Raw genomic sequence first — 288,358 nt, 5'->3', positions numbered from 1 at the left:
CGTCCCCTATGTCCTAAACAGCAATAAAGAACTCTGATGTCCCTTCATCTAGAGATGCTGTCTCCCAGAGAGCTCAGCTCACCTTCCCCAGCCCCTAAGCCATATGGAACCTGAATTTCAGCTTTTCAGTGGGTACTGGGGCCTCTCAGCCTTTGCTCCCCCACTGGAAGATGCCAGTCCCAGCACAGAAGGTGCCGGGCTGTCCACTAAGTCAACAGAGCTGTGGTAACAGGAAGCGTCTTTGGAGCATCATTGGGGTGCCGGTGTGATCAGCGTAGCATGTGCTCACACAAACCAAGGTCCGTCACTAGCTTATAGGACTTATAGCATTCACTGTTTGGAGTCTGATGTTGACAAAAGGCCACCACATAGCATGTGTGTGTGTGTTAAGTAAGCCTCGGGTAGATCAGCTATCACTGGCAAGCCTGACCCTTCAGGAGTGTTTAGTAATAGAAACTCGCCAGCCTGTCTCCACTATGGCCCTCAACCACATACCTGCTTTGCTGGGTCTGTAGGCCTATCTCCTCTCCACCTGGGTGGGCCTCAGTCCTATTTCATTGCACTAAAACATATTCTATTAGAGGTGGTGGTGGTGGTGGTATACACCTTTGATCTTAGCACTTGGGAGGCAGAGGCAGGCAGATCTCCAAGTTCAAGGCCAGCCTGGTCTAAAGGACAGCAAGGACTACACAGAAACCCTGTCTTGAAAACCAAACCAAACAAGCTGGCTAGAGAGCTGGCTTAGCATGTATTGCTCCTGCAGAAAACTGGGGGTGGGGGTGGGGTGGGGTGGGCAGCTCTCACCACTGCCGATAACTCCAGCTCCAGGGATCCACTGCCCTCTCTGCCCTTATCTGGCACCTGAACCCTTATGTCCAAATGTCTATTCAGACCATTAAAAACAAAAAGAACCTTAAAAAAATACACAGAAACCGGTTGGAGTTAAGTCAGTGGTAGCTTGTGTGAGGCCTTGGGAAAACCTTAGCCCTGCACAGCCACTGCATGCTCCAATCACCTGCTGGCCTTCCTCTGGGGTGGGGTGGGGTGGGGGTATCCAATTCCTGTCAGGGCTGTTGTCTCCCATTATGCTTCCAGCTACCGTCCTTTCTTACATGGTCTCAGGTCCTTGTCCCCTTTTTTGGGCTTCTCACCTGGTGCCCAGACGTGCCTCAGCAGGGTTGCATGTCACCCAGATAGGCTTTCTCTGCCTTCTGTGTTGCTCTCTCTCTGGAGCTCCCGAGCCCAGCAGCAGCCACCTGCTTCTTTACAGCTTTGACCGCACTTCTGACTGTTGATGCTACAGTAGGCTGATGAGGCCAACCTGGTCCCTCCACTCTGCACCTCTGTACTCCAGGCCCAGGGCTCAAATCACAGGCAGGCTCTTGCCAGAGTTACTCACCCTGGAGCTCGGGTTAGCAACTCAAGCTCTGGCCTCTCATTTCCAGTTCACAAGAGGCCAGCAGCAAGCCTTTAGCACACTGTTGCCTGCTAAGCTGCAGGAATGTAGGAGGGAACCAGGCAAATAGATGGTCTCCCTCTTCAGAGGGACACAAAGTAGGCTGAGCACACTGTCTTTGAATGGCTGGCAGCCTTACTGACTGCAGAGGGCAAACCAAACCCAACCAAAACCAGAGTTAGGAAGTGCTGGAAAGTGGGCCATGAGGCAAGGGCCGAGTCGGGCAGATGCCTGGGGCAAGAACATCTCAGGTAGAAGGGGGCCAAAGCCTTGAGGCAGCAGGCACCTTTCCTGCTTCCGGGTTTTGACCTAAGCTCAGGGAAAGGTAGAGCTGTCCTTGACAGTGACTGGGAAGGTGAGCACGGTAGGCTTAAGGGGAGGACAGAGCTGAGACTCAAAGAGTACAAGACAGACATTGAAGACAGAGGGGTACAGCCAGCAATCTCGGCACTCAGGAGCCTGAGGTAAGAGTTTTGAGACTAGCCTGTGCTACACAGCAAGATCCTGTCTCAAAAGGAAAATAAAACCCAGGCTGGGCTTGTTGGCTTACTCCTGTGATCTCAACACTCAGAGGTTGGCCAGCCTGTGCTACAGAGTGAAACCCTATCTTAAAAATTAAGGTGTCAGTGGAAGGGGGTGGTGGCTCCTGGGGGAGGAAAGGGGATGTGATTTCAGGAGGACACTCTGCAGACTTCTGGCCGTCAATGCACACGAGTGCTCACATACACATGTACCACTAATAAAGCCCTAAAATTCAGAAAACAAAAGTCAGCAATGTCATTTATAAGTTCAAGGTTAAGGCTCCCCTTGGAGATCAAGTGGACAGCACTGGTGTACACCACACAGTTGTGAGCTGCCTCCAGGGCAGAACAAAGGAGGCAGCAGCTTCAAGGCAGTCAAGGGAGCCGAGGAACAATCAGTGAGAGTGCGCAGGGAAGTGGAGGTGAGCAAGGTAGAGGTGGGGAATGACAGGTGGAGCTGGGGCTGGCTGGGAGCCTTGAGAGGAGCCCTTCAGTAACGGGGATTTTTATACTTAGGTTTTGAGACAGGATTGCTATCCATCCCAGGAACTCATGATGTTCCTGTGGGGGTGTTTCAAAACCATGGACAGGAGCCTGATGAGAGGTTCGGGAGCAGGATCCTTTCATTGTAGAGGGTGGATGGAGGATATAAAGGGGTGTGTGTGTGTGTGTGGGGGGGGGTTCACCTGGAATGGGGACTCCGCCAGGCTAGGGACAAGTCATTTGGAAGGAGTTTGGAGATGCATGGGTGTGGGAGCAGGAGCTACTCTTGCTTTCTCACAAGAGCTTGCCTAAGATGAAGAGGCAGTGAAGAACTATAGAAGCAACAATGTAGGCTATAGCATCCCTGAGCACCACTGGGCCTATGAGCTCTGTGCTCCCGAGGCCAAAGGGAAAGGACTGTGAGTTAGAGACTAGTCTGACTCAAAAATAAGAAGGGGGTCTGGAGTGAGGAAGCAACTTGGAGACCAGGTCAGCAGGGCCAGCTGAGTTTTACCAGGGTTTTGGATTAGCCAAGCAAGAGAGGCGGCCAGGGAGTGCTGTATTTTCAAAATGACTATGGGCAAAGCAGGGTGTCAGGTGGGTAAATGTTCTGCAGATTCAGTACTGACGGAGCCATCTTCTAGTCGACACTACAACCTTTTGGTAAGGCAAGTCATTTGTGTCTTTCCCCTGCTTACAAGTGGGGCTCTGTCCCTCCCTGGTACCAGCTTCATCAATCTCATATACACCCCTTTTAGCCTGTGCTTCTACACTCTTAAATTTGCTTCCCAGATCTTTTTGGACACGCTGCTTTGTCCAGGGGGCTCCCTGAAGACAGCGCCAGTGGCTCTCTGCTACCCTGGGGCATCCCAAGTGCCAAACTAGGACTTTGTCCAGAGCTGTCACTCTGATTTTCCTATACAGGAAGAATGAGAACCTTGCGAGTACACACAGGCCTTGGGTTCCTCCCCCAGCACCATCACACTAGACAGGACAAGGAGCATGATCGCTCCAGCCCCCCAACCTTGTATTATTGTACGTAACCAAATGCTAGTGACAATGTATGGAGATGCAAAGAACATGTCCTAGGCTCCGCGCTGTGCCCAGGACGAAGTGCACCGGGGCAGTCTCATCTTCCCGTTCTCTGCTGTCTCGTCCCAGCCTTTTGCTTTAGCCATCCCCGCACAGCCTCCACACTCAAGGAGGTCGCCCTCCCGACTCGACCCGGCCCTCCGCAAGCAGGCAGCTGAGTTCCGCGGGATCTGCGGTCGCGCCTGCGCACTGAGCTCACCTCGCTCCTTGCGCTCCGGAAAGCCGAGGTCCGGCGGGAAGCTGGGTATCTTCTCGGGGTCAGGCTCCACCGAGGCATCCCACAGATAGCGCCGGGTCAGGTGCGCCCCCATGGCTACTCTGCCTTACCCTTCTTTAGTAGCCGGGGTCACCTCGCTCCCACCTGGAAGCACTGCCCCTTCAGTGTCTTCCGGGTCATCTAGGCTGCGGCGGGGGTCATAGAGATGAACGATGGAACGCTTCCTGGCTCGCTGACACCCCCTGGCGGTGTGGAGGAGACAGAGCGGGTGCGGCGAACGCCAGTTGGCTAGAAGGCCAGGCTGGCCAGGGAGTTGCAGGGAGGAGTGCGGGTGTGGAAGCGGGGAGGTGGCAGGGTCCCCTGTGCTCTGCCCAGTGCTAGGATTATAAATGTGTGCCACCAAGCCTGCTGTATACATGTGTATACATGGGTACTGTGGACACCCTGGACCGAACCATCTTCCGCGTTCCTCTTCCTCCTCCTCTTTTTTTTTTTTTTCTTAAATTAATTTTTTTTTCTGGTTTTAGGATAGACCCCCAGGCCTAGCATATGGTAGATAAGTGCTTTCCCACAGATATACACTACCATTTCCAACACTCGAACTTCCAAACACTTTCCCTAGGTTTGTCGGTGTGAGTGCACATACGTAGGTGTGCTTATGAGTGCATTTGGTGGTCAGAGGTCAATTTCTGGGGTCATTACTCTGTCTCTGTCCAACTTGTTTGAGACACTGTCTCCCACTGGCTTTGAACCCTTCAAGTAGGTGAGGCTGGCTGTCTAGAAGGCCCGAGAGATTTAACCGGGCACCCTGTCTGTGGTTCTGGAATTTCAAGCGTGTGCCCCCACACCAGGAGTTTTCTTACATGGGGTTTGGGGACTGAATTGAGTTCTTTATGTTGGTAAAGCAATCACAGTAATGACTGAGCCCTCCTTCCAGTCGTTGTTCTTCTAAAATGAATACTTTGTGATCCTGGTCTAGAACATGGTAAATGAAGGCTTTACCACTGAAGCCTGTCCGTAGTGCCCAATCCTGACCAGAGAGGGCGCAGCCAACCTGATGGTCTTAAAAGCTCTTGGTCTAGAGCTTCTGAAGGAACCACTCTCTTCCTTGCTCCTAAGTGTCTGTCAGGGTGTGTCCTCTCTTGGCTTGCTCTCTCCTCTCATCCAGGACAGCTTATTTGACTCAGACTAAGCACACCTCTCTGTTCAGAGCTCCCCAAGGCGGGCTGGTCTGTAAGCCCCAGGGATCCTCTTGTCTTTGTCTCCTCTGGGCTGCCATGCCCAGCGTCTGTTTTACATGGTATTTTAGTTAGGGTTTCCATTGCTGTGATGAAATACCACCAGAAGCCATTTGGGGAGGTAAGTGTTTTACTTCCCGGTCTGGAATGCAGTATGTCCTGACGGGAATGTCCTGATGGGAAGTCAGGACAGGAACACAGACCCTGGAGGCAGGAACTGACACAGTGGCCACCCAGGAGTGCTGCTTACTGGCATTCTCAGGCTGCTTTCTTTTCTTTGTATAGGGTTTCTCTGTATAGCCCTGGCTGTCTTGGAACTCACTTTGTAGACCAGGCTGGCCTCGAACTCAGAAATCCGCCTGCCTCTGCCTCCCAAGTGCTGGGATTAAAGGCATGCGCCACCACCGCCTGGCTCAGGCTGCTTTCTTTTAGTACCCATGGCCACCACCTCAGGGGTTACACCACATGTCAACCACTAAATAAAATGTACAAAAAAAAAAAGGAAAAAAAAAAAAGAGAAGAAAAGAAAAAGAAAGAAAGAAAATGTACTCCAGACTTGCCTTTGGCCAATCTGGTGGGGTGTTTTCTCAGCTGAGGCTCTCTCTTCCACAGTGACTCTAACCTATGTCAAGTTGACATAAAAAGCAGGTAGCACAGTGTGGCTTCTTGAGATCAAACATAGGTCTTTGCCTTTGTGAGACAGTACTTTAAAACTGAGTGGCTTAGTTAGGGTTTTATCACTGTGAAGAAACAAAGAAAACATTTAATTGGGGCTGGTTTATGGTTTCAGAGGTTCAGTCTGTTATCATCATGGTGGGAAGCATGGCAGCATCCAGGCAGGCCTGGTGCTGGAGAAGGAGCTGAGCGTTCTGCACCTTGGTCTGAAGGCAGCCAGGAGGAGCCTCTCTTCTCCACTGGACAGAGCTTGAGCACATACATGTTGTCTTTCCCCCTCCCTGTCTCTCTTTCTTGTCTATGTCTCTGTGACGTGCAAACACTCTGTCTTTGTGTCAGACATATACTCTGTGTCTCTGTCTCCATGTACACACACACAATTCACGTGTCGGTCTCTCTGTGTCTGATACACAAACCTCTGTCTCTCTTGGCGTCTCTCATACATGCCCCATGTCTCGTTCTCCGTTCTCACCCCCGTGTCTTATTCTCTGTTTGTCTCTGTCACACATACTCTGTCTCTGTTTCACACATATTATCACATTCTGTGTCCTACACATACTCATTCACACTCTGTCTCTCTGAGCATGTCACACACACTCTTTCGTTCTGTCTTTGCTTATCTCTGTTATACACTTCCTGTCTCTGTCTGTCTGTCTGTCTATCCCCTCAGTCTCTGGATCTCAGTCTGTGTCACACACACACACACACACACACACACACACACACACACACACACACACACACACACAAACACACACACACACACACTGTCTTTTGTATTTCTATGTTCTCCCTTTCTTGTTAGTTTGTCCTCTCTCTCTCTCTCTCTCCCTCTCTCTCTCTCTTTCTCTCTCTCTCTCTTTCTCTCTCTCTCTCTCTCTCTCTCTCTCTCTCCTTTTTTGTATTTCTGAGACAGGATTTCCTCTGTGTAGCCATGGCTTTCCTGGAATTCCCTCTGCAGACCAGCCTGGCCTCAAACTCAGACATCTGCCTGCCTCTGCCTCCCAACTGCTGGGATTAAAGGGGTGCGATACCACACCCAGCTCTTTTGCATTTCTGAGCTTATAATCACATTTTCCCTTTCCCTCTAAACCCTCTCATATACCCTTCCATACTATCTTCCAAATTAATGGCCTCCTTTTCATTGTTATTGCATCCATATATGCATATACATATATGCTCCTAAATATAACCAGCTCAGTCTGTATAGTGTTACTCCTATGTCTGTTTTCAGGGCTACTGTTTGGCAATTACTTAGTTGGTGAGCTCTTCCCAGGGGAAGACCACCTCTGCTGCGCTCAGATTTCTTAGTTGCCTGTAGTTCTTTGTGTAGGGTTGAGGCCGTGTCGGCTTCTCCTTGTCCACTTTGTCATGTTCTGATTCTTCCACTCTCACCTGCTATTAATTGCCTGTAGTTCATCTAAGGATGAGGCCTTGTGAGATTTTCCTTTACCAGGTACCAACTAGTGTGGTTGTGCAGGTCTCACGTGGGCAGCTTCCCTGTCATGTGCAGAAGACACCCACACAGCAGATGTCCTGGTCCTCTGGCCCTTACAGTCTTTTGTGCATTTCTTCCACAACATTCCCCGAGCCTTACACATGTGTGCAGGTTGCATGGTAGATGTATCGGTTTAGATTGGGCATCCCGTGGTCAGGTGTTCTCTGCATACAGATGTCTGTAATGGTCTCTGTCTGATGCAAAGCAGGCATTGTTGAGGGGCAAGAGCTTACCTTAGTGTGTTAGGATAAGTATTTAGAATGCAGTTAGAATTATGCTAGTTTAGGGAAAGCTCGGTAGTTGGTTCTCCTCCATGGGTTGGGGGCTAGGTCTACAGTGCCAGATGTGGATTCCTTCCTAATGAGCATGCTGAAAGTCCAATTAGATTGCTGTTGGTCATCCCTGAGGTATAGCGTGATTCTTGTCGCCATAGTGTTGTGCCTCACAGGCTTCCCAGCTGGGCAGCAGCTCTTCACTGCTCCTCTTGGTTGTGAGCTTGCACGGCCTCTGCAGGGATGATGGGGGCTAGGCCTCAGGGAGGGTGCTGCAGGCCAGCTCCAGCTCCATTTCTCCAGGTTCTGTGTCTGAAGTGTGTGCTTTCAGAAGTAGGGTTGTCTCAGTCTCTGTGTCCTGCACACTATCTCTCTGTCACACGCACCTCCTTTGTATCTCCTTATCTCTGTCTTTTCCAATGTCTGACTCTCCGTGCCTCACACAAATATACACTATTTTCCCATCTCTCTGACTCTGTCTCTATATTACACATACTCTCTGTCTCTGTCCATGTTATTCTGTTTCTCAAATACCCACCACCTCTGTCTTTCTGTCTGTCTGCCTGTCTCACACATCGCTTCTCTCTCCATGTCTCATGCATACCCTCTCTGCCTCTATTTCTCTCTGTCACACACACTGTCTCTTTGTCTCTGTATCACGCACAAACACACTGTCTGTGTGACACACACACTTCTCTCACTGTCTGTTTTTGTCTCTCACATCTCTCTGTGTCTATATGTCTCACATAGATATACTGTCTTTTTGTTTTACCCACACAGGCGCGTGCGCATGCACATACACAAACACACACACACACTTTGCCTTTGTCACATTTAACACACTTATTTGTCATCTTCACACTTTACTCCTCTGTGTCACACACACTCTTTGACTCTCCCTGTGTTTTATGGACCCTTGAGCTTCCTATCTCTCCTTGTGTGTCTCTGCTTCTCTTTGTCACATGTACACTCTCTTGGTCACATATACACTTCTCTCTGTAACACACAAACACATTCACCTTGTCTTTGTATTACACTCTGTCTCTCTGTGTTCTTGTCTCTGTGTCACTATATAATCTCTGTCTCTCTGCCATGCACACTTGCTTTAACTCTTTCTGTGTCTCTCTCACACACACTTCCGCTCCCCTTTCTTTCTCTCTATCTCTCTGTCACACATGCAGTCTCTCTGTGCCTTTAATAGCCCATCTTAGTTGTCAGCTTCATTACATCGGGAATCAGCTAAAACCCATGAAGATGGGAACGTGAGGGATTTTTCTTGATTGATCATTTGAGGTATGAAGAGCTCCAAATCTGGATTATTTGAAGTAGGAAGACTCACTCCAAATCTGGGGACATCTTCTGGTGGCAGCCCATGTGAAAGGATGTGGAAGAAAGAAGCTTTTGGTTTTGTCTGCTTACACTTACTCAGGCTGGCAGGTTTATCCGCCCTGTTCCTGAGGTATCCCTTTGTTGGGATTACGATCTACACACCTTTACTCCCACTTCTGGAATATAGACACATCTTTAGTACATCCCTTTAATCCTAGACAATGACATCTAGACAATTGAAGGGCAGACAAAGTGTTGAATAAGAGAAAGATTGGACAGAATGAGTCAGTGACAGGATATACCCAATTTCTATGAGAGCAGACAGGAAAGAGCAGTGCAGAGAGAGAGAGAGAGACACACACACACACAGTTCAGTTTGGTGAAGAACAGTTGAGCTCAGTTAAGTTACTGTATTTCTGTTTGGTTCATGCAGTCAGTTCAGTTCAGTTCAGTTCAGTTCAGTTCAGTTCAGTTCAGTTCAGTTCAGTTCATGGAGTTCAGAGGCAGTTTTTCCACGCAAAGCAATTCAGTCAGAAGCCAACTTGAATCAGTCAGCTTGGAGAGGATTTAATCAGAACAGATGAGTTGAACTAGCCAGCCATAGTCTAGAAAGAGTTAGAAAGGGTGAGTTTATTCAGCAGTAAGCCTCTGAGACAACAATTACCTCTGGTGAGTGAAAGTTACTTTTACACCTGGTACCCAACATGGTTGGAGACGAAGAGGAAAGGCCACCAATGTTGTAGAAAGCAGAGGACATTTGGCAGAAACGTTGCGGAGGACGGGTGACATTTAACAGAAAACAGCAGAAGAAAAATTCACCAGAGGAAGCATCAGTTCTTCGAGTTTGATTGGATGCCCAGAGAGACTCTGGAGACTCCAAAGTAGTGGGAACTTTGAGCCCAGAGCGAGGAACTACACAAGAGCCCTTGAGACAGTGAATCATAGCAAGCCACTCCCAAATACAATTTTAATGATATAGATAGACTTTTCCTGTATTAAAAAATGGGAAACTCTATTTCAAATCCCTTAAGACCGAGGATAGGGATTGAGGGAATAGGAATGTTACTTGAAAAAGCCATTGCAACTGTGTCCATTGGAGTAAACCCCTCTCTACTTTCAACTGCAGTCTTTATATATTTTCTCTCAAAAAAGGTTGAAAAATAACTGTACAACAAGAAAAAATAGGTATGATAGTGCAAAGACTTGATCGACAAGAGACAAAAGAAGTAAGAGGACAGGAATTGCCTCGTTGTGAACCTATGGTACCTAATGAAAGTGAGACTCAAGATAGACAGCCCATGGTACCTACACTGCCACATCTTAATTAAACTGAGGAAAGGCAAACCATCTCCACTAGCTTTTTCAGTTACCCAGAAACAATGCCAGAAAAAGAATACAAGATCTTAAACATTTTCTGATCATATACCTGCTACAGAAGGGAGTGCAGCTTTGGATCTGGCCATATATATGCCTCTTACACTATTCCTAAAAGTTGAATGTTATAAATTAACCACTGGTGTTTATGGCCCTCTATCTTCAGGGACAGTGGGAATAATCTTGGGAAGAAGTGAAATAACTCCTCAAGGATTTATTGTGCATCCAGGTACAGTAGATAGGGGTAGCAAGGAAGAAATACAAATCATCGCATATTTGAAAAAGGAGGTACAAATCGATGTAGGGGATAGAATTGCTTGAATGTTGTTTCCTTACATTAAGGGCAAGGCTGCTCCAGTGTAGGTAGCCGACGCCTAAAAGATGGCGCTGGGGCTGGTGAGATGGCTCAGTGGGTAAGGGCACCCGACTGCTCTTCCTAAGGTCAGGAGTTCAAATCCCAGCAACCACATGGTGGCTCACAACCATCCATAATGAGATCTGACTCCCTCTTCTGGAGTGTCTGAGGACAGCTACAGTGTACTTACATATAATAAAATAAATAAATAAATCTTTTAAAAAAAAAAAAAAGATGGCGCTGGTCTCCGGTACACCGTCGCTGTAAATAATACTACTGCGCAGGCGCTAGCCCGAATCTGGCGCCAACCCCTCCCAAGCGGGTGCATGCAAATTAAGGTGCCGGCAGACTGACCAATCCCAGGAGGACACATAGCCTTCCCCAGTGCTGGGGTGTATATAAGCAGTCCTCCCTGGGTTCCCGGGTTCCTGTAGCATTGAGGTGTTCCTGCAATAAAGCTGTTGAGAAGAATCCAATCGTGTTGCGTTTTCCTTGCTGGACGAGGTGGGTGCGACACTCCAGTAGAAAGGACAGGGACTTATGGGAGTACAGGAAAACACACATTCTGGCAAACAGTGCTTAATGATCAGAGACCTAAATTAATGATACAAATGAATGGTGTTGAAATAGGTTTGGTGGATACAGGAGCTGACATTAGTACTATTTCTCCAAAGTCTTGGAATCCAGATTGGTAACTACAGAAGGCTTATACGCAGTTTATAGGAATTGGTAAATTACCATGAATAAGACAAAATGATCAGTGGATTAACTGTGTGGGCATAGAAGGGCAAACAGGGAAGTTGAGACCTTATGTGGCTGACATACCTATAAACTTAGGGGAAGGGATCTTTTACAACAATGGGTAATCAAATTACTATTCCTCAATTCCAGAGAGAGCAAATGTGGAAATAAGAGGTGTTATGGTAGATGCTCCTGGGGTACTAATACAGACGATAGAGCACAATCACAAGCTGTGCCTCTGGTCAGAAAACACGATGTCACAGGGATTGAGTTCCCAAATTTATAAAAGGGGCCAGTGCTGACATAATAACATCTTTGCCCCTAAAATGGTTATCAAACAGACCTGTGTGGTAAGAGCAGTGATCCATAACCAAAGAAAAATTATAGGCACTTGAACAACTGGTACAATAGCAGCTGGAGGTTCAACATACATAAGAGTCTACCAGCCCATGGCATTCCCCTGTGTTTGTTGTGAAAAGGAAACCAGGAAATTGGAGGATGATAACGGACTTAAGTTCAGTTAATAAAGTAATTCAACCAATGGGTCCTTTACAGCCTGGACTTCCCTTACCTTTTTGTTACCTACATCATGGCCTATAATAATAATAATAGACTTGATAGTTTGCCTTTTCACAATACTCTTGCATGAGCAGAACAGAGAAAGGTCTGCTTTCTCAGTACCCACTCTGAACAACAGTGGTCCAGTAACAAGATACCATTATGAAGTGGAAATGTAAGAGTTCTTTGGAAAGTCAGTTGTGTTGGATGGTATTTTGCTGGGGCAAACATGTGAAGGAATGTCTTCCTGAAGAAGACACAGGTGAAAGGATGTTTTGCTAAAGCAAGCATGTGAAAGGACATGTGATGAAGGATTCTTCGCTAATGACACACTTGCATTTGTCCACCATACATTGTATTATTGAGCTCCATTTGTTGGTTCTCCATAGAGAGAAACACACCAAAAAACTTCTGGTGGTATGAAGCAGAAAGAGTTAACTCTTGTAGAACAAAAGACAAGATGCATATGTGGATAGAATTGATCCTAACCTTGAGTGTATTCTGGTCATTTTACCCTCAACTCACTCTCCTACTGGGCTCATTATGCAAAGGGAAGATAGTTTTATGGAATGGATTTTCTTAGATCATAAAGTAAAAAATAGAAAAGAGTTCTGAATTAATTATAAAAGGTAGAATAAGATTGCACCGACTGTTAGGGACAGATCCAGCTGAAACTGTAGTACCTCATACTAATGCTGAGATTATTATGGTCAATGAATATTGGCAAGGAGCTTGTAGTAACTACTTGGGAGAAATTAATAACAAATATCTGAAAAGCAAGTGTGTATAGTTTATAAAAAGAACGAATTGGATTCTTCAACATATAGTAAAGAGAACACCAATTCCAGAGGCATCAATAGTCTACACAGTTGCAAACAAGATGGGGATGGCATGTTATAAGTCAGACAAAATAAGCAAGGTGATCAAAAGTCCATATACTTCAGTTTAAAACTTAGAGTTGTATGCAATCCTTATGGTATTATTGGGTTATCCTGAATCTCCTAGTATACTTACTAATTCTTTACATGCAGAAAGAATAGTTTTGCATATAAAGACTGCTGAATATGTATTGATAACTCAGAATTAACTTTGTCATTTGTACAGTTATACAGGTCATCAGAAATAGAAACTATCTATTATATATACTCATATTTGATCTCATACAGGTTTCCCAGGTCCATTAGTTCAAGGAGATGAGGGAATTTACCAATTACTAATAGGAAATGTATTAGAAGCCTCAGAGCTTTATGAGAAACATCCACAACAAGCCAAAGAAATAATAAAAAAAATGTTCTGGGCTGGTGAGATGGCTCAGTGGGTAAGAGCACCCGACTGCTCTTCCAAAGGTCCGGAGTTCAAATCCCAGCAACCACATGGTGGGTCACAACCATCCGTAACGAGATCTGACTCCCTCTTCTGGAGTGTCTGAGGACAGCTACAGTGTACTTATGTATAATAAACAAACAAACAAACAAACAAATAAATAAACAAATCTTTAAAAAAAAAAAGTTCTATGTGTTCTCTATATAACCAAACTCGGTTACCTGCTGGTAGTAACCCTAGGGTTACAAAAAAAAAAAAAAAAAGACATCTGGCAGATGGATGTTTTTCATTTTGCAGAATTTATAAAACAAAGGTATATATATCTGCTGGGGGTCATGTCCCAGTTATTCTCCTTTCTTCTTGGTTCTCTCTTGAAGATAAGAGTGCCAGCAGGGGTGAGATGTTTAGGGTTGCTGTTTAGTAATAAAACATTTACCTATTTTAAGTCTAAGTCGCTTTGCTACCTTAGCTGGCCTGCCTGAGTTCCTTTTGGGCCAGAAACTGTAGTCTTTGGCATCTAGTACCTCATTGTAAACCAGCAGGGGATTAAGTAAAGGATTAATTGCTAGAGCCTACTCCCTCTTGTCCAAATACCTGTTGCTTGTCAGGCTAAGGGGAGGGTTAGAGCAATAACTTCTATTGAACCAGGAGAAGAGAATCATATTCACAGAAGGAAAAACTTTTACACAAGCAAATATGGATTAAACTCATAAATTGATATACAGATTCATGCACACACATTTATAAATCTTCATTTGAGCAATCTGGGCCAAGTTTTCATGCTATCTCATAATTACACACATACACACATACATCCGTACTTACATATGTATATGGAGCAAAAGACCAAGTGCCAGCGCAGAAAGAATTCACTCATTCTGGATGAAAAATGAGCTCCAATCTTTATTGCATAGAGAAAGAAAAAGCCTCTACCTTTATTGCTAGATGAACTAAAACCACCATAAGAAGAATAAGACTAAGCCTGCCTTGCTACTAAGAAAATACTTGTTCTGTCTCATGGTAAGGAGAAGCCTGCCTGCTCCTTCTGCTCTCTCTGCAGCTTCTTCTTTTTTCCTCTTTCCCTCTGCATTCTTCACATTGCTCCATTAATATTTTAAGTTACCTTATAATTTCTAAATTATTCCATTCTGCATTCTCCTCCTAAACTTGCTCTCTCCTCCTGCTCGGATATAAAAATGCTCATGCTCTCAATGCCTTACTTACAATGCTTTCTCTCAAATGTTATATCCTTGAATCTTTCCTAGTCTTTTGTACCTTTTTCAGGAGAATAGATCATGTGGTTTTTCCAAGCCCCCCCATTTTTTTTTACAAAAATTCACTAGAAGCTCAAATATAAATTAAATAAGACGTTTACAACAGATAATGTTTATGTGCATATCCATTAAGAGTAATTATCTGAGTAAACATTCATTATTTGTCACCAGTTTCTACAGGTTCATGGAGAGTTAAAAACCATAACTTCTGTGACTAAGTTATTAGTAAAATTTTGTATAGATGAACCCTGTCAATATTTTATCTCTTGTCCTTATTCCTATAGTAAATCATTAGTTCTCTTTTTATGACCTTTGGTTAATGGTTTTACAACCTCTTGGCATGTGCTCTTAAGTTGCAGATGCCTGCTTGCTATCTCAGAAGCAATTAACTTGTGACACTTGAATACTTGCAGAGTTATCATTGCAGTTTTGATATCAGAAAGGACTTAATAACAGTCCTATTATAAAATACCCCAATTACAAATATAATTTTAGGAATTCTTAAAGGATCATCATTAAGAATTAAGAAGTCATCTATTTGTCTATATAGCATCCTATAATACAGTACACCTTTGTTGTTCTGCAGAGATCTGCTCAAAAGGTTGAGCTAGTGATTGTTATATATGTTTAATAATATCAGGAAAAGAATATTAATAGCAGGAATCTTTTCTAAAATGAAATTCTCCTTGGCCTCGCCTAAAGGAGCAAATCTGTCATTGATTTTAATCTGTGGTGAAACCATACCAGGAAGATCACCTGCTAGTTTTTAGCTTCTCCTAGATGGCTCCTAGCACATATCATACCATTGATACATACTTAGGGTTTCAATGGGCAACTGCCTTAAGTTTTAAAAGGCTGAATGTGTAATAACACAGTTATTGGAAATAATGGCAACTATGGGGAACCTGCACAAATTTAAACTGACACTCCTCCTGCATACGTATACAATAAGATGAAGCAATTCTTTGCATATTACAATATAAAACATATTACTGGTATATCACATAATCCCATAGGATAAGAAATTTTAGAAAGTGCCAATTGTTCCATAAACAAATGATAAACATATACATAAACATAAACAAATGCTTATTAAACATAAAGGGAGAATAAAAACCCCCAGGTTTTTACTAAACAATGCTTTGCTAACTCTAAATTTTCTTATTATTGGTGAAAAAGGAGCAACAGTAGTTGAGAGACACCAGGTTATTGAAACAATGGAAGAACTAGGCCAACCAATATACCATAGGATGTGTTGATATTAGACTGGAAACCTGCAATTGTTTTAAAGTGGGTATGTCATTATGCTTATGTATCTACAGGGAGTGAAAAAATATGGTTACCAACAAAACTTATAAAGATTAGATCTGAGATTATCAGCTGAGACATGAATGTCTTCACAAAGCAAATAGCTCAGGTGATTCACTCTCACAGACTGTCTCCGTCACTGATCTCGCCAAAAAAATGATCAAAAGGGGAAGCCCTAATGATCAACCACTTAGAGACTGAGCAACACAAAGACTACACAAGACAGAGATTAGACAGACAATGCAGAGTCTGGACAGAAAAAGATACAACTAGCTATCCTGGGATTTGGCCAATATCACAATTTTCATAGGGTACAAAAAAGATATTTTTGTCTCCAGACAAGTAAGAACATGACTCCTGTATTCCCAGAAGGTGGGATGGATTCTTTGGTTGTTTGATGTGTTATGGTTGTTACCATCCAAAGTGGTTGTTTGTTATTAGTTACGATCAGGGAGGAAACAAAATAAAGTTTAAATCAGGGATTTTTCTCCTCTATCTAAAAGATGGGAAAAGAGGCAAAAAGGGCCTAATAATAACAACAACAAATAAACAATAAAAAATAAAAGTACTAGTCTTAAAATATTTTACTTTGGCATAGATTAACTATATTATATCTTATATCTCATTTTATTATATCTTACATTATATCTATTAATATCTTGATAGAGATTTAAGGTTGTTTTGTTTGACTATTATTTGATATATTGTACAGCTTATTTAAAAATATGATGTAAAGTTTCAGTTTTATGGTTCACATAATTATTTTTATTTTGTGTAGATTGTTAATGTTAGAGAAAAGTTTTTTTTTTTTAACAGAAAGGGAGATATGAAGTGGAAATTTCTGGTTTCTTTAACAACTCAGTTGTGTCATGTGATGTTTTCTGGAAGCTATCTTGTGAGAGGGCACATGATGTTTGGAAAGAATATAAATAGAATACCACAAGAAGTGAGAGGATGCTTTTGCATTGTTATGCCCTGCAAGTGTAGCTTCTTCACTGGTCTTCACTGGTCTTACTTTTTCTGGTGTTTGCTGATCTTCGTTGGTCTTCACTTCATAGAGAGAAATGCGCCAAAGAACTTCTTGTGGTAATCCAGCTGATTCTGGCCACTTCTGCTTAGTTATGTAGATTCTGTGGAGCCTTGCTGTTTCTGTTGGATCAAGCCAGCAATACTGATCTGTGTTTGGTGTTTGCTATTGAACTGGACTGTTGGCATTCTGACAATGAAGAGTAAAATCACCCCAAAGAACTACTTTTAAATAGGTCTACAACATCCTTTTCCTATTAGCCCCTTTTCTCCCCTACTTCTGGTCAGTGGGCTAGAAGGGAGGTTGAAGCATTTAAGAACCCTAAATGAAGTAGGTTTTGAAAAATCTAAGCCTACAGGAGTCCTCTCTCTCATTTGGTTAGTTGGATCAAGGGTCTTTCAATTTCTTTTAACTTTTCTAAGAACAAGCTCTTAGATTAGCTGATTCTTGTATTGTTTCTATTCTGTTAATTTCTACTCTGCTTTTCATGATTTCTTGCCATCAACTAGATTTGATTTTGGATTGTTTTGTTTTTCTAAATTTTTGTATTGCATCATAAGGCAGTTATTTCTTGTACTTAGAGCTGTAAATCCCCTGCTAGGGTTGCTTTCCATGCATCACCGGGGTCCAATTGTGCTGTGTTTTCATTTTCATTTAGTTCCAGGAAGGTTTATTTATCTATTTTTTATTTTTTACTTTTCCTTTAACTCATTCATCATTCAGTAATGAGTTATTTAATCTCTGTGTGTTTGTGTATTTACTAGAGATTTGTTTGCTGTCAATGTTAAGTTTTATTGCACTGTGGACAGATAGGATACAGGAGTGATTTCAATCTTTTCTTTCTTTTTTTTTTACATTATGATGTTCAGATGTTTAATATTCAAGGATGATGATACAATTTTAATAATTTTCATCCAGTTTAGCAATACACAAAAGTCACATTACATTGACTACATGGATAAAACTGCTGCCAAAACCACTGCTTTATTATACACGAAGTCTTTCAAAAATCTACTTTAATCATCTACAAAGCTGTTATAATAATTTTTCAAAGTTACAGTGTTATGTATTATGTTCATTTAAATTGAAAACATGTCTTGTTTCTCTTCTTGTCATTTAAAAAAATAGTCCTGACCTTTGCTCAAAATAACTTTCCATACAAATGATATTAGCTATGAGAATATCATTACAATTCATGTCCATTGCCGAAAGAAGAGTTTTCAGAAAGTTCAGAACTAAAGAAGGCAAGTTGTAGCTTGAGCTGCCTTTTCTCCCCCAGCTGCTCACACAATTTGACATCAACATTGGCATCGCTGAATGAGTATCTTTTGGTTACCTCCACTGGACGCTGTGATCGTGATAACTTTGCTCTCTTCTGCATCGATTTCAATCTTTTCAAATTAGAAAAATTTTTAGATTTATTTATTTATTAGGTGCACAATGTTCTGCCTGCACAGCCAGAAAAGGGTGCCTGATCTCATTATAGATGGTTGTGAGCCACCATGTGGTTGCTGGGAATTGAACTCAGGACCTCCAAGCCATCTTAACCTCTGAGCCATCTCTTCCCGCCCATCTTTTCAATTTTTAAAGATTTGTTTTGTATTCCAGAATGTGGTCTACTTTAGAAAAGCTTCTTGCCAAGTAGAACGTGCATTTTTTGGTGTTTGGGTATAATACTCTGTAGATCTCCTTTGAATCCATTTGAACTTGAGTCCTCTTCAGCATTTCTATCTCCTTATTCAATTCTTCTCTCAAGGCTTAGCTTGTCTTTGTTGTGTCCATATGCCTCATGCTTGTGTTTCTGTGGGCATCACTCTGGTGTTTATTCTCCTTAATCTCTTTCTCTTTAATTTTACCCAGATTTTTTTTTGTCTTTTTAGAACAGTTTAAACTTTTAAATAATTGTTCATTTACATTTTGTGTCTTGGGGTTCTACTAGGAAATTCTCACTGTGAAACTTTTCTATAGGACTGGTGGATTTTTGAAGAAGATACTGACTTGATCTTTCATGTTGTTGATATTATATTATTGTGATGAGATCTGGGCATGGGGACTTTTTGTTATTACTCTGATATGGATGGAGCTGGTTGAGACAGAAATGAGGATGTGAAGGTGGGTTGGGCCTAATGGTTGGAATTAGCTTGGGTGGCATGAAGTCAGGTGGACAGAGGGGCCAGGACTCACATACAGGATGTGCCTCCTTGTCCAAGACCTGGCTATGAGTGGGCAGGTCAGATGTGTCCTGATGGTTTGGAGGGGGGGGGGTGTCTTGGCAAAAGGTAGGTTGCAGTTCACAAGAATGACAAGACAAGGCTGCAACACTGGATATGGGTCCCAGGCTAGATCTGGTGGGTTGGAGAGAAAGTGTGGATGGTAAGTCTCACAAGGCTAGATCCTTGAGAATACCATGGGATATCTGACTGGGTGGAGAGTTTGGTGTGCTCGTGGATAGTGGCAGGTAGCTAGTGATTGACTGGGTATCCAAACAAGGCTGGGGCATTTGGTGTGGGATCTGAGGTACATGTGGGTTTGGAAGAAGGGGTGGATACGGGAGGGTCAGGGAGACCAGGCTAGACTCTTAAGAAGAACATAGGAGATCTGGCCAGGTGAACAGATTGGATGTAGCACAGAAGGGGTCCTTCAGTATCTCTTAAAAATAAATTTCTTTTTCTTAGTATGACCTAAAGTGCTTCTTGTTATATGATAGGAGTCATATGTGGTCATATGGCAGTTCTATTTCCAGCTTTTGGGAAAACTCAAAGATTGATTTGCAAGGCGTCTACACAAGTGTATGTTTGAAGTGTGAAGCACTGCCATGTCCTCAGATCCACCCGAGTATGTTGACAATTGTATTCCCAATGATGAGCAGTCTGTTTAACTGAGATAAAATCTTAGTATAATTTTAGCTTGAGTTTTCCTGGTGGCTAAAGATGTTGAACACTTTAAAAAGAGGTTATTAGTCATTTGTCTTCCTTCTTTTGAGAACTTTATGTTCTTCTCCATAACTCATTTTCCTGGGTTGTTTATTGTCTTGATGTTTAAATTCTGTGAACGTTGTATATCTGGGATATCTAAATCTGTAATCACAGATCTGTAAATCTGTGTTACTGGACTTTGATGACTTGTAGTTGTTCCAGGATAAACTATTTTATTCCTCTGAAGTGAGATCTGTGTTTGTGTTGACCCAGCCCTGCTGCATCTCCCCAGAGGTATAGACTACCCTCACACCATTCTTCTGAGCAATTACGACCCATTCCTGACCCCACTGGGTACACCCCATTTATCATTTAATGAACTTGGTCAACTTCCAAGTTCTTTCCCCCTTGTGGGAATCTTCTAGTGCCAGGTCTCCAGAGTCGTTCCTTTAAACTATGAGTTTCTAACCATTGTTTCCACATTGCAAGTGTAAGCATTGCATGAGATCCCTTTAATATAAATACACAACTTTTTTTTTTTTTTTTGTTCTTCAAAGCCTGTGCATCCACACAACCATTTTCCAGAACTGGCTGTTTGTTTCAAGTAGCTGCCATCATGTGGCTTTCTTAGCTGAATTCCAACTATAACAGCCAACAACATACCAGAAAATAACACTACATAGACTCCTGAGTAAATATTTGAGAACTTCTTCCATTATATGAGACAGATAGAAGACTCACTCTAAGACAATGTGAGTGATAGACATAGAGATTTAGGGTTGAGAAAATACACTCAAGGCAGGCCAAGAGATCAGAGACTAATCGTCTATAAAGAAATAAAGAAATATGAAATAATATTTACAGGAGATGAATCATTTACACAATATAATATATTGTATGTTACTGTTGTAATTGTGCCTTGTTTTTATCCAATGGTCTCAAAATAAATATTCCTTTGGGGACACAAACATTGGGTTTATAGGGACCTGGCACCAGCTGAGCATCAGCTGTTCTCACAGCTTAAAGTAAGACTTGCTTCCTGATCAAAGCCCATGACACATTTGCTCTGGGTCTTAGCAGGGTCTCCCCCATGACAACTCCTGTAATCTGTGTGCTCAGTGTTAAACGGTGTCCTAACAATCTGCCCTAGGACCATAAGGCCTGCATGATAGGGCACATACTTTACTTGTAGGATTAACTTTGTGGCCAGTGTATCAGAAATGCCATAATTCTACCTCAATTTAGCCCTTTCTTTTTGTGTGTGATATACAAAAGTGATATATCCATAATAGAAAATAATGAATATCCAAAGAGGATGTCAGTGGTGACAGGCACAGAGCTCTATACCACACCTCCCAAGGAGTTCTTTTTAGTCCTTCAGCTAGGCAAACCCAAGTTCTGTAACTTCAACAAGTAAATGAACGACTTTCTGAACAAGCCAAATGAAAAACAAAGTTATATATCTGATGAAACAGGAGGTGCTAGTCTGCCCAAGGGAAGAGTACACTAATTGGTAACCCAACACCAAAGGGTCAGCACTGAAAATGACATACAAGCAACATTACCACGCTGAGCAGGCTCTATGTATATTTTTTTATGTGTGTATGTGTGTGTGTATGTGTATCATCCATTAAAGAAAAAGAGGTCTTGAATTTGAAAGGGAGTGGGATGTAAGTATTTGGGAAGGTTTGGAAGGAGGAGAAGGAAGGGGAAATGATGTAATTCCATTAAAATCCCAAAAAATAAAATTGGTTTTAAAAAGCCTCAGATTCTTTATTGACCTCCTACCCCAATGTAGTCCCTTTTTACTTTCCTTGTTTCTGCAGTTATTCTAGGAGATGTTCTCACATCTGAAGAAAAGTCTCAACTTTTCTAAGGGAGCCATGTGGAGCTAAGAGCTCACAAGATCATTATCTGAGGGAATTCTGGATGAAAATATATCATTAGTCAGGATATCAAAACATAACCAATAAATCATGCAACAAATTGTCATGCCCTGTCATAAAATTTGTTCTCCAAACATCAGGACTTTTCCCACCCGGAGTTCCCCAAGATCCATGAGTGTCACAGCAAGCAATTAAGGCATACATCACAATCTGATATAGATTTAATTTGAGTACTAAGTCTTGGAAGACTGAGCACACATGCCAGATATCAGGGATAATCATGACACTCTACCTCAAGGATGGTACAGGTTCTCTTTGTGTGGCTGTTCACATGTCATGTCTGAACTTCTATGACAGCTGTCCTTGACATTTCTCATCGACTGCAAAGAACATAATTATTGCACAGCAACATCATTTGGATGGAGATGTTATAGGGGAACCCTGAGCATAGTTCTAAGAGCAGCCATTCGTGGAGCTGAAGTCCCACCATCCCTTGGGAATTAGCCAGCTTCCTGCATGGTGTTTTCTTGTTTATCATTTACTTGTGTGGGTGATGCGGCATGACTGCAGATGCCCACAGGGACCAGAGGAGGATGTGACGGAGGAGGATGCTATGTTGCCTGGAGCTAGAGAACAGGTGGTGTCCTTATCAGTATGGGTGTTGGAAACTAAGCCCCGATCCACCCGATCCACCGAAAGAGTAGCAAGGACTCTGTCCACCCACCAAGTCATTTCTTTAGCACCTAGTAAACATCTTTATAAAATGAATTTGCTCTGTAATAAAAATCCAGAAAGCTACATCTAAAATACCATTACAGCATCTTTTTTTAAAAACAGACTTAATTTGCATTATTTTTCTTGTATAAAAACCCTTATGTGGCAGCCACAGCTGGAGCCTGGGTCCTCTGAACAGAGTCTCTGGTGTGGGTTTCCATAAGATGAGTGTGGGTTTTCACAAGATTGTCAGTGAATTCCTGGTAAGGAGACTTGGTGAACACTCTCTTTCCAGAGGTAGCTGCAGGTCCTGGAGATGACATCAAATGTGGCCTTGGCAAAGTTGCCAAGGATGGCAGTGCAGCCCCTGGCTGATGTGCAGCCATCATCAATACCATCAGTAGCTTCTTGGGCACAGGAGCAGAGACAATGTCAGTGCCTCTGGGGGCAGGGATAAGGCACACTAGCACTGAGCCACAGTGCCCTGTCAACCAACAGGGAAAAATGTGGGGCTTGACAATCTAGTTCTCCCAGTAGCCTGTCTGCATAGGGATGATGGAAAGTTTGGCCAAGATTATTGCTCCTCAGATGGCAGTGGCTACCTGCTTGGAGCATTTAACACCAAGACCAATGTGACCACTGTGGTCCCCCATATTGACAAAAGCCTTGAACCCAGTCTGCTGTCCAGCCCGAGTTTGCTTCTGCACAGGCAGGATCTTCAGAAACTCATCCTTTAGGGATGTGTCCAGGAGAAAACAAACAATCTCAGATTCCTTAATGGGCATGGAGAACAGGTTGATCTCCCCCAGAGGCTTGATCTTTGTATCCTTAAGCAGGTGGTCCAGGATAGTGACAGGGATCAATCACCTACCTTGTCTTCACACACTTATAATCACAAGCCATGAATCCACATTCCCTGTCTGAAGTGGAAACTTAAGGGTTCTTTGGAGAGTTGGTTGGATGGTGTTTTGCTGGTGCAAACATGTGAAGGAATGTTTCATTAATGTGGACACAGGTGTGAAAGACTAAGGCAGACTCATGAAGGAATGTCTTGCTGAAGCAGACACATGAGGAAGGATGTTCTGCTAAGGCAAGCACATGAAAGGACACGTGAGGAAGGATTCTTTGCTAGCAACATGCATGTATTGGTGCTCCTTACAATGCATAGAGTTGCATTTGTCAGGATGCCATAGAGAGAAGGAAGCACAGCAAAAAACTTCTGGTGGTATGCTGCAGTTTGTTGCTACTTCCAAGGACTTGGGCTGATTGGATGCATATGCTGAGGCAAGATCTGCACTGAGACAAGGCACATGGAGGACATGTGATGTTTGGAGGGTACAAATAGGACTCTATAGAGTATATGTGACAGATTCTGGCTTGCATGTACATCTATTTGTGCAATGATTATGAGTCTTGTGTCTTTGCTGATCTTTGTTTCCGAGAGAGGCACAGCTGATAACTTCTCCTGGTGTTCCCATTTGTCCCTCCTGCTGACTCGAGCCAGGGCTGAGGCCTGGCTGTCTCTGCTAGGTTGTGTTACTGCTGTTGCTAACACAGTTCTACTAAAGTGGACTGCTGGTGTATCTGTGAAGTGTTGAGAGTGGATCGAGCCGCTCTTGCCTGCTAACCTGCGAACTGAACTGCTGATTTCCAGGCAACACAGATGGGAGTTGCTCCAAAGAACCTTTCTAAACAGATCCACTTCTCCCATGTCCTTTCTTTTCCACTACCTCTGGTGGGTGGTGGGCTACAAAGGAGGTTAAAACATTTAAGAACCATCATTAAAAGCAAGGTTTGAAAAAGATTAAAGTTACACCTGTCTTTGCCTTTCTCTCTACCAGCCCTGTGGCTTCAACTATGGCCACAGCCTTGACATTGACTGAGGCTCCTAAGACTGCTGCCAAATTTTCAGCACAGGTTGCTGTGGTCTACTAATCCTGGTCCTTCTGGTCCTCCCAGTCCTCCTGCTGCAAACATCATCTGCCATTTTGTGTTATCCAGAAGAAGAAGCCCATTACATCTTAACAGTTTTGGAGGCATTGTTTATTCATTTATTACATGAATTTAAGTAGTGAATTAGATATTTAAGTTATTTTATTAGCAGACACTTGGAAACTGTCTTTTGTAAATGTAATTTTTATTTGCCTAATGTAATTGTCAACTCAGAGGTTTATTGCTGAATAAGCTTACCCTTTCTAGTTCTTTCTGAATTCTGGCTGTCTGTCACCACTCAGCTGTTCTGGCTTAAAACTCTGCTCCAAGCTGACTCATTAAAACTGGCTTCTCTTGGCCTCTGACCTGAATTGGTCTGTTTAGCTTCAAATTAACTCTGCCAATCTATTCTAATCTTTGAGTTCCATATGCTCTGGCTCGTTCTGTCTTCATCTGCTACCTGTCTCTGTAAAACAATCCTGGTAAAATTCTTGCCTCTTTCTCTCTGCACTGCCTAAGTCACCTCATTCCTGTCTGTTTTTGTGAGAGTTGGGTATATGTAGGAGTGGTTCTGATGCTAAGGTCCTGTTCCCCAGTTGGTTCTTGATCGGTCAGTAAAGAAGCCATGGGCCAATTGCTGGGCAGAAAGAATAGGCGGGACTTTAGGTTTGTGGGGGCAAGAGGAGAGATGCAGCAAGGAAGAGAGAGTTTGCTATGCTTCTGATGAAGAAAAGTTGACATGGAGTGGCCACACAGGCTGCTCCTACAGGCTTGTCAGAGATGTTTAGCAGGGACTAGATTCAACTGAGCAACTAAAATTAGGGCAGGTGGGAGGTGCAGAGATAAGAATATTGATGAAGGCATGCTTTTCCAGGTAGTAGATAGTAGCACCCAGTAATTGTGTCAGAAGGGAAGTTGAAAGTGAGCAACCTATATGTGTGTCTTTTATCCATGGAGTCAAGAGAATCTGGGTAGGGGCTGGTAGAATTAAGGTAGGGTAATGAAAGCTACATGCAACAGGTATATTCTATCTCTGACTCAGTCTGTCAAATCTTTTCCTGATTCATCACTTTGTCTGCTCCTCAATTAGATTTCTCTTTTAAACATGGCTGCTTGTTTCTATAAACTAACTTTACCTTCATTGCTTGGGTATCTACTAATGGTGTGTCTGTATTACCAACAGAAGGATTATAGGTGTGTGATTAGTTAGGGGTTTTATTGCTGTGATGAAACACCACGACTAAAAGGCAAGTTGGGGAGGATAGGGTTTATTTGACTTACATTTCCATATCACTGTTCATCACTGAAGGAAGTCAGCGCAGGAACTTAAACAGGGCAACAACCTGGTATCAGGAGCTGATGCAGAAGCCATGGATTGGTCCTGTTTACTGACTTGTTCCTTATGGTTTGCTCAGCCTGCTTTTTAATTGAACCCAGGACCAACTGCCCAGGGCTGTCACCACCTACCATATGCTGTGCCTTCATCAATCAATCAATCAATCAATCAATCAATCAATCAATCAATCAATCAGTAATTAATAAAATGCCTTTTAGGCCTGCCTACAGCATGTTCTTGTGGGGGCATCTTCTTAATAGAAGTTCTCTCCTCTCAAATGATTTTAACTTGTGTCAAAGTGACATAAAACTATTGAACATATTGCCTTAAAAACCAAACCAAACCAAACCAAACCAAATGCTAGGCATGAGAAACCCTGTTTTGAGTTGTTGGCCAGGGTTGCTCAAGAGACTCCTAAGACACACAGCCTATGGCTTTTGCCCTTGGTTGCCTTTCACAAGTGGAAGGATAGTCCTTACCGCTGAAGACACCATGTACTTCATAATCAGGTCCAAGGGCCCCTGAGCTGGAACTGACCTGAATATCTCTTCCCTGAGGAGAGCTTTCATGGTACAAAGGAGGGAAACAACCAATAATCCTCCCCAACTATGACCATGAAACACATCAATGACCAACAGGGCTCCATAACCCCACAGGTGCAGTAGTGGCACACATGCCTTAGTAGCAACCAACAGCTCTCCAATTGGACTTATGACCTGCTCAATGAGAGGGAAACCTGGCCTAGTGCTGGAATCCTAGCTCACTACTCAGTGCAATTAAGTAAAAAAAAATTAAAGTAGTACTTATATAAATTCATGCATCATTTTTGCCTTAAGTAAGCCTTTGGTATTCTTGATGCAGGTATCTCTTGGATGCATTATTATGTGACATCAGTTTAATTATTGTCTTTTCCAGGTTGTCTTTTAGGAAACATGTACTGTGTTGGTGGACCATTAGTCTGTTTTCCATGGAGTCTGTTGTCTTGACTTCTTCAGCAGTGAAAGTGTATCAGCTGTTGGGAGCAGAACTTCCTTCCTCCCTAGGCCTTTCCTCTCTGTGTCACCATAATACTACACATTATTACTATTAGTTGATCTTAGGCCTGAAACTCAAGGGCTGGTATCTCAGTAAACTCAGGGGAATTTATATCTAGGCAGAGGGCCTGCAGGATTTTGATCTCTTCAAAAGCAAACTTCAAATCTCAAAATTGAACCACTTTCCTTGAAGTCATATTTAGCATTTAGAGATAAAGTTATCAAGGTGCATGAGCATGTGTGTGTGTGTGTGTGTGTGTGTGTGTGTGTGTGTGTGTGTGACTGGAATGACCAAGAAGCTCAGTTTAAACTTGAGAGACAGAGGTATATTAACTCTTTAAGCCCTATCCCCATAGTGTCTCAAGCTTTAAAGCTATGGAAGAAATGAAGTGGGCTGGCATTCTTAGCGAACAGGCTTTACTCTGTAAAACAAATAGCTTTCAGGATGGGAGATCCCTCTTCTTTTTCTCTTATTTCAGTTCCTGGAAGATCTATGCTGTCAGTCTTCATCACTAAAGAAGTAATTTGTGGAAGAAAAGGAAAACAGGAAGAAAAAAAATGATTCCAGAAACTGTCATTCAGAGGCAGATCCTGGGAAGAACCACAAACAGGTGTCTGGATTACTGTGTTCTGTTTCCTAGCCTGTCATAAAGAGACAAACAAAACAGCTTTCTCTAGTTCTGGCTCTAAACACGTGTGGACTCCTGAGTCACATGAAGATCAGATGCTGGAGACTCTTTGCACAGAGTTTTCCACATAGTGAGTGTTGGATGAAATGTTAAGCTTAGATTTGTCCCAGTAAACAAGATAGTCATATTCATTAGATACACTGATATTATCAGCATACTTCAAATCTATCTGAATAAATACTTTAAAAATAATTAATTAAAAAAGAAACACCAAGGTAGATGTTTTTTTTTGACTTTTTCATGAAAGCATTAATTGGCTATATCATATACACCGAATTTTGTACTGGTAGTTGTTCAATTAGCTCATTACAATTGTAACTTAATTATATTGCAATAATAGGATTCAGACATTATTCAGAAAGAGCACAACCTTGAAAAAGAGGGCTTCCTAAGTGCATAGGACAGGGTTGGCTGTAAGAATGGAACCAGTAGTGCAGTAGTGTGACCTGCATGGTACGGGACTGCTTGGGTAGTCAGTAGTGGCTATTCACATGCTGCAGAGGCTGATTATAGATGTATAGATATACATTATAGATGCTCATTCCATGAAGCTGACTTCTCAGCACTCAAAAAGTCTGTGCCTGGAAGATTCCTGGAGATTCACTTGGCTTCTGTCCATGTTGGGATTCAAGGAAGCCATCAAAGGATGGTGGTGGTGTCCACAACAACAAACGCAACATTCGTAGATGCAGTATGGGAAGGCGGGCAACAAACACCACCTTTTGCCTCAGACCTCTTTACATCCAGACTACATGTTGAAAGGCTCTGTTCGTGCTGGGGGAAAATCTCCCTTTAGCTAATCTCTTCCGGAAATGCTTTCACGCACCTGCCTGAAGTATGTATCTTAGCTGATTCTAGATCCCATTAGAATTGACAGCTGAGATTAGTCACAACACTGGCTCCCTAGAACAGAGACAGGTTCATGTAATATTCTTTTTCTTAAAAAAGATTTAATTATTATTATAAATAAGCACAGTGTAGCTGTCTTCAGACACACCAGAAGAGGTCGTCAGATCTCATTATGGGTGGTTGTGAGCCACCATATGGTTGCTGGGATTTAAACTCAGGACCTGTGGAAGAGCAGTCAGTACTCTTACTTGCTGAGCCATCTCACCAGCCCTCATGTAATATTCTTTTGTGGACAATAATTCATGTCATGAAGGCAAGAAATTATGTGTTTCTGAATTTTATAATGGAAGTGAGCAAAACAAAACAAAACAAAACAAAAAAACCAAAACTCTATTTCTGACCATGGCACTCAATTGCTTAGTTATTTCCATGTTCAGAATTTCCCTCCGAGTCCGTTATTCTTAGTTATTTGAGATATAAAAAGTGTTCTACAGATCAGTGTTGTCTTAGGGTAACTGTTCTTCCTATTACCCTATGAAGAGCTGATTTGAAGTCTTTGTTTCTTAAGCTGTAGATGACTGGATTGAATAACGGAGTTAGGATAGTGTAGGATACTGATATCAGCGCATCCTGGCTGGAAGAGTAGCTGGACTTGGGCCTTAGGTAGATAAAAGAGGCACATCCATAGTGCACTATGACAACAATGAGGTGAGAGGCACAGGTGGAAAACGCTTTGTACCTGCCCAGCGTGGAAGGGAATTGGAGGATGGTAGAAATGATGTGAATATATGATACCAGGATCAAGAAGAGAGGGATAACCAAGACCAGCGCGCAAAGCAGGAAGATGGTGATCTGAGTGGAGTGAGGGTGGTGAGATGCCAACTGGAGAACAGGGGAGATGTCACAGAAAAAGTGGTGGAGTTGATTGGAAGAGCGGAAGGGTAGACGAAACACCAGGGATGTGATTACCTGTGCCACAGTGAAGCCACAGACACACGCAGCAGCTACTAGCCCCACGCATACCCTGTGCCCCATGAGCACCGTGTAGCGCAGAGGGTGGCAAATGGCCACGTATCGATCATAACCCATGGCTGCCAGCAGGAAGGAATGAGAACAGCCGAGGAAGAGGAAGGTGAACATTTGGATGGCGCAGCCGAGGAAAGAGATGCTCTTCTTCCGCGCCAGCAAGTCAACCAGCATCTTGGGCACAATGACGAAGGTGTAGCAGGTCTCAGAACAGGACAGGACAGAAAGGAAGAAGTACATGGGCGTATGAAGGGCTCTGTCTAGCACAATGGTGGAAACAATTACAGCGTTGGTGCTCAGAGTGAACAAATAGAGGGACAGGAAGATGGCAAAGAGTAGCAGCTGCAGCTCAGCCAGAGACGAGAAGCCAAGGAAGACAAATTCTCTGACCACAGTGTCATTTACACACTCCATGGAGGCTCTGTCATCAGAGATCAGCCCCAGATGGGGAGAGGGCACTGAGGAAATCCTTACACACTCGAGAAGCACAGGAGATTGACAGCCGTACAGCATGTGCTCCCAGACCCTCCTGCTAAACTTGCCATTTCTCCTCCTTCCTGTTTGTCCAAGAAACGAGAATTCCAGATCAAGCTGTCGTACATCAGACGTTGTCTCCGCAGTAGTTCTGGTAACACACAGCCCCAAAGTTCTTAAATTCCTGACTGAATTGTACTTAAAAAATTATTTATTTTACATATGAGTTCTCTATCTGCATGCACACCTGCATACCAGAAGAGAGCATTGGATCCCAATACAGATGGTTGTGAGCCACCCTGTGGCTGCTGAGAGTTGAAGTCAGGACCTCAGGCAGAGCAGACAGTGTGCTGAGCCATCTCTCTAGCCCCTGAGTTGCCACACTACCTCCAGTAGGATCTGTGTGACAAGTTCCACAGACTGAGGCAATTGACCTCAAAAGGGGGAGGCCTCCTGGAATGAGTTGTGGAACTCTTTGCTGGAGAAAAAATATTGAGCCGTAGTTTTCATGGCAATATATCTGTTTTGTTTTCTCTTATTCGTTTTCTTATTAACATGTTCCTGGTAGCCTAGGCCAAGATCTTAAGTGAGAATAATGGGTAAGAAACCATCCCTAGAGATGGGGCCACTAACATGACCTTATCCTCAGGGAAACCAACGCTTTACTTTTTAAATCATGTACAAAACTATTATGATAAAAACTTTCCCAACAATAAAATTTCATATGGCTACATGTGTGTCATCAGAGGTGGATTTTGGTATATGGTAAAGAAAGCCGTAATTAGAAAGAATTAAAATAGTTTAAATTTATACATTGAAGATTTATAAAAAATCAGGCACTAGATGTTAAATAATATTTGACCATGGGGCTGGAGAGTTAGTTCAGTGGTTAAGAGCACTGACCGCTAAAGATTTATTAACCTGCTCCTGGAAATATGCCACTAGCCTTGGACGACAGCCCCCCACTGAATACATTCTTTTAGAATTGTTATATTTTGATGACTTATAATGATGTTACCCGTTCTGTTTGTGATTCACTGAATACATAGTTTCAGAGTTGTAATGCTTGGATGGTTTTTGTGCTTTACTGTGCCAAATGACTTTTGTTGGTATTTGTGATTGTTTCACTGGATATAGTTTCTAAGAGATGTAATGTTTGGTTTTTTAATGTATTAAAATCCCCTGCTTGAGAGCTGCAGAATACACTCAGATTCAGACTGCCTCTGTGTTTGTTTCTGTTTGTCACTGCCGAATCCTTACCCACCTAGCTTCAAGGACCCTCATTCAGAGATCCCCATACCCGACTGGGGTGGTCCATGGCACTGAACTGCACTTTTATCTTCAGTCTGTTAATAAGGCTTGAGTTTGGATCCTGAGCACTGCAGCACTTGTCCATCAGCCTTACTTGAATCTACACTCTCTCAAGGAAATCTTCCCACAGCGACACAACAAGCCCCCAAATCACCCTACCTGTCTACAGTTCATGCGACGTGTGCTGGTTTTTCATTCTTTGCACATCTAAACTCCCAATTTTAGTTTTTCCATAACATGTACCTACATATTCTATTGCCTCATTGTTTTATAGGAGAAGCCACAAGTTCTATCATCTCATACCCTTATCATGGTGACCCTTCTGTATTTTTATTTTGCTCCAAAGACAAATTTTGGCACATCGTTTCCTTCTTATCCAAGACAGAATATTCTATCTACAACTCAGTACTTGTCTGAGAGTCTGTCCTCCCTCAGAGAGAAGCTCAGTCTTTCTAGAGGATTCTGGCCAACTTTTACCAGTTCCCTCAGCTCCCTCGAAGTCACCTTGTGATTGCCTTTCCTGTATACCTTCACCACATTGTCCCCTGATGGCAGATTAATCTTCTTACATATAAACCATACTATAACATTAATCCCCTCATACAATTTTATTCCTGGCTACTGCACAGTTCAAACTCTTTACATATTTCACAGTGTTTCATTTGAGAAGCCAAAGCTGCTCACCATGCTCTTCTGAAGTGTGTATCCCACAGGACAGGAAAGAGGACCGCTGTGCTTCCGTGTCTCTGCTTGTTTAAGTTAGCTTATGCATGTTTTTATTTATAGGTGTTTTGTAACTAGGCTTCATTCAAATCACACGCCTCACCAAACCTTTTGGTAATTCCCAGTAGAAGGAATTCTTTCTTCCTCAGAACTCACACAGGCACTGAATGAAAAACTTGATATATGACATTCTCTTAGTTTTGAGTTTAATTTGTATTGGATTATTCTGCTAGCTCTTTCCACTACATCTGTACCCTTGAGGGAAAGATGTGAATTTGATAAATGTTGATAAATACATGCAGTTTTCTTGTGTGTCTAAGATCACGCAAGGACTTAACAGCTTCTCAGCAAACCATTATTAACTATTCTGCAAGGCTAGGCTACTGTGTAGTCACCGGCCTCCGTCCTGCATGGACTCTTATGAGAACCCAGAGTCACAGTGTCCTTAGAGCTACTTCTTCTTGGGCATGAGGGTTGCTTAGCATCAATACATCTTAAGGATTTATGTGCCACATGACCTTGGTGTCGCCCATTCAAACTTTAAAGACAAATCTTAGTTTGGAAATTAGGAAGAAGAATGGAAGAGATTCTGGGTTTACAGTTGCATTGTTTAGAGTTATTCTCAAGTGCGAGTGCATTTGCTGTTCTTTAGTACACAGGAATTGAAGGAAGTGAGAAAGGCACAGTAAATATATCCATAAATGCATCATCACATTTAAAAACAATTAAAGTTATTCCCTTAACTACTATTAATAATAAAGAGTTCAACAATGTAGCCTACCTTAGGAGAGAGCTCAACAGAAGCTATCAAGTAGTAACAAGAAATACTAAGTGGTGTGATACAGTAATTTTCAAAAACTAGATCTGCAGTAATAATAAATATATAAACAGGTCCTGCTCCAAGGCTCCTGCTTGCTTATGGTTCAAAGGTAAGGCATACACAGAAGAAGAGATTATTGCTAAAATTATGATGCTTGAAACTTAGATACATATTTAGAAGCACTCGTGTACACTCTTGGAAAACAATGTTTTAAATGTATCTTCGATTCTTTTATCTGTTATATGACCAAAGCATTTTGGGTACAGCATTTATGAGACAAGCTCCCCAAAAGTGTCTCACACTGGACATTATTTAGCAGCTATAATTTTAATCCAAGCAGAAAAATAGTTCCAGTGTGCACAATGGCTTCTCATTTCTTCTGGAAGAGAGCTGTCTTATTTCTGATGTTTTCTGTTTTTATAATTGTTCTTAACAACCTTCAAACCTGTGAAAGGACAGCTAGCCTCTTCTTCTCCTACTTGCTCTTCTGGTTACTTGCCCAAAGCCTCACATAGAGCCATTTACTGACTAATAGTTTGGTAAATCTATTCTCCATTCTAACTCCCACTTTTAAAATTCTTGGTGTGCTAGTGAATTTCTGCATACCTTCATGCAAAGTTAGATAATGCAGGAGTAAGATGTACTTTGAGTCCTGACAGATGTAGCCTTTATTTCTGACGCTGACTTGTTCTGATGTAAATTCTGTAACTGATTTTTTTTAACTGTTCTGGTGAAATGAATAATTCATGCTTCCCAAGGCTAGCAGGGGTTAATAGAGATTTTATACATCTCTATTATTTTAAAATCATCTATAAACACATCTATATGATCTATACATCACACACACACACACACACACACACACACACACACACACACACACACACACACACACACACATTTTACCTTGAAAGTTAATGCATGCTGGAGAGCTGGGACTGGGGTCCAAACAAATTTTAGCAGCTGTCCTTTTCTATAAGTTCCTTCATCATGGACAATGAGAGGATGCTGCTTTCTTGTCTAACCAAATTTCAGCAGAGAGAGGGGAGGTGTGCATGAAGTACCACCCTGAGCTAAGGAGGTATTGGCAACTAATAGGTGCTGGGAGAAAGGATGTCAGTTTTCTTTGAGAGTGTGGCCTGTGGTGGGTTGCCCGTTCTCCAGTGAAGGTCACACATTCAAGAGTATTTGGGCAGCACCAATTGTGCCTGATCGATGGGTTAAAGAAAAGACAGATGTATGGGCTGGGAAGAGGAAACAGTTTGGGGAGTTGAGGTAAAGAGTTGAATATAATCAATGTGCATTGTATGACATTCTCAAAGAACTGATAAAAAACTGAGAAAGGGCAAGGTGGGATGGCTGGCAGTTCAGAGAGGAATATGCTCATTGCTTTTTTGCACTTTTATTGTTTAAGAACAACGTTGGTAGGACAAGCCCGATGACTGTTTTTCATGGCACTGGCTAATCCCCATCACTTACAAAAGGGGCGTTAGGAAGCCAGAGCTGTAAATGTTACAGCCATGGCCGATCCTAAGGAAGTTGAAGACAGTAAGGGCAGAAATCAGGATTAATCATGTTAGCACAGACTGCTCTGTTTGGGAGGCTGTTACTCCTCAGGGTGATGTTGACTCTTGGAGATCTCTCTCTTTGCACAGAAATTTCTTTTGTATTTTATAATCCATCTACCTCTTCTCCACGCATTTCTGCCTGTGTTCGTGCCTGTTTGTAGTCTGTGTTTCCAGAACATATGGTTTCCTTACGTTTTCCATTTACAGTTATTTGTACAGTAATTTATACTGAATTATCAATTCTGTGTTAAGTTGTGCAATTTTTCTAAATCTTACCTAGCACCTCTTTGCTTTGCAGAAAGTTTATTACTTAACTTCTCACAGTTAAAATGTTATTGAGTGACTTGCTGAATTAAATCAGAATTGAATGAAGAGGTCTATGTAAATTTAGGCAGAGTAACAGTAAGTTAATTTAGAATAGGTGTGGAATTTATAGGTCTAGTTTCATAGAAATCCACTTCAAAGTTAACTACTCCTGATCAGCGTTGTTTAGAACCTGCATCTTTAAATGTGGCTTTCCTTTTTTTGTTATTGTCTCCACTCTAGGTTAGACCTACCAGCCTTCTTTCTTGCTTACCTGAGATATGAAAACCTATGTGTTGTTGGAGGTAGATGCTTAATCTTATTCCCCAGTGTTAGTGGTGTCAGCTGAAGGAAGATGTCAGCTGTCCATGGACGAGCTCCTCTTCCTTCTTTTCTGTTCCTGAGAAAGCCCAGTGACACAGAGGCACCAGGACTGAAGTCACATAGACTGCTAGAAGAAGAGGAAGTACGAGGTGAGTTAAAGTTTGCTGCTGTCTACTCAGGGAGGTATGGAATCATAGTCTGGGGTCTGAGACCCAGACTGAAACAAATGTAACCAGCCTTTTTGTGCCCTTTTATATTAATTAGCCAAGCACCGCAGTCATGGCTAATAGTGACCATAAAGGAGTTGCTTCATTTTTGGTAGTACAAGGTCTTCAGTGGGTCTCCTGATGCCAAAGGCATTGCCATGGAGATGCTGCACTGGGTTTAATTAACAGCTTGGTTGGTTGTAGAAAATAGACACAAGTCACCAAACATTAAGTTGCTCAAAATTAGGCCCAGGCGTTAGGGCCCAGGGCCCAGAATTCTCTGAGCCACTCTCAGATGCAGCAACTTTAGAAAATTTGATCAGTCTTAATTTACTGTGTTTGTAAAGCTACAGAAGAGAATATTTATGCATGTAATGGAGCATTCTAATCTCTAAGTTAATATTGTGACTCTACTCCATCAGACAAAAACTAATAATGCAAACAGAAAACACCAAATGTGTACTGAGTGCTGGAAGATGAGTGATATAATAATCTTAATGACCTAGCCGTGCCTAGTCTGGGCCTCTCTGTGCTCTCTGGCTGAGGCCAATCCAGGGCTCTAATTCCAAGCCACAACTGCCTGTCCGCTCCAGTCCACCAGGCCCAGATTCAGGTGGGAGCCACATTTGCAAGCTTTCTTCATGAGTCTGACTCAGTTTTATCTGGACACACAGACCAGCTGCATGTCCAGTCCCAGTTAGGATTCAAGCCCAGGACCTTCACCCTGTGTCCTCCATCCACACCTCCCCTCCAGGCCCAGAAAGGAGTCATATCTGTGATCTCTCTTGCCCCAGGTCCAGCCTGTATCCAGATCTGTGTGCTTATTTGCTGAGTCTGACCAAGGTCCTTGGACTTGCCCTGCCCTCCATTTTTTCCTTATGATCGTTAACCTTTGGCTCTTACAGTCTGCCTCCTCTTCTATAGTGAGCTGAACCTTTGGAATAGGAATAGAGTATATATGTTCCAGTTAGGGCTGAACGTTCTACAGTCTCTTATTCTCTACACTTCTCCAGTTATAGGTCTCTGTGTTAATCACCATCTACTGCAAACCAAAGTCTTGAGCCTTATGAAGATGTGCCTTAATATATGGATGAAATGATAAATCATGGGGACTTGGTTTAAGACCAAGTCTTGGTTCATTTAGTAGAATAATGGTAATATATTCTCTCCTAGAGTCTATGATCTGTCTAGCCATAGGTTCTTGGACCAATAATGGTGCCAGGTTTCATTTTGTGTAGTGGATCTTAAACATGATCAAAGTGGGGTTAGTTACCTCCACAACATCTATGCCACTATTGTGCCAGTGAGCAAGTCTTGCCAAGCCAGTCATTACTGTCAGTCACAAGGTTCACATCTGTGTATGGTTGGTGATTACTTTTTCCTCTGGCAGCACACATAGCACCTTGCAGCACAATGAAAGCTAGCCAGTAAGATCAAGTTTCCATCACAGTACCAACTTGACTTCTCAAGATTCTATGTCTCAATATACGGTGTCTTCAGCAATATAGTCTTAACCATTAAGTTCTGAGCAGTAAGCAAGAACATCGGAAATCATCTATAATGTTTGGTGGTCTACTGGGTAATAACCACAAAAGAAACATCTCCTTCCCAGGACTGGGCTACTCATCAGCCTCTGTTGTTACATCACAGGATAACGGCATTTTATCCATTTTTATGTCCATGGATTGAGCTATTTTAAGGTGCTTGTATTGTAGTTCCCATATGACTTTTTTGTATGTGTGTTTTTCTGCCCTGTCCTCTCCTCCCACACACCAGTTTTTACCCCTTCCTGTTTCACAATTCATTTTAACCCTTTATACCAGTGTGTTCTCTCTCTCTCCTCTCTTGAAAGCCCCTTCCCATGTCCCCTTAGTGATTCCCTGACATCTATGGTATTTCAGATGAAATATCACAAAGAGTCAATGCTAACATCCACAAATGAGAGGAAGCACAAAGTATCTGTCTTTCTGGATCTCAGCCACCTCAATCAGAATGAATGTTTTTAGCTCCATCCATTTACCCATGAACTTCCATTTTCCTCAACAGCTAAGTAATATTCCATTCTGTAAATGACATTTTTATTATCCAGTCATCAGTTATTGGACATCTAGCCCATTTCAATTCCCTGAACAGAAGTTGAGCAGAGCAGCAATGAACATGGATGAGCAAATACCTCTAACATAGGCTATAGAGCCCCTTGAGTATGTGCCTGAGTGGTGTAGCTAGATCGTATGGCAGGCCTGTTTTCTGCTTTCTGAGGAACTTCCATAATGATTCCTAGAGTGGTGGCACCAGTTTGTATTCCTACCAACAATGACTAAGTGTTCCCCTTTCCCCACCCCTACACCCCCTCCCTCCTCCCCATACCCACTCCTCACACCCCTCCCTCCTTCCCACATTCCCGCCTCCCCATATCCTCTCCCCATACTCCCTCTCCACACCTTTCCCCATACTCCCTCTCCACACCCTTCCCCTCACCCCCTCCCTCCTCCTCACACCCCTTCCCTCCTCCTCACACCCCACCCTCCTCCCCACCCCCTCCCTCCTCCCCACACCCCTTTCCTCCTCCCCATACTCTCTCTCCACACCCCTTTCCCACATCTTTCCCCATACTCCCTCCCCACACCCCTCCCCACACTCCCAGCCTCCTTCCCACACCTCTCCCCACACTCCCAGCCTCCTTCCCACACCCCTCTTTCCTCCCCATACCCCCTCCCCACAGCCCCTCCACATACCCCTTTCCCACACCCCCCTCTAGGAACGTCATCATTTTTCTTTTAATCCTAGCCATTCTGACTGAGCGTTTGCCTGACCACTGAGGACAGTGAGCATCAGTTTAATCTCCCAGTCATTTGTGTTTCATCTTTTAAGAATTTGATGTTTATTCTCATGTCCTGTTTTTAGGCGGGTTGTTTCTTTTCATTTTTTTGTGGATTATTTTTCATTTTTTAAATTAAAAAATTCTTTTTTTCATGCATGATGAGTTGGGTCAGTGATTAAGAGCACTTGTTGCTCTAGCTGAGGACTGGAGTTCAATTCCCGACACTGTCGTGGTGGCTCACAACCATCTGAAACTCCAGTCCCAGAGGATCTGATGCCCTCTTCTGACCTCTACATATGGTGCACACACACATTCAGGCAAGCCACTCATACACACAAATACGAAAATAAATTATTTTTTAATGCAATATATTTTGACCATGTTTTCCTTCCCCCCAACTCCTCCCAAATACTATTCGCCTCTCTACCTACCCAATCTCATGTTCTTTTTCTCTCTCCCTGTCTCAAAAACAAACAAACAAACAAACAAACACCAACTCAAACAAAATAAAAATCAAAACAAGCAAGAAACCAACCCAACAAAAATGCCCAAAGAAAGCAAGACAAAACAAAAAACTTAAAAAAAGGCCCAGGGAGTTTGCTTTGTGTTGGCCATGCCCTGGATTGTGCTTGACAAAGCCAGGGACTTAGAGAAAACTGATTTCCAGTTCTGTCAGCAAATATCAATTGCGAATGGTTTCTCGGTCGGGATGGGGCTTTGCATTTACCTCCTTCTCAGTAGTGGGATTTTTTTTTATATATATCTAAAATATTTTAATGTGAAATGATTAAAGTAAAACATTTTCCCTAATAATTACAAAAATATGTTAAAGGCTCTTTTCTATTGGCCACTAAAACGTTAATGGTTCCAGAGGAATGTGTTATTACTGTTGTTGATTTATTTTGTGTAAGATTTTATTTGGGGTACATACAGAGATTGGGAACACTTCTGTCTTTCCATATATTTTTCTTTATTGTTATAGTATTTGAAGGTATGATGCACACAAATACATCTCTGGCATTGATGTTTGCTCGGAACATTACTGAACCTCAGATAAAATATGGCCCCAGAAAAAGATTTTATTTAGTCCATTGTGTGAAAGAAAAATTCTACTATCTTCAGATGAAAAGGAAAATTGCAAAGAGCTTTGAGCACCATCACCTCCACATTTCACTGGATTTTATCCTTCGGAGGTTACTGTGCCCCTCAGTGGAGGCAGGCAGGTCATGCTTTAGTTTTTATGGACTGACATGGAAGGTTCAACATTGCCGTGCTCACTCCTGCCGATGTTACTGTGAAAGGTAACTTCAGAGAAACTCAACCTAGTTCAACCAGAGCTATCTTTTTTTTCTTAATTTTTTTTATTATTTAAATGCATTTTATACATCAAACATCTTAATAATCTTGAGTATTTTGAGAATCAAATAATACATAAAATTTTGTTCAACTTTTATATTCATATCCTTTCATACCCTAAAAATATCATTAATGAATATTTAATACTATCCATATGAGGACCCTATATCTAATGTTGAATACTAAGTTGTTTCAAAACATACAAAATATTCTTTGGGAGTTAAGCATAGTAAAAGAGCATAAAATATTAAAAATGAATCATTAAGAAATATATTCAAAAGCCCCTATATAATACCACCAGATATAATGAGAGAGTATTTAAAACACACTATATATCTGTGTACATTGTCTAACAATCAGTTTACTTAAAAAAGATAATCAGTGTTTCTAGGAGAGAAATCATTTTATCAGTAAGTATATTTTAAAAATTTCAAAATAGCAAAAACTCTTTGAAGTTAAACATTAGGAAAATGTTAATTTCAAGCACAGTGAGAAAAACTATCAATAATATTTCCATGATGTTTGTAGAACATTTTAATATTTTCAACTGTTGATATTCAACAAACAGAATAGTTATTTTAAAATATATCTTGTTGTTATGCCCCCCTTTTCATTTCTAATTTTATTAATTTGAATACTGTCTCTGTGCCCTCTGGCTGGGGTTTATTTATCTTGTTGATTTTCTCAAAGAACCGGCTCCTGGTTTTGTTGATTCTTTGTATAGTTACTTTTGTTTCTATTTGGCTTGATTCTTTCCTACTGTCTACTCCTTTTGGGAGTATTTGCTTCATTTTGTTCTACAGCTTTCAGGTGTGCTGTCAAGCTGCTAGTGTAAGCTCTCTCCAGTTTCTTTTTGGAGGCTCTTAGAGCTTTTGAGTTTTCCTCTTACCACTGCTTTCATTGTGGCCCATAGGTTTAGGTATGATGTGTCTTTATTTCTTCCTTGACCAAGTTATCGTTGAGTAGAGTGTTGTTCAGCTTCCATGTGTATGTGTGTTTTCTATTGTTTTTGTTGGAATTTAATTAATTAAAAGCCTTAGTCCATGGTGATCTGATAGGGTGCATGGGATTATTTAAATCTTCTAGTATCTGTTGAGGCCTCTTTTGTGACCAATTATAAGGTTGACTTTGGAGAAGGTACCATGAGGTGCTGAGAAGAAGGTATATTCTTTTGATTTAGGATGAAATGTTCTATAAATATCTGTTAGATCCATTTGGGTCATAACTTCTGTTAGTTTTACTGTGTCTCTATTTAGTTTCTGTCTCCATGATCTGTCCATTGCTGAAAATGGGGTGTTGAAGTCTCCCACTATTATTGTTTGGGGTGTGATGTGTGCTTTGAGCTTTGGTAAAGTTTCTTTTATGAATGTGGATGCCCTTGCATTTGGAGCATAGATGTTCAGAGTTGAGAGTTCATCTTGGTTGATTTTTCCTTTGACCAGTATAAAGTGTTCTTCCTTATCTTTTTTTTTTTGATAACTTTTGGTTGAGAGTTGATTTTATTCAATATTACAATGGCTACTCCAGCTTGTTTCTCAGGACCATTTGCTTGGAAAATTGTTTTCCAACCTTTTACTCTGAGGTAGTGTCTGTCTTTGACACTGAATTGTGTTTTCTGTATGCAGCAAAATGCTGGGTTCTGTTTACATATCCAGTCTGTTAGTCTATGTCTTTTTTGGGAATTAAGTCTGTTGATGTTAAGAGATATTAAGAAATAGTGATTGTTACTTCCTGTTATTTTTGTTGTTAGAGGTAGAATTATGTTTGTGTGGCTATCTTCTTTTGGGTTTGTTGAAAGATTACTTTCTTGCTTTTTCTAGGGTGTAGTTTCCCTCCTGTGTTGGTGTTTTCTATTTGTTATCCTTTGTAGGACTGGATTTATGGAAAGATATTGTGTAAATTTGGTTTTGTCATGGAATATCTTGGTTTCTCTGTCTATGGTTATTGAGAGTTTTGTTGGGTATGGTAGCCTGGGCTAGCATTTGGGTTCTTTTAGGGTCTGTAAGACATCTACCCAGGATCTTCTAGTTTTCATAGTCTCTGGTGAGAAGTTTGGTGTAATTCTGATAAGTCTGCCTTTATATGTTACTTGACCTTTTTCCCTTACTGCTTTTAAATTCTTTCTTTGTTTAGTGCTTTTGGTGTTTTGATGATTATGTGCCAGGAGGAATTTCTTTTCTGGCCCAGTCTATTTGGAGTTCTGTAGACTTCCTGTATGCTCATGGGCATCTCTTTCTTTAGGTTGGGGAAGTTTTCTTCTATAATTTTGTTGAAGACATTTCCTGGCCCTTTAAGTCGGGAATCTTCATCTCTTCTATACCTATTGTGCTCTGGATTTCTTGGATGTTTTGGGTTAGGAGCTTTTTGCATTTTGCATTTTCTTTCACTGTTGTGTCAGTGTTTTCTATGGTATCTTCTGCACCTGAGATTCTCTCTCCTATCTCTTGTATTCCGTTGGTGATGCTTGCATCTATGCCTCCCAATCTCTTTCCTAAGTTTTCTATCTCCAGGGTTGTCTCCCTTTGTGATTGTTTCTATTTCCATTTTTAGATCTTGGATGGTTTTGTTCCTTTCCTTCACCTGTTTGCTTGTGTTTTCCTGTAATTCATGAGAAGTGATTTTAGATCTGAATTTTCCTTTTCCAGTGTGATGGTATATCCAGGACTTGCTATGGTGGGAGAATTGGGTTCTGATGATGCCAAGTAACCTTGGTTTCTGATGCTTATGTTCTAATGCTTGCCTCCTGTCATCTGATCATCTCTCACTATATCTGACTGGAACCTGTCCTTCCTGTGATCCTGGTTGTGTCAGAACTCCTCAGAGTTCAGCTGTGATCCTGAGATCCTAGGTGTGTCAGAGCTCCTGGGAGTCAAGTTGCCTCTGGGACCTTGAGATCCTGGTGTGACCAAGCTCCTGGGATCCTGTGATTCTGTAATCCTGGGCATGATAGAGGGCTTGGGAGTGGAACTTCCTTTGGGTGTTGTGGGACTGGTTGTGGAATTCATGCCCAAGGTCTGCTCTGGGCACCGTCTCAGACCAGAAGGAACCTGTGCCACTGTTTGGATGGAGTTCCTGGGTGCCTGGGCCCTGCTGGTACCAGTTTCTTCTGGTGTTGGGTCAGATGTTGTGTCCTCCTCACCTTTGATCCTATGATCTTGGGAATGTTAGAGTGCCTGAGAGTGGATCGTTCTCTGGGTGTTGTGGGACTGGCTGCAGAGTTCCGTGCCCAAGGTCTGCTCAGGGCATCGACCCAGACTCTGATCCTATGATCCTGGGAGTGTTTAGTGGTGGGACTTTTGTCTTGCTTAGCTCTACACAGGTCTTGGGCATGCTGTCTCTGTGAATTCTCTGTGCACCAGTCCTGTTGTGAATGGAGGACACTGTTTCTTTGGAGTCATCCATCACTCTGGGTCTTACAACCTTTTCACCTCCTCTTCCACATGGATTTCTGAGCCTTGAGAGGAGAGAAGATTTCCATGTTATATGGAAATCCCCTTTAGGTTGCTGCTCCAGAGTCTCTCAGTCTCTGCACATTGTCTAGTTGTGGATCTCTGTGTTAGTTTCTATCTACTGCAAGAATGAGTGTCTTTGGGGCTGATTAATGAGGGTTTTGTGTGTGTGTGTTTAATTTTTTTGAGTTCTTTATCTATTTTGAATATTAATCCTCTATCTGATGTATGGCAGATAAAGGTCCCCCCCCCTTTCTGTAGGCGTTTAGAATGCAGTTGTTATTTGCTATATAGGGAATTTTTAGTTTCACGAGGTCTCATTTATTACATGTTGGTCTTAATGTCTGTATTTTCAGGATCTTTAACAGAAAGTTTTCCCTGGGCCATTGAGTTCAAACATATTCTATACTTTTTCCTCTGTTCATTCAGGGTATCAAGTCTTGTGTCAAGGTTCTTGATTTGTTTGCAGTTGACTTTTGTGCTGGGTGGGAGATAGAGACAATTTCAATCTTCTTCATATAGCTATCCAATCTGACCAGAACCATTCTTTGAAGATGCTCTTTTCTCCAATGTGGATCATAGCTTCTTTGTTAGACATCAGGTGGCTGTATGAGTTTGGGTTTACATGTGGACCTCAGTGGCACTCTGTCACTGAGTTTCTTCTGATGTCAGTACCAGGCTGTTTTCATCTATGTAGTTCTGTAATATAGCTTGAAATCAGGGATAGAGCTACTTCTATCAGTACTATTGTTTTTCATAATTGTTTGGCATATCCTAGGTCTTTTGCATTTCCATGTGAAATAAAAATTGTTTTTCTATTAAAACAATTGTTTTTCTATTGATTATCAAAATAGAGCTTGAAGTTTTCCTCAAACCAGTGAAAGATACAATAGATTTGATATATTGAATTTTGTTTTAGAGTAGGTGACATAAAAGTGATGTTATTTAAGGGTTAAATGAACAGGGTTTAGACTTTGCATTTCAGTTAAAAAAAAACACTCCAGCAAAAAACATGATAAATCAAGTTTTCAGTATATCACATATATTCTTGGAGACACAGAATACATGCACATAAATTGTGTTAGCTCTACAAAAATGAGCTAGTTTTGAACAAACAGCTGATAGTTGTGATAGATAAAGTAAATAAGTAAAATTCAGATGGGGAAGGTGGTGAAGACTGGGGTAATAGACTTCCTATGTGAATGTCAGGGTAAAGTTGGAGCAGATTTATAAAACTCTGACTAGAATAAATTCTCGAGATATAAATATTGATATTAGATATTAAAATAATTTCCTAACTTTCAGACAAAATACATTTAAAAAGCAGCCACCATACCTCTGCTGTAATTTATTGATATGATGAAGGTTTTATTGTTTTCCCTGTGAGAAAACAATCACTATGGATCACCCTGCTGAACCTGTCAAAGACTCAGAAAGGGATGGGACTTACCTCATGTTGTGTCTTTTTTAATGTCAACAACTTTTGTGTTTTTTTTTCTGTAAACTTTATAATTATAAAGAAAAGACTAAACATATACTAATAAAATGATAATTATAAAAGTTAAAAAGATGGCGTTTCAGTTTCTCTGAAGACTGTATTGGAAACTTGAAGATTATATTGAATCTGCAGATTACTTTGGTAGGATGGATTTTTATAACATTAATGAATGTGGGAGGTCTTTCCATCTTCTGGTACATTCTTTAATTTATTTTTCTAATGGATTAAAGTTTTCACTGTTCAAGTCATTTGTATGGCATTTACACAATACCAATTTGACTTATAAGATTAATGAGTACTCAAAACTGGCAAGCTAGTTGAAATTCTTTTTAGATTACAATGTACTAGCATAATTAAAGTTTTAAAAGAAGTGGTCTTGGTTCTAGAAGCATTCTCAAACTTCAACTTAACACAATATGCTAATTAAAGAAACAATAATGACCATAAAATCTTTTTTATTTTGAACCAGGTAGACTAACTGCAGATCTTTTCTCCCTCTGATCACCCAAATCCAATCTCCTATGTCTTATTCCCATATTCTCAGCAGAAAATCTTCTGCAGTATCCATTTCCTTTACTACCCCATTCCAATGGATCATAAAGATCTTCTTATCCAAACTTTCTTTTCCTGACTCATCTGATTATCCTAGCCTCAAGCAAAGCAGGCATATCTTGGGAACACACCAGCTGAGCAGGTCAGGGAAATAGGTCCACAGAATATTTCCTACTTGGTAGCTCATAGCCACCACACTCTCCTAAAGTCCAGGGAGGAAGCAGAAACCAAAGAACAGAGTCAAATCCAGATATTATCATCTAGAACCATAATTATCCCAGACGCCTAGAAATCAGCACAAAAACAATATTGTTTAGGATCATATGTCTCCACTTGAGTCTAGCAATCCTACCATGGCAGGCACTGAATATTCTAACATAGCTGAAGACCCCCCAAAAAGACATTGAAATGGTGTGTATAAAAATGTCATGCAGACTCTAAGAGATCACAGATGCCAGCCCAGATTGCTATACTCAGAAAAAATTTCAATCACCATAGTTGGAGAAAATAAAACATTTCATGATAAAGCCAAATTTAACCAATATTTCTCTATAAATCCAGTCCTACAGATGATGCTAGAAGGAAAATTCCAACATAAAGAGGTTAACTACAACAATAAAACTCATGGGATAAATAATCCTAGATTACCAAAATCAAAGGAAGAGAAACACATGAGTGTGCATGCTCTCGTGCGTGCATGTGTGCATGTGCGTGCATGTACACATACACACACACACACACACACACACACACACACACACAGACTCTCAGACACACAGACACACATCATTGCTACCATAACCATTACTAACATCACCACCAAAATAACAGGAATCAACAATCATTGTTCATTAATATCTCTCAGTATCAATGGTCTTAATTACCCAATTAAAAGTCACAGACCCCATATACACTCACCAAACCCAGACACTACTGTGGATGCCAACAAGTGCTTGCTGACAGAAGCCTGTTATAGCTGTCTCCTGAGAAGCTCTGCCAGTGCCTGACAAATACAGAGATGGTTGCTCGAAGCCAACCAGGAAAGGGGATAACCCTGAGCACAGGGTCCCCAATGGAGGAGCTAGAGAAAGGACCCAAGGAGCTGAAGGGGTTTGTAGCCCCATAGGGGGAACAACAATATGAACTAACCAGTACCCCCAGAGCTCCCAGGGACTAAACCACCAACCAAAGAGTACACATGGCGTAACTCATGGCTCCAGCCACATATGTAGCAGAGGACAGCCTTGTCAGTCATCAATGGGAAGAGAAGCCCTTGGTCCTGTGAAAGCTCTATGCTCCAGTGAAGGGGAATGCCAGGGCCAGGAAGCAGGAGTGGGTGTGTTGTTGAGCCGGGGGCGGTGGGTTGGGTGGGTGAGTGGGGGGATGGGATAGGGGATTTCCGGAGGGGAAACCAGAAAAGGGGATAACATTTGAAATGTAAATAAAGAAAATACCTAATTAAAAAAAAAAGAAAAAAAAAGAAAGAAAAAATCTAAAAACAAAAATAAAATAAAATAAAATAAAACCAGGACCCATCTTTTTGCTGCATTCAAGAAACACACCTCGACATCAAAGATAGATATTACCTCAGGGTAAAGGGTTAGATATTCCAAACAAATTGATTGAGAAACTAGCTGATGTTGCCCCTTTTATATGTTAAAAAAAAAAGACCTCAAACCAAAACTAATTAGAAGAGAGAGGGGAGAACATGACACATATATCAGTGGAAAAATCCACCAAGATGAAATTTCAGTTCTTAACATTATGCTCCACACATAAGCGCACCCATGTCTGTGAAAGAAACACTATCACATATTGACCCTCAAGACTTTAATACCCCAGTCTCACCAATAGACTTGTCATTCAGATAAAACTAAACAGAAAATGCCAGAGCTAACAGACATTATAATCAAACAGGTCTAACAGATATTTATAGAACATTTTACCCAGACACAAAAGATTATACATTCTCTGCACCTTCTGGTACTTTCTTCAAAATTGACCACATCCTTGAACACAAAGCAAGTCTCATCAGATATAAGAAAACAGTTTTAGCACTTTGAATCCTATCTAACACCATTGGATAAAAGTTGGATATCAACAACAGAAAGCTTACAAACCCATGGAAACTTAACAATCATCACTGAATGGAAAATGAGTCAACAGAAACTAAAAAGTTTTAAGAATTAAATGAAAATGAAAACAATATGCTCAAACTTAAGGTATATGAAGGCAGTGCTAAGAGACAAGTTCATAGCACCAAGTCCCTATATAAAAAGTAGGAGAGATCTCATATTAGCAATTTAACAGCACACTTGAAAGCTCTAGAACAAAAAGCACTTAACATCTAAAAAGTAGATGCAAGAAATAGTAGAACTCAGGGCTGAAACCAATGAAATAGAAACTAAAAATACAAAGAATTAATGAAAAGAATTGTTTATTTGAAAAAAATCAGTATGATTGACAACCCTTAGACAAATTAATTAATAAAGAGACAGAGAGAAAAGATCCAAATTAATAAAATTGGAGGCAAAAATAGGGACATCAGAAGAGACACTGAGAAAATTCAGAGAATATTAAGGACATACTTTAAAAATCTGCATTCCACTAAACTGGAAAAATCTAAAAACCTAAATAAATTTCTTTATATGTATTACCTACAAAAGTTAAGTTCAAATCAGGTAAGCAAAGCTGGGTGTGATGCTACACAGCAGATCTCTGACTTCAAGGCTAGCCTGGTCTGCAGAGCAAGTACTAGGACAGCTAAGGCTACACAGAGAAACTTTGTCTCAAAAAAAAAAAGAAGCAATTTAAAAGAGACCCATAACCAGCAGTGAAATAGAAACAGTATTTAAAAGCTCCCCCCCCCCCCGCTAAAGCTCAGGGCAAAAATGAATTCACTGCAAAATTCTACCAGAGCATCAACGAATTAATGCCAATACTTCTCAAATTAGTCCATAAAATATAAACGAAAGAATATTGCCCGATTCTTTCTACAGCTCCACAACTATCCTGACACCAAAACCACACAAAGATCCAACAAAGAAAGAGAATTACAGATAAATTTTCCTTATGAACATATATTTAAAAAAAACTATAAAATACTTGCAAACCAAATCAATGAACACATCAAAAAATGATTCACCACCATCTATTAGGCTTGGATGGTTCCACAAACATAAATTGATAAATGTAATTCACAACATAAATACCACACCATCTAATTAGATTCAGAAAAGGCTAACAAATCCAACACCTCTTCATGGTAAATGCCCTGAAGAGAACGGGAATACAAGGACCTACCTCAGCATAATAAGGCAATTTACAGCAAGCCCACAGACAACATCAACCTAGACAGAGAGAAACTCAAAAACATTTCCACAAAAATCAGGAACAAGACAATAGTCCCACTCTCTATACTTAGTCAATAACTTGATACAAATAGAAAATTAGAAACTTAAGGTATCTTTATTTGCAGATGATATGGTTGTATATAAATGACTCTAATAACTCTACCAGGAAACTCCTACAGCTGATTACAGTAAAGTAGCAGGGTACAAAATTAATACCTGATAATCAGTAGTCTTCCTATATATCAATGGTAAAGGGACTGAGAAAGAAATCAAGGAAACAATACCTTCCACAATATACTCAAGAAAGGAAGAGAGAGAGAGAGAAACAAAGAAAGAAAGAAAGAAAGAAAGAAAGAAAGAAAGAAAGAAAGGAGGGAAGAAGGGAAGGAAAGGAAAGAAGGAAAGGAAAGAAGGAAAGGAAGGGAGGAAGGAAGGAAGGAAGGAAAGAAGGAAAGAAGGAAGGAAGGAAGGAAAGAAGGAAAGAAGGAAGGAAGGAAGGAAGGAAGGAAGGAAGGAAGGAAGGAAGGAAAAAAGACCTTGAGGATAATTCTAACCAAGGAAGTGAAAGATTTCTATTTATAAACTTGAAGACTTGAAGAAAGGAACTGAAGAAGAAGTTATCAGAGGGTGGAAAGGTCTCCCATACTCCTGGATCAGGAGTATGGCCATCCTATCAAAAGAAATATAGAAATTAATTGCAATCTTCTTCAAATTTCAGTGTAATTCTTTATAGAAATTGAAGGGATAATTTTCAACTTTATAAAGGAACACACACACACACACACACACACACACACACACACACACACACACACACACACACACACTGTTAGATATATTACCATACCAGATTTCAAGTTGTACTACAGAGTTATACTTATAGTAATAAAAAAAAAAACCCATCACGGTATTGGTACAAAAACAGACACATTAATCAATGGAATCAAAGTGAAGACCCAGACAAATGTCCACACACATATTAACATTTGATTTTTTGATGAACAAAAAAGTCAGAAATACACACTGAAAAAAGACAGCAGATTCAACTAATGATGCCGGCCAAACTGGTTGACAGCATGTAGAAGAATACAAATTCACCACCCTGCTCAAAATTCGACTTGAAATGAATTAAATGAGTTAATCCTATCAATAACCAATTGTGATAAATCTTCATTCATGCCATATGAAGGAGAGCACAAAGAATCTTCAGCTAAAATTACACAATACATCTTGTTGTTTATAGAATCCCTAAGATTACCCAACTCACCACTGCAGAAGTGAAGTCATTAAACCCTTTCCTTCTCAGCTTGTGTTTTGGTCATGGTGTTTCATTGCAGCCATAGCAACCCTAACTAAAACAGGTGGTCTTTGGCTTTGGAGGAAGCAATCAGCCAAGATGAAAAACTTAATTAAACTTTGTATGCATATTTATACAGAGAATTATGGCATTTCTGATATACTGGCCACAAAGTTAATCCTACAAGTAAAGTATGTGCCCTATCATGCAGGCCTTATGACCTAGGGCAGATTGTTAGGACGCCGTTTAACACTGAGCACACAGATTACAGGAGTTGTCATGGGGGAGACCCTGCTAAGACCCAGAGCAAATGTGGCATGGGCTTTGATCAGGAAGCAAGTCTTACTTTAAGCTGTGAGAACAGCTGATGCTCAGCTGGTGCCAGGTCCCTATAAACCCAATGTTTGTGTTTCCAAAGGAATATTTATTTAAAAACCATTTGGAAAGAATAAGCAGCAGTAAGCACATTAACACACAATATATTATATTGTGGAAATTATTCATCTCCTGTAAATATTATTTCACATATTGCTTTATTTCTTTATAGATGACGAGTCTCTGATCTCTTGGCCCACCATGAGTGTATTTTCTTAACCCTAAATCTCTATGTCTATCACTTACATTGTTTTAGAGTGAGTCTTCTATCTGTCTCATATAATGGAAGAAGTCTCAAATATTTACTCAAGAGTCTATGTAGTGTTATTTTCTGGTATGTTGTTGGCTGTTATAATCGGAACTCAGCTAAGAAAACCATGTGATGGCAGCTACTTGAAACAAACAGTCAGTTCTGGGAAATGGTTGTGTGGATGCACAGGCTTTGAGGAATAAGGGAGAGTTATGTGCTCACACGTGCAGTGTGGTTAGAAACTCATAGTTCAAAGCAACGACTCTGGAGACCCAGCACTAGAAGATTCCCACAAGGGGGAAAGAACTTGGAAGTTGACCAAGCTGATTAAGTGATAATGGGGTGTACCCAGTGGGGTCAGGAATGGGCCATAATTGCCCAGAATAATGGTGTGTGTGTGTGTTTGTGTGTTTGTGTGTGTGTATGTTTTACCTCTGAGGAGATGCAGCAGGGTTGTGTTGACACAAACAGAGATCTCACTTCAGAGGAACAAAGTAGTTTATCCTGAAGCACAGACTTTCTGTATCCATTCCTCTGTTGAGGGACATCTTGGTTGTTTCCAACTTCTAGCAATTATAAATATGGCTGCTATGAACATAGTGTAGCATGTGTCCTTATTACATGTTGGAGCATCTTCTGAGTATATTCCCAGGAGTGGTATAACTGGGTCTTCAGGTAGTACTATGTCCAATTTTCTGAGGAACTGCCAGACTGATTTCTAGAGTGGTTGTACCAGCTTGCAATCTCACCAGCAATGGAGTGTTCCTCTTTCTCCACATCCTCACCAGCATCTGCTGTCACCTGAATTTTTGATCTTAGCCATTCTGACTGGTATGAAGTGGAATCTCAGGGTTGTTTTGATTTACATTTCCCTGATTACTAAGGATGTTGAACATTTCTTTAGGTGCTTCTTGGTTTCCTTAGTTGAGAATTCTCTGTTTAGCTCTGTTCTCCATTTTAAAAATAGGGTTATTTGGCTCTCTGGCATCTAACTTCTTGAGTTCTTTTCATATATTACATATTATCCCTCTACTAGATGTAGGATTGGTAAAGATCTTTTCCCAATCTGTTGGTTGCCATTTTGTCCTATTGACAGCGTCCTTAGCCCTACAGAAGCTTTGTAGTTTTATGAGGTCCCATTTGTCGATTCTTGATCTTAGAGCATAAGCCATTGCTGTTCTGTTCAGGAAAATTTTTACCAATACCATGCAGTTTTTATCACTATTGCTCTGTAGTGCAGCTTGAGTTCAGGGATGGTGATTCCCCCACAAGTTCTTTTGTTGTTGAGAATAGTTTTTGCTATCCTGGGATTTTTGTTATTCCAAATGATTTTGAGAATTGCTCTTCCTAACTCTATGAAGAATTGAGTTGGAATTTTGATGGGAGTTGCATTGTACCTGTAGATTGCTTTTGGCAAGATGGCCATTTTTACTATATTAATCCTGCCAATCCATGAGCATGGGACTTCTTTTTCTTAATTTCTTTCTCAGCCTGTTTGTTTTTTCAGCCTGTATCCTTGAGTATAGGAAGGCTACTGATTTGTTTGAGTTAGTTTTATATCTAGCCACTTTGCAGAAGTTGTTTATCAGCTTTAGGAGTTCTCTAGTGGAATTTTTTGGGGTCACTTAAGTATACTATCATATCATCTGCAAATAATGAGTGATATTTTGTCTTCTTCCCTTTCAATTTGTATCCCTTTGACCTCCTTTTGTTGTCTAATTGCCCTAGCTAGAACTTTGAGTACTATGTTGAATAGATAAGAAAGTGGGCAGCCTTGTCTAGTCCCTGTTTTTGGGATTGCTTCAAGTTTCTCTCCATTTGGTTTGATGTTGGCTACCGTTATATATATATATATATCTTTTACTATGTTTAGTTATGGGCCTTGAATTCCTGATCTTTCCAAGACTTTTAACATGAACTGATGTTGAATTTTTCAATGCTTTTTCAGCATTTAATGAAATGATCATGTGGTTTTTTTTTTCTTTGAGTTTGTTTATGTAGTGGATACATTGATGGATTTGCATATATTGAACCATCCCTGCATCCCTGGAATGAAGCCTACTTGATAATGCTGAATGATTTTTTTGATGTGTTCTTAGATTTTGTTTCAAGAATTTTATTGAGTATTTTTGCATCAATATTCAGAAGGGAAATTGGTCTGAAGTTTTCTTTCTTTGTTGGGGTTTTGATATTAGCATAACTGTGGTTTCATAGAACGAATTGGGTAGTGTTCCTTCTGTTTCTATTTTGTGGAATAGATTGAAGAGTATTGGTATTAGGTCTTCTTTGAAGGTCTGATAGAATTCTTCATTAAATCCATCTGGCCCTGGGCTTTTTTTTTTGTTGTTGTTGTTGGGAGACTTTTAATGACTTTTCTATTTCTTTAGGGATTTTTATGGTTTATCTGATCATGATTTAACTTTGGTTTTTGGTATCTGTCTAGAAAATAATCTATTTCATCCAGATTTTCCCAGTTTGGTTGAATATAAGCTTTTGTTGTAGGATCTGAGGATTTTAAAAATTTCCTCAGTTTCTGTTTTTATGTCTTCCTTTTCATTTCTGATTTTGTTAATTTGGATACTGCCTCTGACCTCTGGTTAGTCTGGCTAAGGGTTTATCTATCATGTTGATTTTCTCAACGACTCTTTGTATAGTTCTTTTTGTTTCTACTTGGTTGATTTCAGCCCTGAGTTTGATTATTTCCTGCTCCTCTTGGGTGTATTTCCTTATTTTTGTTGTAGAGCTTTCAGGGGTGCTGTTAGGCTGGTAGTGTATGCTCTCTCCAGTTTCTTTTTAGAGGCACTCAGAGCTATGAGTTTCCCTCTTAGGACTGCTTTCATAGTGTCCCATAAGTTTGGGTATATTGTACCTTCATTTTCATTAAATTCTAAAGTCTTTAATTTCTTTCTTTATATCATCCTTGACCAAGTGATCATTGAGTAGGATGATGTTCAGCTTCCGTGTGTATGTGGGCTTTCTGTTGTTTTTGTTGCTATTGAAGACCGGTCTTAGTCAGTGGTGATCTGATAGGTTGCATGGGATTATTTCAATCTCCTTGTATCTGTTGAGGCATGTTTTGTAACCAGTTATATGGTTAATTTTGGAGAAGGTACCATGAGGTGCTGAGAAGAAGGTATATTCTTTTGTTTTAGGATGAAATGTTCTATAGACATCTGTTAGATCCATTTGTTTCATGACTTCTGTTAGTTTCACTGTGTCTCTATTTAGTTTCTGTTTTAATGATCTGTTTCCCTCCTTGTGTTGGTGTTTTCTGTCTATTATCCTTTGTAGGTTTGGATTTATGAAAGATAGTGTGTAAATTTGGTTTTGTCATGAAATACCTTGGTTTCTCCATCTACGGTAATTGAGAGTTTTGCTGGGTATAGTAGTTTGGGCTGGCATTTGTGTTCTCTTAGGGTTTGTATGACATCTGCCCAGGATCTTCTAGCTTTCATAGTCTCTGTTGAGAAGTTTGGTGTAATTCTGATAGGTTTGCTTTTATATGTTACCTGACCTTTTCCCCTTACTGGTTTTAATATTTTTTGTTTTGTGCATTTGGTGTTTTGACTTTTATGTGCTGGGAGGAATTTCTTTTCTGGCCCAGTCTATTTGGAGTTCTCTAGGCTTATTGTATGTTTATAGGCATCTCTTTCTTTAGGTTAGGAAAGTTTTCTTCTATAATTTTGTTGAAGATATTTCCTGGCCCTTTAAGTTGGGAATCTTCCTTCATGTCTATACCTCTTGTCCTTAGGTTTGGTCTTCTTATTGTGCCCTGGATTTCTTGGATGTTTTGTGTTAGGAGCTTTATGCATTTTCTTTCACTGTTGTTTCAATGTTTTCTATGGTATCTTCTGCACCTGAGATTCTCTCTTCTATCTCTTATATTCTGTTGGTGATGCTTGCATCTATAACTCCTGATCTCTTTCCTAAGTTTTTTATCTCCAGAGTTGTCTTCCTTTTTGATTTCTTTATTGTTTCTACTTCCATTTTTAGATCCTGGATGGTTTTGTTCAATTCCTTCACCTGCTTTGTTGTGTTTTCCTGCAATTCTTTAAGGGATTTTTTTTCGTTTCCTCTTTAAGGGCTTCAAGCTGTTTACCTGTGCTCTCCTGCATTTCTTTAAGGGAGTTATGTATGTCCTTCTTAAAGTCCTCTAACATCATCATGAGATGTGATTTTAAATCAGAGTCTTGCTTTTCTGGTGTGTTGAGGTATCCAGGGCTCACTGTTGTGGGAGAACTGGGCTCTGATGATGCCAAGTAGCCTTGGTTTCTGTTGCTTATATTCTTGCCCTTACCTCTCACTATCTGGTATCTCTAGTGGTAGCTGGTCTTGCTGTCTCTAATTGTGGCTTGTCTCTCCTGCAAACCTGTGTTTTAGAACTCCTGGCAGACCAGTTCTCTTTGGAAGGAATTTAGGTATGGAGAGCTGTGGCTCAGGGTCAGCTTTTTGCTGCAGAAGAAAACTGGAAATATCCTGTTCCCTGCTCTTCTTTGGTTACTTTGTTCTGATGGCTCAGGGTGGGTCCCTCTTGGGCCAGGAATTTGAGCAGAAGTGATGGTCTTACCTGTGCTCACAGCACTCCTGGGAGACCAGCTCTTTCCCAACGGTATTTGTGTATGGAGTGCTGTGGTACAGGATCAGCTCTGGGCACAGGCAGAAACTGGAAGGTTTTGGTTTTTTTGAGACTGCATATCCTTATGTAGCTCAGGCTGGCCTATATCTTGATTGTCCTTCCTCCACCTCTGTGGTCTTAGTGTTCAACATCTTTAGTCATCAAGGAAACTCAGGCTAAAATTATACTGATTTGATCTCAGTTAAACAGATTGCTTATCAGTGGGAATACATACTGGGCTAGATCTGAGGATATGGCAGTATTTCACACCACTGAGGAGAAAGTACACTAGTGTAGACACTTTGGAAATCAATTTTGCCTTCTTGGAGCCTATATCCTATGGTTCTAGTCTCTTTGGCATGGTAGAGTACTCTGCAGGCTGTAGAAATAGGAACTTGGACACAAACCTGGCCACAAAACTCTTGACCTATAATCTACCCTGCCTGCAAGATGTGTTGGGGAAATTGTGGTACAGAACTTGTAGAAATGGCCAACTAATGTCTGGTTTAATTTTAGGCTCATGCTATGAGAGGAAGCCCATGCCATATGTTACCTGGATGGTGGGAATTATAGTCTGGATATTCTAGAGATCTAGGGTAGAACCAAATACAACTGGCAAAAATCAATGAAATGATTCCTAATGACATTCTGTATGGTTATAGGCAGGTGTTTTGTCTAGTCATCATCAAATATGCTTTCACCAGCAGCAGTTGTAGGCAGATGTGTGCCACACTCACTCCAGTGGAGTCTGCATGACAAGTCCAAAAGCTTGGCTGCAGTCCTGAGGCACAAAGTTTCATGGAAACTGTTCTCGTGGAGAGTCTCTGGCGTCCCATAAATGGAAACGTTCCAGATTTGTTCTTATGATAGTTGGTGAAAAGTTCTGAGTGCTTTCCTTCAGTATTGCTTTATTATAGGTGCCCCAAGAAATGATTTGACAAATAGCTAAGTTAGATTGAACATTGCTTCCTGGCCTTCACTGGTATCTCATTATCCTAGGCAGTCATTGAGCTGACCCTTGGCTTGGAATTTCATAAGAATGTTACTTATTCAGACAAAAATGCCTCCAGAGAGATAGTGAAAAAAATCAGGCATTGCGGTTTACTGGGTAAGAGCTAGAAATCTCAGGGCTAGTTCAAGAAAGTAAACTTAGAATTCTCATTACAGTCATGTATAGAAGACTACATTACATAATAATAGAAAGAAGGCAGGTTGTGGTTTAAGGAGGAACTAGAGTATTGTAGTATTCATGAAAAGGTTAGAAGAATGGAACCTCCCTGGTGCATGTTTTTCACTAGGCCCAGAGGAATAGCTTAATTAGGTATTTACTAAGGGACCCCTGGTGGTGGGTTATACAATAGATTGGAATTGCACCTGAGCATATAGCCCTCTTACCTGGCTCCTAAGAATACCTGACTTTAGATAGGGCTGATTTTTTTATTAGGTATTTTCCTCATTTACATTTCCAATGCTATCCCAAAAGTCCCCCATACCCAGCCCCCCCCCACTCCCCTGCCCACCCACTCCCACTTCTTGGCCCTGGCGTTCCCCTGTACTGAGGACAGTTTGCAAGTCCAATGGGCCTCTCTTTGCAGTGATGGCCGACTAGGCCATCTTTTGATACATATGCAGCTAGAGACAAGAGCTCCGGGGTACTGGTTAGTTCATATTGTTGTTCCACCTATGGGTTGCAGTTCCCTTTAGCTCTTTTCTCTAGCTCCTCCATTGGGGCTCTGTGATCCATCCAATAGCTGACTGTGAGCATCCACTTCTGTGTTTGCTAGGCCCCGGCATAGTCTCTCACAAGAGACAGCTATATCTCGGTCCTTTCAGCAAAATCTTGCTAGTGTATGCAATGGTGTCAGCGTTTGGAAGCTGATTATGGGATGGACCCATGGATATGGCAATCACTAGATGGTCCATCCTTTCGTCATAGCTCCAAATTTTGTCTCTGTAACTCCTTCCATGGGTGTTTTGTTCCCATTTCTAAGAAGGGGCAAAGTGTCCACACTTTGGTCTTTGTTCTTTTTGAGTTTCATGCATTTAGCAAATTGTATCTTATATCGTGGGTATCCTAAGTTTCTGGGCTAATATCCACTTATCAGTGAGTACATATTGTGTGAGTTCCTTTGTGATTGGGTTACCTCACTCAGGATGATTCCCTTCGGGTCCATCCATTTGCCTAGGAATTTCATAAATTCATTCTTTTTAATAGCTCCATTGTGTAAATGTACCACATTTTTCTGTATCCATTCCTCTGTTGAGGGGCATCTGGGTTCTTTCCAGCTCCTGGCTATTATAAATAAGGCTGCTATGAACATAGTGGAGCATGTGTCCTTCTTACCGATTGGGACACCTTCTGGATATATGGATAGGGCTGATTTTATCTCAGTTGTAAACACTGCCTGGTTCCTGTTTACTTTTATGTAATGCATTTCTCTGTTTTGTGTAAAGAGTCATTATGCATCAAATAACCGCAATGTACCTTGACTGATGTGTCACCTAACTTCCTTGTATTCTTCTGTAATATAAGTCTGATGTTTGCCTTGATTAATTACATTCAGATCCAACACTCTCTTGTGTTCGTGTCTGTTTGTCACTCAACGACTCCTTGCCCACCTCAGTACCAGGACCCTGATTTCTCCCCTGGGTTGAGGGATTCCACCTGGGTCCAGCCCGTGGTAGGTGTGGACACCCACAGCTAGATATTATGCCAAGAGACGCTCTAAATTGGAGGTCTTCACTGGGTCCATTTCCTCAGTACTCAGAGATCTCCATGGAAGAAGAGGAGGAAATATTGTAGGAGTCAGAAGGGTTGGAGGACACCAGGAGAACATGGCTAAATGAATCAACTAAAGAGGGCTGTTAGCTTGGTGTTTTTGTGGGACTCCTAATAGTGGGGGCAGGTGTATCTCTGATTCTTTTGCCTGCTCTTGGGACTCTTTTTCCTGCTCATTGGGTTGTCTTGTCCAGCCTTGCTATGAGTCCCTTTGCCTTGTTTTATTTTATCTTATATTGTCTTCTCTGGCTGTTGTGTCTTGGAGGGCTGATCTTTTTTAAAGTGGAAACAAAAGAAGAGTGGATCTCAGCAAGAGAGGGTATGGGGAGAACCAGAAGGAGTGGAGGGAGGAGGAATGTGGGTTGATATGTATCTTATGAGAGAAGAATCTAATTTCAGTGGAAAAAAACCCAGTCAGTATCTTTTTTTTAAACCCACCAGTCCTGTAGAAAAGTTTGACAATGAGAATTTCTGAGTTGGATACCAATGTAACAGGACAATCATTAACACCACCAAGTAATACAAGGAGTTTAAAAACAACACACACACACAGACACACAGACACACAGACACACAGACACACACACACACACACACACACACACATACATACACACACACACACAAAGCTCAATGAAATTAAGGAGAAAGATCTTAAGAAGAGTGACTGCCTGAGTGATGCCTATGAAAACACAAACATGAGATTGATGGAAAGGACAAAGACAATCCAAGACTTGGAAAAGTGCATTTCAATAAGGAGATAGAAATGCTGAAGGGCACTCAAAATAAATTAAGATGTAATTAAAAACCCAGTAGCTCAACTCAAGAAATGAAGATGTAATTTAAAACCCAGTAGCTCAACTCTAGAACTCAAAGTAAAGCCTCATGAGTAGAACAAATCAAGCAGAAGACAGAATATCACGACTCAGATACAAAGACGAGTGAAGTGGAAACAAACCTAAGGATTCTTTGGAAAGTCAGTTGTGTTGGATGATGTTTTGCTGGGGCAAACATGTGCTGAATGTTTTCCTGAAGTGGATACAGGTCAGAGGATGTTTCACTACGGCAGATACATGAAGGGACATTTTGCTGAAGTAGACACAGGTAAAAGGATGTTTTGATAAAACAAGCACGTGAAAGGACACGTGATGAAGGATTCTTTTCTAATGGCATGCATGTATTGGTCTGCTTTATACTGTGTAGGTAAGCTCCTTTTTTTGGGACTCCATAAAAAGAAACACCCCCCCCAAAAAAAACCCCAAACAAACCAAAAACCAAAACCCAAAAAACCTTCTGGTGGTGTGTTGTGGCTTCTTGCCGCTTCCAGACTCCAGCCAATCGACAGGGTGATGTCAGCTGAAACAGACTCATGTGGAGTTTCACTAAGTCAGATTCATGTGCTGAGTACAACCCATGTTGTACTCGTGATGTTTGGAGGGAGTATAAAAAGGACTCAATGGACTGAGAGAGCTGAGCTTGGCTTGCTTGCAGAGCTAAACGCTTCTTGCTCTTGCATTTTTGCTAATCTTTGCTTAGTCAAGAGAGGAACAGCAGAGGACTGCTCCTGGAATTGCTGTTGGCCCTGGTCCCTCCTCCTGATTTGTGCCAATTCGGCTGAGGCCTGAATGTTCCTGCTATATTGTGCCTCTGCTCCTGCTCCTCTGACACTACTGAACTGGACTGCTGGTGTATCTGTGAAGTGATTGGGAGTGGATTGAGCTCTGATGCTGACCTGTGAACTGAACTTCTGAGTTCCTGACAGTGCAGATGGGATTTGCTCTAAAGAACCATTTCTAAACAGGTTCTCTTCCCCTGTATTCTTTCTTTTCTACTACCTCTTGTGGGTGGTGGACTAGGAGGGAGGTTAAGTGTTCAAGAACCATTATTAAAAGTAGGCATTGAAAAAAATTATAGTTACAGTAGAGCATCTAGACCAAACAAGCAAGGAATATATACAATCTGTGGGACATTGTGGGAAAGCCAGTCCTTCAAATTATTGGCCCAGATGACAGAGGAGAATCCCAAGTCAATGACACCAACCAGATCTTCAATACAATTATAGGAAAAATGTCCCCAAATTAACAAAAAACAGTAGAAGGAGCTTATTAAACACCAAACAGACAGAAACAGAACAAAAATCTTAAAGGTATATATTACTTTCAAACCACTAATTATACAGCACAAATAAAGTATATGGAAATATTCAAGACAAAAAATGCATATCACATAAAAGGAAAACGTGAGAAAAAGAGCTGACTTCTCAATAGAAACTTTGAAAGCCAGAGGAGTCTGGAGCAGTGAATCCCAAGTCTTGCACGAGCCCGACTAGCCAGCAAGAATGACGCTGCAACAGGATCTTTCCATACAAGTTTATTGGGAGAGCTTGATTGCAGAGGTGAAGTGACCCCAAGCCCCGAACTGGTGCTGCTTATATAGGCCTAGGAGAGGCGTGTCTCACACCCGGATTGGTTATGCATGGGTTATGCTTACCACCTCATTTGCATGCCTACATCTGATTGGTTAACTTCACTCTCATCTGATTGGTCAACTTCTCTCTCATCTGATTGGTTAACTTGTCTCTCATCTGATTGGTTAACTTGTCTCTCATCTGATTGGTTAACTTGTCTCTCATCTGATTGGTAAATTCTCAAAATCTCATCTTGGCAAAAAAACTTTACTGCCTATGTATGTGTGGTGGCCAGTGGTAGCCAGCGCCACCCTGCAATGGCACATGTGGCTTCCCACATCTCCCCCTTTTTGTTTTAATAAAATGAGGCTGGACTAGGCCTGTGCAATTATGTCCATCCGCCGTGGCTCCTGTTTTAGGTCGTTCCTCTAATGTCACAGCCTTACCCATCATAGGGTAACCCTATCGCCACCAGACCCCATGTCTTAGGTTGGTCTGTGCATGAGGAAAGTTGCCCGTCTCTGGATACCGCAGTGCTGTGTGACAGTAACTGCTAAATGACCTAGGGCAAACTCTACAAAAGAGGCCAGCCAAAAATGAATTAGTGGGGAAAACATGATCAACCTATCGCGTGCAATGAGGAAACCTCAGTGATGTGCAAGGGCTGATCAATGATCGTTGAGTCTCTCTCATCCCAGTACAATGGATTCATAAATCCGTGGGGTGTAAGAGCAGAGAACTCAGATGCCGACTAATTCTTGAGCATAGATAACTAAACTTCAGGGGAGGTGCCGTTTTCTTTTCTTTTTTTTTTCTTCCATTTTTTATTAGCTCATTTACATTTCCAATGCTATACCAAAAGTCCCCCATACCCACCCACCCCCACTCCCCTACCCACCCACTCCCCCTTTTTGGCCCTGGCGTTCCCCTGTACTGGGGCATATAAAGTTTGCAAGTCCAATGGGCCTCTCTTTGCAGTGATGGCCGACTAGGCCATCTTTTGATACATATGCAGCTAGAGACAAGAGCTCCGGGGTACTGCTTAGTTCATATTGTTGTTCCACCTATAGGGTTGCAGTTCCCTTTAGTTCCTTGGGTGCTTTCTCTAGTTCCTCCATTGGGGGCCCTGTGGTCCATTCAATAGCTAAACTTCAGGGGAGGCGCCGTTTTCAATAGCTAAAAGTGCCTGAGTTATAATCACCTTGTCACGTTTTTGTTGGGTTCTGAATTTGTATACCAACCAGAGCATGAACACCAGTCCACAGCATATGGCAGCACCAAACAAAATCACTCCCACCCATTCCTTAAAGTAAGAAAATGCAGAGGTAAGCCAAGAGGTAAAGTCTCCAAGGGTCACTGGTTCCACTCTGGTTCCATTAAGGTTCAGGATCTGTATCTGCAGCCTCATCTGCAACCTTTCCAGCTCCTGCGACCAGTTCCCCTTCAGATAATTTGATAGGTCTGTACTTCTAATAAAAGAATCATTAATATACCTAACGGGAATTAATGCACACATGCGGAGTGGATGCCACACAACTCATTTGTATGACATCCATCATCTGTTCCATGTTATCTTGTAAAATATCCATTCTCTGATTCACTAACATTAACCCTGAGGCGATATGAGAATCCACCCTTTGCAGGGTAAAGCAATGCCTCAGACATTTTTTTTTTCTTTTCTTTCTGCTATCTGACTTATAGTGTCAGCAGTATTAATTTGATCTGCCCAATTAGAGATAATCTTTTTCTTTAAAAAATATACAGGGTGTAAAAGGTTTATCCACATTATGCACAAAGCATAGTGTATAATTTAAATGAAAACTAGTACTCTAATACACCCGTGGCTCTTGAGGAGTTTGTCGTGCATAAGGCACATCCAAAAAACATTCCTTTGCAAAAAACAAAGGCTAGGTAAAAGAATTGGAATGTACCAGTAAAGGTACTGGCCATGATCTTACTATGGCTCACAAAGGTATACTTATCCCGGTCTCAATTATCAGGAGTAAGAATAGCAGGATCATCTTGGGATTCATCTTGATCTTTCACGGTCCTTGTCAGTCGCGTCGGAACCCAAAGTGGATTTTCTTCACCCTGCGGAAAAACACAAATAGCTCCCCGGGATCTGATTAATATAGGATCCAGGCCATACCATTTATTATCAAGGACATTTTTCCATTTGACCATTTCATTGGGCGATTGAGGCCATTGTCCGTGCCTTTTGGCTGGTGATCTTCCAGCATCATCCAATTTTTAAAAATTAAGAGTAAACATTGTAAGGGATAGAGCCATCTTTGGCGTCATAGCCTCTATCCCCCCTTTTTGTTTTTGCAAATATTGTTTCAAAGTATGATGGGCTCTCTCAATGATGTCTTGGCCCTGTGGATTATAGGGCAACCCAGTAATATGTTTCACTTCCATTTGTTTGCAAAATTGGCTAAATTTAAAAGTATACGCAGGACCATTATCTGTCTTTAGCACTAAGGGCTTGCCCCATGCAGCCCAAGCCTCCAAGCAGTGAGATATGACATGAACTGCTTTTTCCCCTGTCAATGGAGAGGCATGTAGGACACCAGAACTGGTATCGACGGACACATGTACATATTGTAATTTCCCAAAAGCTGGGATATGCGTGACGTCCATTTGCCAAACATCTAGAGGTCACAATCTGCGAGGATTAATGCCCACGGAAGGTGCATTAATAAATTCTACACATCTACCACACTGTAGGACAATATCTCGAGCTTCTGTTTGTGTGAGCTTAAACTTTTGTCATAATGTAGAAGCAGGGACATGATAAAGTTGATGAAAATTCTTAGCATTGTCTATAGATCTTTGTGGTAGGAAAACCATATCTCTGGTGGCTGAATCAGCAATTGCATTTCCCTTAACCATAGGTCCAGGTAATGATGTATGTGCTCTAATATGTTGAATATAAAAGGGGTGCTCACGCATCAAAATACAATCTTGTATTTTCATCAAAACTTCAGATACTGGACTAGACTGCTTAAAATTTCCGGCAGTCTCTAATGCTAGTACAGCATTAACCACTTAAACAGAATCAGAGATAATATTTATGGGCATAAGAAATCTTTTAAAGACTTCTAAAACCACCATTCTACTAATTGAGGGGCTCCTGGTGTAAATTGCAACCTTACAGCCTTTTCATTTATCACATAACTTCCAATTCCTGTTTTGGATCCATCGGTATAAATATCAACGGCTCCCTTTATAGGAGTATTAGCCATTACCTTTGGAAATATCACTGGATGCAATAGCATAAAATTTAATAAAGGATGTTTAGGATAATGATTATCAATTAAACCAGAATAACTGCATCTAAGAATGGCCCATTCATCTATAGTCTCACACAACATTTGCATTTGTGAGGCAGTATAGGGAACAATTATGCTATCAGGCATTTTTCCAAAGTGAGTAATTGAACTTTTTATACCTTTATGGGCCATATTTGCCACCATGGTGGGATAATGCTCTATAGTCTTATTAGGGGATATATGTGGATGTATCCATACTGAAGGACCATCTTGCCATAACACAGCAGTTGGCAGATTTATGGTTCTTAATATGCATAGGTACAAAGGTTCTTGCTCATTTATATGATTTAACTGTGCTTTTTGGATAGTTCTTTCCACCTTCCTAAGAACATCAGAAGCCTCAGGTGTTAATTGTCTCAATGAGGTAATATGTGATTCTCCTTCTAAAATTTGAAATAAAGGTTTTAATTCCGAAGTAGGGATCCTTAAATAAGGTCTAATCCAATTTATATCTCCTAATAACTTTTGAAAATCATTTAATGTCTTTAGATGATCTTTTCTTATACTAATCTTTTGTGTGGTGACACACCGTAGAGTAATAGTGGCTCCTAAGAAATGACGAACATTAGACTGCTGTACTTTTTCTGGTGCAATAATCAAGCCATTATTTTTTAAAGTTTCATTAAGCAAGCCATAAGCTTGCTGTATACTTTCTTCTTCAGGTCCACAAATCACAATATCGTCCATATAATGACAAATTTTTAAGGAGGGAAAACCATCTCTAACTGGTTGCAAAGCTTTTCCTACGTATAACTGACATATGGTAGGGCTATTTGCCATTCCTTGGGGCAATACCCGCCATTGATACCTTTTATCAGGCTCCATATGATTAATAGAAGGCAGGGTAAATGCAAATCTAGGTTGATCTTTCTTATTCAATGGAATGGAAAAGAAACAATCTTTAATATCTACTACTATAATTCTCCAATCCTTAGGTCGAGCTGAGAGTAGGGGGAGTCCTCTTTGTACAGGACCCATAACTTGCATTTGTGCATTAATGGCTCTTAGGTCATGTAACAATCTCCATTTACCTGACTTCTTCTTTACAACAAAAATAGGGGTACTCCAGGGTGATTGTGTGGGTTTCACATGTCCCAGGTCTAATTGTTCTTGTACTAATTCTTTAGCTGCTTTTAACTTCTCAGAGGGTAAAGGCCACTGAGGCACCCACACCGCGTCCTCCATACACCACGGAATGGGCAAAGGCTCCTCAGTGGCCCCTAGAAAAAACCCAGCCCTTTCTTATCTGCTTTTTCTGTGGCCTTAACTGGTGAAATTATACCTTGTAAGTTTTTTCCAAGACCTAGTCCAGGTATATATCCCATTCCTTTCATCATTTCCTTGCTTTTCTGAGAGTAATCATTAGTCAATATAAAGTTCATGGCTGACAACACATCTCTTCCCCATAAGTTTACAGGTAAAAGGAGTACATAAGGTTGAAAAAGCCCTGTCCTTCCTTCTCTATCTTTCCATTGTAAGGATTTTGCACTTATAGTTGGAGTAGCCTCATATCCTAATCCTTGTAAGCTATGTGACAATTGATTAACAGGCCAAGAAACAGGCCACCAATTACTGGATATAATGCTTTTATCTGCTCCTGTATCCATTATACCTTGAAAATTTTTTTCTTCTATTTGTAATTGTAAAGTGGGACGATTATCCAAATCTAAAGATATGTATGCCACATTAGTTCCTGTAGAACCAAGTCCCTTATCTCCTCGGGAATCCTGGCTACTAGGGAACATGTTATGCAAACTAGGAAGAATCAGCAATTGAGCAATGCGATCTCCAGGAGAAATGGCTACGATACCTTGGGGTGCAGAACACATAATCTTAACTTGTCCCTCATAATCTGAGTCTATAACTCCGGGATGTATCATTAATCCTTTCAAAGCAGAAGAGGACCTACCCAACAGTAGGCCCACTGTATCCTTTGGTAAGGGACCTCTAAAATCTGATGAAATAGGTTGGCACCCCATTTGAGGTGTAAGAATTACTCTGGAGGTGGCACAGATGTCCAATCCTACTGAACCCGGGGTGGCTCTCCTCGGTCTCTGGGTGGCCTCATGGACACTATGGTCTGAAATGCCCCATACATTTGGGGGCCCTGGGGATGGGGGCCCCTTACTCCGTTTTTTGGCTGTTGTACTTTAAACTGAGGTATTGGCCTTCCTTTTATATCTCTGACTGATCTACATTCATTTGCCCAATGTCTTCCTTTCCCACATTTTGGGCAAATACCTGGTACTGTCATTTCAAACCTACTCTTTCTACCCTTTGTACACTGCTTTTGCATATGACCTGTTTGTCCACAATTATAGCAGGTTATTTCTTTTGTTTGCACCATCAAAACTGTGGCAGCCAGCCCTGCAATTGAAAGGGGTCCTCCTATTTCTCTACAGGCTTTCATCCATGCTTGTAGTCCTTTCCCTTTCCATGGCGTGATTTCTGCATTCTTTGGTACATTGCTCGTAAACTAATTGTTCAATTAATGGCATTGCGGCCTCAGAATCACCAAATATGCGTCCTGCCACTTTCATCATGCGAGCCACAAATTCAGAGAACGACTCATTATTTCCCTGAATAATTTTTGTCAAGTTACCAGATACCTCTCCTCGATTAGGCAATGCTTTCCAAGCTTTCGCTGCTGCCTGATTGATTTGATCATAGACCTGCACTGGGTATGCTAATTGATTGTTTGTCCATATACCCTGACCTATAAGCATTTCAAAGCTCCATGCTGGTTGCCCTGCAGTAGCATTAGCACGGGCCTGACTCAAACACAGATCATGCCATATAGACTTCCAATCTAGATACTGTCCCATCATAAGACATGCCTTTACCACACTCATCCAATCAAAAGGAGTCATGGCATTGTGAGCCAGTCTATCAATTTGGGACTGAGTAAATGAGGCATTAACTCCATAGGTCCTTACTGACTCTGCTAACTCTTTCACCTGTTTATGCGATATTGGCTCATAATATCGCTGTTGAGCATGATCCTGAAAAACAGGAAAAGCCTGACATATTTTTCGCAACCCTCTAGGAGTGCAAAAAGAGTGACCATTGCCAATTGCTTTCTTATCTGCATAAGGCAGAGTAGGTGGGGAGCACCAAAAATCCTCCCTATTGGACCAGATCTTTCTCCCTCATACTCCGCAGCAGCCTCCTTCAAATCTTCCTCCTCCCCTGCTGATAATTCTGAAATCTCTGAGTTAGACAATTCTAACAACTCAGAGTCCTCAAGAGGAGGGTAAATTGACTTAATTTTCTGTTTTTTATTTTTTATACTATCTTTTGTATCTTTACATTTTGGGCTATGACAATTAATGAAATGGCATCAAATCAAGGCAGAAGATAGCAAGCAGCACAACTCCAGTGACAATTATCGGATCTATTTCGTAGGAGAGTATGCATCTCAGAGACTCACATTAATTTCTTTATACTTACTGGTACCACCGTTCCCCAGCTGAAGAGTTCTGAATCCATGCCGGATCCTTCTCAGCAGTCTGTCTTACAGGAACACTTTATTAACCGCTCCTTCCACGCGATGCAGTTCTGAATCCTCCCTGTAGCAGGGGGTCTTCGCTCGTGCCTGAAGATGTTTCTTTTCCCGGGTTTCGGCACCACTTCTTGCGTGTGCCCAACTAGCCAGCAAAAACAATGCTGCAACAGGATCCTTCCGCACACGTTTATTGGGAGAGCTAGATTGCAGAGGTGAAGTGACCCCAAGCCCCAAACTGGTGCTGCTTATATAGGCCTAGGAGAGGCGTGTCTCACACCCGGATTGGTTATGCATGGGTTATGCTTACCACCTCATTTGCATGCCTACATCTGATTGGTTAACTTCACTCTCATCTGATTGGTCAACTTCTCTCTCATCTGATTGGTTAACTTGTCTCTCATCTGATTGGTTAATTCTTTTTTTTAATTAGGTATTTTCCTCGTTTACATTTTCAATGCTATCCCAAAGGTCCCCCATACCCACCCCCCCAATCCCCTACCCACCCACTGCCCCTTTTTGGCCCTGGTGTTCCCCTGTACTGGGGCATATAAAGTTTGCAAGTCCAATGGGCCTCTCTTTCCAGTGATGGCCGACTAGGCCATCTTTTGATACATATGCAGCTAAAGACAAGAGCTCCGGGGTACTGGTTAGTTCATATTGTTGTTCCACCTATAGGGTTGCAGTTCCCTTTAGCTCCTTGGGTAATTTCTCTAGCTCCTCCATAAGGGGCCGTGTGACCCATCCAATAGCTGACTGTGATCATCCACTTCTGTGTTTGCTAGGCCCCGGCATAGTCTCACAAGAGAGAGCTATATCTGGGTCCTTTCAGCAAAATCTTGCTAGTGTATGCAATGGTGTCAGCATTTGGAAGCTGATTATGGGATGGATCCCTGCATATGGCAATCACTAGATGGTCCATCCTTTCGTCACAGCTCCAAATTTTGTCTCTGTAACTCCTTCTATGGGTGTTTTGTTCCCATTTCTAAGAAAGGGTAGAGTGTCCACACTTTGGTCTTCATTCTTCTTGAATTTCATGCGTTTGGCAAGTTGTATCTTATATCTTGGGTATCCTAATTTTCTGGGCTAATATCCACTTATCAGTGAGTACATATTGTGCGAGTTCCTTTGTGATTGGGTTACTTCACTCAGCATGATACCCTCCAGGTCCATCCATTTGCCTAGGAATTTCATAAATTCATTTTTTTAATAGCTGAGTAGTATTCCATTGTATAAATGTACCACATTTTCTGTATCCATTCCTCTGTTGAGGGGCATCTGGGTTCTTTCCAGCTTCTGGCTATTATAAATAAGGCTGCTATGAACATAGTGGAGCATGTGTCCTTCATACTGGTTGGGACATCTTCTGGATATATGCCCAGGAGAGGTATTGCGGGATCCTCCGGTAGTACTATGTCCAATTTTCTGAGGAACCGCCAGACTGATTACCAGAGTGGTTGTATAAGCTTGCAATCCCACCAACAATGGAGGAGTGTTCCCCTTTCTCCACATCCTCGCCAGCATCTGCTGTCACCTGAGTTTTTGATCTTAGCCATTCTGACTGGAGTGAAGTGGAATCTCAGGGTTGTTTTGATTTGCATTTCCCTGATGATTAAGGATGTTGAACATTTTTTCAGGTGCTTCTCTGCCATTCAGTATTCCTCAGGTGAGAATTCTTTGTTCAGCTCTGAGCCCCATTTTTTAATGGGGTTATTTGATTTTCTGGAGTCCACCTTCTTGAGTTCTTTATATATATTGGATATTAGTCCCCTATCTGATTTGGGATAGGTAAAGATCCTTTCCCAATCTGTTGGTGGCCTTTTTGTCTTATTGACAGTGTCTTTTGCTTTGCAGAAGCTTTGCAATTTTATGAGGTCCCATTTATCGATTCTTGATCTTACAGCACAAGCCATTGCTGTTCTATTCAGGAATTTTTCCCCTGTACCCGTATCTTCAAGGCTTTTCTCTACTTTCTCCTCTATAAGTTTCAGTGTCTCTGGTTTTATGTGGAGTTCCTTAATCCACTTAGATTTGACCTTAGTACAAGGAGATAGAAATGGATCAATTCGCATTCTTCTACATCTGATTGGTTAACTTCTCTCTCATCTGATTGGTCAACTTCTCTCTCATCTGATTGGTTAACTTGTCTCTCATCTGATTGGTTAATTCTTAAAACCTCATCTTGGCAAAAAAAAAAAAAACAAACTTTACTGCCTATGTATGCGTGTTGGCCAGTGGTAGCCAGCGCCACCCTGCAACGGCACATGTGGCTTCCCATACCCAAGTCCTAAAGGGCCACCCTAGAGCAATGTACCGAGGAAACCATCCACCATAACTGAAACAGAAAGGAGCACTTACAGCCTAAAATAATGATACCCAAAAATCTAAACCTGACTGCCTGGTCCTCACAGCTCTGAGTGTAGGAAGACACCCATACCCACCTTAGGTCTCATGGCCCAGGGCATTGGGCACCACTACGGTGAGAAAATATGTGATGGAGGGGTGTGAAAGATAGAAAAAACTGGAGTGGTCCATGCACCACGGAGAGTAACAGAGCTGGAGATGTGATGGCAGTGCCAGGCATGAGAGAGAGTGGGTGTGGGGGGAGGATATCAATATCATGTCATTGTTCAGTAGGGTCAGGTGGATGGTGTAGAGTAGACTGGAGCAGACTCAGCCCCCAAACCTGCTGCTGGACAGCAGGATCCCCCTGGCTCTGAGCAACATCTCTCTGAGATGACAAAAGTTTTGCTTTCTGTATTACTCTTCCTCAAAGGTCCACTGTGGTCTATGAAGCCACTGGAGGCCATGTTGGTATCTGGGGTCCATGTTGCTGCCTCAGATCATGATGAAGCCTGTAGACACATGAAATCTGTGCAGCTGCCTGATGCCTGGGTTATGTCCTTGGGCTTTGTGGCCTCAGGGGCCCTGTTGATGTGAGTGACACGTGTAGCCAGCCACCTGAGGCCACGTTGAGGCCTGGGATCCCCGCAGCTGCTCAGGGCCCTGGGTGGGTCAGTGGTATTGATAGGGTCAAGGACCTGTTGATATCTACCACCTGTGTTACCACCAAAGCCCATTTGGATGTCTGTGGCCACTCTGAATTCCTGAACTCACCAGACAAGGACTCCAGTAGGAGCACAGTAGAGAGACTGTGGAAAGAAATAGAAAGCCATAATTATTGAAACACAAAGGACCCCTGAGAACACAACACCAAAATCAATGGCACGATGACAATGATTAACACACATATTTCAATTATACATTAAATATCCTTAATTCTCCAATCAAAAGAAACAGATTGATTGAGTAGAGGAAGAAACAGAATCTATCGTCTACAAGAAACTTAAAGACAGGCACAGCCTATGGGTAAAAGTGCTCCAATCAAATAGGATCATGAAGCAAGCAGGCATCACTCTCCTAATACCTGACAAAATAGACTTCAAACTAAAATTAATCAGAAGAGATAAAAAGGACCATCTTATCAACAAATGATGCTGGTAAAACTGGTGGCTGCATGTAGAACTGTACAAATAGATCTATTCCTAACCACCTATGCAAAACTCAAGTCTAGAGGGAACAAAGACCTCAGCATAAGGCCAGATAACACTGAATCTGATCAAAGAGAGAGCAGCAAATAGTCTTGAACTCATTGGCATAGGAAAGGACTTTCTGAACAGAACACTGTTAACACAGGCCCTAAGATCGACAGTTAATAAATGAGACATCATGAAACAGAGAAGCTTCTGCATGGTGAAGGAGATCCTTATTCTGAAAAAGTGGCAGCCTAAAGAGTGAGGGAGATTTTTACCAACTATATGCCCAATAGAGACTAATAAACAAAGTATATAAAGATATAAAACATCTTGGACATTGTGATGGTTTGTATATTCTTGGGCCAGGGAGTGGCATCATTTGGAGGTGCGGCCTTGTTGGAATAGGTGTGACCTGGTTGGAGTAGGTGTGTCACTGTGGGATTGGGCTTAAGATCCTCACCCTAGTTGCCTGGAAGTCAGTCTTCCACTAGCAGCCTTTGGATGAAGAGGTAGAACTCTCAGCTCTGCCTGTGCCATGCCTGCCTGGATATTGCCATACTCTCATCTTGATGATAATGGGCTGAACCTCTGAATCTGTAAGCCAGTCAATTAAATGTTGTTTTTATAAGACTTGCCTTGGTCATGGTATCTGTTCACAGATACCTAACTAAGACAGACATCAAGAAAACAAATAATTGTGTTTCCTAATAATGTCAGAAGCTACACCTAAAAGGTGTCATCTCACCAACATGACTGTCTAAATATGAGCTGAACAGGAACAAATTCCTTCAATTAAAGGAACACAGATAGGGAAAAGAATAGTCCTATTTGTACATGGTGTGATGTTATACATTAAAGATCCTAAAAAGTTTACCAGGAAACATCTCTCTAGTAATGACAAATTCATTGATGTTGCAGAATACAAACAACTTGCACAAGTCATTAGATTTTCTATATACTTCCAACAAACATATAGAGGAGATCATACATACTTCCATTCATAATAGCCTCAAGAAAATAAAGCACCTAGGAGAAACTTAACCAAGTGACTAAAGGACTTTTTACAGTGAAAACTTTAAACCTCTGCAGCAAAAAACTGAAAACCTCACTAGAAAATGGAAAGATATCTCACATTCATGTTTTAGTAGAATTAATATTGTGAATAATGGCCATAGAACAAAAAACGAAGAACTTCATAGATCAGACTGAACAACAGAGAGAGAAATTTAAGACTTGGCAACTCAGCCTAGAGGAAACACTAGAAGTAAAGGCACAGGATTTTATAGGCCATGATAAGCAACAAAGAAAATGAAAGTTAGAGACGGAGCTGGAAAGATGATAGAAGAAAAGATGCAGAATTGCAGAATTGCAGAGATCAGGCTGAACAACAGAGAGAAAATGATGAGGGCTGGAAGCAAGGCTTGGAGGAGAATCTTTTAAAATTAATCAATCAACAAAAAGCAGGCATCAGAATATCAGAATTACAGTATAAAGAAAAGATTAAAATGTGGAAGCAGAACCTTGAGCAGAGGATACAGAAACTTAAGGAACAGGAGGAAAAACAAAAAGGAGAGATGTAAAACATGGACAAAGACCTTAAGGGAGGAACTTAAAATGTTAATTAAGGAAAATACTCAGGTAGAGACAGTAGATAAAATTAGAGAAAGCCAACCAAAGGTTGTCAGAAAACAAACTTTACTTTACCTGGTTAGTATACAACAAAGACCAGCAGACAATGATCATCCACAGAATTATCAGGAATTAAAATGGCAACCCATGGATGTGTTAGAACGGAGAAAATTTAAGGAAAGTGTCACTAAGTTTGGAAGTATTCGCCATTTGTAAAACAAATCCTGACTTCTTTATTCAAATAGTAAATATTTGACAATTCAAAAATAGTCAATATTTGACAATTCAGTTCTGTTATATATAGATAGATGGTCTTCAAAAGCATCAAAGATCCACAGAATATGGTATTTAATGTTATTTTATTATTAAAAGATCTTTTGACTATGTGACATACCTGATCTTGACAGTAACACCATTCCTCTTCAAGGAAGGAGATTAGCATCACTACCTCCAGGAAGAGTTGCTTCAATTTAATTTGCAGTCAGAATGCTGTCCAAAAAGGACAGACGGAGGCAGAATAATTGACTGCTAAACTCTTCCAAGACAGAGTAAGCTAGTCCTTCATAATTCTTAAGTCTGTCAGATTTTCTGGGCCAGAAGGCTGAAGACAGATGTTCCAGTGTTATAAGGAATATTGGAGACTGTCGAGGGAGTCAGCTGTCTCTGCCATTTGTATAAGTTCAGAAAACAGTGTCTTTGTGCATATTCAGGTAATATTTAATTACTTCTCAAATTTCCGACAGGGTTGAAGACTACATAACAGTCTCACATTTGAACTTACATTGTTTAACATTAAAGAAGATGTTCCAGATTTGAAATGATTATTTTCAGATGGTAATACAAGTTGATCTCAAACATGATTGAAGTATAGAATCATAAACTCACTAAGTCAGGATAGATGATAGAGTGCTTTTTCTAAATTGCCAAATATGATGGACTGGATGTTATAAGTGTTATAAGTTACATAATTGTTACATCTGAGAGAAAAGAACCTTTACTGGACTAAAAGGGGAACTGTTGAGAATTTGCCTTTTACTGTTTATTGTAATGCTAAGTGCTGGCCTTCAGGATTTGGAGTCTGCACATAGCCTGAGGGGCCCTGCCCCCAGTTAATTCTGATTGGTAAATAAAGATGCTAGCAGCCAATATCTGGAGAGAAGAGGCATAGGCAGAGTTTAGGTTTCCTGGGCTAGTGAGCATGAGGAAGAAGCAGAGAAGGGTGAAACCACTATGAAAGGATAAGAACGTGCAGGAGGGCCATGGGATAGAGAAGCAAGGAGAGCTGCCATGGGATAGGGGCCAAGAGAACATGGCCAGAGTGCTGCCTAATTGGTGCTAAGAGCAGGCCAGATTAAATATAGTAATAGGTTATAGATAGGCGGTAGATTCTAACAACATGGAGGATAAACAGTTGCCCAGCTGTTGTGCTACTTAAGGCATATTAAAATATAAAGACTGTGTGTGTGTCTTTCATCCTGGAACATAAATGGTTAAAGGCAGAAAGAAACCCTGCATCAGGATTTATTGAATATTTTATACATCATAGATCTAGTCTGACTACCATTTTATGTTCTGCTTGCTATCACTGATGGTGATTTTACAGGAGAAATTTAAGTTATGGCTCACTCTCCTCAAGGAATTTCTACAGTTTGGTCTAATCAGTCTCCAACTCAATTGCTTAAAGTCCCCTTGGTCAAAGAAAAATAATCATGTTCTTATTGGTCCCACAGGAGCAAAATGTTTTGGTTTCTCTGATCCTGCCTTTTGTGTATAACAGGTAATTAAAAATTGATATAAAAGTGTCCACTGTTGCTCATCAAATGTTCCAGCAAGGATATGACACACAGGAGTGGGGTGTGAGGGGATGGGGTGTGTGGGTAGCATCTTCTTTGGCTGAGGTATCCATTTCTTCTACCCTTTCTTCAATACTTGAGAGGTCTTTCATGTCTTGTAATGTGTCAGGGAGGCTTCCTCTGAGGTTTTTGTTTGACAACCTTATTTTTATTCCCAGTTTTATTTTAGTTTGGGTTTTCTTTAGTGATTCTATTTCTTTATTTAATTCTACGTTTATTTCATGAATGGTCTTCATTATTTCATTTCACTGTGTTTTTACAGACTTTATTAAGGGATTTATTCATATCCTTTCCAGGGTTCTTGAATATACTCAGAACAGCTCTTGTGAAATTCTTGTCTTGTGCCTCAGCTATATTACATCTTCAGGACTACTGTAGTAGGGTTATTGGGTTCTGGTGGAGACACATTGTCTTGGCTGTCACTGTTTGTGGTTCTGTGCTGTTGTCTAGGCATTTGGGCTTGGGATGACTGGGGTTATTCTAGGTGTTGATATCTGGCTTTGTCTTAGTTGGTGGATATTATATCCCATGTATTTTGTATCAATTTGACTGAAACATGGCATGTCCGATATTCGTTCATACATTATGCTATGTGTGTCTGGAAGGGTGTTTGGGGATAGGCTGAGCAAGGCTGAGTGCCTTCTTTGCATGGACCAGCCTTGTGAAACCTTTAATAGAAATGAAACAGGCAGAGAAAAAAGGTGCGCCTGCTGTCTGACAGCCTTTGAAAGGGACAGCAGACTTAAATGGAATCTTTCTTCTTCTTCTTCTTCTTCTTCTTCTTCTTCTTCTTCTTCTTCTTCTTCTTCTTCTTCTTCTTCTTCTTCTTCTTCTTCTTCTTCTTCTTCTTCTTCTTCTTCTTCTTCTTCTTCTTCTTCTTCTTCTTCTTCTTCTTCTTCTTCTTCTTCTTCTTCTTCTTCTTCTTCTTGAGACAGGGTTTCTCTGTATAGTCCTGACTGTCCTGAAACTCACTTTGTAGACCAGGCTGGCCTCGAACTCAGAAATCTGCCTGCCTCTGCCTCCTGAGTGCTGGGATTAAAGGCGTGTGCCACCACGCCTGGCTCCAAGATTTTTTTTCTTTTTTTTTATTACGTATTTTCCTCAATTACATTTCCAATGCTATCCCAAAAGTCCCCCACACCCTTCCCCCCACTTCCCTACCCACCCATTCCCATTTTTTTTGGCCCTGGTGTTCCCCTGTACTGGGGCATATAAAGATTTCTTTTCCTTCCTCTCTTCCTATTAGTCATATATTTCTTCTTTTCATGGTGTCCCAGATTTTCTGGATTTTTTTGTCTGAAAATTTTAGATTTAATACTTCTTTTACTAAGATATTTCTTTCTTCTATTCTTTTCTTCAATGTCTGGGTTTCTCTCTTCCATGTCTTGTATTTTCTTGGTGAGGTGTATCTCTGAGGATTTCATTTGATTTTTCCTACATTTTTCATTTCCAGTTTAACCTCAGTTTGGATTTTCCTTAGTGATTCTGTTCCTACTTTCATATCTTGAACTGTTTTCAACATTTTATTCCAGTGTTTGTGTTTTCACAGACTTCATTAAGGGATTTATTTATTTTCTCTTTTAGGTTCTTGAACATATTCATAATAGCTATTTTGAAATCTTTGTTTTGTACTTCAGCTACACTGCATTTGTCAGGGCCTACTCTAGTGGGATTTCTGGATGCAGGTGCAGGCATGTTGTCTTGGCTGTTATGGCTTATTTTTGCGCTGCTGTCTAGGTACAAAGGTTTAAGATGATTGTGATTCTAGATGTTTATAGATGGTCTTGTCTTTGTTGGGTGGGTGTTTCTTTCCTCATTTCGTCTTTATCTTTCAGGATCTTAGAAAAGTTTGATGGCTGTGGGTTGCCTGGTAGAGAGTGTTTCTGATTCCCTGAAAGATGTGGACACCAGGGTTCCTGGAAAGAATTTGTTTCTAGGTTTTGGTGGCTGGAACAAAGAATGGGGATGATCTTGAAGCAGGGGTTGAGGTGGGGTGGCTGAGACAGCCCACAGGAAGAAGGAAATGTTCTTCCACAATGTTCTCTGGAATCTCAAGGGAGTGGAGTCAGAAACAGGACATACTCAAGCAAATGGTATGCTACAGGGCTGGGATGAAACTAGGGAATATAAAATGGAAGACAGAAAGCAGAATGAAGATCACCTACCTGATTCTCATGCCTCAGTAGACAGCATGATTCCTGGTAGAGAATGTCTTCAGGTAGTGGTGGCTGACACAAAGGGAGGGGGTGAGGGAGGAAGGCTGTGTCCCCTAAGAGCATCTGGGGAGTTCCCAGGGAATGAAGGCAGAGAGGAGCAGGGCCCTACAAGTGGTGTCTGACAGGACTGGAGATGAGACTGTTTTTTCTTATGCTCATGTTCAAGATGTATTCATAAGCACACATTCACTTGCTCATGTGTGTTTTTTTATATGTGCATGTGTATTTTTATGTTTAGCTTCCATGTTTGTGTTTATATGTGCATATGCATGTTTATATATCAATGAATATATCTGTATTTGTATGCTTATGTATGTGTTCATATGAGCATGTCTATGTGCATGTGTGTTCATACAGGCATATATATGTTCTTGTGTGCATTTATATGCATATGTTTTGACTTGAAAGTGTAAGTGTGTGGGATCATATGTACATTTCTGTGTTTATATGTGTATATGTGTCATATGTGCTTGTATGTGTTCATATATAAAGTGAATGTGTTTGCGTTTATATACATATATTTCATATTTATATATACAAGTATATGTCTATATGTATAGGTGTGTGTTTATATGTACCTGTGAATTATTTGGTACATACCTGCCTGCATATGTGTGTGTGTTAATATGTACATATGTATATGTTTATCTGTACATAGGTATGGTGGTTTGAATGAGAGTGACTCTCATAGGCTGATATATTTGAATACTTGGTCACCAGTGAGTGGCACTATTTGAAAGAATTAGGTGTGGCCTTGTTGGAGGAAATGTATCACTGGAGGTGGGCTTTGAGGTTTCAAGAAGCTCATTCCAAGTTTACAGACTCTCTTCCTGCTGCCTGCAATTCTGGATGTAGAACTCTTAGCAACCTCTCTAGCCCTTTGTCTACTTGCAAGGCACCAACATGCCATGATTATAATGGACTAAACCCCTGAAACTGTAAGCCAGTACCAATGAAATGTTTGGTTTTTTTTTCAAGAAAAAAAAATACAAATTGCCATGTTTACGGTGTCTCTTCACAGCAATAGAACACTAAGACAATAAGTATATTGGTGTTCATATGTTCTTGTATATATTTAGAGATGCAGCATCTGTGTGTGTTCATATGCTCATTTATGTGCTTTTGATATGTGAAATGTTTCTGTGTGTACATGTGGGTATGTATGCTTTCATATGTGTTGAAAGCTGGACCTATCCAAGGCTTTCTTAGCAGTCCTGATGAAAGGACAAAAGGAACCTAGTTCTGTGTCCTTGCTCAGGAGCAGACATGGCAAGGCCAGTCTGGAATTGAAGGTGGATCCTCAAAGAAGTTAAAAAAGTTTTCCCTAGGAACTTGGCTTTTCCCCTTGAGAGACTGGAGCTATCAGTCCCAAGGCTGCTGTGTGCTCAGTCTGTAACGCTCTGGAGATACCCTGTGTTCCCGTGTGCAACATTGCTTGATTAGCCTCCTGCTGGTTTTGTCCCATTGTATGAGAGATTTTACTACTCTGTTCCATTTCATTCCTGGAAATACTATATAAGTTGCTCTCTCTCTCTCTCTCTCTCTCTCTCTCTCTCTCTCTCTCTCTCTCTCTCTCTCTCTCTCTCCCTCTCTCTCTCCCTCTCCCTCTCCCTCTCTCCCTCTCTCCCTCTCTCCCTTTCTTTCTTCCCAATATTTCATAAAATATTGAAATCTTTCATTATGAAATATTGTCACACAGGTGCTGGGAATTGAACCTAGGTCCTCTGGAAGAGCAACAAGTGCTCTTAACCACGGAACCATCTTTCCAGCCCAAGGTGTTATACTTCTTAATAAGTTTTGTTTGTTTGTTTTTGTGCAAGACCTCCCAATTGTAACTTTTATTTTTTTCAAAACCTACTTTTAATGGTGGTTCTTAAACGCTTTAACCTCTCTTGTAGCCCACTACCCACCAGAGGTATTGGAAAAGAAAGGATATGGGGAAAGTGGACCTGTTTAGAAAGGTTCTTTGGAGCAACTTTAATCTGTGTTGTCTGGAAATCAGCACTTCAGTTCGCAGGTCAGCAGCAGCAGCTCAATCCACTTGCAAACACTTCACATACACCAGCAGATACACCAGCAGTCGAGTTGGGTAGAGTTGGGATAGCAAATATGAAATCAGCACTGGTAGCACTACCTAGCAGAGACAGCCAGACTTTGGCCTCAGCACAAATCAGCAGGAGGGACCAGGGCCAATGGGGATGCCAGGAGAAGTTCTTGACTGTGCCTTTCTCAGCAAAGCAAAGATCAGCGAAGACCGAGACCAACAAGCATTGCACAGTTAGCTCTTTACATGAGCAAGCTTAGCCTCTGTCTCTGTCTGTTCAGTCCTTTTTATAGTCTCTCCAAACATCATGTGTCCTCCACAGGTCTTGCCTCAGCACATGCGTCTGTCTCAGCTGACATCATTCTGCCAATCAGCCCAAGTCTGCAGAAGAGTCAAGAAGCCATGGCACACCACCAGAAGTTTTTGAGTGTATTTCTCTCTATGGAGTCTTGACAAATGCAGCTCATCTATGCAATGTAAGGCAGACCAATACATGCATGTCATTAGCAAAGAATTCTTCATCACATGTCCTTTCACTTGCTGTAGTAGAACATACTTTCTCCTGTGTCTGCTTCAGTGCAATGCTCCTACATAAGTCTGCCTTAGTCCTCCACCTGTGTCCACTTTAGGAAAACACTCCTTCATGTCTTTGCCCCAGCAAAACACCATCCAACACAACTGACTCTCCAAAGAATCCCTAAGTTTCTACTTCTCTGGATCCCAAACTTTATCTTCTCTGACTCCTTATCTTCTGACCTTCTGGTCCTCTCTCTCAAACTCCTGTCACTGAAGGGTGATTTTTGGTTCAGGTCACATGTGTGCATATATACTGATGTATTCTCCTTTGCATGTATGTGTGTTTCACATGCACATCTGTGCATTCATATATGCATGTGCCTTTTTATATGCACATGTATATATCTGCATTCATCTGTTCATGTGTATTCTGATGCTGGCCTTGCTGTCTTCCTCAGTACCTGAATACCAAGCTGGACCTCAGCACTGATCCTCCATACTTCCCCACACACCTAGCTCCATGCCCTTCCTAACTTGAAAAAAAAAGAAAAAAAAAAAAGGAAAACAAATAGGCAAACAAATAAACCAGAATTTAAAATCACAAAGGAAAATCCACAAGGAAACATGTGTACACATGCAGAATAAACCACAAATTCAGAAAAATATATTAGCAAAGGCCGGTAAGATAAAAAAAATGCCCAAATATATTTCTATAAACAATAATTCTCTCCACAAGATCCCTGATAGAGGAGCATCTACTGTCTTACTAATGTTTGTTTCTGGACATAATTAAATGGCTAATCCTTTCCTTTATAATATATGATTTATACTGATATATATATGTGTGTATATATGTATCATATAACATATATGATATATATTCTACATGTGATATATAGGTTATAAGATATATATCTTATATTATATATTATGCTGTATGATATATGTAAACACACATATATTGTCTTAAAATTCAAAATGAAGATAAAAAATGCTCAAATTATTTCTATATACAATATTTCTTCCCACATGATCTCTGATAGAGGAGCATCCAATGTTTTATTAATATTTGTTTTTGGATATAGTTAAATGGTCAATTCTTTCCTCATAAAGTATATACTGTACTATATATAGCATATATTATGTACATGTTATCTATTATATGCTACATTATGTCTTATGATATTGTTTATATATGTATGTATCTATGAATATAAAATATAATTGTCCTAAAACCCCAAATTTCTTTTTTCCACTTATATTTTCACAGTCAGATATGAGCTCTATTAACTCAAATATATACTTGTTTCTCCAAGTGCCTCCCACTTTTTGCTCTTCCCTGGGGCTTCTGCCATAGGCTCTCCAGATCGCTGAGCACACAATGCTTGGATGAGCAGAGCATTGTTATGTAACAGCCTCTCTCCCTTTACTTAGCAGGGTTGTAAGCCTCTTGCCTCACTCTGCTCTCCTCATGCTCTGATGTCTTAGTCTTGTCTGTCACCCAGTGGACCAGATTTGGTTTGGTCCATAGCTCCCTTCCTCAGACCATCTACCTGGACTTCGGCCCTCCTGAGAGGTGCTCTCTGGCTCTCTGTGCTCTGGGCACTGTTGTCTCCTGCCTGCTGTTCCCGTAGCCCACCCAAATGGTGCTTCTCTACCTCTGAAATTGTCATCCCCAGGAAGGTTCCCCAGAGAATGGGCAAAAGTGATATGTCAGGGCACATCACCTATAGCATGCGCTTTAGGGGACAAAGACATGTGGTCCGCATGAAACTCAAGAAAAACATGATTCCTCAAAATTTTCCTGTATATACCTCTAATGACCAAGGAGCCCAGCAGACGGATTACCCATTTGTTCCTCGGGATTGTTACTTCTACAGCTACCTGGAAGGAGTCCCTGGGTCCCAAGCTACACTAGATACCTGCACTGGAGGTCTGAAAGGCATGATACAGGTGGATGACTTCACTTATGAAATCAAACCATTGGCATCTTCTTCCAAATTTGAGCATGTAATTTCTCTGCTTGTGGTGGATGAAAGATCACGTGAGTCAAAAAAGTGTAGAAATGATGAGATTATGGCAAAGGTAGGTGACCTCCCTGAAGAGACTAAGCTCGCTGGAAGTCCCAGAGCAGCCCCTGTATATCTGTGGCGTTACCATTCGAAAAATGTAGGAATACAATACACGGTGACTCATGAATTATTCACACAAACTGGGAGCAATTCAACTGGCTCACTTGAGTTAATATTGATTATGAACAACATTTCACATAGCATTTATAAAACAAGTGGATTGATTGTGTACGTGAGTGCTGTGTGTATTTGGAATGACAACGACCACTACTCAATTTCCTCACATTATAACAATGTTTGGAGACTTATGGAATTATTTGGCTATTGGAAATCTGGTTACTTTTGGCATATGGAGCATGCCACTACAGCTCTTCTCCTTGGAAGAAAACTTGAAATACAGATTATGCAGGCTTTCAGGATGGAATATGTAACCCCAACTGGGGAGTATTATATACATATGTAGGAACAAACCATTTTTTTCTGGCTGGATCTTTCCTGGCACATGCAGTGGGTCACCTTCTGAATGTGAGGCATGATATACCGGGTTGTGTTTGTTTCAGAAGGAGCAGTTGTCTCATGGATGAATTTCCTACTCTTCAGGATATGATTAGCAATTGTTCCCATGATGTGCTACATATGAGGATCCATGCTTGGGATCCTTGCATGAGTGAAGTGCGCAGAACATATAGACTACAAAACTATCACGTTCCTCGTTGTGGAAATAAGATAACAACAAGATAACAGGAATCAATAAACGTTGCACAATGATAATTCTTGTACTAATGGGATCAATTCCTCAATAAAAAAAAACCCATAGATTAATAGATTGGATTAAAAGAGAGGATCCATCTTTCTGGTGCATCCAAGAAACACACTTTACCTAATCAAAGCTAGACATCACCTCAAAATAAACGAATGGGAAAGATATTCCAAGCAAAGGTACCAAAGAAGAAAGCCACGTGGCCATCTTAAACTTTTGACAAAATAGAACTCAAAGCAAAACTAATCAGAAGAGATAGGGAAAGATACCAAATCAAAGAAAAAAAATCCACCAAGAAGATACTGAAATTCTAAACATGTATGCAGCAAACACGGGGCACCCAAGTTCATAAAAGCAATACTTCTAGAGTTAAAACCAATTAACCTCCATACACTGTGAGTGGGTTACTTTAATACTCCACTTTCAACAGACAGGTCACACAGGCCAAAAGTAAACCAAAAAATACTGGACTTACATGACATCATAAATCAGATGGATCTAGGAAAACAAAACAAAACAAAACAAAACAAAACAACATTGGCAGGCCATTTCATCCAAACACAAAAGATTATACCTTCTTCTCAGCACCTCCTGTAACTTTCTCCAAAATTGGCCACATACTCATACACAAAGTTAGTGTCAACAGATAAAAGAAAATGACATCTTACATTTTACCTGACCTCAATGGATGAAAGATGGATATCCACAACAACAGAAAGTATATAAACTCATGAAAACTGACCCAACCCATTTGAGAGCGTCAAACCCTGACACTCTCCACGATACTCTGCTATGCTTGCAGATAGGAGCCTAGCATAAATGTCTCCTGTGAAGTTTCATCCAACAGTAGATGGAGGCAGTTGCAGAGACACACAGCCAAACACATCAGGCAGAGCTTAGAGAATCTTCTAGAGAAGACTGGGAGATAGAAGTGACCAAGCCAGAGGGGACAAGAACAACACAACAAGACTTATAGAATCAAGTAACCTGGGACCATGGGAACTCATAGAGCCTGGGCTGCCAACCAGGGAGCATGCAGAGGCTAGACCTAGACCCCCCTACACATTTGTAGCAAATGTAGCTTGATCTTCATGTGAGTTCCCTAACAGGGTAAGTGGGGGTATGGAAAGTAGAGAGATGGGCTGTCTTAGTCTCTGTTCCCTGCCATTGGGCCTCCTTAACTCCTACCTGTACCACCTGGTTGGGCTTCAGTGGGAGAGGAGGTGCCTAGTCCTGCTGGGACCAGATATCATCCCAGGATGTAGTGGTACCCAAGGGTGGCTCCTCTTGTCTTCAGAGAAGGGGAGTGGACAATGGGGAGAGGGACTTGTAAGGGTGGGACTGGGAGAAGAGGGGGAATGAAGTAAAATCTGGATGTAAAGTGAATTTAAAAGTTAATTATTGGAAAAAATGGGACAAGAGAGAAATCAAGAATGCATTTTAAAACTTTTATTATTTAATGAAAATGAAAATATAGGGAGCTGGTGAGATGGCTCGGTGTGTAAGAGCACCTGACTGCTCTTCTGAAGGTCTGGAGTTCAAATCCCAGCAACCACATGGTGGCTCACAACCATCCGTAACGAGATCTGGCGCCCTCTTCTGGAGTGTCTGAAGACAGCTACAGTGTACTTACATATAATAAATAAATCTTAAAAAAAAAAGAAAAGAAAATGAAAATATAGCATACCTAAACTGTGGGACACAATAAAGGCAGTTCCAAAAGGCAAGTTCATAGTCAGAAGTGCCTACATTAAGAAAAAAACAAAAAACAAAAAAAGAAGTCTCATATTAGCCACTTCATGGCATACCTGAAAACTCTAGAACTAAAAAACTAAAAGAACTAACACCCCAAAGGATGAAAAAATTAAACTGAGAACTGAAATCAATTAAAATAGAAACCAAAAAACCAACAATACAAAGAATCAATTAAAAAAAGAGTTGGTTCTTTGAGAAAAATCAGTAAGATTAATAAGCCCTTAGTCAAACAAAAAAAATGGAAAGGAAAGATCCATATTAATAAAATTAGAGACAAAAGGGAAACATCACAACAGTCAGTGAGGAAGTGCAGAGAATCATATGGGCATACTTCAAAAATCTGCACAATATAGTCATGCTATAATGTTTTTGAATTGTCTTTTTCTTTTCAATCCTCACTCCCTCGCTTGAGACCCTGTTGTCTGACTGAGCTGGATTGGTCATCAAGCCAACTGATAAGCATAATAAACCACATAAACAAACAGAGACAAAAGCCACATGATGATCTCATTAGATGCAGAAAAGTCCTTTGACACAATCCAGCATCCCTTCATGATCAATCAGAGTCCTGGACAGATTAGACACACACGTGACACACTCAGCATAATAAAGGTAGCATCCAGCAAGCTCATAGCCAATACCAACCTAAACAGAGAAAAACACACAAGAGAGTGCAAAAATGTTCATTTTCTCCATACTATTCACAACAGTACTTGAAGTATTAGCTAGAGTTGTAAGACATGAGAAGAGGATCAAATAGGAAAAAAACAAGTCAAAGTATTTTTATTTGCAGATGATAGGATTGTATCCACAAGAGATACTAAATACTCTACTGGGAAATTTTACACTTGATAAGTGTTTTTAGGAAAGAAGAATGGTACAGAATTAACACCTAAAAATCAGTAGCCCTGTGTACACAAGTTACAAAGGCCTTGAGAGAAAAATATCAAAGAAACAACACCCTTCACAATAACCACAAAACCAAGAACAACAAGAAGCAGAAGAAAAGATATCAAACGATGTAAAGATTTTCTATGCTCATGGATTGTTAGGATTATATAGTGAAAATGGCCATCAAAGCAAAAGCAATCAAAAGTTTTATGCAATCTACATCAAAACTGCGACACAATCCTTCACAGAAATTGAAAGACCAATTTTCACCTTCATATGTAAATACAAACACACACACACACACACACACACACACACACACACACACACACACACACACACACACACAGCTAAAACAAGCCTGAATGATAGAACAGCTGGAGACATTGCCGTGTTCTATCTCAAGTTGTACTACACAGAGTTATAGCAAAAATTTTTAAAAAGCATGGTATTGGCTCAAAACCAAACATATTGATCAATAGAACTGAATTAAGAACTCAGACTTAAGTCCACCAACTACAGATACCTAATTTCTGATGAAAATTAAAAAACAAAACAATATTACACACTGTGGGGGAGCTTCTGTTTCCTGTCCCTTTATTGCAAATAGATTTTTTTTATCATCACAAAATATGTCCTGATTATGGTTTCCCTTCTTTCTACTCCTCTCAGTTCCTCCCCAAGTTCCCTCCCAGCCAGATCCACCATCCACTCCTTTTCTGTCTCTCATTATAAAATTCCAGGCATTGTGTTTCAGGAATACATGTACAATGCTAAATAGAGCTGCTTTGCATGTACATCACTAAATATTCCATGGTATTATTACTCCATAATGTTAATTTTCCAGTTATTTTCCTGTAGAGGCATTTTAGCTTTGTACTGTTTAAAATAAAGCTCATTAAAAAGCCAAATATTTTGATGTGTCCTAATGCATGACTACATCAATTGCCATATCTCCAATTCTTGAAGGGTTTCAGCTCCCTGTACTAATTTTCAATAAAAAAAACTTTGTCCTATAAAGAAGAAAAGAAAAGGCTGGGCAGTGGTTGCACCTGACCTTAATCCCAGCACTTGGGAGATAGAGGCAGGCAGATTGCTGAGATCAAGGCCAGCCTGGTCTACAGAGTGAGTTCCAGGACAGCCAGGGCTACAGAGAGAAACCCTGTCTCGAAAATAAATAAATAAATAAATAAATAAATAAATAAAGAAAGAAAGAAAGAAAGAAAGAAAGAAAGAAAGAAAGGAAAAGAAAGAAAGAGAGGAAGGAAGGAGGGAAGGAAGGAAGGAAAGAAGAGAAGAGAGAAAAGAAAAGAACAGAAAAGAAAAGAACAGGCTTCTAAATGATAATAATAATATATAACAAAATAAAATATACTAAGACAAAACAAAAACTATCACATTGGAGTTGAACAAGACAAACAAGGAAAAGAGCCAAAAGGAAGGCATAAAGAATCAGAAGCACACTCATTCATACACATTCAGAAACCCTACACAAACACTGAACTTGAAGTTATAATAGATATAAAAAGGCCTGATGCAGAGCTGTGCAGGCCCTGTTCATGCTGCCTCAGTCTCTGAGAGGTCATATGGACTTTCATCTTGTTGACTTAGAGGCCTTATTTCCTCCACGCCTTCTGGCTCATACACCCTCTCTTCCTCCTCCTCTGTGGGGTTCTCTGAGTCCTGGGGGGGAAGGATTTGATGAAGACTCCAATTTAGGGCCAAATGTTTCAAGGTCTCTTACTTTATGCATGTCTGGCTAGAGGCCTCAGTATTTGTTCCCATCTGCCATAGAAGGAAGCTTCTGTAATGATGATCTATGAGTATAGCAAAGTGCCATTAGAAGCCATTTTATCATTACAAGTTCAGTTTGGGTCAGTTTGATTTGGTGTTGTCTGTTTGTTAATTTTTTTAGACCAGTATTATTTGGTTTTACCTTGGGTCCTAGACTATCGAATGTCTGGTTCTTGTTCCACCTTGTGGAATGGGCCTTAAATGAAGGCAGATATTAGTTGGACATGTCCACAAGGTTTGTGCTACCATTGTGCCAACAATTTGTGCTCAAAAACTACCTATAGAAGAATGAAATTAAGATTCATAGCTTTCACCTTGTATAAATCCTATTCATAATGGATCAAAGAGGATAATTTAGAACCAAAAGCACTGGAACTTGTAGATGATAACATGAAGAATACTCCTTAGGACTTCTTGGCAGACAAGAAAATTCTATATAGAACAGCATTAACATAGGAACTAGCCCCAGGTATCAGCAAGATGAGACTCCTGAGAATGAAAAGGGGTTGCACACTAATAAAATAATAATCTAGGTATTATAAATAAGGCTGCTATGAACATAGTGGAGCATGTGTCCTTACCAGTTGGGACCTCTTCTGGATATATGCCCAGGAGAGGTATTGCGGGATCCTCCGGTAGTACTATGTCCAATTTTCTGAGGAACCGCCAGACTGATTTCCAGAGTGGTTGTACAAGTTTGCAATCCCACCAACAGTGGAGGAGTGTTCCTCTTTCTCTACATCCTCGCCAGCATCTGTTGTCACCTGAATTTTTGATCTTAGCCATTCTGACTGGTGTGAGATGGAATCTCAGGGTTGTTTTGATTTGCATTTCTCTGATGATTAAGGATGTTGAACATTTTTTCAGGTGTTTCTCAGCCTTCCGGTATTCCTCGGGTGAGAATTCTTTGTTCAGCTGTGAGCCCCATCTTTGAAGGGGGTTATTTGATTTTCTGGAGTCCACCCTCTTGAGTTCTTTATATATATTGGATATTAGTCCCCTATCTGATTTAGGATAGGTAAAGATCCTTTCCCAATCTGTTGGTGGTCTTTTTGTCTTTTGCCTTGCAGAAGCTTTGCAGTTTCATGAGGTCCCATTTGTCAATCCTCGATCTTACAGCACAAGCCATTGCTGTTCTATTCAGGAATTTTTTCCCTGTGCCCATATCTTCGAGACTTTTCCCTACTTTCTCCTCTATAAGTTTCAGTGTCTCTGGTTTTATGTGAAGTTCCTTGATCCACTTAGATTTGACCTTAGTACAAGGAGAGAGGAATGGGTTGATTTGCATTCTTCTACATGATAACAACCAGTTGTGCCAGCACCATTTGTTGAAAATGCTGTCTTTCTTCCACTGGATGGTTTTAGCTCCCTTGTCAAAGATCAAGTGACCATAGGTGTGTGGGTTCATTTCTGGGTCTTCAATTCTATTCCATTGGTCTACTTGTCTGTCACTATACCAGTACCATGCATTTTTTATAACAATTGCTCTGTAGTAAAGCTTTAGGTCAGGCATGGTGATTCCACCAGAGGTACTTTTATCCTTGAGAAGAGCTTTTGCTATCCTAGGTTTTTTGTTATTCCAGATGAATTTGCAGATTGCTCTTTCTAATTCGTTGAAGAATTGAGTTGGAATTTTGATGGGGATTACATTGAATCTGTAGAATCTTGCTTTTGGCAAGATAGCCATTTTCACAATGTTGATCCTGCCAATCCATGAGCATGGGAGATCTTTCCATCTTCTGAGATCTTCTTTAATTTCTTTCTTCAGGGATTTGACGTTTTTATCATACAGATCTTTCACTTCCTTAGTTAGAGTCACGCCAAGATATTTTATATTGTTTGTGACTATTGAGAAGGGTGTTGCTTCCCTAATTTCTTTCTCAGCCTGTTTATTCTTTGTGTAGAGAAAGGCCATTGACTTGTTTGAGTTAATTTTATATCCAGCTACTTCACCGAAGCTGTTTATCAGGTTTAGGAGTTCTCTGGTGGAATTTTTAGGGTCACTTATATATACTATCATATCATCTGTAAAAAGTGATATTTTGACTTCCTCTTTTCCAATTTGTATCCCCTTGGTCTCCTTTTGTTGTCGAATTGCTCTAGCTAGGACTTCAAGTACAATGTTGAATAGGTAGGGAGAAAGTGGGCAGCCTTGTCTGGTCCCTGATTTTAGTGGGATTGCTTCAAGCTTCTCACCATTTACTTTGATGTTGGCTACTGGTTTGCTGTAGATTGCTTTTATCATGTTTAGGTATGGACCTTGAATTCCTGACCTTTCCAAGACTTTTATCATGAATGGGTGTTGGATCTTGTCAAATGCTTTTTCCGCATCTAACGAGATGATCATGTGGTTTTTGTCTTTGAGTTTGTTTGTATAATGGATTACTTTGATGGATTTTCATATATTAAACCATCCCTGCATCCCTGGAATAAAACCTACTTGGTCAGGTTGGATGATTGCTTTAATGTGTTCTTGGATTCGGTTCGCGAGAATTTTATTGAGTATTTTTGCAACGATATTCATAAGGGAAATTGGTCTGAAGTTCTCTATCTTTGTTGGATCTTTCTGTGGTTTAGGTATCAGAGTAATTGTAGGTTCATAGAATGAGTTGGGTAGAGTTCCCTCTACTTCTATTTTGTGGAATAGTTTGTGCAGAACTGGGATTAGATCTTCTTTGAAGGTCTGATAGAACTCTGCACTAAACCCATCTGGTCCTGGGCTTTTTTTGGCTGGGAGACTATTAATGACTGCTTCTATTTCTTTAGGGGATATGGGACTGTTTAGATCATTAACTTGATCCTGATTTAACTTTGGTACCTGGTATCTGTCTAGAAATTTGTCCATTTCGTCCAGGTTTTCCAGTTTTGTTGAGTATAGCCTTTTGTAGAAGGATCTGATGGTGTTTTGGATTTCTTCAGGATCTGTTGTTATGTCTCCCTTTTCATTTCTGATTTTGTTAATTAGGATGTTGTCCCTGAGCCCTCTAGTGAGTCTAGGTAAAGGTTTATCTATCTTGTTGATTTTCTCAAAGAACCAACTCCTCATTTGGTTAATTCTTTGAATAGTTCTTCTTGTTTCCACTTGGTTGATTTCACCCCTGAGTTTGATTATTTCCTGCCGTCTACTCCTCTTGGGTGAATTTGCTTCCTTTTTTTTTCTAGAGCTTTTAGATGTGTTGTCAAGCTGCTAGTATGTGCTCTCTCCCGTTTCTTCTTGGAGGCACTCAGAGCTATGAGTTTCCCTCTTAGAAATGCTTTCATTGTGTCCCATAGGTTTGGGTATGTTGTGGCTTCATTTTCATTAAACTCTAAAAAGTCTTTAATTTCTTTCTTTATTCCTTCCTTGACCAAGGTATCATTGAGAAGAGTGTTGTTCAGTTTTCATGTGAATGTTGGCTTTCCATTATTTATGTTGTTATGCCTGGCGGGATGACCATTCTTGATTGTCTGCTTGACTACATCTGGAACTAAAACCCAAAATGAGGGGCACATCTGTGAGGGATTTCTTGCTTAATTTGAAGTAGGAAGATCCACTTTTAACCTGAATCTTTGAGTTACGAAGACAAGCCTTTAATCCGAATCTTGAGGGGAAAGTATACCTTTAGTCTGGTCCACACTTTCTGCTGGAAGCCTATATAAGGATATGGAAGAAGGAAGCCTTTGCTCTTTGCTTGCTTGCTTTTGCCTTGCTAGCAAGTCCATTTCTTCACTGGTATTAGAACTTACTTCCTCAGGACTCCAGTGCATACTGAAGACCAGCTGAGAAATCAGGTTTGTGGATTGAACAACTATTGGATTCTTGGAGTTTCTGTTCATAGTCAGCCTTTGTTATATTAGCTATTCCTCACTCTTTAAGATGTTTTAATGAATCCTGTATATATGTATGTATGTATGCATGTATATATGTATACTATAAGTCCTGTTACTCTAGAGAACTCTGACTCATAGAGATTACAAACCTAAGGTATAAAAGAGAAACAATTTCTTGGTTCCAAGTGTGTGTCAGATTTAATGTGTGGTTTTATCTTTGTTTTCTTTTCTTCTTCATCTTTTTTTTTCTTTCAAAAAAAGACAGGGCTTCTCTGTGTAGCCTTGGATGTCCTGGAACTTATTCTGTAGACCAGGCTCACAGAGATCCACCTGCCTCTGCCCCCAGAGTTCTAGGATTAAAGGCTTGCACCACCACCACCTAGCCAGTTATATCTTTCTCAACATCAAGTGTGATTTAATGTGAGGGGTAACTGACTTTGAGGGTGACAACATTAATACATGCCTAGTAAGAGAGTAGACACTGCCATGTAAGAATAGCTCCCCCTTACACAGGAACCCTGCCCAATCAGTGCCTCGGGTTCCTTCTGGTCTGTACCAGTCTAACTTGGGTGGGAACTCAGTGGCCAGTCCCCCAGTCCCCAGAAGAGGCTCCACTCCCAGGTGCTCTAGCATGCCCAGGATCTTAGGATCCCGGGATCCCAGGAGCTTGGTCACACCAGAATCTCAGAGTCTCAGAGGTAGCTTGACTCCCAGGAACTCTGACAAACACAGAATCTCAGGATCACAGAGACAGCTGGACTCTGAGGAGTTCTGATTCAACCAGGATTACAGAAAGAACAGGCTCCAATCAGACAGCAAGGACAGGAAGCACTAGAGATAATCAGCTGGTGGGAGGGAAGCATAAGAATAAAGGCAACAGAAACCAAGATTACTTGGCATCATCATAACCCAATTCTCCCACCATAACAAGTCCTGGAAACACCATCATACTGGGAAAGCAAGATATGGATCTAAAGTCACTTCCCATGACTATGATGGAGGATTTTTAAAATTAGGTATTTATTTCATTTACATTTCCAATGCTATCCCAAAAGTCCCCCACACCCTCCTCCACCCACTCTCCCACCCACCCACTCCCACTTCTTGGCCCCGGCATTCCCCTGTACTGAGGCATATAAAGTTGATGGAGGATTTTAAGAAGGACATAAATAACTCCCTTAAAGAAATACAGGAGAACACAGGTAACATGTAGAAGTTCTTAAAGAGGAAGCACAAAAATCCCTTAAAGAATTACAGGAAAATACAACCAAACAGGTGAAGGAATTGAACAAAACCATCCAAGATCTAAAAATGGAAAAGGAAACAATCAAGAAATTACAAAGAGCCCGGGAGGGCTGTCCCTCAGCATCTGTGGGAGCCATCTTGGTTCCGGGACTCTGGCGAAAGTAGTCTGCACAGGTGAGTGTGTGCACTACAGAAGCTAACAGCTTCTGGGACAGGCGGGAGCCACAGAGCTTCTGAGGCAGCACCCTTTTCGGGCTCCAGACATCCGGCCACCTTCCTGGCCAGAGGACAGGTGTCCGCCCGGCCCGGGAGGCTTTTGCCTCAGCATCTGTGTGAGCCATCTTGGTTCCGGGACTCTGCTGAAAGTAGTCTGCACAGGTGAGAGTGTGCACTACAGAAGCTAACAGCTTCTGGGACAGGCCAAAGCAAAACAGCCTCTGGGAAAGGTCCTGTTTTGGGCCTTCATCTTCGGCCAGGAGGAGGTCCAAACGCCAGATATCTGTGCACCTTCCCTGTAAGAGGAGAGCTTGCCTGCAGAGAGTGCTCTGACCACTGAAACTCAGAGGAGAGAGCTAGTCTCCCAGGTCTGCTGATAGAGGGTAACAAAATCACCAGAGGAACAATCTCTAAACAGAGACAACTATAACAACTAACTCCAGAGATTACCTGATGGCGAAAGGTAAATGTAAGAATCCTACTAACAGAAACCAAGACCACTCACCATCATCAGAACCCAGCACTCCCACTTCACCCAGTCCAGGGCACCCCAACACACCCGAAAAGCTAGACCCGATTTAAAAGTATATCTCATGATGATGGTAGAGGACATCAAGAAGGACTTTAATAACTCACTTAAAAAATACAGGAGAGGCTGTTCTGGCTGCCTTGAGTTTCTCAATGAGGAGCTATGGGAGGTCTGGAAAAGAAGAAGTATGAACGAGGCTCTGCCACCAATTATATCACCAGAAACAAGGCCAGGAAGAAGCTGCAGCTGAGCCTGCCTGACTTCAGGCAGCTGTGCATCCTGAAAAGTATTTATCCTCACGAACCCAAGCATAAGAAGAAAGCTAACAAGGGTTCCACAGCAGCCCGGACATTTTACCTTATCAAAGACATTAAATTCCTCCTCCATGAGCCCATCGTCAACAAGTTCCGACAGTACAAGGTGTTTGTTCAGAAGCTCCGCAAAGCCTATGGAAGGAGGGAATGGAATGCTGTGGAGAGCCTGAAGGACAATAAACCCTGCTACAAACTTGACCACATTGTCAAGGAGCGGTACCCCACATTTATCGATGCTCTGCTGGACCTCGAGGATGCCCTGTCAATGTGCTTCCTCTTCTCCACCTTCCCTTGGACTGGCAAGTGTCACATGCAGACCATTCAGTTGTGCCACCGGCTCACTGTGCAGTTCTTGCCCTACGTCATCACTGCCCAAGCCCTGCCCTGTCCAATAAAGGCATTTATTATCAGGCTGAAGTGCTGGGTCAGCTCATCGTATGGATTGCACCCTATGCTTTCTCCCATGATCATCCGACAGATGTGGACTACAGGGTCATGGCCACCTTCACTGAGTTCTATACCATGCTCCTGGGCTTCGTCAACTTCCATCTCTACCAGTCACTCAACCTTCACTACCCACCAAAGCTTGAAGGTCAAGCCCAAGCAGAGACAAAGATCAGCGAGGACACATATGCATTGGACTCTGAGAGCTCTATGGAGAAACTGGCTGCCCTCAGTGCCAGCCTGGCCCGAGTGGTGGTGCCTGCTCTAGAGGAGGCTGAGGCTGATGAATTCCCTACTGATAGGGAGGTGACAGCACAGGAGGAAGATCGGAGGAAAGAGCTGGAGGCACAGGAAAAGCACAAGAAACTCTTTGAAGGCCCGAAGTTCTTTCTGAACCGAGAGGTGCCCCGTGAAGCATTGGCCTTCATCATCAGGAGTTTTGGTGGGGATGTATCCTGGGACAAGTCTCTGTGTATTGGAGCCACCTATGACGTCACAGACTCATGCATCACCCACCAGTTTGTTGACCGGCCGGGGCAGCAAACCCCCATCATTGGCAGGTACTATGTACAGCCCCAGTGGGTCTTTGACTGTGTGAATGCCCGGCTCCTCCTCCCTATGGCAGAGTACTTCCCCAGGGTTGCAGCTGCCCCCACATCTTTCACCCTTCGTATCTGAGAAGGAAGGAGATTACATTCTCCCTGAGAAGCTGAAGCTCCTGGCTCTGCAGTGGGGAGAAGACCCAGGAAACTTGGAAAAGGAGGAGGAGGAGGATGAAGATGATGACAACGAACGTGATGTTGCATGGGAAAATGAGGAGGAGGAAGATATGGAAGTTGAATCGGAGGAAGAGGAGGAGGAGGTGCACCTGTTGGCCTTGGAGCAGCACAGGCTGGAAGAGAAGAAACCCCAGGTTATGGCCGGCACTGTGAAGCTGGAAGACAAGCAGCGGCTGGCCCAGGAGGAAGAGAGTGAGGCTAAGCGCTTGGCCATCATGATGAAGAAAAAGCGAGAGAAGTACCTTTACCAAAAGATCATGTTTGGCAAATGGCGCAAAATCCGAGAGGCCAACAAGCTGGCAGAGAAGAGGAAAGCCCATGATGATGCTGTGAGGTCTGAGAAAAAGGCCAAGAGGACAAGGCCCGTGTGAGCTCCAGTCCTCCCTCACTGAGATTTGGACTTGGCAGAAGCAAGCTAGTGAAACACACATACACACCAGCCAGCACTCTCATACTTTGGTGGTGTGTGGCTAGCCCCAGCCGCCTTTGTGGTTCATGTCAGTGCCTGGGCAAAGAGACCTCAACCCAATGCAGTTCTTAATCCAGGAGTCCCTCTGACATCCTCATTATCCTTGGCTTCCCACAGCCTCCTACATAGCTGTGCCCAGCCTGTGCTCAGGATGCTGTTGTGGAGTGAGGGTGGGGAGCTTTTATTATTAAATGGTTGGATCTTTACAGCCAAAAAAAAAAAAAAAAAAGAAAGAAATACAGGAGAACACTGCTAAACAGGTAGAAGACATTAAAGAGGAAGCACAAAAATCCCTTAAAGAATTGCAGGAAAACACAACCAAACAGGTGATGGAATTGAATAAAACCATCCAAGACCTAAAAAGGGAAGTAGACACAATAAAGAAAACCCAAAGTAAGGCAACGCTGGAGATAGAAACCCTAGGAAAGAAATCTGGAACCATGGATGTGAGCATCAGCAACAGAATACAAGAGATGGAAGAGAGAATCTCAGGTGCAGAAGATTCCATAGAGAACATCGGCACAACAATCAAAGAAAATGGAAAATGCAAAAAGATCCTAACTCAAAACATACAGGAAATCCAGGACACAATGAGAAAACCAAACCTACGAATAATAGGAGTAGATGAGAATGAAGATTTTCAACTCAAAGGACCGGCAAATATCTTCAACAAAATTATAGAAGAAAACTTCCCAAACCTAAAGAAAGAGATGCCCATGAACATACAAGAAGCCTACAGAACTCCAAATAGAGTGGATCAGAAAAGAAATAATCAGAACAACAAATGCACTAAATAAAGATAGAATATTAAAAGCAGTAAGAGAAAAAGGTCAAGTAACATAAAAAGGCAAGCCTACCAGAATTACACCAGACTTTTCAACAGAGACTATGAAAGCCAGAAGAGCCTGGACAGATGTTATACAGACACTAAGAGAACACAAATGCCAGCCCAGGCTACTATACCCAGCCAAACTCTCAATTACCATAGATGGAGAAACCAAAGTATTCCACGACAAAACTAAATTCACACATTATCTTTCCAGGAATCCAGCCCTTCAAAGGATAATAACAGAAAAAAACCAATACAAGGACAGAAACCATGTCCTAGAAAAAGCAAGAAAGCAATTCCTCAACAAACCTAAAAGAAGACAGCCACAAGAACAGAATGCCAACGTTAGCAACAAAAATAATAAGAAGCAACAATTACTTTTCCTTAATATCTCTTAATATCAATGGACTCAACTCCCCAATAAAAAGACATAGACTGGATCACAGGGCCCCCAATGGAGGAGCTAGAGAAAGTACCCAAGGAGCTAAAGGGATCTGCAACCCTATAGGTGGAACAACATTATGAACTAACCAGTACTATGGAGTTCTTGACTCTAGCTGCATATGTATCAAAAGATGGCCTAGTCGGCCATCACTGGAAAGAGAGTCCCATTGGACACACAGATTTTATATGCCCCAGTACAGGGGAACGCCAGGGACAAAAAGTGGGAGTGGGTGGGTAGGGGAGTGGGGGGGGAGGGTATGGGGGACTTTTGGGATAGGATTGGAAATGTAAATGAGGAAAATGCCTAATAAAAATATTTTAAAAAAAGACACAGACTAATAGACTGGCTACACAAACAGGACCCAACATTTTGCTGCTTACAGCAAACTCATCTCAGAGAAAAAGATAGACACTACCTCAGAATGAAAGGCTGGAAAACAATTTTCCAAGCAAATGGTATGAAGAAACAAGCTGGAGTAGCTATTCTAATACCTAATAAAATCGACTTCCAACCCAAAGTCATCAAAAAAGACAAAGAGGGGCACTTCATACTCATCAAGGTAAAATCCTCCAAGAGGAACTATCAATTCTGAATATCTATGCTCCAAATACAAGGGCAGCCACATTCATTAATAAACTAGTAAAGCTCAAAGCACACATTGCACCTCACACAATAATAGTGGGAGACTTCAACACACCACTTTCACCAATGGACAGATCATGGAAACAGAAACTAAGCAGGGACACAGTGAAACTAACAGAAGTTATGAAACAAATGGATCTAACAGATATCTACAGAACATTTTATCCTAAAACAAAAGGATATACCTTTTTCTCAGCACCTCATGGTACCTTCTCCAAAACTGACCACATAATTGGTCGCAAAACAAGCCTCAATATATACAAAAATATTGAAATTGTCCCATGCATCCTATCAGATCACCATGGACTAAGGCTGATCTTCAACAACAAAATAAATAATAGAAAGCCAAAATTCACGTAGAAACTGAACAACAATCTTCTCAATGATACCTTGGTCAAGGAAGGAATAAAGAAAGAAATTAAGGACTTTTTGGAGTTTAATGAAAATGAAGCCACAACATACCCAAACTTATGGGACACAATGAAAACATTTCTAAGAGGGAAACTCATAGCTCTGATTGCCTCCAAGAAGAAACTAGAGAGAGCACACATTAGCAGCTTGACAACACATGTAAAATCTCTAGAACAAAAGGAAGCAAATTCACCCAGATGAGTAGACGGCAGGAAATAATCAAACTCAGGGGCGAAATCAAGCAAGTGCAAACAAGAAGAACTATTCAAATAATCAACCAATCGAGGAGCTGGTTTTTTGAGAAAATCAACAAGATAGATAAAACCTTAGCCAGACTCACTAGAGGGCACAGGGAAAGCATCCTAATTAACAAAATCAGAAATGAAAAGGGAGACATAACAACAGATCCTGAAGAAATCCAAAACACCATCAGATCCTTCTACAAAAGTATATACTCAACAAAACTGGAGAACCTTGATGAAATGGACAAGTTTCTAGACAGATACCAGGTACCAAAGTTAAATCAAGATCAGGTTAATGATCTAAACAGTCCTATATCTCCTAAAGAAATAGAAGCAGTCAGTAATAGTCTCCAAACCAAAAGAAGCCCAGGACCAGATGGGTTTAGTGCAGAGTTCTATCAGACCTTCAAAGAAGATCTAATCCCAGTTCTGCACAAACTATTCCACAAAATAGAAGCAGAAGGTACTCTACCCAACTCATTCTATGAACCCACAATTACTCTGATACCTAAACAACAAAAAGACCCAACAAAGTTAGAGAACTTCAGACCAATTTCCCTTATGAATATCGTTGCAAAAATACTCAATAAAGTTCTTGCTAACTGAATCCAAGAACACATCAAAGCAATCATCCATCCTGACCAAGTAGGTTTCATCCCAGGGATGCAGGGAAGGTTCAATATACAGAAATCCATCAATGTAATCTGGTACATAAACAAACTCAAAGACAAAAACCACATGAGCGTCTCGTTAGATGCGGAGAAAGCATTTGATAAAATCCAACACCCATTCATGATAAAAGTCTTGGAAAGATTAGGAATTCAAGGCCCATACCTAAACATGAAAAAAGCAGTCTACAGCAAACCAGTAGCCAACATCAAAGTAAATGGTGAGAAGCTGGAAGCAATCCCACTAAAATCAGGGACCAGACAAGGCTGTTCACTCTCTCCCTACCTATTCAACATTGTACTTGAAGTCCTAGCCAGAGCTATTCGACAACAAAAGGAGATCAAGGGGATACAAATTGGAAAGGAAGAAGTCAAAATATCACTTTTTGCAGATGATATGATAGTATATATAAGTGACCCTATGATATGATAGTATATATAAGTATATATAAGTGATAATATATAAGAGAACTCCTAAACCTGATAAACAGCTTCTGTGAAGTAGCTGGATATAAAATTAACTCAAACAAGTCAATGGCCTTTCTCTACACAAAGGATAAACATCCTGAGAAAGAAATTAGGGAAACAACACCCTTCTCAATAGTCACAAATAATTTAAAATACCTTGGCGTGACTCTAAGGAAGTGAAAGATCTGTATGAGAAGAACTTCAAGTCTCTGAAGAAAGAAATTAAAGAAGATCTCAGAAGATGGAAAGATCTCCCATGCTCATGGATTGGCAGGATCAACAATGTAAAAATGGCTATCTTGCCAAAAGCAATCTACAGATTCAATGCAATCCCCATCAAAATTCCAACTCAATTCTTCAACGAATTAGAAAGGGCAATCTGCAAATTCATCTGGAATAACAAAAAACCTAGGATAGCAACAACTCTTCTCAAGGATAAAAGAACCTCTGGTGGAATCACCATGCCTGACCTAAAGCTTTACTACAGAGCAATTGTGATAAAAACTGCATGGTACTGGTATAGCGACAGACAAGTAGACCAATGGAACAGAATTGAAGACTCAGAGATGAACCCACACACCTATGGTCACTTGATCTTTGACAAGGGAGCTAAAACCATCCAGTTGAAAAAGCATTTTCAACAAATGGTGGTGGCACAACTGGCGGTTATCATGTAGAAGAATGCGAATTGATCCATTCCTATCTCCTTGTACTAAGGCCAAATCTAAGTGGATTAAAGAACTCCACATAAAACTAGAGACACTGAAACTTATAGAGGAGAAAGTAGGGAAAAGCCTCGAAGATATGGGTACAGGGGAAAAATTCCTGAATAGAACAGCAATGGCTTGTGCTGTAAGATAGAGAATTCATAAATGGGACCTCATAAAGTTGCAAATCTTCTGCAAGGGAAAAGACACCGTCAATAAGACAAAAAGACCACCAACAGATTGGGAAAGGATCCTAAATCAGATATGGGACTAATATCTAACATATATAAAGAACTCAAGAAAGTGGACTCCAGAAAATCAAATATCCCCATTAAAAAATGGGGCTCAGAGCTGAACAAAGAATTCTCACCTGAGGAATACCAAATTGCAGAGAAGCACCTGAAAAAATGTTCAACATCCTTAATCATCAGGGAAATGCAAATCAAAACAACCCTGAGATTCCATCTCACACCTGTCAGAATGGCTAAGATCAAAAATTCAGGTGACAGCAGATGCTGGCGAGGATGTGGAGAAAGAGGAACACTCTTCCATTGTTGGTGGGATTTCAAGCTTGTACAACCACTCTGGAAATCAGTCTGGCGGTTCCTCAGAAAATTGGACATAGTACTACCGGAGGATCCCGCAATATCTCTTCTAGGCATATATCCAGAAGATGTTCCAACCGGTAATAAGGACACATGCTCCACTATGTTCATAGCAGCCTTATTTATAATAGCCAGAATCTAGAAAGAACCCAGTTGCCCCTCAACAGAGGAATTGATACAGAAATTGTGGTACATTTACACAATTGAGTACTACTTAGCCATTAAAAAGAATGAATTTATGAAATTCCTAGGCAAATGATTGGACCTGGAGGGCATCATGCTGAGTGAGGTAACCCAATCACAAAGGAACTCACACAATATGTACTCATGGATAAGTAGATATTAGCCCAGAAACTTAGGATACCCAAGATATAAGATACAATTTGCTAAACTCATGAAATTGAAGAAGAATGAAAACCAAAGTGTGGACACTTTGCCCCTTCTTAGAATTGGGAACAAAACACCCATGGAAGGAGTTACAGAGACAAAGTTTGGAGCTGTGACGAAAGGATGGACCATCTAGAGACTGCCGCATCCAGGGATCCATCCCATAATCAGCTTCCAAACACTGACACCATTGCATACACTAGCAAGATTTTGCTGAAAGGACCCAGATATAGCTGTCTCTTGTGAGTCTATGCCGGGGCCTAGCAAACACAGAAGTGGATGCTTACAGTCAACTATTGGATGGATCACAGGGCCCCCAATGGAGGAGCTAGAGAAAGTACCCAAGGAGCTAAAGGGATCTGCAACCCTATAGGTGGAACAACATTATGAACTAACCAGTATCCCGGAGCTCTTGACTCTAGCTGCATAGGTATCAAAAGATGGCCTAGTCAGCTATAACAGAAAGAGAAGCCCATTGGACTTGTGAACTTTATATGCCCAAGTACAGGGTAACGCCAGGACCAAATAGTGGGAGTGGGGGGGGGTAGGGGAGTGGGGGGTGGAGGGTATGGGGGACTTTTGGGATATCATTGAAAATGTAAATGAGGAAAATACCTAATTAAAATATTAAAAAAAAAAGAAATTACAAAGAGAGACAACCCTGGAGTTAGAAACCCTAGGAAAGAGATCAGAAGTCATAGATGTAAGCATCACTGACAGAATACAAGAGATAGAAGAGTGAATCTCAGGGGCAGAAGATACCATAGAAAACATGGACACAACAGTGAACGAAAATGCAAAATGCAAAAAGCTCTTAACCCAAAACATCCAGGAAAACCAGGTCACAATGAGAAGACCAAATTAAGGATAATAGGTATAGAAGAGAGTGAAGATTCCCAACTTAAAGGGCCAGGAAATATCATCAACAAAATTATAGAAGTAACCTAAAGAAAGAGATGCCTATGAACATACAAGAAGCCTACAGAACTCCAAGTAGAGTGGACCAGAAACGGAACTCCTCCTGTCACATAATAATCAAAACACCAAATGCATTAAACAAGGGAAGAATATTAAAAGCAGTAAGGGAAAAAGGTCAAGTAACATATAAAGGCAGACCTTTCAGAATTATACCAGACTTCTCAACAGAGACTATGAAAGCTAGAAGATCCTGGGCAGATGTCATATAGACCCTAAGAGAACACAAATACCATCCCAAGCTACTATACCCAGCAAAACTCTCAATTACCATAGATGGAGAAACCAAGATATTCCATGACAAAACCAAATTTACACATTATATTTCCATAAATCCAGACCTACAAAGGATAATAGATGGAAAACATCAACACAAGGAGGGAAACTACACCCTAGAAAAAGCAGGAAAGTAATCTTTCAACAAACCTAAAAGAAGATAGCCACATGAACAGAATTCCAACTCTAACAACAAAAATAACAGGAAGTAATAATCACTATTCCTTAATATCTCTTAACATCAATGAACTCAATTCCCCAATAAAAAGACATAGACTAACAGACTAGATACATAAACAGGACCCAACGTTTTGTTGCATACAGGAAATGCCTCTCAGTGGCAAAGACAGACACTACCTCAGAGTAAAGTGCTGGAAAACAATTTTCCAAGCATATGGTCATAAGAAACAAGCTGGAGTAGCCATTCTAATATCGAATAAAACCAACTTTCAACCAAAAGTTATCAAAAAGGATAGGAAAGGACAGTTCATATTGGTCAAAGGAAAAATCTACTAAGATGAACTCTCAACTCTGAACATCTATGCTCCAAATGCAAGGGCATCCACATTCATAAAAGAAACTTTACTAAAGCTCAAAGCACATATCACACCCCAAACAATAATAGTGGGAGACTTCAACACCCATTCTCAGCAATGGATAGATCATGGAGAGAGAATCTAAATAGAGACACAGTAAAACTAACAGAAGTTATGACCCAAATGGATCTAACAGATATTTATAGAACATTTCATCCTAAGTCAAAAGAATACAGCTTCTTCTCAGCACCTCATGGTACCTTCTCCAAAGTCAACCTTATAATTGGTCACAAAAGAGGCCTCAACAGATACTAGAAGATTTAAATAATTCCATGCACCCTATCAGATCACCATGGACTAAGGCTGGTCTTAAATTCCAACAAAAACAATAGAAAACACACATACACATGGAAATTGAACAACACTCTACTCAACAATAACTTGGTCAAGGAAGAAATAAAGAAAGAAATTAAAAACTTTTTAGAATTTAAAGAAAATGAAGACACATCATACCAAAACCTATGGGCCACAATGAAAGCAGTGGTAAGAGGAAAACTCAAAGCTCTAAGAGCCTCCAAAAAGAAACTGGAGAGAGCTTACACTAGCAGCTTAACAGCACACCTGAAAGCTGAAGAACAAAAAGAAGCAAATACACCCAAGAGGAGTAGACACAGGAGACAATCAAACTGAGGGCTGAAATCAACCAAATAAAAACAAAAAGAATTATACAAAGAATCAACAAAACCAGGAGCTGGTTCTTTGAGAAAATCAATAAGATAGATAAACCCTTAGCCAGACTAACTAGAGGGCACAGAGACAGCATCCTAATTAATAAAATCAGAAATGAAAAGGGAGACATAACAATGGAAACTGTGGAAATTCAAAATACTCATCAGATCCTACTCCAAAATTTATATTCAACTAAACTGGAAAATCTGCATGAAATGAGCAATTTTCTAGACACACACAAGGTGCCAAAGTTAAAACAGGATCATATAAACCATCTAAACAGTCCCATAACCCCTAAAGAAATAGAAGCAGTCATTAATAGTCTCCCAACCAAAAAAAAAAAAAAAAAAAAAAGCCCAGGACCAGATGGGTTTAGTGGAGAATTCTATCAGACATTTAAAGAAGACCTAATATCAATACTCTTCAAACTATTCAACAAAGTAGAAACAGAAGGAACAAACCCATTTCGTTCTATGAAGCCACAATTACGCTGAAACCTAAACTACACAAAGCCCCAACAAAGAAAGAGAATTCCAGATCAATCTTCCTTATGAATATCAATGCAAAAATACTCAATAAAATTCTTACCAACCGAATCCAAGAGCACATCAAAATGATCTTTCACCACGATCAAGTAGGCTTCATCCCAGGGATGCAGGGATGGTTCAATATATAGAAATCCATCAATGTAATCCACTACATAAACAAACTCAAAGAAAAAGCCACATGGCCATTTCATTAGATGCTGAAAAAGCATTCAACAAAATTCAGTATCCTTTCATGTTAAAAGTCTTAGAAAGATCAGAAATTCAAGGCCCATACCTAAACATAGTAAAAGCAAACCAGTAGCCAACATCAAACTTGAAGCAATCCCACTAAAATCAAGGACTAGTCAAGGCTGCCCACTTTCTCCCTATTTATTCAACATAGTACTCAAAGTTCTAGCTAGGGCAATTAGACAACAAAAGGAGGTCAAAGGGATACAAATTGGAAAGGAAGAAGTCAAAATATCACTATTTGCAGATGATATGATAGTATACTTAAGTGACCCCAAAAATTCCACCAGAGAACTCCTACAGCTGATAAACAACTTCAGCAAAGTGGCTGGATATAAAATTAACTCAAACAAATTAGTAGCCTTCCTTTACTCAAAGGATAAACAGGCTGAGAAAGAAGTTAGGGAAATGACATCCTTCACAATAGTCACAAACAATATAAAATATCTTGCTGTGACTCTAATCAAACAAGTGAAAGATCTGTATAATAAGAACTTCAAGTCTCTGAAGAAAGAAATCAAAGAAGACCTCAGAAGATGGGAAGAAGTCCCATGCTCATGGATTGGCAGGATTAATATAGTAAAAATGGCTGGCCTGCTGAAAGCAATCTACAGATTCAATGAAATCCCCATCAAAATCCAACTAAATTCTTCATAGAGTTAGAAAGAGTAATTTGCAAATTTATTCGGAATAACAAAAAAACCCAGGATAGCAAAAACTATTCTCAACAATAAAATAACTTGTGTGGAAATCACCCTACCTGACCTCAGCTATAGAGCAATTGTGATAAAAACTTCATGGTACTGGTACAGTGACAGAAAGGTAGATCAATGGAATAGAATTGAAGACCCAGAAATGAACCCACACACCTATGGTCACTTGATCTTTGACAAAGGAGCTAAAACCATCCCATGGAAAAAAGAAAAAAAGCATTTTTAACAAATGGTGCTGGTTCAACTGGCAGTTAGCATGTAGAAGAATGCAAATTGATCCATTCTTATCTCCTTACACAAAGCTCAAGTCCAAGTGGATCAAGGACCTCCACATAAAACCAGAGACACTGAAACTTATAGAGGAGAAAGTCGGGAAGAGCCTCAAAAATATGGGCTCACAGGAAAGATTTCTAACTGAACCCCAATGGCTGTGCTGTAAGACCAAGAATCAACAAATGGGGCCTCATAAAATTGCAAAGCTTCTGTTAGGCAAAGGACACTGTCAGTAAGACAAAAAGGCAATCAACAGATTGGGAAAGGATCTTTACCAGTCTTACAATCGATAGAAGGCTAATATCCAATATATACAAAGAACTCATGAAGTTAGACTCTAGAGAACCAAACAACCCTATTAAAAATGGGGTACAGAGCTATACAAAATATTTCAACTGAGGAATAGTGAATAGCCGAGAAGCAACTAAAGAAATGTTCAACATCTTTAGTAATCAGGGAAATGCAAATCAAAACAACCCTGAGATTCCATCTCACACCAGTCAGAATGGCTAAAATAAAAAACTCAGCTTACAGCAGATGCTGGCAAGGATGTGGATAAAGAGGAACACTCCTCCATTGCTGGTGTGAATGCAGTCAGGAAATCAGTTTGGCAGTTCCTCAGAAAATTGTACATAGTATTACCTGACCCAGCTATACCACTCCTGAACGTATACCCAGAAGATGCTCCAACATGTAATAAGGACAAATGTTCCACTATGTTCATAGCAGCCTTATTTTTAATAGCCAGGAACTGGAAAAAACCTAGATGTCCTTCAACAGAGGAATGGATACAGAAAATGTGATACATTTACACAATGGAGTACTACTCAGCTATTAAAAATGATGAATTCATAAAATTCTTAGGTAGAAGGATAGAACTAGAAAATATCATCCTGAGTGAGGTAACCCAATCGCAAAAGAACATGCAAGGTATGCACTCACTGATTAGTGGATACTAATCTAAAAGCTCCAAATTACCAGGATAAGATTCACAGACCACATGAAGCTCAATAACAAGGAAGACCAAAGTGTGGGTGCTTTGGTCCTTCTTAGAAGGAGAACAAAATACTCACAGGAGCAAATATGGAGATAAAGTGTAGAGTAGAGACGGAAGGAAAGGCCATTCAGAGAACAACAATATCAACCAACTAGGACCCCCCCCCAGAACTCCCAGGGACTAAGCCATAAACAAAGGGGCACACATGGCTCCAGCTGCATATGAAGCAGAGGATGGCCTTGTCAGGCATCAATGGAAGGAGAGGTCCTTGGTCCTATGAAGGCTTGATAGATGCCCCAATGTATGGGAATTGAGGGCGGGGAGGTGGAAGTGGGTGGGTGGGTGTTTGAACACCATCATTGAGGCAGGGGGAGGGAGGATGCGATAGGATGTTTATGGGAGGGAGAGAAACCAGGAAAGGGGATAACACTTGAAACGTAAATAAAGAAAATATCCAATTTAAAAAAAAAAGAATAGCTCACTGTTGAAAAAACATTTTACAGCTTGTAAGGAATTTGCCATTGGAGACATGAGAGCAGGCAATGATTTATGGTTGAAGGTTTTGGTTTGTAAATACAGTTCACAGCCAGGGGAGATAAAAGCTATAGTTTGCATTGTATCCATGCATGTAGTACATTACTTCACGAGCCAGTCCTCCCTGATGTGTATATTCTGTAAGACTTAAATTCCCATTCCTCTTCATTTGCTTTGCCCCAAGTTAATTTCTTTTATAGAATTTCTTAGTGGTATATGGAGTGTTTTGGTATATGTCCATGAAATATATATACACATATATATTATATTATATATATAAATTATATTTATATTTGTATACACATGCATTTATTTGTACATGTCTACATGTTGGTTCATTCCCCACTAAGAAATCATCTTTATGATAGAAAAATATCTGCCTCATTCATGTCCCCAGTGAGCCTGAGCAATTGTTATCCTTTCCTAGACCAGTGCTTAACCTATAGATGCTTGATATTTGTTGATCAGATATGGAATGGTCCTGCCAATTGAACAGTAGGAGTGTCCTGTTTAATTGTTGATGTTGAAGAACCCAGACTGACATTTCAGGAGAGAATATCTCCTGGTGAAGTCAGGAATTTCTTTATTACCCTACTGCCAAAGCTATTTGTTTATGCAAAGATTCCAGCAGGAAGAAAGCTGTTATCAGGCCCAAGTATATTTGCTGAACTTGAAGGCAAGGTTTGAATGACTTGTGATTTAAAAACTTGTGAAAACCCAAATGAAAATTTCCTTAAAACAAAGTATAATTAACAAAGTTATTTTTTCAAAGGACACATTGATGGCTTAACTTTTTTCCTGTTATTTAGAGTTTTTGTGTGAGCACTTAACAGGATATCTACCCTTTTAACAACATTATAATTGTGCAGTGCATCCTCTTTCCTGGGGGCATGATCTAAGAATTAATCTTCTTGAAAACACAGAAGCTCTATACCCACAAATCCCCATGCTGCACTTGCTCTACCCCTCTACAGCCAGCACATTGCACTCCTATAGTAGTGGGCCTGTGTTCTATCCCTCTGTTAGGACCATGCAGTGTCTGGCACATAGGAGTGGGGGCCATTACTCACCCTTCTGGGCAAGAAACAAGTCCTACAAAATGTAACAACATGAACGAACCTTGATGACATACTGGGCAGAATAACACACACCTAAAACACTAAAATATGCAAGGCTTGGGGAGATAGCTAGACTGATAAATGCTTTCTTCAAAATCACGACTATTGAATTCCATCTCCAGAAACTGTGTACAAATGGTGGGCTTGGTGGTGCAAGTTTATAATCCCAGCACTGGGAAGTGAGAGGCAGGAGGATTCCTGGAACTCATTGGATGGCCAGCCTCACCTGATGGGCGAGCTCTAGGTCAATGAGAGAGCCTTACTCACAACCCAGGTGGAATGGCACCCAGGAAAAACACCCTAAGATGATGAGTCTTTACTTCCATGCTGGAGTGAATGAACACGCAGACATAAAAATGCAATGGCAACCTGCAGCAGCGTGTTCTTATGCCCCAGTGTGTGGATGAACTCAGACGCTCTGTGCTGGTTTTGAACTTGTTATACCTAGATCTGAATCCCAGATATGCTGTGGGTCTTAAGCCAAGCATTTTGCCTCTGTTTCTGTTTTCTCTTGGGTTGTTGTGAGGAGAAATGAGATGGACTAAGTAAAGTACTGAAAGTGTACCAGCAAAGAGGAATCATGAGACAAACATAAGCCATTAACCACACATGATGTGATCTAAGTGTCTCCACCAAAGCCTTCCACTGTTGCCAATGGGCTGAATTAATCCAACCGGCACGAACTTTTAAAGAATAATCAAATAGTTTCCCTTGAAATTACCTCTGAAGAAATGGGAACCATTCGAACTAAACAGGAGTGCTAAAAGTCTTCTTTAGAGACACTACCATCTCTACAGGAGTTTCCTAATGGCAATGCCCAGATGTCACAATTTGGTGCTCAGAGATACCAGATGAATTCCCTAGTATGTTGTTTAGACAAAGTACTGAAGGGGCCTGAGGTGATGGCTCTTTGGTAAAATGCACACATTGCAAGCTTGAAGACCTGAGTTAGATCCCCAGAATCTATAGAAAAAGCTGGACCTGGTAGCCCACACTTGTGATTCCCAGCTCAGCAGGCAGACAGAGGGAGGATTCCTGAGTTTGCTGGAGAACTAGTGCAGCATTCTCAGTGAAGCTCCAGGCTGGTGAGAGGCCCTGCTGGGAAAATAAGGTGGATGACTCCTGATGCATAACACCCCAGGCTGTCCTTTGGCTTCCACATGCATGAACAAACATGTACCTGCACATTATGAACACACACACACACACACACACACACACACACACACACGGTGTGTGGGGGGGAGAGACTGAATGAGAGAGAGAATGAGAGAGAAGAGAGAGGAAAACCAAAAAAATCTTGAAGAGTCTAGAGCAAGCAGGTAGACATTGGCCTCCTATAAGCTTTGTTATACATACATTTTGACATCATGACAAAGGGAATTTTAAAATGCCGATTACTTTATGAATGCCCCCAATTTTATGGTTTCTTCAGGTCATGTTACTTCCAGTACACACTAACATGAACACACACACACACACACACACACACACACACACACACACGTCATTGTACACTCTTCTTTTTAAACATTAGAGGAGAGAGCTTAGCCCTAAAGAGCACATACTACTCTGATAGAGCATCCAAGTTCTGAGCTGAGCACCCACATCAGGCAACAAAGTTATCATAATCTAAATGGTGTGGCACTGATGTCAACAGATGTAGGAACTAGTAGAAGAGAATAGATTCTAGAAATAAACCCAAAAGTCTGTTGTTATGAGTTGTTTTACACTACTGCCTTTGCTCCGGGATCAGCCACACTACCCGCCTCCTCCCAGCTTCCCTTGAATCCACAGGTAAAACACACACACACTGTTCCTTCTCAACTTGCCTTAGGACACAACTGCTGGGCATTACTATCTTCTGCCTGGAAAAGCATGTCCTCAATAATATTGTTATCTCTGCTCCTCCCACCTGGCCTAAGCTTCAGTGGCTAGATCCAACACACACACACTGTTCCTTCTCAACTTGCCTTAGGACACAACTGCTGGGCATTACTATCTTCTGCCTGGAAAAGCATGTCCTCAATAATATTGTTATCTCTGCTCCTCCCACCTGGCCTAAGCTTCAGTGGCTAGATCCACCTAGCCCCTGCCAAATATCCCTGACCACCTGCCTGCAGTAGTGGGCTCAGGCCCCAGCTCCTCCCGAGACCTCATGTGGCTGCTGGCTTCTTCTCCCTCTAAAGCATGGCAAAAACTCCCCTTCTCCTTCTTGCATCTGCCTTTTCCTTCTGGGACCTGGAAGTCCCGCCTGTACCTTCCACCCAGCAATTGGTCCCTGGCTTTCTTTACTGATAGATCAAGAACCAATTGGGGAACAGGACCTCAGCATCAGAACGGCCCCCTTCACCTCACCTTTTCTGTCCCATAACAACAACAACAACAACAACAACAACAACAACAACAACAAACTTTTCTCCCAGACATAAATTGAACAAAATCATAACAACCATGTAAATTACACAGTGTGATATACAAACGACATCCAATCCACCATATTTGTCAATTAGATAAAGTACTCTACCATCATTTCTGTGAGAATTATGACTGTAAGATTATGTTTAGATTTTAGCCTGTAATGCCACCTGAAAACCATGTCTTTCACTCTATAAACCCTCTCTCTCTCAATGTTAAACAACTTGAGTTTGAATATGACACCAAATATAGTCATCAACCCCATCAGAAATCTGAGAAAAACATTACCTGGGTTTTTGGGTAGCACCATACATAGCTTCTCAAAAACTATAGAGACAGCTAATTACTCAAAACTTCTGATCATCAGTCTTTGGCTTTCTGGCCCCAGATCATCTGACAGACAGAATTATTGCAAGGCAGAATTATTAAGGACTGTTTACCCTGTCTTGACAAAGCCAACAGTCAATTATTCTGCATAATGTGTCCTTTTCCTAGAAAGTATTTGTCTGCAGGTGAAGTAGGCAATTTCTACCCAGTGGCTGCCTTTGCCATGACAAGCAACCTCGCCGTGAGGTGAAGATGCTCAATATCATGTTTGAACCAAGAAGAGAGTGCTGTCAGGAGCAGATGTGTCTCACTGTCAAAAGATTAAATAAGATCAGATGTCACATTCTGTGGATTTCTGACATTTTTGAAGAATCTATCTATCTATCTATCTATCTATCTATCTATCTATCTATCTATCTATCTATCTATCTATCTATCAACTGTTAAACCTTAACTACTCAAAATCATTTCTAATTGAAATATCTCAGAAACAACCTTTTATAATTAAATCAGAATCCAACGTAACCATGAGTTTGCTATCTGACCCTTAACTTGCATTGCTCAATCATCTGAAAGCAGTTTGTAATAGCAGTGATTCTATCCTTGACTGATTCTGAACCTTGTATTATTCTTAAATGAGTTGCATAGGCACAATGCATATCAAAGAATAACAATATTAATTACAAATTTTGTATCAATATAAGAAATTCCTACCAATAAAAATCTTAAGTCTTTATCAAAATAAATTCTGTACTAATGTAAAAATTTATAACTTCAACTTTGCATCAATATAAAGATTTTTCCATTAAGATTATGGCTATACAATCATTTTTCACCTATTTCCTCCCTGTTCAAAATTATGACCATTCCTAAATTAGCCCTTAAAATGGTAACTTTTCTATAATTTGTAAAATAAACATTAACAGCCCCCCCCCAAAAAAAAACCCTGGGAATTGGGCTGACGATTCTCCATAACTTTTTCTGGCTGAATAGTGGCAATGAAAAAATTCTTTAAAGGGGAGGGGAAGAGTGGAGTAGGAATTTTAGAAAATGTGGTTAGACTTTAAGAAAGCCAACTTTAACATTTGTTATCCAGTCTCATATGCTTATAAGGTTCAGGGCTTGACTGAGGTTCTAGCTGGATTCATTTGGTTTAATGAGGCAAGACGACCTGGAATACATGACACAGGGAGTCCAAGCAGGTCAGTTTAGCATGTCTAAGGATGAATCTCGCCAAAGCTGTACATCAAGATATCTGCATGGATTATTCACGGTGCACCGATTAGTCAAAGATGATATTCTGTTCCTTATTTGATTCTCTTGAATTTATCTAGTTCTTCAGGGGTCTCTCTCTGTCATATCTGATCCATATCACTCTGGAAGACGTCCAGAGCCTATTCTTCTTTCCTGTCAACATAAATGCAGAGCCTTTCACCTAAAAAAGAATGTCCTTGGTCCAGTAACCAGAAAAACCTTAAGTGTGACCTCTTTCCCAGAGGAACCCCAATATAACCACCAAACTCAAAATCACACCCATTTTGATAATTAAAACACGTCAAAGCAAATAAAGCAGTCTAAACAAATATTATCTGTTAAGATTGTGCTCCTACTGTCCCCTGCCTGGACCTTCAAGAGATCAAGGCCTCAGTTACTTATCTAATGGCTCTGTCTAAGGTCCTGTTCCCCAATTGCTTTTCCAGGTGGGAGATAGTAATGCCCAGCAGTTGTGTCCTAAAGCAAATTGAGAAGGAACAGTGTGTGTGTGTGTGTGTGTGTGTGTGTGTGTGTGTGTGTGTGTGTGTGTGTGTGTGTGTTTCATCTGTGGATTCAAGGGAAGCTGGGAGGGAGCTGGTAGTGCTCTCACTTCATGGAGAAGTGAAGCCGGGTGGGGGCTGGTAGTGCTGTCCAATCCCAGTGCAAAGGTGGTAGTGTAAAACCAATCTACTGCCAGTTGATTTTCCAAAAAGACTCCAAGGCCTCCAGTGGGGAAAAGTGTTCCAACTAAGAAACAGTGTTGTGGGAACTGGGTCCCCTAATGTAAAAGAATGATGTTACCTTGCACTCTAAACACAAAGATAACGCAAACAGTTTGATGGACTATGCATAGGAGCTAAAATAATAAAAACCAGCAGAAGAAAGCACAGAGATAGATATTCTTTATGGATATTTTAAACAGATAGATAATGTTGTACCTTAGTTGAAACCGAGGCTCTTCTCCATCATGACTGCCCTGTGAATGTTGGGAGGTGTCTTAGGGTTCTATTGCTGTGAAAACACACAATGACCATGGCAACTCTTATTAAAAAATTGTGGCTGGCTTGCAGTTTCACAGGTTTGGCCCATTACTATGGCAGGAACCATGGTGCCACTCAGGCAGATATCATACCAGAAGAGCTGAAAGTTCTATACCTTAATCTGCAGGAAGCAGAAGAGGACTCTCTTCCACACTTGAATTTGAGTTTAGGAGACCTCAAACCCCGCCCCCAACAGTGACACACTTCCTCCAACAAGGCCACACTCACTGCAACAAGCCACAAATCCCCAAGGGTCAAAAATTAAACACGGGAGTCTACGGGGGCCATACCTATTCAGCTCAGCACAGGAGGGTAGCAATGCCAGCATGATAAACTCTTACTTTTTAAACTTCCAGGGGGTGTACTCCTTCATGGACTTATTAATAGCAACAAACAAACCTTTCTTTGAGCCCCCTTGTGTTTCCAGCTCATACAGAATAGGCAACTCAATATTTGGAAAATGTGATTGAAAAACTAGAGGGAATTCTATTCCTGTGAATTTAATTTTGTCAACTTATAATTTCCTACAGCTCCCACAACCATTTTACTGGATGTAGCAACAATGCACTGGAGTGAAAAAATTTTATGTATCAAAACATTCAGTGCGGAAGATGGCATGTAGCAACTCTATTTGAATTTCTGCTGAAAATACCTCATTAAATTTGGTTGGTTCCCCACCCCCTAGAGGAGGAGTGATGATTTGAAATTCTAAAATAGTTTTGGGTTTGTTTATGTGTACGTGTGTGGAGTAGTGGACCAGGAAAAACAGCTGTAAAGACTATTGCCTCCAGGGCTGAAGAGATGCCTCAGTGGATAAAGTGCTTGCTTTTTAAAGCACCCTAAAAGCTGGTTATGGAAGCTTGCAACTGGGCTAGGGTGAAGACAAACAGGTCCCAGCAGTTCACTGGTCAACCCTCTAACAAATTGGTGGGCTTCGGGTAAAAGACCCTGCCTCAACAATATAAGATGGAGACAGACTGAGAAAGACAGCTAGTGCTGATCTTTGGCCGGCACATGCAAGTTATGTACACAGGAATGCTCCAACCTACAATTCTGTGTATCAACACACATAATGCCATGTATAAACATACATAATGCCATGTATCAATTTCACACTATGTGTCACTCACTTTTAACCCAACCCTTACAATAGACTTAGCCTCGAATCACCTGTAGATTAAGTGATTTTCCCTTCAGGTCAGGCAAATTTCTTGATCAGGTCCCTGGGAGGTTTCTAACATGGATCCAAAAGATGTCTATCAAACAAACAATCTCTTCCCTTCAGTTTCAACCTAAAGCTTTCTGGATAATCTCTGTAACCAAACCACTATCCACCCCACAGGAACCACACTGTGGGACTGAAGCCTCGGCACCATTGTCTGCCAGGCTACGGTAGCAGTGCCCGGCAGCTTTGCACGAAGAAGCTCTGTAACTCTTTAACTTGGGTCTGGTTTCTGGTTGAGAATACAAAGCTCAAGTGGAAAGTGGAGAGAGGCTGAGAAAGGTGGAGGATCAGATAGCTCCTGCTGGGGTACTTATTAATGATTCAGCAAGGGCGAGCACAAGAGGCAGCTGCCACTCCTCAAGGGCGAGCACACGGGGCAGGCGCCAGTCCTCAAGGGTGAACACACGGGGCAGGCGCCAGTCCTCGCTGGCATTGCTCATGAGCAAGATGGACGGATTGAGCACAGGGGAGGAGGAAGACAGCACGTTCACCAGCATTTCTCTTGAAGATGACACAGGTAAAAACCGTGTGGATGGACGCTCAGACAGAAAGTTCTGGGACTACTAGGTGGTTAAAAATATAACCTCTATTGCCTTTATTACAGAAGCAAAACTTTGGAGAAGACTTGAAAAATATAGCTACCAAAGTCAGTCTTTACGAGCAGGTTTTCTTTTAAATGAACTGATAGCCACGGTTCCCATGGTTACATTCATCAGATGGACTTTTAAAAAATAAATAAGGACCTCCCCCCCACAAATATAAAGTGTTCATTTCCTAGTTCAGGAAACGCGACCTCAAAGTTGCTGTTAAGTCTATGATATTATTTTTACTTTTGTTCATTTTTTTCTCTACCTTTTCAAATATTTTTTTATTTCTGAAAAAAAAAAAAGCTCAAATATGCTCCAAGTAGCTTTAAGACCTGTGTTAGAAATGTTTAATGTTAAGCAAGGACAAAGTTTGCCAAATATAACATGGGAGGTGGAAACCCAGAACTGTTACTCACCCAACTTCTCAGAGAAAAAGAGATGCCGCTGAACTATGAGTTACTGGAGCTATCCAGAAATACAGCCTGATAATCATGCGTGCATGCGCATGTGTGTGAGACATGATGGTTTTCTGGGTCTCTCTAGCACAATCATGGCAGGAAAGCTGTGGCTTGCAGCTAAGTCACAGGAGTTACTGTGTTTAGCTTGGAGGAATTGCTTGAATACCTAACATCAATCGCACATCAATCGCTCTTTCATGCAGCCAAGCTTCTTCACTTTCATCCTAAATATTCTAATTCAGGAAGTATCTTTCTGAAGTGCAGCCAGACAATGAACACAAACCACCAGTCTGGCTGCCGGCTATAAACATGCTGGGCTCCTGGGGATTCAGAGTACTTTGTACCTTCCTATCGAGGGAAAGGTACAAGGTGTAAGTCTGGGGACAGAGTGGGAAAGCAGCAAAGGCAGAGAAGACGCTCACTTCCCGGCTTCCAGAGGGCTGGATGAACTGGTGCGTGCCAAGTCCCCGTACTGTGATCTGGGAGGCTCCTATGGAGAGCCTGGACAAAGCCAGGACACAGTCTCTGTGCCTTGTGAAGTGGGCTGAGCCTGAAAGAAGGAAGACTTCCTGAAACACTCCCCCTCTTTCTTCACCTCATGCACTCACACCCTAGTTATTATATACAAATAAAATTATTATATAAGTAGGTTAAGAATACAGCTACCTAGCTTGTTCTTATGATGAGAACATTTCAAACCCACCTTCTTAGTAGTTTGGAGTATAAAATGTGCTGCTACTACTTACCATCAGCACAATCTACACCAGATATTTTAAATTTATTTCTCCATTCCTTATACATTATTTTTTAATCTTTTACCCAGTATCTCCCCTCACCTTCCTGGCTCCCAACCTCAGTTGACCCACATTTCTATTCTCTGTTCCTGTAAGCTTGACATTCTTAGATTCCCTCTATAAGTAAGAGAATAGCATTTGCCCCTCTGTGTCTGACATTTTTTACTCCCCACGATAACCCCAAGCTCACATGTTAACACAGCTGGAGGGATTTCCTTCTCTTTTAAGGCTGAACACTATTTCACTGTAAGTTTATGCCACCTGTGGTGGTTCGAATATGTTTGGCCCACAGAGTAGCACTTTTAGGTGTGTCCTAGTTAAGTAGGTGTGTCCTTGTGGAAGGAAGTGTGTCACTGTGGGAGTGGGCTTTGAGACCCTCCTCCTAGCTTCCTGGAAGACAGTCAGTCTGCTCCTGTTTTCCTTTGGATAAAGATGTAGAACTCTCAACTCCTCCAAATATGCCTTCCTGGATGCTGCTGTGCTTCCTGTCATGATAATAATGGATTGAAACTCTGAAAGTATAAGCCATCCCAGAATAAATGTTGTCCTTTATAAGACTTGTCTTGGTCATGGTGTCTCTTTACAGCAATGGAAACCCTAACTAAGACAAAAGTTGGTACCAGGAACTGGGGTATTTCTATGATAGGCCTGACCATGTTTTGTTAGGGGAAATAGATTTAAGTGCTTTAAGTGGGACTTAATAGGCCACCCTATAGGAATATGAAAGACATTGGTGCTGAGGGTGATTTGAACTCTGGAAATTGTTCTTATGATATTTTGGTGAAGAATGTTGCTGCTTTTTGCCTTTGCCGAGTCTGCCTCAGGCTAAGGTGAAGAGACTCAGCTTAAGTGCATTGACAAAGTCTCAGGAACACCCAGCACAGACTTTGTCTTCTGGTTTACTCTCATGAAGATCACTTTAATCAAGCATAGCAAGCTTAGGGAAAAAATGCAAAATGTATGGTTCAAGTATGAAAGGGGCAGCAGGAAATGAAATGGACCTTGATCATGTGTTTAAGGAAAGGAACAGATTCAGGGAGTGATGCTCTCAGGGCAAGGTCCCACCCAGCTAAGCTTATTGTTTGTGTTTGCAGTTGAACAAGAAACAGTTATAGCATGTTAGGTATTATTACCAGGTTATTGTTTTCATTGAGCTTTTAATCTGGAATGAATTACAATCCAGTTATGGAAGGCACACTTGTGATCCAGATCTTGAGGTTGGAAGACATAGACTTTTGATCTGGATCTTGAGGAATAGTGACCATGAAAAGCTTTGGCCTAGACATGGTGGTACACACCTTTAATTCCAGGACACAAATGCAAGCAAATCTCTGAGTTTAAGGCCAACCTGGGGCAGAGCACGTTCTAGGTGAAGAAAAGCTTAAATCCAAGGGTGGTGGTACATACCTTTAATCCCAGCATTCAGGAGACAGAGTCACGCAGATCTCTGAGTTCAAGGTCAATCTGCAGAGCAAGTTCCAGGACAGCCAAGCTTAGGAAGTGAATGGAATCATTGAAAACAGTGGTGAAGCAGCTGAAGATGTAGTAGAACAAGGGATGTCATGTTCTAGCCTTAGCAAACAGTAGAACTTGGCAGCTTTGACAAAGTGGTTCTAGCTTTAGAGTCAAGAATATAAGGGGTTACAGGGACAATTGATATTGGTTACCTGGAGCTAAGAAATTAGTGGGGATTAAGAAGAGACCAGAATCACTGGGGTGAAATCTTCTAGGAAGTGTTTTCTGAGAGCACAAAGAAGCAGTGTTCTAGAGACAGCCAAGGTTGTACCTTGTGATTCAGCCAGACTTGGTTATATGTAAGAATCATCCAGGTGATACTGGTTTTGAAGGCATGAAGGGGTCATGCAAAGAATTTGAGGCTTGGCACCAATGAGGGAAGCCTTATGAGAGGCTATTGGTGAAGCCTTGTTGCAGCAGAAGACCCCCAGCACCAGTAAACCATGGGACGACCACTAAGAACAGCCCGACAGTGGAGTGGCGTCAACCTGAGCCTAGAGTGCTACAGAGGGCAGAGCTGGAGAAGTGACCCAAGTCCTTTGGAGGAGCCCAGAACATCATGTGTGGATCCCAGACATTGGAACAAGAAGTTTGAAGTTGAAGTTGCCTTGGAGATCCCAGGATGTTAGAGATGCTATGACAATGGGCTATCTGCTGAGGAAATCTACTAACAGAGAGTGGAACCAGCCAGAGAGAAAGAATTGAATTGCAGTCAACAAATCAGAAAGGAGTTGCAGATCTGAAGAGTGCTTTGACATCAGACATGGAGATGCTGAGTTTGGAGTTTGCCCATCTGTTTTTTGGTCTTGGTTTGGTCCAGTATTTCCTCATTATGACATTTTGGAATGGTAATGTGTATACTGTGATAATGAAGTCACATGACCTGCTTTTTTGATTTTGATTTTGTAGGGAATTACAGTTAAGTGATTGGATGAGACTTTGAACTTTGGACTTTTAACATTGTTGAGACTGCTATAGACTATGGGGACTTTTGAAGTTGGAATGATCACTGAATAATGCTGCTTACAAGGGCTGTAGCTGAGGTCCTTGGGATCGAATCCTGGTTCAGCTAGCTGTGGCAGCTAGCAATGGGAAGCTACTCCACTCCTCCATACCAGCCCCTCCTCCAGCTCACAACAACACTGCTGGAGCCTGTCAATCAGAGCCCCACACATGGCCTTTTCAGGACAAAGGTCTCTGGGAAGTCCTATTATTCTCAGTAATGAGTTTTCCTCAGAGCAAGTCACATTCCAAGGGAGGAAGCAATTCAAACCTGTTCAGATTCAAAGTGGGAAGGAACATGAGCAATAATTCTTGGGAGTATTCCAAACAATTCACTGTCCATTTATTCAGTCAGTTGGTCTTCTGGGCATGCAGAAAAGACTGTGAACAACCTTCCAAATTCAGAATACACTCAGCTGTTTCAAAGACCCCCCACTTTGAGGTCTCAGCTAGTGTGATGTCATGTGCAGGCCCCAGATGTGCAAGCCCTAGATGTGCAGGCCTTGGTGCAGATCCACAGGCACACACGGCCCCTCCTGTTCAGTTCTGAAGAATACCAGTTGGTCTACCAGAGGATGTGTGAGTTAGAGAAACAGATTTGGCTTCATTCACACATACAACTGTGCCACTGGGCAAGGATGGTGGCAATGTGCCTGCTCGGAGTAGAGGAGTAAATCAGGTCGTTTCTCTTACATCAACTGGAAAGAATGATTGGATCCTTAAGAGTTTCAGTCTCAAGGCTTTTCCCCACTTTCTCCTCTATAAGTTTCAGTGTCTCTGGTTTTATGTGAAGTTCCTTGATCCACTTAGATTTGACCTTAGTACAAGGAGATAAGTATGGATCGATTCGCATTCTTCTACACGATAACAACCAGTTGTGCCAGCACCAATTGTTGAAAATGCTGTCTTTCTTCCACTGGATGGTTTTAGCTCCCTTGTCGAAGATCAAGTGACCATAGGTGTGTGGGTTCATTTCTGGGTCTTCAATTCTATTCCATTGGTCTACTTGTCTGTCTCTATACCAGTACCATGCAGTTTTTATCACAATTGCTCTGTAGTAAAGCTTTAGGTCTGGCATGGTGATTCCGCCAGAAGTTCTTTTATCCTTGAGAAGACTTTTTGCTATCCTAGGTTTTTTGTTATTCCAGACAAGGCACAGGGGAAAAATTCCTGAACAGATCAGCAATGGCTTGTGCTGTAAGATCGAGAATTGACAAATGGGACCTAATGAAACTCCAAAGTTTCTGCAAGGCAAAAGACACTGTCAATAAGACAAAAGGACCACCAACAGATTGGGAAAGGATCTTTACCTATCCTAAATCAGATAGGGGACTAATATCCAACATATATAAAGAACTCAAGAAGGTGGACTTCAGAAAATCAAATAACCCCATTAAAAAATGGGGCTCAGAACTGAACAAAGAATTCTCACCTGAGGAATACCGAATGGCAGAGAAGCACCTGAAAAAATGTTCAACATCCTTAATCATCAGGGAAATGCAAATCAAAACAACCCTGAGATTCCACCTCACACCAGTCAGAATGGCTAAGATCAAAAATTCAGGTGACAGCAGATGCTGGCGTGGATGTGGAGAAAGAGGAACACTCCTCCATTGTTGGTGGGAGTGCAGGCTTGTACAACCACTCTGGAAATCAGTCTGGCGGTTCCTCAGAAAATTGGACATAGTACTACCGGAGGATCCAGCAATACCTCTCCTGGGCATATATCCAGAAGATGCCCCAACTGGTAAGAAGGACACATGCTCCACTATGATCATAGCAGCCTTATTTATAATAGCCAGAAGCTGGAAAGAACCTAGATGCCCCTCAACAGAGGAATGGATACAGAAAATGTGGTACATTTACACAATGGAGTACTACTCAGCTATTAAAAAGAATGAATTTATGAAATTCCTAGCCAAATGGATGGACCTGGAGGGCATCATCCTGAGTGAGGTAACACATTCACAAGGAAACTCACACAATATGTACTCACTGATAAGTGGATATTAGCCCCAAACCTAGGATACCCAAGATATAAGATATAATTTGCTAAACACATGAAACTCAAGAAGAATGAAGACTGAAGTGTGGACACTATGCCCCTCCTTAGATTTGGGAACAAAACACCCATGGAAGGAGTTACAGAGACAAAGTTTGGAGCTGAGATGAAAGGATGGACCATGTAGAGACTGCCATATCCAGGGATCCACCCCATAATCAGCATCCAAACGCTGACACCATTGCATACACTAGCAAGATTTTATTGAAAGGACCCAGATGTAGCTGTCTCTTGTGAGACTATGCCGGGGCCTAGCAAACACAGAAGTGGATGCTCACAGTCAGCTAATGGATGGATCATAGGGCTCCCAATGGAGGAGCTAGAGAAAGTAGCCAAGGAGCTAAAGGGATCTGCAACCCTATAGGTGGAACAACATTATGAACTAACCAGTACCCCGGAGCTCTTGACTCTAGCTGCATATATATCAAAAGATGGCCTAGTCGGCCATCACTGGAAAGAGAGGCCCATTGGACTTGCAAACTTTATATGCCCCAGTACAGGGGAACACCAGGGCCAAAAAGGGGGAGTGGGTGGGCAGGGGAGTGGGGGTGGGTGGATATGGGGGACTTTTGGTATAGCATTGGAAATGTAAATGAGCTAAATACCTAATAAAAAATGAAAAAAAATAGACAGTGTACTTTTTATATACCATTATTCTACAATGAAACCATAACTTCCATTTAACTGTGATTCTTGTCCAATGATACCATTTTCAAAATAAAAGGAAGAAAACAGTTTCATAGTTTCAAAAAAAAAAAAAAGAGTTTCAGTCTCAATCCTGCAGAGAGTCGGGGGGACTTTATTCTTCTGATCTCATTTTCTACACAGGATGGAAAACAACAACAAAAACCCCAAAACCTCTCAAATCTTTTTGACAACTCACCGGCTAAAATGTTCTATCAGAAATTTAAAAAAATCATGCCTTTTGAGTAGAGAAACACAAATCTCCCTGTGCCGACAAGGTCATTTAACAAGCAGAAAATGTCACATAACGTATGAATAAATTATGAAGCATAAAGTTCTGCGTATGAAGAAATGTTTTTGAATTAGTTTTACCACTAGAGGTCAGTAGTGTGCCATCCCCAACATGGAGACCTTAGGGCTCTTTCTTTTATTGAGGTTACTTCCCCCTAACCCCTAGCTGTCCTTGCATGCTCTATGAAGTTGGACAGCCACCACCTCTGGAGCTCTCTGCCCCTCTGCCAGGTGCAGTGAGAAGCAGTGGGATTTTTTTTTTTTTTTTTTGATAGAAAGCAGTTTGAACTCTCAGGGGAAAAGACAGTGTGGCAACCCAGTGCTGTCCCTTCATGCCAAGCACCCATGCTTCTCTCAACTCAGAAAAATGAAGACCCCAGGGCGGAATACCCATCCAGACAGAGTTTCAAGACTGCATTTAGGTGCTGGGCAGTGGAGCTCCATTTGTAGACAGAACACAGGAATATAAGAAATCAGATGCAGGGATTTCTGTTCAGCTCCAGTTGCTATGCATGCAGGCCAGAACACTTCCCTTCTGTTTATCCTGTTTTCCCTGAGGACATAAAAGGGAAAACCTGAATTCTGTTTCTGTAGTCTGAAGTGGCACAGCAAAGGTAAATGTGCTTTGTTTAAGACAGAGACTTGAGGTGCAGTCGGCCCATGTAGTCCAGGCTGGTCACGAATCTGTAGCTCTCCTGACACTGCCTCCCAAGTGCTGGGATTATAACATGTGTCTGCCTGAGCCTAGGGCTGTCATTTCCCTAATACAGCACTAAGGGGACATGATAGGCCTTTTACACCAAATCTAAAGGAGAACCACAAATATATTTGCATGAAATGTTAAACTGCTGATTGGACTGTGATCTATGAGAGCTGTTAGCAAATATCTAGTAACATTTATTTTGGCATAAAGCTCTTGGGATGGAAAAGACATTGTACCAATGATCCAGGCAGATGTCTCGTCTGTGGATGAGAGAGACGTGTACTATGTTCCCTCCCACTGAGAGCTGCTTGTTTGTGATCCACTCACACTGTCACAAGGAAAACCCAGGTTCATGACTCTTGTTGGGAATGAGTCTGAGGCATACTGGATTCTGTGCTCAACTTCAGGAATTCTTCCCCCCCCCTCCCCCCCCCCCCCATAGCTTAAGTTCTCTTAAGACTTAAACTTGTTCCTGCTGGATTTTAGACCAGCCTTGGCCCCCTAGTGGCAAGGCTTTTCAGAACTTTCTGCCTTTGCCAGGACAAGCAGAGGGTGGTTTGGGCCTATTTCCCTGTGGTTAGAAATGATCAGTTTAGCCAATTGTTTAAAACAAATCACATGTAGGTTTTTGTTCACACCCCCATATGTGCATGCGTTTCTGTGTTGGTGCACATATCCCTGTTCTAGTGTGCTTGTGGAGGCCACAGGGCAACCTTAAGGGGCCCACTCTATCTAGTGTTTGTGAGACAGTCTCTACCCAGCCTGGGTCTAACAATCTCTTCCCCAACAAGGGAATTAAAAGTGCTCACTACCACACATGGGGTTGTCTCCACAAGTCATAGGAACTGAACTCGAGTCCTCATGCTAGCTCGGTAAATTACCAACTGCCCTCACCCCAGCCAAGGCTCTTACTTGGAAGTGTGGAGAAGTTAGATTAAATGGTGTAAAAGAAAGGCCAGGAAGGAGTAAGCTACAAAAGGCCACCTGACTCATGCCACAGGCATTCCTAAAGTGCCATCACTCCTGCTGATGCGTGCCCAGCCTCTGGCTAGTGGACTTCTCCTTTTTAAACTTAAAGAACCCTCCCGGGCTGAGACATTTGGAGAAATTTCCCTAGGGCTATATAATGGAGGGGTGGGGACAGGAATTTGCCACAGAGCTGAAGTCAAGTCAGGTAGAAGGTTCCTGAGAGAGGTGCTACCATGGACTCTAGGGGCCATGGACCCTGGGGGTCACTGTATTTTTGTGGGCATATCAAGAGTATGAAGCCCTTTCTCAGACTTCAATGGACAGTGTTTCCAGAGTAACTGTTCAATGCCTGGGCCAGCCCTGGGCCAAGAAAAGCTTGCTACACTTTCTGGAGAAGCAATAGATCTCCAAGATCAAGGTTCTGGCCCTGTATCACAACACACTACATATGGAGGCCGGCTGCAGCCTCCCGACACCCAGAGACGTGGACGGGGAACCCAGAATGAAGTTCATGCAGGGGTGTAAGGAGGGTCGAGTCTCTCGCCCAGGCCTCTCAGCAGCCGTAAAACAAGATGCCCATCAGCTCACAAGTGGTTTAAGATCCCAGACTTTGACAGAAGCTGAGGGAACTCCAAAAACTGACCTCTTTTATCTCACAGGGTTACTGAGAGTCTATCTCAGCTCGTAGATTACAATGAGACTTAGGACAATTTGAAGAAAATCTTTTTAGCAACCCAGCATTTTAGAGCTTTGCTACCTAGTGGGACCATTTTGTTGTAAAATTATAACCCTGGTTTCTCTGTGCTCTTCAAAGCAACACTTCATACATATTCTGGCACACGGGTGTGCATGCAGATAGAGCACTCAGATACATAAAATAAATAGAATCTTTTTAAAAAGTTAAAAAAGATTTTCCAGTATAATTCTGATAAAGATTTCTCTATCTTCTAAAAACTGATAATCTAAGCTTTCATTTTAGACCATGTCCATTTGAATTAACATTGTGTTTGTGTGCGTGTGTGTGTATGTGTGTGTGTGTGTGTGTGTATGCTGTGAGGTACAAGTTCAGGCTTACCTCCCAATATTGATATCTAGTTGTTGAAGCATTATTGTTGAAGATAAGCCTCTCTCCATGAGATTGCTTTGATACCACTGTGAGAATCAGTTAGCTATATGAATCAATGCGTGCACTTCTTCCTGGCCCTATTCGGTTTTGTTTCTGTATGGACATCTTTATACCAACACCATTATTGATTTCATTAAATTAGGTTAAAAATAAGTGTTGAGATAATGTAGGGTGTGCCCTCTCTTCCTTTGAGGAACGATTCTGTCTACACTGGGTCCTTTGTACCTTATGGACTTGTAGAACTTACAGCTTTAGACCGTAAGTTTCCTTGCCATGGGTAGGAATCCCAGTGATTCAGTCTGTCTCGCTGCAGGATTTTCTGAGCATCTGTTAAGGCCTTTTGTGTCCACTCTGATCTTCCATGTTTACTCTTAGCTCAGTGGTTCTCATTCTTCCTAATGCTATGACCCTTTAACACAGCTCCTCATGTTGTGCTGACCCCCAACCATAAATTTATTTTTGTTGCTACTTCATAATTGTACCTTTGCTATTGTTGTGAATTGTAAATATCTATGTTTTTCTGTTGCGGAAAATATTTAAAAAATGGAACTGGCATGTTCCCACTTTTGTGCCTCTGCCCTGGCAGCCTGGCCAGCCTTGCACTGGCAGGCAATGGCTGACCTGTTTTTATTTCGTGGAGACTCTTGGTTCAGAGCTCCAAAATCTCTTTATCCAGCTTGCTAAGTTCCCACTGGTGGGTCACTACCACATCAACCCTGTGCTTCAAGTCCCTCATGGTCTTTGTGGTGCACATCTGGTAAACCCACACTTTGCCACCATACCTTTCTCTCTTGAACCCAGACAAGCTGCCGCCTGAAGGAAAACACAATACAAACTTAGTTCAGAAACGATGGTAACTCAATCGTTGGGCACAGCAACTAAAATCCTAATCTGGTAAACCTTATTAAATCTAAATCCTCCAGTGGCGAATCCTTACGGATCCATCATTGAAACTGGGAGACACTCGTAGCTACATCTTGTCCTCATGCTATCCTGTGAGGCACAAGAGCGGGAACAAGTTGGTTCTATTTTTAAAATATTTTCTGCAACAGGTGGCACCCAACGTGTTGGGCAAGAATCCACTAGAAATTTAAGATCATTAACTCAAGAGTTAGGGTTTTATTTCTTCTTCTTCTTCTTCTTCTTCTTCTTCTTCTTCTTCTTCTTCTTCTTCTTCTTCTTCTTCTTCTTCTTCTTCTTCTTTTTTAAAGTGAGTAGCTGGGTAGTGCTGAGATGAGTCACGTGGATTCAATCACAGCAGATTGAAACATAAAATGCAGGCTCTGAGGTCCCCTGTTGTGGGGACTGAAGGCTGCTCTGAGTCAGAGAGCTGTAGAATGGAAGTTGCCTATTTCTTGGGGCAGAGATTGATTTAACTATGAATTTATAAAATTGGGATTATTTGCTTTTAGGATAGACTTATATACAGACTTGTCCGAATCACCTGGGGGATTTTGCCTGCAGTTCAGAACCAGGATAGGGAAAACTAGCCACTGACTTCAAGTAGAGAGGGCAGTGAACAGGTATTAATAAAACAAATGTCTGTGGCTCCTGGCAGAGAGCCGATGGTATAACAAGTTGGCTGCTCTAGGCAGAGAGATGGTATAAAATTGCTTTATTTGCCTCGCAGGATACTCACATTCTGTCTAACGTTGGCTCCACAGGAATACTGGGTTTTATATCCTCTTGGCAACATAGGAAAGGCCTAAGTATAGACACATACAATATTTTAGTTTACTTAATTTGTTTTGGATTGTTTTAATTTGAACTAGGATATATTAGTCACTGACTCCAGAGTAGACTGTATAGTGATAATCATTGCCTGCTTTGAACAGGTATTAATTATCTATGTCTGTGGCTCCAGGTAGAGAGTTCAACAGGCAGATATTATACAGATATTAATAAAATATGTCTGTGGCTCTGGGTAGAGAGCCAAATGGAAAGATGGTATAGATTATTTAACTAGCCACAGGAAGCTCATATTCTGCTAACATGGGCTCCACTACAATTTTCAGTGTCTTTTCCTGCTTGGCAAGATAGGAAAGACCTTGTATAGGCACATGCAGTATCTTAGTTTACTTCATTTGTTTTAGTGTTTTGATTTTCAAAATGGGTGTGATTTTGAGTTTTGTGGTTATGTTATCCCTCTGGGAGAGAGGTGTAAATAAAGGGTTTTCTGATCACTGGCTCAAGGCTATGCTGATTTGAGAAAAAGGTTTTGTCTTTGTGTTTTTGGAAAAGGTGATTAAGGTATTTACACCTTCCAGAGTTATGTGGATCAGATTTGATAGAGGGAGACCCCCTGAAGAACTAGATTCCAGAGAATCAAACAAAAAGGTTATCTCGATGATACTAAAACATTGTCTTGAGATTTGTATATTACAGAACATAGAGCCTTGGCAAGTCTACTTGTCAGACATGCTGAACTCCTGATGTCTTGGACTTTCAGCTGGATCCAGTCAGGACACAGACATCAGAGACTAATACAATCATTGGTGTGGCCTTCTTAAGGTCAACCAACTCCTCCATTTTCCCTACCCTTCTGCCCCCACCTCAAAAATATCTCAAAGCCCATATTCAGCTTGAAGAAGTTATGAAGAGTTGTCATCCCAGTTCCCTGGGCTTTGGGGCTGGAGGGGGTTATTATAGGTTGTGTTTCTAGTGAATGTAGAAATGGCCATAATTGGAGCAGGGAGGAATAGCTAGAATTGATTGCATAGCCATAATCTCATTTGGTAGAAATCTTTTTAATTGTTACTAAGCTGAAGTCATAATTTCTTATTTTGGTACAGAATTTATTTTGATGCAAAGTCAAGGTTTTCATTGGTATAAATTTCTTCTATTGATACTAAAAATTTTAAAGTACAGGGCTTAGACCCAGCCCTTCTATTACTGTTATTATAAAACTGATCTGAGAGGACTAAACTTGTGAGTTAAGGGCCAAATAACAAATTCATGGCTCTGAGTTTATTGCTAGGGTGTTTTCAGTTATTTTAATTAGAAATGGCTGAGAGTAGTTAACGGAGAACAGTCCAGATTACTTTGTATAGATAGCCTGGTTTTCAGAAATGTCTATTGCCTATCAGTTCATGACCAGCCAGGCCACCGAGGCAGAGGCACAAACTCGGGAACATGCCGGTTCGTTGGTTTTTTTTTTTTTTTTTTTTTTTAATATTTCCCGCAGCATTTTTCAGTGCTCTTAGGGGATCCCTGTGAAATGGTTGTGAACCACTGTCTTAGCAGGAGGCTGGCTTTTTACATTGAGTTGGAGAATGGTCTCTCCTGTTGTGTTTCCTGGAAGACTTTGTACAGAGTTGAATTTTATTAAACATTTGGAAAATTTTACCACAGATCCTTCTGGATCTGGAATGTTCTTTGTGGGAACAGATCACTGACAGTTTAAAATAGAGATATGGGCTCTGGGTGTCACCTGTTCTTGTGAGCTTTGGTGGTGTTTTTTTCTTTCAAAGGATCACCAGTTTCCTCCAAGTTCTAGATCCTGCTCCAAGGCTGCTGTAGTAGCTTTATAGTCTTTGACATCTACAGGCTTTCATCACTGATATTGGTAATTTGTAATGTCTCCTTCTCTTTTTCTGGACGAATTTTCCTTGATTGTAAATTTTACCATTTAAAAAAACCCAAAAAACAAAACCCAACCCACTGTTTTAATTCAGTGTTAAAGCACATGCTTGGCTTGATGGGACTTCAATTTAGCATCAGAACACACACATATACAGAACTCACTCTGTAGACCAGGCTGGCCTCAAACTTAGAAATCCGCCTGCCTCTGCCTCCCAAGTGCTGAGATTAAAGGCGTGCGCCACCACACCTGGCCTTTTCCTAATTTCTTAAAGGGAACACTTAGATTTATTATTTGAAAGCTTCCTTGATTTCCCAAATAAGCCTGTAATAGTAAAAAAAAAAAGTTCCTAAGCATTCCTTCAGCTGCATCCACACATTTTGATGTTTACATTTAAACTTAATTAAATATGTTGGTATGTTCACATTAATTAAAATATTTTTGATATGTTCATATTTAAACCTAATTAAAATATTTTTCCACGACTGACCCCATGACTCACAGTTTGCTTGAAGTATGTATTTTAATTTCCAGTTATTCAGGAATTTCAAAATATCTCTTCTTGATTTCAAACTTAATTTCTAGGTAGGCAGAGAAAATAATTTGTATGATTCCAACTGTGTAAGCTATTCTAAATTTATTGATGTTTCTTTTCAGGCAACAGATCAGTTGGGGGGCTGGAGAGGTGATCAAGAACTGTTCCTATGTAGAGAACACAAGTTTGGGTCATAGCACCAATGCTGCATGGCTCACAAAAGTTTGTAACTCCAGCTCCAGAGAATCAGATAACACCCTGTTTGGGTTCAGAGGGCTCATCACTCATGTGCACACTGGCACACATGCACACACACATATACATACATATACACATACATATAATTAAAAAAAAAAGAAGGGGTTGGAGAGATAGTTCAGCAGTTAAGAGCACTGGCAGCTTTTCCAGAGGATCCAGGTTCAATTTCCAGCGCCTACATACATGGCAGCTCACAATGTCTGTAACTCCAGTTCCAGGAGATCCAACACTCTTTTCTGGCGTCCTCAGGCACCAGGTACCCAAGTGTTTCAGAGAAATAAATGCAAGTAAAATATACATACAATAAAAAATTAAAACCAAAAACAAATTTTCAGGCCCATTTCTATGACTGGCCCATGTGCATTTGAAAAGAAAGTGTGTTCTTCACTATCTTGGAAAATCCCATCCTTCTTTGAATGTTGCCCATATTCATTCTATTTTGTTGGCACTCCTCTTAGCGTTACCTGGGGTTTCCCTCTCTTCCCATATTCTCCTTCCTTCAAATCCTGAATTGTAGTCCAAGCCTAATACTTTCGTCTCAAACACTAAATGGTAGGTACTTTATTTATAAAGGATTACGGTCACGTGTTAGCAAATCCTGCTTGATTGGTTTAAGATACCCGGGAGTTGTAGAAATGGCTCAGAAGTTAACAGTACTTATTGCTCTTTCACGGGAAGCTGAGTTGAGTTCTCATCATCCTCACCAAATGGTTCACAGCCACCTGTAACCCCAATCCCAGGGGTCTGATTCCCTCTTCTGGCATCTGCAGGCACCTTGCACAGGCACAAGCAAGTACATACACACCGCTACATATTCATGCAATTAAAAATAGAACCTTATATAAGAAAGAAAAGCCAAGAAGAAAGTATTTGTAAGCTGGCCTCTACAGCTCAGAGGTTTTGATAAAGTCAAAGCAAGAATGCTTTGCAGGTAAGAATATACTGTGGTCACTGACCGCTAACAGCAAGATACTTGTTTCAAAGGTTAGGTTATAATGAAGTGTCACGAAAATCACCTAGCAACCCAAAGTCTGGCATTGTACATGTACACTTGAATAAGAAACACAATTTTAATTAAGCCTTGGGTTTTCTGAGACTGAGATCAGGAGACTGCTGATCTAAGGAATCATGACGTGGTCGGGTGAACGGAAGTTTAAAAATTGTCCTGAATATGGGGTACGAAGAGAAACATCCATTAATGGTATATGCTTTGTGCGTTATCTAATTTTAGAAGTGGGGAAAAAGGAAACCGTGCTTTTAGAATCGAGGGGGGAGGGCGCTGCACTGTTCTGCTCACTCTGTTCTTGAATGTGAACGAAATATCTCTCTCCTAGAGTCTGGTCACGGCAATTTCCAGAAATTCTGTCTCTGTTTCCCTCCCTCTCTCCCCGTCTCTCTTTTTTTAACCTAGAGTGACTTTCCACCCCACTTTCCAGGTTCCTGGCGAGACAAAAGATGCTCAGCGAGGACCGCTTTCTTAGGCGCATCTTCTCTTCTGCGCCGTGATTGGTCGCTGCTTTTTTAGGACACGCCCAAAAATCCTGATTGGTCGTCAATGCCCTTTTGTTAGGGCAAAGGTGGACCCCGGTGCTCTGCCACAGGCCTGTCGAGGCGTCCAGCAGCCAGTGCGCAGGCGTGCAATTTCCAGTTAGGATTGGTGGGAGGACGCCTCCTCGCTCGGCGCACGCTCCGTGGGCGGGAAGGGCGGGGCTGACGCTGTCAGTTGGTCGGAGAGCCGCGCGGCCTGAGGCTTCCTACCCATCCCGCCTCTTCCCGGCGCTTCAGACGCAAGGTGAGGCGGCTCGGGGCGGCGAGGGCTGGGCCTGGGAGACCGCCGAGGCCCTGTGGGGCGGGGCGGGATGGAACGGGAACCCGGGCGGCGGCCTGGGTGCTGGATTGCGGCGCCGCGAGGCCCGACATCCCGCCGAGCGCTGCGCAGCCACCTTCCCGGCCCCACGCCGCGGGCTCAGTGGGAAGAGCCCGGCGGTGCGGGACCGGGACGCCGTGGGGGTGCGATGGGACCGGGTAGTAGGAGAAGACGCTCTGCTGCCCGAGCTACCTTCCAGTTCGCCGCAATTCTTCTGCTTCAGCCTCTCGAGTGCTAGGATTGCTTTGCAGGCGTGGTGGCCCGTGCATGTCTGGGGTGGGACGTCTTTGCTAGAACCTGGGTTTGTTTCTTTGTCAGCTTTTCTCAGGCGTCCTGCGGAACAAATATTGAGGAGTAAGGTTTGGGAAGGAGAAATCATAGTTTCCCGAAAAGCCAAGGTTTCTGTTACACCACCAGAGACAGACGTCGCAATAGCCAGAAGGACAGAGGTCCCCAAACCGTTATCCGTTTCTGCGACTCAAAGCTGTGCGTAGGAATCCTAGTGTCTGTATGCTCCAATGATTAAACTGGATGCAGCTAGCTCCCCGGGGATCTAACTTAAGTTTGATCCTTATTGACGATGTAGTTCCTCGATTTCCATCGATTTTGAAAGCCCTAAAATGTCAAAGCAGAACATGAACAGATTAGAAACATCACACTGGAGTGGATGCAGATGAAATTTTATATTTGTTTTGTTTGTGGAAACGCCAAAGGAGTTGAGTTTTTCAAACTCAGTTTAGGACCTTAATAATATCTTGGCTATGAAACATGAGGCAAGGCCTCTAGCCTTTATAAGGCTTAGTATCCACATCTGTGAATTGCATTTTCTTTCTGTTGTGATAAAACTATATATGTAAAGTGTTCAGTGCATTCCTGTAGTGCATTGGACTTTTAAATTTAAAAAACTATTGCTGGTGAGTGGATGATGGATGGAAAACATTAATTGCAGGTTCAAGAGAAGTCTGGTGGTTGAGTTTGAAAGGATATTAGGGAAATGTCAAACTCATATCTGAGATGTTAAGGCCAGCCGAGGTGGAATGATGGGAAAAGCAGAGTGGACATTGACTATATCCTTGATTCTGGATGGACTACTGTGATGTGAATTAAGCCACTCTCAGATTAGGCCAGGAGTTCTAATATGAGGCCTTTGGCCACATGATTTTTCTAAAGTTTCTTCTGTGGTCAAAACAAGAGAGTAGAGATGAGAAGGTCTGTTAACATCTGTTGAATACTTACTAAGTACACAAACACATAGCTGGATGTATTAAATTCCCAGAACAAACCCATAAGATGCAGTTATTAGGCCCATTTTATGGATGAGGATGCTGAGGCTGAGATTTTTTTAATTATATATTTTCTTTTTTTATATTTCAAATGTTATCCCCTTTCCTAGTTTTCCCTCCGAAGATCTCCTCCCCCATCGCTCCCTAACCCACCTACTCCCATTCCTGGTCCTGGCATTCCCCTATACTGGGTCATAGAAACTTCACAGGACCAAGGGCCTCTCCTCCCATTGATGGCCGACTAGGCCATCCTTTGCTACGTATATAGCTAGAGCCACAAGTTCTACCCATGTGTTTTCTTTGGTGGTTTAGTTCCAAGGAACTTTGGGGTTACTGGTTAGTTCATATTGATGTTCCTCCTATGGGGCTTCAGTCTCCTTCAGTTCTCTGGGTATTTCTCTGGCTCCTTCATTGGGAACCTTGTGCTCAGTCCAAAGCATGACTATGAGCATCCACTTCTGTATTTGCCAGGCACTGGCAGAGCCTCACAGGAGACAGCCATATCAGGCTTCTGTCAGCAGGTTCTTGTTGGCAACTGCCTAGTGTCTGGGTTTGGTGATTGTTTATAGGATGGATCCCATAAACATGGGATGGGGCAGTCTCTGGATGGTCGTTCCTTCAGGTTCTGCTCTGAACTTTGTCTCTGTAACTCCTTCCTTGGGTATTTGGTTCCCCATTCTAAAAAGGAATGAAGTACCCACACTATGGTCTTCCTTCTTTGTGAGTTTCATGTGTTTTGCAAATTGTATCTTGGGTATTCTAAGTTTCTGGGCTAATATCCATTTATCAGTGTGTGAGATTAGATTACCTCACTCAGGATGATATCCTCCAGATCCATCCATTTACCTAAGAATTTCATAAATTCATTGTTTTTAATAACTGAGTAGTACTCCGTTGTGTAAATGTACCACATTTTCTGTATCCATTCTTCTGTTGAGGGACATCTGGGTTCTTTCCAGCTTCTGGCTATTATAAATAAGGCTGCTATGATCATAGTGGAGCATGTGTCCTTATTACCAGTTGGAACATCTTTTGGATATATGCCCAGGAGAGATATTGCTGGATCTTCCAGTAGTACTATGTCCAATTTTCTGAGGAACCACCAAACTGATTTCCAGAGTGGTTGTACCAGCTTGCAATCCCACCAGAAATGGAGGAGTGTTCCTCTTTCTTCACATCCTTGCCAGCATCTGCTATCACCTGAATTTTTGATCCTATCCATTCTGACTGGAGTGAAGTGGAATATCAGGGTTGTTTTGATTTGCATTTCCCTGATGATTAAGGATGTTGAACATTTTTTTCAGGTGCTTCTCAGCCATTCGGCATTCCTCAATTGAGAATTCTTTGTTTAGCTCTGTACCCCATTTTTAATAGGGCTATTTGATTTTTCAAGAGTCCAGCTTCTTGAGATCTTTGTATATATTGGATATTAGTCCCCTATCGGATTTAGGATTGGTAAAGATCCTTTCCCAATCAGTTTGGTGGTTCCTCAGAAAATTGGACATAGTACTACTGGAAGATCCAGCAATATCTCTCCTGGGCATATATCCAGAAGATGTTCCAACTGGTGACCTTTTTGACTTATTGACAGTGTCTTTTGAGGCTGAGATTTTTTAACTTGACCAAATTTCAGAGCCTAAATAAAGAGTGAGGATTTTTAATCACTGTGCTAAAGTAAACATTGTCTCGAGAAGAAGTCTTAGAAGATACAGTGTGAACATGCAAGGATAATTTAAATTAATCCTGGGCTGGCACTTGCTATATCCCTGAAGTCTTACTGTCTCTTCTCCCCTTTCTGCATTCTGGATTTAAATTATAAAAGGTTCTCACTAACAAGCTGGATACACACAGGCATTGAGATTCCTGTGATTTTTCAAAGAAAAGTCTTTTAAAGATCTCAGAGAATAATGTTCCTTTCAGAGCCAGGGCAGCTGGTAAGTTACAAAATAATTGTGTAAGGTTGTGTGTGTTTGTGTGTGTACACGTGTGCTGCATTCAGTGAACCAACAAATTCCAGGCTTGGCAGTGTGCATGTATTTGGGAGATGGAGGTAAGACCTCTGCAGCTTGCTCACAAACACTAATTGAACCAGTGAATTCCAGGTTCAAGGTCTTAAAAATAAAACAAAACAGTGGAAGAAGGATTGAGGGAAACAGCCAAAGTTGCCTTCTGGCCTCTACATATGCACAGACATGCACAGACACATAAACATGTACATGACATAAATGTACATGCAAAGCAACTTTACGTCAGTTTAAAAATTGAATGTTGTTTAAATGGAAAGGAATACTACTTTCAAAAAATGACCATGCAGTGTTTCATACATTTGATTGACTAGAAGAATTCTTCGTGATTTTCAAATACTATTAATAGGTTGAATAACTTTAAAAATAGAATTAAAACAAACAAATAAACAAAACCCTGGTAATTTACTTTCTCTGAAGGACAGAGACTGTAAACTGAGGTAGAAAGTGTGAGAGAGCAGGCTCCTGTGCACTGGGTAGTGTGTTTAACTTTACAGTTGTTCAGTAGTGCTATGTAAGGATGCTCAATAGCTTTCAGAGAGAGCTGCCTGAGAGTCCACTTTCATATTTGTACCCTGGGCATTCTTTCTCAGGAAGACTTTTATGTGTGTACCTTTGCTTCTCTTTGTAATTGTCCTTAAAAGATTTACAATGTTTCTGAATACTTCTTTAAAAGTATTATCCTAATTTCCCAAGATTGCAGTTAAGATGTTTCCTGTTTTGAGTATTTGCATTTCCATCTCCCTTTGCTAGCACATGCCACATGATATAAGTGCAGCATTTAACGTCAGAGTCTTGATTACTGAGCAGCTCAGCAGCATCTGTCCTTATGCTTCTCTCTGGAACTAGTTGTCCTTTGCTGATGTATGCATACACACTTAATACTTCCGAGCAGTAAAGCATGGAGAGTGGGCATTCAGAAGATGTTGTCTTCTGCAAAACAAGCGTGCATTTTACTGTTATGGTTCTTTTTCTTCTTACAGACCATTCTTTAAAGAGTTGGCGTTCGAGGGCTGAAAGTCTGCTACCCAAGATGATGAATGCTGACATGGACGGTGAGGTCTTCATCCTCTGGCTTTGTGGATGCTGTGGCTTGCTGGATAGTTATGCTTCATGAAGCCATGGAAAGAGCTGAGAATCAGTCTTTAGAGCTTAGGTCTTGGCTAACTTCTTCCCTTCACTTTAGGAAGCATCCAAGGTGGCTTCCATTCTGTAACTGTGTGGCAAGTTCATTTCTTATTTTCTGCTTAATGCTGTGAAGTAGAGGGTCTGTGTCAGTCAATTAAGGACTGTGTTAAGACAGTTAAGATAATGGTTATACAATGTTCTGCAGAATTTTAAGTGTTACATGCCACACCTCACACAATGTTTATTAATGGTAAATTTAACACTTTTTATTACAGCAGTTGATGCTGAAAATCAGGTGGAACTGGAAGAAAAGACTCGACTTATTAATCAGGTGTTGGAACTCCAACACACACTTGAAGGTTAGATTGCATTTAGTAGTTTTAATGAATGGCATCTAGTTAACTTCAAAGTCCATGTTAATATATATATTTTTTTATTTGTCAGTATGGTAGATGCACATAGCAGAGCACTGTTGTGGAAGTCAGAGGGTAACTTCCAGTGCTTCTGTCCCATGGATCTTGAACTTGATCTCAGGGCATGAGGTTTGGGTGGCAGTATCTTTACCCAGAGAGTCACATTGCTGCTCCAGTCATTCTTTTTCTCTCTTCCTGCTGTCTGCGGTTTGGCTGTGGTTTACAGGACACATGTGCCCCACTCAGACCAGTCAGTGTTCTCTTAAGGCCTTCAAATGTGCTGACTTGGTGTGAGAGCTTTTTTTAAATTCTGGCAATGTGTTACTAAGCTTGTTTCAAGAACTCTCTATTGAAATGAAAAGAAACACTACCTTTAGAGATTAAAATTGATCTTAGAGGTTTTTTTTTCTTCATTTTTTAACTTCCTTCCATAAAATTAATATTACCACTTACCTGGTTTTTGATGTTTAATGACATTAAGTATTGGGGTGGTTTTGTTTGTTTGTGGCACAAAGTGAGCAGTAGCCTTTCACTTGGCAGTAGCAGTCATACATCCCACTTCAGGTTATTTGGGAACACAGGGTGTTGCTGTTCTGAGTCTCTGTAATCACTTTAAATGCTGCTCTAAATCTCTTCCTTTAGTTACTATCTGTGTGGCCCGTTTCCTGAGTTCCTTCAGAACTCTGGTCAAATTACCTGCAGCAAAAGAGTTAACTCTAAAAAGTGCTTTCTAATCTGCTTTTATGACCCTTAGCCATTTTTGCTTTTTCTTTAGAAAAGTTGTGACTCTTGATACCTGGGCCCCATGTTACTGAGTCACAGGTGCCCACATACAACCATGTTTTTCTCTGTTGCTTCTAGAATGGTGTCTGCTTCTGTTGGTCAATATACATTTGTTAAATATGTGAATGGACATAATTTTTTATTTGTCCATTAGAATCTATATCTCTTGAATTTTTAACTAATATAAAACTATAAAAAGATCAGCTGCTTGGATCTTTTATCCAACTTAGGAATCCAGTTGTGTTAAGCTCTGCATCTTAAACATTTCCAGTAAAGACATGACCATTATGTGTGGGAGGACAGGCATACTTTAGAAATGCAATGTTTTCTTAACCACCTCAAGAGTTAAAAGAAATGCTCTCTACAGACTCCCGAGTCCCATGGCAAACACTGTTAACAATCACCGTCTTCTGATTTGTACTCAGTACAAGGTTTTTTTTTAACCTAAGCCTTTCCCCCAATAACCTGAATTAAAAAAAAAAAAAAAAACAGAAAACTTACAAATTGTGATATTTATTTGTTGTTAGTGCTACGAATCAGATTCAGGGTATCACACATGCTAGGCAAGGGCTGTAGCACTGAGTCACCCCACAGCCTGGTCTGCATTTGTAACATGGAGTCATTGCCATGATTTTTATTGGTAATTGTATTTTTATTTATTTATTTTGAATACAGATCTTTCTGCAAGAGTAGATGCAGTTAAGGAAGAAAATCTGAAGCTAAAGTCGGAAAATCAAGTTCTCGGACAATATATAGAAAACCTCATGTCTGCTTCTAGTGTTTTTCAAACAACTGATACAAAAAGCAAAAGGAAGTAAAGGGCTCACCTCCCTCTCTTCTATGGATTGCTGCTTTTTTTCTTCCCCCTTAAGGCTTGGATATGATCCAAAAGTTAGAGTATCTTTGTTCTTCCCTGAGTATTTATAAAGAGAATGTCACATCTAGGTAACACTAATGCTGAACAGGAGCATCTCTGAGTTAACGCTATATGTATACGTTAGTCTATGAAAATGTGCACATGTAGAGACTTTATATTAGAATTACAGATATTTATGAAACTTGAAGATGAATGTTTTGCCAATTTGCTTATATATATATAGGTTTAGCACTGTCTTTTATCATAAGCCTAACTAGTAAAATATACAAAAAAATAACCATGTTGTGAAAAGTGACCAAAACCATGTACTGAATGCACAGCTTCTGTACCTTGTGCACCGTCTTGTGCCTCTCCCATCTCCCTCCCTGACGGTAACTTCAGCAGTTTCTCCTACAAGAGTAACCTAAACTAGAATTGTTGACACTTAACCAAAATAAGACACTTTCTTATCTAAGGCTTGCCGTTTGTGATATTTAGTAATAAGATAGGATTGCTGGTTTCTCTTTAATCAATCGAAAGTAGATTGAAGCTATAGAAAATGAAGAGTTTTCTTTGAAATGTAAACTGCCACACTGAGAAGCTAAAAACTCCCTATTGCATAAAATAGTTCATTTGGTGTTGAAAAGATAGGAATGCTGGTCATATGTGTGTGAGAAATTAAAAAACAACAAACAAACAAAAAACTTGAGAAAAGATAGGAATAAGAAGGAAAACTGGATTAACAGAAATAACCAGCTCGCAGTGTTTTCCCTCTAAATGTGTATTACCTCTGGCCCACAGCTGCACTTTGGGGACATATATGAAAGTGGACTGAGTCTAATGTAAGTGGATTAAGAGAGACTAGTTAAGAGTTTGGTCTCAAAGTTTATTTGTACCCAGGAAATGAACTTTTGCAAAATTAATTGAGAGTATATTAATATCAGAATCATGAATATAAGAGTTTTGTATATGTGATAATTATTAACCTCGGTATTTTATCTCAGTTGTTTTCCCAGAATTTCTGTAAACTCAACTACTTAGTTTGCAGAATTTTAGTCATTCTTTTAACAAATTTTAAAAATTTAGTTTGTAGCTTCCATTTGATAAGGAGCTGATATCAGAAATAATAGTGAAGTCTTATAATAGGAAAGATCCACTAATGCAGCTGGTGGCTCTTAGGCTGGGCTGCTTTGACTTGTGGAATTATCTAATGTATTAATGTAAGCCTTGATGAGTGACGTTAGCTATATGGATGTGTAATCCTCACATTGCAGACATTTTGCAACCCTTTTGTGACCTTGTTACAGATATTTAAAATTGTGTTCAAGTTCTGCTTTGCTGTTTAATAAAAAGCTGTTTCAGAGGTTTTGTGTGTGTGTGTGTTTTGATACACTTGCTAAGTACATGTGCATTGGGTATCCAGGGTTTGCAGTATCACATTGTAATAGTGTATCTTATTTAAGCACCCAAGACTGCTACAGGGCAGTCTTTAGTAGCACAGTGTTGCAGAAGCTTACCCTTTATTGAAGTTCTAGGGAAGGGGGCTGGCTTAGGGTTAGGCTCCTTCCCCTCACTTGTTCCCAGGCTAGAGGGCTCTGCTGCATAGATTGTTCTGTCATGGCTTCTGCATCATCAGTTACACTATTCATTCTATTTACAGGAAAGAGTTTGTGAGTGCCCAGAATCTAGGTATGAAGAGTTCTGTCTTGAAATGGTCCAGGCCTCTTTACATCCAAAGCCTCGGATTGGCTGAGCAGTGTGATTTCTTCCATGTGGGAGGAAGTGAAGGACTTGTCCTAGCAGTCCTAGCCACAGCTTGATCTCTTGCTACAAAGTCTCTGGAACTATGTTTCCTCACAGAGAAAGCATTCCAGCACCCCACCTCCGTGCCCCAATCCAGCTAAGGATTGAGCTTAAAATCCAAGATCTCCCTTGAGGTCCCTCAGTTTATCTGTTCTCACTTTTTCCCTGGTCTAGAGTATTATGGGACAGGATAGCCAAGTAGAAAGCTCTCAGTGTGCGATGTGGAGTAGAGACACTTAGATCTGAGGCAGTGGTGGAATGGAACTTGGACACAAGTCCCTGGATATAGACCCTGACTCTGACCAAGGCTTTCCTTTCTCACTAGCTTTTGTGGCTTTCCCCTTCAAAGTTATTCCATACCCACCCCACCTCCACCCCTAAGGTTGAGAAAACCGTCCAGTTGTTGGCAAGAGCTTGGTGCCCCTTATTTTAAGTCAAGCTCAAGGGTTTTGTTTTGTTTTGTTTTGGCTAGTATAGCGTTCTCAAACAAAAAAACTGAAGCCTTTTACCTAGTTTACATCTCTTCCATCTGTTTGCTATATGCACTGAGGTTAGAGGACAGCCTACAAGAGTCTGTCCTATTTCCCACCATGTGAGTTCTGGGGACCAAGCTCATGTAGTTGGACTGTACCCTAGCTTGAGCCATCTTGCTTTGAAACCTTTTATCTTTGTACTCTCAGTCTGTGTGTCAGGGACAGTCAAACTTTCTTCTAGCCCTGACTCAAGCTTTTTTTCTCTAGGACTTGACTCTGTAACAGAGGCAACTACCTTAGGGCCCACTGAAATGCAGGTGGGAGAGCTGGCCCTGGGGTCTGCAGAGCTGGAGAGCTAGCCCTGCCCCTCACCAGTTGCAACACTTTGGTAGAGTGGGCTCTGCGCCTCACCTGGGCAGCATAATAAAGCTGTTCCTGCTGGAGTGGTTGTGGGTGAGCTGACCCCCAGGGGCATGAGAGCAGAAGAGCTGGCTCTGCCCCTTGCTGATTGGCATTGGGTAAGCCAGGGCAATGCTGGAGAACTTGCCTGGTAGTTTGGGTGCTGGAGAGCTGGAGGTCTGACCAGCTCAGCTACAACCCAGGCCCAAATCTAGAGCTTTAAGTTGGCCCACCCCAACATCCACATCATCTCTGGGCTTCTGGAGCTCTTTAAAGGACTGGTCCTGCAGACCCAAAGCTGTGGGATCTCAGTGACACAGGTAAAAAAGCAGATCTGAGAGGAGTCCTAGGATCCAGTATTGATAGTCCTGGCCTCAAACCAGACCAAGGACTCATTGCAATGAGCATTTGCAAGTAACGGAGTGTGAACAAAAGGGCATACTGTGGGACACAGTCTCACATACTATAGCTTCCATAACAATTTGGAGGGCAGGTATGAAGGGATGGGGAGATGAGTAGGATTGGGGTACAAAATGTGACATTCACAAAGAATAAAAAAGTTAAAAATATGAAAAAATAATGCAGAACCCTCAGCTCCTTCTCCAGTACCATGCCTGCCTGCATGCTGCCATGTTTCCTGCCTTGATGAAAATGGACTGAACTCTGAGACTGTCAGGCAGCCCCAGTAAACGTTTTCCTTTATAAGAGTTGCTGAGGTCATGGTGTCTTTTCATAGAACACCAAGACACATAGCTTCACCTTGGCCTCTAGAACTGTGGAAACAAATTTATTGTTTAGAAGTCACCTAGATTGTACTATTATGATAGCAGTCAGACAGATGGTGGCTCCTCCCCACTGGGTCCCAAAGAAGAGCGTCTTTCAACACAGACACTCATGTTCCTGCTGCTGACTACAGTTCTGCTGCACACCACAATCCCTTATTTGGAACTTAAAGGGCCAGATGCTCCAGAACTTGGCATTTTTCAGATTTTATAAAATGTTATGATTTATTGACAACTTGTTTTTGCATGAGAATCCATAGAAATTAATGGTAAGTGGGATGAAGTGAGCATACGATGCATATGAAAGTTGACCTTGGAGGTCAGGTTGGGCTGCTGAGTGAGTTTTAGTGTCAGGGTTGTGAACTTAATTGAACAGAGATAGATTTTCCTTTCTGGAACTATACAAAGCAATAAGCTTTGTATAAAAAGCCAGTTAAAAGCCACTTTGTAAAAAAAAAAAAAAAGCCACTTTGTACATCTACTTCCAGCTAGATCGTAATGCCTCCTGGCCAGTCCCTTCCCCTTTAGTATGTGGTCCTTTTTCCTAGGATAAAGGTGAGAGTAGAATTTTAGAACTTAAGATTAATTTTACAGTCAGAAGCTTTACTGCTTGATAATGCTTTCTTCAGCCTTGAGTTAATCCTCATTCCTGATTGTTGCTAGGACTTCTTCAATGCTGTCATAAGCAAGATGACCATCAGAGGTTGCTTTCATTCTTAAGATCGCTTGTCAAGCGAGACTGTCACATGGACAACTGTGAATGATTCTATTGCCTTTTAGCTACTTCTTCCAGAAAACTACAGTTGACTCCACTAAAACCAGAAATTAATGAAATCTAAATGACAGGTTCACTGTACCAAAGACTTCTGTTACTCCATCACAGTGTCTCTACGTAGCCCTGGAACTCACTGTGTAGACCAGGCTGGCTTTAAACACAGGGAGATCCACATGCCTCTACCTCCCAAGTGCTGGGATTAAAAGTGTGTACCACCATGCTCAGCTGAGAGCTGAAATCATGTGTGGTAATCAGTTATACAAAGTATTTATTAACCTTGTTTTAAGGTTTACAGAAGACTTATCAAATGTTTGTTACTAAAACTTGAAGATAACCATAAGATAACAAAGAATGCAGATTGCATTAATTTAACACCCTCCAAAATGTGGAAGATACAGTGGTGGTTGTGAAAAGATGGTTTTCTAGTTGTCCTGGGCCTATCTAAGACCTTCTTTACTGTTCTCTGCACTGGGGTCTTAGTGTCCTGGGCCTACCTAAGACCGTCCTTACTGTTCTCTGCACTGGGGTCTTAGTGTCCTGGGCCTACCTAAGACCGTCCTTACTGTTCTCTGCACTGGGGTCTTAGGAGACACTAAATCTTTCCAAAGGCAGAGAGAAGGCTCAGTGGCTAAGTCCATACCATTTTTGCAAAGTTCCCAGCACCTGAATGAGCAGCTTACAACTTCCTGTAAGCACAGCTCCAGGGGTACGTGCTACCCCATGCAGACATACACATAGCCAAAAAGTAAAACAAAGCAAAATCCCACCACCACCACAACAAAAAACCAATAAAACGTTTGAATGTTTCCAAGTTAATATTCTCTTCCATCGGCCTGCCTCATCTAACCTGTCATGAAAATGGCCCCCAGGGACTCATATATTGGAATCCTTGGTTCCCGGATGGCGGAGCTGTTGGGAAGGATTAGGAGGTGTCTCTTGTTGAAGGATGTGTCACTGAGGTGGGCCTTGATGTTCTACAAGATTTGTGCCATTCCCAGGGTACTCTTTGCCTCTTACTTGCAGATCAAGACATAAGTTCTCAGCTGTTCCTGCCGCTGTAAGGAAAACACGAACCCCATTTGTCTCCATTTGAGGACCAGGCCTGATTTCAAAAAAGGCCATACAGCACCAGCTCCAGGAACAGATCCTGAGTCCAGAAGACAGCAGCTCCAGGGACAGACCATGAAATCCAGAACAAGATCCTAAAAGCCCCTCCCAAAGAACAGCCTGGGGTAACCACAAAAGGGGAAATATCTCAGGATGGTAATATCTGCAATATCTGCACTGGGCAGTCATATTTCATCACATGGTTAAATGTTCATGACAGGAATGCAGACCACTGACCACCTGTGACCCCCTAGCACCCACCAATGAAATTTCATATTACCTAGTTCTTCTAGAGAGTTACCCTGGTTCCCTATAAGAAGGCCTGTGTGCCCTTGTCTGGGGTCACCATTTTGGAGAATGGTTGACCCTCAGCCATTGAGGTTGACCCTCAACGCTGGATGTTTCTGCAGAATAAACACTCTTTGTTTTTGCATACTATCTGAGTCTGGGGTCTTCCTTCAGCAATTTTTGGAGTCTTACACTGCCATACCTTTGCTCTGCCATTGTGGCTGAAACCTTAAACACAATTAAACACTTTCTTTTATAAGTACCTTGGTCATGGTGTCTTATCACAGTAGTAGAAAAAATTAAGAGCTTCATTTCCTAACCACCTCATAGGTAAATATAGTATCTATATGATTTGAGAATAAATGATTGAAGATTATTGTATGTATGTTTTCTGCAAATTATTTTATATAAAAGATTTAAGCAATTGTCTGAGTCACCCTATATTTCATCTTTACATCTTGCTAAAGGTAAAACATACAGTCAAAATCTAGACGAGAACTATATAGGTAAGTGTCTAGAGTTTAAGTTTCAGGTTGACTATTCTGAACAGTTTCTATTAAATACAAAATTAGTTTAAATGTGCATGCACACACACATATCTCTTCAGAGGAGAACTTTGGACCTCAGATCTCTCCTTATTCTTTACCCATTTGAAGAATTCTAGACATTGTGGTATACTGAATCCATCACAGTGGTTCACCTTGTACAAGCACTTCTGTTCAGGTTTTGTCTTTTACTGTCTATTGCAATGCTAAGTGTGGCCCAGGATCTGGAGTCTGCCCCCAAGTTAATCCTGATTGGTGAATAAGGATGCCAGCAGCCAATAGCTGGGCAGAAGAGAGATAGGTGGGGTTGAGTCTTGGAGGGTTTGTGTGAGAGGAGAGGAGGAGCCTCAGTGGAAGAAGAATTACCAGGAGGGAGGGAGAGCAAGCAGACATGAGGTAAAAGTAAAGGAAACGGCCATGTGGGCTGGCCAAGAGCAGCCCAGATGGAACACAGTAAAGAGTGGTGGTTTCCTGTTATCGGTGGGAGGCAGATTGTAACAGCATGGAGGGTAGGCAGCTGCCCCGTTATTGTGCAGATTAAGGCATATTAAAATAGGGCTGTGTGTGTCTTTCATCTGAGAACATAAATGGTCAAAGGCAGATAGAAACCCGCAGTGGGATTTTTAATAATTATTTACAACAACTTCCACCATGTATTCCTCCAAATGGAGACTAACCAACATTGATATTCTAGACAATGGTCAATGGACGTGAGAGTATTTTCAAGGATAGAAAGCAGAGGCTGAGGAGACAGCTCAGCCAATAAGAGCAAGGCTGCTCTTGCAGAGGAGCCAAGTTCAGTTCCCAGCACCCACATGGAAGGAAGCTCATGACCAATGCTCCCTTTGTCTCCATGGGTACCTGCATACCCGTGTATACACAAATCCAGGTACATGAACATACAAGTAAAATAAATCTTTAGAAAATCATGCTGGGCATTGGTGGTGCATGCCTTAAATCCCAGCACTTGGGAGGCAGAGGCAGGCGGATTTCTGAGTTTGAGGTCAACCTGGTCTACAGAGTGAGTTCCAGGACAGCCAGGGCTATACAAAGAAACCTTGTCTCAAAAAAAAAAAAACAAAAAAGAAAATTACTAAAATGCTGAAAAAGACCAAGAAAGCAAGACACACACATATACATATATATTTATCTTTTATTAGGGAAAATGATAAATTCAAGTAATTATAAAAAATAAAATCAGACTAGAATAAAGAAAAAAAACCACTTGGCCACTAAAACTCTTTTCAGTTGCATAGATGTCATGTGTCCCCCACAGGGTTTTAGTTTAGTGACCTGTCAGCCACGGCACATCCACAGCCAGGAGTTTGTAGTGATGTTTGCATGGCTCCTCACGCCTGCTGTCCCAGTACTGAGGGGTTGATAGAGGAGGATTGCATCAATCTAAGTGCAGCCTGGGCTATCTAGGAGTTCCAAGTCAGCTTGAGCTACAGAGTAAACCCTTGTATTGACAAACTATAAAAATAAAACTCGGTTGCTCAGACATTACCACTGCAAGCTCCTGAGTTTAGTCAAATGTCCATGCAGAGTCAATCTGCAGCCAAGAGTTAAAACAGCTTTAACACAAGTCCCAGGTCAAGCCTGATTTATACCAAGGTATAAATATCTGAAGCATAGTTTTTTATTTTGAGATACATTTTTATTTATAATTAGTTCAAGTGACTAATTCAAAGGAAAAAAATGAGCCCTTGAAAGCTATGTTAAGCCCTATTATTGCTAAGTACATTCTAGTTATGGTTAGCTGTGTTACAAGTTCACCAGGAGTCTATCAACGTCAGTGCATGGCCACAGGGCAAGCACTCCCTCCCCTTCTGCCAGTATGGAAGATGCAAACAACGCCATTAGCTCAGCTCAGCCCCCTTTAAGGAGGTGAAGCTAGGGTTTGTTTTCAGTGTGTGAGTTCTGAATGTACCTATGTGAGGGAGTCAGAAGGTGGGGTGTGCATCTTTACAAAACAAACCCCAACTCATAAGAAGTTCCATAGGGACTCAGTACTAAAGTCATCCTCTGGTCTTCAGGTGGACTTGAATGGCCTTTCAAAGGGTTGACACCTGGTACTTAAGAGTAGAAAGTTCTTCAATAAAGTATTTTAAATACAGCAATACTGCTGATAAGGTAGTTTGTTTGGGCTCCCACTTCAGATGCAGCTCTGAGGGTGACCTTGTCAGCAGGAAAGCATGGTAAAAAGACATAGTGGCAGAATTGGATACAACCGTTAGAATCCCACACCAATAAAAGAAACCTTTCCAATAATGAGCCATACGGAGGATATAATTTAGATGGGAAAAATATTTAAATTTCATTTCCAAGAGCAGTGAGTGTGCACCCAATTTGGTGAACGAGGTAAGCCACTGGGCATGAAGTGGCTACAAGAGCTTGAAAAAAAAAGTGTACGTTATTTAGTTTTGACAAGCCTATTATCTTGTAAACTATGCTTGCATATTTCCCGGTGATGGAGTGAGTGACTCTTAAACAGCCACTCAGTTGACACGCCTGCCAACACAGCACCTCTTCAGGGAATCTCTAAGCTAAGTGGACTGACTTAAGAAAAGTGTAACTCAAGCCAGGGAAGTGTGGCTCGCTCACACACTCTTTATAGTGCTGACAGCATTGAACGATCATTCACGGACTCTTATCACCTTCAGCCTGTACAACAGAGCAAACCTACAGCTCAGGATAAAACTAACCTGCTCCTTTCTGCAGATGAGAGCCCAGTAGCAGGTGTTCCAATACCAGGTGAACAAAAAGCACATTATTTTTTCTCCATAAAACCAAAACGACCTTCCTTCCAGCTGTTAAGCTGTAACTTCTAAGGAGACGAATCTCTTGGCTCTCATGTAATGTGCCACTTTTCTTTTATTCTAAATTCAAAGACCAGTTAACTTCAAAGTTACTTCCCCCCACCCCCCAAAAGAAAGATAGAAAGAAGTGTCTGAAAGAGTAACATTGCTAGATACTTAGAAAGAGTTTGTGCAGATGCGCAGTCACTGTCCTTCTGGACACCCTGACTCTAGATGCCCGATCTCTCTCTCTCTCTCTCTGGGATTTGCGACCCTTGACGCTTCAATCCTTCCGTACCCTCCTCTTCCGCAATGACTTCAGTGGGGCATCTCCAGATCCTGGGCTCTCATCAGCGTCCTTCATCTGGAAAACAATGAATGCTGGGAATGTTTCTTTTCATGTAATCTGTAACTGTTGACAACAGCAGGCTTATTCTGCATTCTTTCAAATGTGTGTGCTAACTGTCCAGTGCTGTGTGACACAGGCTCCTGTACTTCACAAAGATGCCTTGGGGTTTTAATTGTTTACACTGGCCTGATGTCTCTCCCCAAATAACCCTGCTTATCAAGTAAGCACGTGACAAAGAACACGAGTATTCGCCCCACAGCATTATTTATGACTCAGAACATGGTCTCAATCTCATAGGAAGTAGTTGTGTGATTTCCACTGATAGAGACTTCACCTCAGGGGCTCTGTGAGTAAAAAATCCTAAGCTGGTTTTACAGAGACCATTTCAGAACTTCTGGAATGAAAGTTTCCAACGAAATGAGGAGAGAGGTAAAAAGGAACGCGCGGACACTTCCCCCTCTCTACTTTCAGGATGTGTTTGTACCTCAAAGCAAACTTTAAGAGCAGAGTACATGCACGAAGACATTATGGAGCTACATCATTCACAATGCAACATTCAGACCAATTTCACAAAATGGTGCTACTGAAAAATAACTTAGCTTATTGACAAATATACACAAGAGAACAAAATGGCTAGAGGGTGGATGGGGGCAAGTCTGCCCGCAGCTCTGTGCTTTCCACAGGAGGACTGCATTTTATATACTCAGCCATCTCTGTCCATCTCTACAATAGAGCTACGGTCATTTTCACCAGTGCAGTCTACCTTTACATTGTGTGTGGTGGGCACAGGTGACCTGCTCCTCCATCAGGTGTCCAGGTAACAACATGTCAGCATTTTTCTGCCTTCACTTACAGGAGAATTGGAGACAGGGAGGCCGGGAGAAAGCTTGCTCCTGTCCTGTGAGGAGGGCTCACCTCATCCTCTGATCCAGATTTACTCAGCTTGCTCACTTCCTCTTGACCTTCTAGAGTTTCTCTGTCTTCCTTACTCTTCTCTTCCGGTTCACCAATTACTTCTGGAATACAGATTTCATTAAAGGCAGAGACATAACATAAAAGAGAACAAGTCCTTATAAAAAGTAAAAACTTACTTTGCCAAGAATTAGGTTTGAGGAAGCGGAAGTTTGAGGAAGTGGAAGCCAGCATGCGCTAGCTACCTCTGCTTTCCTCACGTTTGCACACGCGCAGTGCTGGACAGTGCAGAAGTGCAAAAGTGCCTTCTAAAACAAGGCCCCTTTGATATTTAAGTATTCCCAAATTAGTTATTTGTGAATGCTCTCTAAAGTAGGCAGAAGCATCAATATAATGCACTAGTAAGTTAAAAAGACTGAGAACTTACAACCTAAATTTACTTACACACACACACACACACACACACAGAGTTCTTCTTAAAGAACTTAGTCCTGTGCTTTGTCCTCTGACTTCTGCAGGTGTTCCATGACATATATGTGCACACATGCATGCTGCCTTTGAGTCACCCATGCACCGTAAGGAACCCACTGTTCATCAAGCTAGGCTTGGGTGGAACTGTGTGACTGCTGTGGGTGCCCCGTCGGGTGAGGGTATGCCTGGGCACACAACTGTGCACACACTGCAGCTCATCTGTGCTCTCAGAAGCACAAAAGCCTGTGCCCTAAGGACGAGCAGGGCAGACATGGTGACTGCTCAGAGGGCTGTCCCTCTCAGGGGATGGCTAATCACGCTCTTGATGTTCCTGTGCACATCAGACCCAGAGCAGGGCAGACAATTCTGTCAGCGCTGGCAGCAGTGCCGGGGCCGGGGCCCCAAGTCACAAGCACAGTCTTACCCTTTTCCACGGTGACGACCTCAGCTTCACCTGGCTTCTTTTCTTCTTGCACATCTTCTGGCTTCTCTGGGGCCTTCTCCTCCTCTGCCTCTTGTTCCAGAGCGGCCTTGCTTTGCAGTTTGCATAATTCAGTTTTTTTAGGTCCCGTGTCTTCATATTTTTTCTGTGGTAGTTTAACAAACGCTGGTTTTACTAAAAGCTAAGCATTAGTTTTATTTTATTTTATTTTATTTTATTTTAATTTTATTTTATCTTTCTTTCTTAGTGCACAGACACTAATTATTGAAATGGACAATGCGTGTCCTCTCCATTAAAGTGTTTATCTACCTGGGTTTTTTTTGTTTGTTTGTTTGTTTTGTTTTTTTGTTTGTTTTTGCACTAACTGATGAGGTGCATAATAAACTCGGTAAATCTTACAGGAACCTGACTGAAATCATTACGTTCGCATTGAATTCATTACACTGCTTGATCCACACAACTCTGGAACACAAGCAAATCTGAAAAAACAAAGTTGAAAACAAGGTGTTTTCTTTACCTTTACTTTCCTTGGCCAACAAAAGGAAGCAACTAATGCAACGGGCAAGCCGGCCATCACCAGGTACATGAGCCAGAGCCAGGGGCGCTCCTCTGCGGCTATCACCAGCTGTCGGAGTACACCAGGCTGCGGGAGACATCAGCATAGAGGTACAGACTTCCACAGATTATGTACATCTTTCACTCTCTCCCAGTGCACACACGCGCACACACACACACACACACACACACACACACACACACACACACACTGAAAAAGACACCTTTGATAATATGTTCTGTCAAAGAACTTCCTGATAAAGTCACTCAGGGATCATTGTGATTTCTTTTTCTTTTTCTTTTTCTATGAACAATTTCACAAGTGGCCCTTGGGTATGAATTTTATTTTATTAAAATAAAATCTGAGGCCACAACATATTTCACTTGTAACAGTCAAGTGTCTAAAGAAACCAACTGGTCGTGGGCAAATGGTTCAGTAGATTAAAGTGCTGACACCCTCATACTATGCCGGATGCAGTGGCCTGTGATCCCAGCGCCCCCAGGGTGAGGTGGCGTGTGGAGTCAGCAAGCTCACAGGCCAGCTAGCCCAGAGCACACAGCACAGCAGTGGAAACAAACACAGTAATGCTGACGTTAGGTAACTTGGCATTTCTCTAAGTAAAAATAGTTGGAATGGGTACAGATTCCTGTTACAGCTCTCAGCCTTGGCAGGCTGACTTGAAAGCGCAAAGACGGCTTTTTTAATGTTATAAACACAATTGGACTTTGAGTCTCATTAGGGCTATTATAATTTGAATTCACCATGAAGTCTATGCAGAAAACCTCGATATTCTGTCTATAAGATGTATTCAAGTCCCTTTCCTTGGCATTTAGTAGTTACTGCATCGGTATCACCCACAGCCAGGAGTGAGTCCCCTGAGGCCCACCCACAGTTGCATAACTTGTCTGCGGTCACTGTCGCACCTCATTAGCATTTGCCACCATTATCTTCAGTTCCCAGCCATCTGTAGCCCACTGATCGGCCACCTCCTTTTCTGAACAGATGATAAAATTATCAAAGTAGATGTCAGGAGTCATGGACCAAAGCTCTAAGCCCAGCGCACTGAAAGAAGTCAGGAGGAAGGGGTGGTCATCCTCAAAGTAATCTGGGTTGGGAATCTTCTGAGGACTCCAGAGTCCCTGGGAGAAGGAACAAAGGAAGACACTCTTAGAGAAAGTGATGCCATTACACAAATAAAAAGGAGCGGAAGAGGAAGCCTTTTTAAAAAATATTTTTTATTACTACGTATTTTCCTCAATTACATTTAGAATGCTATCCCAAAAGTCCCCCATACCCTGCCCCCCACTCCCCTACCCACCCACTTCCCCTTTTTGGCCCTGGCGTTCCCCTGTACTGGGGCATATAAAGTTTGTGTGTCCAATGGGCCTCTCTTTGCAGTGATGGCCAACTAGGCCATCTTTTGATACATATGCAGCTAGAGTCAAGAGCTCTGGGGTACTGGTTAGTTCATAATGTTGTTCCACCTATAGGGTTGCAGATCCCTTTAGCTCCTTGGGTACTTTCTCTAGCTCCTCCACTGGGGGCCCTGTGCTCCATCCAATAGCTGACTGTGAGCATCCACTTCTGTGTTTGGTAGGCCCCGGCATAGTCTCACAAGAGACAGCTATATCAGGGTCGTTTCAGCAAAATCTTGCTAGTGTATGCAATGGTGTCATCGTTTGGAGGCTAATTATGGGATGGATCTCTGGATATGGCAGTCTCTAGATGGTCCAGAGGAAGCCTTTTATAAGGGATGGGGAGATGGCTCCGGCGGTAACATGTGTGCCCCTGCGTGAAGGTACAGGAGCTGAGTTTAGTCTGTAGCACTGTTTAAAAAGTTGGTGCTGTCAGACAATGGCTGTAATCCCAGCCCTGAGGAGATGGAGGCAGGGGATCCCTGGGATTTGTTGGCCAGTCAGTCTACTCGAGTCAGAAAGATCCAGGTTTACTGAGAGACAGTGTCTCAAAAACAGTAAGATGAAGAACAATCACAGGCACTCGCACACGCGAGCACATACACACACACTCACACACACACACACACACATACACTCACACACATACTTTCTCTCTCTCTCTCACACACACACTCACACACACTCACACACACACTCACACACACACACACACATACACTCACACACATACCTTCTCTCTCTCTCACACACACTCACACACACACACACACTTTGTGATAAATGAATGCTATGAAGAAAGACAGTAGTGAAGAATTAGAATATACAACCACATTTGTGTGTGTAAACCATCATTCTATCTCTATATCCCTTCCTATCTGTCTGCTCTGTACGCCAGACTGGCCTTAAACTTACAGAGATCCTTCTAACTCTACCTCTCGAGTACTAGGATTAAAGGTGTGTGCTACCACGCCCAACAAAAGATGCTACATTCATTTTTTTTTTATTGATATGTTATCTTAAAAGACTGTTGCTGTTTGGTTTTACCCTAGGGGTCTGTGCTATTTATTTAGTCTCTGGTTCCAGGTCACACAAGCAATACTGGGCATGGGCTCCTTCTCATGGAGTGGGCCTTAAGTCAGATCAGACACTGGCTGGCCACTCCCACCAATTTCTGTGCCACAAATGCCCTAGCATATTTTGCAGGCAGGACAGACTGTAGGTCAAAGGTTTTGTGGCTGGGCTGGTGTCCATGTTTCTGTTTCTGTAGCTTACAGTGTACCTTCCTGCACCACAGACTAGAATGTAGGGTGGGGACTCCAGGTAGGCACCAGCGCAACCTCTCCATGTTCACAGGAAGTGTCTGGGTACAATTCTCTTGCCCCCATTCTCCCACCCCCACCCCCATCAGCTTTCAGACAGCAACGCTTTGCAACAGCCTGGCTTGTTTAGGGAGTTCCATGGGATCTTCTTAGCCAATGACTCAATTGAATGTGCCCTGCTCTCACCACTGGAAGCCTTGCCTGGCTACAGAGATGACTAGTTGGGACTCTGTATTCCCCATTACCAGGACCCCTCACTAGGATCACCTTCATAGATTCCAGGAAGTTTCCACTGCACTAGGTTCCTATCCCTCAAGTGGTCCCCCAATCCCAGCCATCTCTCCCTTCACTCTCTGTCTTTACCTCATCACTCCCCAATCTGATCCCCACCCACCCGCAGTCCACCCATAACATCTATTCTATCTTCCCCTCCTAGGGAGATCCATGTAGTCCCTCTTTCCTAAATTAGTTGGCTTTCTTTCTTTCTTTCTTTCTTTCTTTCTTTCTTTCTTTCTTTCTTTCTTTCTTTCTTTCTTTCTTTCTTTCTTTCTTTCTTTCTTTCTTTTTGGGTTTTTGTTGTTGTTGTTGTTGTTGTTGTTGTTTGAGACAGGGTTTCTCTGTGTAGCCCTGGCTGTCCTGGAACTCACTCTGTAGACCAGGCTGGCCTCGAACTCAGAAATCCGCCTGCCTCTGCCTCCCAAGTGCTGGGATTAAAGGCGTGCGCCACCACACCCAGCGGTTGACTTTCTTTAACTTCATAAAATTACAAATGAGACTTCTAAGAGCTGCAGACACTGGTGAGGATGAGATAAAACGATCCGACCTTACTGCAGAACGGGGACAGTGCTATCACCTGGTAGTTAGGATTATTGATCATTGGTGGTCTCCAGATTCCTTTGTATTTTGGGTTATCGATCATGGGAGGTTTCCATTCTCCACATCCAATCTGACAGGCTGGATTAGGAATATGTGGTGCCTCCCATTCTCCATCCATGTCGTCACTCCTGCAATGATCAGATATTAGCTCCCAGGCTTTTAGGAAGCAATGAGAAGTAGTAAATAATCAAGATACACTTGGCACCTCGTGAAACTAAGGAATGCTCACCAGTCCTCAGGTTTCTCAGCTTTAGGATTGGGGATAAACTTTGGTTCATCATCAAGCCAGCCATCAGGTTTAACAGCACTTGAGTCTTCTATTTGGGCAGGTTCATTTTCATCCCTGTAAATACATTGTTACAACAGTGAATTTACTCTTCTAAGAAGTTCTTAAATACACATGTCAAAATGTCCAGAAGGTACCATGGCAGTATGTCCTATCATTTGGCCTGTGAGCCTACTAAGGGCATTTTACAGGCCAACACACACACACACACCCCACACACACTGTTCCCTTGTTGTATGTGGTCTCCTGTTCCATGCACACACTGCACACACTTTTTTACATAAAGGATAACACTGCATACTCAGCAAGCTCAATTTTGCCTTTGCCACTCAAACTCAGTCAAAAGTTATGCCCTGGCTGCCTTGTGACACGGTTTGCGTTGTGTGATGGAGGCCTGGTTCCCGGTGAGGTGAGCTTAGAGGAGGGGTGCTGCATCATGAGGGTTTTGATTCACAAATTAATCTATTTTCAGATTCCTAGCTTAATGGATTTCAAGCAGGAGATCCTTCTCTGCTTGCTGATGTCACAACGTGGCCAGGGCTGTTTCACAACATGCTTCTTTCCAAGGTGTCCTGATGGCACAGCCAGCGACAGTGGAGCCGGCTACCTCTGGATAGAATGGCTGACACTGAACCCAGGTATTTCTTCCTCCTGTGTTGACTCCTGAGTGTTTTCTGTCGCAGTGAAGCAAATCTAACCCAGACATTTGCACCGAGGACTGTGCTCGTTTCCACAACCACCTCCTACCATGTGGCTCAGAAGCCTGTGGACCATGTCTGTGTGTGGGAATGGCTCGGGAACGTCTCAGTGCAGACTCAGTGTAGAAAGAGCTTGCAGGGCCAGAAGCAAGAGCTCAGTGGGCAATCCTGTCCAGAGCTCAGGCAAGACAGGCGATGCGGAGAGGAATGTCGATAGTGGGGCCTAGTCCAGATATCCAGGAGTAAGGACTCTCCATCCAAGCTAGGTACACACTTCAGAGCGAGTGCATAGCCAAGCCATTCATATCTCTCTAGGCAGCTTATTTAGTTTACATTATGAAATCAGCCCTTTGTTGACTATATACTGTAAAAATATAATCTTTCCTCTTTCTACTTTTCCAGGTTTTAAAAATATCACATTTAATTATTTCTCTGTATATGTCTGTGTGCGCGCACATGAGAGTGGACTCGTATGCCACAGCACACAGGAGGTCAGAGGTCAGGGGACAACTTGTAGAAGCTGGTTCTCTCTTCCAGGTGGGCTCCAAGGTGGAACTTTGCCCATCAGGCCCAGTGGCAGGCACCTTTACCTAATGAGTCATCTCACCAGCACGCATACGTTTAAAATAAAAGTTTCTGCTCTTCTCCCTCTCCACTTCCATCCCCTCCATCTCCCCCTTCTCTTCCCTTCTTTTCTCTTCCCTCCCCTCCCCTCCCCTCTCCTCCTCCCCTCCCCCTCCCCTCTCTTCTCCTCCCTTGCCCTTCTTTAGACAGGGTCTCATGTAACCCATGCTAGCCTGGAACTTTCTGTGTAGTCAAGAATAACTTTAATGTCCTGACCCACCTGCTCACACTTTTCAAGTGCTGAGCTACAAGTTTCTAACACGGTGCCTGGCCATGACTCTATTGTTCCTTTTGCCATACACAGACTGTATGTTTTCCAGAAGCTAAATTAATTAGCATTTTATGATTTTTCTAATTCATGTCATATTTTAAAAGATTCTTCATACTCTCCGATACCTCTAGCATTCTAATTTAGAAAGCAACACTGACTTAGGAAGAAAACTCTGAGGGGCACGAGCATGGTGAGTGTTAGGAGAATGACCATGACGTCACCGTAACATTACCGCTGCGGAGATGGGGACGCTGTGACCCCATCTGCTCACTCATGGCTGCAACACAGACTAAACCCAATCCTATTAGTGCACAGACTCAGCCTACCCGACCTCAGGGACATTCTCTGAACACTCACAAGCAACCAGACGCTGGCTTTTGACAAAGCCTTTCTTTTGGTATCTTCTAACAGAAATCTAAGGCATTTGCCAAGCATGAAGCTGTTATCTACAGCTTCTTCCTCTTTCTGGGTCTACAAGCCTGAAACAGTGTGGGTTCGCAGGGGACGCACCCCTGTACTCAGGACTCATCAAGAGATGCTGGGAAGTGGTTTGCTCCTCCTGCCCTTTGCAAAGCTTGTCTGAAGGGAAAGGCAACCCCACCACGGACAACATCTCTCTGGATCTGCAGTACTTGACATGTTTGGTTTTCCTAAGAACAAGACCCGTGTTCTGTGCAGGTGGTTGCATCAATGTTTGCAAACACATGACTGGAGGAAATGACTTTTCACATACAGACAAAGAAAACAAAATCAGGGATCCTAAGATCCTGGGTGTGTTAGAGCACCTGGAAGTGGTACCTCCTCTGGGGGCAGTGGGACTGTCTGCTGAGTTCACGCCCAAGGTGGCCGGGTGCTGGCACTGACCAGAAGGAACAATGGCAAACAATGAAACACACATGCATGGAGCTGCCGGGATACCCAGTAGAGTAGCAGCCAAATCTACACATCACACAAACTGCAGGCCTATGTTCTAAGAAGCTCAAAGAACAGGAAGACACCATGAGGAAAAAGACATTTATATCAGAACATAGCAAAAGCAAACATCTGAAAACTGGCAATGTGGGAGAATACCTTAGAATTGAAAATAAGTGACAAGCTGGGCAGAGATCATCCACCCACCATTACAAACTGTGAGCTTTCAGGAAAGGGGTGCCTCGTCAGAGGCCGCTGCTCAGCCATGCTTAGTAGTCAGTGAAAACTATCCTTAAAAAACTACACTGATAGAAACACATTTTCAGCATGTCACAGCAGGGAGAACTCATGGGAAGCAGGGAAGAAAGAATTGAATGTGTGTTGCCTGCAAGAAACCCACTTTAGGGCCAGCAAGATGGCTCAATGGATAAAGATGCCTGCTGCCAACCTGAATTCAATCCCCAGGACCTGCTTAATGGAAGGAGAGAACTGACTACCTCAGGTTATCCTCTGACTGTCACAAGGGCATTGTGGGGCACGCGCGCGCGCGCGCGCGTGCACACACACACACACACACACACACACAGTAATAAAAATATTTGACAAACTAAAAATGCTACTTCAGCAAAGAATTGATAGACACCGTAGTGAAGGACCAGATGCCGAGAGGTGCAAACCGTGAGGTAAGACAGTGACACTGCAAAGCTTTTACACTCAAACCAAAACTAAAACAAAAACTCGCAAACACAGAGATCTAAATGTAAAGCAGCTGAAACCCTCCCACAAGGCTGGAGGGACTGCACAGGAGCATAGCCTGAGACAGGCTGGCAACTTCGCATTGGTTCACACATGCGTTCTCAGAACAGTCCAGCAATTCCGTGCCTTGGCACCTACCCTCCAAAGTTCTGCCTGCAGATTTCTATTACAAATTTACTTGTAATTCCTCAAAACTGGGAAATCGGGGGTGGTGGGGGTGGGGGACTGGAGAGATGGCTAAGAGCACTGACTGCTTTTCCAAAAGTCCTGAGTTCAATTCCCAGCAACCACATGGTGGCACACAACTATCTGTAATGGGATCTGATGCCCTCTTCTGGTGTGGCTGAAGACAGCTACAGTGTACTCATATACATGGAATAAATAAATAAAGCTTTTAAAAAAAAATAAACTGGGAAATCATGGGGATTTCCATTAACTTGTGAATGGATGGAGCAATCATGACGTATGCCCAGTGCTGTGTGACTGCTGCAAACAGAGGCACCAACACCAGGCAGGCATGGGACCCAGACCAAGAAGCCAGACCCTGTAAGAGTCCATTTCTGCCAAGCTACAGGGATGGAAACCCCATCAGGGGTGCAGAATGCTGCTGGGTCCTGGGAAGACGAGGATGCCACAGACCCCTGTGTGTCCATCAGAACCCACAGAGCTGTGCATCACTAATGCGTTTAGCAGCATACAATTTATACTTAAATTGTAAGTAGTACCCAACAAAAGAAACCAAAAAGATAGTAACAGTGCTGAGCAGGTGGGTGTGAGTCAGCACCAGCCCCTCACTGTGACTGAGAAAGTACAGACAAGACAGGCATGTCAACAAGCATGTAAAAACCATGTTATGGTCTCACAGGAAGCTTTTTTAAAAACTCTCAGGATTTGTATTCACACCTTTGTGAAGTGTCCATCCAGCTAGGGGACAAAAGGGTGACAGAGTGCTAATTCTAGACTCAGCTATAAAACATGGCAGCCATTTTAGGGGTGCTGTCTCTCTTTCTTAGATCACTATTCTGATGTGTGATCTAAGATGCCATGAACATACACCTACAGGTGGGGCCAGGCGGGGAAGGACTGAAACCTGGGATCAGCCACTTAAGCAGCCTCTCAGCCAGGCCTCCTCTCATCCCAACTCAACCCACTGAGGTAGTCGTCAGCATGAGTTGTCCTGGCTGGGTCAATTTGAGGATATTTGTTATACAGCACAACCTAACACGGTGGTTAAATACAAAAAGAAATACAATCTATTTAGCACATCTTAATTAAGGGTTATGTAATAGGGAAAAAACTGTGGTTCTTAGGAATAAAAGTACGTGGTCTCATGCAGAAATCACAAAACATAAGTGAAGGACAAAGAGCGATTCACTGGCGTCCTTCACATCCAACCTCAGGCTGTGGGTGCGCATTAACCCAATGCACTCAGTTAAGGAACTCTTTCCCTAGGATGGAAACACCACCAATGGCTAGTGAGGGCAAGTAGTGCTTCTGCATGTTGGCGACAGTGAGTCCCATGGAGGTTTTATAGAAGACGTTGACAATGTGGCAACCTAAAGCCAAGTCATGGGGTTCCTTCTGGACGGCGCCAGTGCCCGGCCACCTTGGGCGCGAACTCAGCGGACAGTCCCATGGTCCCCAGAGGACTCTCCACTCCCTAGGCGCCCTAACACGCCCAGGATCTTAGGATTACTGGTGAGTGGAACACAACATCTGTTCCAACACAACCAGGAGTGCCGGGGGCCAGCAGGAGCAGGGACACAGGAACCCTGCCCAACCAGTGTCTTGGGTTCCTTCTGGTCAGCGCCAGCACCCGGCCACCTTGGGCATGAACTCAGCAGACAGTCCCACTGCCCCCAGAAGAGGTACCACTTCCAGGTGCTCTAACACACCCAGGATCTTAGGATCCCAGGATCCCAGGAGCTTGGTCAGATAAGGATCTCAGGGTCTCAGAGGAAGCTTGACTGTCAAGAATTATGACATACCCAGAATCTCAGGATCACAGGATCCTGAATCACAGGATCACAGAGAAAGCTGAACTCTGAGGAGTTTTGACTCAACTGGGATTACAGGAAGGACAGGCTCCAATCAGATATATCGAGGGCAGGGAGCACCTGAGATAATCAGATGGCAGGAGGCAAGTGTAAGAACAGAAGCAACAGAAACCAAGGTTACTTGGCATCATGAGAACACAACTTCCCACCATAGCAAGTCCTGGATACACCATCACACCAGAAAAGCAAGATATGGATCTAAAGTCACTTCTCATGATGATGAAGAACATAAATAACTCCCTTAAAGAGGAAAACCAAAAATCCCTTAAAGAATTACAGGAAAACACATCCAAACAGGTGAAAGAATTGAACAAAACCATCCAGGATCTAAAAGTGGAAGTAGAAACAATAAAGAAATCACAAAGGGAGACAACTCTGGAGATAGAAAACCTAGGAAAGAAGTCAGGAGCCAAGATGCAAACATCACCAACAGAATACAAGAGATAAAAGAGAGAATCTCAGGTGCAGAAGATACCATAGAAAACATTGGCACAACAATCAAAGAAAATGGGAAATGCAAAAAGATCCTAGCCCAAAACATCCAGGAAATCCAGGACACAATGAGAAGACCAAATCTAAGGGTAATAGGTATAGATGAAAAGGAAGATTTCCAACTTAAAGGGTCAGTAAATATCTTCAACAAAATTATAGAAGAAAACTTCCCCAACCTAAAGAAAGAGATGCCCATGAACATACAAGATGCCTACAGAACCCAAAATAGTTTAGACCAGAAAAGAAATTCCTCCCATCACATAATAATCAAAACAACAAATGCACTAAATAAAGATAGAATATTAAAAGCAGTAAGGAAAAAAGGTCAAGTAACATATAAAGACAGGCCTATTGGAATTACACCAGACTTCTCACCAGAGACTATGAAAGCCAGAAGATCCTGGGCAGATGTCATACAGACCCTAAGAGAATACAAATGCCAGCCCAGGCTACTATATCCAGCAAAACTCTCAATTACCATAGATGGAGAAACCAAGGTATTTCATGAAAAAACCAAATTTACACAGTATCTTTCCACAAATCCAAAGGATAATAAAGGGAAAACTCCAACACAAGGAAGGAAACTATGCTCTAGAAAAAGCAAGAAAGTAATCTTTCAACAAATGTAAAAGAAGATAGCCACATGAACAGAATTCCAATTCTAACAACAAAAATAACAGGAAGCAACAATTACTTTTCCTTAATATCTCCTAATATCAATGGACTCAATTCCAACACCATTCATGATAAAAGCCTTGGAAAGATCAGGAATTCAAGGCCCATACCTAAACACAGTAAAAGCAATATACAGCAAACCAGTAGCCAACATCAAACTAAATGGAGGGTAACTTGAAGCAACCCCACTAAAATCAGGGACTAGGCAAGGCTGCCCACTCTCTCCCTACCTATAGTGCTTGAAGCCCTAGCCAGAGCAATTAGACAACAAAAGGAGATCAAAGGGATACAAATTGGAAAGGAAGAAGTCAAAATATCACTTTTTGCAGATGATATGATAGTATACTTAAGTGATCCCAAAAATTCCACCAGGGAACTCCTAAACCTGATAAACAGCTTCAGCAAAGTGGCTGTATATAAAATTAATTCAAACAAATCAGTGGCCATCCTCTACACAAAGGATAAACAGGCTGAGAAAGAAATTAGGGAAACAACACCCTTCTCAATAGTCACAAATAATATAAAATATCTTGGTGTGACTCTAACTAAGGAAGTGAAAGATCTGTATGATAAGAACTTCAAGTTTCTGAAGAAAGAAATTGAAGATCTCAGAAGATGGAAAGATCTCCCATGCTCATGGATTGGCAGGATTAATATAGTAAAAATGGCCATCCTGCCAAAAGCAATCTACAGATTCAAAGCAATCCCCATCAAAATTTCAACTCAATTCTTCATAGGTTTAGAAAGAACAATTTCCAAATTCATCTGGAATAACAAAACAAAACAAAACAAAACAAAACAAAACAAAACAAAACAAAAAGACTAGGACAGCGAAAACTATTCTCAACAATAAAAGAACTTGTGGGAGAATCGCCATCCCTGACCTCAAGCTGTACTACAGAGCAATAGTGATAAAAACAAAACAAAACAAAAAACTGCATGGTACTGGTACAGCGATAGACAGGTTGATCAACAGAATAGTATTGAAGACCCAGAAATGAACCCACACACCTATGGTCACTTGATCTTTGACAAAGGAGCTAAAACCATCCAGTGGAAAAAAGACAGCATCTTAAACAAATGGTGCTGGCTCAACTGGCGGTTAACATGTAGAAGAAGGCAAATTGACCCATTTTTATCTCCTTGTACAAAGTTCAAGTCCGAATGGATCAAGGAACTTCACATAAAACCAGATACTCTGAAACTTATAGAAGAGAAAGTGGGAAGAGCCTTGAACATATGGGCATAGGTGAAAAAAAAATCCTGAACAGAACACCAATGACTTTTGATGTAAGATAGAGAAATGGGACCTCATAAAATTGCAAAGCTTCTGTAAGGCAAAGGACACTGTCAAGAAGACAAAAAGGCCATCAACAGATTGGGAAAAGATCTTCACCAATCCTACATCTAATATATACAAAGAACTCAAGAAGTTAAGACTCCAGAGAAACAAATTACCCTATTAAAAATGGGGTACAGAGCTAAACAAAGAATTCTCAACTGAATAATACCGAATGGCTGAGAAGTACCTAAAAAAATGTTCAGCATCCTTAGTCATCAGGAAAATGCATTTCAAAACAACCCTGAGATTTGACCTCACACCAGTCAGAATGGCTAAGATAAAAAATTCAGGTGACAGAAGATGCTGGCGAGGATGTGGAAAAAGAGGAACACTCCTCCATTGTTGGTGGGATTGCAAGCTTGTACAACCACTCTGGAAATCACTTTGGTGGTTCCTCAGAAAATTGGACATAGTACTACCTGAGGACCCAGCAATACCACTCCTGGGCATATACCCAGAAGATGCTCCAACATGTAATAAGGGCACATGTTCCACTATGTTCACAGCAGCCTTATTTATAATAGCCAGGAGCTGGAAAGAACCCAGATGTCCCTCAACAAAAGAATGGATACAAAAAATGTGGTACATTTACACAATGGAGTGTACTATGTAGCTATTAAAAACAATGAATTTATGAAATTTGTAGGCAAATGGATGAATCTGGAGGACATCATCCTAAATGAGGTAACCCAGTCACAAAAGAACACACATGATATGCACTCACTGATACATGAGTCCAGAAGCCCAGAAGCTCAGAATACCCAAGATACAATTCACAAGCCACATGAAACTCAAGAATAAGGAAGACCATAGTGTAGATACCCATCTTAGAAGGGGGGGAACAAAACACCCATGGAAGAAGTTACAGAGACAAAATGTCCAGTAGAGACTGAAGGAATGACCATCCAGTGACTGCCCCACCTGGGGATCCATCCCATTTACAATTGCCAAATCCAGACACTGTTGTGGATACCAACAAGTGCTTGCTGACAGGAGCCTGATATATCTGTCTCCTGAGAGGCTCTGTCAGAGCCACAAATAGAGGTGGATGCTCACAGCCACCCATTGGATTGAGCATAGGATCCCCAATGAAGGAGCTAGAGAAAGGACCCAAGGAGCTGAAGGGGTTCGTAGCCCCATAGGAGGAACAACAATATGAACTAGCCAGGACCCCCAGAGCTCCCAGGGACTAAACCACCAACCAAAGAGCACACGTGGTGGGACTCATGGCTCCAGCTGCATATATAGCAGAGGATGGCCTAGTCAGTTATCTATGGGAGGAGAGGCCATTTGTCCTATGAGGGCTCTATGCCCCAGTGTGGGCAAAAAATGCCAGGGCCAGGAAGAGGGAGTGGGTAGGTTGGTGAGCAGGGGGAGGGGGAAGGGTATAGGGAAAGGGTGTTTTTTGGAGGGGAAACCAGGAATGGGGATAATATTTGAAATAGAAATAAAGAAAATATCCAATAAAAAAGTATTAAAAAGCCAAGTGACACATTAAAAAAAAAAGCCAAGTCATTATTAACAAAATCCAAAAAAACCCAACCCATCAACCTAAAAAAGAAAGAAACCCACAAACAAACAAAACCCAAACCAATCTACACCTATAGAGAATACCACACGCAGAACAACAGGCCAGGAATTGAAATAAAAGACTTGGTGTTTGAAACTCATGGATCTTCCCACAGAACTGATATCATTAAAAAAAAAAAAAAAGCACATAACAAAAAAAAAGCAACAAAGTAAACATAATAAAGAAAAAGCGACATTAAAAGATAGGGCAATGCAACATCGATTTCTGAAAATTATTTCATAGCAAATCATTGAAGTCAGCAGTAGTCTCATTAGCTGCAATAGTCACTGAGCCTCTGTGGCTGCAGCTGAGTCCTTGGCTTACCAGTCCTCTGGCCTGACGGCGGTAGGGTCGGGGATCTTGGCTCTGTCATCCCACTCCTCTGGCTTTTTATCACTGGGGTCGTCAATTTCTCTGGGTGGGTTGATAGGCGGGACCACATCATCTAGCAAGGTCCCTTGGTTCACAACTTTCTGATCAATTAATACTTCAAATGTATCATCCGGATTCATCACTAAAGAACAATAATTTTAACACTTGACAGACAGAAAGATAATCTTCTAAATAATAAAATGACTTAAAAGTTTATGGATAAAACCAGAAAAAAAAAACCCATGTTTTGAATCAAAATTTGCTGAAATCACTAGCTACAATATTTTCTAAAATAAAGATAAAATTTGTTTTAAACTCATTTTTCAACAGTGAAAAATTCCATTATCTCCACAGGTAAAATTACCCAGCAGCTAGCTGACCCGGTGGGGACTTATGACCACAAAACATCCCTCTTTACAGGTACAGCCCAATCTTCTTCATACTAAGATAAACCTCTCCAACTTAAGAAGTTGCAAGTATATTACAAAGAACTTAAAACTGTTTCAGAACCACCTGAGAATTCCCAACCCAGTATACATCACTCTTAAGAATGGATTTTCTTACAAATGTACATTTTTGCACATAAACCCCACCCAGGGAACACTATCAGGAAAGATGCGTTGTTAAGTAACGTCCACTCTGGAACCTTCTCTTCTGACACCCCACCCTCAACACCCCACTTATTTGACACAACTTATCTTTCCTCAAAGATAAACTTCTTAAAGGTAGACACATTAATTTTCTCCTGAGAGCACAGGCCGTCAGCATCTCCATGGAAACGAGAACTTTTGACTGAATGAATGAAAGGCGTACCAAGGGTATAGAGGTGAGTCTTCCTGTCTGTAAAGAACTCCTTCAGATCGACATCTGGAGGCTTGGCATGCTTTTCTTCAAAAACTCCAGTTTTCGGATGTTTGTGTCGGAAGATTAAATGAAGTTTATAATCCTCTCCACATTTATCTGGTCCAAACATGATGGTATAGGATGTTTTATCATAAAAGTTTTCCTTCAAAGAAAGAGGATGGTTCCAATTAGTCCAGAGGTCATGGCGCACTCTTTGGCTTTCTCTATTCTGTCCAATGGGCAGAATTTACAGCCTATATTTAAGTGCCAACTTATCAAATAACACAAAGACCATAAGGGATATGGAAAAGTGAAAACTTTGGCTTCAGAGAAATGTGTTACTTTAGAAAAGAACACGCTATTTCCTTCCTGAGGATGCTTGGAAGAGCTCAGAAAAACTTCAACTAGATTTACGCTAACAGATGTTAGCAGTTTGTGGGGCCCTAGGCACCTGTGCGACCTTAGACCAAAATGATTGCTTGTTACCTGTTAGGGACTTTTAAGGAAATGACCCTTAGCCCCTCCCCCAAAAAAGTGCTCAAAGAGAGGCCCCCCAGATTTCATTCCCAGTGGGCTCTGTGCCTCCAGCACAACATCCCTCTCCTGGGTCTGCTGCGCTCCGCTCCCGCAGCTCCGACACTCCGCCATGCACGTGAAGGTGGTGAGCTTCTGGGCCCCCAGAACCCCGCGATGCCTCAAATGTGGAGATGACAGTCCCTACCTTAGAGGGGCTCTGAGAATTTGCTGGGTCCAATTAAGTTCTTAGAGGAACTCAAGCCTACTGTGTTCTTGCCTCTCTGCCACTAAGACCTACAAGACCTCAAACAAGAGCTTCCCTCCATCCTACAAACGGCCTCTCTTACTCGACCCTAAAGCCAGCAGTGCAGAAGCAGGTTCTGCTGTGCACCGTGGAGCTGGCCCACAGCAAAGCCATCTCAACCAGAACCCGGACCCTTACTTCTGTTCTAGTCAGACCCCTGGCGGAGCTCCCGCTGTGGAATGCTGTAAGGAATGTCCCCAAACTATCAGAGCTCCAAAGCTACTTTGGTCTTTTCTGGGTGTTGGCAACCCAGAAGAGGCAGCTTTTAATGTGGGCTCTGTGCTGTCATTTGACTTCTCCAAACAAACTCATGAGGAACACCAGGTCGCTGCTTCATAAGCATCTCTAAGCACCTGCCACTTCTACCCACAGGTAGAGCACAGTTATTTATGCCACTAAAGGGCACAGAATCGATGTCTTCATCGCTCAATGCAACTGCATATGAATCTTGACAGTGAACTGTAAAGGCCATGTAAACTCATGTTGAAACAAACAAAAAAAGACATTGAAAATAAATTTTCAGTTGTTGTCAACCAGTCCTTAATATACTTACTGACTTTAACAAGGTGTTCTTAGATATTAAAATGTCATACCAGAATCAAATCACCAGTGTCTGCTAGCAGTTTAATGTATGCACCTCCACAATCAATACCATCTTGAAAATTTACTTCATATCTAAATGGAGGGAAAAAGAACCACACTGCTGATAAGTAAACGTTACTCATTGCTTGTTAAAGTATAATGAATTACTCTCACCCTCCTTAAGCAGAATTACTTTACATTACCACCAAGCCCACTCACATGAAGAATATCGTGAGCAGAAATCTACAGCTCCGTTATGATGTTAAAATATTTAGAAATAATTACAACCAACTGGAGAAAAACCAACCATCTCATTTCATTTACATAATTTCTCAGCAAAAGTATTAACATGGGGATAAAGAGATTTTTAACTAAAATTTCAACAGGAAATCTCAAAATATGATGTGGTAAGTTCTCCCTACAGCCTCCTTAGCAGGGTGTCAAACCCAGGGCCTCATACAAGCTCGGCAAACACTCTACTACTGAGCCAATCCCTGGCCTCCATGTTCTGTATAAACAAACGTAGCTCCATCAGGATTCTCAGGGCCTAGTGATAACTCTGGAGATTCAGAACTCAACACTAATTTTTTTTTAACTCAACTCCACCTCAACTGTGCTCAATACTTTTAGTTTATTGAATTTCTCTAGCAAAGAGGTTTCAGATTTTCACTCAATAATTAGGTTTTCACACCAAAATGACCATGAGAAAGGGAAACCTCCACTGTCTAGTGTGTCAGCTATAAGTCTCTCGTAGATTTACAACATATGACACGTCTCCAGCAACTTTGTTCTGTTTTAGGTTGTCTTAAAAAGATTAACATTGCTAAGAGGACAAAGCAGAAGCTTAGGCGTCTGATGAATAAATGAGTCCCATAGGGAAACCCATAAAGTCGTTGCTAACTTGAAAAACGGAAAAAAGATGGTTTTGTTAAGTAACAAGAATAACAAAAATATAAAGTAAAGAAACCAGACACTATGCTGCTTAATTAACGAATGGCATACTTCTAAACGTTTCCCAAGCAACTTCAGGGACAAGATGAAAAATAGTAGCATATACAGCCTGCCAGCTTGATCCCAATTAGTATACACACTTGTATGGGGGGGGCGCGAGGGGAGGGGACAGGGAAGGGGGGTTAAGTATATAACTTTCAAGCTTGTGGGAGATCCCACCCGTGCTGTGCTGTATTTCCCAAGCTGTCCATACGAGGGTGCTCTAAGCACAATCCCTCAAGCAGCAAGACCCCCCTGCCCACTGACATCCTGTGTGAGGGGCCTTCTATTTGCCCACCTACATACGATGTGGGGCTTGGCCCTCACTTAAAGAACTTACGGCTTGAGTGATACAGAAATAAAGGTTGAAAAAATGTCACATTCTGTTATGGAAATTAGAAAACAAACAAACAAACAAATAAACAAACCTGTTTGTTTCCCCTAAAGCATTAAGTTTTACCTAAAACACAACTTGACAGTTTCTTCTTGGGGCTCATATCTTTGAGGAACAAAACACAAGAAATGATGCCTGGTGTGATTCAAAGGTTGTCATTTCAGGAATTTAAATATGGAAGGAGATTGCAAGGATCATCCAGTAAGTGTACATGCTAGAAGGAAGAACTCACCAACGGATCTATAGACAGACAGGGGCTCTGCTGTCCCGCCAGGCCAAGGCTCACTCATTTTGTTTCTCTCTCTCTCTCTCTCTCTCTCTCTCTCCCTCTCTCTCTCTCTCTCTCTCTCTCTCTCTCTCTCTCTCTCTCTCTCTCTCTCTTCCTCACTTTTTCTTTCTCTCTCTCTCTCTCCCCCTCACTTTTCCTTTCCTTTCCTTTTCTCTCTTTCCTTTCCTTTCCTTTCCTTTCCTTTCCTTTCCTTTCCTTTCCTTTCCTTTCCTTTCCTTTCCTTTCCTTTCCTTTCCTTTCCTTTCCTTTCCTTTCCTTTGCTGCTGCTTCTCCTCCTCCTCCTCCTCCTCCTCCTCCTCCTCCTCCTCCTCCTCCTCCTCCTCCTCCTCCTCTTCCTCCTCCTCCTTCTTCTTCTTTTGAGACAGGGTTTCTCTGTGTAGCCCTGGCTGTCCCGGAACTCAGTGTGTAGACCAGGCTGGCCTTGAACTCAGAAATCTGCCTGTCTCTGCCTCCTGAGTGCTGAGATTAAAGGCATGCGCCACCACTGCCCAGCTACTTTGATCATTTCTTATCCTGCAAACTTTCTGCTTCTGAACTTCAACCTTGCAGGGTCTGTCTGCAAAGGCTGTGAGCCCAGATCCTTCAGAGCCTGAGACAAGAGGATCCTGAAGTCACATAGAGCCCTGAAACTTGGCGAGACCTTGTCTCAAAATAAAAAGTGCAAATAGCTGGGGACCAGAGGCAGAGCACTTGCTCAGCACACAGCAAGTTCTGGTTTCAATCGCCAGCGCCATTAGAAACAAACCACAAACCCATAGGCATTAACTTGTGTATGAACCATACACGGTGGACTGGGGGGTCAGCAAAACGTCTCTCATCACATAAGGAGGCTGCTGATAACCACGGCACCTCTGAAAACCGAGGGCACACACAGCGCTGTGTTAATCCTGATTTCTCAGGAGTGTTGTTTACCAAACCTTTCTATGAAACAGTTGACAGAAGAAAACCAACTTACACGGTCAAGCAAGCCTGAGGGAAGAAAAGCTACAAATGGTTTTTACGTCCTGTTTTTACTTCCTCAGACCTTGCATGGGCTCGTAAGTTTTCTTCTTAAGCTAAACCATCTCTAATTTTCAAATCCTGTCTGATCACGTAGCAAACACAGGCAGGACGCTCCTTTGGGGACCCATGCTCTGGGGATACCTGCCTGTGTATCCCAATCTGAAACACTTCAAATCCAAAACACTCTGAGGATCACGAGGACAATCAAACTATTTCAAATTTCAGAGCAATAGCTAACTCAGGTGCTTTGAAAAGCTCAGTTTTTCTCTTTCAGACCCAACAACAGCATGCCTATGCCCCCAAACAAACAGCAAAAAACCAAATCAAAGCCCAAACCTACAATCGCTATGGAGGGAGAGCATGAATACTAAGGATACAACAGAGATGCACAATGGAGACCTGGGACCGCCTTGTTAAGAAGGATCAAGCACACAGCACCTAGCATCCCCTCTCTCCAGCCAAGACCAGCTTTGACTCCAAAGAGGCTTCACAAAGTGGATAATGGGCCAGTAGGAGACTCTGACAATGCCAACTGATGCTATGGGTGATGGCCTCTTTGCTCCAGAAGAAGCCCACACAAACATGGCTCAGCTTAGGAAACCCATACCACCGAATTACCCTACAGCCTGCCCAGCTCATACAGTGCCCGACACCACCCAGGTTTCTGATGAAAACCTCCATTCGAGAACCTGCCCAGCTGTGGTCCCACAAAGCAGGTGAGCCAACCTACCCATCTGCCCTCATCCTGAAAAGCACCAGGAAGCCTGCCCTGCACAGACTGGCTCGCCCAGGCTCCAAACAAGGAGCCAAGGCAACTCAATCCTCAGTTCCTAAAAACATCTGGAAGCATCTGGGCGTCCAGCTTGAGCGCCCACCTCAGTCTAACAGGGCCCGTCACTGGTGAGCATCCTACCCCAGAGCCAGGAACGGATCACCACAGCCTCTAAAGCCGCACTTCTCAACCTGTGGGTCGTCTCACCCCTTTGAGGTTCAAAAGACCTTCTCACAGGGGTCACATATCTGATATCCTGCATATCAGATATTTACATTGCAATTCATATTCCAAGCAAAATTACAGTTATGAGGTAGCAGTGAAAATAATTTTATGATTGGGGTCACCACAACATGAAGAAGTGTATTAAAGGAGTTTTGAGGGAGAGTGTAGCGCAAATAGGGCTACAGCAGAGATGCAAATGGAGATTCTGCAGCACTAGGAAAGTTGGGAATCCTTGCTCTGGAGACTCTGTATGACCCAAACGCGACCCTGCCCCTACTGGTGGGAATGCTACACCATGACAGCCCGAACCCACTGGAGCAACACCTCCCCCCCCCCCCCGAACCCACTGGAGCAACACCTCCCCCCCGAACCCTCCCCCCAAAAAAAAGAACACCGAAGGAAACCTGTGGAAATTGCCAACAAACGAGCTCCAGCTGAAGAGCTTCGTTCCCAGCTGACAGAGCAGCCCCACCACCCCTGCAAACCCACCTCGCGGGGACACCTGCAGTCACCCGGTTTACAGCTGAAGATGCTACATGACACCACACCATTATGTCCACGTAGCCTGCCAAGCCAGCACCCTACATCTCACTGTTTGCTGCACAAAACTGGTAGAGGCTACTGATCTTGGTAGACAAGCATCAGTGCGGTCAGATGCAGTGTAGACGCTAGGTTGTCGAACGGCACTCGGGACGCACGCTGCGACTGTTAAGATTCAGAGATGGGACAGGAAGCAGGGGGGTTGTCGAAGAGTACGGCTCTCCTCCTACTGCCTCCCAGGCAGTGAACAGACCCAAGCAAAGGGTCCCTGGATTTAAACTATTCCAGACCAACAGGTGGTTACAGCACATGTCCTCTAGAAGCTGCAGATACACATTCTACCTATCAGCATGCAGGCTTTCGCCACGAGAGACTACATGCTAGTCTAGTCTATAAAATAAGCCTCACAAATCAGAAATGATTGGCTAATATTCAGACTATATGGAACACTCAAGAGCAAAAAGAAAAAAAACAACTTTCAAAAATCCTATTAAAAATATGTGAAGGGGGCTGGCGAGATGGCTCAGCGGGTAAGAGTACTGACTGCTCTTCCACAGGTCCTGAGTTCAAATCCCAGGAACCACACGGTGGCTCACAACCATCCGTAATGAGATCTGACAACCTCTTCAGGTGTGTCTGAAGACAGCTCCAGTGCACTTATGTATAATAATAAATAAATCTTAAAAAATATATGTGCACACCACAGGGACAGACATAGGCTCTCTGCACATATTTAACAGTTGTGCAGCTGGGTCTTCATGTGAATCCCCTAACAACAGGAGCAAGGGCTGCCTCTGACTCTGTCGCCTGCCTTTAGATTCCCTTCCCCTAACTGGGCTGCCTTGTCTAAGCCTCAGTAGGAGAAGATGCACCTAGTCTCTTACTGCAACTTGCTATGCCAAGGCTGGTTGATGTCCATGGGAGGCCTCCCTCTCCTTTTCTGAGAAAGGGAGGAGGGTGTCGGGGGAGGGAAAATGAGCAGGAGGGATTGGGAGGAGAGAGGGAACTGAAGCAATGATCTGGATGTAAAGTAAATAAATAACTTAATTAATAAAAAATATATGCATGCTTCAGGAGGCAGAGGCAGGCTGATCTCTGAGTTTGAGGCCAGCATGGTCTACAGAGTGAGTTCCAGGGCAGTTAAGGCTACACAGAGAGACTCTGTCTCCAAAATAAAAATTGCAATAGACCTACACAGACATTTCTCAAAAGAAGATGCATATGAGTAAAGTATACTACAAAAAACATGTTCTACCATGAATCAGGAAAACACGAACAAAAACCTGACCTAGGTGGAGCAGCTTTAATGAAAAACAGAGAACAAACCCAAAAAACCAAAACCACTCAAAAATAAACCAACAAAAAACTGCTTATGATGATGTCAAAAAGGCAATTCTTATATATTGATGGTGGGACTATAGATTAATACAGCCACTATGAGAAGCAGCCCAGAACTGTGCTATGAGCCACTGTGAGCTCTCCCAGGACTGGGAAGGTAGCCACAGGGAGCAGGCACATCAGGCTATGATGCTGGCCCTTCCAACGCTCACTCGGCCTCTTCTCAATGACCTCATGCACAGTTTACAGTGGTGGCACTGACATGGGGCTAAGGAAGAGGCGTCCATATGGATGGCCAAAGGAAAACTGCTCTGCCACTTAAAAGCGTTCAGGAAACGTTTCTTCATGGCAGCAGGGCTGGCACCAGGGAGCACCACGTGAAGTAAAATAATTCCAGCAAAACCACCCAAGGCGTTTACCACCTGCCCTCATTCCTCTTTGGAAGGAAAATAGTGATTGAATAGAAGTGAAAAGGAGTTATTGGTGGTTTGGAATCAAAAGGGAGAGGAAGGAAAGAGGGACGAGAAAGACCAGGACCAAAATACACTCAGCAAGGAGAAGTTCTCCGGCCCCTGCAACAGTAGGTGACTGCAATAACTTACTGTCCTAGAAAGGGCCAGAAGACAAGGTCTCAACACAAAGACGTGACAAATGTTTAAAGAGACAGAAATGTCTGGTTGCATCCCACACTGCCTGTAACACATATATTAAATGATCAAAAACCACACAGTTGTGCATATGTAAAATTAAGGTTTAAAACAAATGTACAGAAAAAAGCAACACAAAACTGTTGTTATTTGAAGAAGCAATCAGAGATTAGAAAAATGTTCCAAATTTCAAAGCATTTCAGACTTCAGGTCAGGCATGCTCAAACATATGTTGACATTGACACAGAATGCTAAAAAAAGTGTTGACATGGACACGGAAAGGAAAGGGCACCAAAAATGTCGGCAAAAACCCTGTGCCACTAAAAGCCCCATGCCACTAAAAGCTCTGTGCTACTAAAAGCCCCGTGGCACTAAATGCCCCATGCCACTAAAAGCCCTGTGCCACTAAAAGCATTAACACAACACTTTAATCCATTTGACAGCTTTCAGTTCTTGAACCTCTTTACTTTTTCAAAATAATAATTTCACAGTTGTTTGAGAAATTTTTAGATGTATTTTCTTGTTTGCTTCTTATCTGGCAAGATATCACTTGTGTGTGTGTGTGAGTGTGTGTGTGACTCACATTGAAAGCATTACATTTATCTTAGCCCTGAGAACTTGAATTTTGTCTTGGCTTCCTTTACAGCCCCTTTCAAATGAATGGTGGGTGCATTCACAGAGTGACACTAGGAAGGCTACTTTCCAGTTCTCAAGGAAGGGCTGTGGGATGGCTCAGTAGTGAAAGTGCTCGACATCCTAGCATCAGGACCAGAGTTCAGACCCCCCCAGAGCCCATGTAAAACATGGTGGCTGGGTGAACATGGTGGCCAGCCTGTAACTCCAGCCTCAGCAGGCAGAGGCGGGGGACTCACAGAGCAAGCTGGCTACAGAGGCCAGCTATATTTCAGACAGAGAGACTGTGTCTGTGAATGAGGTAGATCAAGGATAATTCCCAGCATCAATCACCCTCAGACCTCCACATACACAGACACGCATATATATACACGCATATATATATACACAAACATATAACTGCACACACAAACACACAATTGTACACACACACCATGGGAGGGGAGGAAAAAGAAAAAATTATCAAGGAAAACAAAAATCAGACCAAATCTTAATAAATAATACCAATGTAGCTAATGTTAATTTAATTAGTTCATACAACCGCAAGCCCTCCTAGTCTTTACGTGGGATTGGATAGCTACGGAAATGGACTCACGCAGACTAAGCTGAAATGAGGCAACTTAACCCAGGAAGGAGCACTGACCGCTCGTGGCACCAGCAGAGCTGCAGAGTCTGCAGGCCTGTGGGGACCACCGCTGATCTGGGACAGTTTCCAATACAAGGCAACCTGTGATTAGCGCTGGCTCACGTCCTTTCCTCTGCCATAGGACAGGGAGGGGTTTTCAGAGCCTCACTTTGGCTCCAAACTCTGCAGGTGAGAGCAGGCTGGGAATTTCTACCTGACCTTGGAGCAGTGCACGTGCAGACCCCAGGGCTGCTGTCAGTGCAAGGGGAAGAGATTTCAGACAGAATGGGGCTTTGAAAAGAGCTCCATGCTCGAAGGACATTGGCCTGCAGACGCATTTCCCTGATGAAATCTATTTGCTGCCTTGAGCTCTGTTCTGAATATCTTGAGGTTTCTATCTTAACAGCATGGAACAAGAAAAGCTAAGACACGAGTGTTGACTTAATGTGTCATCCTTCACGGAGCCAGAATTGTGCCTGTGGGATATGTGATGTGAAAGTTTATCACTAACCCGTTTGCCCCCCAAAGCTCAGGGTGTGCTTACGCATACATACGTTTGTCTATGAACCTGGAAATGGAAAGGTGGGATTTATGTGTGTGTGTGTGTGTGTGTGTGTGTGTATGTGCAGCACCAAACCTAACATACATTCAGATGTCAAATTACAGCAGACTAATACAAATGAGAAAGTCTTAAAACTTACTGAACTATCAAAGGTTTATCGGCAAAAATAAAGGGTTTTTCGAGGACAGCGGCTATTGCGTGGTGCTTGGCTTTAGACTTCAGAACCAGCCCTCTGTCGCCAGGCACCTGGTTTTCCTTCAGTTCTTCTATTTCCCATCTTCCTGAAGGAGAAAGCAAAGGGAATGAGCTGTCACAGAAGACACACAACTTCACCTCTCAGCCGTTGTCACTTCTGATCCCTTCCCGTGAATACTGATTGTGGAGAAAATGAAACTGTATAATGCACCAGAAAATAATTCCTGAAATTTGTTATTTTCCCCTCTCCCTCCTCCCTGTCCTTTCTCTTCCTTTTTTTTCCTCTCTCTCTTCTCAGATCCTCTCTTTTCTTTTTCTTACCATTTATCAGAAACTGGCTTCTTTTCCTTAGTTAAAACTCAGAAGACGGACGGGGGCTGGCGAGACGCCTCAGCAGTCAAGAGCACTGACTGTTCTCCCAGAGGTCATGAGTTCAGTTCCCAGCAACCACATGGTGGCTCACAACCATCTGTAATGGGATCTGATGCCCTCTTCTGGTGTCTCTGAAGACAGCACCAGTACTCAAATATGTAAAATATTTTAAAAACCTCAATAGACTAATAAATAACATATCATGTACACTTCTAAGATGGATGAACACAATTAAGTTTTCTTGACCTACTTTCAATAAAACAATGGTGATAACAGTGTGTTTCCTCTCATGAGGTCTATGAGTGCTACCTCCGCACTTCTGTCTGTGTGTTACCCTGCTGAGAGCACCCTCTTTATCAAGAGCAAAGTTTACCTTATTCAGATACTTAAAATAAAATGAATAAAATAAATTTAAAAGTATGTATGAGACAAAGTACATTATTCAAAGCCCCAAAGCTGGGCTGGGCTATGGGCAGGGCTCTCAGTTTTTAGATCTGACTGTTTCTGCAGTCAGACCACGGGGCTACACAGGCTGTAAGCCAGGTTGGGCTAACCGTAGCCGCAGAGGTCTGTGCTGGACGTCTCCCTTTACTTGTTTTAGAATAGAAAAAAAAGGAAGAAAAAACCAAACAGTTTAATTTACATAAAATGCTATAGTTTCAAAAACTATATATGTCTGTCTGTTCTAACCAAACTCAATTCAACAAAAGATAGTTATTTTTCTATAATGTTTCAACTCACAATTATTTTTATGGGCATGTTTAAATCACTAATGCTTCTAGACTGCTTTTTCCCCCTAAAAAAAAAAGTACATCTACCACAAGTGTCATGATCAAAGCAGCCTGAGTTTTTGTTGTTTTGTATAATTATTGGGATTTTAAAAGTATTCTTAAGAAAGATTTTTCAGGAGGAAGCAACACATTATTGCCCATGCCTGTAATCACACCGTTACTCATAGCTGAGGCAGGAGGATTGCATGTTTGAAGGCAGCCTGGGCTACACAGCAAGGCCCATCTTAAAAATAATGACCCTTTGACTTGGCTTCTCTTAAAGACACAGATGCTTAAAGTCAGGCATTCTGGTGGACAGTAAGTAAGAAAGACTGTATTTATTTAGATTTATTTTGGGCAGCATGTCTCTTGGACTCCTTGTTTCTCTGAGGGGAAGAATTCTCTAAATGGCTTTAGATTGGTCTGTCAATGGGTTCATTTCAACTGTACACACATGTGGAGGCATTTGGAGTTTGCGGGGACGGAGAACAATTTGTACAGAGGCAGGCAGGCAGGCAGGCATGATCTTTGCCTTATACAATTATGGAAGTTATGAGAAGAAATTGGCCATGGTAGCCTAGCACATGCTGTGATGTAACCTCCTTGCAGTGTCAGAGCTCTCAGCTATGTGTTTCAGGGTGTGAGGACCTCCTAGACAGTGAACTCCCCTCCTGCTCAGCTGGAGCAGAGGGAGAACTTCCTTTTGGGCATAATGGTTGGGGAGGCTGCTTGTGGACCAGAAGGGAGACTCTCTTTTGTCATTCTCTGAGGTGGTCCTTCTAGGGAAGGAAATATGACCCTGAAAGGCACTTCTATAGCCCAGTCTGAAGATGGCAGCATCAGGGATCCTGTGGACAATGGGCAAGGCCTGAAGCTGTAGGCTGCCTGGTGACCACAATCTTACATTGCTCGTTATTAATACACCTCTACACTCGACCTAGGAGTGCCCAGGCTTGAGGCAAAAGGTCCAGCACAGCTCAGTGCAAGTGAGCTTACTGGGGTCAAAGTCCAACCATGGTCTAAGAGTCAGACAACTGGTTAGAGCAGGTCATCCCTGAAGCACCGTAGAGGGGCAAGTGAAAGGCAGAGTGGAACTTCCGGTCAACATAACATAACAAAAATATAATCTCAAAGGCTGTAAACATTGGTTGTGCTATCTAATATCTGAATAAGTAAGCATTTTACCATCATATATAGCAATTTCTGAATCCATATCATCCTTCTTTGCTTTTGATAAGACCCACCTGTAAATAAAAGTGAACAAAGATGTTTGCCATTAAATTAAGATTTGCAATTTATAGATAAAAATGCATGTAAAAATACAAGAGGTTGTTACCCAACACAATCAGTTTTTTTTTTTCATTCAAAATGAGCTAGTACTAAGAAGCTGATCAGTTAATGCAGTCTTTGAGCAATCCCATCCCAGAGGGCAGGAGTGAATTCAGTCTGCTCGGCTTTGCTGGTGTCTGCGGGAGTAAGTATGCACACCACAGCTGTGGTCTCAGTGGGAACTGGGATGGAGCACACATCTGGCTCCCAGCAGGGGAGTGGGGCACAGTAACCAGTAGTTATTATCCCTCACAGAGGTGCATACCATCTCTGTGGCTGCAACAGAAACTCAGAGCTGTCTAGTCAATTGCCCCTGTTAATCTCTACCTTAGAGAATAAGCAAATGCTGTGTGCATTCCAAATTTGTGTCTCTTTGTATAAATACATAGCTTTAAATTATCCCACAAGGCCACGGGAGCGCTAATTCTCATAGACCAATAGCTTCAGAAAACTCATCAAACCGAAGAAAATGTGGGAACACTCACCCAGCCAGATTTCCACTATCAAATGTTTCTGTAAAATATACTTCTCCTATAGGTTGAGGTGTCTTATACTTAAAAGTCTAGAAAAGAGAATTTTTAAAAGCTAAAGTTATTTATTTTTGCCAATATCTGACGTCGTTCTGCCGGTTCAGAACCTAGTACACAGTGCACACGGGCGACAGAGATAGGGAGAGGCATGGACTCTGGGTGCAAAGTTCATGTCTTAGTCATAGCACAGTGAAGCCTGCTGTGTCGTACAACTGATGTGCAGGAATGAATGGGTAAAGTTTGTCCCACTTGTCACCTCACCAAACATATGAGCAATCTTGTCAATGTTTTTAAAGTAGGAACTTGCAAGGATCCCTGTAGCAGGATATCTGCCCCAGCTGTTGGTACTTTAAGCATTGTGTTGCAAATCCCAGAACTGGCTTCAAAAGAACACCTTTGCAGAAATTGAAATTTAACAGGGGAAGCACAATATTCACTGCAAACAGACAATAACATTTATATTTGCATATTAAAATTCCAGTAAATATGAGATGAAGCAAAGGGATTTGTGAGAACTTCCTATGAATTCTCTGGGCCCTTTAAACAGAGGCCGGCACAACAGGATGGATGATTTCTAGTCTTCACAGTATTAGATGTGAATATACTCAATATGAAGGCACCAGAGACAAGGTTCTAGAGAGCCACGTGACCTGTGGGTCTCGACTCCTTGGGGTGGGGCCTGGGGTGGAATGACCCTTTCACAGAGGTCACCTAAGACCATGGGAAAATACAGATACTTCTGTTTCAATTCATAGCAGTAGCAACATTACAGTAACGAGGTAGCCAACAACGATAATTGTATGGTTGGGGTCACCACAACATGAGGAACTGCATTAAAGGGCTGCAGCATTAGGAAGGCAGAGCACTGCTCTAGGGAATGGTCAAGGTAGATACAGCAAAGTCTCTGTCAAGTTCCTTAGTCTCCCGTAAGTCATCTCCTCAGAACGTAAACCTACACAGCACAGAGGCAGAGCCCTGGCTCGGCTCAGCTCAGCTCAAGCCCATGTTGCCACCCTTCACTGCTCAAATCTGCCCACAGACAAATAAGCACTGAGAACCACACATTATGGCACCTTCCATTTTGTCTGGAGAAGGCTGGTATTATCAGAACTAAAACTTAAGGCCTTTGTCTTTGCTAAAGGCCTTTGTCTTTGCTAAAGGCCTTTGTCTTTGCTAAAGGCCTTGCCCTCTTTAACCAGAGAACTCCTGTCACGGCAGCAAACGCCTCCCCCGTGCTTACTGAGCACAACTGGATTAGGTGTCAACCACACAGTTTTGCTGTGTGTGGGCACTCTAAGGAACACAGCTGGAAAAAAGTGAGGTTTTCCTAGCCACTGAAAAGACAGAGGGTGTCAGGAGGGAAGGACAAGCATCATGAGCGATCTGTCACACCTACGACCACGGAAAGAATAGCTTAGAACTCACTTCTCAACCGTCTTACCCCCGAGGAAGGTTCATCTTTAATATTACTCTCGTCTGAATTTTCACTGAAGTCTTCCACCTCAACACCATCATCCATAAAGTCCGCATTGACCGTGATGAACAGGAGACCCAAACATAGTCCAACACCCTGGAAACGCATATCGACTCTCTGTGAAATTAAGAGCAGCCAGTGAAAAAACAGGTGGGGGGTGCTTTGTGGTAAGACCCAAAGGAAGAAATGACTTCTTTATTCTAGGATGCTTCACTTACTAACAACATTATTTAAAGAAAGCCTGGAACAAGTAAAACACCGACTTCTAACTTTCATTTCTAAGTCTTCTCCCAAAATCAAAGAGCTAATGTGTAAAGATATAAAGATGTCAGCAAGTGTCTATGAGATGCAAATATTGTAAAGATATCACGATCCCTAAATTTCCACTTACATTATTTCACATAATGTAGCTTAAGTATATACAAAATTGGACATTTGATAATGGTACAGCCAGAAGTGACTTACATCTAAACACTAAAAACTGAGGGATTTTTAATCATACGTTTAACGAAATAATGCTTTGCCAAGTCAAGTCCCATACTGGGGCAGGCTGTCTGCTGAGGACCAAGTTCTATCCAACTCATCCTTTTTAAACTCCCACAGTCATCACCTGGTTATCTGACCGGATGTCTCTTCAAATAACCAGAACTGCAGTGTTCGAGAGCAGCCAAGGCCGAATGCAGCATGTTGTCCTCTTAGCAGAAGTGCTTAGCTTGTGTAATTATGTTCTCATGGACTCTCATCAGCATATACTAATTCAAAATTTCTCCCCAGGTGCCAACAAACTTCCAAATGAGTACTGTTGGGCACTGAGATAGTTCCATGTCATTGATTCCAAAGGAGTCATACAATAACACATCCTCTCTCCTTCCTCTCCCTCCTCCTTCCCCTCCTCCTCCTCATGTATATGGGTCTACTTAAGAAGGGTGGGCCTGGCAGAGATGGCACTACAAGTACCAAAATGGCTGTTACAAACAATGATGACTGAAAACCACACAGACTGGAGGAACTGAAACCCTCACACACTGCTGAGGTACGGCAATGTACCATACCGACAGCAGTAGGAAATAATGAGGCAGGTTTCAACATGTCCAGTGATAGCACTCACGAACAGTCAAAATAAATAAAGCCTAAATCCTCACAAATACATAGATACAGGTCATAAGATACATTTCGTGTATCGATTCAAATGTGGGCCAACTCAAATATCCATCAACTCATGAGCATACAGACATAAGTTGAAGCCCTCAAACCCTGGGGAAACATCTAGCAACAGAAGGACAGGAATGCTGAAACACAAAACTATTATGCTTAGAGAAAAGCCAGTTATGAAATAAATCATAAATGTTGTACCATTTCACTTTAAAGAAGCCAGAAAACCTACAGAGCTGGAGAACAGATGAGAGACCAGCTAGTCAGGGCTCAGGGAGAGAGCTAGAGGCTTATCCTTTGAGGGCGATGAAATGTCCAATATTGGAATCTGGTAGTGGTTACCCAAATCTATAAATATAATTACACAGATTAAGCACTTGAACTTGATAATATACACATTACATATCATTAGAGCAGTTTATGATACAAATCACAAAAAGCATTATTCTCCTTAACTACTTCAATGGATACAATTTTTTCCTGAGATCAAAACTTTAGATGACTGTTCGAGCCAGATGACCCCTATTTCTTCTAAAGGTTGGTAGCTACCACCCTAATGTTTCCTTTGGAAATACACATTTTGAAAACCACTAAACAGAAATCTACCTTAATAGGAGCTTTCTATACTCAGGTACTGCCATTTTTATGGCCAGAGACAATACACACACACACACACCATAAATAAATGTAGAAAAAAAATCGATATCACTTTGAAACCATGTTTTCTCTTTCAAAATAGATTTTCAGTTTAAGTTCTGGAGAGTTCACATTGTCAACTTGACAAAATCTAGAATCACCTAGAGAAAAACTTCAGGGCAGGCCTGTTCATGGGGTGTCTAATTGTGTTAATTGAGGTATGAAGACTCATCTTAACGAGGATGACAGCATTCCGTGGGCTGAGGCCCTGAACTTAGGAAGAGGAGAGAGTGAGCTGAGGACCAGCTCTCTACTCCCTGACTGCAAACTCTGTGTGAGCAGCTGCCAGGCCTTTCCAGTCACAATCGACTGTGTCCCCTCAGACTGTAAGCCAGAATAAACAAACCCTTCCCTCCTTAAGTTCCTATATCCAGTATTTCTGTCTCAGCAACAAGAGAATGAACAAAGGAACAACTTTCCTGTCCACTTCACCATACGCTGATTCTGCTTTCAGTTTCTGAGGACCTTCACATACTTTCTGCACTGGCTGTACCCAGGGGACCAGGGCTGTCTGCCTCCCCAGCACGGGGCTTACAGGTGCATGTCACCACACTAGCTTTTCTTCTTCTTCTTTCTTCTTTCTTCTTTCTTCTTTCTTCTTTCTTCTTTCTTTTCTTTCTTCTTTCTTCTTTCTTCTTCTTCTTCTTCTTCTTCTTCTTCTTCTTCTTCTTCTTCTTCTTCTTCTTCTTCCTCCTCCTCCTCCTCCTCCTCCTGCTCCTCCTCCTCTTCTTCTTCTTCTTCTTTTTTTTTTTGTTTGTTTGTTTTCAAGACAGGGTTTTTCTCTGTGTAGCCCTGGTTGTCCTGGAACTCACTCTGTAGAGCAGGCTGGCCTTGAACTCAAAATCTGCTTGTCTCTGCCTCCCAAGTGCTGGGATTAAAGGTGTCAGCCACCAAGCCCAGCTCTTCTTATAAACTTGAGTTTTAAGCCCTGGACTAAAGTCTGAGGTGCCTTTTTAACATATCAAAGCAGACCTGGCCTCCAGGTTTTCCCAGCATCCCTCAGTCCCTACCCTATGCTCTACCCTGAACTTTCCAGCCCAGGGGCTGAGCTGCCCTTTCACCAGAGACTCTTCCCGTTGGCCTCCTGGCTGCTGGTCCTGGTTCCCCTCTCCTCTCTCCTTTTTCCCCTCCCTGCTCTCCTCACATGGCTCAGGGTCCTGAGGACTCTGGATTCTCTCAGTTGTCTCTGCCTCTGGCTAATCTCCCTCTTGTCTATGGGAATCTAGCTCCTGCAGCACACCTAGAAACAGTCATGTCCTTTCCTTTTCTCCTTATTTATTTATTTTCTTCATACACTGTATATACTTTTTGTTTCTCTCTATGAAAGCTATCTGAGGATTCCCGAACCTTACTCACAGTTCAGAGGTCACTCTTTAGCTTTGGGGACTTATTCGCCCTCAAAGACGACCCACCACCTTCCTTAATTTGAGCTTGCTCTTTCCCCAGGATTGAGAAATGCTTGTTATTGTGGCCATTGAGATGGCTCAGACATCTGAGCTTGCTGCTAAACCTGAGGACCCAAGTTTAATCCCCAGGACCTACATAGTGGGGGGGGGGGGGAAGAACTGATTCTTAAAGCTGTCCTCTGACCTCCACATGTGTGTCCCAGTACTCGACCACCCCACAAATAAATGAATAAATATATACATACATATAATTTTTATTTTGAGACAGGATTTCTCTGTGTATCCCTGGCTGTGTTGGAACTCACTATGTAGACCAGGCTGGCCCAGAAATCAAAGATCCGCCCGCCTCTGCCTCCCAAGTGTTGGGATTACTTTAGTAATCACATCTGGTTTAATAAATGTAATTTTAAAAATTGTAAACACGCTGTTCTGTGTCTTTAATTCCCTTTTCAATTGGCACCACATGTAGTCAACCAAATGGTTCCAAATGTATGAACTTGGGCTGGGAACAAGAACACAGCCAGAACGCTTGCCTGTATCCCCAAGGCCCTGGGCCCCCCAAAACGAAGCAAAATAGACAGAATATAGTCTCACTGGTCCCCTGGGGTGTGAATAGGAGGGCATTTGTGGAATGAACACATTTTGATCCCTCAGCCTTCATTAGGGACCTAGCCTTCCTGACAGATACTAGTAAGTTGTTGTTCAGTGTCATGTCCACTCCTGCTAACCTTTATAACCAACCCCTGCCATCTTGTAAGCCTGGTGTTTGTGAGAAAAAAAAAAACAATTCTTAAATTAGACTCTACTTTAAAAAATGTTTAGTAATTATGATCATATACTGCCCCTTCCATGACTCATTCTTTCATTCTGAATATTTGCTATATATCTACCCATCTATATCGATATCTATCTATACACACACATACACATATACTTTAATTACATGTATGTGTTTCTCTTTTGTGGTTATGTACACGTATGTGTGGGTGCCAGAGGAGGCCAGAAAAGGGCATTCGAAAGCTCCCTGCCCTTGATACCTTGTCACTAAGTGACTAACACTGTTGTTCAAAGGACAACTGAACTGGTTCCCTTCTCTGGGCCTCTTGTCACCCATGAGTTGAGAGAAAGTCCTATCAAAGCTGACAGTTCCTGTTTTCTAATTACATAATAAAGAAGGAAAGTTTAGTAGACACCAAACAAGCCCAGAGCCCTGAGCCCCCACCTGCTAGCTGCATATCCATCAGCACACGCCACCATTTACAGACAACAGACCAACAAGACCAATCAAAACAAGACAAAAAAGACTATCTTGAGTTTAAGGAACAGGATCAATGTGTCTGGATGACCAAACCAACAGACTGTAGACTAGAAAATGGTCAAAATTACAATTACCAAAAAAAGAGAGCTACCTAGGGAGATGTCAATTTTTCAGGGCAAGAAAAACAACCATGATTTACTATTCTGTTTCAACATAAATTAATCTTCGTCAGAGATATTGAACCATTGACCACCTAATTTTTAAATTTTTGTTTTGCCTAATTTGTTTATTTCTGTTTATACCTTCGGTCTCCAGCTCCCAACTTCCTAGCCTTTTGCTCTTTAACCCCAAACAAACCCCTGCATAGCTTCTTCCTCCTGGGTGGGGCAGATGCCACTTAAACTCAGCTAAAGTATCTGACTGATAGTAAACAGGCTTTAGATAATGAGACTCTAGTCATTAAGGTTTTCTGGATTCAACACAGGGCCGGTTACTCCCCAATGGCTCCTGTTAGGCTCCACCCAAGTGTCTAGGGAGTGGCCAGGATTCTCTGGCCACCTTAGCCAGGTTTGAGCGTGGGGGTGGGGGAGGTAGGGTTCTTTGGCTTCACAGAGAAGTGGGCTGCAAATGTGCCCAGGTTGGTTTTGTTGCATTTTCTAGAAAGATGCGAGAAGAACTCTCCAGGGATTGTGGTAGAGCTTCGTGGAACCGGGCCACACAGTGGCAACAGCAGCTGTGGCAACCGCTGGGATAACGGACTTGAGAGAGGCGCCAGGCTGGGCAGGGCAACCTGGCCTTCCCCAGTGTCAGGGAAGCAGAAGGAGGACCCAAGGGACTCAGGGTGGCGTCTCCCTCCATCCAGGGCTGATCTCTGTCCCCGAGGTTGGCAGAGCCCACCCAAGAGTCTAACTCCCACATTCATCCCTGAACTCATCCTCCAGCCTCACCTGGCCGCACCAAGCTAAGCCTTCTTCTAGTCTCAGAAGAGGATGCTGCGGGGCACCTGGATCCGATTTCTCACCCGGTCCCCAGAGAACAAGCCGCAGGAAGGCGGCCCGCGGTCTACACACCTGTCCTGCGGGCTTGTGTCCAGCAGCGGCAGCTCAGGTGTCCGACTGGCCGCTACTTGGTGCCCGGCGTCTCCCCAGAGCGATCCCGCCGGCAGCCGCCCAGCAGCGACTGCTAACTGCGCGTGCGCGAGCGGCCGCGCGGGAGGATGCAGGATGCAGAGGCAGCCCCAGTGCGCAAGCGGCCCGCTCAACCGCCGCTCGGGACCCAGCGGCCGCGCGCCTGGGGGGATGCGGTCCTTCCAACGTCAGTCCCTCTCTGGAGCTCAGGCTGCTGGCTCTGCAGACTGCTCAGTTCTTCGTGTCGCACCTTAATTGGTTCCCGGATGGATGATGAATAGATGGATGGTTTTGGGTTTTTTTGTTTTTCTTTCTCTTGTTTTGTTCTGATGACCTTAAACTTTTTGATCCTCCTTCCCTTCTTCCTGACTTTTGGATTTGCAACGCCACACTGTTATGCAGTAGTGATTGAAGCCCTCTTGGTGGGGTTATGCAAGCTCTGTATCAGTTGATCCACATCTTTTGTTTCCTCAATTTTATCTCAACGTTTTTAAAAGAGTGCCAGGGCAGGTGTGCCAAATTCATACGCTGAAATTTCCCTCTATATTTTTGTGTTTTAGTAGCTGATTGTTCATGGTTATCAACCGGGAAGCTTCCTATTTCACACATGCTCCTGGCTTGCTATTACATTATAAATGAAACTGTACATTTTCATTTTGTCAGTATTAATGTTAATAATTTGCCACAGACACATAATTGGTTTTTTATTAATCTTGAACACTCCTTGAAGGCATTACCTGCTTTTTTCTCTGTATGTTTACAATTCTGTATATTGTTTGTATCGTCTTAATTTGTGTGACCAAACTTTGAGTCTGTGTAAACGTTCTGTTTTCTGTTCATAAATGTTTGAAGTCTGCCCCTTGATTTAGGATCTGTCATTTTTTTGCTTGACTCAACTTTACTGTGGTTTCAATACAGTAATTTTAACTAACTGTCTTCATTCCTTATTAGGCACAAGCAACATTTTTAAAAACTTAACACACCTCCATCCAAGAGTCCATCCTATTTAGGCATAGAGTCTGTTTTATCCAGTCACTGTGTACAGTTACTGTGGTACCCAAATTGTCCTAGGTTTAACTGAAGGAGGTGTGAAGGGTTCTTTGGAAAGTCAGTTGGGTGGTGTTTTGCTGGGACAAACACTTGAAGGAGCATCTTGTTAAAGTGGACATAGGTGTGAAAGGCTACAGCAGACTCGTGAAGGAATGTTACACTGAAGCAGACACAGGAGAGAGGATGTTCTGCTAAAGCAAACATGTGAAAGGACACGTGATAAAGGATTCTTCGCTAATGACATATGTATTGGTGTGCCTTACATTGTGTAGTTGAGCTGTGTCTGTCGGGACTCCATAGAAACACATTAAAGAATTGTTGGTAGTGTGTTGTAGTTTTTGTTGCTTTTGCAGACTTGGGCTGATTGGCAGAGTGATGTCAGCTGAGACAGACGCACATGCTAAGGCAGGACCTGTGGAGGACACGTGATGTTTAGAGGGAGTATAAAAAGGACCCAACTAACAGTGACAGGGGTTGAGCTAGGCTTGCTTATCGAGCTAGCTGTGCAACATTTGTTAGTCACGAGTCTTTGTTGGTCTATGCTTGGTTGAGAGAGGCATAGTCAGAACTTTTCTTGGTGTTCCTCTTGGTCCCTCCTGCTGACTCAAGCCAAGGCTGAGGCCTGGCTGTCTCTGCTAGGTCATGCCACTGCTGTCGCTAACCTGACTCTACTAACCTGGACTGCTGGTGTATCTGTGAAGTGTTTGCGAGTGGATCGAGCTGCCGCTACTGACCTGTGACTTGAACTGTCCATTTCTAGACAGCACAGAAGTTGCTCCAAAGAACCTTTCTGGATAGGTTTATTGCTCCATATCTTTTTTTGTTTTGATTTGTTTTTTTTGTTTGTTTTTGTTTGTTTGTTTGCTTTTTTAAGACAGGGTTTCTCTGTGTAGCCCTGACTGTCCTGGAACTCACTTTGTAGACCAGGCTGGCCTCGAACTCAGAAATCCGTCTGCCTCTGCATCCCAAGTGCTGGGATTAAAGGCATGTGCCACCACACCCAGCTGCCAAAAGCTTTCTTGACCTCATCCCTAGCAATCATAGACTTGTGGAATGTGATTTTTAAAAAGGAGCTTAAATACTCCCCTACTCCTTTCAGCCTGAGGTTCATCCACGTCTGAATCCGAAACTTGCATTTGCTTATTGCTTTGTGGCTTTCCACTGTACTGATGTACAGCTGTTTATAATTCTACTTTTCAAATGGACATTTGTACAGTTTCCAGTTCAGGACTATTGCAAATAAGGATGCTGCAAGCATTTCGAGGACAGAGGTTCTCCCTCCTCTTCAGTAGCTATAAGCAGAATGGATGAGATGCCTGGGGTATCTGTGAAAGAAGATGCTATGTGTTACAATGTGGCTGTGTGATTTTAAGATCCCATCAGCAATATGCAAGAGTTCTTGTTGCTCCACCATTGTTAAGCATGGTTTATCTTTAATCTGAACCTTTTGGGTGGCTGATCAACAGTATCTCAGTTGTTTAAGCACTATGTAGCTGTCTCATACATTACTAAATGTATTTTGTCAGTTGAATTGTCTTGTTGTTGAGGTTTGGTCTTTTGCTGTGTTTTGTAATATTAAGTGCGGTCCCCAAGACCTGGTTGCCCCAGAGATGAGAGAACCTGCTGCATGTAGATGCAGGTAAAGCTCTGGGACCTTACCCCCGAGTTAGCTCTGACTATAAGTAAAGATGCTGACAGCAAATAACACTGGGCAGAGCAGACAGAGATGGGGTTTAGGACTCCCAAACCACGAGAGAGGTGAATGGACGGAGGAAGCATGACGCTGAGGGAGTCAAGAGCAGCCTAGAAGAAACGTAATAATAACAGGGTTATCATTCTCGATAGGAAATAGATTTTTAACAGCAGCCTTGGTGCTGATTAAGGCTTATTGTAAATAATAAAAGTTGTGTGTCTTTTATCCTGGAACAAAATGATCAAAGGTGGGGTAGAAAATCTAGATTGGGATTAAAAATTTCTACAGCATTTTATATTTTCACAAGCATTGTAGGAGAGGAAGTTGATGTCAAAGAAGTACCCATGCACTGCATTATCATCTTTTTTTTTTTCCTCTGCAGGATCATGGATTTCTATGAGGCGCTTCCCCTGAGCTCCATCTCCATCCTCTGTCATGTTTGCATGGAAGACATGCTGAATTTTTCCAAGTATCTTTCCAGCTTCTATAAAAATAACAAAATGCTTTCTGAAACCATTTTATTCAATGTAATAAGTTTCCTAAGAGGTCCATAGGGTTCATACATCCAGGAAATAAACACTGAGACATGATTTGCTGTGGTCTTGATGACGCTTGGACAGTTAATATTGCACCGAGGAATTTTGGATCAGTTAGCATTTGTTGCTCTACTGTGTGTGTGTGTGATCATTATCCAGATTATTATTCTTACAGAACAAAAGAATGTGGAAATGTGCTGTGATCTGAAACAATTTAGAAACAGTGCAGTATAACTGTTGGGGTTTTTTGAAGCTTTGCCTTTCTTGCAGAAATCCCTGGGTTCAATACTCAGTGCCAAGAAATATATGCTGAGGTGATGACCCCAGGTGACCTCAGGGGTTGGTGGGTGTTCTGTGCTCTTTACTTCCCATCAACCTTGTTGTTTTTGTTGTTTTGTTTTTTGTTATATGAAAACTGTCTGGCTTGAGCTAAGTGTTTGGCATTCATTTTGATGAACTATCTTCACACACACACACACACACACACACACACACACACACACACACACCATTTTATCTGGACTTGAGAGAAGTCCAACATCAGCCAAATGAAACTCAGTTCATATAAATGACGTCATCATTAGTGGCACAAGTGTCCACTATCAACAAAGCACCTAAAAATGAATGTCAGTGGCACTTTTAAAATATTTCAGGAGAAATAGCTGCCCAGATTTTAGTGTCAGTCTTTCTTCATTCTTGTCATAATTCAGCCACAGGGTGGAGGTGTTTAAGTTTAATAGAGGGTGTCTGTCCCCTCTATACAAGAATGAAGAGACACTAATTATCACTATTAATATTGATATGTAAATAATGCACATTGCTAGGTACTTCATAGACTCTGCTAAAGCTCAAATCTGGAATGTTCTTGTGAAGATCCACATGCTGCAGGTGTGTGAGGTGCTCCCTGCAGTTGTCAGACAGAGAAGCAAGCCACAGGAAGGGATGAGAAGGAAAACTCAGTGCAGACTGACTTTGTCAACCTGGCTCAGACTTTGGGAGGGGTTTAATTCTAGGCAAACTTATTGTAGGCATAATTAAACACAGTAAAATTTGGATCTGAGTCTTCAGGCAAAAATAATTCCTATAATCATTTCGATTCCAGGTGTACAGTACAATAGGCAAGCATAAGAGAATGATAAGACTAGCTACTAGGGCGAGGCAGTGATGGTACGTGCCTTTAATCCCAGCACTTGGGAGGCAGAGGCAGGCAGATTTCTGAGACCAGGCCAGTATGGTCTACAAAGTGAGTTCCAGGACAGTCAGGGCTACACAGAGAAACCCTGTCTTGAAAAAACAAAACAACAACAACAACAAAAAAACAAAAAACAAAAAAAGAATAGCTAGTAGCTTGTCAAGGAGAGGGGAAAGCCATCCTCAGCCCATCTCTTACTCTCTGCTAATATTTTTGCTGTGAGCAAAATGGATGTGACACGGCCCATCCCACATGAACCTCCATTGACAATTCTTAGCCAGGCAAACACCACCACGCTGTCTCCTGCCACAGCTCTGTCTTTTATGGCTCCTGACAAAAGGTTGTTGGATTCTGCGTTGACAAACATTAACATGCAGTACAGTCATTAGACAAACAGTATGATTTGGGGGTCAATCCTTGTTTCCCTAAAGTTTCCTCAGGTTATAATTCACTCTTCCTCTCAGGCTATCTCATCTTAGCTCTCTTACACTTGCCTACATTCATTGGGCTAGCCATGGAGGCAATGCATTCTGCCACAGCCTCCTATCACGGCCACTAGTTTTTCTTTAAAAACTTAGAAATGGGGAGATGCAGAGGTCATGAGAGTTCTGCACTCACCGAGAAGCACTAGGAGGGAAGAGTCTGGAATAATCCTTCTGGGGAATTGGTGTGAGGTCTGTCCCTACAGACCGCAGAAAGGTCACCAGGTCACAAACCTCTTCCAGCCTCAACTTTCTGGATGGAATGCAGGTATTTGGTTTTCTCTCCTCCATGAGGAGACCCCCCTGCATAATTAACATTCCTGGTTCTTTAGTGTTTCTCTGTGAGTGCAAGGCCCTTGTGTCCACTACAGGTGTGGGCCCAAGCTTGGTGTATGGAAGGTGGTGGATTGTGTTGAAAGGTGGGACCCAGTGGGAAGTCTTCAGATCACTGGGGACCTTCCTGTAGGAGAGACAGTGGGGACCCTTTGTTTTCTTTCTTCCTGGACCTAGTCTGACCAACTTTGCTCTGCCATACATATGCACAGTGGTGTGCTACCTTGCCACAGAGATCTCCTTCCTGCCCTAAAAAAATAGTGCTAGATAAGCATGAATTAGAAGCTCCACATAACCACATTGTAAGTAGATTGTCTCAGGTATTTGTGGCAGGGATGGAGACATGACTAATATGGTTTGTAGCAACAAGTGAAGTTGGTGGCGTTGCAATATCCATTCTTGAGAGAGGTATGGATGACAGAGAATGGTCCTCATCCTCCCACAGTCTGCAGAGCATAAGAAAGAATGTTCTTAAAACTAAAACACAGCAAATCTGGTTTCTACTAAACAGACCTGCTGCAATGCATCAATGTTAGTGCTAAAAAGCAAGAGTACAAGCCACCAATGAAATGAGATGAAGTTTTTTGTGGCCCAAATAGGCACCAAATTCTTTAAGGTATCTCTCCTCCTGATACACCTTGAGTCTGATCCTGAGTGGTTAGCCAGGTCCCTGACAAACCCCCACTGCATTTGTAACCAGCAGAGATGGATAAGAATGGACACTAAGGGCAGCCTTCCTCACTAGATCAGAAAAACGTTTCTAGAAATGCTGTGTGCCAACACCCCAAACTTCGTAAATATCTTTTTAAGAATGGGGTAATTTTTTGTTTGTTTTTGTCTTTTTTCTATTTCCTTCCTGTTTCCTTCCAGCTCCTGCACGTTCCCAGGATCCAGCCTTGGTCCAAGGCCCTTTCTGAGCACAGGAGCATTAGCCTCCAGCCTCACACTGGGACGTCAGTCTTCAGTGCCTACCCCAGAGTAAGATCTCATCTTCCAGCCATTCTGCTCTGGTCTTAGGTGGCCAGTTTACAAGTCCAAGTAAACACTGTTAGAGGTGTGTTGCATCCTGAGAAGAACTGTACCTGGATTGACCTCTGGCTTCTTGCATTTGCTTGGCAGAGGCATGGGAAGCCAATTTGGATCAAACATATGATGTACATTTATGAATAGTAAGTAAAATATTTAACTAAGACACTCCAAAAGATCAAATCTTAAATTTGAAATCTTTGGAAGATACCTGTGCCCTCTGCTCTTCTCAAAGGAGAGAAGGAAGTAGATGCAGCAGTTTATTTCTGCAGTCTTAGGATTGCCATGTGTTATGGGTCATACTCAGGTAGATGTGCACAGACTGGCAAAATGCCCAGTCAGTCACCTGGCCAAATTGATGAGCCCCAGATCCCAGTGAGAGACTTGTTCCAAAAGAACAGGGTGGATGGCTACTAAGGAATGTGACCCAAAGTTGACCTCCAGCTTCCAAACAAATGCCCCCCCCCCCCCCACACACACACGTCCTTCCCTCAGCCTTGAGTAGGCTGAATCAGAGTCTTCCAACCTAGGTGAAGTCTATTGTCCTGCCATATCTGCAGCTTCCTGCAAGAAGCCACTACCTGCTGAGCTGCTGAGCTTGTCTTCCTGACGAGATCCTGGTAAAATGGGGGATGGGTTTCCCCCTTTAAATTCAGACCTTAGAATTAAGCTTTGAGCCTTGATCAGAGAACTTTGTCTTGGTTTGTTATTTCTCTTGCCACCCTTCCCATCCATCCCCAGCTGTCCTTTCAGGAACCCAGTAACCTGTGACCACTGGGGGGGTTTGCCCCCTTTAAATTTCTAACCTTAGAAGTAAACATTGAGCCTTGGTCAGAGACTTTTTCTTGGCTCTTCATTTCTCATGTCATCCTTCCCTTCCATAGCCAGCTTTCCTTTCAGGAATCCAGTAACCTGTGGCCGCTGGCGGTTACACACAGACACACAATTAAGTCATAATATTTGGTTAAAGTATGAGAAATAAAAATTATCTTATTGTTCAAAATACATAAAGTAAATGGAATATTTGACCATTGAGTGATGCCTGTAAGAAACTGATGGCTTAGTCACTGAGAACTAAAAAGACTTCAACACAGAGAACTTTGCAGCAAACAAGTACAAACACTTTAAAAGGCATTTAAAACTCATGTGCTTATTGATGTTTTGCTTGCATGTACATCTGCGTGAGGGTGTTGATCCCCTGGAACTCGAATTACCATTATGAGCTGCCAAATAGGTGTTAGGAATTGAACCCAGGCCATCCTCTGGAAGAATACCAATACTCTTAACTGATGAGCCATCTCTCCAGCCCTTTTAAAGAGGCGTTTTTAATTTACAAAGACAACATCCATAAAAACAAGCAAATTCAACCATTGAAAAAGTGTGCCCAGGGGTCGGTCATGCATTCCACATGAGTTTACAGGAGTCCTCTGATACTATTACATAGAAAACTTATCTCAACAGCAATGCAGTCGGAAATCAGTGAGAAGAACACAGAAAGACAACGTGTTCCCAAAATAAACACTGCAAAACTATCCATAGGTCCATCTGTGATGTGTTTAAAAATGAATGACTATCAAAAATATGTCCCTCACCACAGTGTCTGATGATGGACTCACATAGAGCCCAGTGGTGGCTTTAGAGCTGAAACGTGTTCGTTAAAAGACAAAAAGGCGGGCGATGCAACCAGCCTTGGGCTGAACCAAGTCTCTGCTTCCTATTTCTTTGGATGTCTTTTCAAAAGGAATTATAACACACATACTAGTTACCATACAGCCTGCTCAAGATACTAGAATGCTTCTGAGCTTTAGTGTTTTCTGTGGGATGGCCTTTCTGTCTAAGTCAATAAGATATGGTTCTTAAATGTTAGAACGTCTCTAATTTTGCTGTTTTAAACTTTAACACTTTAGTCTAAAAATATCACTGACAAAAACTCTACTTTTGCCTTGCCATGAGAAGTTATTTGATGTATTCAAATGTTCATTGCTTTTTTTTTCTCTAGTTAATCTGTTTCCACTCTTCCAATTTCTGAAAGATACTGACATAGAAGCTGACATATCAGAAGACCAGGCATGACAAAGTTTCTTCTTGTATGTTTCTTATCTTCAGTATTCCTGAAATAAAATAAGAAGTCTGTAACATGTACAAAGAACCTTTTAATTATTAAGGATGTAATCATTTCTGCAGTGATTTCTTGATATCACTCAATAGTTGTATTCCAAACATGATCACAGCACCTCCTCACAGCAGAAAAGGGAACTGGGTACCGACAGAAACTATAACTCACCACAGGTGAATAATCAATGTGATTGTAGCTAGCACTAGGTTTTGAGTGAAGACTTCATCTGTAGGGCTCCTGGAAACCATTTATGTAAATGATCATTGCAGCCGGAAAAAAAAAAAAGGCTGTGGGCTGCCTGAGAGCAACTTGCATGTATGTCACTAAACTAGAAGGGAGACCATGAGGAGGGCAGGGGCCATTCTGAGCAGAGAGCAGGTGACAGCAAGAGCTGGGACAGGGGAAAAAGGGGAGGGAAGAATAGCAGGGTCAGGGCAGGGGCTGGGAGGAAGTGTGGAGGGGAGGGAGACCAAGAAAATCTGCATAAAATGTCCTAATAAACCCATCACTTAGTATGCTAACTAAAGCCCCTCAAAAGAAAAATAAGATAGGAAAACCACATTTTACTTTATTTTATTTTTATAAATTAAAAAGTAAATAATCTATAGAAGTGTCAGAGTAACAAAGAGTGAAAACATGCATGGATAATTCTTTTTTAATAAATTATGAAAGTCAGAGGTTAGATATAAAATTTAATGAAGCATAAAATTTTAGCTATAAGTATAAAATAATTTAGTTATTTCATTTCACATGAAAATAATTTTGAATTTTGTGTGTAATTGCAGGAAAAATAGGCCACAGTGGGAAAAGAATTTTGACCACTTTGGGGGGGGGGAGTTTTTTCCACCCCTACATTCTAAGGGAAAGTTACATGTCATTTTCCTTTGGAGATATATATTTGTATATGTATATACATACATGTATATATATATTTACATATAAAAGAAAAGAGAAAGATTAACTGGTAGTTTTGATGAAAAGACAAAAAATAATGTACACAGTTCTTTAATAAAGGCCAAGGACAGAACCTTAAGTAACTGCTCAGCTCACGCCTTCCATGGGAGATCCTTCCCTTCCTTCACATGCTGCTGGTCAGACGCCACAGCAGCCACTATAAAGTACACAGCACATATATTCAGAAGTTATGTTGGGCTGCAGACATGACTCAGCAGTAAAGAGTGAAGAGTGCTGTTCCAGGGAACCTGAGTGTAAGTCCCAGCACTCACATCTGAGGACTCGACTCAAAGCCACAGCCATGGGTGTGTCCTGCTCTGGAGGGTCCTCAGGCTTCAGTACTTGTGCACACACCCAGCCCACCCCCACCCGTTCACAGAGGAAAAATAACAAAAGTCAATAAAAAGCAAAATCATACTGATTGTCAGCAGCGTGAGATGATACCCACCTGCAATCCCAGCCCTCTGGACAATGAGACAGAGGGATTGGAGTTTGAAGCCTGCCTGTACTCTATGGTGAGTCCTTGTCTCAAACAACAATAAAATCATAGCTTCACTGAAATTCAAAGTCAATGAAACAGTCTGGCCGCATGCATGTGCAGCACACTGCATAAGAACTAGGACAACTTTCACACAAACACAACATTAGCAAATTATACAAAAGCACTCTGCTTGCCCACCAACTGAAAGGCAGTTACCTTTGGAGTATTTTGTAGCAATTCTAAAAAATTACCATTCTATCAACACAAAAAGGTTCTGTTTTAAATATACTATAAAGCATTTATTAAATTTTAAGGTCTAGTCAAATTTCAAACAATTTTAAAACTAAGGTTCATCTTAAAAGGATGTGTGTGTGTGTGTGTGTGTGTGTGTGTGTGTGTGTGTGCTATGAGCTAGGTGACCAGAGATGAAATTATTTTCTTAATAAAACTGTAGTGTAGCCCTGTCGTAAATGTAAAAGTCTTGTGCTAAGCATCACACTCAGTGAGATTTGGGAGCTTACTTCACATAAAAGTCTTGGAACTCTTAAGTAATAAGCATTAAGGGAACTCTAATAACAAATTTAAGCCCAAATAAGACACAAGATCTTTCTACAATGTGAGACTCAACACCCTCTGATAATAGTACAGACAGATCAAATTTGTATACTCACTTTATTATTGAAGGCTTAATTTAAAAAATAAATAATGTAGTCTCTTCTTTAGTATTAGTTGAGAAAATTTGATATTTGCTGTGCCTTTTTTCCAAAAATGAGTCTGGTAATTTTTAAAGAAGTTGTAAAATTTAAGAAATCCTAGTAATAATTATCCTGTTAGAAATGTAAAATAAAAAATTAATATAACCACACTTAGTAGAGGGTTAAACGTTTACTTATGTCTATTTTATGTTCTTTGAAACATAAGATAAAAATGCCAAAGTTATGATAGCTAATTATGAGATATTATATATCCATTCATTTTAATCAGTCATGAACTAACCAAGATTTGATTAAATATCTTACCAGGTCTTACTTAGGGTTTCATTGCTGTGAAGGGACATCATAACCAAGGCAGCTCTTACAAAGGACAACATCTAATTGTGGCTGGCTTAAAGGTTCAGAAGTTTAGTCCATTATCATCATGGCAGGAAGCATGGCAGCATCCAGGCAGGCGTGATGCTGGAGGAGCCAAGAGTTCTACATATTGATACAAAGGCAGCCAGGAGAAGACTGTCTTCCAGGCAGCTAGGAAGAGGGTCTCAAAAACCACTTTCATAATGACAAGCTTCCTCCAACAAGGCCACACCTCCGAACAGTGCCACTCCTTGGATCAAACATATTCAAAACACACATTCCACTCCCTGGCTTCCATAGGCGTATTCAAACACATGAGTCTATGGGAGACATACCTAAATATAGCATAATGAAAAATACATTTAGTACATATTTAAAGGTCCCCACAGTCTATAACAGTCTCAACAATGTTAATAGTCCAAAGTTCAAAGTCTCTTCTGAGTTTCACCCAATCACTTAATCATCCCCTATAAAATCAAAATCAAAAAGCACATCACATACTTCCAACATCACAGGATATACCTTGTCATTGAAAAATGTCATGGTGAGGAACTACTGGACCAAAGCAAGACCAAAAACCACCTGGGCAAACTCCAAACTCTGTGTCTTCATGGCTGATGTCAAAGCTCCCTCCAGATCTCCAACTCTTTCATCTTTGTTGACTGCAGCAAACTTCTTTCTCTTTGGCTGATTCTACTCCCTGATAGTGCTTTCCTTGGTAGGTATCACACTCCTATGGCATCTCTAACATCTTGGGGTCTCCAAGGCAACTTCAATGTTCCAGCTTCTTGTTTCAATGTCTAGGATCCACACATGATCTTCTGGCCTCTAAAGGACTTGGGTCACTTCTACAGCTCTGCCCTCTGTAGCACTCTAAACTCAGGTTGACTCCACTCCACTGTTGGGCTGTTCTTAGTGGTCATCCCATGGTATACTGGCATCTCCAATGTGCTGGGGGTTTTCTGCTTCAACTAGGCTTCACCAACAACCTCTCACAGGCTGGCTGTCTTCATGGTGCCAAGCCTCAACTTCTTTTCATGACCCCTTCAGTCTTGGATGTCAACTGCAACTGAGGCTGTACCTTCACCAATGGCCTTCCATGGCCTCTCACAGTGCCAAGGCTCAGGTGCTCTCCCTGACCCTTTCATGCCTTCAAATCTAGTACCACCTGGGTGATTTTTACACATAATCAACCCAGCTGCAGCACAAGGTACAACCTTGGATATCTCTGGAACACAGAGGCTGAAATATGGCCTTCTTGTTCAATTACATCTTCACCAAATTTTTGTTTTCGACGATTTCATTTGCTGCCTAAACTTGGCTGTCCTGGAACTTGCTCTGTCGACTGACTTTGAACTCAGAGATCTGCTTACCACTGTCCCCTGGAATTAAAGACATGTGCCACTTTTCCTGGGCCTAACCTTTTCATGGCCACTATTTCTCAAGATCCAGATTAAAAGCCTGTATCTTTCAGCCTCAAGATCTGCATCATAAATGTGCCCCAGATTCCTGGATTGTAGTTCATTTCAGACCAGGTAATAATAATGCCTCATACAATTGCAAATGCACAAGTTATCTGGAAGGGATCTTTCCCCAAGGTCACCACTTTCTTACCTTCATTTACTATCTTTGAACACAGTGGAGGGGCTAGCCCCAGCTGCTCTTTCTTGTTCTTGGTTCTTCCTGAGGCATCAGAGGGGGAAGAGCATAGGTGGGGGTAAGACTTGGTCTTACAAGATATCTAGGGTTGCTGTATAATAATAAAATGTTTACCTATTGTCTTAGTCAGGGTTTCTATTCCTGCACAAAACATCATGACCAAGAAGCATGTTAGGGAGGAAAGGGCTTATTCAGCTTACACTTCTACACTGTTGTTCATCACCAAGGAAGTCAGGACTGGAACTCAAGCAGGTTGGGAAGCAGGAGCTGATGCAGAAGCCATGGAGGGATGTTCCTTACTGGCTTGCTTCCCCTGGCTTGCTCAGCCTGCTCTCTTATAGAACCAAGACTACCATTCCAGAGATGGCACCACCCACAATCACTAATTGAGAAAATGCCTTGCAGCTGGATCTCATGGAGGCATTTCCTCAACTGAAGCTCCTTTCTCTGTGATAACTCCAGCTGTGTCAAGTTGACACAAAACTAGCCAGTACAATTGACCTCTTGTCAACTTGATACACAAACCCATCACTAGTAAGCCTCAACCCTTAGTTCTTATTCATCCCCAAGATCTAAATAACTTTAAAAGTCCCACAGTCTTTACATATTAAAAGTTCAATCCTTTTAAAATATCCAGTATCTTTTAAAATACAAAGTACTTTAAAATCCAAAGTCTCTTAACTATGGGCTTCACTAAAAAACTTCCTTCGAGAGGGAAAAATAGCAGGGCACAGTCACAATCAAAAGCAAAATTTAATCTCCAACTATCCAGTGTCTGGGATCCAACTCACGATCTTCTGGGTTCCTCCAGGGGCCTGGGTCACTTCTCCAGCCATGCCCTTTGTAGCATACATGTTGTCTTCTAGGCTCCAGCCGCCTGTACTCCACTGCTGCTGCTGTTCTTGGTAGTCATCTCACAGTACTGGCATCTCCAAAATGCTGCTGTCTTCCACTATAACTTGGCTTTAACAATAGCCTCTCATAGGCTCTCTTCATGGTGCTAAGCCTCAAATCCTTTGCATGACCCCTTCAGTCCCGGGCCATCAATTGCAACTGAGGCTGCACCTTCACCAATGTCCTTCCATGGCCTCTCATAGTGCCAAGCCTCAGCTGCTCTGCGTGACCCCTTCATGCCTTCAAAACCAGTACCACCTGGGTGACTCTTACACATTACCAAGTCCCACTGTAACATGAGGTACAACCTTGGTTATCTCTGGAACACAGCCTCTGTGCTCTCAAAAAACTCTTCCCAGAAGATGTCACCTCAATGATGCTGGTCTCTTCTTAATTACCGCTAATTTCTTAGCTCCAGCTAACCAGCATCAATAGTCCCAGTAATGCAAAGGTTTTGCTGTAGTAGTTCTGGTATCTTGTTAATCACAGCTGATTCTTCAGCCCCAGCTAACCAGAACCACAGGATCTTCACAATCCAAAATAGCAATGGCCCTGAAAAGAGCCTTTAATTTTTCCCTCTGAAATTTCACAAGCCAGCCCTCCATTTTCTGCATTGTTCTCAACATTATCTTCCACGCTCCTACACAACACTTCACAGAGCTCTTAACACCAAATGGATCTTCTGGCCCAAAGTTCCAAAGTCCTTCCACAGTCCTCCCCAAAACATGATCAGGCTGTCACAGGAATACCCCACTGTGCTGGTACCAATTTGTCTTAGTTCGGGTTTCTATTCCTACACAAACATCATGACCAAGAAGCAAGTTGGGGAGGAAAGGGTTTATTCAGCTTACACTTCCATACTGCTGTTCATCACCAAGGAAGTCAGGACTGGAACTCAAGCAGGTCAGGAAGCAGGAGCTGATGCAGAAGCCATGGAGGGATGTTCCTTACTGGTTTGCTTCCCCTGGCTTGCTCAGCCTGCTCTCTTATAGAACCAAGACTACCAGCCCAGAGATGGCACCACCCACAAGGGGCCTTTCCCCCTTGATCACTAATTGAGAAAACGAGCCAGTACACCTATCTAAGTCTAAGCCACTTTGCTACTGTAGCTGACCTGCCTGAGTCCCTTTGAGGCCAGAAACTCCAGTCTCTGTTATCTAGAACCTCATCTTAAAACATCAGGGGATTAAGTAAAGGATCAATTGCTAAAGCCTCCTCCCTCTTGTCCAGATGCCTCTCTCTTGTCAGGCTAGGGGTAAGTTTAAACCAGGAGAAGAGAATCACAACCACAGAAGGAAGAACTTTTACATAAGCAAAAATGGATTAAACTCACATAAATTCATATACAGATTCATGCTTATACATTCACAAATCTCCATTTGATCCAGTTGGGCCCAACTTTCATGCAATCTCATAATTATATACTTACACACACACAACCATACTTACATATGTATATGGAACAAAAGACCAAGTGCCAGTGCAGAAAGAACTCACTCATTCTGGATGAAAAATGAGCTCCAATCACTATTGCACAGAGAAAGAAAAGGCTTCTACCATTTTACTGCTAAATGAATTAAATCCAAGAATGTAAAAAGCTTTGTTCTCTTTAGTAAGACTAAGTCTACCTTGCTATTAAAAGATCTGTTCTGTCCCATGGTAAGGAGAAGCCTGCCTGCTCCTTCTGCTCTCTGCAGCTTCTTCTTTTGCCTCTTTCCCTCTGCATTCTGCAGATTACTCTTTTTAAGTTGCCTTATAGTTTCTAAGTTATTCCACTCTACATTCGCCTTCTAATCTTGCTCTCTCCTCCTGCTCTGATGTAACAACACTCTTGCTCCCAATGCTTTTACTTCAGTGAAAAGCTCTCCTTAGTTCTGTCTCCTTTCTTTGTCCTCAGCACTTACATATCTTTCAGAATATGTGATCACTTGGTAAAAAGTTCACCATAAGTTTACACATAAATTCAAATCATAAATTGAAGAAGTTTACAACAGAGAATGTTTACATGCATATCCATTAGGAACAATTATTGGGTTAAACATTCATCCCCTGTCACCAGCTCTGCAGGTTCATGGAGAGTTAAAAACCATAACTAACTTATTAGTGAAGTTTTGTTTAGATAAACTCAGTCAATATTTTATCTTCTCTTCTAGCACCTCTTGTTAGTTCCCTTTTATGACCTTTGGTTAATGGTTTTACAACCTCTTGGGATGTGCTCTGAGTAGTAGGTGCCTGCTTGCTATCTCAGAAGCAATCAACTCATGACACTAAAGACTGGCAGAGTTCTCATTGCAGTTTGACATCAGAAAGGATTTAATAACAATGTCATAAAAGAGCTTAATAATTACTATAATTTTATGAATTCTTATAGGATTAAGGAATCATCTATTTCTCTATACAGCATCACTACAGGACAGCACATCTTCATTGTTCTAGAGAGATCTAGCTCAAAAGGGTGGGCTAACACCTAGTGGTTGTTATATATAATAAAAGAAAAGGCATATAAATAGCAGGAATCTTTCCCAAAATGGATTTCTCCTGGGCCTTGCCTATTAGAGCAAATTGGTCATAGATTTTAATCCAAGGTGGACCCATCTCAGGAAGATCACCTGCTAATTTTTTTAGAATCTACTCTTTGGCTCATGACAATACAGGATTTAGGTCCATTCCTCTTCCTGGTGCCTCTTCACTCTTTGAACCATATATTTTGTATTTTTCCTTTCTAAGCTTGCTGTGCTTGATTAAAACGCTCTTCATGAGAGCAAACCAGAGGACAAAGTCTATGCTGGGCTTTTTTGAGACCTCCTTTGTCAATTCAATTAATATAAATCTCTTTATCTTAGCCTCAGTCAGACTCTCAAGACAAGGCCTGAAAGCAGGAACATTCTTCACCAAAACATAAGAACAGTCTCCAGAGTTCAAATCACTCTCATCACCAATGTCATCCATATTCCTACTAGAATGGCCCATTCAGTCCCACTTAAAGCATTTTATGGCTTTCCAAATCCTAAGTCCCCAAAAATCCACAAAAATATGGTCAGGCCTATTATGGCAATACTCTAGTCCCTGGTACCTACTTTTTTTCTTATTTAGGGTTTTACTGCTGTGAATAGACACCGTGACCAAGGTAACTCTTATAAAGGACAGCATTTAATTGGGGCTGGCTTACAAGTTCAGAGGTTCAGTCCATTATCATCAAGGTAGGAACATGACAGCATCCAGGCAGACATGGTGCTGGAGGAGCCAAGAGTTCTTCTTGACCCAAAGACATACAGGAGAAGACTGGCTTCCACGCAGTTAGGAAGAGTATCTTAAAGCCACCCCCACAGTGGTAAACTTCCTCCATCAAGGCCACACCTACTCCAACAAGGCCACACCTCCAAATGCTGCCACTCTCTGGACCAAACACATTCAAACCAACATGCCAGGCAAAATATGTAACATAGGGTGTGTGGGGGGGGGTGCCATTACCCCAGTGATGAGATTGCAGAGACAGATTTTTTTCTGTGCATCTGCTGCATTGTTTTATATATATGATGGTGCCGTTACAGTATGCATTCAGATTCCCAGCAGATAATTTTGGTTGTTTCAGGATATTCTTTGTCTGATCTTTTTCTTAGATTGTACCTTCCCTGACAGCTGGCACCCAACATTGACAGAGCCTACCACATCATCGCTGCCGTGGGGGAAGCACAGTTAAATGGGATGCAGTGCAAGAGAGAGAGAAGGGAAGGCTTGAAAAATGGCCAGATAGATGTGTGCACTTCCATTTTGGTTGACAAAAAAAAAATCCATCTAATCATTTTATTTTGTTTTTGTGTGATGATGACAATGATATTTCAGTGGTAGAAGCAGCCTTCTGGATGATTTAAATTCCTGATTTTATAGAAGTAAGCTAAGCTAAGAGGAGTGTGGGACTTCCCAGGGTCATATAACCACCCTGCAGTCACTGGGATAAAACCTGAACTGTTTCTTCTTCACCATGTCACTGTGGTTTGGGTAAGCATTCCCTATAGGCTTCTGCCACTGCTAGAGTGGTAAAGCATTTAAAAAACGGAACCCAAGGGGAGGAATTTGGGTTCCTGGGGGGGGGGTGCCCTTGTGACTCCACCCCTTTGTATGCTCAGACTCTCTGCCCTGTGTTTACATCATGATGCATTGCACTACCACAAACCCAAAGCAAGAGGGGTGAGCAAGGCCAGGCTGAGCCTTCTGGAACTGGGACCTGAAATACATCTTTCCTGCATGTTAAGTTGACTGTCTCAGGCATTCTGTCACAGAGACAATAACACTGTTTCCATAGATGATGTAAAATTTAAGAATGACTAAACACTAAATGATACTGATTTTTTTAACCTAACCAATAGTGACTTAAATAAAAATTCCAATTACATTTACAAGGACTTTCCAGTTCTGAAATGGTCTTCCAATAGTTTTGATTTTTAGACTAAAATAGTGACAGCTGCTGTATTTTCCTCCAAACACTTGCTAAGTCTGTTTGGACCACACAGCTAAAAAGAATAAATTTATCTACACCAAATTATTTTTACTGCGGTAGATGACAGGTTCTTAGACGGTGGTTGGTACATCTATAAACTCCATAACAGAGAAGGGTCACCGATGACAGGGTCATAGTGTGCCTCATGTTTCCTCCTCTTTTCTAAAGGTTTCTAAGTTCATTGAGGGTATGTCACCCAAGTTCCATTTCAGAATCTTACCTTGAGGTGCTGTTCTCGTCCTGGAAATGATGACTGAGTGCCCACATGCTGGAACAGAGATGGTCTGTACTGAATTCGAAATCCCTTCTTTCGCTGCAAACAGCTCCTCTGAGGAAAGGAAAGGAAAGTGGGCATCTTCACAGGGCCCCAGTACCACTTTCTACCACACTTACTGTTCTTAGGATCCTTTTAAATTCACCATTTTGTTTTTGCCATTTCGTTGGAGACTTTTTTATCTATGTTCATGAGGGATTTACCATTTTTATCTTGGTTCTCTACCATCACTGTGTGTGTGTGTCTGTGTGTGTGTCTCTGTGTGTGTATGTGTCTGTGTGTATGTGTGTGTCTTTGACTGTGTATCTCAGATTGATCTCATCCTCATTCTGTAGCCCAGATTGGCTCCAAGTCATGATCTTCCTGCCTTGACCCTCCAAGTGCTGGTATGCTCTGTTTCTTTCTGTATGTTCTTTGGGTTTCATGTCCAGCTCATGCTGGATGCAACTCCTCTTATCCAGTTCTCTAAAACTCTGGGGCTTGCTGGGCACAAGTGAGGCCTTGGTCTAGTACTCAACACATCACTCAAAAAATCCCAGGTGCTTTGGGAGCCATGAGTTAACTGTGCAGACATGGCCAAGTCCAAGAACCACACCACATACAACCAATCTCAAAAATGGCTCAGAAATAGTATCGAGAAACCCGGGTCACAAAGATAGCAATCTCTTAAGGGGTCCTGAGGAACATGAGGTTGGCAGACAATGCAAAGGCAGTGAGCCCATGCACAGAGTCTTTCATTAAGGCCCTGGTAAAGCCTAAGGCAACTGGGTAAGCCTGAAGTGCTAGAGGGCCCCAAGGCAAACTCCACCATCCGGCTTTTACCACTCATCACCAGCTTTGGAAGCAGAATTCAGGGTGCATGGCCAAGGGTTTCAGTCTCTGTCACCCAATGCCCAATGTTCAAACCAAGGCTGATAGTATAGCTCTGACTCAGGCTCCCAGAGGTGCCCAGGTCCCTGGGAAGGTCTCATAGTCCAGGTTTCTATCTGCCACTATGAAGACAGACAGACCAGAGTAGGACACCTACACGATAGTTGCAGGTGGTCGGTGCCCTATGCAGCTTTTACAAATAGACCCGAGGCAAGATCTGTTTTAAAAAAGTGGAAGAACATAAAACTCATCATATTGGTATTATTTATTCTCTAAATGTTTAGATAGAAATCACTTATGAAAACACCTGGACTTGCACATTTCTTTCTCAGAGGGCTTTTAGCTATTCACTGAATTTCTGTCAGCTTATTCGGGTTGTCCGCTGCATTGTGGATGAGGTTTGGCGTTGTGTGAGGCTTGATGAGAGGCCATTTTCTTTCTAAGGTGATGAGATTACATGCATGCGATTGTAGAATCCATTGTCCTATAAGGTCTGAGACCCCATATTTTCTCATTCTAAGGCTGGTACCTTTGATCTTCCTTTTCAATTTATCAGATTTGTAACTTATCAAGATATATCTCTCTTGAAACTGAAGTCTGGTAGACCCTGTGGAACCATCCAGGACACCTGACTATCTGTAGCAGTATCCCCAAACTGTTTTCTGTTGCTCTGGGGTCTGCTATAGAAACTGTGGGGGCGCTACCAACTATGCCTGGTATGCCTGGTTCCCATCTATGACTTTTAATCTGCACCCTACATTTTGGACAGAAAAGATGTAACATTTATTTTTTTAAAAAAAATCTATTCTGATCATCTGTTTCAGTGCATTTTGACAATTTCTGCTTAATGGAAATATTGAAATGTTTAGATTTATGTCTTACTATTTTTCTGTTTGTTTACCTCTATTCTTTTTGCTATTGTTTTAGGGGCTGAGTTTTTGTTTTGTTTTGTCTCTGTGTCCTGACTTTTCCCAGCATTATTTTGGATCCTCATTTCATTGAATATTATGAAATGTCAGCAAAATTTAGGACACAGAAGTTTAACATTCTGCTGTGTTCACCAGATCATTGATTTTTGGTAACATATTACAGTGATCGTGTGACAGATGTTTTCTCAGCCTGTCTGGTGTTTCTGTACAGGTACTGTGGCGGTCTGTGTAAACTTGGCCCAGGGAGTGGCACTATTAGGAGGTGTGGCTTTGTTGGAGTGGGCGTGTCACTATGGGTGTAGTCTTTAATACCCACATCCTAGCTGCCAAGACAGTCTTCTCCTGTTTGCCTTTGGAACAAAATGTAGAACTCTCAGCTCCTCCTATACCATGCCTGCCTGGGGGCTGCCATGCTCTTGCCTTGATGATAATGGACTGAACCTCTGAACCTGTAAGCCAGTCCCAATTAAATGTCCTTATAAGAGTTGCCTTGGAGGGAGGTAGTGGCGTATGCCTTTAATCCCAGCACTTGGGAGGCAGAGGCAGGTGGATTTCTGAGTTCGAGGACAGCCTGGTCTACAAAGTGAGTTCCAGGACAGTCAAGGCTATACAGAGAAACCCTGTCTTGAAAAGCCAAAAAAAAAAAAAAAAAAAAAAAAAAAGAGTTGCTTTGGTCATGGTGTCTGTTCCCAGCAGTAAAACCCTAACTAAGTCAAGCATCCACAACAGGCTCTCCCCATCTGTGCACCCCCACCAGGGACACTTACAACAGGCTCCCCTGAGATGCACACCCGGATCAGGAAAATGTCATCTAAAAGTATATCTATGGGCTTTGTCTCATAGAACATCAGGAAAAAATGCACAAAGTCAGTGAGGTCCTTCGATCGAAAGAGTTTCCCTGTGGAGGAAAGCAGACTCATGAGTGGACATACCGCATAAGTGTTGTCTGTCACATTCAGAGGAGCAGGCATTCTGAGAGCAGGGCTGTCCTCTCATTTAGCAGTGAAGTGTAACATCGTGAGAACTCAAATGTTACAGGAAATTAAGAGTAGCAACTTGGACATATTGGAGATCAGATACTCAAGTACCCTAGTCCTGAAATACTTTCCTTGAAACTCTAGTTCCCTGAGAGTCAGCTGGCTTTTTTAATTGGCCAGTTTGTTGGTTGAGGTATTGAGATTGAACTTGCAATCTGTGCTGGGCACACACTGTCCAACTCAGGCTGGACCCTGTCGCATCAGCATTCCTGTCCATGAAAGGGATACTACATCCTCGTGACGGAACAGGTGCATACTCATAGCGCCCAATTTTATGTTTGTATAATGTGTGTTAATTTGCTCATTTATGGTGTCTACTAGAAAAAAGTGATCAAAATATGATAACCCAGACAGACAGACAGACAGAGAGACAGACAGGAAAGCAAACCTTTACTCTAAGCGGAGGATGGTGGCATGCACCTATAATCCTAGTGTCTGGGAATGAGGCAGAAGGATTAATGTTTTGAGGTCCAGCCTGGACAAGAGTTTGTGGCCAACCTGAGCTACATAAAAAGAGCCTGTCTTAGTAAGAAAATAAATAAATACATAAATACATAAGTAAATAATGAAAGGGGAAAGGAGAGCTTGAGTCAGTGTGATCTCCATGATAGACTGTGGCTTACCTATAAATCCAAGGACTGAAAACTCAATAAAAAACCAATTTTTTGAAGTGAGACTATTTACAAAATCTTTCATTTTTGTAAAATACATCTTTTTTGCTACGATATCATCTTCTAGCTAGAGAAAAAAAGCCAAATTAAAAAAAGCATTAATACCTCCAAATGATACCATTAAATTTTATCTCAAAGACAAACAGTACTTTGGCTAGAATTCACTGAAAATGTCTTGGATGAGATGATAATCTTTAGTTTAATTCACTAAGGCTATTTACAGTTAGTCAAATTTCATTCTCTAGTTATGAGATTAATGAAACCCTCTCTTCTTTTTCTTCTAAGGGCTGACCTTCTACTCAAGTCTCTTTGAGACTCGTGTGAATCCATTTTAATTTTCATCAACATTTCAGCATCTAATTTGAGATTATCATAGTCCATTCTGGTTTTATAACAAGATTCCCAGACTGGCTTACACACAACAGTAAAGCTGATTGCTTCTAGTGGTTCTGGAATCTAGGGAGTCCCGGATGCATGTGTTAGTGGACTTGGGGTCTGATGATGCCCAGTCTTCATGGAGATGTTTACTGTGTTCTCTGACAGAGTGAAGAAGCCTTCTGTATGAAACCATTAATCTCAGTCCCTAGGACTCTGTCTTCAGGACTAAGATACACTCCAAAGTTCTTGATACCATACATCTAAGGACTAGGACATGGTAACTTAGAGCAGAAGCTCAAACATCAAGAGGTTGACAAATAAACTTGCTCTGTGCCCAAGATAATGCTGCAGTATTTCTGTCTGTGGCTACCATAAGATAATGCTGCAGTATTTCTGTCTGTAGCTACCATGAGATAATGCTGCAGTGTTTCTGTCTGTAGCTACCATGAGATAATGCTGCAGTATTTCTGTCTGTAGCTACCATGAGATAATGCTGCAGTATTTCTGTCTGTAGCTACCATAAGATGATAATGCTGCAGTGTTTCTGTCTGTAGTTACCATGAGATAATGCTGCAGTATTTCTGTCTGTAGCTACCATGAGATAATGCTGCAGTGTTTCTGTCTGTAGCTACCATGAGATAATGCTGCAGTATTTCTGTCTGTAGCTACCATGAGATAATGCTGCAGTATTTCTGTCTGTAGCTACCATAAGATGATAATGCTGCAGTGTTTCTGTCTGTAGTTACCATGAGATAATGCTGCAGTATTTCTGTCTGTAGCTACCATGAGATAATGCTGCAGTGTTTCTGTCTGTAGCTACCATGAGATAATGCTGCAGTATTTCTGTCTGTAGCTACCATGAGATAATGCTGCAGTATTTCTGTCTGTAGCTACCATGAGATAATGCTGCAGTGTTTCTGTCTGTAGCTACCATGAGATAATGCTGCAGTATTTCTGTCTGTAGCTACCATGAGATAATGCTGCAGTGTTTCTGTCTGTAGCTACCATGAGATAATGCTGCAGTGTTTCTGTCTGTAGCTACCATAAGATGATAATGCTGCAGTGTTTCTGTCTGTAGCTACCATGAGATAATGCTGCAGTGTTTCTGTCTGTAGCTACCATAAGATGATAATGCTGCAGTGTTTCTGTCTGTGGCTACCATGGTTCTTGGCTGAGATGAAGGAAGGAGCTCCATTCCCACTCACACTTCAGTGTTGAGAAGAATGAGGCTGGGATCCTTAAACGGAGGCTTCCCTAGGAAAGAGGGGAGCATGAGAGCTCTTTCTTGACTTTACACACACGACATGAGATCCTTAAACTCAGCAGTGTCCTGCATCAGGAGGGCACAAAACAGAACTGTTGCTCTGGAACGGAAGGAACTCGGGCTGCACCTGGTGTTCCTTTACTGCACCACTGACTATGGAGGAAAAGGATTTGTTTTTCTTGCAGTCTTAGGGAAGAGCTGGCTTTTGGCCTTTCTCTAGCTTTTTCCTGGCCCTCCACTGGTAATTCTGAAAGCATCACAAGTGCAAACATTTCTTTGTAGTGAGGCACATGCTTATTATGGGACCCGAGTCATTGTTGTTTGACAATTGGAAGTGACGGGAAGGAGATGCATACCCAGGATGGACTCATTTCTGCACTGTACAAAGGCAGCATGGAACTGTGCCACTCACAAAGTGAGAGGAAGGGTGTGGTCGACATCTGGGTAGCTCCACAGCAAGACCTGTAATAAGGGCTTCTGTTTGTGAGCCTGTGGGTTCAGGCATGAACACAGGGGGATTTCTAATTCCTCTCAGTAGCTCTAATTTTCTTTACAGCTTGTGCCCATTAACTTTAATATCCTCTGTTACAGTAAACACAGCAAGAAGACAAATATATACTCCATCTTAAGCTTCCTTTGGGCATATTGATTTTATAAATATGTTCTATTTGCTTGGCTACAGACTAAGGCAGAGCAACTCAGGATGAAAGCAAACAAAGAAGGGGCAGAAAGAGGGGTTACTTCTGTTTAAAGCACAGCGCACCAAGTTTTCACCTGTAAATAATACGTGGCCTTGGGCTGGGCATACAGCATCAGAATACAGAAGTCCAATACTTGTTTTATTTGCCAACTAAAAGTAAACAAGACAATCGGTTAATGTTCATTATAGCAGATTAACTTACCAGCATATTTCAGTAATTAAATAGCTTACATTTTCTGATAAAACAATACAAAAAGTAAATAAAAGTAAATATATCTATATTAAAATTATACTAAAGAGCCTCTCATCTTCATTGAGTGGGCAGTACCTGCCTCTGCTACACTAGAACAAGCACAGAGTATGTATTTTGCATTTTAGCTAAATTTTTACTTAGGTAATAAAGTTACTATCTTCCAGGGGCCAGCCCCTGGCAGTTCATAGGGTCCCCATAGAGGAGATAAGTAGATAAGCTCTGACAAACTAGCAATCTGGTTGCTTCTTTCTTTATACAGGATCCACAGAACAAAGACACACTAGTGATTATCCAAGAAGTACAGATTACATCATTTTGTCTCCGGACATGTGTTTGATTTTTCATTACATGTGCAGGCTTATAAGTTCAGTCACAATTAGAAAGTACAAATAGAACAGATTTAATTTTTATTATCAGCCCTATAACTCCAGTTTAGAGAATCTAAAGAATGTCTCTGCCAATGCAAATATGACAGCCTACTTTTAAGCTGGCAGTATTTGCAGTTTTAAAGTGCTCCAGACAAATAAAAAATATCTGAACCAGTCTTTTATGAAAAGCAAATACTAATACCTAACTCCTTTTTTTATGTCATTTCATTATCTACGCTATTCAGTAGGAAAGGTCATTTTATTCAATCTATTTTATGAACTGAGTCCTATGTCTCCAGGGCTGTAGCCTTTGATATACTCTATCTTTAAACTACATTTTAAGAGAGCTCTGGGCATATTGTGAAAAGAGGCCTTGACTCAACAATTCTCCTGGCCAGTTGGAGCTTGTCAACTATCTCCAAGTTTACCCTGTTCTAATTATACTGTCTAAGTTTGCTTAGGACTGAAGGATACCCCAGGAAGATTCCTGGAGTCATGACCTCATTTAGAAGTTCCTAGCTTTGCACCTATCTGTGCTTATCACTATCTCCAGGGTGTAAATAAGACTTCCAAATCTGGCCTGATAAAGTTATTTCCCTAGAGACAGAAGGGACAGTAAATTTGGGACATTCCTAAAAAGATTCAGGCATAATTTTCTCAGGAAAGACAAAATGAATCATGATACAGAAACTTCCCAAGAATGTGACACACAGAGACAAAAACCTAAAAGTGAGAGACAGAAAGACAGTGAATACAGCACTCAGCTCGGCTGTGCGGAAGCTGTGTCAAACAGCTGTGCTGACTTCATGACTTTCTGCCATTTCTAGTGGATATAAGTTGTACCAACTATTTATGCTGGTCTGCTTATTGTCAACTTGACAAAAACTGAACTTGCTTAGAAAGAGAGACTCTCAGCTGAGATCATCTCCATCAGATTGGCCCATAGGCAATAGTAGGTGCATTTTCTTGATTAATGATTGGTGTTGGAGAGCCCAGTCCACTGTGGGCAGTGCCATCCCCGGGCCAGTGGTTCTAGGCTGTATAAGGAAAGTAGCTGAGCAAGACTTGGAGATGAAGTCATTGGTTACTGCTTCAAACTCCTGCTTTGAGATCCTTCAGTGATGGTCTGTGGTGTGGAACTTTATGCTAAATAATCCTTTCCTCCCCTAAGCTGCTTTTGGTCAATGTTTTACCACAACAACAAACAGCAAATTAAATATCCTTTCTTGGTCACATGAAAGTATACAGAAACCTTATTGGGATTGGTCAGCAAACAGGACACTAGGCTAGGTTCTGGAGAACAGAACAGGACACAAGCCAGCTATTGCCCTGGGGGTCTCACAGGCTATTAGGAAAATACAAACAGAATTGGGAAAGTTAGAGCAGTTAGATCAAGTGTTGGGTAAAGATGTTGACAATGAGGATCATTGTACAAGATGGAAAGAGCAGAGCAGAAAGGGCCCGAGTGCCACTTGTAGCTGAAAGACAGCGCCCAGACCTGCAGTGTGTGTGTGTGTGGGGGGGGGCTAGTCACCTCAGCTGTCTTGGCCTACAGTGTGGGGGAACTAGCCACCTCAGCTGCCCAGGCCTGCAGTGTGGGGGAGCTTGCCACCTCAGCTGCCCAGGCTTGCAGTGTGGGGGAGCTTGCCACCTCAGCTACAGAGCAGGGAGGGCTGGGCCAGGGGTCAGGGGCCAGGGGTGCTGGAGACCAACTACAGTAGGAAGGGTGTCCCGTGACATTTGGAAAGCTTTGGCCTTGGTCTCATGTGAAGTACAGAATCTTCTGAGCACGGAGTATTGGACTAAGAGAAAACAGACTGAGCAGAAATCCGAACCAGAGCAGGCCTGGGCCAACCATGACCATGGGAAGGGCCTGGGAACTATGGTGTAGAATTTCAAGGCAGAGGACTGAGAAAGAAAAGCTGCAGAAAAGCAAAGGTCTCGGAAACTTCCAGAGCACAGAGTGAGACACTTGCTTAGGGACAAACAAAACCCTGATGTAGCTTGAGATTTAAACACACTGCACACGATATGAGCATATAAAAGGTTCTCAGGGGAGACATTTCTGGCAAGCCTTACTCTTTATTATTATTTACTTTTGAGAAATCAACTGAATACATCCCCAAAATATCACACTTATTACCAGAAATATATAAACATTTGCCTGCATATAAAGGTTTCAACTTTTTAACAGTCTTCCATAAATACTGTCAGGTTTTATTCTCGAAGCTTCCAAACGGCCTGGTTTGTCTACTAAGCATATGCATTTACAACATTTCACTGACTGTATTGGCAAAGTTGAGGAAATTAAGGGGAAAAGGCCAATTTACTCGTCTAAAATGACTAATATGTAGAAAAGCTGGGAGTAACTTCTAGGAGCAATGAATTCAAATCCCAGGCTTCCCTACCACCTCCACTGTGTTTCTGCTCATTGTTGTCTATGATCAGGAGCAAAACACCGTTAGCAGTGTGCTGGCAGGTGTTTACGCGCTAATTCAGAATGGGGAGGGAGAATGGGGATCTAGCTTCTGCTTACTTTCATGGGATGATACCATGGCTAATTTCATGCTACCAACTAAATGTCATTGAACTGGACTCAGATCGGGATGCACAGACAACCCTTGCAGGCCACCACGACCTGGCTCCCCACGTCCCCATGCTGAAGTTTGATCATCTCTCAGATGCCTGTTCCAGGACATCCTTGGGATATTCTCTTTTTCAAATCCCGTTCTTTGACTTACCTTTCTGAGTCCGTCTTCGTTTTCTTGTCCAGTAATGTTTGAGGATAAAAAAGGGTGGGTATTGAAATGACCTCCAAGACGCCGGACTGCACTTGCTTTCTGAATCTATAAAGTAAAGGAAGTAAAGGAAGGTTGAATACCAATAGAGTTAACTTACCAAACTAATGCCAATACTTAAAATATCTTCTTTATGCATGTCATATAACATATTGATTTGGGCTACCTCACAGGTTGCGATCATATAACATTTAAGTACTGTTTGCTAACCCAAGTATTTATAAACTAATGAAAGACATATTAAAAGACTAAAATATCGCCGGGCGGTGGTAGTACATGCCTTTAATCCCAGCATTTGGGAGGCAGAGGCAGGTGGATTTCTGAGTTCGAGGCTAGCCTGGTCTACAAAGTGAGTTCTAAGACAACCAGGGCTACATAGAGAAACCCTGTCTCGAAAAACAAAACAAAACAAACAAACAAACAAAAAACTAAAATATATGGGCCAGCAAGATGGCTCAGTGGGTAAAGACCCTTGTCCCAAAAGCCCAGTGACCCAAGTTCCATCTCTGGAACCCACACTGATGTGGAAGAGAGAACCAGTTACCACAGAGTTGTCCACTGACCTGCATACACAAACTGTGGCATGCATGAACACAGGAAAATAAATAATAAAAAATGAAAAAATCAGGATACAAAATATCAAGCAAATTTCACACAGGGTTATAGATACTATGAGTTTTCTTAAGGTCACAACCAGAGGCATCCTTTGACAGCCAGGAGAAGAGAACGAACAGTTACAGTAAGGACGTAGCTACAAGAAAACTGCTGCATCAAATTACGTTCTTAGTGGATATTTACAAAGAGCCCCACTCAACAACAGCACAATTTCTGCAGGCAACTAAATGGCTAGCTAGACGTGGCCTGGCTTGCCTCTACAGCCCCCTGGACTATGGCTGGTACTCCTGCCTCTGTCCCTAAAGTACTAGGATTATATGGTCTGCTGCTACACCCATCTTCTGGTATAAAACTCAAAAGAAATAAATCTAATATTTCCTCAGAAAGTAAAACTACTTGTACAAGAGAAAAGAATAGGGGGTTAAGTTTAACAAGGACTAAAAATAAGTAACAGAGTATCTAATTTTAAAATGAAATTATATAACTTAAAGGCATATATAGGAACTAAGTAGAGGCAAATAAAAGTCACATGGAATTTCAGTATCCACTCTCATAGACAAGCTTGGACTGCAGAGGGTACTATGAAGTTTAAACTGCAGACAACATCTCCCCAATCCAAAGGTACAAAAGGCCAAAAAATTTTCTCTTACTGATGGAGAGAGATTTAGTTTATTGCAATCCTGCGTGGTAACATTTTTCTACGATCTTTTCTTATAGTTTTGGTTATGAGCCTTGCCTTAACAGCTGAGCTGTCTCTCCAGCCCTCGCATACTTTCCTTCGTCTTCATTTTCAGCCACAAAATATAGCAATTTCTGAAGCCACTGATTTTTATGTGTATATATACGTATCTATTCATGTTCCTATGTTGTGTGTAGAGGTCAGGGATTGAGTTTAGGTGTCATCTTTGGTCTCTCTCTACCTTATTATTGAGGGCGATCTCCCATGTAATCTTAGAGAGCTCACCAACTCAGCTAGTCTGGCCAGTCAGCTTGCTCAGGGATTCCATCTCTGCCTCCCATACACTGGATTACAGATGGGCTGCCCGGCCAATGGCTTTGTTTTTTTGTTTTGTTTTGTTTTGTTTTGTTTTATTGTGGGATTTGAACTCTGGTCATCAGGTTTACAAGACACTTAAGTGTTTTGTTTTGCTTTCACCAGCTGAACCATCTTTGTAGCTCCCAGTTACTTTATCTCTGCAACTATATAGCAAATCCCGAGTGTTCTTCTACATCAGATACTTTCTTTTTTCTAACTTGTGAAGGCCTTTTGTCCTTATCCACTTCAACTACTAAGTAGGGTAAACCAAAACACAATACATAGTTGCTGGATACACTCCTGTTAGCTAGACTCAGCTCAGTGCTGAAGCTTCTGGCCCTGGTCAAAAGGAAACTGCAAATTTTACCTCCTTACTTAACCTCAGATGTCTATGCTCCAAATACACTTAAAGTTCCAAAAGTCTTGCATGCTGCCCTTTGGACCTCTGTGCCTTCCCAGTGGATTCTATGGCAGGCATGAGCTTTCTGATCTCATCTGCCCCAGCACATCTACTTTTACCTTTAGATCAGCTCATCTCTGCCTTCTCCCTATCTGCAGATGGAGTCAGATACAGCAAGAAAATATAAATTCTAATAAGCAGTCTGCAAACTTTCGGTGCTGTACTTTATCACAGATTAGAAAAGGTCACAGGCTCATCTCCATGCCCCAGATTCACTAAAGAGAATATGATAAGTAGATAATAATACATTTGGACAGGAAAAAAGCAGAAGGTAAGACTCGAGCGTGGCTAATGTTAAAATTTATCAGAAAGTACTTACTTGGTTTTAACCATGCGAACAACAGATTTTAAATAACTTTCATCAGTCTAAAAAGAAGAAGAGACATTACTGAAACTCAGGGTGCCTCATGGCTTTATTAGCGTAACACTTTTGCTCCAGGGAATTTAAGTGTGAAATGCCACCATGGCTTAATACACATTTATTTTAAAAACTTAAAAACTTAGAAAATACGACATAGTTTCCATATGTCCAAGTATGAACGTTACTACATCAACCACACTTAAATTATATCCCCAACTACACACATCTAAAATGAAACCCCTCAGAGTGATTATGTGCCCGGCACTTGTTCTGAGCCAAGCATCGCTCTGAGCACGGCCGTGGGAAGCACATTAGCGTCTATTGGCCTCAAATGTCCTGCGGTGTACAGAACAGGATCACCCAATCTTATAGATGGAGTGGGGCCCAGCCCAGCTCCTGGGCCGGTTATTTGGAGGGTAACCACATGGGTACGGTGTGTGCTCTTTGCTAACTCATGTGGTCCCACATTGCCACTGTGTTCAGACTTAAGAGACACTAAGGACAAGTTCCCAGAAATCGAATTTTGAAATGTGATACATGTTGTCCACTTCCCTGCCTCCAAGTCTATGGCACTAAGGCGCAATTCTTTATAGTTTTACTCAAATTTTCAAAAGGGGAGAGTGGGTTGGAGATAGGGCTGGCCCAGGTCTATACCAGGTATATATGTAATGTTTCTAGGGGGTCCTGAGTGTGTGATCACGTGGGCCTATGACTCTTGAGCCTTCTTTGGAGCTTTTTTCCTTCTCTTGGTTTGTCTTGTCCAAATTTGATATGATACGCTTTGTCCTATCTTATCTATCTATCTATCTATCTATCTATCTATCTATCTATCTATCTATCTATCTATCTATCTATGGATGGATGTAAACCTAGCCACTACGGTAAAGGTCAACAACTGAACTGTCACTTATACCTGCTGGCAGAGAGAAACTCAATTTTCTCCAATTGAGTGACACTGGGTACATCAACCACTCCAGGACAGTCCACATATTCACAAGGAGTAGTTGACCAATGTATAATAGACTACACAGGTTGTGTGTGTGTGTGTGGGGGGGAGGGTGGTGGTGGTGGTGTTTAATTTATTTTTTCAGTTCTGGGGGGATTGTTGTATTGAGTTTTTATAGAAAAAACTTAAAGTAGGCTAGGTAGGGGAGGGGAGAGGATCTGGAAGGACTTGGTGGAGGGAAAGAATTTGGTCAAAATATATTTAAATTTAAAATTTGTTTTAAATAACAAATAAAAAGGAGGCAGGTACTTTAAAAATACATAAAATCAGGATAGTGAGACATGCTTCGCAGAGATATTGTGCAGATTACACATACTGTCTGGAGGAAGTCTCTGTCGCCCCGCAGGACTAGGAGCCTTCAGTTGGTGGTATTTACTGGTTCTTAATGATTCACACAGCAACCTTTAGTTGAGCTTGGCAGATTTTATCAGTAATGGCTTTAATGGTCTATTTAAAATGTATTGTTACAACTAAGTTAATTGGTTTTATAATTTAATTTTATAATTTTTTATCTTACCAAATGCAAGCATTGTATGCTAAATACAGTTCAGTTTTAACAATCTGATGGCTCTCCTATAAGATTCATGTTCACATATACAGTTCTTGGAACAGCAAGTACTAAATATTTTAACCTAGACTCTTTTAAAGGTATATGTGGGTTGTTTCCTTTAAGTGAAGAACTATTCCTAATGGAATAGCTGCTGCTCCTGAGCGGATTTAGGAGGTTAGAGAAAGATGAGGAAGCATTCTTTTCATACATACATCAGCGACAGAGACGATCACCACAGAGTCCTCCTCTTCTTCGGGAGTCATTCTGGAGAGAACAGAGGTCAGCGTTTGCTTCAGGTAGGTGTGGTTCCCTCTGTTAATGGTGGAGATTCCCAGTGCAAAGGAAACTGCAGACAGGGGCACAGATGTGGAACAAGCCATCGGTAAACAAGTGTTTACCGTGGGCTCACACTTACCCCTGTGAGTGAGTTGGTCTCTTCCCTGTCAAGAAGAGCACTCTGAGCCATACTACAGACTATACTGCACAGTGTTATTTCTGTCTGGTTTCCGTTTCCTGCCATTTGCAGTGGGTTGTGAATAAGTGCACTAACTAAAGAGTTCTTATGTTTTGTTGTAGAGAAAATAAAATGAAACATTTTCCATGTGTTAATACAGTGTCTACCTATCTAACTCAGTACACATTGCCCCACAAGGGCTGGCTCTCCTGTCAATTTTTTCTGAAGAGGTACTGGAGCCCAAGCAGAAAAGATACCTTGAAATATTGTCTTTGTGGAAATCATGAATGAAGTCACTTCCGGCTCCAAGTGATCTAGAGAGGAACTAAGCCTTCGTGGGCAGTCTTGGTTGCTCCGGTGTCTGAGTGCCACACCAGCTTTCTAAGCTCTGGTTTCTCCACTGTTGATATCTGTTTATACTTAGTTTAGGCTATCTCTATTCTATAGCCTAGTATCTTATAGTTTCTATGTATTTTTTCCTGTGGTCTTTCAACTTCTCCTGTAAACTATAGTTTTCATACACACACACACACACACACACACACACACACACACACACACATGCACACGCATGCGCGAATGCACACACGCATGCACGTGCGCATACACCGCATTCAGAATGTTCTGAGGGGGATACTGATAGAGATATTTACAATGTGAGCTCTAAAGATCCCTTTGTTCTCTCTCAGACTGTTTCATGGGTGGGATAAGTCAGGGTAGATAGTAATTACCTCGCTGCCCTGGGTTCTGGGGACTAAGCAGAACAATGAAAACAAGAGTTTAGGTTGGGGAACACAGTAGGAATTTAGTAGATGTCAAACGGAGACCCATGGCCCCACCGTCTCGCACTGTGGGCCTGGGAATACATGCTTATCCAGGGACTGGCAAACCTCTTCTGTCAGACAGTACAGACTTTTAGCTGTTGTGCTGTGCTGTTTCTGTCACGGCTACACCCCTCTCTGCCACTGTAGTGAAAGGACAGGTACACATGAGCATGGACCTGTTCCAGCAAAGCCCTATGTAGGATCAGGCAGCCCAGGAGTCTGACCATGGGCTGCCCACTCACTGGACAAACAAGCTTTGGGGAAAGTCATTTATTCTGAGGACTGGCTCAATGCCTCTGCTTCTAACTGCAGTGCCTGATTTGGGCAATTATGAGAAGCCTGAACTCACACTTCAAGGCTTAGCTCAAAAGCCCCCTCTTCTACATGGAGTAGTGAGTGATACATGGCTATAACCCCAGCGCTCAGGGGAAGAAGCAAAAACATTATGAGTTCAAGGTCAGCCTGGGTTACATAGTGAGACCCTGTCTAAAAAAGAGAAGACCAAAATTATCAATCAATCAATAAATAAATAACCCTAACCCTCCTCTCTACCAAAAAATTGCTGATATTGGTCATGAGAATGTGGGAAAACCAGAAAGATTACCAGGTAGCATCAGGTTTATCCAAGCAACAGAAAACGATTTTCCACACACTTAGCAGATGCTCCGTGTGTACTGGACATATGTCAGCTAATTTTCCAAGCATCTGTAATGAAAAGGAACTCGAATTCGAGTCACTAAATGGATTATTTTCTCCAAAATTTACACCTGATGCCTGGAAGTCTGCATAGCAGCACCTTACAACTTCAAACTTAAAAACTAGACCATGAAACCTTTCTTGGAGGAAGTGAAAGGTGGGAGCCAGTGAGAAGTGGGGTGGATGGGGTGGGTAGTGAGAGGACATATGACCAGAGAGAGATGACAAACACAGCATGTACACACAATGACACACACGTTGACACACATGCATACACATGCACACACATACACAGGCATGCACAATGACACACATACATGATGACACATATACATACACACACACAACAATGCACACAAGATTGTATATATGCATACAATGATTGTGTATATGCATACAATGACATATACACAATGACATAAACAATGACACACATACATGATAACACACACAATGACACAGACACATACGTCTTACAATGAAACCCATCATTATGTATGCTAACTGAAAATTTAGGCCATAGATTCCCCCGAAGGTCAAAACACTTGAAGTCAGTTTTGCAGTTCTGATTGTGCTTACCGCCTGCTCTCCCTTTGCTAGTGGCTATAGCTGGGTAAAGTTTCCCTGCTGTCCTTAGATGAGGAAGGAAGTACTTTAAGACTTCAAATTGGTTAGGAAGTGTTTCATGCTGACTCAATATGCTCCCCTTCTTCTCAACTGCAAAAGACAGAAAGAGGATCCGAGGGTTCACAGCAATGCTTTTTTCTCTGGCAAAGATGCAATCTTTGATTTAAAACAATGTTATTTGTAAGCCGACAGAGGACCCTGTGGTGGGGGTGCTCGCCCTAGCATGCACATGTGTGCAAGGACCTGCAAGGGCCTCAAGAGGGCACAAGGTCCCCTGCCGAAGTCACAGCTCCTGAGGTGGATGTTGGAAACAGAACTCTGGCTCTCTGGGAGGATAAGAGGCTCTCTGAACTACTGAGCCATCTCTCCAGGCTCTAATACAACTTTTTTTTTTTTAAGTATGGGATAGTAAATCTATCCATAGACCTACTGTTCAAGGAAATGTATGCAAATTATGGTTATAATTCTTTGTGGTATAGCTCAACAGTTTTGCAAAATGTAAACACAGTGGGGCCCCATACTAAAGGTCCCAGTGCCGAGGGGACAGTGATGGAGAGGATGGATGGCCCTCAGATGCATGGAACATGATTGACAGGAGGTCTGCGAGGGGAAGGGTGTGAGATGATGCCAGGGCTTCTGGCTGCTTCTGTTGAATTGATCATGCATGGGGGGTAGAATTGGAGAAAGGATGGGAAAATCAGTATCATGATAGAGACGGGGAAAGCATATCTTCCATGTGGCTTGCCTGAGTTCTACATGTCTCAAAATGAAACAGTCAGTGTTAGTCAGGTTGTTTACTGGGGGAAAGTGACCTAGAGTCAGATGCACTAAGTCTAACCCTCCAAGTTTATGTAACATGGATGAGCATTCACAGAGACAAGAGCAGCACGCACGGAAGTTCCCTGATGATCTTGTTGTGTGGGCAGCTTTACGCTTCATTTGATACAAGACTTGCATTAGGTCTTGGTGATGATTTTCACTTTTGTTTTTTAAACGGAGCATAATTTCTTTAAACTCCAAAACGTGGTTTCTGCAGTTAATTAGTTGATTATCTGCAAAGGAAACAGAAATATATAGTTTATGCATGTAGCAGGTAAATGAAGGTTTTGGACAGCAAACGTGCTGTATATAGCACTACATGTGGGGTTTACGTATATGACACTGTGTATGGCGTTGTATATATTCACCATTATATACAGGGTTGTACACATATGGCACTTTTTTTCAATTATAGACTAAAACCCAAAACTGAAGTAGAGCCTGTCCTCCTCTAAGTTGCTTTTGCCTGGAGTGCTTTATCACAGCAACAGCAATCAAACTAGGTCAATACCTGGAAGCTGAAGCATCCGTATAATGGTTTCTTTCCTCTGATCATTCTAATCATCAGGTACAGATTCGTGTCATCAGGGTGGAGATTCAACATGAGCAGGCATGAGCTTTGTCTAGACCCTGCACTTAAAGACATGGGTCAGACCAAGAATCTCCAGAGCTCTTTGTACCTGTCCCTCTAGGGTATTGTAAATGTGGGTGACACACTCTGGGTCATCAACTGAAGACAGTGTCTTAGAGTAAGAGAGGATCAGTTTGAAAGGCATTCAGAGTCACCAGTAAAGGCTAGAGAAGAGTGTCTCATGGAAATCCATTTTTTTCCACACTGTTAATTAGCCTTTTTATTGGTTTGTTTGTTTTTTTAATTGAAGGTTCTTCACTGGTCCTGCTTCCATGAGTGGCTAAGATCAAGGGAAAGGGGGAGATCAGCCAGCCGGTGCAGGGACGGTCATTTCCACATTTCATTAACACACAGAACTAAACAGACAAGCACAGAGTCACTACTGTGGTTAGAAGTTGGTAGAATGGGTTGAGGAGGAGTGAGGAGTAGAGGTGGAGTTAACAAAACACCCATGGAAGGAGTTACAGAGACAAAGGCTGGAGCTGAGATGAAAGGATGGACCATCCAGAGACTGCCATACCTGGGGATCCATCCCATAATCAGCCTCCAAACGCTGACACCATTGCATACACTAGCAAGATTTTGCTGAAAGGACCCAGATATAGCTGTCTCTTATGAGACTGTGCCGGGACCTAGCAAACACAGAAGTGGATGCTCACAGTCAGCTATTGGATGGATCACAGGGCCCCCAATGGAGGAGCTAGAGAAAGTACCCAAGGATCTGAAGGGGTCTGCAACCCTCTAGGTGGAACAACAATATGAACTAACCAGTACCCCAGAGCTCTTGATTCTAGCTGCATATGTATCAGAAGATGGCCTAGTCGGCCATCATTGGAAAGAGATGCCCATTAGACTTGCAAACTTTATATGCCTCAGTACAGGCGAGGGCCAAGAAGTGGGAGTGGGTGGGTAGCGGAGTGGGGGGGGGAGGGTATGGGGGACTTTTGGGATAGCATTGGAAATGTAAATGAAGAAAATACCTAATTAAAAAAAAAGAATACAGGCTCCCTCCAGACTGGGTGCCTGGAACCGGACTTGGTCTGCTTCAACCCAAGAGGAATCAGAAGATCAAAAGCAGTTTGGGAAGGCCAGGACTGTCAGGGATGGAGGGAGAAGTCCTGTCCAGGGGTCCAGAGGGATGTTTGACAACTGGGGTGAAAGGATTGCCCTCCCCCTGCTGGGATCCCCCCAGCCCCTCCAGTCTGACTGGAAAGGGGCAGCCTTCACTACCCAATCTGGAGCTGCTAGATGCTTCAAGCAGGGGCTGAAGGTGGCTCACACAGGCTTGTCCTTCAGGGAAATGACTGTGCTGCCACCAACTTCTCTGCCAGGGTGCAGGGGTCCTTGAACTCCTAGTAGCAGTTAGCTTGTAATTCATGCTTGATTCCTGTCAGCTTCTTCTTGATGGCATCCTTGGAGCTGGCATTGATCATTTTGCTCTTAAGGGGCCCAGAAGATGAACAGCAAGTCCTCCTTCTTGCTTCCTTGGTCTCATAGGTTGCATCATAGAGCACATAGCGGCAGTCTTTGTCTGGTAACATCTAGACAAAAGTGGTGCTGGGATCATCCACAGTCTGTCCCACATTTCCTTCCAGAATCTCCTTCCCCTTCTCCAGGAAGATGTTCTTATCCTCGCCCCGGCAAAGGAGCAGTGTGTCTTCTTGTGTTTCTTCACTTCTTCTGGTGTTGAAGACTTTTGAACTTTCATGTCATTGAACACTTTGATGACACCATCAGAGACAGCCATGTTTCCAGAGGCGAACGAGAAACAGAGAGAGCTGCAGAAGAACTGAGCGACCAGGATCCAACTTGGGAACCCGGTATCACATGTAAGCCTCCATTCTATACAGATCTCAACACTGACACATCAGTATTTGGCTTCTAAGTAGTTAAAGGATCCAGGATGTGTCCGGGTGAATGAGAGACCAGCCATCTTCTAACTATTGCCTCCTTTCAAAATCTCTAGGTGACCTACTAGGAAACGATACACAGATGAAAATTTCGTACAGGCACACAAAAGGGCAAATATTAACTGTAATTCTACTTATAAAAACTATTCATTTTCACCGGGCAAGGCATGCTGTGCACCCCTTTGAACCTAGCACTCTGGAGGTAGAGGCAGGGGGGTCTTTGTGAGGTGAGTCCAAGTCAGCCTGGCCTTCACGACGAGGTCTGGGTCAGTCAGGGCTACTTGCTGAGGCTCTGTCTTCAACAACCATCACTGCTTAATCCTTCCAGTAGATGATCTAGTTGTGTGATTACAGTTCGTGATTGCCTACTTCTGTTTCCTTATCTTAGCACTAAGTACCAGGAAGATAATCCAGTGAGTGGCTTGTTCTGTGGATTTCAATGATAAAGAAAACAATCCCTCCTTTTCTATGGCTCAGCAAGTAGGTAAAGTCCTTTAGACTGTAAGTGTAAGAACAAGACATCTGGGGTTCGAGCTTACTGAATTCCTTATGTCTGAAACAGTGACTTCCCTTATACAGATGGATGAACGGGTCAAATAGATTAATTAGTGTTAAAAACTGATCTTAGCACTTCTGGGGGGAATTTGACAGATTTTTTTTCATTTATTTATTTACTTATTTATTCATTCATCCACTAATTCATTCATTTTACATCCTGATCACAGAGTCCCTCCCCCTTTCATGAGGGTCAGTTGTGATTTATTAAAAAGAACTAGACTACCCAGATAAATCTCCAGTGTTCATTTCATGGCTGTAGTCTGAAGTGTGGCCACTGTGTACACCATATGTGATTAGGGTTTCCTGGATAACTGTCTGTGCAAAAATGAATCTTGTGTTGGAGTTGCTACATCTTAGGTGACGCAACCCACCCAGTAGAGTCCCCGATGGACCAATCTGGCACACATGAAGGAGAGTTTTCTCATGAGAGAGCTCTATTTACAGAGACATAATTGAGACACAGGCCTTAGTGCATGGCCTCTGTGAAGTGTCATGGTATCCCTACTATGTTTAAAGTGCTCCTGTTGCTGTGCATTTACTCAGGCAGTGATGGACAATGTGAGATAAAATCAATGTGAGTAGAAGCTTTCATCTCCTGAGCATCACTGTGCCTCTGAGAAAACAAAACCCAGCATACACATAGAGTGGACCAAACTGCCTTTTGCTTTTCTTGTTTTTGGTTTTGGTTTTTTTTTTTGGGGGGGGGGGAGGCAGGATTGACATAGGCCCTGTCTAAGTAGCCCTGGTTGTCCCAGAACTCTGTAGACCAGGCTAGCCTTGAGAACCTCTGACTCACAGAAATCTGCCTGCCTTTTCCTTCTGAGTACTCCAGGCATCCACCACTATGCCTGGCTAGTGATGTCTATTAAAAACAAACAAATAATAATTAAAAAAAAACCATTACAAGGTCCAATACAACGAAGCCACAGCCTGATGCTACGTGACGCCATTCATCTATGGAATAATGAATGGAACTGGATAAACCATCGGTACCGATGATGCAATGGCACAGCATGCCGGGTGGCCCTGGGGGAACCAGAGTGGCACTGCTAAGATGAGCAAGATGCTTGTGCTTCAGAACTGAAGAGACTGGAGAGTTCTTCAAGAGAAGCTTGTATAAATTAATAAATTCCAAGTCCTCATTAAATGTCCAATTTCCTAAGTAAAAATCAACGTGGTGGGGATGGAGAGATGACACACTGTAGAAAAGCCTTTGCTGCTCTTCCAATGACTAGATTTTGATTCTCAGCACCCACGTCAAACAGCTTATGAGCGCCTGTAACTCCAGCTCCATGGATCTGAGATCTTTTTTCTGGCCTTCCTGGAAACCTGTGACCCACCTGTACTCAGACCCTGGAATAAATAATAAATCCTCAAGAAGTCAAAGGCTGTGCAGTGGAAACAGTTGCTTGGTCTCCGGAGTGGTCACGTTTGTTAAACATTTCTGTTAGGGTTTCCTGTGCTAATGTTAACACAGCTTCCCGGGTTCCCCTTGCCTTGGCTTTGTGGGTGTGTATTCTTCTACAGTGTGTATTCTTCTACAGTGTGTATTCTTCTACAGTGTGTATTCTTCTTCTACAGTGTGTATTCTTCTACAGTTCTAGCATTTTTGCCCTCTAAAGGTGCTTCTTGTGAACATCATAAAAATGTTTTACACCCAATCAAAACGTACGTCAGCATTCAGAGCATTTACTATATAGTTGCTGATCCAGTTTCATGTGTCTGCCATACTCCCAAGGGCCCAGACCTTGCTGGGATTTAATATACTCCTGCATTTGATCCTCCAAAGAGAGTGCAGAGAAGATAAAAATATGATACTCTTCTCCCCCAGTACAGGCTGAGGCGTGTTTCTCTGAAAATTGAAAACCACTGAGCCTACAAGTCGTCCTGTTGCCAGTTGAAGAGGATCAGGGATGCGAAGAACCAGCTAAATCAAGATGGGATATCTGTGACACCGCTTGCCAGGCAGGCAGCTTGAAGTGGTATAGATCTTCAGGTCGCTGTGGCCCAAATCAGTATTGCAGGGTCACGGAAAGTGTCTACCTCCTTGATGACACAGCCCTAGTCACAAGGGCTGTGATAGAGCAGCTCTAATGGGAGACTTATACGCCACATCAAGGAAAGAATGGCCAGCTGGGGGACCCCAGCAAGACCCCCAAAGTAGCCACAAACAGATGCATCTCCCAGAGAAACCCAAACCACCAGGAGACCCTTACCCCACGCTTATCTATAGGAAAGTACCACAAAGGTGCAGAGAATATTTGCCAAAGGCGGCACAGTGGTGCCTCTCCATCGGAGGTATTCTGTCGTGTGATCTCGATCTCCAAGCACCACCAAGTGGCTTCAGCTTCTCCTCTTCTTGGACTATGGGCTACCCTGTGTCACCTCCACAAGTTCCCAGTGTATTGTCCTTTTCTGTTGCCACCAATATTGGAGTTCATGCTGCAGTCCTAAGCTTTAGCAATATTTGTTTTTTACCCCCACAAGCATTGTGGAAACTCCATGGAAAGGCAGATTTTCTCTCACTGTCCTCATTGATCAGTTACTTACAGCAAGACAGCTATTGTTTCATTCACTCATTTACCTGATTGGTTTTTATTAATTGGCATTTTTTTTCTATGCCAAACAATGTTGTTAGTTGGTTTTTGTTTTTGTTTTTGTTTTTGTTTTTCTTCCTGGACACTAGGTTCACATCAGGGAACAAAACAGACAAGAACAGAGATGCCTCCTCCTCCTCCTCCTCATTTAAATATTCTCATACAAGTAAATTATTAATCCCACAAACTTACAGAAAAAAAAAAGGCTATCTACCCAGAAAATTCGTCGTCCGCTCTCTGGCTGGCCTGGAACTCGTAAAGACTGCCTGCTTTTGCCTCCTGAGTGCCGAAATCAAACACCAGCTAATTTGTAAAGAGAGGAAAGACAACCTGGCTGTCTTTCTGTAAGTGCTCCTAAATTCTCTGAAAATATTTAAAGTTACTGAGAAAGGAGGAAGAAAGTCCTGGAGCTCTTGCGATATATTGAAGAGATCTGGAGGAAGGATGAGCAGGAGAGGCGAGGGGCAGTTTTGGGGGGACCTGCTAGCACGAGGCCGATCCATCAGCACGCGTCCCGTGCCCCACGGTGTCTGCGAGGGCTGGTTACAGCCCAACCGCCCCTGGTGATGGGGCATCCCGAGAGGCAGGATGGAGAGCGCCCCCCATCTCCCTCATATCCCACTATCAACCCCACCCCACTCCACCACCCCCGCCCCCCCCACCCCCGCTTACTGGTTTGGTTCATCCTGGAGATGCAGAAACACGAGAAACCAAAGAGCAGGACGGCAACGAAGGCGAAGAGCAAGTTAACGTTCTTGGCCTTCATCGTGGCAGCGTCACTGCCAACACCAGGCTGCACAGGCACTGAGCCTGCGTCCTTGACCCCGCGTGCTTGCTCGCCCTCCCAAGGGGCCGTTGCTACGGTCCTCAGGTCCCCAACACTTTCTCCCAGGCACATCGTGGTCCCCTCTTGACCACACTTTACAATCCTTTGGCAAGGCTGTGAAAAACTGTGGGTCAGCCCTGCGCTGCCTGGCCATGACCAGACATTATCATCTTAGGGTAATTTCCTGCGAGAATTCATCAGATTTCGATTCAAAGGTGTGAAACACATGACACAGCCCTTCATGTTTCCCATTTGGTCTTTACACTCTGATCTCTCTTGGAGACTTGCAGGCAGTGTTTGGGTGATGCACAATCTCTTTTCTGCAAGAGCACCCAGTTTCTGGCCCCTTTGAAAGCTTTAAAAGATTTGGACACCCACCTGCTTGAGAATGTTGCGCTGAATAGTAATGGCCGGGAGTTGTGAGTAGTGAGATCCTAGAAGAGGGAGGCAAAGACAGCTGATAGCTACTTCACTTTTCTGCTCCTCCAGCCCCTCTTCCGCCCCATTTCCCAGGCGTTTGCTGAGCTCTCTTGGAGGCCACAAGGCAAGCAAACCCTGCTAGGACAGACACATAAACCCACTTGCTAGTCTCTGAAGCGATGGAGAAAGTCCTTACTATAGAGAAGGAAGGTATCAAGGAAAATATCGTCAGAAGGACATCAGCTTCTCTGTGTTGATTGGAGCACCAACTAACTGGTTTTCAGCCTTTTTCTTGCATGTCTCACCCCAGTAAGTCTAAGCCTCTCCTTCAAGCTCTTTATCGCCAAAGCCCCTCAGTTTTATCAAGGGCATCAGGTCCTTCTGACTGCTATTACACTCATCATCTATAAAATGTTTACAGTCCTTCTTAGGGACATGTTTCTAGATCCCCACTTCTGCCCTGACACCCACGTTGTTATGGTGACATTCAAACTGGCGCCACCCTAGGCTGTCCACAATTCATCCAATAAGATGATTTTCCTAGTGCACTACTATCTGCCTGTCACTACGGCTTAGCAGTTCCTGTCTTCCTCACCAGGTGATAAAGTCCCAGGAAGGGTCTTCACTTAGAAAACGAGCATTGTTGTAAATTACAACACAGAGCAATACCAAACTGTTAGTGTCTGACATGAACTCAAGCCTCCAAGTCATGGCTTACCGCAGGTTACTCAACGTTCAGGAGAAAGTGCTGCAGGAGCTAAGGTCAAGTGGAGTGCAGCTATGTTCCAACCACACACACGGAGTCCAGGAAGGAGTAGGTTACAGTCAATCTCATGATAGGAAGTCATATGTGTTACTGGTTCCCTAACACACACACACACACACACACACACACACACACACACACACACACACACAGAATTTTCAATGGGCTGGTGGATTGGTCAGCAATTTTCTGGGTCCCCCCAAATGAATTATCAATTTGAAAAAGTTTGTAGGGTGGGAAAGAGAGAATTTGATCAGAACACCATTGCCTGCTTTACCCTGACCCCTAGCATCCCCAAATACTTGGGAAAATGTTTTCCACTTACCAGCCCTAAAGTGTGGGCAAAGCATGCATTCACATAACCGAACCAGCATCTCCCTCAATATGATACTCTGTTTTCAGTGTGGTGTTCTGTCATCAGTTTGACAGCTCATCTCCTGGGTACACATCTTGCTGGGATTCTCTTGTTTTGGGAGAAGGTAAATAAATGGCTTTGCACAGGCCCTGAGAATACACCGCAGTGAGGTATATAATAGAGAACCAGGCTGTTACACAAAACATTATTCAAAGATCTCCATGGTGCTCTAAGCTCTGGCTTTATTTAGCCCAAGATAAACTAAGGGTCAAACTTCCTAGAATCCTCTGGGGACTACATAGTAATTCTATACATTCATGGAAACTTAGATTTAAACCTGTGTGCACAGGAGATCTTCACAGGACTTGAATTCAGCAGGTTCTTACTATACTAAGCTAGCAGCTTGGGTAAGGGTCCAATATATCTACTAATAGTAGCTACCTGGGCAGCTGCGTTAAGAGGTTTCCAGGTAATCCATTTGTAATGTCGTTTACCTTTCAAAAGAATCTTGTTTTCACTGTTGTCATCCATGTGAGCTCCCTCTGTATCCCTCCCTCGGGAACCCCACCTGGTCTCCCATGAGCACACCCCTAGCATTGTGGTACTCAGAACACTCGTTCATCAAGACTTACATTTTCTTGCCCACATGGAATATTCATTACTGCCCATGACTCTGTAAATGTTTAAATGTTGCCCAGGACAAAGAAGTAAGAAGCCCTTCCACTCTCTATGGGTTCAGCCCATTATATACAACTGGATCTTTAATTGCCCACCAGGCAAGGGTAGCGGGTTTTTAATGCTTAGATTACTATGACACAGGGACTCTTATGGATAAACCAAGAGGCTTGTTCTGTCGTGGTGGAAAGTGGGTTGTTTAGGTCCAGGTTTCATGATCACTGAGCAGCAGAAGCTGGCTGAGAATTCATCGTCAAAAAGAGATGGTATACCTGTTCAGGTTATCTGTCACAGTTCTGCAGAGGTACCTCTAATGAAATGAATTATGAAGATTTTGTGGTACAGCTTTCTATTTATAGCATTTTTTGATGTTTCTAATGACATAACAGGCTATTCCTATCTTAATAAAAATTTTCTACTCTTAAGATAGAGGGGCATCAATAAAAAGATATAGACTAACAGACTGGCTACACAAACAGGACCCAACATTCAGCTGCTTACAGGAAACCCATCTCAGGGAAAAAGACAGACACTACCTCAGAGTGAAAGGCTAGAAAACAATTTTCCAAGCAAATGGTCTGAAGAAACAAGCTGGAGTAGCCATTCTAATATCGAATAAAATCGACTTCCAACCCAAAGTTATCAAAAAAGACAAGGAGGGACACTTCATACTCATGAAAGGTAAAATCCTCCAAGAGGAACTCTCAATTCTGAATATCTATGCTCCAAATGCAAGGGCACCCACATTCATTAAAGACACTTTAGTAAAGCTCAAAGCACACATTGCACCTCACACAATAAGAGTGGGAGACTTCAACACACCACTTTCATCAATGGACAAATCGTGGAAACAGAAACTGAACAGGGACACAGTGAAACTAACAGAAGTTATGAAACAAATGGATCTGACAGATATCTACAGAACATTTTATCCTAAAACATAAGAATATACCTTCTTCTCAGCACCTCATGGGACCTTCTCCAAAATTGACCATATAATTGGTCACAAAACAGGCCTCAACAGATACAAAAATATTGAAATTGTCCCATGCACCCTATCAGACCACCATGGACTAAGGCTGATCTTCAATAACAACATAAATAATGGAAAGCCAACATTCACGTGGAAACTGAACAACACTCTTCTCAATGATACCTTGATCAAGGAAGGAATAAAGAAAGAAATTAAAGACTTTTTAGAGTTTAATGAAAATGAAGCCACAACATACCCAAACCTATGGGACACAATGAAAGCATTTCTAAGAGGGAAACTCATAGCTCTGAGTGCCTCCAAAAAGAAACTAGAGAGAGCACACACTATCAACTTGACAACACACCTAAAAGCTCTGGAACAAAAGGAAGAAAATTCACCCAAGAGGAGTGGATGGCAGGAAATAATCAAACTCAGGGGCGAAATCAACCAAGTGGAAACAAGAAGAACTATTCAAAGAATCAACCAAACAAGGAACTGGTTCTTTGAGAAAACAAGATAGATAAACCCTTAGCTAGACTCACTAGAGGGCACAGGGAAAGCATCCTAATTAACAAAATCAGAAATGAAAAGGGAGACATAACAACAGATCCTGAAGAAATCCAAAACACCATCAGATCCTTCTACAGAAGGCTATACTCAACAAAACTGGAAAACCTGGATAGAATGGACAAATTTCTAGACAGATACCACATACCAAAGTTAAATCAGGATCAAGTTAACGATCTAAACAGTCTCATATCCCCTAAAGAAATAGAAGCAATCATTAATAGTCTCCCAGCCAAAAAAAGCCCAGGACCAAAAGGGATTTAGTGCAGAGTTCTATCAGACCTTCAAAGAAGATCTAATTCCAGTTCTGCACAAACTATTCTGCAAAATAGAAGTAGAAGGTACTCTACCCAACTCATTCTATGAAGCCACAACTACTCTGATACCTAAACCACAGAAAGACCCAACAAAGATAGAGAACTTCAGACCAATTTCCCTTATGAATATCAATGCAAAAATACTCAATAAAATTCTCGCTAACCGAATCCAAGAACACATTAAAACAATCATCCATCCTGACCAAGTAGGTTTTATTCCAGGGATGCAGGGATGGTTTAATATATGGGAATCCATCAACGTAATCCATTATATAAACAAACTCAAAGACAAAAACCACATGATCATCTCGTTAGATGAGGAAAAAGCATTTGACAAAATCCAACACCCATTCATGATAAAAGTCTTGGAAAGATCAGGAATTCAAGGCCCATACCTAAACATGATAAAAGCAATCTACAGCAAACCAGTAGCCAACATCAAAGTAAATGGTGAGAAGCTGGAAGTAATCCCACTACAATCAGGACTAGACAAGGCTGCCCACTTTCTCCCTACCTATTCAACATTGTACTTGAAGTCCTAGCCAGAGCAATTCGACAACAAAAGGAGATCAAGGGGATACAATTTGGAAAGGAAGAAGTCAAAATATCACTTTTTGCAGATGATATGATAGTATATATAAGTGACCCTAAAAATTCCACCAGACAACTCCTAAACCTGATAAACAGCTTCAGTGAAGTAGCTGGATATATAATTAACTCAAACAAGTCAATGGCCTTTCTCTACACAAAGAATAAACAAGCTGAGAAAGAAATTAGGGAACAAAATACCCATGGAAGAAGTTACAGAGACAAAGTTTGGAGCTGTGACGAAAGGATGGACCATCTAGAGACTGCCATATCTGGGGATCCATCCCATAATCAGCTTCCAAAGGCTGACACCATTGCATATACCAGCAATGAAAGGACCAGATATAGCTGTCTCTTGTGAGACTATGCCGAGGCCTAGCAAACACAGAAGTGGATGCTCACAGTCAGGTATTCGATGGATCACAGGGCCCCCAATGGAGGAGCTAGAGAAAGTACCCAAGGAGCTAAAGGGATCTGCAACCCTATAGGTGGAACAACATTATGAACTAACCAGTACCCTGGAGCCCTTGACTCTAGCTGCATATGTATCAAAAGATGGCCTAGTCGGCCATCACTGGAAGAGAGGCCCATTGGTCGTGCAAACTTTATATGCCCCAGTACAGGCGAACACCAGGGCCAAAAAGTGGGAGTGGGTGGGTAGGGGAGTGGGGGGTGTTATGGGGGACTTTTGGGATAGCATTGGAAATATAAATGATGAAAATACTAATAAAAATATTAAAAAAAAAAAGATAGGGTGGCATGTTCTCCTGAGAGCTCAGTAGCAAGCAAGCTAATGTTTTCTGTCAGGAACTTTTAAAGCACACATTCACTAATGACTGCCACAAGGTGGCAGTATTATGTTTCAACCAAAACATTTGAATGAGCCCAGAAAAATTCTAAAATCTTTTGAATGTGCTGGAATCCTAGGGTCCTATAGCACATTTGACTCACTGACCATACACATTTGCATAGCTTGTCAAACAGACTCTTTAAAAATTTTTTTTAATTGATTGTGAGTTTCACATCATATACCCAGTCCCACTCATTTCCTGGTCCCCTTATATCTACCCTCCATCTGTACAATCTCCCCTTAAAATAAAAAAGAAACTAAACAGAGCATAGGGAACATCTCATCATGGAAGCTGTAGTATGTCACAGTGTGTCCTTCTGTCTACACATCTTCACTTGCAAATGTTCCTCCAATGAGTCTGGTTTGAGATCTCTGGCTTCTGTGACACCATCAATAATGAATCCTCATCAGGACTCCATCCAGTTATCCTGTTGTTGCCCTGTGTCATAGAGATCCTGCCCCTTTGGATCAGTGGGACTGGCCCTTTCACATACTCCAACAATTCAAAGATGATGTGCATCGTGGGATGGGCCAACTTAAAGCCGTGGGCCTGGGTAGTGGCTGAGCTGGTCAGCACACTGGCTCTCCCTCATCTGCACCACCAAGGTGAACTCTCCATTACTGTTCAGCTAGGCCATCCAATATGGCAGGAACGGGGTCAGCTCTCCTCTCCTGCCCTTGGGCCTGCTCCCCTGTACCCATGCCACTAGAGTCAGCTCCACTGTGGTGCCCAATTGAGGCACAGGGCCCACTCTCCCAAATGTTGCAACCTGTGAGGGGCTGAGCCAGCTCTCCCACCCTCAGGGCTGGCTCACCCATGCCTTTTCCATCAGGGCCAGCTCCACTGTGTTGCCCAGGACAAACGCAGGGCCCACTATCCAACCACCACAGGTGGTGAACGGGGAGATGGGGGAGGGGCTCCCCCCACACCTACTCCCCCTCATGGCAGATGAGTGGTGGGGCGAGCTCTCTGCATTCACACCCTCAGTCAGATTTACTGTGCTGCCTAAGTGTGAATTGACACCATGACCAAGACAACTCTTATAAGGGAAAGCATTTAATTAAGGTTGGCTTACAGTTTCAGAGGTTCAGTTCATTATCCTTATGGTGGGAAGCATGGCAGCCTGCAGGCAGACATGGTGCTGGAGGAGCCCTGAGTTCTACATCTTGATCTGCAGGCATCTTGATTCTTCAGTAGGTGGAGCTTGAGCACTAGGAGGCCTGCCCCACAGTGACACACTTCCTCCAACAAGGCCACACCTCCCAACAGAGACACTCTCTATGGGCTAAGCATTCAAACACAGGAGTCTAAGGGGACCAGACCTATTCAAACTATCACACCAGGTGAGGTACAGGGCCCTTCACAACCCACAGGCAGGTGACCACAGGCAGGTGGCAAGGGGTTGGAGGGAGAGCACCGATCAGACCACACCACCTCATGGATCCAGCACTTGTGCTGCCTTGGCAAGGCACGGCCTGCTCTCCAGAGCTCTACCACTGGTGAGAGGTAGGGCCACCTCTCCAAAGCATAGCAGCCCATGAGGAGCAAGGTTAGTTCTACACAGCCCCTGGATATCCACATGGTCCCACGTGGCTGCCCAAATCAAGGATGTCCCCCTGGTCTCTATGGTAGTATGCCACAAACATAGACATTGACCCCTGCAGCTATATGGGGTTAACAGAGAATACAAGTGTAGATTAGGGTTTCTGCTTTCACTGATTCACAAGGTAACATGAGATTTCCTGTGTTCTTCAGGAACTCAGCACAACCTGGCATTCATTAGGAAGGAGCGCTGGAGCAAGTCTTGGGTTTTCATTCTTCCTGTCTTGTTGAAACTACATGAAGTTTCATAAATCTCAGAGACATTTGACTTGAGTATGGCAATGACCGTGTCCATTCTAGTTTTGTAAATTCAAGAGCTACATTTTTTTCTTATTTCTTCTTCTGCATTGTGACAGTGATTTGGCACTATGTAGTGTACCTTTTTCATAGCCTAAGCTTCCATCTCTGTGCCTTGATGTTTCCCTTGTCTGTTCTGCTGGGCTTTGAGTACACTTCCTACCATCGTTATGGTCCGTACAATAATTGAAAAACTCTTCCTCTTATCCTCTCTGGCTCAGCGTTGACTAGTCCCACACATGACATTTTCTTCTGTCTTAATTACTTTACAGTACACATTACAGTACCAGAACACTTGACCAGATGAAAATTAAAGGAGAAAGTCTTGTTCTGGCTTACAGTTCTAAGGGGAGACAGACCATCTTAGTGGAGAAGGCATAGTTTGCAGTATAGTGGTTTGGTCATAGAGAGTGGCACTATTAGGAGGTGTGGCTTTATTGGAGGAGGTGTGGCCTTGTTGGAGGAAGTGTGTCACCATGTAGGTGGGCTTTGAGACCTCCTATGCTTAGGCTACCCCCCCCCCAAGTGGAAGAAAGCCTTCCCCTGGTTGCCTGTGGAAAAGTCTTCTCCTGGCTATCTTTGGATCAAGATGTAGAACTCTGGGCTCCTCCAGCACCATGTCTGCCTGGATGCTGCCATGCTTCCTGCCATGATAATGGACTGAACCTCTGAAACTGTAAGCCAGTTTAAACTATTTAAATGTCCTTTATAAGAGTTGCTTTGGTCATGGTGTCTCTTCACAATAGAAACCCTATCCAAGACAAGGAGTAGTAGCCTGGTTGATTACATTACATGGGCAGTCAGGAAGCAAGAGCAGGAGGTAGGGTTGTGATAAAATCCCAAGACGTGCCCAGGGGTCATACTTTCTCCAGCCAGGCTCCAACCCCACCAATGGTTATACAACCTGCCCAAGTATGGCCATCAGCAGGAGACCAAGTATGCAAATCCCTGAGCCTGTGAAGGACATTTCACATTCACACCACAACATTCCTCCAAGTGCATTTACTTATAAGAGATGAATTAAAATTACTGGAACTGAAGAAATGGCTTGTAAGTTAAGAACAACGACTGCTTTTGCAGGAGACCTGTGTTTGAGTCCCTGCAACCACATATTGCCTCACAACTGTAACTCCAGGTCCAGGGGATCTGATGCTTTCTTCTGACTTCTATAGGTACCAGGCATGCTTATGGTTCACAGACAGAAATGCAGACAGAGTAACAATACACATTAAAATGAATAATTTAAAGTAAGTTTTAAAATCCTCACCTGTGCTAAATAGCAGGCCCTTTCTGCTCTGAATTTGGCATGTGCAGCTTCAGACAAGTGTGGATAGAAAACATTTGGGAAGATGACTTTTGTTGTATGGCTAAAACAACAAGGTATAAAAATGTACATAGTGTTTGCATTCGTCTAAGAATGATGAGATCTGTAGGTCACTTACAGTACAGTATTAAGCTGCAGGTGGCAGATGTATGTACATCACACTATTTTACATCAAAGACTTGAGTGACTGCGGACTTTGGTTCTAGGGCTAATGCCTGATAAATACCCAGAGATGATATTTTGGTCTCGGGACCATCCTGAATTTATGCTCAAGGACATAGTGCTATTTATTTGGGTCTCCTGAGGATCAACTGCTTGAGCCACCACAGGTAGATGGTAAGTGGCCAGGTCAAGCAGTTCTCACCTTTCAGCAGTCTCTCCAGTCCAGTCTTATGGTTTTTTTTTAGTCTTAAGAAATAGAGATACAGCAGAGTGACTAAAAATTATAATCAAAGGCTGGGAAGGTGGCTCACCATGTCAGCAGGGCTACCTGAGGCCAGACACCCAGCAACTGTGTAAAAATACCAGTGCATCAGCCAAGCACTTTACAGCCCCACAGCTTGGGTTGGGGTGAAGACGTGAAGATCCCTACAGCATGCTGGCTCGCCAGCCTATCTAAACCAGGAGCCCCACATTTGGTTAGAGACCTCATCTCAAGAAATAAGATGAAAGAGCAACTGAAAAAGATACACACACACACACACCCCACTTTAACCAGACTTATATGCAGCCTTTGGTTTGCTTTTACATAACTGATAAGGTCTGAAAGGGCACGTGGTTTAATGGAGAGCCCTAGAGAGCAGATAATGAAGGCCCATTTTCTCCTGGGAGGCAGAATCTCATCTTAGTACTTCACTACTTCTTAGGTGGCTCCATAGAAGAAGAAATCCAAAGGGCATGTGATGAGCATCTTCTCCTAGGAATAGGGAAGATTTAATAAATAAATATATACATATTAATATATTAATATATTCTACTGATTTTATATATTACTATACTCTACTGATTATATATGTGTGTATATGTATGTGTATATATATATATATATCTGCAAAAGGAAACAAAAATCCATCTGAGCAAAATTCCTTAGTAGAAGGAAGCTGGCAGCCATTGCCTCTGCAGGGAAGCAGCTGGCCTGCAGAGATCCAGGGAGCAACCAGAACCAGAAAGAGATTTGTTTTTATTTAAACTATTTTTTATTAGATATTTTCTTCATTTACAATTCAAATGCTATCCTGAAAGTCCCTTATACCCTCCCCCAGCCCTGCTCCCCAACCCACCCACTCCCACTTCCTGGCCCTGTCATTTCCCCCGTATTGGGACATATAATCTTTGCAAGACCAAGGGCTTCTCCTCCCAATGATGGCCGACTAGGCCATCTTCTGCTACATACGCAGCTAGAGACACGAGTTCAGGGGGTACCGGTTAATTTATATTGTTGCTCCTCCTATAGGGTTACAGACCCCTTCAGTTCTTTGGGTACTTTATCTCCTTCATTGGGGGCCCTGTGTTGCATCCAATAGAAGACTGTGAGCATCCACTTCTGTGTTTGCCAGGCACTGGCATAGCCTCACAAGAGACAGCTATATCAGAGTCCTGTCAGCAAAATCTTGCTGGCATATGCAATAGGGTCTGCGTTTGATGGTTTGATGGGTATGGATTCCCAGATGGGGCAGTATCTGCATGGTCCTTCCTTCTGTCATAGATCCAAACGTTGTCTCTGTATTTCCTTTTTTTCCTTTTTGTTGAGGCAGGGTTTCTCTGTGTAGCCGTGGCTGTCCTGGAACTCACTCTGTAGACGAGGCTGGCCTCTAACTCAGAAATTCGCCTGCCTCTGCCTCCCAAGTGTGGGGATTAAACGCATGCACCACCACGCCTGGCTGAAACTCTTTACATGGGTATTTTGTTCCACATTCTAAGGAGGTACAAAGTATCCACACTTTGGTCTTCCTTCTTCTTGAGTTTCATGTGTTTTGCAAATTGTATCTTGGGTATTCTAAGTTTCTAGGCTAATATCCACTTATCAGTGAGTGCATATCATGTAAGTTCTTTTGTGATTGGGTTACCTCACTCAGGATGATACCCTCCAGGTCCATCCATTTGTCTAGAAATTTCATAAATTCATTCTTTTTAATAGCTGAGTAGTACTCCATTGTGTAAATGTACCACATTTTCTGTATCCATTCCTCTGTTGAGGGGCATCTGGGTTCTTTCCAGCTTCTGGCTATTATAAATAAGGCTGCTATGAACATAGTGGAGCATGTGTCCTTCTTACCGGTTGGGACATCTTCTGGATAAATGCCCAGGAGAGGTATTGCGGGATCCTCCAGTAGTACTATGTCCAATTTTCTGAGGAATGGCCAGACTGATTTCCAGAGAGGTTGTACAAGCTTGCAATCCCACCAACAATGGAGGAGTGTTCCTCTTTCTCCACATCCTCGCCAGCATTTGCTGTCACCTGAATTTTTGATCTTAGCCATTCTGACTGGTGTGAGATGGAATCTCAGGGTTGTTTTGAAATGCATTTCCCTGATGATTAAGGATGCTGAACATTTTTTCAGGTGCTATTCAGCCATTCGGTATTCCTCAGGTGAGAATTCTTTGTTTAGCTCTGAGCCCCATTTATAATGGGGTTATTTGATTTTCTGAAGTCCACCTTCTTGAGTTCTTTATATATGTTGAATATTAGTCCCCTATCTGATGTAGGATAGGTAAAGATCCTTTCCCAATCTGTTGGTGGCCTTTTTGTCTTATTGATGGTGTCTTTTGCCTTACAGAAGCTTTGCAGTTTCATGAGGTCCCATTTGTCAATTCTCGATCTTACAGAACAAGCCATTGCTGTTCTATTCAGGAATTTTTTCCCTGTGCCCATATCTTCCAGGCTTTTCCCCACTTTCTCCTCTATAAGTTTCAGTGTCTCTGGTTTTATGGGGAGTTCCTTGATCCACTTAGATTTGACCTTAGTACAAGGAGATAGGAATGGATCGATTCACATTCTTCTACATGATAACCACCAGTTGTGCCAGCACCAATTGTTGAAAATGCTGTCTTTCTTCTACTGGATGGTTTTAGCTCCCTTGTCGAAGATCAAGTGACCATAGGTGTGTGGGATCATTTCTGGGTCTTCAATTCTATTCCATTGGTCTACTTGTCTGTCATTATACCACTAACATGCAGTTTTTATCACAATTGCTCTGTAGTACATACAGCTTTAGGTCAGGCATGGTGATTCCTCCAGAAGTTCATTTATCCTTGAGAAGAGTTTTTGTTATCCTAGGTTTTTTGTTATTCCAGGTGAATTTGCAGATTCGTTGAAGAATTGAGTTGGAATTTTGATGGGGATTGCATTGAATCTGTAGATTTTTGGCAAGATAGCCATTTTTACAATGTTGGTCCTGCCAATCCATGAGCATGGGAGATCTTTCCATCTTCTGAGATCTTCTTTAATTTCTTTCTTCAGAGATTTGAAGTTCTTATCATACAGATCTTTCACTGCCTTAGTTAGAGTGACACCAAGATATTTTATATTACTTGTGACTATTGAGAAGGGTGTTGTTTCCCTAATTTCTTTCTCAGCCTGTTTATTCTTTGTGTAGAGAAAGGCCATTGACTTGTTTGAGTTAATTTTATATCCAGCTACTTCACCGAAGCTGGAGTTCTCTGGTGGAATTTTTAGGGTCACTTATATATACTATCATATCATCTGCAAAAAGTGATATTTTGACTTCCTCTTTTCCAATTTGTATCCCCTTGATCTCCTTTTGTTGTCGAATTGCTCTGGCTAATACTTCAAGTACTATGTTGAATAGGTAGGGAGAAAGTGGGCAGCCTTGTCTAGTCCCTGATTTTAGTGGGATTGCTTCCAGCTTCTCACCATTTACTTTGATGTTGGCTACTGGATTGCTTTTATCAATTTTAGGTATGGGCCTTGAATTCCTGATCTTTCCAAGACTTTTATCATGAATGGGTGTTGGATCTTGTCAAATGTGTCCATGTTTTCTATGGAGTCTTCTGCACCTGAGATTCTCTCTTCCATCTCTTGTATTCTGTTACTGATGCTTGCATCTATGTTTCTTGATTTCTTTCCCAGGATTTCTATCTCCAGAGTTGTTTCCCTTTGGGTTTTCTTTATTGTTTCTACTTCCATTTTTAGATCTTGGATGGTTTTGTTCAATTCCATTACCTGTTTGGTTGTGTTTTCCTGTAATTCTTTAAGGGATTTTTGTTTTTCCTCTTTAAGGACTTCTACCTGTTTAGCAGTGTTTTCCTATAATTCTTTAAGGACTTCTACTTGTTTAGCAGTGTTCTCCTGTATTTAAGTGAGTGTTTAATGCCTTTCTTAAAATCCTCTACCAGCATCATGAGATATGATTTTAAATCCGAGTCTTGCTTTTCGGGTGTGTTAGGGTATTGAGGACTCGCTGTTGTGGGTGTTCTGGGTTCTGATGATGTTGTGGATGTTCTGGTTCTGGAGCTTGTTCCTCCTGTGATTCTGTTAGCCTCTGTCAGCACTCCTGGGAGCCCAACTCTCACCTGAATCCCAGTGGTCAGAGCACTCTCTGCAGGCAAGCTCTCCTCTTCCAGGGAAGGTGTTCAGAAGTCTGGAGCTCTGATCCACCTCCTGTGTCCTGGGGTTAGAGCCCTCCCTGGAGGCGGGACTCTCCTCTGGCAAGGAAGGTGCCCAGGGGTCTGGGTCTCAACTCTGCCTCCAGTGATCCCAAAGTCCCAGGTGTAGAGTCCTCTGGGGACCTTGGCACCCTGTACTGGGTTCACGCTGAAGATGGTGCGCAGCTGGCTCTGACAGGAAAGAATTCCATCCTCTGGTAGGGCAGGGTTCCTTTGTCCCTGTTCCTGCTGGCACAAGACCCTCCAGGATTCTTTGAAATTGATTTTGCATTCTACTCACTAGTGATCCTGAGGCCCTTGGTGTGCTAGGGGGCCTGCATCGTGGAGAGTCCTCTAGGGACCTTGGGACCCTCTGCTGGGTTCGCGCCAAAGATGGTGTGTGGCTGGCCAAGAGATTTCTTTTACATTTTCCTACTCTAACAGAGAGCTGTGTACTTGACTGAGAACTTTTGCTGGTCTCTGGGTTTACCCCTACCCCATTAGATTTGATAACTCTTCCTTGATTGATCCTAAATTCTAATTCTTCCACTTTCAGGACATACCCATTTTCAAGATTTGCCAATCAGGGCCTGCTTGGTAACCTATAAATTTGGATACTCAAAGCTATAGAAACAGAACAGCTTACTGCAGGAGCATATAGAAGAAAGGCTGCCTCCAACACTCCCGGGGGATGGATTTGACTGGAGGCTCCCTGGTCCTTCTACTCTGGGCAGGGAGCTCACCTGAGGCTGCTCCAGGATATGGCCAGCAGCTGAGGCAGAGGGTTCATTTCTCCAAGAGTTTGCAGTCTGGCTAAGAAGGGAATTGTCTCTGCAGCTGCTTCCTGACTCCAAGACCCACTGCTGTGATACCTACTCTGATGTAGACTTCCAGACTTGCAGCTTCAGAGCCTTGAGTCCCAGCTTGGCCACCATGCTGGTCCAGTGACCTGCTAGAGCTGTATGCTTTCAGGAACTGAGAGTTCAAATGGCTCTGAATAGTAAAATCCTACATGGCAATCTGTTTAAACTAGTTTTTATCTTGTAAAGGCTGTTAATCCCAGAGTGTCAATAACACGTCTTTGTTGTCTGACCACTCCATTCTTAGAGGAGGGCGGGACAAGAACTTGACTGGAGACAGGGAGAGAGATGGTCTCCACGAAATATTTCACTCCCATGGGGCAAAGGTGGTGGCTTGTCTGCCCTTCATAGGTTTATGCTCTACAAGAAGAATCTACCTTTAAAATGGAAAGGCATGCCGGGCGTGGTGGTGCATGCCTTTAATCCCAGCACTCAGGAGGCAGAGTCAGGTGGATTTCTGAGTTCGAGGCCAGCCTGGTCTACAAAGTGACAGGACAGCCAGGGCTACACAGAGAAACCCTGTCTTGAAAAAAAGAAAAATTGGAAAGGCATGTACTGCGCACTTAATCAGACCTAACACGGAGATGGATGGGGCATAGACAAGACACTGGCTTGAATATTTTTGGAAGTATAAGGAACTAATAGTGGTTGGTCCTGACAAGGGGACCAAGGAGCCAGGAATCTTGTTTGGGTAGGAGGCTAAACTGTCTGTCTGTCTGTCTATCTATCTATCTATCTATCTATCTATCTATCTATCTATCTATCTATCTATCTACTTTTTTAGGCAGATCCTTAAGTAGCCTTGAACTGCAGATCTCCCTGCCCACATCACCCTCCAGCTGGCATGTAATTACAGGCATGCATGAGCGTGCCCAATTCAGGAATTTCTTTTGTTTCATTTTTAACTTCTTTTATATTTAGCCTTCTCTCCACTTGGCTCTTTCTTATCCAACCCACCAACCCCATTATTGTGCCATCAGCCTTTTGTAATACATTCCTAACCCAGGACTTCTACATTTACTGTCCTGTGGATCAGTCTTCCTCCTGAAGCTGGCCCAGCACACTCCCTCATCTCCTCTAGTAACGCTTATCCTTACTTTGCTGATTCCGCTGTATGTAATGATCCCTTCCCCTACTCCCTAATCCCCTTAATAACTTTGTTAGGCAGCTTCACCTGATACTATGCTTTTGCTGGTTGGTTTGGCGTGCGAGTCCCTTGTAGAAGACCACCTAGCACATAAAAACCATACTTTTGAGGTTTAAAAAAAAGGCACAGATTATTCCTCCAGTAGAAACGATGTTAAGAAATGAACGTTTGATGAATTAAGTGTTCCATGTTTGTTTTCAGAGGAAAAACTCGCAACTTCTCATTGCACACACTTAGTCACGCAAGTTCTTTTGCGTCATCCATAAAGTGCCTTCGACCCAAGTTTCCTTTGTGCCTCATAAAGATGGGAAATAATCACTTCGCAGATTAGGAAATGTAAGTGAAAGTGCTGTGGTCACGCCCGCGGTGGAAGAGTCCCGGAAAGCCCAGAGCAAAGTTCCCAGGCCGAGTCCACAGGGAACTCGTTGGCGCTGGGCTGGGAGTGCGGCCGCCGCCGTTGCCATGGGAACCGTCCAGCGTCTGGCGCGCCTGCCCGCGGGCCCCTCCTTCCGCGCCGGCGATAGGCTGAGAGCGAGCCAATCGGAAGAAGACGAAGAGGCGGGGCGCGGAGCCAAGAGACACCCCGCCCCCGCAGCCTCCGTGCGGACTTCCGGGTCGCGGTGTTCGCAGGGAGCGCTCCACGTAGAGCGTCGTTTCCGTTGCCGGTGTTTGCAGCTGGGGAAACCGAGGCAGTGCCAGCTTCCCCCTAGTTCTTCCGCTCCTGTGAGGTGGCTGCTGTTTTATTTTTCTCTCACTCTGAGTTGCTGGCGTGCGGCTGCGCAAGCCTCGCTGGCGTCCCGCGGATAACCCGCAGGGTGCGGGGGCCGTCGGGGCTTTGTGCAGCGTTCCCGCGCGCGAGAGGGGCGGGACGGCGCGGTGCCCACGGGGCTCGCACTCGGTTTCCCGAGGCCCTGGGGCTCGGCGGGACGGCCTGCCTGCGCCTGGCACTTCTGCCCGCTTCGTCCCGACAAGCGCCGACGGGATGACTCATTTTAAAGATCCTGATCCGCGTGTCTGGCACCGACACCTGGTGCCTTGCCTTGCGGGGATTTCGAATTTGACAGCTCCTCGGGCCCGGGCGCAGAGAGGGTGTGTCTGCGAATCCCAGGGCTGGAGTTCCCGGTATCCCTCCTCCCCTTCGTTTAGCACCCGAAAAGAGTTTTATTGCAAGATCAGTTATATCAAGTGTATAGATTTTGTGGGGTTTTTTGTTTTTTAACCTCTTGGTGTCTCTGCCCTTCACCTACTGACTAGAACAATGATGAATTCGTCAGGATGCCATCTGCTCGGTTTCCCAACCTGTATGCTTCAGTTTGTAAGCCACTTGTAGTGTTTTCATTTGTCGGAGTCAGCTGACAGGGACAGCTGGGCGCGCTCTCAACCAAGGCTGAGAAGAGCTCATTTTTTGGGAAGCCACATCTGATGTGTGGTAGATTTGAAATTGTTGCTCGGTTGGTCCTTTTATTCTTGAACTTCTTTGTTCCAAGTTTCAAGGGATGAAAAACGGAAGTATGAATCCAAAATATTAAATATAATATTTGGCAAAAATGAAATGTGGTTATTCTTTTTAGCGATTAAATAATTTGGCCAGTTATTTGGCTACTTTTTACATTTTTTTTTCAAGTGACCATTTGGCAAATCATTATTTAAGCTGTTGTATGTTATTTCCTTGCCTGATGAATTAAACACTCACAAAATAGACACAATGGAATAATATATTTCATTATCATTTGGGGAGTTGGATCAACTTAATTTCTTTTTCAGTTTTATAATTCCAGTTTGAGACCGTTAAGCTTGTGTGTTTATATCCTCTTTCCAGGGAAACATGTTCGTGTCTCTGTGGGAGTTTTTCTATGGACACTTTTTCCGATTTTGGATGAAATGGCTCTTACGGCAGATGACTGGGAAATGTGAATTGCAGCGAATTTTTGACACCTATGGAGGGGCACAGAGGACCTACAGAATAGGTAATACCTTCAAAATAAAGAAAATTCAACATTAATTATAACCTAACTGAATTCTTCTGCTCACCCCATGGGAGTTTGATTTGAGCGAGTCACTGCAGCTGAGTTTCTTAAGCTTTGTGGTCTTTAAGTTCTTTTCATTCTACTACTGACTATTGAATTGAGCACTGAATATATAAAAAGAAACTTCCTAAAACATCCCATATGTATCCAAAAAACGAGCCTTTTGGGTGTCTTAAAAATGTATCAGTTATTATTCAGATTATATTTTCAATTGTTTACTAGAAAATTATTCTCTCTTCCATTTGAAATTTTTACACAAATGTATGAGGTAAAGATTGAAGAGTACCCCCTGGAGCTCGTGTCTCTAGCTGCATATGAATCAGAAGATGGCCTAGTCGACCATCAGTGGAAAGAGAGGCCCATTGGTCGTGCAAACTTTATATGCCTCAGTACAGGGGAACGTCAGGGCCAAGAAGTGTGGGGGGGGGGTGAGGGGGGAGGGCATGGGGGACTTTTGGGATAGTACTGGAAATGTAAATGAAGAAAATACCTAATTAAAAAAAAGATTGAAGAGTCAGTTATCTGTTTTCCTACTTTGAGGCCTCAATAATCAGTCTTCTCACTTTTGACTCTTATTTCTGAATGGACAGATTACTCATTGGTCCTAGGAAAGACTTTTAGAACCTACTTGGTCCAGGCTCACAGTGATGGCCACATGGTTCTGAGCACTTGAAGTCTGCATGATGTTAATTGAGTTGTGCTTTACCTGTAAGATACCCACTGGATTTCAAAGACTTATATGAAAAAATGTGTAAAGATGTATGATAATTGTATTTGTAATACAGTCAAGTGATAATATAAGTTGTTAGAGCAATAAAAATTGCATGTATTTTGTTTTAATATAGCTGTGGAAATGTCTATGGTATACATGGGGCTCAATTTGGCTTGTGTTATATTTCTGTCAAATGACAGTTTTTCAGTGTTTAATTGAAAATGTTGTTCTGACTTCAAACTCAGATGGCTGAGAAATGTGGTTTGAAGTTACTGTAGAAATGGTAAGAGAGACCTGGGCGGAGCCACAGCTCATGATGCTGTGTTAAGTAGAAAGTCAAGAATTAACCAGCTCCTATTTTGTGTTGATCAAAAATGCCTTGAATAAGGAATTGATGCTCTTTACGTCCAAGGGAGTGAGGTGTGGACAGCAGACCCTGTACCCAGGATGACAAGGAAGAATGGCAGAGTGTCTTGTGGCTGAATGAGGCATAAAGCACAATTCTGCACACACACACACACACACACACACACACCCCTGCACACACACTTGCTCAGAAGAACCAAGTGCCTCTTAACACAGACCTCTGCAGTCTGTACTGGTTGGCACTTTACAGTGTGGGGAAAGAGCATATTCAAAGGTTTACTTTGAGGCAAAAAGCATCTTTCTTACAATTCTCAAAAGGAGAGTGTTCTTAATAAATTCTTAAACTTTTTTTTAACAGACCAATACAAATGTTGCCATTCTTAGAAGAGAAACCAGGAATGCAGAGGCTATTCGCTCTTTGCCTAGTGAGAGGAGAGCTGGCAGACAGTCTGCTCCTTTGTTCTTGTACTGCTGAGTTGCGGGCCGCTTGCTCAGACTGACAGAGAAGAGGGTGTAGTGGGGGATATAGTCTTCAGATGAATTTCTGAGATCTTAGCAGTGGGCAAACACCCCCACTCTGGCGGTCTGCACAGAAACACACAGTTCTGGGAAAATTAGATTGTCACCAGCTTGGTACTGCATTTGGGGGATGATGGTTCCACCTTTTTCTCTATCCTGTAAGATTTTGAGATGATTGTTGTGTTGTTCATGTGGGAATTGTACCTTAAACTGCAGAAGTGATTTATCGTTGCTGTTATAGTTTTACTATTTGATTTTGGGTAATTCAGAAAATGTGTTCAAGTGGTAACTTTTTTTTTTTTTTTAATTTCAGAAAATTCCTTGACATATTCCAAGAATAAGGTAAGAGCACATTAAAATGCTAATTCTAGAAAACTTAACCTAAGTGTAGTTTTTTCTTTGAAAAGAACATTTTGATTTCAGGATTATGTTTACTGCCTTTGCTATGAGAAACTGTGAGTTAAGTGTTCTCATTTTAGAAATTGTAATCCTGTTTACAAAATACTTTCTCCATGTGTTTTGATGGACAGAAGAGGATTTCAACTCTGTGTCCTGTTCTGAGGTCCTACCTGTTGATTTTGTAGCAGCTTTGGTAGCTTTGGGGACCAGCATGTTAGGAAAGCCTTTCCCAAGACTGTGTCCTCAGGGTAGGTTGTGTGAGAGAAGAGCCAGGCAAATTTTGATCCAAAGTGAGTCCCAGCATACGATCCCTAGCAGTCAGCTTTTGCTGTATAAGAAACAAGCACAAGTCTGCGGAGCCTAAAGCAGTGTCATTGAGTGCTCATGCCCATGTGGCTCAGCTGCAAAGGCCTTTATCTTGTCGGTCTCATGTTCCCATGTCTGTTTCACTTGTCTTACTGTAGGTCACAGGTGCGGGTTCAGTGGGCAGTGAGGGAATGGTCTCACAGTAAGTCACTGGAGGCCCGCAGACTGCATCATCTCCATTTGCATCTGTGGGTTTAAATGAGTGGTTAAGTGCAAGACAAAAGATGCATTCTGAACAGCCCAAAGCTGTGGCAGGCGAGTGGTTGCATGGGAACTGGCTTGCATGGGAAGGAAAACCTGTCTGCCACATGTCAGCTGCAGCTCTTGATGTGTTACGTGGGAAACCAAGAATTAACCAGTTAGAATTTACTGTAAGATCACAGTGTTGTCTGTAAAAGAATTACTGGTATATATTATTTTGTGACATTTTTAGTTTAGCCATCTGTGTGCACATCTCTATTTTAGATATCCATATACATGTTTGCACTGGTCATAATGTAAAATATGAATCATAATAAAAAAACGTGGACATGATTCGGTCTGCTAGTGTTGGTAAGAGTTGCTGACTCACACTGGAATCGGAAGAGTTGGGTTCTGCAAGCTGACACACTTCGTTCTGGAGAGTAACTTCTAAAGTGGGTGCTTGTTATCTTAGGTACAGTCTTTCATTTATGAGTTATCTGTGTGAGAGTAACTCGCATCCACATCAGTGGACACTGGGCAGGGTATAGAGTTGCCTTTGTTCAGAATCCTAAACTGTGATTTGTTTTTTTTTCATGAGAATATGGCATCTGGAACTTTGAAAGTTTCTGCCCTAATTCTTGTTTAATTGCACACACACATGTGGTACCTGTTACTGTAATATAGCAGGCAGATCCCCACAGCAGCCTTTGATTGTAGGTACCTGCTTGGACACATTTTATTTCAGAGCTGTTACGGCAGGTCTCAAACTTAGTAGCCCCAGCATCCTGTGGTAGCCTGTTGGGAGTGAAGACACTGGGTTCCACCCCAGATGTCCTGATTCTGTTTCTGACTTGTTGGTTCCCCAGTGATGCTTGTTTCCTGCCGGTCAGGGCCCTGCTTGGAGGGATAGCCCTGTGTTCTGACTGTTCCTGCTCTCTCTGTAAGAAGCCATGTTTTCTCCACACAGACTGACTGATGCAGATCAAGTTGTGTTTCTTTGTGTCCTAAATCTTGGAATATTTGAGAATGAATTGTCCTCTGACAGGTGCTTTCCAGTGCCCTGAAAACTACTGTAAAAGTGTTACAGTTCCTTGTGCCGCACCCACACACCCAGCACTTATATCCTCTTTAATGCTTTGAGACCTTCCTGCACACCATCAGTGCTGCCCCAGTGCACCCCACTTGCTCCCCCTAGCGCATCCCCTTAGTTTCCCTTGTTGCTCACTGTTGCATCTAGCACTGCTCTTGCCCTGTGCTTCTGCTCCAAACCAGCGTACCATCTGTCATCAGCCTGTGTAGGCCTTGTGCCACTAGGGCCAAAGTGTTGGTTCTCCCTGTTAAAAGTTTACCTCACATCAGCTCCAGTTTCATTCAGTTCTCACCTCATGAGCACACTGAGCCTTCTCTACTTGGAATCATAAGTCCCACCCCCTGTCCTTTTTCCTCCTCCTTCTTCTTCTTCTTTTTTTTTTTTCAGTATCTTACTTCTTTATTTCTTCATTCTCTCCTGCTGCAAAGAAACAGCATGAAGCATAGTGTCTGTTGCTTACGGCCGTATCCCCAGCGCCTGCACTGACTCCCAGCAAGCAGCAGTGCTTTGAGGGTTAAGAAAACATAGACAGAGTGGGCAGTGCTGGCCCTTTTCCACATGAGCGTGTGGTTCTTGCTTCCTTTGCTTGTTCTGGTGGAGAAGGATCAGAAACTGAACTCAGCACCCACATATCAGCAGACCGAGGATAGGCTGGAGCAGCATCTGGGCTCTCAGAATTTATCAGTGGGATTATATAAATATATATATATATGTGTGTGTGTGTGTGTGTGTGTGTGGTAAATTAAGCTAAATGTAAGTAGGACAGGGGATCAGATATTGGCAAAATTTCAGCAAGGATTGGGTGACTACCATATGTTCAGATTCTGCCAGGGTTTCAATATTTGTAGGAGTAGTAAAATTGATGATGGACAATTATCAATAGGCAACAAAGAGCAATACAGAGCAGGAAGGACTGGACATGGCTTAGAGCAGTGGCTGCAACCTTCCCAAGTCTGCGTACAGCTCCTCATGTGGTGACTCCAACCATAAAATTATTTCATTGCTACTTCACAACTGTAATTTCACTACTATTATGAATTTTAATGTAAATATCTGATATGCAGGATATCTGATAATGCCATCCCTGTAAAAATGTCATTTGACTTCTAATGAGTCATGATTCACAAGTGAGATCCACTGGCTTAGAGTATTTTGGGACTCAACATGAGTGGATTAAATTAACAGGAAATAATATGCTAAGTTTTCAATTATTTAGTAGCTATTTAAAAATCTCACCTGAAATGTAAATGTTAAAGTTGTATTCTTATGATGTCACCATCAAAAAATAGAATATTGCTGTGTTTTTATTCTGTAAAGAGAATAACTAGCAATGCTACTGCTGTGTTTTTTATTCTGTAAAGAGAATAACTAGCAATGCCTAAGATTAACTCAAATCATAGCTGCTTTCTCTTCTTGAAGCCTCGAACTGAAGTTGTTTTGTCAATACATAGAAATGGGCTTGTCAGTTTAAACATGCAATTTGTATATTTCTTCAAGAGAATAATATTATTCTGATGTTGTGGATTTCCATTGACTATCTCAGTATTTTACTACATGAAAAGAAGTCTGGAAATTGTTTTGATTTTATTACTTTCTATTTTATTTATTGCTTGTCCCCTCATCAATACCTGTATCACCATTTTAGAAAGGCAACATAAGAGAGTGCATGTTGATAATATTGATGATAATGTAATTAAGCCAGTGAACACTATAAGAATATGAGAGAAAGCATCCGTGATACCCTTGTACATATTTAAATACTTTGCATTTCTAATGGTGAGTATGCATGCTTATCTCTGACAGCAATCTCAATATATGGTTCTGTTGGGTTGTAGACTGTTGGACAGTTGAACCGCCTTCTTTGTTGGTTAAACATCTTACTCCCTCAGTTACAGACTTGGACCTATTTATAGCTCTGTCCAATGGCTGCTAAACTGTGAAAATTTGTGGTATCTGGACTATAAATACTGTAGTAGTCCCATGGGTCAAAGAAAAATTTGGTGGGAAATAGACAAAATTGAACTGGAAACACAACATATCTACATTTGCTTAGCTCACCAAAGCAAACTTTAAAAGCCTAAACCAGTACAATCTGTTTGTACCTTTAGAAACCTGAAAAGTAAGCTGAAGAAGTTACAAGGCAGAAAAATCAATGAATTAGTAAAATAGACAAACGTGGGCATTGCCAACAAGCTCAGAAGCCAATCCGTTAAAAAGATTAGTAGCGTCAGTCACCTCTAGCCACTGATGAATTCTGCGAGAAAGCCAAGATTCCCAGTCTTAGGAAAGGTAGAACATAAGGCCCCAGAGCCTGGGTCACAGGTTCTGTGAGCAGCTTCATCCTGGGAAACCCTGTAGTTTCTGTGAAGTGGGAAAAGTTTGTGGAAAGCAGTTTGTCAACTAATATGAAAATAAAAGAATCTAGGTTGCCATATATTCAAGAAAAGAAATAAAATCTCCAATTTAAAATATTGTAAAACTCTGTAGCATTGGCCTATTTAGTTCTCTTTTAATAGATGTTTGGGCCCTTGTGCTTTTGAGTGTTTGCCTGTATGCACTGTGTCTGTGCTGTGTACATACCTGCTGCCCACAGAGGTAAGAAGAGGGCATCAGATTCTCTGGAGCTGGATTGTCAGGTGGTTGTGAGCCATCAGGTAGGTCCTGGAAACCAAACCCAGTCCTCTGCAGAAGTAGTGTTCTTTGCCATTGAGCCTCTCTCTAGCCTTGCTTAATTCTTACCAAACATTTATGGAAGAAGAAACAGTGCCACTGTTAACAGAAAGTCCTGGGAAATGGAGGGAAGACCCCCCCCCTTTTGAGTGCACACTAAAACCAAAGACCTATAAATAAAAAATACAACTCGGTGTCCTTTATGAACGTGATGCAAGAGTTCTTACAGAACATGAGCTGAGTGATCATAGAAACACATAAAAGGACACTGTTAGGATTAAAGTTTAAGTTCAGGGACTTCATCTATTACCACGGTAACAGAGTCGACAGGTACTGAAAAATCGGCTCATGATTAAAATCTATCCCACAATCCATTAAAGGTCGCCAGCGGACAATCTAGCTGACATCACAGAAGACATTAAACTTTGAAGGTTTAGTCACTTGTAGTTGGAAGCATGACAGATATGATTAGTTTCTCTGCTTCTATTCAGCATTTTACTGAAATCTTGGGGACCACAGTCAGCAAGGAAAAACAAAACAAAAACAAAACCTGAGACATAGTTGGCCAGAAAGAGCTACATGTATTAACAGAGATGTAGTCTGAGGATGTAGACAGTGCTGGGTCCCTGGAGGCCACTGCTATGTATTAATAAGTGGACTGAAATATTTGGCAGCAGGTTGCTCACTTCTGTCTGTATTAGCAGTGCACTTTTGGATCATCAAAGTGGAGTGCCAGCTACCGCAGCAGACAGATGCAAACCATCCAGAGAGTTCTAGTGAGACAGTTTTCAGTTCTAAACCTGTGGAGAAAGTTTTGAAAAGAAAAAAAAGCCTGATATTTATCAATTAAAAGACTCAGTGTTTCTAAATATGAATTCGAAAATTGATCTATGAATTTGTGAAGTTTTAGTGAAAATCTCATTGAATATATTGGAAAACTGTACTGGCTAGTTTTGTGTCAACTTGACACAGCTGGAGTTATCACAGAGAAAGGAGCTTCAGTTGAGGAAATGCCTCCATGAGATCCAACTGTAAGGCATTTTCTCAATTAGTGATCAAGGGGGAAAGGCCCCTTGTGGGTGGTGCCATCTCTGGGCTGGTAGTCTTGGTTCTATAAGAGAGCCGGCTGAGCAAGCCAGGGAAAGCAAGCCAGTAAAGAACATCCCTCCATGGCCTCTGCATCAGCTCCTGCTTTCTGACCTGCTTGAGTTCCAGTCCTGGCTTCCTTTGGTGATGAACAGCAGTATGGAAGTGTAAGCTGAATAAACCCTTTCCTCCCCAACTTGCTTCTTGGTCATGATGTTTGTGCAGGAATAGAAACCCTGACTAAGACAAAGGCATTGACAAGCTCAGTCTGCAAACTTATACAGAAATAGAAGAGTGGCCTGAGATAGCTCAAAATGATCATCTAAGACGGGTGTACTCAACAAGGTTTCCTACAGATAGAGGGTGTTATCAGACAGACCAGAGCAGACCTCAAAAAAAGAGCACCTTAATGTGCTGGCACGCACACTGCAGGAAGAAAAGCAGCCAGCAGTGGGTGCTAGGGAGCTGGAAGTGGCAGGGGTAGAAGGGTGGGCTTGGGAGGTGAGCAGGTGGTGCACAGAGAGACAGCTCCTAGAGACTGTTGCTACTCTTTTTAAAATTAATTTTAAGATTGTAACATCTTTTTTTGACAATTTCACAGATCTGTAGTGTTTCCCAGAATACTCTCCCTCTTACCCACTCTATCTCCTGGGTATGTGGGCCTCCTTGCCACCCCTCCCCCTCTTTTCTGACATCATCATTTGTTGTTTAATTATGATCACTTTTACGAGTGTGGGTAGGAGGCTTTTAGAAATCCACAAAGACTTAGATGACTCCAGCTTTGGGGAGGTCTGAAGTCAGTAGGATTTCTTTTTGCATTTTAAAGTTGTAAAGTTGCAAATACAGACTTCTCTATCAGCTCTTGGAGACTTCTCTCATGTATCTCCATCACTAGGTCCTACAGAATGCAACACGAGTTGCCCAGAGTGAACTGGACAGGTGTATAGCGAACATCATGAAGGAAAAGAACATCTGCTCCGAGAAGGACACAAGGTATGCTGACTCCCTCTGTGACTGATGTCGCCTGCTCTGCAGAGCCCTGCACAGTTGGACTGTGGTGCGGAAGGCTAGTGGGTGAGACAGCCCAGCTCTGTTATCCCCTGAGCATTGAGGCCCAGAATGCTGATATCTGCACAGGCTGCAGCCGCAAAGCTGGGCCCTCCCACTCCATCCCTGAGGTCAAATAATTAGCTGGCAGCTGTCCTTCCTGCCCTTCAGGTTTTGGTGTCTCTTTGCTGTTCAGGTCAGGCCCTCCCATAGCCCTCTTGTGTGTGTCACATGTTCTGCTGAGTCCTTACACTGTCCTCTGTCCTTCATGCACAGGCTGCACTGCCCATCTGTAGGCTGGGGACTCTTGTTCTGTAAGAGTCACCAAGTAGCTGGCCAAACAGATGCTAGGCACCCTGATGAGCAACGGTACACTGAAGGCTAGATGTCTTCTGTGTTATAATAAATGACATTAGTTGATACATAAGTAAGGGAGGTGAAGGGTGGCTTTGGGGATGTGACAGCAGTTAGGAAATGAACCCTTGGGGTAAGAGGCCACAACCCCAGCAGGGAGTTGGTGCTGTGCAGACTGGTCTGAAGGTCATTTCATAGACAGGGTGAGGCTTGAAGGTCTTCCAAACTGTTGATGGATTAGAATTTGAAGTGCTCTAGCTGAGAACTAAAGGTTAGTGTGCTGTTACTATAGTACAGTCACTGTAAAAAGCATGTAGCTCCAGGGAAAGCAAGCTACTGTACTCGGGGAAACTGAGAGAACTTGTCATGGGTTGTTTTGAATACACTTTAAATTATTAGAGATGTTGCAAAGTGACAATAAAGATTTGGGCTGTGTGGACATTTCAGAGAAAATATGTTGAGTGGTGTCTTGTGATGGAGTCAGTCACACGGTGCATGCTGTCTAGGCCTTGTTTTATCACAGCCCCGAGTGATGCTCTGCACAGCCTTGGGTGCTTAAGGAGGCTCTTCGGTGCACCTTGAGTTAAGTCAGAAGCGGAAACCCACTTCCTAAATAGATGTGTGACGCCCCCCCCCCCCAGGCTTTGCTTTATTGTGATAGACATTCTGATTTAAACAATGGTTTTACCCTTTCAGTTTTCAGATCTGCATGCGGACGTGCTTACTGCAGATAACTGGCTATAAACAGCTCTACCACGATGTAGAAAATGTGAGGAAAAAGCCCTATGACTCTGCCAATGCACAGCACGAGAAGATGCTCCTCAAGGTGAGCCTGGCGCAGGGCGCAGGGTGCAGGGCGGGAGCTGGGTGCACTCTCCAGCCTCGCTTGCCTTCCTGCTTGTTTGCCTATTGAAGCATTTGTTAGAGTTCATAAATAGGGAAAGATTGTTGGTCACCAGCTTAGTTGATAAGCATCTTTAAAAACATATTCACAGGAAGAAAAGGAGAGAGCACCTTCCTGTCTCCTGCTTCTGCTGTGCAAGTGTGTGAGGCTGTAGTCGCACCCATATCTAATGTAGCAAACCGGCCTGCGGCTTATATGAACCGGGGTTCTCCAGGGAGGCAGGCTGGGGCTGAAAAGAGAGAAACTAGATGGTCGAGAGAAATAATAGAGCCAAGACAAAGGTTCTGATCAAGGCCCAAGAGTTTATTAAGAGACCATGCTTATAAGGGGGAAGACCCCCCCCCCCATGCCAGGCTTCTTGACTAACCAGGCTGGCCGCTTATTCAGGAATCTCAGGAAAACAGGTTCAGCCTCTAGGCAGGTGGCAGAAGAGCAGGGCAGTTGTCACTTTACAAAGGAGCCAGCCAAGTAGGAAGGCTGCACTGCTGGTGGCCCCACCTCAGTGGTGGCCTGGTCTATACCAGCCCGCTTCAGGCATCTAAAGGCTGAGGCTAGAGAAAGAGCTGTGCAGTGTGACCCTTCACTGGAGGAAAAGACTGCAAGGCCTGGGGGCTGGGCTGACTTGCTGTGCGTGCTGACTCTCTGGAGCCAGGACAGCTCTGCCTCCTGCCTGCCTGTTTCCGCACAGTTCACACTGTGCAGGAGGATTAAAGCTGTGGTTTTAACTGTTTTCTTTCATTCTTTTACACTTTTACTCTCTCTTTCCATTCTGTCCCTCTCTCCCTCCTGCCTCAGTCCTCTCCAGTCTCCTCCCTCCTCACCATGTTCATGAAGCAGGGGTTTCCTGATGACATTTCATACAGCTTTAACGTAGACTCCCTATGTGTCCCTCTGTACTGGCTGGTTTTGTGTGTCAACTTGACACAGCTGGAGTTATCACAGAGAAAGGAGCTTCAGTTGAGGAAATGCCTCCATGAGATCCAGCTGTGGGGTATTTTCTCAATTAGTGATCAAGGGGGAAAGGCCCCTTGTGGGTGGGGCCATCTCTGGGCTGGTTGTCTTGGTTCTATAAGAAAGCAGGCTGAGCAAGCCAGTAAAGAACATCCCTCCATGACCTCTGCATCGGCTCCTGCTTCCTGACCTGCTTGAGTTCCAGTGCTGACTTCCTTGGTGATGAACAGCAGTGTGGAAGTGTAAGCCGAATAAACCCTTTCCTCCCCAACTTGCTTCTTGGTCATGATGTTTGTGCAGGAATAGAAACCCTGACTAAGACAAGTGGTAAAGATTTTATTTATTTAAAACTAAATTATTTTTTCTTTCAAAAATTAAAATTTTATGAAATAGTTACACACACCTATCTCTTGAGTTATATTAATATTATTCCATGATCCCCTCTCTCAGAATTAATTTTCCTTTATTCCTTTCCTTTCCTCCCTCCCCGCTCTCTCTTTTTATTAAAAAGTAACCACCCAGCATTACAGCATAGCCTATTCAAGCCTAATATGGGTCTGTTTATTCAAGACTGCTCTTCCCAAACAATTTAATGTTAGTATACATTTATTGGTTATTAGACACAGGTCATTGCTCTAGATTACTGTGGTATTTGCTTTTAAAAAATGATTCTTCACAACAGTCATTCTAGATACACTGTGTTTTAAATACAGTCCTTGTCGGTCTTAGAATCTGCATATAAAGGTTGTTGAACTTCAGGTATTCAATTATGAATTAGATAAACTAAGGTAAGGAAAATGTCCCAGTAAACCAAGAATATTACTATTATTTGTAACAAAAAAGCATGTTTGTGCAGCTTTGGAGTCTTCTGATGCCAACGAAAAAGTTGACGGCCCGGATCTCCAAGCAGTGGGCAGACATTGGTTTCCAAGGTGACGATCCCAAAACAGACTTCAGAGGCATGGGCATACTCGGACTGATCAATCTCGTGTAAGTCAAAATAAAGTTTCTTATTTCTTGGCTGAACAAAATTCTGCAGTTGCTTCATATTAACTCTTAAGTTTTCATAGGTATAATGCGCATGTTTGCTAGTGTGTTGACAACATTCAAAGACATTGTGTGTGTTTGTGTGTGTGCACGTGTGCATATGCACGTACGTGTGCCGAGTTTGTCTCTTGTGTGCATGTCTGTGTGTGTGTGCACAACTGTCTGTGTGTGTGCGCATGTCTGTGTGTGTGTGTGCATGTTTGTGTGTGTATGTGTGCATGTTTGTGTGTGTATGTATACTTCCAGTGCCTTCCCCTTCCTGTGTCTTTCTGCCTCACTTTTGACATCTGCTTAACAGTCATGACCACCCCTTTCTGGTTTTGTCGTCTTGTTTCCACTGTGTGGACTCTGATTCCATTTGGGGCAACACCCAGGTTAGGTGACATGCTCCTCACTACCTCTGGCCCTGACCTGAACCCTGAGTCCAGGCTATAACAACCTGCCTGTTCCCTCAGCATTTAGGCTACATGCATGCAATCCCAGATATGCAATATAAATCACAACTGATAGTCAGCACTCTTCCAGTAAGCAAGAGGAAGATCAAGTTCTTATACCAGTGGTTCTCTACTTGTGGACTGTGACCCCTTTGGGGGCAGCATATCAGATATTTACATTATGATTTATAACAATAGTAAAATTACAGTTCTGAAGTAGCAATGAAACACTTTTATGGTTGGAGCCACTCTGCTAGATAGCTATACAGGTGTATACACCATCGTGTTTGAGTTTATCTGTGATCGTGACTTACAAATTGTAACTGATGTTGAGAATGGGAAGCCAGTAGGTTTTTTTTTTTTTGGATAATTTTTAATGTGAAAAAAATCTGAATTGAACTAAACTAATGCTGAGAAAATTGTTTAGGTCAATGTGGGTAAAGCTGTTGGGGAAAGGATATGCCATAATGAGATTTCAAGATCTATGCTATTTTAAATTATAAAAGCATGCATGTTTTGGCAATGCCTAAAGCTTAATAGTTCTATGTAGTTCTGCTTCCTAAAGATAAATCACACAGTAAGTGACTTCCCTGCCTCCACTGGAAGAGACTCCTACTGAGCCTGGGGTAACGTGACAGAGTCTGACTCTAGACTGTGCGGAGGGGTCTTGGTGTACCTCTGATGACCTGCAGTTTCTTCACTGTATTTAGAGCATAGGCTGATGTGAAGATGGCCAGCATCCACGTCCATTAGTGATGATCTGCTTGTCAGCAGTGTGTTACAAGCGCGCACTCTAGCGTGGCAGAGAGGACAGACAGTGAGGAGAGTGGCCCGGCAGCTGCACTTTCGTATTGGACAGGATGAGAGTTGGCAGATTTCAGAACTGTTCTTTTGTAAGCAAATAGGACATCCCTTTGTAGGTGATTTCTCTGCTGAAATGGTCTTGCCAAGAGCCAGTCTGTCTGTGGTCCTTATTTAATCAGGTGCCATCAGGTGCCTTGAGGTGGAGATGGTGGAGCTGTGGCAGCGAGGGCACGGTCTGACAGTGCACGTGCCTGCTCTGAAGTATTTACCCTGCTTTTGGTGGGACATCTCGCTTCATCATTTCCCTTGACTTGTTTAGGTATTTCAGTGAAAACTACACCAGCGAAGCGCATCAGATTCTCTCCCGCTCAAATCACCCCAAATTAGGGTAAGCTGGGCAAACAAAAAAACTAGACTCTTGAAGTGAAAATGACTGTATATTTCAAAATGTATCCTAAAATGATGTTATTTTAATGATTGAAACTGCAGAAAGGATAATATAAACTATTTTAAGGAAAAATGATCATAAGTGTTCTATGTATTCCAAAATAAATTTTATCACATGATGTAGTTTATAAAACAAAGATAAGGGCTCATTTTTTTTTTTCAAGGACTATTTCAAAGTAGAAGGAGAAACTTAGGAAAATCTGAGTTAGCTTTGAAAATAGTAAAGAAAATGCAAATTGAGCCCTTGTTATTAGCTTTATATTGCTTTGTATATAATAACTAGAACAATAAAGCATGGTGTATATGGGTGTCCCTCATTGTATTTAAATGTTGCAGTCAGAACTTTTATTTTTACTTCTTAGCTTCTATTCAGAAAACAACAGTCTTCAAAAAAACAAGCACTTTGCGGGGCGGTGGTGGCGCACGCCTTTAATCCCAGCACTTGGGAGGCAGAGGCAGGCAGATTTGTGAGTTCAAGGCCAGCCTGGTCTACAGAGTAAGTTCCAGGACAGCCAGGGCTACTGAGAAACCCTGTCTTGAAAACAAACAAACAAACAAAACAAAACAACAAGCACTTTGATCTTTCTCACTGTCTGAGTTCAGAGAGGTTACTGCAAAGTAGGCCCTGTGTCAGGAGTGCAGTAGAGACAGTTTGGAGTGGACTAATGAGCTCTTTACATGCTGTAAGCTGTTACGAGCGTCAGCTAGCTGTGTAACTGGCAATGTTTCTGACGTAGGTATTCTTATGCAATAGTTGGAATCAACCTTACAGAGATGGCTTATAGCTTACTGAAGAGCGAGGCCCTGAAGCTTCACCTCTACAACTTTGTCCCTGGGGTACCAACGATGGAGCACTTCCACCAGTTTTACTGTGAGTATCGGGGTCAGAACCAGACCTGACCAAGAGCAATTCTAACACTCAGCGAGGCAGAATATAGAGCTTTTAACCTAATGCCTCTGAATACAGAGTTTATGCTTATCATTTTATTGTTTAAGATCTTTGCTATCCAAGAGAATAATGGAAGATGATCTCTAAGTGCACTTTAAACATTACTGTCTATATTTGAACTCAGATTGTCTGGCTGGTGTGACAAGCAGCCTTATTCACCAAGCTGTCTCCCTGACCCAAGATGCGTATATACTTTCTGAAGATGGTCTAAATAGATGATTTTACTCCTGTGGACATGTATTTGTGTGTTTTTACTTGCAGGTTACCTTGTCTATGAATTTGACAAGTTTTGGCTTGAGGAAGAGCCAGAAAGCATTATGTACTTCAACTTGTACAGAGAGAAGTTTCACGAGCGGATCAAAGGACTCTTGATGGATTGCAATGCTGTGCTCACTTTGAAAACATGAACCATCCGTGTATCTTCACTTTCTACCACATTTTGCACACACAACAGAATTTATATGTTATTATAGAAATTATCTGATTAACTACACTCATATAATTTCCTACAAAAATACTTCAGAAACTCTATTTAAGAAAGCTAGCGGACAATCAGTGTATGTTTACAGTTGTTTATACACTGTTCTCCAAAGGTCCCTTACCCTTCCAAAGAGCCCTTCCGGAGGTACATGAACTACAGTTTGGAACTTGGGTCTTAGCCTGTTAGTTTAAAAGTATAAATCAGGTATATTTATAGTTAGCCAATTGATCACAATGTGCACAAGTCTGTTGTCATTTTATGTGTGGTGCTCCCAAGCTGGTGTCTTTTTGAAAATTCTGCAGGGTCATTGTTTGCTCTGGAAGTGGCTTTTGAATGCCCTTTGTCTTTTTATTTCTAGGCAAATCAGCACAGGGTGCCCTCTGAGGCTTTCTTTGTGTCTTTAGCTCTTGTCAAGATGTCCTGTCCTTGGAGCAGAGGGCACATGACTCTGTCAGGGAAGGTGGACAATCATGGCTTCCTTTTGATTTTTCTGGTCACTGACTAAAGAACCGAGACGTGGCAGTACTGATGGCTGCTTCTTACTTATAAGTAGCCCGTGTGGGAGGTTTTATCCTAAGGAGTCTAGGCATTTACTCCAGGTCAGTATTTGTTTTTATCAGCTGTAGAAGGAACCTTCCTCAGAGCCCCCTGGGAGAACCCCGCCTGTGTGTTTAGAAAGGAGGTGCCTCTGCTGAGAAAATCTGGACTGCATTTGAAACATAGTTTCTTTTTCGATAAAACTGTCTTTGAAACTTACACAAGAAGAAAACCGAGAGCTTTTTAGACATCTGTTCCCTATCATTGGTGTGTTTGACCTGCTGTTCACTTTTGCTTGCCCTTGATTTGACTCTGGTGTTTCTGGGTAATATTGTAGGGACCTGGGTTAGTGGGCTGGGACATGCTACCATAGCCTGGATCATGACTGTGCATTTTTGTATAGCTTTATTCTCCAAAGTCTCAGGAGGGCAGCAAGTATTGTCGAGGATTCTATGTGAGGGGATTCTAATGGGGTGGTTTCCTCTTGGCATGCTTTAGCAATTTGTTCTCAGAGCAAAACAAAAAGAGCCTAAAGATAAGAAAGATGATTGGACTTAGAAGCACTGAGTACGTCCCGTGGAAACCAGTCTACAACATGATAGGTTAACCTAAAACATGGTGCTGTTTTGCACATCTTTTAATATCAGGTATTTAAAGACTAGCTTGTGTGATAGCGGAAAGTTTGCTGTTTTCTCACAATTTGTTCATGTTTTCTGTCAAGCCTGTCTTCCCACTTGTGGGGTTGGGGGGAGAGAGCAAGCATGAGAAAGTCATGTGCAGTACGGATGTCCCATCAGAGAGCCACAGCTGGAGTGTTGTATAGCACTGTGTTGCAGAGCATGGGTTCAAATTGCTTTTCCTTAAGGAAGATAAAACTTTTTTTAAAAGTAGCTTTGTTTTATAATACTAGAAAGGATTCAGCTTTTCAGTATTATAGGAATTTAATAATTGATTTCTTATAGGGGACTTGTTGACCCTGGTAATACAGTAATTTCATTTTTGAGAAATCTTTTGTCACCCAGGTTTTAGGATGCATTGTGTACCAAAACCCTAACAAGGAGCCCATGGTTACCATTGTTGTCCACTGTATTATAGTGTGAAGTCCTCCATGGAAAGCAGCTGTGTTAGTCTTTAACTTTTGTGCTAAAAGTACTTATGCATGTATTTTAATCTTTGAGCAGCCTAGATCTTGAACTGATTTAACTCTTTATCAGCATATGTAACAAAAAGCATACTTGAAGTATGAAAGAGGAAGTAATAATAATAATAATAAGTAATTATTTTCTGGCAGAAAAAAATCTCTAATGATGTTAAGAACATATTGTCATGGTTTGGTTAATGTCACAGTCCTTAAATCCTCCTTTGTACATTACAGATATTGTTTGTTTTTTTTTGTTTGTTTGTTTATTTGTTAAAATTATCATTAGCCATTTCAGATAATTATATAGTGAACTGATGTGTTAGCCAATTCCAGCTTCAAAGTTCTGATCTTCTGGGAGCTTGACTGTCACTAGTTGTATACTAGAATGGTTCCCTTACTTGCAGCAGACATCAGAACTTCATGCAGTTTTAAAACGCATGTTTAGATGCTCCCCTGTGTCTAGGACTTGTAAAATTACAATGTAGCAATTGGTAGTAATGGCATTGAAGTACAAGAAAGTTACGTTATTTTAGATTAAATCCAGTAGAATCGATGTGGAGATGGATTCTTGTACATGTGACGATGAAAATATTTCACCAGTGACAAGAGCAGCATAAGAATAGAACCACAACATTTAACAGTTGAGATGCTCTGAAAGACAATCTTTTAAACATGGGAGACACTTGGGTATCATGGATCCTAGACCAGGCTCTTTGTAAATAAATGTAACAGTACAGGTAGGTATAAAAATGAACTAGCACCATTTATAGTTCAAAACTCAGACTGTTTTTCTAAAAAATTTCTTCCCTGTTTATTCTTCCTTTCTATTTTATAGCTACTTAGATTTGTGTTACTTTTTATGGAAATGTATGCAGCGTTTATTCTTCCCTCAGTGTTAGCCATCATTCATATCATTCTGTCCCTTGAGAATATTCAGCAAAAGGGATTTTGATTACAGGTTTTGCTCAAAGAAAAACAATTTCTTGGGTGTGAAAAGCAGCTCTTCATTTCTGCAGCAGAGGGGAGCAACAGCATAGAAGATGGAGCTTTGCCTAGGAAGGTGATGGTTTATTATTGTGCTCATAACTGGGGGCCACAGCTGCATCCCCAGCACAGGTGCTCTACTCTAATCCACAAAGGATGGTGCATCTGGGGAGGCTTTGTCGTCACGTTCATGTGTACTGCCTCTCCACACAAATGGCTTTTAAATGAAGATGGCTCTTTCACACTCTGAGAAAGATCATGATGTGTATTTTTGTTTTCTGTCTCCAATTTTTGATGAGATAAAAGTTTAAATGTAGTGGAGGTAGGACCCAACAACCACATTGACGTTGGTAGAGTAGTTCTATGTTTTGTTAAAAGTACTGACAAATATTTAAGTTGTAGTGTTCCCTGGAGGGAAAGCACCAGTTGGTAACTTAAATTTTTGTCTCTTTTGCATCAAGCATTTGAATTTCATGTAAAAGCAATAGTGTGAGATGTGACGTCCTTTTGTTTGTGATGTTAAGTGAGAGAATAAAATCACAGCTGAAACTGTTGAAAGCCTTTCTGTGGATGCTTGAGCTGCCCCTCATCCCTATTTAAGTCGTTTGAGTTCAGGAAACAATGCTTGCTTAAGTTACAGGTGAGTTGTAACACACAGACTTGTGACTCTTAAATCACTTTGTAATTATATAAGATGATATTGGCTCAGAGTAAGTGGCTCTGAGACTCAAAGTATATTTTACAAGAAGCCACCATTTCACCCAAACTCATCCCATTCCACCCCGTTTTCACCAAAGGTAGAAGTGATTCATACACACATTTTCCTTTACAATGTTTCCTGGTTCTATTTATATACTAATACTCAATTTGTACAGTTGCATGGCATTCCAGTATGTGCTTTTGTAGATGTATTTTATTTTGAAATAATAAACTCTTCATAGAGCAGTCTAGATAAAGCTATTGCAGCACTCATTAACGTTACTGTAACTATAAACACTTCTAGCAGAAAATAGGATGAAGACTGAAGACCGTGCAACCCCCTCACATGTTTTTATAGAGAAGAGCAGAGTAAGTGAAAACAGACAGTTAAAGATGAGGGTGCGGAAAGCAGATGGATTATAGATATACTGTAGGATGACAGATTATAGACATACTATAGGATGACATAGACATACTGTAGGATTGATATCAGTAGTTGGGAGTCTGGTCCAAGTGTTTCCAGGTTCTTGGCATCTTAACAGTGAGGTAAAGGTGCACAGAGATTTTAAAAATTGCAAGATAACTTTCTTCAGAGCAATCCTGGGGCCTCCAGGTTTTTGTCCAGGACAGCTTTACTATAGGCTTTAAGATTTAAAAGGCCCGGTTTCCAGGTGGCATAGTTTGGGTGCTTCTCTTGCTTGACAGACTTAGATTACAGAAGACTTTGTTCGGTGTGCATACTCCTTCCTGAATGCATCTAACGTTAAGCGTATTTTATTAGTTACTGTTCGATTGCTGTGAAGAGACACCATGACCAAGGCAACTTATGAAAGAAGGCGTTTGGGGGCTTGTTTACATTTTCAGAGAGTCCATCATCATGGCAGAGCATGTGGCAGCAAACATGCAGGCCTAGCAGTAGAGTAGTAGCTGAGAGCTTATATCTGACACACAAGCACAAGGCAAAGAGAGCTAACTGGGAATGTTGATGACTTTGAAACCTCAAAATCTTTTGTGACACACCCCCTCCAACAAAACCACACCTCTACCAAGGACACTTCTAACCCCGATCCCCAAAATGGTTCCGAATTGCAAATTCTCCCTCAACCACACAAACACGTGTCCAATTGTGCATAGGTGCAATGGCAGTAGGGGGTGGGCCTCCCTAAAAGCTGATTTAGAGGGCACAGTTTGCCCTATTGCATATGCACACAAAACCAGTTTAAGCCATGGCCTGCCTCCTGGCCTCCAATGCCTGTATATAACTGTAGTGCAACTGACAGGAATCTAAGTGGTGGTTAAGAGAAGGGGGAACTTACTGCACTGTTTGGAATGGAGTGTGCACAGCTTGATGCAGGTGAGGATCATAAAGGATTGCCTGGTGTGTGTGTGTGTGTGTGTGTGTGTGTGTGTGTGTGTGTATGTGTCCCATACCAAGTAGAGTCCTGGGCTGCTAGCTATTGTTTGTGCTTGGGCTTCAAGACCAACAGATGTTTAAAAGTTTGCTTTTTAAGCCCAAATGCTAATAAACTGGTGAGACTAATCAAGAATAAAAGGGAAGAAAATAATGTCAAGGATGAAATATGGGGCATTGCTACAGATCCTACAAATAGTGAAGTGAAAATATATGAAGAATAATTCTGTCAAAACTTGAAACTTAGATGAACTACAAAATTTTCTTTAAAACTGACTTATCAAAAATACAAAAAGGAAAAATGATAGTCCTAGAACCATTAAGCTTAGCTACCGAGGAAATAAACTTTCTATTGAAAACTCTACTTGATGGAGAGTTAAATAATACTTTGAAATGGTATTAAACAACAGTAGCGCTACACGTAAGGCAGAGTCTGCAATCTGTGAGGCTGCTTTAGTTTTGTTGCCTCAAAGAACAGTATGAAAAGAATACATTTTATGAAAATGTGTTAGATACAATAATCCTAAATTAAATGCTAGCAAACCAAATTTGAAAATATAGTAAATATTTCAAGTATAATGGCACACATACAGGTGATTTTTAATATGTGATAATGGCTCAGTTTAGTTTATGCCCAGAATAAAAACCAATGTAATTTTCCTTATTAGTATTTGAAAATTTGTATGATGGTCTTAGATGCAGCAAAAGCATCTGAAAAGAGCTCAATGTGCTTTTGTGTTACAAAACCAAAAACAACATTAAGGATGCTGGAGCGATGGCTCAGTGACCGAGAGCAATGGCTGTTCTTTCAGAGGACCCAGGCTGGTTCCCAGCACGGCCATTCTGGTTCCACAGAACTCAACACCCCCTGTGACCTCTAGTGGCACTATACACACATGATGCACAGGCAAGCATGCAGAAAGACACACATACACACCTAAATATCTTCTAAAAATTAAGGGCCAGTTAGATGGATCAGAGGGTAAAGGTGAGTATCACTAAGCCCAAGGATTATGCTTGATCCCTGGACCCACATGATGGGAGAAACCTGATCCTGACAAGTTGTCCTCCAATGTCCACATGCAAGCTGTGGTGTTATTGTGCTCACATGCACACAGGGCACAAAATAAAATAGGTTTTTTTAACCATTAAAGCAAATATGTAAATAGTGATTATCTTCATTTTATAAAACACATGAGTATGATTAGCAGGGACCAAGTTAAGAAAGTTGCCTTTATCACAAACCGTGTAGGTCAGCTAATGTCCCATAGTGTTGTCTAGCACTCAGTCACAAAACATAGCTATGTAATGTCAGCGAAAGCATTTCCTCATCCCCGCAGGCTGCCCAGTCAGCTAGAATGTTGTCAGGATGCCTCTTGCCTTATGCCAGTGCCACCAGTGTTTGAACAGTTTTGGTTTCAACTCTTTTGGAACTAATTTGAGGCATATTCTTATAATGACTCAGGAGCCCAATAACAAGCCAGATTGCTCAAACGTATTCCAGCCTTTCACAATGTGTGCCACTGGGTACCGCAAGTTACGAGGCCAAACCTTCTGTGACTAAAGCAAGAAAGTGGGCTCTGTTGTCAATGGGAGGGAGACCCATGGAGATTTGTTGAACACACCAGAGATAGCTACCGCAAAAAAACAAATGATAGAAAGCAACAAGCTACTGTTCAGAAGAAATAGAAATGTGCAAAGAATAAAATTTCAAAAGATTTTCTATATAAACTATAATGGGTTGGCAAAGTTGCTAATAAAATCAATATGAAAGCTAGGTATGGTGGCTCACCTGTGTAATCCAGAGAGCTCAGAAGGTGAAGGCAGTAGAGCTTGAGGCCTACTGGGGCTGCAGACTAAGACTGTCTCAAAGTAAGAGCAAGCAAAGAACCAAAACAACAACAAAGAAAGCCATCAAAGTTAGAACGTGGAACCAGCAGCTCAAGCCTACAGACTTAGAGAGCAAAGCACTGTATGTATGTTCCAGAGAAGATGCAAGAAAAATTTGAATATTCTCACCACAAAGAATAAATATTTAAGGAGCTATAGGTGTTTATACACACTCTGGTGTGAACATTATATGGTGAAATGTGTATTAAAAATTACAAGGCATCCCATATGTCTACACAATTTATGTGCCAAGTTAAAAACACGTTTAGCAGTATATCCAACAAAGTTAGATGTGTTGAGCATTCAAATAGAACAAGAGGAAAATAAAATGCAGAAATGAGTCTTAAATAGATGGAGTGAAGGTTTCAAAAATTATATTTTAATATCACCCCAAAAAAGCTAGAAAATCTGCACAAATGCCTAATAGTATTTAACACCACCTCCCCCCACACACCACCCCCATACTTTGCTGATTAGATTTATGTCAACTGGGCACAGGTAGGAAGTGGGACTTTTATTTTAAAACATTCTGCCATAGGATTGACCTGTAGATAAATCTATAAGGTCATTTTCTTGATTGCTGATTGATGAGGAAGGACTCAGGTAACTGTGGGTGGTTCTACCCCTGGGTAGGTGTCCTGAGGATATAAGAAACCAGAATGAGCCAGCCAGGATGATCAGGCCTGTTAGCAGCACTCCCTAATGGCCCTTTCTGTGCCCTCCCCCAGCCTTGAGTGGGCTGCGACAGACCATGTTAGCCACAGTCAGTTAGCCAACCTAAGGTGGACTCTTCCAAACTAGGTGAAGTCTATTGTCCTGCCACATCTGCAGCTTCCTGCAAGAAGCCACTAACTGCTGAGCAGCTGAGCTCGCCTTCCTGATGAGATCCTGGTAAAATGGGAGATGGGTCTTGATCAGAGAACTTTGTCTTGGCTCGTTATTTCCCTTGTCATCCTCCCCATCTATCCCCAACTTTCCTTTCAGGAACCCAGTAACCTGTGGCCACTGGCAGCTACAGGGGCCACACGAACGAGGGACCTGAATACAGAAAGACCAACTGAGGGACACTGTCTTGGTGGAGCTCCACAGAAAACGGAAGAAGATGGTATCCCACATGATGGTAACCAATATACAGCATTAATGTTAACGCTATAAATTTCATCTTTTGAAGGCTGTTGGTTGCAAGAGTGCAAAAAGGATACAGGCTAGACTGAGTCACTGTCGGCCCATCGCTGATATCAGCTAGGGGTTGACAGTGGAAAATGGGACTGGAAAATTCTAAACAGGCATTTTCCGCAGTCAAGAACTGCATCAGGTGAGAGGAGTAGGGCTTAAAATAAAATAAAAAGAGTAAACAAGCAACAACAACAACAAAAAGAAATATGCTAGATATAAAAATGATGAGTGTGTGACAGAGAGAGAGAGAGAGAGGGAGGGAGAGAGAGAGAGAGAGGGAGGGAGAGAGAGAGAGAGAGAGAGAGAGAGAGAGAGAGAGAGAGAGAGAGAGAGAGAGATGGGAATTGGCTTTCAGAGCTCTCCTAGGGCATGTGTGGCATTTCTTTTGTTTTGCAAACCCTGCTTTAGGAAGTTTTGGGGGCCTCGCCTCCGGGAGATTATTTTTAAGGAAACCTCTGTAATCAAATGTTAACTGCTTATTTTAGTTATTGTTACTCAATGCGCCCAACAGCAATTCTTTGGAAAAGAGAGCATTAATGTGGATTCATCTTTCTTCATCTCCAAGTAAAGTTTTAACATCCTATAATGAAGCTGTTGTGGTGTTAATAAAAAATTGTAGGATAGAATCATGAAGGTATTTTGGAAAGAATGTCTTAAAAACCTGACGAGACATCTAGTCCTTGTTTCAAACACCTGGTTATTAAAGAATACTGATATTTGGCATATTGCATAGCAAACTTTTTAGGCAAAATTGATGATCATTATCCAAAAAACAAGTTGTTAAAATTTGCCTCTATGCATGCTTTTGTATTTCCTGTAAATTTATGCATGCATCCCATAAAGAATGCATCTACTGTATTTATAAACAGCCCTTCTATGAAAGAGAAGTATATGTGATCGGATAATTAATATGTTTATTCTCGTGAGGTTCCCTCTAATTCAGCACAAATAATTGAACTATGTACTGTAGTCACTGTTTTTAAAGTGTTAAAATCAAGCTTTTAATTTGTATACTGATAGCCTATATATATATATTCAGGGCTTACAATTGCTTGAAGTTGTTCCGTTTTTAGATACTGCAAATTCTCAAATTTAGCAATGGTTTATGCATATACAACTCAAGTTAAGAGAAAGTACTGTTCCTTTAAAGGACTGTCCTTGGACATTTAAGAACTCATCCTGTGGAAATGTAAATGAAGAAAATACCTAATTAAACAAACAAACAAAAACAAACAAATAAACAAAAAAAGAACTCATCCTGGACTGCCTGGACAAGACCCCTTAAGGCAATGCCACAGCAGATTTGTACCCCAGGCAGATTATAGGCCTTACACAAGAACAATTGGCCATACAATCTCATTCTTTACATCATCAAAATAGTAATGGCTTGAGATAATAATTTGGTATTCTTAGAGAACATGCGTGTCAAATTATAAAGACTTGTTCTCAGTAGCCTCAATTTCTACCTGTTCCACATAATGGTGTTGATTCTTGAGGACTTATACTTAATCAATTATTGCAAATGGATACTCATATTTCTGATTTTAGAAAAATAAAATATGCACATGTGACTATTGGTACCTTTTCAGGCTTTTTAGTTGCAATTGACTTAACAGGAGAAGCAACTAAAAATGTAACTGGTCATTGCCTGTGAAGGAAGATAAAATATTGTAACTTGTGAGTTGTTTAAGAGCCCACTGCCCCGTCTGGGACTGAGAACAAAGCAGAACAAGCCCCCAGGCAGGCCAAGGCAGGGCTGTTGATAAGGCATTCCTAAGAACAACTTGGCTGTAAAGATGAAAAGGTATTCAAGGACAAATGGGGCTACATTATCTAAGTTCACACCATCTGGCCGGAACCTCCTTTCTGTTACCCCTTGGCGCTGAGTAAAGTCATATACATCAACTGGTTGTTATGTGAACAAAGATAAGCCCCCAGCCCACAGGAACAAAGTCCTGATGCACTGTGTTCTTTCTGTTAATGTTTGAATAAGCCAATAGTGTGTCACTATGCTGAATTCCACACCCCTAAGCCCCTTACCCCATAAAAGCCCCTGGCTTTTGAGCCTCGGGGCCGGCATCTGTTATCTCCTGTGTGGGATTCATGCCTGTCCGGAGCTCCGTAATTAAACGTCCTCATGTAATTACAGCGAGTGGGTCCTCGTGTTTCTTTGGGTGCTCTCACACTCCCGAGACTAGAGTGGGGGTCCCCGAAAGGGGGTCTTACACCTGCACTATTTTTCTATGCTTGGTGTTTCAAATCAGATTAAAACAGTTAACGAAACTGGCTATTACATTCAAGCATTTGAGATGTTTTGACAACAATTTAATGTTACCCACATTACTGGGACTCCTTATAATTCTCAAGGACAAGATATTATGGAACTTTAAAACAGTATCTTCTTAAAAAACAAAAAAGGGGGAATTATACCTCTAAGGTCACCAAAAGCACGGCTTGCCTTTGTTTTATTTGTTTTAATTTTTTGCAAACTGATATTAAAACTCAGCCTGCAGTGGATCGCCATAGGCATCCAGTCACTTCCAGCTCATATGCCATGGTTAAATGGCAGGACCCCCTAACTAATACATGAAATGGTCCAGATCCCGTTTTAATATGGGGCAGAGGTTCTGTCTGTGTTTTTTCACAAAAAGAAGATGGAGCCCAGTGGCTGACTGAAATATTGGTTCATCAAGGGGACACAGACCCTGAGTCTTCTAGTAAGTATGATTCCAATTGTGAAGGCTCTCCTTCAGCAAAGCTCAGTTATGGCAGTTATTCATGGCTATGAAGAAATGCATTGAGTGCATATTGTGGCTTTCGTCAGAATGGAAAAAAAGGTGTGATATGAGGGCCAGCAGTCAAAGATGGTCAACTGATTATTCTCTGACTCTTCTCAACCTAAGACAGAGGCATGTGCCAAGAGGTCGTGTTTGTTCGTAATAAATGCTAAACGGCCGTGTTTGTGCAAATAAACACAAGCAAGCTGTGCACATCCTCTGGGATGGGTAGGAGAGAGTCTAGGCTCAGTCCTAAGGCAGGTGCAGCCACCAGCCACCATAATTCCCAGGCAGGACCATGGAGCATAAGTAAATCTTATGCCCTAGTCCAGCTAATTTTTAATAAATAAAAAGGGAGGAATTGTGTCCTTCCCCAGCCTTGAGCGGGCTGAATCAGACCTTGTCTGCCACAGTTGGCTAGCCCACCCAGGGTGGAGTCTTCTGACCTAGTGAAGTCTATTGTCCTTCCACATCTGCAGCTTCCCCCAAGAAGCCACTACCTGCTGAGCAGCTGAGTTTGCTTTCCTGACAAGATCCTGGCAAATTGGGGAATGGGTTCCCCCATTTAAAAATCAGACTCAAGAATTAAAGTTGAGCCTTGATCAGAGACCTTTGTCTTGGCTCATTATTTCTCTTGCCATCCTTCCCATCCATTCCCAGCTTTCCTTTCAGGAACCCAGTAACCTGTGGCTGCTGGCGGCTATACCTTTCTCTATGTCCAGCCTCCAGCCCTGGACTTTACTCAGAGATGTACTGTTACCAGTGAATGTAAGGTGAAATAAATACATTCTTCCTCACATTTATTTCATTCAGAGTCTTTTATTACAGGAAAAGAAATCCTAACTAAGACCGGTACCTAAGAATAAATACACCAAATGTGAGTAGTATACCCTGATGAAGAGACCACAACATGCTACATTAAAAACAAAACTGGAGATACATACCATATTCATACATTGGAAAAATATTTTCTCTTCATATTGACCTTACAGATTGAATGGAATCTATAAATTAAAGCATTTTTTTTTGTCTCCTTCATCATCTGTATCCAGAGGGATACCTTCTCTCAAACTGTAGCCTTTTATATCAACAGCTCTGCAAGGCACTTCACACTCCTGGTAGATTGTTGTTGGAATGTTAGTGGGCAAGCCATCTATGCAAACATCGTTCCATTTTTGCTCATGTCGCTTCTATTTAAGTATTGATAGAGGAGGTTGTAGAGTCAAACCCAAGACACATAGTAGGAAAATATAAGAAACAACATCCCAGTCTGTCACAATGGAAAGAGCTTGACTTAAATAGCTGTCCTATACAAAGGAGGACACATGTGTACCAGGGCACAGCCTTCCAAGGATGACCCAATGAACTTGTTACGTTAAATGATAGAATAGAACTGGAAGAAGCAGAGAAGTCAAGGGTTTGTGGAAGGAAATGCACTCTCCTCTGAGAACCTGCAAGGGGTGCACATCTCTAAAAATGCATTTGAGATTTCTGACCTTCAGAACAATAAGGTAATAAATTTGTGTTGTTTGAAACCACTTAATTTCTGATGGTGTGTCATAGCAGAAGTAGGAAATAAATACTTATGTTATAAGAGTTTATATCAGCATCATAGCCTGAAAGGAAATCTCAGAGGTCCATCAAAAGGAGTAGATCAATTCTGATAACTTTTACAATAAAATGCTGGGTACTGCTGATTGTTTAGGATCTGCACCTATGAAAAACTGCCTAAGTAACCCTAGGTTTACAATATTGGCAAAAGATGCCACACGCCCAACAAATGGTTCAATTCACATAAAGCCCCTCAAGTAAGACAATTTCTTGCGCACGCCGGACTCGACCAGCAAGAACGACGCTGCAACAGGATCCTTCTGCACATGTTTATTGGGATAGCTTGATTACAGAGGCAAAGAGACCCCGAGCCCAGAACTGGTGCTGCTTATATAGGCCTAGGAGAGGCGTGTCTCACACCCGGATTGGTTATGCACTAAGCCTCATTTGCATGTTCCTCATCTGATTGGCTACTCTCTCTCTCTGTACCTCACAGAGCCTCATTATCATACCTCATTTGCATGTCTCACATATGATTGGTTATACTCTCAAAGCCTAACTATCATGCCCGGGCCAGGCAGTGTCTTTGCAAAAAACTTTACTGCATATGTACACATTCGTTGTTTGTCCAAACTTATGTGTGGTGGCCAGCAGTAGTCAGCACCACTCTGCAACGGCACATGTGGCTTCCCACAACAATTGAAGTGTAAATGCCTACATGTGAATCTATAATTTTAAAACAGACTAAACAACATTAGCCACAAAGGTAAAGTAGATCATGGTGTGGAAGTAGACCAGGCTCCTTGGTTTCTTGATCTTCACCATGGCTGCTTGCTTGCTGTGGTGGCCATTCCTGGTTGTCAATTTGACTACATCTAGATTGAACTACAATCCAGAATTGGAAGGCTCACTTGTGATCCTAATCTGGAGGCTGAGAGATACAAGTTTCTGACCTGGATCTTGGCATGGAGATCTTGAGGCATAGTGGGTATGAATCCTAGAAGATTAAGAAAGGGAGATCTCTGAGTTCAAGGTCATCTGGGATTAAAGGCGTGGTGACACACACCTTTAATCTGGGCCACACCTGCTGGAGACCTACATAAGGACATTGAAAGAAGGAAGATGGACTCTCTCTTCTTTGCCTGCTTGTCTGGTGAGTCTGAGCAACTGCTAGATCCTTGGACTTCCATTCACAGCTGCTGCTGACCATTGTTGGGGAGTTGGACTACAGACTGTAAGTCATCAACAAATTCTCTTACTATATAGAGACTACCCATAAGTTCTGTGACTCTAGAGAACCCTGACTAATACACTTTGTTTATTAAGTCAAGCATTTGTTTCATGTGATTTTTATGTATATGTGTTATATTCTCCAATAAAAATGTCCACACTAAGGCTGGGCGTGGTGGCACACGCCTTTAATCCCAGCACTCCGGAGGCAGAGGCAGGCGGATTTCTGAGTTCGAGGCCAGCTTGGTCTACAAAGTAAGTTCCAGGACAACCAGGGCTACATAGAGAAACCCTGTCTCAAAAAACCAAAACCAAAAAAATAAAAAATAAAAAATGTCCACACTAAAACTTGAAGAGAAAAGCAAGCTAATGTGATTTCTAAGCAAGAGACTTGGAACCTTTCCTTGTTAAATAATGAAGCACCAGACAGAAACCATTTGCCAATTGTGTGAAAAAGAAGAATCACGGGCTAGGATCTTCCAAACTGCTATAGGTGCTCTTCCCCATCGAGACCATTTATCAGGACACTCAGTGAGCTGCTGGGTAACCTGACATTGATTTACTTGTATCTCCTTGCATACGAGTACAGAACCTATAGCTGTTTTCCCTCTCTGTACACAATGTCAGATGCAGACTTTCTGATTGACTTGTCTTTATGCAAGGGTTTACTATCTTAATTGCCTTCATTTGTTACTGCCACAGGGGAAACTGGATGAAGCAAAGAAATGAAGTGACATGCTTTCTTTCTTATTCGTGATACAGGGTACTCTAAGGTTTGGAATTCTTTCCTAAGCCAACCTGAACAAAGGCTTTTGCAGCCCCATGGAAGGTGATCCCAGCAGACACTGGCCAAGCCCTAGGAGACTGAGAGGAAACTGAAAGGGTCTTCGTAGTAAGCAGAATGCCACCATATGCAACGGGAGTTTGATAGCTCAGTGGCATTTTACCCAAGGGTTGGCAGAAATGAGAAACTGATGTAGCATCCCAAACCCTCACTGCCCAAAGCTATGCACATGAGTGTTCTTTACCCAGCTCTCAGGTGCTGGTGCTACCCAGCACAGGTAGGCAGTGATGACTCCAGATGAGAAGACTCTAAAAAAGGAAGATGCTCACATAACATAGGAAGTCAGGTCTGAGCACACCGGAATTGTAAGAGCTGCTAAACAATATGTCTGGAAAGGCATTAAAGCACCCACCACAAAATTCTCCTGCAGTGAACAAACAAGGAATGGTGGTGATGGCTTTCGGTGTGGTTATTCCTCTAGTTTCATGTAGTACTGGAGTCATCCCTGGAATGTACCATTGAGATGGTGGAAAATGAAAGGTGTGGACTGAGGTGGGTAATTAGGTCCTGGGAGATCCCCACTTATCAATATATTAATGCTGGTCTGGAAGAAAGGGTTGTATCTCTCTAGAGTGATGTCCCTGGAGAGGGGTTACTATAAAAAGAACAAGTGTGTCCTTTCCCTGAGATAGATAAAGGAGACTCAGATCTCCCTAGGGCCCTGGGCAGGTGTTAAATGTTAAAATTGCTATTTGTGTTACTATTAAGGGCTTTAGGTCTTTGCCCTGAGCATGCTATCTGGGGTTCATTTTCCTGTAAGTAAGCGAAGATGTTGAAGGATGAGACAATTTGACTCTGATCAACAGGCATCCTTTGGACTCCTCCTTGCTTTCTGAGCTGTTTCGAGAGGACCATCAGCCAAACATAGTGAGATTACTCTTGTGTAAATACTAGCTGTTTTGAAAACTCTATGAATGCCTTGCCAGAAATACACAAAGAAAGGTACTGGCCGCCCCAGTTCCTTTCAGTTCAGTCAGGACTATTTCAAACGGTCTGTCTGTACCAGAGTTTTTACTTTCACAAGCCTTAGGGAACTCTAGACAACCCTGTAGTGAGAATTCTGGAGTTTGGTTTTCTTTAAAAAACACAGAACTATCATAGGAATATGTTTTCATTTTAATCGAACATGCGGGATAAGAGGCTGCTTTAGGTTGTCCACAGCAGCTGACTATGATTTGCCTCGTGCTCTGGCAGGTGTGTGATTTTGCCAGCTGCATATAGTTTCTGCCATTATGTGATGTTTGGAATTCTGGATATATACTATATAACTCTGAGAGGCTGAGTGGGTTGTTGGTTGGTTGATATTGGTTGCTATTGGCTGAAATTTGTTAAGTACTCATGTACAAAGAAGAAACCCGGAGAAGAAATTAGATATCCTGGTGGTGAAGATCAAACTTACCTCAAGGAACTTGATGCCCCTAATTAGCAAGAGGTGGTCTAACAATAACATTGCCTCCTTTCTGACCCTTGACTTTATTCAGGGATCTCTTTCCTTTCCTTTCTATCCTTTTGTTTTTCTCCTCTCTTATCTAGGATTAGGGGGCAGAAAAGGTGCAAGAAAAGGGTGGAAAAGAGTGGAAGAAAGAAGAACCCACAAAGAAGCCAATGACAAACTATACAATCCTCTACCCAATTCTATGCAGGCTAGGGAAGGAGCCTCCTGGTGGTCTGGCCGAGGAACTGCTGTGATGGGTGCCAGGAGGTGAGGTCTGTTAGTGTGAATATGCCTCTTTTGCATATGACCTGTTCTGTGATTGGTGCAAACATCCCTTCTCTGGCTATAGGATCAGGCTGCCTGGGATCACTGAGGGAATTAGCTAGGAAGTGACACCCATCCTGCCTCCCCTGACATTGCAGTATTAACTTGAGTAAAAGGTTTCTTGTGGGGCATTGGGCTATGCAAAGACAGGCTGGTCTCCAGTCAAGCTGAGGTCTGAACCCTGGAAATGGTGATAATTCACCTACATGACATGGTAGGCGTTCCCTCGTGCTCCTGGAACATTGGCTCCTCCCTAAGTTACCGCCCTGACAGCCCCTACAAGAGAAGCATGGCTAGAAGTCACGTAGGCAATGTCCCAAACTTCTGACTTTCAGGCTAAACTCCTCCCCAGTTACCTAGCAACAGTAAAGACCATAAGAGGGGCTGCTTGGCCCCACCTTGCTCTCTTACTCCTCACTCCCACTCCTCTCACTCCTTTGTTTTCTTATCTCTCACTTCTCTCACTCCTCACTCCTCTCTCTTTGTCCTCTCCTCTCCTCTCCTCTCCTCTCCTCTCCTCTCCTCTCCTCTCCTCTCTTCTCTCCCTCTTACTCTCTTTCTCTCTAGCCTTTCCTCTCACTCTCTTTCTACCTTCTCTCTTTCTCCCTGCCTTTCTACAACAAAGCTCTAAAACCATAGACAGTCTCTGCTCATCAAGATCTGCTGTGCTCATTCTCACCGGTGTGGGAACCTCTCTTCCCTCTTCCCTCTCTCCCATAACCCCAGGGCTACAGGGAGTGGCCCCGGAGCCCCCAGGTTGAGCTGCCCCTTGTTCACCGTCCCCCGTCAGGTGGGTCAGAGGCTTGGATGCCCACCTGGGGCTGAGTGGAAAGCGTCTGGCAGCCCTCCCATGCCTGCCTGTCCAGAGCATAGGTGGAACTCTGGCGGGGCATGGGTCCTTCCTCCCCCTTCTTCCCCTGGGCCCCTTTTTAGTTCCCATAGTTTCTCTCAAGGGTCTTGTCTTTCTCCAGCTCTGTAGTTTGCAGATCAACCCAGGAGTCTCAAACAGCCTAACCAGTAGCCGTGACACTGACCAAGGTTAAGTTAGACATAGAAATCTCATCTTCCTATAACTACACAAGAATTGCAATACTGTCTGCCATCAAGGGCTGAGGTGCTCTGATGCCTCAGTGCATCTGAAAGCCACAACACCTCTCACAGCCCAGAGCTGCAGAAGAGAGTGGAAGCGTTGAATTAAGTATCCTGTACATCTACCTGCACTAGGACCACCCATTTCTGCTTCCACCTCTGCTGCAGCTGTTGTCATACATGGATGGATAGAGAAGCCACCAAAGACCAGCATATGAAGAATAGCTCCTGTTTACCTGATTTCTATGTTGGTAGAGCCAAAGGTTCACAGCAACACCACAGCAGTATGAGGCCCAGGAGGGAACTTGCCAAAGCCAACACATCCTGAGGTGACTAAGCCAGGAACAGGGTACCTGTCTGCTTCAGGTCCTCTGTCTGCTGCTCTGCTTTCAGTTTGTAAGAGTGGGAAACCAAACCAAACAACCAAAATCTCACTCTGCTGCTGCTGCTCATCTTCCAATTGTGAGAAAGACAGAGTCAAGATTCACCAGTGATAATATTAGTAACCAAATGAATATTGTGTCTCCAGTTATAAATTGTTATGGATGCGGTAAGATGGCCTCCAGACACCTGTATGAACTGAGTTAGTTTGAACTTTTGATTTCAAAGAACTTCCCTTGCTGTGGGGACAATTCTGTATTCTAGCTGAGCCCCAACTCTTAAATGGAGACATAGACTCCTCGAAAAGACAAGCTTTAGATGGAATTAGCAATACTTTATTGAGTATATTAGCTGTGAACTGTGGTCAATAAATAAGATGAAATGGCAATATTTTTTTGATAGCTTTCTTTTTTAAAGTGTTTATCGATGTAAAGGGTTTTGGACTAATTTTTCCTTCCCACTAGTTTGAGCTGTAATCAGAATTCTTTATACCCAGTCATACACTCCCACCTCTCCCCAAAGACCAGTTAAATACAGGACTTTATATAGGTATTATTTTCTCAAAATATTAGTGAATGCTATGCTCTTCTGTCTTTAAGACAGTAAGAATAAAAACTATGTGTATGTGTTAGTTTTCCCTTTAAAAAAAATTAAAAGAGGTTTCAAAACTCTCTACTGGAAATGATCTTGTAATGTAAATAAAGTCAACGGAGCTGTTCATTTGATTTCTTTGGTTGGTTTTATTCGTGGTCTCCCAGCATAGAAGCCCAATGATGTTCAGTATCTCTTCCTCCAAGTTGCTTATGTGGTACAATCCACTGTCTGTCTGGACTTCATCAGCTCTTTTTTCAGCTGTTCAAAGCACACAAACATGATGACGTTCCAGGACCCGAGTCGCAGAAAAGAAGCCACAAACCTAGGAAATACAGGGCACCGTCCTGTTAGCTGTTTGGAAGTCATAAAGCCGTGGTGATGGGCTGCTAAGTGCATCAATCATAAAATACAAGGAAGGAAGATCAAAGTACCCAGTGCCGCCACCACTCATCTTTCCTCTGCAGACAATCAGGTTTCCTCTAGGTATCTCTACCTCTTCAGATGCCCAACCCCACAGAGCTGAAGCAATGGAGTTGCCAAGCAACACTTCCCTCCTTTGGAGGAAAGAGGAAACTTTTGTTTCACTTTACTTCCTAAACAGGAAGTAGAAAACTCTTTAAGAGAGGAAGCAGAGGGAAGAAGAAAAGTTCTCAGCCAGCACCGACCACGTCCAGGTGGGGGAACCAGTACTGTTTTTCCCTTGGACAGCTCTTAAGAGACTCTCAGTGTCTGAATATAATTCAGTCAGTTCTGGGTTTAGGGAATTGCACTAAACTCCACAGAATGGCTTTTATACCAACGATTGCTCCAGAACTCAAATGTGTTGACAGTTGCTTTGAGTAGATTTTTAAAAAGATAATTTTGTGTGTCTGTGTTTTTCCTGCACGTATGTCTGTGCACCATGTTCATGCCTGGGGCACAGGAAGGCCAGGGGATATCTGATCCTCTGGAACTGTTGTGTGGCTGGTTGAAAGACACCATGTGAGTGTGGGAATCAGACCCAGGATATCTGGAAGAACAGCCAGTGTCTTTAATCACTGAGCCTTCTCCACTGCCCTGAGTAGATTTTTCTTTAAAAGAAGCCTCCCCTGTGAAAAGAACCTTCCAACTTGCTTTGTTCTTATTGTTTGTTTTGTTTTAGTTTTGAGAGTGGGTCTTGCTATATAGCTTAGGGTAGCTCTGTCTTCCCAGTGCTAGGACTACACATGTGCTATCATAGTTCTCTTGATCCAGGTGTATGTGTGTATGTGTCTGTGTGTATGCAAAAAGATAGAATTAACATAAAAACTGACGTTTCAACCTTTTTTCACTATATAACTTGATAGCATTACGTTCATGTATGATGTGTAGTAAGCCCCAGATTGAATGGCATTTCGTTTCCTCAGTTTCTTCACTCATTAAACACTAGATCCCCACTACCCCTGTCAGAGGTTAACTGTTTGTGTTCCTCTGCATGGCCTTCTTTTTGAGACAGGGTCTCTCCTGAGATATGGAGCTCAAATATTAGACCATCTGGCTGGCCAGATGTAGTACCAGGGAACCCCATTTTCTGCCTCCCTAGCGCTGGGCTTGCAAGCATATGCCATCATGCCCAGCTTTTACATGGGCTCTGGAAGTGAACTCCAGGTCTCACGTACATGCAGCAAGTGCTTTACAGACTGACCCCTCTGGTTTATTTATTTATTTTTTTTTTTTTGAGATAGGGTCTTGCTATGTGGCTCTGGCTGGTCTTGAACTCATGGCAGTCCTTGTGCCCTAGCCTCTCATGTTCTGGGATTACAAGTGTGTGCCACCATAACAAACTCAGCCTGTTTAATGTAGTACCATTTGTCAAGGTTATTAACAAGGTTAAGGTTAACCCATATTAGAAAATATTTCGGGCTGGAGAGATGGCTCAGCGATTAAGAGCACTGACTGCTCTTCTGAAGGTTCTGAGTTCAAATCCCAGCAGCCACATGGTGGCTCACAACCACCTGTAATGAGATCTGATGCCCTCTTCTGGGGTGTCTGAAGACAGTTACAGTGTACTTCAATATAATAAATAAATCTTAAAAAACAAACAAACAAAACAAAACTAAGAACTGTGGTGTCTTTTAAAAAAGAGAAAATATTTCAAAATTTGAAAAACAACATTTAAAAATTAAAGTTGCAAAATACCAAATTATTAAGTGGTTGATAATTTGTAAGTGGTCTGTCCATTTTAAGTTAATTTCCTACAGTGTATATTATTTGCATTAATGTATCATAAGAACAGTTAGAATTTTATATAACATGCATGATACACTCACATTTTAGTTTATAAATTATGGGGTATGGCTTTGCAGTTCAAAAGGTTACAAAGCATTACTATTCCATATTGTAATACTTGTTGAATATATTTTGAAAAACTAGGTCATATTGTATTTTATTCGGAGAGTGGTTTCCAATGCAATACAGCAGCACTTTGTGGGAAAATGTAATCCAGTTCTCAAGAGTACTTTCACAGTGAATGCAATCATTACTCAAAGAACACTTTTTGTGTTACATTTTCTGTGGTTTTGCTTTAATAGAAAAAATTTTTAAATTAGGTTGAGGGCATAAGACTCATTGCTTGGCATGTGCAAGGCCCTGGGTTTGAGTCCCCTCAAGTGCTACCAAAAAGAATTAATTAGCTTTTACTTTGTGGCATGATAGAACTGAAGACATTTATGAAAAGGCAAAGATAGAGTTGGAGGCCATTGCAGGGACCAGGCCTGGTAGGCTAAATGCCAGTTGTCTGGCTGACACAGTGCCACAGCACACACAGGCGCCTTAAACACAACGTTATAGACACAGAAGGACATATCCTACCCTTTGAAAAAGGCCGTCGGTCCTTCCTTGGTGTACATGGACATCGCACAGCTTGGTACGCTTGGGTACTGTCCTGGCAGAGAGTTGATGAATCTTGTTTTTACCACATCCACTGGAGAGGCCAGGAGTGTGGTGCAAAACCCGGCAACAAGAGCTGACAGTAAATGGCAGGGGACGTCATCTGAAAGTGAGCAACACCAGACTTTGAGCTGTATGTGGTTGTACTTACCTGTCAGATACTTGTAAACCTATTAGTATCAGGAAGTTAATATGATGTATTAATAAGTTAATAACTATATTAACATATAAGAAGAAAGCATATGCTTGTGTAGAGAAACATGGCTGATGATGGTACAGCATCCATGTCTAATGATTACAGATCCATTTACAGATTTATTATTTTAGGCTAACACTGTTTTCTTTGTGCCTTGGACCTGGTATAATGCCCAATACACAAGCCCTAACACCATTAGATGAATTCAAGCCATCAAAGGAGAATGTCCGTGTCTGTGAAAGCAGTTTGGATGTGATTTAGATGAAAGTAGTGATTAATTCTGCATGGAAGCTGCTCTTGACTGCCTCCTGATTCTGCAGCCCGAAGAGGAGAATTGTAGTACACGTTCACTTCTTGGTGTTAATGGAGAATATTGTGGCAATATTCTTTTGTATTTTTACACTCAAGCTGAAACAAAAACTTTGTTCCAACATAATTGTAGGCAATTTTCTTCCTAAAATATTACATCTGTTAGGTGTTGTGGGATACACTTTTAACCCAGCTCAGAGTGATCAGCCTGGTCTATACACCAAATACCAGACCATAGGGCTATATTGTGACTCTGACTCTCTCTCTCTCTCTCTCTCTCTCTCTCTCTCTCTCTCTCTCTCCCTCTCTCTCTCTCTCTCTCTCTCTCTCTCACACACACACACACACACACACACACACACACATGCACATCTCTCAAAAGAGAAGTCTACTTCAATTAAGCAATTCAAAACAGCATGGTTTTAGAACTCGAAACTGAGGTTGGAAAGGCGCAGACATGTTTGGTATAAAATGGGAAGTACCTGCCAGTATTTTGTTGTTTACAAGGGCCCCCTTCATGAGGTCATATGTTACCAGCTCTGTACAATTGATGATGACATTTCTCATTAGATTAGGGGTCGTCCCTGCAGAAAAACAAGACAGCATTTAATGAATGAGCTGCTGGCTGGGTGTATGTGCCTTTTAAGTACTGTGGCTGTTCACTTGGCAGTTAGCTACCTTTCCAAAGTGTTGACAAGCTTTCTGTGGTGGCTATAACTCTGTAAGCATTGTAGGTCCCCGTGTAGCGGGGTTTGATCCCATGCAGATGGCTCTGGGCTTGCATTCTGACCTTCACGACCTCTGTAGGCTGCCCAATGAACACTGCCACACCTCCAGTCATTAAGCCGGCTGAGATCTTGTTTCCGAGAGAGGCAGGTGCTATCCAGGAAGAATAAAAAGACGGTTAAGAAAAGAAAAACCAAGAGCCTGCCCCTACCAAGCATCACATACATTTACATTTTTTGTGGCTAATTATGTGGTGTGTGTGTGTGTGTGTGTGTGTGTGTGTGTGTGTGTGTGTGTGTGGTGGGTAGTGGGTGCACAGAGGACAAACTCTGCCCACGCTACTTCAGGAACATTATTTGGGGTTTTTGAGATAGGGGCTCTTGCTGAGGGGCAGCTTGCCTAGAAGACTGGCCTCACTGGACACCATTCCCTGGTGCTATCACACCTGGATTTCGGGCAGTGGTGAGAGTTCTAGGACTCAGGTCCCTGGGCTTGCGAGGCAGGCGCTTTACTGACAATCTTCTCTCTATCTCTAGTATGTTTACATTGTGTTCTTTCTTCTTCCCTGATGCTCCATCAGATGCTGATGGGTTTTGGAAGCTGTACCAACTCACAACAGACTAGGAAACTTCAGTTAGCCTAGGTTTTTATTTTTCTCCTCTAAGATGAAGACTCCCAAGGAAAAAAAAGGGGGGGGGATGTCTATTTAATAGCAGCTTGGTCCCTTCTAAAATTTAGCTTTGTCCTTTCCTGTGTTTAGCTGTCATTTTAGTATTTCCCAACTGGGAGGAGACACCTGGTCACCAGTGATGTAAGTTTCCCCTTATTGATGACGATGTTGATTTTTGAACTTAGTGGCCCTAGGGAAAACCCAGTGGGCAACTGCCTTAATGCAAGACATCAAACAATGTTCCAAAGAGACCAAAAACATAAGACAGAGAAGCCCTTGTCTTAAAAATTTGGGGAAAAATAAAGTCTGTTGATGAAGAGAGACATCATTTAATAAAACTTCAGTGAATCCTGAAAGTCAATACTCATTCTATAGTGACTATAGTTAAGGTTCAGGAATGTTCACTCATTCAGACCTTCCTTTGTCTGTCCACTTCTGCCTCCAGTCTACAAAACAGGGAAAGCATCAACATCATGCCCACTGGGTGTGAGCTCAGACTGGTAAACCTCTCAGCACACAGAGAACACACCAAGCTGGTAGCAGCTTTCTTTCCCACCAAATTTAGCCAGTGGTGTGATTTAAAGTATTCTGATGGGCACCCTGATTCTTCTTCCGTGTATGCAATAGTGTATGCCACAATCGTTTCTGACTTACGATTTCTTATATACATTTTTTTTACTGCTGTCAATGTAATCCTTTGAAGTATAAATGTGTGTATCACACTTGCTTAACTTGTTTTAACTTAACTGAAGATTGAACCCAAGGCCAAGTGTTCTACCACTGAGTTCTATGCCTAGCTATTTATTTACTTACTTGAGACAGAATCTTTCTAGATGGCTCAGGCTGGCCTTGAACTCTTGATCTTTGTGTTTCTATCTCCCTAGTTCTAAGATTCCAGGTAGGTGCTACCACACCTGATGGCCTGCTTAGCCTATTTGCAGTGACTTCGAGTCGCTGTATGGGTAGAATGCAAACTCCTTAGCATGAGCTGCAAGGCCCTTTGTAACCAGTTCCTGCTTTTTCTGGACTCATCTGTCCCTTCTCATCAATGTGGCCCTTCTCTGTCTGCCCTGAATGTCAGCTCCTCACTCAGAGTTTGTACCCAGTCTTCACTTGGCTAGAAAGGACTTCCCTCACCACTTTGCTCCTGGCCCTCGAAGTCTCCTACTGCTTTCTCAAGAGTCAATGCAGATATCAACTCTTCACGAGTCTTGAATGATCATGCCTCTTCACTGTGCCCATTCTGTGGTAGCTTGCAACACAGCATATGTCATGGTTGTGTAGTCAGCTGAACTGGAGGCTCCTGTCTAGAGTGGCAACTTTCATTGGCCAACCGAGCACAGGAAGTTCAACAAAGCTTACTAGATCAACTGAAGAAGCAGAATGTAGAACGAGGAACACTCACAGAATATATCTGATTACTGTGGAGCCTGATATAACCAGTGACTGATTAAAGAATTTGCAGAAAGTCCCCCGGATGGGCCACTCTAGGTTTATCTGCTCTTGCTAACCTTTAACATCAGACCTTTGCTCTGTGAAGATGTGTTTTACTTAGACACCCACGCAGACTCAGGGAGCGTGGTGGTCTCTTTCTGACTTTACACAAAGCTCTCTAAGCTTCTCTGGGACCGTGCTGTTTGGGAAAGTCTACATTGAGCGTTGCTTTATAGCCCACCCACATTGTCCATGAAGAAACACAAACTTTCCTCACTGGCCAGTTGGTTTTCACAGATATAAACAGGTGAAGAACTGGTATGCATATTTCCTTACTTTCTCTCCCTGAAGAGAAGTACTCTTGGACTGAGTCGTAGAGGCCAATCCTGAGTGAGGCAAAGCTGATTTGCCTCTGAATGCCCGCAGGCAGACCGCTGTACAGTTTCGGCAATCCTTCTGTTTTTGCCAGGGTGGTGATGGTCCCTAGGACACCTTTATACCTAATGGTACTGGAAGCCTGGCCTTCACCTTGGATCTGGAAATCAGAAAAGTGTGGGTCAGAGAGAAGTGGCTGTCCATTAAGGAAGGGGGGATCCCACCTGACAGGGGGACTAAAAAAAAAAAAAAAAAACTGGTGTATACCCTAGGTAAGTATCTTTTTTATAATTTCCCCTTCTCAACACCTCTCTTGCATACTACCCCATATTCTCATCTCTCCCTCTGTCTCTGTCTATCTATCTATCTATCTATCTATCTATCTATCTATCTATCTATCTATCTATCTATCTTTCTTTCTATCTAATCTATCTATCATCTATCCATCTCAGAGGTGGAGCTTGCTACAATGCAGGCTCCAAACACCTAAACAAGGTACCCAGGAAATCTCCAGAGCCCCTAAAAGCAGGATGGGATAGTACACCACCCCGTGCCCCAAATCAAAGAAAGGTAAAAGCGCCAGGCCTGTAAACTCTGAGGGATTTGAATTATTATTATTATTTAGACCCCACATGCTCAGGACACCATTGCCTTATGAAGGATTTGGCAGAGGCCATTTTTAACCCATCAACAGCGGTTCTTCAGCCAATCCAAGGGCCCCATTTCCTTCCTAATAGCACCCATTCCCAAGACAGAGCCACCCTGAGGAAGAGTGGTTAAACCGTAGCACACATCACAGGGATGCCCACAGCAGTCCTGCTTGGAGAAGCCTCATCAATGTCACTAACTCTACCTGAAGGCGGACTTTGGCAGTGTCCAGCGGGAAGGTGATGATATCTGCCAGGCAAGCTGAAACTCCGGCTGAGAAGATCTTGACCCCCATGGTGGGTTGCACTTCGGAAGTTGTCGGGTTCACCATCCTGGCTTGGAGGGCAGAGAGGCGTGAGTGCAAGAACAAAAGGACTCAGCCCTGAAGACAACAGTGGCACTGTTGCCTGATGCGGGCACGAAACCCGCGACTTCGGACTCCTGCAGAGCCACCTGGGCTAGGTAGTGCCAGTGCAGAGGCGGCGCTGTGGAGCAGCTCAAAGGTGAGCGTCCCTTCCTCTTGCTCGGGCAGGGAGGACCCGTTAAGCCCAGATTGCCCGGCACTTCTGCGCCCTGACCTGGGAGATCTATATAGCCCCTTGCCGGAGGAGGGACTGGGGGAAGTGGCTGAGCCGGCCCAGGTCTCCAAAGAGCTGCTAGTGGGACTTGGCAGGGGCGTGCCTTGGGTGCGCAAGCCTCCCAGCCGCGCGTCACTCCCAAAGCCCTGGCCACATCACCTCTGATTTGGCACCAGTTCCTGATTATGCCCAGAGGACACACAGAGGGGCTTCACCCGCGTCCCCGCAGCGTGGTGCCTTTTGTCACTCTTCAACAGCCTTGGACCAGGGCGCAGAGCAGGGGCTGGTTCCCTTGAATAAGCGCGATCTGATCTCCTCCGAGATTTTGCTGAAAAGTTCCACAGCTAGAATAGCTGTAGGATGAACGTCCCAGTCCCGGGCCCCCTTCCCATGCATCTACTTGGCTACTGATTCTTCTCCTTTCAATTCTGAATGTCCCTTTCTTTACATTCCTTTTCAAATGTCACCTTCAGATTTGGGTGACTGGATGGGGTGGGGATGAGGATGTGGGAGGGGAGGGAATCCATGCAAAAACTAATAACGCCCTAAACTTTTTCGAGAAAGTGAGTGCATCGTGTGGTCACTTTTAGTTGGGCGAGATCAACTAAGCTCATAAGCCAGCCCTTGCTCCTTTGAATAGTTCTTAGCAGGAGCCCTGGAAGGACAGAGGGTTGGTTGGCTGCAGATGCAACCAAGCCATCTGACCAGCTTCGTGACCCTGAGAAAGTCCTCTAGCTTTGGTTTGTGATTGTGTCAAATATAGTCCCAGATTTGAACTCTTGTTATCCCTAGTGCCAGTTCAGACATTGTAAGGTGGTTTGTTGGTGTGTGTGTGTGTGGGGGGGGGGTGTTTCTTACTTCTATCTTTGAGCAAAGATTTGTATTTGAAAAGCTTTAAAAAAAATACTACGTAAGAAATGGTGAGAAAGAGAGCAGGCTGGAGCCGATGCCTGTTCTCTGTATCCTCCCTGGTTGGCCAGGTTCTGCTACTCAGCGTGGTCCCAGGAGAGTGAAGGAGGTGGGACTCATCTCCTGGATTGGGGCATGTAAGAGACAACACCCCTGGACACCACATTTAAAGGGGCAAGCGTGCACACTAAGCAAGAACCTAGTCCTGGGAGCTTCCACAATAAAATACACACCTGGAACTTGAGCCAGAACAGCAGTGATGAGCAGTCAGTGGTGTGTGTGAAGACAATGATATGGAGGGGAGCAGAATGCCTGGGGGCTGGGAAACTGAATGGGGGGCGGGGAGAAAAGAGGGGCAGGGGCAGGAAGCTGCAAGACCTATGGATGAAAAGTGTAATAAGCAGCCTAGTGGTGGTGACACACACCTTTAATCCCAGCACCAGGGAGGCAGAGGCCAAAGCAGCAAGGGGTCTTTGTGAGTTTGAGGCCAGCCTGGTCTACAGAGTGAGTTCTAGGACAGCCAGGGCTGCCGAGGCTAGAATAAACCCCCAAACAGCAGCAGCAACAACAGTATAATAAACGGCAGTCTGTGAGCATCCTTTCTGCATGTGAGTTCATCTTATATGTTGTGCAGGGCTTGGTAGATCGTAAACTGTGCTCACATGAATGACACATCTAACCAGATAATACAGCTTAAGAAAGGGTTACTATGGAGTCAGAGATTATTAGAAAATGACTCTACACTTGAGAAGATGGCCGCAGTCTTGGCAATGTTTCCACTTGATTGTCACAAAGCAGTTGGCAAGTAAATACTCTTTATAAGATGGCAACTTTCCGTTTTAGGATTATTAGGAGAAAATGGCATTGATGTTTTCATTAAAACATCATGCTGCTTGCATCATGATCCCATAGGAAGCGTCATGCTACTTGCATCAGAGAATCAAAGCTGAGAGGTATCGGAGGTGGTTAGTAGGGTAGTGAAGGAACTGGTAACTTTCTGTGGGAATGAGCACAGCCGGATTGAAAGGAGACAGGAACAAAGCATGAGGAACCAAGCTATGGTCTTAGAGGAATGGCACTCGGAGCCCTGGGAACCACAGCTATGGTCTAAGAGGAGTGGCACTCGGAGCCCTGGGAACCACAGCTATGGTCTAAGAGGAGTGGCACTCGGAGCCCTGGGCCACGGCATAAAAAAATCAAATGCCCTTGAGGATGGTATGCTTGAGAGGGACCAGATAGGAGCTTCTGTTGTTTCTCACCAAGGTCCCGACCACCCTGAACCCTTCGGCTACTCAGCTCCACACATCAAGTCATTTCTGTGATGTGAATAGAAAGAATTATTACCCAGCAAAGGCTTTCCTGAACTCCTGAGCCCAAAATGTGGCATATGGCAGAATGAAATTCTCGCTCAAGGAGGCCCCGTGATGTCAACTCAAGGCAGGGAGTGGTTCTAGAGTCTGAGGAAAGGGTTGACCTTGCTGCCCCCAGAGCCTCTGGGAAGTGAAAGAAAGTTTGCCTCATAATGGAGAGAGCAGTAGGGGTGAGGCTGATATCCCCAGAGAGTCTGATTTCTGCTCTTCTGGCAGGAAGAGTGGAAAGGTGACGACTAGTTCAGTGTGGTCAAGGGTGACTGACCCTCTGTGACGCTGTAGAGGAGTGACAGCAAGCTTCACTTACCTAGTGTCCGTGTTCTTCTCTTAAGATGTAGAACACCATTTACAGGGCACCCGGTCACCATTTGCTCACTCATTTCACAGAATCACTGAACAAATGTGTGCACTCAAACCACAAAAGCATCACAGCGCTTTGCCTCCATCTGCTCCTCCCGTCGTAACTTCTTATCTGTCTCCAGGAGGACGTGTCAGGGCGTAGCTATACAGATAGATGTCCAAATGACAATATTTTAAAAGAAGAAATAAAGACAGTAATCACAGGAGAAGATACATTTAACCACATTAATCCAGAAATGTGCAGCTTCCATCTGATAACACCTCTCTTCACCAATCTTACAATTAATATAGCACACACTTTAAACTTAGCATGTTAAAGTATCAGTACTGTTAGTGACGGCACTATAAATTGGCATGCTGATTTTGAGATGATTTGGCAGTGTGCACGGAACGATGAAGACGTTTATGTGACATCGCACTTTCCCATGATTTGAAGATGTATAATAATTATTAGGACTCCCAATATATCTTTCACTAAGTTATGTCCAATGTATATTTTTGTTGTTGATTTCTTTATATTTCTAAGAGATTTACAAAGGCCACAAAAGACACTTATAAAACTCTTTAGTAAGTGGGGCCAGAAAGATGATGCAGTGTTGAGGAACACTCACTGCTCGTGGAGAGGCTCTGGTGAGGAACACTCACTGCTCATGGAGAGGCTCTGGTGAGGAGCACGGAGAGGCTCTGGTGAGGAGCACTCACTGCTGGAGAGGAGGCTCTGGGTTTGCTTCCTAGTTGGTTAGCTCAAAACCATCTACAATACCAGCCTCAGGGCATCCAATGCCCTCGTCTAGCCTCCAGGGGCACCCTCACACATGTGGTATATACATACCGAGGCATACATACCTATATGACTAAAAACTTCTTCAGTAGCACTTGATGAAAAAGACAGAAAGATGACATAAACAATTTAGGAAAATGAAACTCATAGGGTTTGAGGCCAATGGAGGGGGAAATCAATCAAACAGACAAACAAACAAACAAACAAACAACATCTAGAAGAAGATATTTCTGTCCCCAGATCCAGTGGGTGAGGGTAGATTCGTTCACATGGAATTGAGGGAAAGGATCAGGGCAGAGAATGTCACTATAGGTGGGTTGATCACCATTAAGCATGACCGTGGTGTGTTGGGCAGTGGCCTGAGAAGGAACAGAGCTGCTTGGGGCCATGCCTCTTCTATTGCTGTTGGTATCACATTTCAGACAACATGCTGTAATATGAATTCAGAGTGTGACTTGATTGTCAGAACTCTCCGCATATACATTTGAGCCCTGTCTGTCTGTGAGAACTTGGGCAATCTCTTCAGGCTTTTTAAGCTTCTCTGTTCTTGTCAGTGAAATGAATGGGACAATAACCATAGCTGCAGCCACATTAGGAGGATTCAGATAAAGAACACTAGCAATGATTTTAGCACAGTTAAGACTGGATGTACCTGGAAAGGAGTGAACAAATGGTTATTTTCTTTTGTTTTGTTTTTCTGTAGCCCTGGCTGTCCTGGAGCTTGTTCTGTAGACCAGGCTGGTTTCAAATTCAAGAGATCTCCCAGCCTCTGCCTCTTCAGAGCTGGGATTAAAGGTGTGCACCACCACTACCCAACTGCAATTACATTTTTAACTAATAAATTTAATGACTACTTAGTAGGCTGTAGGGCACGTCAACATTGAACTTAAGGTTTCAGCTTAACATCACTTAACATCACTTAACATCTCTCTCACTCTGGAATCCTCCAGGCATGGTTCTGCCCACCTTTGGATTTAGATCTTAGGTAGGAGAAGCCAACCCAGCTCTCAGAAAGCGTTATTGAGAGCAACCAGGAACAACTTGGAGGTGAGCTGGGGACACTCCAGCTAAGAGTCGGTCTTCAGCCTCCTTGTGCTCAGTGGTTCCTGTTCAGATGAGGCCATGCTTGGCAGGTTAGAGGTCGCAGATCTGTTCCAGGTCTCTCTCCTTCCATCATCCCTTCAACTGGAAGTTCCCAGACAACTGGAAGCTGCCGAATGGTGCGTCCTGCACGGTGGAAAGGACTTGGTAAAAGGTGAGGGGTTGCACTCTGAGTGTGAACGTGACAGGCAGTGGGGGAAGGAGCAAAGAGAAATTAAGGTGACACTGGGAACGTTCTTTGGGACATCTGTGTTTGTTGGCCCATTTCCAGCCCTATTTGGCAGTCTGGGATGAACCGGAGACCCGCCTCTATGAACAAAATTCTCTAGGAGCTTATGTGGCCAGTTAGTGATACAGAGTCTATGACTCCACATATGTGACTGAGTATGGAGGCTCAGGGACTTGCCAGTAGCTAGTCTCCTGTGAGCACGGCTCCCTGATAGATCAGGACCACATTAGCTGTGTCAGGAGTCTGCAGTGGAGGGTCCTACAACCAACACATACTTTCCCTGCAACGTCAGAGACAGAAAGAGAAAGCAAGCTGAGGTCCAGCATTTGTCTTTCTCTGCTTCCTGATTGCTGATGCAGTGTGAGTGGGTGCTTCACATCTACTGTGCTTATACAACACAATGGATGCTATCCCTTCAACCCCCCACCCCAACAGTATTCACTTGCCTGGTAGAATTGGGCAAGTCTTTTACTCTCTTCTTTTACCAGTGGTAACAATAAACACCCGTCATGAAGAATTAGAAAGACTATATCATACGTGAAGCTCGTAACATACAGCAGCCTCACAGCAAATGGAAGCTATTGTTTTTGCTCTAGGTAATCTATAGGTAATAAGGGTGGTGTGCAACAACTTATTTCACTAGAGTTGTGGATGGAAAACAAGTGCTAAGAGGTAGAAGAAACTATTGACCAGAGAAGAATGACCAGTGGCCAAAGGAGGTTCCAATAGTGGGCCATTGAAGAACCAAAGTCTGGGACAACTCAGTTATGGAGAATTTAGGCTCACTGGCCCCTCAACTCTGCCCGTGTTTTCTCCTAGACGTCTAGGTAGAGATCTGGTAGAGCTCTTGCTAGGTCAAGACTCTTTCCACTGGGAGTGTCTGACCTTCATGAGTACTGGCTCTCCTAGGTTGTCCATCTCCTCTAGCTACTTTTGAGTTTGCAGGGAGGATGGGCTAAGAGGAGGCCATGATAGTCAGGCTCCAAATGGTGTGGTAACTGTGGCTAAGTTTACAAATCCTCTTGGGATTTCTCAAACTTGCTAAAAACGCAACTACCAATGATGACCTTGCAGAAAGGGTCAAAAATCTTTGTTTCCATACACACTGACCTGCTCTAATTTTTTTCCCTTTGAGAATTTCCTTCCCTAATGCTCTTCATCATGACCTCCGTAGGAATCCAATGTTTCTGTTTGTGAGCCCTCTGCTTCTTCTCCATCAAGCTTCACATATCCGAACCACTGTGGCCTCAAAACCAAGTCTGATACTTGGTAGTGCTATGTCTTTGCCATTTAAGACTGTGTTGACTTTTGAAAGCCCTTTGGATTTCTCACTGATTTTAGAACTCGTTTGTGTGCTCACTGAAACAAAACAACATAAAAGTCTAATCGAAGTTAGATCAATTTAACTAGAACTTTATCTACTTAAATCAAATTGGAAAGAAAGTAGACATCTTTCCAATAGTGAATCTCACCATGTAGGACTGTAATATGTCCCCTTTAGCTTTTCCTTACTTGCCTTTAATAATGTTTTAAAATTAATGGTGTAGACATTTGAGCTCATATTTTGCTGGGATTATTCTGAGGTTTATGATGTTTCTGAGAGTGTAATAACTGGCATGGTATTGTACATGTGTGTATGTAGATGCCATGTATGTGAGGGGTGAGTGCATTCTTAGATGTGTGTGTAAGGGCAAAGGACAAACATGAGTATCATTTCTCAGGCCCCATTCACCTGGTTTTTGGAGACAGGGTCTCTCAGTGCTCTGGAACTCATCGAATAGCTGGCTAGTTGGCATTATTATGTATACATTATACATATCATGTTGTAAGAATCAATAATTATGTAGATTGGCATGCTTACTTTTCAGACTTTCTTGCACTTTTAGGAAAAACATCGTGTGAGTGTGGCAGGTGCGTGTGTGTGTGTGTGTGTGTGTTGACGAGTGTGCAAGTGTGCACAGGGCTAGAGGAGGACATTGGGTGTCCTTGAGACAAGGTCTCCTGCTGAACCTAGCTTGCTGGAAACTATTGAGACTCAGGTACCCTCCTCTCTCGGCCCTGTACCCACCGGAAGCACAGGGCGACAGGAGTGTGCAGCCCAGCCTGGCTTTCTTTCCAAGTCTCTGTGATTACACAGGAAGTGCTCTTTCTCACTCAGTTGTCTTCCAACTCCTTCCTGCATCCCTCTGTCTGTCCTTAGAAATTATCATGCATTATCAGTTATTACAACACTACAATGAAGCTCCTGTTGGTCCTGGGAGTTCATAAGCAACTGGGGAGGTGGAACACTCCCTACCCCTTCCCCATCTGTGAGGCAGCCCCAATTAGAATCTCTTACCAAAACAAATGGGTTGCATTTTGCATATACACACTTATGTTTTGGTGCCTTCTAATCAAACTGAACCACTTTCCCTGCCAAGTAACAAGAAAAAGGATGTCCACCCCCCCCCAATAGTGACTATCAATGGAGAAGTCGGTATTTCCATTATCAGCTGAATGCCTACATTTCTTGGGGAAGGGGCAGCATGCAATCCAGACAGGATTTCCCTCTCCCATTCACTGTGTCAAGTGTGCTAGGAATACACTCAGGATACATACACATCTAAGTGGAAGGGCTGGCAGATGGTGTCTCCTGTCAAGGTTGTATAGAAAAGTGCTCTGAAACCCTGGACACTGGATGGAGTTCAAAGTACAAATAAATTCTCAGTTTCACCTTTATTCTATAAAACTGAGCAGGCTTAAATAAGAGTCTCAAGTCCCCTGAAAATAAAATTATTAATTTGGATTGAATAATGCCCAACACAGCTTGAAACATAAAGACATTATTGTGTAAATATATATGTCTTGGGCCACCATGCCTGTGTGACAATCACTGAGATTTCACCCTCCTGATAATAGAATCTTGCCAAAGTAAGATACAATTTAGGGGAACCTGAGGTGTCTACCAACCCTTTGCAATTGCCCAAGGTTGCTCTTCCAGGCAAAACAGTGAGGATCACCAGTAAAAAACCACAATTGGAGAGAGAGCAAGCCCCACAGAGCCAAAAACAGACTGGGATGAGAAGATAAATTGACGACGAAGTTGAGTGCTCAAGTTGTGAAGGTAAAACTTGACAGCCAGCTCTATAGAATTGAGAATTACCACAGAAACACACCTCTGTGAGTCACGAGGCCATTCTGAAACAGCTTAACTGGCAAGCTAAGCCCATCTGTGGGACGGGGGCTCGGACTGAGAATAAAGATAACAGGAGCTGAGCCCCTG

General features: G+C 42.3%; 7 protein-coding genes, 2 long non-coding RNA genes and 4 pseudogenes across 31 annotated transcripts in view; 5 read left to right on the top strand and 8 right to left on the bottom strand.

The window, feature by feature from the left end:
• Window positions 1-3,924, bottom strand: part of Ndufb7 (NADH:ubiquinone oxidoreductase subunit B7) — a 4,866-nt gene extending 942 nt beyond the window's left edge. Inside the window, exon 1 of the mRNA NM_025843.3 lies at window positions 3,752-3,924. Within this exon, the coding sequence (NP_080119.1) occupies window positions 3,752-3,863 (112 nt within the window). The 5' untranslated portion in view covers window positions 3,864-3,924. The remainder of the gene's footprint in view (window positions 1-3,751) is intronic.
• Gm18000 (predicted gene, 18000) lies at window positions 22,418-23,125 on the bottom strand (annotated as a pseudogene).
• Window positions 28,494-29,589, bottom strand: Olfr370 (olfactory receptor 370). Its single transcript, NM_146270.2, has one exon. It carries the CDS (start codon window positions 29,534-29,536, stop codon window positions 28,592-28,594), a length of 945 nt encoding a protein of 314 aa, NP_666382.2. The 5' UTR covers window positions 29,537-29,589; the 3' UTR covers window positions 28,494-28,591.
• A 50,263-nt stretch (window positions 29,590-79,852) lies between these two features.
• On the top strand, window positions 79,853-80,766 carry Gm33242 (annotated as a pseudogene).
• Window positions 91,566-93,110, top strand: Gm5910 (predicted gene 5910; annotated as a pseudogene).
• On the top strand, window positions 112,246-136,190 carry Scoc (short coiled-coil protein). Of its 6 annotated transcripts, none has more exons than XM_011248448.3 (4): window positions 112,246-112,421; window positions 132,626-132,697; window positions 133,049-133,129; window positions 134,642-136,188. In XM_011248448.3, the coding sequence occupies exons 1-4, from the start codon at window positions 112,343-112,345 to the stop codon at window positions 134,782-134,784; spliced, it is 375 nt and encodes a 124-aa protein (XP_011246750.1). In that variant the 5' UTR covers window positions 112,246-112,342; the 3' UTR covers window positions 134,785-136,188. The 6 variants fall into 6 exon arrangements, with proteins under 6 accessions (XP_011246750.1, NP_001034226.1, NP_001272921.1 ...); NM_001039137.3 differs by having other exon boundaries at window positions 112,286-112,421; window positions 133,046-133,129; window positions 134,642-136,190; NM_001285992.1 differs by lacking the exon at window positions 112,246-112,421 and adding an exon at window positions 128,020-128,260 and having other exon boundaries at window positions 134,642-136,190.
• A 5,939-nt stretch (window positions 136,191-142,129) lies between these two features.
• Clgn (calmegin) lies at window positions 142,130-180,892 on the bottom strand. 10 transcript variants are annotated; one of them, XM_011248296.3, is made up of 16 exons: window positions 180,705-180,892; window positions 176,476-176,622; window positions 175,090-175,239; window positions 173,604-173,680; window positions 172,975-173,033; window positions 170,592-170,733; window positions 162,447-162,528; window positions 161,004-161,196; window positions 160,143-160,332; window positions 150,365-150,478; window positions 150,113-150,263; window positions 147,446-147,661; window positions 146,484-146,609; window positions 145,949-146,111; window positions 145,057-145,157; window positions 142,130-144,156 (listed from the first exon to the last, which is right to left on the bottom strand). In XM_011248296.3, exons 2-16 carry the CDS (start codon window positions 176,476-176,478, stop codon window positions 144,076-144,078), a joined length of 1,848 nt encoding a protein of 615 aa, XP_011246598.1. In that variant the 5' UTR covers window positions 176,479-176,622; window positions 180,705-180,892; the 3' UTR covers window positions 142,130-144,075. The 10 variants fall into 10 exon arrangements, with proteins under 10 accessions (XP_011246598.1, NP_034034.2, NP_001316556.1 ...); XM_011248298.3 differs by having other exon boundaries at window positions 142,747-144,156; window positions 176,507-176,622; XM_011248297.2 differs by lacking the exon at window positions 180,705-180,892 and adding an exon at window positions 180,582-180,698 and having other exon boundaries at window positions 142,747-144,156.
• Window positions 180,893-181,192: 300 nt separating this feature from the next.
• On the top strand, window positions 181,193-189,213 carry Gm32377. Of its 5 annotated transcripts, XR_001778600.1 has the most exons (6): window positions 182,768-183,450; window positions 183,887-183,973; window positions 186,918-187,025; window positions 187,167-187,216; window positions 187,604-187,693; window positions 189,073-189,213. It is a non-coding gene; the product is annotated as a predicted gene, 32377 (long non-coding RNA). The 5 variants fall into 5 exon arrangements; XR_878991.3 differs by lacking the exon at window positions 182,768-183,450 and adding an exon at window positions 181,193-181,271 and having other exon boundaries at window positions 186,918-187,216; XR_878990.2 differs by having other exon boundaries at window positions 186,918-187,216.
• A 2,066-nt stretch (window positions 189,214-191,279) lies between these two features.
• On the bottom strand, window positions 191,280-222,210 carry Mgat4d (MGAT4 family, member C). 2 transcript variants are annotated; one of them, NM_026233.2, is made up of 11 exons: window positions 222,104-222,210; window positions 215,810-215,968; window positions 214,869-215,006; window positions 212,528-212,661; window positions 210,718-210,764; window positions 208,231-208,335; window positions 204,943-205,018; window positions 202,479-202,593; window positions 201,586-201,716; window positions 198,966-199,073; window positions 191,280-191,451 (listed from the first exon to the last, which is right to left on the bottom strand). In NM_026233.2, the coding sequence occupies exons 1-11, from the start codon at window positions 222,195-222,197 to the stop codon at window positions 191,437-191,439; spliced, it is 1,122 nt and encodes a 373-aa protein (NP_080509.2). In that variant the 5' UTR covers window positions 222,198-222,210; the 3' UTR covers window positions 191,280-191,436. The 2 variants fall into 2 exon arrangements, with proteins under 2 accessions (NP_080509.2, XP_017168435.1); XM_017312946.1 differs by lacking the exon at window positions 222,104-222,210 and adding an exon at window positions 221,646-222,046 and having other exon boundaries at window positions 191,296-191,451.
• On the bottom strand, window positions 217,354-218,187 carry Gm15660 (predicted gene 15660; annotated as a pseudogene).
• Window positions 222,211-231,755: 9,545 nt separating the features above from the next.
• On the bottom strand, window positions 231,756-238,063 carry Gm32327 (predicted gene, 32327). Its single transcript, NR_168721.1, has 2 exons — window positions 237,632-238,063; window positions 231,756-231,908 (listed from the first exon to the last, which is right to left on the bottom strand). It is a non-coding gene; the product is annotated as a predicted gene, 32327 (long non-coding RNA).
• Window positions 238,064-238,191: 128 nt separating this feature from the next.
• On the top strand, window positions 238,192-258,050 carry Elmod2 (ELMO/CED-12 domain containing 2). 4 transcript variants are annotated; one of them, NM_001170691.1, is made up of 9 exons: window positions 238,196-238,327; window positions 239,424-239,571; window positions 241,542-241,570; window positions 247,918-248,015; window positions 249,120-249,249; window positions 251,135-251,268; window positions 252,883-252,951; window positions 253,748-253,881; window positions 254,221-258,050. In NM_001170691.1, the coding sequence occupies exons 2-9, from the start codon at window positions 239,430-239,432 to the stop codon at window positions 254,364-254,366; spliced, it is 882 nt and encodes a 293-aa protein (NP_001164162.1). In that variant the 5' UTR covers window positions 238,196-238,327; window positions 239,424-239,429; the 3' UTR covers window positions 254,367-258,050. The 4 variants fall into 4 exon arrangements, with proteins under 4 accessions (XP_006531043.1, NP_001164162.1, NP_848851.3 ...); NM_178736.5 differs by having other exon boundaries at window positions 238,196-238,332; XM_006530979.3 differs by having other exon boundaries at window positions 238,218-238,693; window positions 254,221-257,655.
• A 14,175-nt stretch (window positions 258,051-272,225) lies between these two features.
• Ucp1 (uncoupling protein 1 (mitochondrial, proton carrier)) lies at window positions 272,226-280,334 on the bottom strand. Its single transcript, NM_009463.3, has 6 exons — window positions 279,974-280,334; window positions 279,082-279,280; window positions 276,594-276,794; window positions 276,398-276,499; window positions 275,333-275,513; window positions 272,226-272,825 (listed from the first exon to the last, which is right to left on the bottom strand). The coding sequence occupies exons 1-6, from the start codon at window positions 280,097-280,099 to the stop codon at window positions 272,711-272,713; spliced, it is 924 nt and encodes a 307-aa protein (NP_033489.1). The 5' UTR covers window positions 280,100-280,334; the 3' UTR covers window positions 272,226-272,710.
• Between the last annotated feature and the right edge of the window lie 8,024 nt (window positions 280,335-288,358).

This window comes from Mus musculus, chromosome 8 (assembly GCF_000001635.26).
Source record: "Mus musculus strain C57BL/6J chromosome 8, GRCm38.p6 C57BL/6J".
NCBI lineage: Eukaryota > Metazoa > Chordata > Mammalia > Rodentia > Muridae > Mus > Mus musculus.
Note: the sequence above shows the minus strand (reverse complement) of the source record. Positions and strands in the feature narration are given on the sequence as shown.

What these genes read in the sequence shown, in the direction of transcription:
- Olfr370 (NM_146270.2), bottom strand. Translation starts at nt 29,536, where the DNA reads ATGGAGTGTGTAAATGACACTGTGGTCAGAGAATTTGTCTTCCTTGGC.
- Scoc (NM_001039137.3), top strand. Translation starts at nt 112,343, where the DNA reads ATGAGCAAGATGGACGGATTGAGCACAGGGGAGGAGGAAGACAGCACG. An exon ending in TTCTCTTGAAGATGACACAG is followed by an intron (nt 112,422 to 132,625) that starts GTAAAAACCGTG and finishes TTCTTCTTACAG; the next exon opens with ACCATTCTTTAAAGAGTTGG. An exon ending in ACTCCAACACACACTTGAAG is followed by an intron (nt 133,130 to 134,641) that starts GTTAGATTGCAT and finishes TTTTGAATACAG; the next exon opens with ATCTTTCTGCAAGAGTAGAT.
- Clgn (XM_011248296.3), bottom strand. An exon ending in AAGATGAACCTTCCTCGGGG is followed by an intron (nt 173,681 to 175,089) that starts GTAAGACGGTTG and finishes TCTCTTTTCTAG; the next exon opens with ACTTTTAAGTATAAGACACC. An exon ending in ACACTGGTGATTTGATTCTG is followed by an intron (nt 161,197 to 162,446) that starts GTATGACATTTT and finishes CTTTCTTTGAAG; the next exon opens with GAAAACTTTTATGATAAAAC.
- Mgat4d (XM_017312946.1), bottom strand. Translation starts at nt 222,006, where the DNA reads ATGCCCCATCACCAGGGGCGGTTGGGCTGTAACCAGCCCTCGCAGACA. An exon ending in ACGAAGACGGACTCAGAAAG is followed by an intron (nt 205,019 to 208,230) that starts GTAAGTCAAAGA and finishes GTTTACTTTTAG; the next exon opens with TTGGCAAATAAAACAAGTAT. An exon ending in TTCAGTCCTTGGATTTATAG is followed by an intron (nt 201,717 to 202,478) that starts GTAAGCCACAGT and finishes TTTCCTCCACAG; the next exon opens with GGAAACTCTTTCGATCGAAG.
- Elmod2 (NM_001170691.1), top strand. Translation starts at nt 239,430, where the DNA reads ATGTTCGTGTCTCTGTGGGAGTTTTTCTATGGACACTTTTTCCGATTT. An exon ending in TGACATATTCCAAGAATAAG is followed by an intron (nt 241,571 to 247,917) that starts GTAAGAGCACAT and finishes CTCCATCACTAG; the next exon opens with GTCCTACAGAATGCAACACG. An exon ending in TGCTCCGAGAAGGACACAAG is followed by an intron (nt 248,016 to 249,119) that starts GTATGCTGACTC and finishes TTACCCTTTCAG; the next exon opens with TTTTCAGATCTGCATGCGGA.
- Ucp1 (NM_009463.3), bottom strand. Translation starts at nt 280,099, where the DNA reads ATGGTGAACCCGACAACTTCCGAAGTGCAACCCACCATGGGGGTCAAG. An exon ending in CTGCCAAAGTCCGCCTTCAG is followed by an intron (nt 279,281 to 279,973) that starts GTAGAGTTAGTG and finishes TCTGATTTCCAG; the next exon opens with ATCCAAGGTGAAGGCCAGGC. An exon ending in CTTCTCTTCAGGGAGAGAAA is followed by an intron (nt 276,795 to 279,081) that starts GTAAGGAAATAT and finishes CTTCCTGGATAG; the next exon opens with CACCTGCCTCTCTCGGAAAC.